General features: G+C 32.0%; 2 protein-coding genes across 5 annotated transcripts; one reads left to right on the forward strand and one right to left on the reverse strand.

The window, feature by feature from the left end:
* Positions 1-81895: 81895 nt before the first annotated feature.
* Positions 81896-232355, reverse strand: LOC128989714 (leucine-rich repeat and immunoglobulin-like domain containing-NOGO receptor-interacting protein 4). 4 transcript variants are annotated; one of them, XM_054411718.1, is made up of 8 exons: positions 232225-232355; positions 196741-196774; positions 175658-175687; positions 152420-152448; positions 130558-130582; positions 117105-117128; positions 89719-89804; positions 81896-84093 (listed from the first exon to the last, which is right to left on the reverse strand). In XM_054411718.1, the coding sequence occupies exon 8, from the start codon at positions 84066-84068 to the stop codon at positions 82248-82250; it is 1821 nt and encodes a 606-aa protein (XP_054267693.1). In that variant the 5' UTR covers positions 84069-84093; positions 89719-89804; positions 117105-117128; positions 130558-130582; positions 152420-152448; positions 175658-175687; positions 196741-196774; positions 232225-232355; the 3' UTR covers positions 81896-82247. The 4 variants fall into 4 exon arrangements, with proteins under 4 accessions (XP_054267693.1, XP_054267695.1, XP_054267694.1 ...); XM_054411720.1 differs by lacking the exon at positions 152420-152448; XM_054411719.1 differs by lacking the exon at positions 130558-130582.
* LOC128989065 (uncharacterized) lies at positions 103334-150511 on the forward strand. Its single transcript, XM_054410921.1, has 3 exons — positions 103334-103789; positions 104335-106824; positions 150365-150511. The coding sequence occupies exons 1-3, from the start codon at positions 103334-103336 to the stop codon at positions 150509-150511; spliced, it is 3093 nt and encodes a 1030-aa protein (XP_054266896.1).
* Positions 232356-288358: the final 56003 nt, after the last annotated feature.

A 288358-nucleotide genomic window follows, 5' to 3' on the forward strand; every position in this document is an offset into this window, starting at 1 on the left:
TCTAGGTCTTACCATGAGACCTACGGTAATAGCTTATTCCCTACATGGGAAATTCGCTAAAACGGGGAATTTCGTTTAATATTTCATAGAAAAAATACCCGATGATCGGATGATACACACAAAATATACACAATGTATAAGAAGAATAATTATATGGCCTGAAGGCACTTAAACCAATACTTTATAAAACACATAGTAAGCCTACATTAAATATGAAATAGATCATATTGAAACGGAATGTTTTTAAGCATCTGATGAATCATCGCGGCTTTCATAATATCAATTGCACAGTAATTCAATGAGCGTTGAAACCCTGATTCAAAGCTATCTCTGTTAGCACTAAATAATCATTACCACGGAATGCCCAATGAATAATAATTGATGATTTCTAAAATACTGTGAAAACAGAAGCTATGTCGACTGGATGTACATCGCTTGAATATGCGTTATTTATTGTTTTTAATAAATAAAATGTCATGCAAGCACAACAAGTTTATGAATATAACTCAGTTTTGGTTCCTATGTTTTATTATCCGAATCTTAATTAGTTTCCAAGTTACTAAAACCATGTTCTTGGAAGTTCAAGTGGTTTTATAGGTTATATCTTTATTATTTACAGTAAAGACAGATAAGTATTTCGACCACGATCTCCTGGGATGGCCTCATTTCCTCAGGTTTTATAACACGTTGCCCTACTTATCCCAAGACTTCGTTGATATAATGGATAAAAGCTGGACCAGTAAGCTTCTTAATGTCATATACATTGATAGTTTATGTATATAAGTGTATAATTTCGATGACATTTACTACAAGTCTGATTCTCTGCGAATTACTTTTTAAACGTGTCGTATTACCTGTGGTAGTATAATAATCTAAATATAATTGTTTATAAGTTAACATAAACCAGGCCATATTTTTATTATCTTTTATATAAATAACTATATAACGGTTATCTATAATGTAACTTGCTTCTACTCTAGACAAAAATATGTAGGTACTTTCCTGTTAAAGGGAACATTCATTATTATCGATCTGATTTCTTTCGATATATCGATATTTTTGTTTTCCTTTACGATCTATACCTTCTCCTGTTTTAATATTTTCAAACACATTTATGGCTGAAGAGGACTAAGTCCTAAAACAGCCTCAGTCTAGTGGAGTAGGGTTTCAGCTCTCTGGATTGGAACATCACGAAGAACGAGAGAACGAAACACATTTATATTACAAGCAAAACATAAATAAGTAAAACTGTTCTAAACTAACCTAACATAACCAACCAAACTTGCTGGGTTTGCTGTATCATTTCAAAATTTCGTTTGATAACAGAAAAGGCATGTGAGTAATATGAAACGGAATTTGGAAATTTTATAGCAAGTTTGGTTGGTTAGGTAAGGTTAGTTTAGAACATTTTCATTTCAATATAATATTTTTAAATTGTTTGTTGATACTGAACAATATTAACTTATCGTAGTTGTCAGCTGACATCTCGTTCATTATCGGATCAAAAATAGTATATCGATGTATCGGAAAGAAATCATCGATAATAATGAATGTTCCCTTTAACAGGAAAGTACCAATATGGTACTGTCAATTCGTATGTAAAATGAGTTGTTGATTTAGTTGGGAGTGCGATCAATTACTAATTCGATTCTCCTGTATAAGTACTGAGTCGACCTACACTTTGTTTTGCTTAATACGTTCCATTATAGATTAAATGAGTAGACACTCTATGTTTACTCTTTAATCTATGGTACCAAACACAGATTTGAGGCTTAACAAGAACCTAATGTAGACGGGCAAATACACAGACAAAGAGGCAGCCAACCTTCTAAGGACTTCGATGAGTATAACAAATACAAACTGTTATCTTCAGTTTAGATTAACAACAATCAACTATTTTAGATATGATACCATTGTGCCTACAAACTGTCATTAACCTTTATGCCACATTGAGGTTTCCTCTTGCTGAGGGTTTTACAAGGTCATCGTTTAAAAGGTACTACTGTAGTTAGGAATTTTAAATACAAAAACGGTGAACTTATTACGTAACATATAATTTACTTATTCCATAATTTATTTATGTTTAGTCGAACATCACAATCTAATTTCAAGAAGGCATTAGTGTACAGTGGAATAATTAGTCGAGAATAATATGAATAAACAAAACTCATTTTTGACAAAGTATATTTCATTTTTATATTCAAAATTAAAAGTAAATTACCTTTTACATGCCTCTACATTTGAAACAAAGAATAAAATATATCATGTACCAAATAAGTGTCAAATGTGGCCAAGACGAAGCAAATTTAATGTACAATTCATTGCAGTATACAAGCAATATGCTAGCCTATGTCAAACCTTTGTGTAGAGGCAATAGAAAAATATGAAACTACCACTAGATGGAATGAATGAATTGCATGGAACGAAATTTAAAGTAATAAAATATATCAAAGGGGAATCTATTGTTTGTGAGCTAGTAGTCTTTAAGTAGAATTATAAATAATAATTGTTTTTAAAATGGTAACGTACGATAATTGAAATATTAATGACTTAAAAAAGGAATAATCGACATAAATACTACTTTAACATTTCAAATCCCCAAAACAACCCGTTTTAGTTGAAAACACGGTTTCGGTAATTTAAATTGTTACAAATAGCAGGAGGGTTGGTCGAGGCATTTCAAGGATCATTAAGGCTGCACATTTGTATTCCAAACAATCAACCCAACCCTTCCATACCTTTTCTTCAATCTGTGTTTCTCTGCCCACTGTGCCTATGTATTGCTTTTAACAGATACAACTTATAAATAAAAACAACCCAGGTGAATAAACAGTATTTATTAGTGATGCAAAAGAATAAGAAATATGTAAAAAGTATGTTTAAACTGTGTAATTTAATGGAAAAGGGTGAACGAAACTTATCTATCATGGTCATAAACACCACAAAGTTAGTATCAGTGAAAGCAAAATAAACACAATGTATTAAACGATCTTGGACATACCCGAGACAGCGTAGTCATTTTTAAGGCACAACACCTTTGGTGTGTTTTGGTAGGCCCCCCTCCCCCTAGGGTTAACAAATCACTGTACCTTGTATTTCTCGAGAGATACATCGCCCTCCCGACTCCTCTAAGGGGTTTCTTGAATCATCGTTGCAATGTAGACTTTGGTATACAGGGTGACAAATAAGACTTAGGACGACTTTATAACTTTAAAACAAAAAGATATATCACAACCTAATTTGGCACATCGTTACTAGTAATAGTAATCTACTTTTTTGTGTAAATGGTGATCGGATGTCATCTATCGGGGAGGGCACAGAGGGAGTAAGTTGAAAATCTTAAAGGTGCGCATAGGTTCATATGTGCACCAAATTCAACGTCTTGTTGAACAAAAAACAATACCATAAACCAGACCTCAAATGGACAGACGATTAAAAAATTGCAATTGTTAAAATATTAATTGAATTTGCAATGCTATTCGCCACCTCCTCAGGGGGGTGCCCGCTAGAAGGCAGAAGAAAATTATAAAAGTTAGCATATCGGTTGATATGTACATAAAAAATTAATGGTCTTTATGAGTAGAATACAATGCCACAAATTTTAGCTCAAATGAACAACTGAGTAAAATATGGTAGCCATTTAAAAAATCAAAATGGCAGATTCAAGAAATCACTGAATGGCTGCCATTTTTTTGAATCGGTTAACCATATTAGGGCTGGTTTGCGGCATTGTTTTTAGTTGAACAAGATCTTTAATTAGATGTAAATATGAACCTATGCTTACCTTTGAGATTTTCAAAGTACTCCCTATGGGCCTTCCCCCATAGGTAACATCTGATCACCATGTACACAAACAGCAGTTTACTATTAACAGTGATGATTTGCCAAATTTGGTTATGACGTCTCTTTTTGTTTGAAAGTTATTAAATCGGCATATGACTTAATTGTCACCCTGTATAATGTTTATGGTCCAAGAGTCAATGTAAAAATAAAGATATATACTTCAATGATTAATTTTTAACAGCATATTTTATAAATATCGTAGGAATCCTTGAGTGCTCTTCTGTAATTTAAGGCAGTAAGAAACATTCGTAACACCTTAAATTAGTTACTAAGATAGCCTAAACCTTTTAAAACCAACGTTTTTCTTACACAGTTATACAGGAAGCTATTTTAAAAGCCAGCCTGAATGTAAGCATCCGTTTAGGCAGCTTTTCCGTTTCTGATCTTAAATTTTTTTTTAACTTTTAGTGGTTCTTGGGGAAGAAATCTATGTGTCTAATACGCTATACCTACCTAATATAATGCTATAATTAATATTCCCTGCTTGTTTTTATAAAAACCCTTATATTTATTTATTGTATGTAAAAAATATTAGCTTCGGAAATGTATAGCATCCTTCACATCCCTTTTTGTTAAAATTTTTAATTGATGTCCAGTAATGGCATCAAACGACAGCTTTATTCTACGATTTCCTTATTTTTTACATACAATAAATAAATATAAGGGTTTTAATAAAAACAAGCAGGGAATATTAATTTACAGTTGCCTTGGAAGAGAAATAAAAAGGATTATTTTCTAATCACCTGTTATTCTACACTGTCCTATAGGTTAGGTACATACAATTTCTGCGTTGCTTAAGAGTAAGCCATTAAGTGTAGCTTCAAGTAAAAGAAGACATTTGAAAAAAACTTTTTTAATTCTATAATTATAATTTATAAATACGACACCAACATGTTTAAAAATAAAGGTAATATAGTTTAAGCAATTTCGATTCACTTTGTGCTAAATTTGATTTTAACTCATGCATAATCATTATATGTATTGCCCCATACATTACTGGACTATCAGTTACGATCTGAAAAACTTGTGCTCTTAATAAGTGGTGAAAATGATTTTTTTCTCTTTCTAAAACCCTATTTGAAACATAGTTTAGAGGTTGGAGGCTGATAAATGTTGTTTGGCTTTAATTTTAGTCGAAACGAGTGTTTATAAATTGCTTAAGATAAAACTGCGAATGGTTACAGGCTTTATGAGCTTACATTTGTAACCTACGTGCTCTGAACTGTAACGAATGATGTCAGATTGGATGTATTACACACCGTTACTGCTAAATAAACTACCCTCGTTTCATGAATGGTTTTAATGTGTATTAACTAGTTGGAACATGACCACTGAGTTGTTTAATATCAAGTAGGACTAAGCCATTGATTAAATACTGGCTGTGAGTTTCCACAGGGACATTGTATGTAAATGCTCGCTATTTTATAGATGGTTCACTAAATATAACGTCATAATTAGTTATGGCTTAGTATTAAATGTGGAGTCAGCTTAAATACTAAACATACAATGAGAGTATTAAACATTTTACAGGGATAATATAATTAGTTGTTTTGAAAATTTGTTCGGTATCAAAAGTTACAATTTTAACAACTTCAAGCCAGATTTTTCACCCTGATACCAGATATAATTCAAATAAAAAAACCTTCAATGCAACATCCTTTTGACGAAGAAAATTATGAACCTTTTAAACAAAATACGTTGTTTTAACAGCTTATTCAAAACTATTCATATCAGACTTAAATCGTGCAACATGGCATGGATAATTTATATAAATTTATCCAGCATTTAAAATAAACTTGTTTGTTATATGAAAACAAATTATTGGCAATTGATCTTACTTATTATACAAGTGAAAAAAGAGTATTGGTTTCATAACTTTGATATAAACCAAACTAATTCAACTGTAAAATTAACTATTCAACTAAAGAAACTCATCAATAGGGATTCTCCAATGGTTAGATATTACCTTAGTATGAGACCCTCAGTATGAAGCAGCTGCTTTTTACATGACAACGGATTGTTCCAACAGAAACCAAGGTAGCATAACCCTTTGTGTATCAGATGACAGGTTTGGCTAAAAATGTACAATAAACCCAATGATTGTTATTGAGGTTTTTCAGTATTCATTATCATCGTATAACATGACATGGACTAATATGTCTTTCAAAAATATGTAATACATCACCAATAAAAAAAAAAAAAAAAAAAAAACAATTGCTAAATTTAATAGGCACGCCTTAGCGTCTAAAGTGGATTTCTTTACCACTATATAATCTCATAATAAAATAAAATAAAATGAAAAACAGCCCATCTCACCTTTAGTGAGCTCACATTTAGTGGTGCCTGCGATGAATGTAGTGTCATCACAACAGACTGATCGAGCCATTAAGCACCTGATGGAAACGTTGGTTGGCATACATCATCAATAAGGGAATCAACTGAAAGCGGGTAAAGATTAGACGTAAAATACCCCCGCCGCAGCAAACCTGCCGACTAAGCGAATTTCCATTTGTCTTAATTGATTTTCAATTAAATATATTTTAATAACATTAGGTTTAACGAGTACCTAGGTTTGCTGCTACAAGGAAACTAATAAAGTGTGTTTTTTTGTAAAATATTGATAGCTTAGTACAAAATAAATAAATTTGATCAAAATACAAAATATACCCTATCCATAAACAAGCAAACTACAACATTTTACAATATTCCCCATAAGAATAACATGGGAATTTTAAATTTACAATTTTTTTTAATTTTCTCCGTTACTATTAACCGAACAAAAATACTTTTATATACTAAATTAATTGTTTTTTTAAGCTCTTTAAAAAGGTCTAAAGAGAAATTGGGAAATTATGTGTTTTGAGGGTCAAAAGTGAGAAAAACCAATTTTTACCCCATAAAACCCCCCGTAAAGCCCCGTTCCCATGGTCCGATCATGCTGGTTCGCGAACTCATTCAAGTTTATCCCGCTTTACACCTTTAAACCAAATTTCATCAAAATTGGACAAAAATTACTCAAGTTATCGCGTTCACGGACGTATATATATATATATACATATATAAAAATTTGAACTAATGGTGTTTTTGGCCTCTGGGGACATCAACATGAAAAAGTTAATCGGTCCCGGGTCTAGGTCTTACCGTGCCACCTACGGTAATAGCTACTTCCCTATAGGGAAATTCGCTAAAAGGAATGGGAAAAACAATTCATTGTATAAAGTACATTGATCATTTACAAAAAGATAAAACCTGACAATTAAACTTTTAGTTGTATAAACTCTTTATAGAATTCAGGTGATGTATCTAAAACATAGCTAAGTAGGCTTTGGTGAAATATACCTTACTTACTGTTACAGTATAAATATTACCATCTTTTGTACTCAAAATTGTTGTTCTGCCAAACCTATATATAACCAAACTATTTATTGAAAAAAAAACACATTTGCGAAAATTTTATTGAAGACTCTTACAAGCCATAAAAGAACAAAACTACACTGTGCTAATTGTTTTTTTTCATCAACTAATAATAAATACTTGAAATTTTATAGACAAGATGCCATTATTTTATTCATTTACGCCAGTGAATATGATATTACATAATCTAAGAGTAATTAGTCCATTGGTATATCATAATCATGAATAATAGCTTTGGGGATCCAAAGCTATGGGCATAGATAAAACATAGTCCGATAAAACATAGTCCCTTAGTAGATTCCCCATCCTTATGGAACAGCTGAAGCCAATTTTATTGTTAGTTCTGTCCGGTTTTCTGCAGATGTCGTGTTTTGTTTCCAATTAGTTTTTTGTTGTTTCAGTAATTTAAACCCTCATTTGACCAAATAAAACTGTCTAATCATAAACAAAAACTCGTCCACTAGCTATATAATCAAACAGTGAGACACAAACAATGAGAAACTAACCCTAAAATAATAGAAACAAATTGCAAACAAAACACGACATCTGCAGAAAGACCGGACAGAACTAACAATAAAATTGGCTTCAGCTGTTCCATAAGGATGGGAAATCTACTAAGGGACTGTTTTATCCAAGCTATGGGAATTCTAGAATACTATATGTATATATTTAAAAAAATATATCGTGTTTTACTTTTCATTTAAACTTAAATCACTAACAATGGCTTCATTTTCTGCCTGCCTGAACACTACCCTCCCAGCCGAAATGAGATGTACACTGGAATGGAACGTAAACCGAAAACTGAACGGGGGACTCCCCTCCCCTCCATACAAACAACTGGAAATACGAGTTTTCGTAGAGTGTTTATGCATGTTAAAACGAAAATTAATGGAATTATGTAGATCCATTATTGGAAGAATGACATTTATGTTACTTAATTACATTAGGATTGGATTATAGATTAAGTTAATTTTATGACGATAACAAGTATTATTGTTATAACCTTTTTTAGTATTTTTATTATTTATTTAATGATATTCTTCAAGACGTATGATGATAGCTTTATTGCTAACCTTCAATAAACTTCAAATAAGTAATTAGCGTAATATGCATGTACTGCATTAAGTTTATCTAACTACATACTAAGCATAGCACATAATGTAAATAAGTAAGCCTAAATATGACTTTGTGGTAGTTAGTTATTTATAACAACTTATTGAAAAAGAACTTTGAATCAATGTGTAAAAAGGTCATGTCCATAGACCATACTTTTCCTAATAACTAAAAATGTTTTGGTTAATTGATTTGGTCTGCAAAGTGATCTATTAACTCTATAATTCATAAATAAATGTATTTTTTTGTTAAATGTTCTGGTCAACTACAAATGAATAGAACCCACTACCCAAGTTCTGTGCCTAAACTGTTCTTATATAACCACAAAAGCACGCTGTTGCTAAAACTATATCCGCCAAAGTATCCTTTTCCTATAGTAAACATAAGGAACGGTTTTATTTTACGAAAAAATATATAATTTTTTCAAATTGAAATATTTATAATATTAGCTCCTGGCCTGGTAAAATTGTTTGTCAATATGACATTAGGCATAGAAGGAATGCATTATTTACCAGAAAGAACACTGGGTTTTAGATTCAATCAAAATCCTTAAGTAATTAATGATAGATTTTACAAACCGACCAAGTTAATTTTTCTACATTGATGTTTATTGTATTTCAATTTATTAACATTTTCTTAACGATTTCCACTGACAATTTGCACAGAAAATAGTCATAATAAGCTGGAGGGATTACGTGGGGGACATAATTGCAAGTCTTTCACCAGTTCAAAGTGGGGAGAGTCTATTCTGCGGCAAGATATCGCTTTGCTGAGAATAAAAGGCCTCCCTTGTAGGCCTACCCAGGTTGATTGGAACCAGGGCTTCAATACGATCGGATTATACTGCAAAGTTGTGAAGTAAGAAAAACACAGATTGACATGTTGTTGAGTAAAAATACTGTAATCTTGGCAAATATGACGTTTTCAAACCATGTTAATATGTTTAATGATTGAATACTCAAAATAGCCGAAACTATGTGTACAATAAGTTAACAACTCTAGCGAGTCAGTGGTTAAGACTTTAGAGGGTGCATTGTTATAAAGTAAGAGATTATGCAAAAGACTACCTGTTTTTAAATGTGGCCTTAATGTGGTTTTTAAATGTATTTTAATAGTTGGAGTTCATATACGTTTCTATTGTTAATACATTTTAAATGTGTGTTGTGAGAATGAATTCTTTCTCCTTAAAGGTGTCACCTACGTTAGATATATAAATTAATTATCTTCTGTTTTTACTTTTAAGTTGAATGTTTAGTTTTAGAAAAAAACGCGACAGAATAATTTGCATTTTATGTCCCAGTAGATATGGATGGTTCCCATGTGGCCAATGGAATGATGTGTCCCCCTGGCCAAAACTGACAGATTTATTTAATGACCAGAGTCATGAACATGTAAATAAGGGATTGTTGGAGGGTGAAAATTGCCTTGTGTATTAGCACTGAACACGTGGTACTGGCTTTATTTTATGTCCGGACTTATTGATGAAAATACGACAGTTTATTTGACTGAAAAAATGTATATAGCATGGTAATTTAATAATCAATGGTATCAGCAATCTGAAACATACTTTCTTCCATTAGCTTGTCAACAGCCTTTATCATGGGTAAGCGGTGGGGGGTAACTTTGAGACTTGATTTGTAGGGAAAATGACAAAGATTTACAATAACCTTTGATCATTAATTTACACAGCGATGGGGACATGCACTATTTTGTTAAGAGTTATAAGGACCATAACATACTAATTTTAATCAGAACCGGCTTTTTTTATCAGATTTTCTATTATTTTATGCTATTTAATGAGGAAAGAACAATAGCTTTTTAACCTGAGTAATTTGATTAAAAAACTGGGTATTTTATTGTTTTTAATGGGAAAACAACATAAGCTACAGTAACTTATAAACTGCAACTCGTACAGCAATGAGAGTTATACCATTTTGATCAGCATTTAAAGGACTATATAATAATAAATTTTAAATAAAATCATCTATGCAATATTCAATAAATATCTATTTTTCGTTATTTTATGGATTTTTATGGGAAAATTACAATTAAAATAAGAATTTCTACAAAGTGAAATAATAAGCCTGGAGATGACATAGATTAGTATCTATGTATCAAATTTAATAAAAATCTGGCAACAGGTGTGGTCTGTAGTTTATTACAATGAATACGTCCACCCATACAGGCAGATGTCACCATTTTTGTGGGTTCAAGTGGATCCAAAACGATTATCTATTCAAACTCGATTTTTTTTACGAAAGCATAAATTTCTCCATATACTATGGTATATGAGTAAAAGTGAAAAGAAATACTCATCTTTGATGATTGTTTTGTAGTAGGATTATGATTATGCTTATTATTAATACGGGTTAAAAGGTTAACTAGCTAAGAAATAATCCTGGACGATAATTTAATTTGCCTTAGAAGGAGCTTGTTCATAATTTCACTTAAGGTTCGAACAAATAATGTTTGGGTTGTAAATATAGCCTCAACAGTAGAAAGCAGCAGAAAACCTCATTAGTGTTGCTGTCATCAATTACGTCAGTGTTGACGTCATCAGGCCGTTGTCACGTGTTTGTATGACGTCACCAATCATGGCGCATAATATATTATGGGATATAGTTAAGCATTGTGGCTTTTGAAAACTTAACTGATTTTGAGTTAAGAGGCGATAATTATTTTTATAGGTCAATGTGTGTTTGACATTACTTTATTGAGCGGAGAGAAGCGAAGTGGTTTGAAATGTGCTTTTAAGGTGAATCCAATCACCCGTGCACATAATTAAATGGGATATACAGCCTATTGTGTACCTTACTGACTCACTGATCAGTTATACAAATCTTTATCGACTTGTAGCATAGCTATGGATCTGAAATTGTTTATGGTGGTCCATATGGGTCTCAACCCACCCAGACAATCCGAAAAGTTACATTTTTAAATTACAACCCCCTCCTCGCAAATTATTCTCTTAAACCCCCCTTTAAAAAAACAAAACTCGTTTTTTTAAAACGTCTATAACTCAAAAACGGTAAGAGTTAGCAAAGATTTGAAAAACTTTTGTGGTCAAGAATCAAATTTTCTATAATAAATTCTCAGTGGTTTTTAAAAATTGCACTAATTCAGCTTAAAAAACATCCTACTTCTAAAATTTGTTAAATTTTCAACGTGTTTTACACTTTTATATTTATATATATATTTCGACATATATTTCTACTTTAAATACACCTCGCATTGAAAGAAAAGTGCTTAAAGTGACAATTTAAAATCGTAACTAACTAAAAAAGAATTTAAATGGTGGATTTCCAATTAAACGTTTTTTTAACGCTTGTTGGGCCAAACCGTTAAGGACGAATGGTCTGTTTCACAGTAGTACAGTATTTACCTACGATGGTTAAAACTAAAATTATTAGCTTTAGATTTACGATTTAAATCCGATAAGAGGTAGTATTAGACTGATCGTCGTCATAGTAAACTGAGAATAATGTGCCGTACAAAAACATTTTCATTTACAACACAACTAAAGCCTATATACTTTCATAGTTGGTACAAAAAACTAAGAGAAAGATTTATAATAGTGGCAATATGTTAGCAAAAACAAACACAATAAAAATTTTACGCCACACTACATTATTTTGATGTTAGTCCAGAAAACAGCTGTTTGCCGCCAGCTTATTCAAATGGGGTTTCATTGCGTACTACTGTACTGCAATGAGTTTTACCGGACACCAATCAGCTGATTATACTGGATTAAGGTGGCAATGAGTGGTTATAAACAAATTTTTAGTCCTTTAGTTGGTGGAAATATAAGGATTTGTACGGATTTAGTAGTATGGCGTAAACTATCGTACGTAACTCGTCCAAAATGTGTGTACCGGACTCATATGGTAATCCCGTACTCGACTTCGTCTCGCACGGGAACGAACACACTCGTCCGGTAAACACATATTTTCAGGACTAAACGTAAACTATTAAATTGATATCTTAATACAAAAAATTATCTTATTGTATGTACTATTTCTTTACAGAACAATCGAGATTTTTTAGCAATGTGGTGCATTATTTAGTTTGATCCTCTATTATAAATAACGTAAAAAAATGTGCGACTAAAGTGATGGATTTTAAATGTGTACAAATGTTTATGCTTTGATCTACGATTTTATTTTACATTTATTATTATTATTATTAACAACGCAAAGAACAAGATGCTTATTTTACCTAGGGGTAAAATAAGCACTCATATTAGGATATGAGTGAAATATGAGTGTAGAATGAAGTGTGATGATCCGTGTAGCTTTGTTACTGACTACGATCAACTGTTTTATTAACCAGGGTCATTTGTTTAAAGTTCATTCAAGTTTTGTTCAATAATTCATACTAATGAAAGAAATACGTCGAATGACATAATTCATCTCCTCAAGTAACTTTTTAGATCATCAATTTATTTAGTTGTATCTAAGTATTACAAAAAAAGACATTCATTATCTATCCATGTGTGTCTTACAATTACTGAGAAATACATTAATTGTAAAATCAAACATACTGTAGTGTTAAAAACGCTGCAATTTTAGTCTTAGTTACTTTATGTTTGTAATCTGATACAAACTTTACGACTCTGACAATAAAACCGTTCGATATGACATTTGTTGTTCCGAATAAGATGACATTTACGATATTCTATCGAACGTGTTTTCACCACGCAACATGTTATTTTGATTTTGTGTTATATTAAATCATTCAGGATGAGATGAGGATATAAGAAAATACCCCCGCCGCAGCAAACCTGCCGACTAAGCGAATTTCCATTTGTCTTAATTGATTTTCAGTTAAGCTATTTTAATAACATTAGGTTTAACGAGTACCTAGGTTTGCTGCTATAAGGAACCTAATAAAGTGTGTTTTTGAGTAAAATATTGATAGCTTAGTACAAAATAAATAAATTTGCCAAGTTTGATCAAAATATATCCATAAACAAGCAAATTACAACATTTGACAATATTCTCCTTAAGAATAACATGGGAATTTTAAATTTACAATTTTTTTAATTTTCTCCGTTACTTATAATCGAACAAAAATACTTTTATATACTAAATTATTTGTTTTTTTAAGCTCTTTAAAAAGGTCTAAAGAGAAATTGGGAAATTTTGTGTTTTGAGGGTCAAAAGTGAGAAAAACCATTTTTTACCCCATAAAATCCCCCCCTAAAGCCCCGTTCCCATGGTCCGATCATGCTGGTTCGCGAACTCATTCAAGTTTATCTCGCTTTACACCTTTAAACCAAATTTCATCAAAATCGGACCAAAATTACCCAAGTTATCGCGTTCACGGACGTATATATATATATATATATAAATCTTTATATATATATATATATACATATATAAAAATTTGAACGAATGGTGTTTTTGGCCTCTGGGGACATCAAAATGAAAAAGTAAATCGGTCCCGGGTCTAGGTCTTACCGTGCCACCTACGGTAATAGCTACTTCCCTATAGGGAAATTCGCTAAAAGTAGTGGATATTTGTGTTTCCTTACAATTGCCAATTAATAAAAAAACATCGACGCACAATTAACATTTTGACAGGTTTGTTTGATGATATAAGTCCTTTCTATCTGTTATAAACTAGGTGTGCAATGCAGTTGTCTGCTTGCAATATTGAGCGGGAATATTGTAGGGAAAATTCCTATGGTCCGATTTGTACCATTTCAGATTTATACCTTCCCATGGTTGGGTACTATGACTGTGTTAAATTTCGTGAAGATCGCTTCAGCCGTTCAGGAGGAGTATTTGTAAAACAAAAGCAGGAGTGTAGTATAAAGAGCTTCGCTCACTTCGCTCGCTCCGCTCAATAAGGATTAATTCTAAAACATCGTTTATCCAGAATACATGTAATGCGAAAGGTTCCAGAGTGTAACATCTTTCCACTCTGCAACGTAAACTAGTAGTCATTAAAACAAAATTGTATACTTATTAGTTTAAGAATAGATTATTGCTGGATAGACGAACATCGTTGATTACAAAAGTGGATTAAATTATTTCAGATTGGAAGTTTCAGAGTCTTCAAGTAATAAACGTACAATATCACACGCCTATTACCTTTTCGGGATTAGAAAAACGAAGACTGGCAAACAGAGACGAAATATAGCAGACGATCTTAAAATGCATTTGCAGATAGGAAAGAGTGTATGATTTTCGTCGGATCGCAAAACCAATCCACCTATCAATCATCTGTAGGTGCTGCGGCGGTGTCGTCTGCAATCTCTTGTGTGATATACACCTGTCATGATATAGATTGATATCCAGTGAGTAATAGCATATTTATCAAACTTGTTTAGATTGATACTTGAAAATACATTTTTTTTATTGTCGGGTAATACAAAGCCAAACAAAACTTTTTTAATATGATTATGAATTAAATACATGCAACTTACTCATTAGCAGTGTGCAAACAACTTTAGAAGATTTTTGTCTGAGTGTTTTTTTTCGATCTTTGTGCGTTTACTGTTATTATAATAATTGGCTTTAAATACATTGTCCTTGCTAATGCCTTATATTTCATGGCATGGAAATTTGTGGGGAAACGAGTAATCAAAATTTAAAAAGAATTTGATTATTACTAATGGAAGCTATAAGACACATCATGAATTTAAAAAATACCTCTAGCAAAAAATCTTTAAAACAATATTTAAAAGATTGGAAAATTTTAATTGTTATGTATTTATATATTTACAAAACAACTCTTTATGTAAAAAAGTATGCAAAATTAGAGCGAAAACAGGATATCCACAATTACAATACTAGATATAAACAAAACTTCACAATAAAAAAAAAAACATAAGCAAAGTCCTCAGTATATTGGCATTAAATTTTATCCATCAACTCCCAGATAGCATAAGGAAGGAGGAGAGCAGAAATAAATTAAAAAAGAAACTGAAAACATTTTGATAGCAAATTCTTGTTACAGTCTGGATGATTTTTTTAAGATTTAAGTAATGTATTTATTTTACCTACTTATTTTATCTAAGAAAAAAAAAACACACACAATGACACATTCATGTACGATGTATATGTACGTTCTGAATAAAGAACTGATTGATTGAATCTTAGTAACAAAGGTACACCTATCATTTCACACCGTTCTAAACTCACCCTTCACTTATATTCGTGTTGAAATACGCACCTAGGTGGTGTCCCCATCTCAATGATTGATAATGGATATATTTACACAGTTTGAATTTTTTGTGTAAGTGAAATGTGTAAGCCTGATCATAATATTTATTTCTTACAAGCCAACCTTTTGGTTAGGTAGTGATTTTGATTTACGGACAATGACAAAATATGACACCTATCTAAAGAACTGATCTGACTTAAAATCAAACGTATATTCTTTAAAGGGCGTCAAGAATATTTATTATATCTATTATAACCGTTTGACAACTTTCACAATAGTAGGTGTAGGTTTACTAGCTTTCAAAAAATTTGTGCGTCTAAATAAGGAGAAGTAGACATACATGTGTAAAAACATGTAAAATGTTAAAGAGCATTTCAACAAAAATAAATTAGCCGTTTGTTAACTAAAATGATAAAATAATTTTAATAACTTATAAACGTTGAGATAAATAAATTGTATAAAAGTGTTGTTTTGCTTTATAAAAAAATAATTTCGGTAAGGTTATCAAAAGCTAACCCAATCATCGTTTTTTATAAATATTTGTATAAACTGTTTCCCTGCAATTTAATTAAAATATTAAAATGATATTTATATGTTACATTTGTACGTCTATAATATGTATGAGTTATAAATAATATAGTTTATTGTTTTGTATACACATGTGATCATGATTTATTCATGTTTTCTTTTCTTATGACTTAATTAAACATAAAACCAATAATATTACCAGCTAATACTTTTGATTTATCAAACACAAATAATGTTTTCAATAAAAACGAGTGCTGATGATACGGACAGTAGTGGTGTATCACAGTAACATCAAATCAAGTTAGTGGTGTAACCGAAAGCTACGATGATCAAACTAACGTTGTATATCATGTGTCATGATTGATGACGTCATACCATTGCATGACAACAGCCTGATGACGTCATTGACACTGACGTAGTTACTGATGTATTACTAATGAGGGTTTTTGTTTTTGAATAATTTCTTTAGGAACGCGTAGCTTTATTTAGATTTCTATTTACTAAAAACAATATCAAATTTACGTAGATTAACATTTGCTTATTGGAGGTTTCGTTTGGAATATAAATAAATAAACAGAGAGTTTGACTTCCATTCTTGCTACATATTTGAAATTAATACGGTTTATAAACCGATACCGGTTTTGTGTATTGTACATATCTTAGAATTGTTAATAATAGGCTAGTAAACACGAGACAAGTCGAAATCGTTTGATTGCAGTTCTAATGATAACAAGGTATTTTAACAATTAAGGTCTCAAATGGCAAATAATCAACTACTTCTATTTGATAGGTGATTATCAATATTATATTTCCAACAATGTTCTCTAATTAAAAGTTTGCATAGTGTACAGGTATGTAAAACTTTGATATACATATTCAAACAACAGTTAGTTTGTTGATGAGCAAACTGTTATAACCTGTAAAATGATCCTACCAATACATAGTATGCATTATACTACATATTTTATAAGAGATAATGACTACATAAACTAGGGTATAGAGAAACATCGTTCACTATATATTTTTGTTAATTTTAACAACCTAGAATAAGCTTGCAACACGTGATCAATACAAAAGGCAATTTTCACCCTCCAACAATCCCTTATGTACATGTTCATGACTCTGGTCATTAAATAAATATGTCAGTCTCGGCCAGGGGGACACATCATGCCATTGGCCACATGGGAACCTCCCCGTCTGCTGGAAAATTAAATGCGAATTCCTGTTGCAATTTTCTTTACAAGATAACGTGTGGCGTGGTTAAAATAAACGCTGAATTTAACTCGGTTATCAAAAAGGGAACGTAAAATAAAATATAAAATAATCCCTGATTCCGTATTCCATAAGCTAATCTCGAATCGTACTTTAGGAAATAATTGTTTATATTCAAAAATATTTCAACAAGGAACACACGAAAACAAAACTATTAGATAGTTCAACTAATTAAACTTTTACGTATATTTTATTTCATGCCAATATCAAAGCTTCCAATTATAAATTTACATAAAGTATGTTTAAGACATAACATAGATGAGGCAGAAGGTAAATCCCTAATCCAGTCTGACGTCACTCAAGGTTATTGTTATCTCAGGAATCTTAATGAATTAGGTTCGCTCAGTGCTTCACTCCTGCTAAGAGTTTATGAGCTTGCTCCCAAATTACATTACGTAGTGTCTGTCTTGAGGTAAAGCACAGAAATACCTCATTCATAAAACAACATAAAACATGTAACAGTGTAATACATTATCATTCATAAAACGGCAACAATGTTAAATGTCATTCATTAACACTTCATGGTAATAACAAATGTTGTTGTAATGCAACAACCTTAAACAGTAAACCTTTTCCGAGGTCTGAAAACTAAAATATAAGTTTACTAAAATAGTTCTACTGGTTTAAAGATTTAATTATACTATTTACTAAATATAATCTATAATATTCATGGCATATTCAATATTCAAGAAATAAAAAAAGTCTCTTAAAAGTCAGATACATTTCCATAACGTCTCAATTTACTACTTTTAAATTAAAATAGATTTTATAATTTTTATCATAAGTGAGAGCTGATTCCAAAATTCAGTATTATTTATTGTAGAAAGATTGAAGTCATTCATATTCCTACCAAATATATTTGTTATTATGTTAAACTACCACTTACAGGAAATAAACCTGTGTCTGTTTAAAACATTCCTTTTGATCCAGATTTTAGCTGTTAAAGACCATTCTGATAAGGATGGTATCGCATAATGAAGCGTTAAGGAAACGATGCCATCTAAAGGGATCGTGGGCAAAATACTAACAAGACTAGCTTAACCGGACCTTTATAAATATCGATGTTGTAAAAGACACGTTTTAAACCGACATTTCATAAACATGCCATAAACCAGTTGACATCAACCTACGCTTTTCAAAGTGATATGAATATTGATAAATAATTTAACTTTAGATCAATTAAGTTACCCGAACAAAATAGGGGTACTAATGTAACCAATACTTTAACAAACAATATATTTTAACTCTTAGAAACTAATGTGTAGTTTTATGTGTTATACACCCAATAAATATATTTTTTAAAGGTATATCAAGATTTCATGGAAGGACCAGGTGGAGAAAGATTTGCAAAGATTGAGAGCAAGGAAAGAAGATTCAGAGAACAGGGAGAGATGGAGGCAACTTGTTGGTGAGGCCAAATACCACCTAGGGTATCCATGGCCATGGAAGTAAGTAAGTAAGTATATCAGAAATCAGAAATTATTTATGTGATGATACAGAGTTAACAGAGATAGCTTAAAATCAGCAAATAATAATGAATCATTTTTAAATATATATAATTGAAGCAATGTTTAATCGTGGACTTTTAACACAGCTCTTAGTTTCCTTTGCCGTTTTCATGGACTAATTAACAAAGTTTGGGTAATACAAAAACATAGATGGCATTAATTGAAATCTGTTAACAAGACTATAGTGTGTTCTATAAAAACTGTACGTATAAAAACGTACAGAGGTTTATACGAATATTTAGATTTATATTTAGTTTGGTGCTTACACCTGTTTTATATATACAATTTCATACATAAGTATCATAGCTTTCAAAGGGGGGAAATAATACGGACATTACTGTTCTTTAATGACCAACCATAGCTGGAAAAAGCTTTGGTCAGTTTTCTATCAAAGGCCATCAACTATAAAAATTCATCTTTGAATCTGGCACACATTCATCGACGTGTGAATATTTTATAAGCATCATATGAGGTGTAATCTTTGGTGTGATAAGCTGATGTTTTATCTTGTGTCAAAGCAGTTTTAAACAAGCTTTTGTGCATTTTTACCTTTGATGATTTATGCTTAAGTACTTTCCAAGTTGTATGAGAGTAAAAGTAACCTAAATATCACTAATAATTATTGCTTCTACTTGAAAAAACTTAAAAATTGCTTCTTATCAATAAAACGCTTTTAAATCAGGATTTAAAACTTAATAGAGGATTTAATGTTTTTACCAAGTTCTTTAAATCCACAAATAATCTAAATTGTTTTTTTTTGTTTCATAATTTTGTTTGTAAAAAATATTTTTTTTAATACAGTGGGGCCTTAAATTGTTTTTCCATTATATGTATTGATTGTGTATTTACAGTGTAAGGTATGACGAAGGAAATGAATAGAATAATGTTATACTAGAGTACTGTTTATATATTTCCCTTGCAATTATAAATGCGTTATACAAACATTTCATGATATATTTACAAAATTAGAAATTTGTAAATTGTCTTCCCAATGTTTTCTGAGAACGTTTAAGAATAAGGCTCTATTGACATGTGGAAAACACAAAGCTCAAATAGACTTATTGGGTTTTACACGACGTGCTTTCAGATAATCCTTTTCCCCTTTATTAAATTCCAGTTGGTCGTCCTTCCACATAAATGGTCAGATGTAATTGCTGGTCAATAGAGCAAGATTAAGGTTCCCAAAAAATAAAATGTACTTATTGTTGACAGTAATCAAGTACAATAAAGTTAAAAGCGCATACGTTACTTTTTTACTATTTGAAAATTTTTATTTGCCAAACAATCCATTTAATACTCTAACGTCTTACGATCTTAAAGTATGGATTCTAAAGAATAACCACTTTTCTTTGGTAAATTTACCGCCTCCCTCATCACATGGTCAGATTTTGGTCATAGTGTATTCACATGATTTCTGACGCGATCTTGTGTTTCCTAGCAATCACTTAATACATCAGAAAACCGTTGCCATAACAAAAAAAAAAAAAAAAAAAAAAAAAAAAAAAAAAAAAAAAAACAGTAATCCAAATTCTGTTAATGGACAAAACGGCAATCACTTTTACACCAAAAAGATTTGTGATCCAGTAAATTAATGATTTGATTATTTTTAGGTTAGAATTTTGATTCTAAAAATAGTACAGACTAAGACATTTTTTTGTATAAATTCCATATTGTGGTTTTCATAAATAATAAAAAAACTAAGATAAATACAACCATCTCTTTGACAAGACGCTATAGTGGGAAGCTTTAGGATAGTTAGAGCTCTTGATTTTTATAATGTTATAAAGAATTATTAAAACTTTTTTTCATCTGTTACAGGGTCGAATTAAATCAGGCTCATAGTTTCTATTAAGACCTGTTTGTAGTAGACCATGCAAAATCTAAATCTTAATAGAATTATTTCACAAAACTGTCATTTTCTACTGTTGGAGGGGGCCCCCGGTGACTGGGCTCATTTACTAGTGCACTCAACATATTTCCTAATTTTAATTAACAGCAAACACGCTAAAGTAACGTTCATTTAATTGTACGCGAAGCTGTAAGTGTAGACCGTAATTTGCATGATCATAAATTAAATTGAACACGGCTTCAGCCCTCACTCAACTCTGCTCTTTATTTTATATACTCGCCTGGACCTAGTGCATCAAATATCATACCCAAAATAAACTAAACAAACAAAAACCTAAGTCATACAGCTAATGTCATGGTTAGATATTGCAGGATATTTTAATACCGTTTGTGAATCAGAGGAACACATGATAAAACCTTACAAACTAAAGTTTATACTGCAAAAGACCTCTTTAATCTGTTATGGAGTCCAGATTCTATAGTCATATATATTCTATAGTTTTATCTTAAGCATTTAGGATATTTTTCAAATAATGCATCCAGAGGATGAGAAAAGGAATATTCAGTCCTTCCAATTACGGCAACACTTAGATAATTGGCTAGTCAAATTAAATACATCCTCAAAATAATTTACAGAAACGCCACTGAACTGGGATTGGTGAATATTTAAACGGTTCAAAATAAGGATAAGGTTGAATCAAACCGTACCAACGATGAATTTAAATTTCAATCCTAAACATCAATCAAAGCCTTACACGCCACCTCCTTTTATTTCTATACCTTTGCGATGATCCCCGCTAGTTAAAATCTTAGGCCAAAACACTTATTCAGATTGATGAATTTTAATAACTCATTTATTTAACTAGTTTAACATTACAAATGCATTAGAAAAGTCAAATTAACTAATAATAACTATTAAATAACTTTTAAAATATTATAAAGTTAAATATATTAAATACATTAACCAATTTAAATAAGTCTAAATAATATTATGTTTATATTAAGCTTAGCATATTACATCAGTTGATTACTAAAGAGTTTAATCTTTTTCACTAACAAACTATTTAAACAATAATTACAAAGGCTTGTTACTGTAGTTTTTTCCTAGGATGTTCCTTTTAAATGGCTTAAAAACAAGTTACAAATAATAGCTTGCTCAAACTGTTTCTGCATTTCCCATTTGATACTCTGATATTGAAAATATGACTGCTATATACGTGTGACAAAACATTTTTTATAATTTGACCTGCTTATGACATTAATAATTTCCATTCATCATGCCACATCATGCCACAGCTAAAATACTTTGTTGTTTTCCAACCCCGCCCAACCCCGCTCAGGATACTTATTGCTTAAGTTAAACAAAATGTTAACAAATACAACAGCAGCTGAACAAAAGTATATGAAGCCCTTACATAATTTATAAAGATGTATGTTAACGAAATTTTAAGTTAGAAGTTAACAGTAATTTGTAGCATATAATTTATATTTTATTATATCATTTATAAATAATGCAACTAGAAGTTCTGCTATTATCTTATTTGTTTTATTGTTAGTAAGCTGATTAAAAATAATAACGAATCTGTGAATAATAAAGAGAAAAATATTTACTTTTACTTAATTTTATTTAACAGACTCATCTTCCTTCGTTCAATCATCGGAGGTAAGGATGATTTGTGGGAGCTGCTGGCTCGAAAAACCATTTTAATCAAACTAAATCATCCCACGCAGTTTGGAGCGTCGAACTGCGAGATGATTTATACATAATGTAGTTATTTTTGATTGAAGCTTTGTTGTTACTCATTCAACCTCTAACTAAATACAAATCCTTATAAGTAAATTGAACTAATTTATTAACTTTTTTTTATACTAGCGTGTTTTTTTTTAAATTGGGTTTCTTTTATCTATTCATCTATTTTTTTAACGTTGAATCTTTGGTTTATTTCAAAAATTAAAATGGAACCTCTAAACAGACATAGCCGAGGAGGCCCTATATTTTGTGTTTTGTACATATAGTGTAAGTCAATTTATTATTAATTTCGTATATTAATATTTGTATGATATTTGTATTGGCTATGTAAATAGTAATGTAGGTATTTAGTAGACCTGGCAAGACTGATAACATTATAAACTTATCAGTGTTTTTTATATAATTGATTGTATAGTTTACATGTATGTAAAAAAAGACAAAATATTTTTTTTCATTCCTTATCAATACAACGAATTGTAGGTTTTCTGAATTAGCAAAGAGTTAAATAAGAAAAAGCCTTGTTTATAGAATATACAAGAAATATATAATTAAAGTCTACACAATACTAATCCCCTGAATGCATACCATTGGTCGTAGAAACCCATTTGCAGCCCTCTTGTAATTGAGTTTTCTGTCCGAAGAGAGTAAACACAAATTAATTGCAAGTTATTTCCATGGTCTGTTAATTATTTATTTATAATTGTTTCAACAAACATATTTTCTTGCAAATAAACCTACATTCAAACAATAAAATATTCCTGGGTGTCTTATTCAGCAATTTATAATGGTCTTATTATAACAATGTAAATGAACATGCGTGGAAATAATATATAACAAAAAGTATGTAAGTAAGCATATCTGAATCAATACGAGAGCATTTAATCACGACGTAAGTTCTTAACAGAACATTATTGACGGTAAATAAAATTATTGTAGTGATCACTTTTGTAGTTCACAATCAGTCCATTTATCGATATGTTTATTTGTATGTAATATAGTATTTCTAAGATACATGAATAATATAAAATAGCAAATATAATTCTTCAGCTGTTTCCTGCTTGTTGCTAGTGGCCAGTAAACAAAACACGTTCATTTCCGGATCGTGATATATGTTTTCCGGTTAATATTTTTCCGTCTAAACATTGCAGTTGAGCGTTGGGGATTTATCTTACTTTTTACACACAAAAATGTAAGTTGTTCAAAATATTTCAATGGGGATATAAATTATCATACTGAATTTGTGATGGCAATAATCGTTGCAATTTAACTACAAAATACAAAAAAGTTAGATAAATGCGGAAGGTAAATTAAGACTAGTCAGCCCCTTATTAAGATTAAGTTGGCTCAGCGTGTGATCAACATTATTGATTAATATCGTAAACATACATAGTATACACACTAGTGTACATATCGCACTGTGTAAGTAAATTATTCAGTTTGTATTATTACAAGACATGTGAATAAAAGCAGCTACAGAATCAACTTTTTTCATACAGTTATTTTAAATGAAGTAATATAACTTGTATCCATGTAGATTCGGATTAGGTTTTACTTTGATTAATTTTTTCTTTATACATGTTATTTATATATTTCACCTTAACTCGTTTTGTTCATATTATGTGATATGTTACAGTTTCTAATTAAAAACCTGTGTATTTTAGTTGAATCATCCCGTGCTAACAAAGTATTACATATTGCTCTAAGAACTGTTATAGAACATTTATTTATTGCAACAAGTAACATGAAGTGGTATCAACGCAAGAGTAAGCCGTAGTATTAGGCCATCTTGTATTGGCCTTTCCCCCTACACCAACATGCAATACTGCTATAACGTGTAGTTATCAGACGAAATCGTATCAATCCAAACGAGACAGGTTAATAACCGAGGCTTTGTGACCGTTCATTACCTATAAAAGATAAAGGGTCACGTGACCAAGAGCAATTATATCCTTGTAGTATAGTTACATATACTTGAGCATTGGTAAGTTTGCTTAGGTTTATTGTTTAGGTTGTCTTTGTAGATGTTTAAGATAACTCAAACTGTTTCTGACAAGATACAGCAATGCACATGTTACTAGTCTAAATAAACGCAAGCAATATATTTTGTAACGAAATCTGTGAAAGCCCTGGACTTAATACTACACAAACACGATCTTTTGTTAAACGGCATCATATATATTGATGGTAAAATTGATAACTGAGAAGAGAATCAAGTCCGCTACAAACAGAACAGCAAGTCTTGGATGAGATGGTGAGCCCCTTAACTACTGGGTTACTTAGAAAAGTTCGTTATTGTTAGGGTTAAGTAAAATTATTGTTCATTAGTGTTTAAATCCGAACTTGTGTAAATGTTTTTAGCACTTGTAAACCAACGTATCGCGCAAACAAGTTAAAGTAGGTGACACAATACAAGGAATTACAATTAATTATTATATACATGTATAACAATTTCTGTCCTTTATAACATTTTTGTAATTAACATTTAGTTTGATATAAAACTACTTACACTCTTTACACATATAATTAAATCAACCTAAAATAGATTATTGTAAAACAACATTCTTCGGCGTGCATATTCGCGACAGAAAGGCTGTCAGCTGGCCACAACAATATAACAATTATTGGCATACTTTTATAACTAAGGCAGGTTTTATTTCCTCTCTAGAAAACATTATCATGGTAATGATGTTATGATGAATGGATTAGCTGATTCCTTGTATGGAACGTTGAAAAGACTATTTGGTTTTTTTATTACGCGTTATGTGTCATTCTTTACTTAAATACAAAGATTCCAAAATATCTTGACAGTCATGCATACGTAATCAGCAAATAGAATAATAAAAGCTTCTAACAATTTTAAAACAACATTTAGTACAAGGATAGCACAAATTAAACAGAACCCTGTTATATTGGATATGATTAATGAAAATTTACAATAAAACAACACATGTTTAACATGTATTACTATGTACAATAGTTATCTGTTAAATGTTGGTGTATGTAAAACGGTCAACTTATTAATTCGATGATATACATTATGGTCGTTAAACAAAATTGTAGATTACATTTTGCATCCAGATTATATAACCTATTAACAATGGAAATAATCAATGAGTTTATTGAAGTACGAGTAATTAAATATTTTGTAGAATTTTTCAAGCTGCAACAGTAATTTATAATTCTGACCTTAAAACAAGGTTCAGACATGACAAAGACAATCCAGAAGATATATCCTTAGTCAACTCTGACGTCACTAAAGGTTATTGTTATCTCAGGAATCTTAATGAATTAGGTTCCCTCAGTGCTTCACTACCACTGAGAATTTATGAGGTCGTTTCTATCAAATCACAAATTACGCAGAGTTTGTCCTTAGCTGTGGCGCATAATAAATGAACGGTTAACTAAAGTGTATCATTCGAGATACATAAAATTCACTTTTAGGTCTAACAATTAGAGTGGTATCCGTTACAGAGAAAATAGAAAGTATTGTGCAGTTAAGTAAAAGAAACCATGCGTTTTTCCATTACTTTGATAGGGAACAAAACAGAATTTCAAAATAAATTAAATATTGAAATTACGAAAATCGTTAGTACAAAGTTTTGGTGGTCGATGATATCAGTGGCGGGAGTTACTGTGTCTGTCAGCTGTTTGTGTATGTCACATTACAATGTTTGTTTAGTGTTTCAGAATACAGTACAATGGAATTAAATAAACTTGATTCAAATGAGCATGTGTGGAGTATAAATAAATTTCCTTATACATAATAGTCATGATTTTCACGTTAAACAAGACTAGTTGTTTACAATAAGTATTTTGTTCATATTTATCATGCTAAAATGAACTTAATTACTATGTTTTATCGATATATTATACAGTATATCTAGCCTGTTTGTTTCCATTAGGAGCAATGCTCATATTAACAGGCGAATGAAATAATGTCACCTTTGTCGACTTAAAGACACCAGAGGGTCATAAATATGAATTTAAAGGTGAAGGAAACTAGACGATCACTTAGGGAGAGAAACATCATTGTTATCACCTTCAAACCACTTGGGACAAAGTTAATTATGGGTCCCATGTAGGTACATTTAACTAAATAGAAGAATGACCTATTAATAGAACTGACTCGTGTACATTTATTTGCATTATGACTATTTACTCGTGACATTGACTTCACAATGTTACAGAGTACAGCACTTAGCTAGAAGTCTTCCCTGTAATAACCTATCTGAACCTAACCTGTGATTAGGTAGATGACAGAACAAGGAAGCGTAAGTACTGAGGTAGAAACTCCCAGACAATTTGGTTAGAAGATAGTTTTAATTAAGCTATAAAGCGGTCTCAATTTATTGAGTTATCACCATGCTACGAATGTCATACTAAAATAAATAAAACTAAGAAATGTATTCATAGTCAGGTATAGACTTTGAAACAATTTCATTTAATTTATTTTTTTGTATGTATATAACAATTTTAAAACCAATAATCTTTTTGTGTTAACCTTTGTAGACTTTGGCTTACACCACTGGATAACCAAATATTTTGTTTGCACAGTTTAAAATAATTATTGAAAAATACGCGTATAAAGGAACATAAATAAAAAAACTGAGTTTTAATGGAAATCGGACATGAGACAATCAAAGGCATGTTTGAGATTCTATTGTGGTGTTTGCAGTCTGTTTAAGCAAACCATTTGGATTTAACCATGTATGTTTCGTAGTCTAGCAGTAATGAACCATAAATTTAATTCATTTGTACTATTATATTATACTGTCAACTGAATATATCTATAAATACAAATTTAAGTTCAAGATGTATAAAATGTATTTAAAAGCAGGGTGTACAAACAACAGTTCAAATAAGTATCGTATACATATCTGAGTTCGTAGTAAGATTGTAATTACCAAACTTAATAAGTTGTTCAAGAGTACCTATTTAATGCAACGGTACGTTCTATCAGATCTTTTTATTAGCTTGGATATATATAAATAAAATAGGGAAATATTATATACTTCATCTATTTCCTGAACCCAATCCTGAAATAAATCCCATTCAATGTATTTATACAGGGTGTCCATAAAAAACGTTTCAGGACTTTGGGAAATGAATCCCCATACTAAAAGGAAGAAAAAAGTTTATGGGAAGGTATGTCCGAAAATGCATATTAACCCAGATATCCGCCATTTTGTTTTTTATACAAACATATTTTTATCTGTGAAGTTTATGAAATTTGGTTAACATGTTAACATACACAAGACTTATAATAGAAAAAATTTTGTTGTTCCGATTGTAAATTTCAAAATGGCGGCCGTTTGAATGTTTATAACTTAAATAACTCAAAAACGGCTAATTCTACGAAAAAATGTCAAGGATACTTTTTTTAGCATTTTTAATTTCCTATCAAACAATACCAAGATCAAAAAGATCGGACAAAAGATAACTGAAATATAAGGTTTTTTGTGTAAAAATAAGGCAAAAAATAAGGGTTCCCCGACTAACTTTGCCTTATTTTTACACAAAAAACCTTATATTTCAGTTATCTTTTGTCCGATCTTTTTGATCTTGGTATTGTTTGATAGGAAATTAAAAATGCTAAAAAAAGTATCCTTGACATTTTTTCGTAGAATTAGCCGTTTTTGAGTTATTTAAGTTATAAACATTCAAACGGCCGCCATTTTGAAATTTACAATCGGAACAACAAAATTTTTTCTATTATAAGTCTTGTGTATGTTAACATGTTAACCAAATTTCATAAACTTCACAGATAAAAATATGTTTGTATAAAAAACAAAATGGCGGATATCTGGGTTAATATGCATTTTCGGACATACCTTCCCATAAACTTTTTTCTTCCTTTTAGTATGGGGATTCATTTCCCAAAGTCCTGAAACGTTTTTTATGGACACCCTGTATTGTGTGGTTACATCCTCAGGCAAAAATATACATATTTTGTTAACACTTTCAGATCAGTAACATTTTTCTATCTCCCGCCAACACGGAGGGTGTTTAGATGGAGTATCAGTTGATTGTTTCGGGATACAAATGTCTTAACTTAATGATCCCTGAAATGCCTCGTCCCAACCCTTTACTTTTGAAACAGCCAAAGTGGATCAGGAAAAACAAATAATTCCAGGGTCAATGTTTTAAACAGTTCCATGAGTTATTACATTTTCCCTGTGATATCTTTTCAGATACGATATGCTACCACTAATTTCTCATCTATATGAGAAAATAATTTAATTTATCAAAATGTCCAAGAGGGCTTCACACAGTAAAAACTCTTAATCAATTACCGTATTCATTACCTAATTTATATATAAAATCAAAGCAATTATATCTCCATTGTTTTCAATGTCTACATTTTACCTGGTCAATCAACTTTTTTTATAAAATAATTTGATTGTATCGATTTTGAATTGCATAAAAGTTTGTCATTATACTCTATATAATACAAATCTTTGAACATGCAGTTTATTTATTTACGATGAGCTATATCTTTTGAACGGATGTATAATGCTTACTTAAGAAACTCGACAAAATGTTGCAAATAAAAGTAATTTAAACACTTTGTATTAGTCAATCAATGAAGAACTAAATGTTTTCTAGAATGCCCCCCTCTGTTAATATATAATGGTTGGGTTAAACCATGTTTACAAAACTGTGTGTGAAATATATCATCGTACACACATTCTTGTCGTAAAAATTAATGTTCATAGACGTTCAAACTATGATAGATGTGATCATCAGTATTACAATGTTATAGTGTATGTATATTTTACTCTCTTTTTTGAAAAAGTTTATTATTCTAAACATTATTGTCATCCCGAGTAGTATAAATTTTAACTTCCAAAATTGATCTAAACCCTATTTACTTTTATATAGTTAGTTGAATAGTTAGACAAAGTCAACTAAATTCTTTATATCATGTTCCTCCATAAGGAGGAAACTGAAAAAAACGTGAGGTTTAAGTACAGTAATACCTTACCATGGATAATAATCCCCTATAATTTGAAAAATATATAACTAATGATATTATGGTCATGATAAAATAATACATTATGAATCGCAGCTAATAATAAACTTTATTGTTCTGAGTTACATGTGTCACCATAGGAATCACCATGATAGAAATTGCCATTATTGAAGAATGGTAACATTAAGGTAGCATTAAACTAGCATTTGAATGGATAATTAATACATTAAATACTTTTTATACATCAAATAATTTTTTTACAGTATGATATGTTTACAGTACATGAAATGAAATAGATATTCTGGAATATAACCAATCCCATGTATTAAGGTACCATCAAAAGCTTTGTAACTCAACATACGTCAAAGGGCTGAATTTAACATTACTCTGTTAACTCTAAATTACCTTAGCAAAACACTCTAGTAATCTAGTAAATAGCTTATCATTATAGGACCTAATATAGGATTTTTTTTTGTATACATATGCATGAAGTGTTGACATTTCTGAAATAAATTGCTTTGATTTGATGCATTTGATCGTCAGTATTGTTTATTTCACAAAAAATCCAAAATAATTAAGAGGCAAGGCTCATGATTATAACTTAGTGTTTTTATTAAACTAACGGCTTTGCGAATTTTAAATAAAATTAAATCCACATTAAGGTTTTCTTGTTATATACTTTTTTATTATATATTTATTTTTTGTAAAGACTACCAAATACACGACATTAAAAAAATACTTTATGAGATTCTGTATTGTATTTTTGGTAATACGATATTTAAATGAATAAAAAAAATCCAAATGTTTTTTTATAATAATACCATCCATTAGTAATTTTAAAATAATTGTTTGATATTTATATATTATATAAATTGGCTTACCCCACAACATACATATTTACAAGGATCCGGTAAAGTCAGTATGATCGGTATTTGGGCCACGATCTCCTTGGATGGCCTCATTTCCTCTGGTTTTATAATACGATATCCTGCTTGCTGCCCTTGGCTATAACAGCTGATACCTGGACGTACAGGAAACTTGGTAGGCTCCAAATTAGTTTATTAATAAATAACTAGTGTACATGTTGCTCGAATTCGAGCAATTGCAAAGTATTACAGGAGTTATTTCAAAACGAATAACAGTCATATTAACAATGAGTTTAAAAGAGTCAACTCAAAGATTACCGGTGTGTAATTCAGACCATGTTTATCTACGTTATTGATGAACCTAAAGAATTCCGGCCGGTTTTCTCCTTCTCAAAATACCTCGCTGTACAGTGTACATGCAACAGGTCATTGATAGAGGGCCAATTGAGAACGAAAAGTCATTTTGGGTTAGTGTTAGGCCCCGGCCACACGAGGCGGTTTAACCGCGCGAAGTTAAGCCGCGCGAAGTTAAGGGGATCGACAACACATTGAATCAAATGAGAGTGGCCACACGAGGCGAAGTTTAGCCGCATGTGCGGTTGAGCCGCGACATGTCGTCCCCCCGACCGCGCGAAGTTAAGCCGCGTTGGAGGGGATGACACATGCAGTCTTATGAGAGTGGCCACACGATACGGTTCGACCGCGCGGTAGCCGCGCTTATCAGAGATATTCTTCGGACATTTCCAGTGGTTTTATGAGTTTGTTTTGATTGCTTTTTAACGGTTGTGTGGTGTTCAAACAATGTTTGATACATACAAACTCCGAACTATGGTTTCGCATGTGCACGTAAAAGGTTTGGAACACAAAAAATGGTTTTTCAGTTATGAAGGGATGGACCAAATGATTTATGTTAACATTTGGTTCCAGATCACCACAAGCTACTAATGCACAAACTAACATAAGTGTTTTGTCCATGACTAAAAAGAGTGGACTGAACTATTTAATAGAGTACTGATACTGGGAAAACCCAACAGGAAGCGGTTCATCCGCCCCGTGTGGCCAGGCACTTCGCGCGGCTTAACTTCGCGCGAAGATAAGCCGCGCGGCTTAAATTCGCCTCGTGTGGCCGGGGCCTTAGGGCGCATTTGTATCAATAGTTGAGATAGTCCAGGGTCAGGTGCTGACTCTGTGATGAGTTATGCCTATTACGCGCCACTGTTTTGTAGCTGCGGTAGTTATCACGATTACGTCTCCTGTCTATGTTTCGTTGTCGTCGCGTCGGAGGCATTTAAAAGAAAAAAAAACAACATAAATAAACAAATTATAGCTACACAAAACAACGATAAATGCACAAATTTAAGTTACAATCATGCTAACACGATCCGTCATAGCGACACAAAACAACGATAAATACACAAATTTAGGATACAACCATACTAACACGATCCGTCTTGGGGGTTATGTTTACACAAACTCAAATAGTAAATAAATGTACTCAATGTGTTTCATTGAATTGAAAAAAAATAACAGCAATTAAATTATACAGCTGATCAAAATGTAAACAATTATGTTCTCCATAAGGATAACATGGGAACTTTCAAAGCCACTGGGGCAGAGCCCAAGGGACGTTTTCAAAAATGTAAGGCCAGTTTGCAAATCTACGCGACACGCTCTTTCCAATGAGACGTCAATGGATAAAATCGGTTAAGAAATGGCGGAGGAGTTCAACCGACAAAGTTTCATGTAGCGTATTAATTATATAGATATGGAATGTTTACAATTTATCTAGTTTAACGTATTTATATAATTTATAGTGACCAAAAATATGTTTCTTCTTCTCTCCAGTACTACATGTATTTCAGTTTGTTTTGTTCTTCTTTTTTATATTTATTTGATTAGTACCTTGTCAAATATAATATTTGTCTGAAAAGAAGTGATCATTTAGAATGTTACTTGGGTCGAGGGTTTTAGCTTTGTAGATGGTGAATTCCTCTTTAACATCAAGCTTAAATCTTCAAGGTACAACTGTTTCCATGTTCTTATCAATATATGTATATTTGTACGATTCCGATATTAAATGTTCAGCATAAATGGATTGCTGATGCTGCGATCTTTTAGGTATATGTTTGTTAAATATTTGTTAAAATGATATTCCATTTTGGCCGATGTAGTACTTTGGATAGTTAATCATATAGATACCTGATTTTTCATAGTTGTTTGTGGTGACAGTTTTCGCGTGGAAGCACTTTTGAATTATGTTTTTTACAGAATGTGTATTGTTTCCTTTAATATTTTGGTAATGGCGTTGTTGATTTTTCCATAGTACTGTATTTAAGTGTATTTCTTCTGACTTTTCTTTGTTGATGTTCATTGTCCGTTTGTTCTTTTGTATTGTAGAATCAATCATTTGTACTCGTTTACTCTGGCGATATACTATAAACACGGAATTTTTAAATGTTACAGCAAGTTTGGTTAGTTATGTTGGGTTATTTTTTTTAGAACAGTTTCATTTCATTAATGTTTGTTGATACTGAAAAATATTTTTCGTAGTTGTCAGCTGATATGTTTCAATTTGTTAATATCGATATATCGAGAAAAAAATCATCGATAATAATGAATGTTCCCTTTAACAGGAAAGTACCAGTATTTCTTACCATGAACTTTTTGGCTCAAAGGGTACGATAATAGTCTATGAACCATGGATCTATAAGTGGAAAGTTTATGTGTCCAAGTAGAGTTTGATGTTTCATGAATAGTGTGGTCCGTTGGAGTTAGCTTTCGGCATATTTTTAACTCAATGTTGTTGTTTGATTTCTTAAATTGTAATACCTAGAAAGTTAATTGCCTGGTTTTCTTCTAATTATTTTAAAGCGAACTTGTGGTATTTATAGAGTTATTGAGCTGAGATAATATTGAATGAGCCTGTCTTCTATTGCCATCTAAAATGGCGAAAATGTCGTCAATATATCGGTGGTAAGTGGATATTTTGGCAAGTGTTTGATTGTCGGTAACTTATGTGTAACTCTTCTTCTATTTTTAAATAACTTTTGTGTTCAATTGGATAATTTAATCACTCGTAAATAAATTCCATTTCCAAAATTTTTCCCACGACTTTTTTAGCTATTGGTCAAAATTATAAATATAATTATAAATATAACAAATACTATATAAATTAGTACTCAGGGTCATACAACTATACAAGAAATGAATAATCAATGTAATTATTAATTTCTCCTACAGCATATTTGCTGTAATTCATACTGATTTTATAATACATACAGGTGAGATATAAAAACTCAAAATTTTAATCCTAAAAACTATGGGTAATTATCACCTCATTACACTATCATAAAGTTAAACGAAGTAAACATTTTAACTAAGTGATGATGCTAATTAGATTTTTTATCAAATTTTAATTTTTTTCCACGCACAACTTTAAGCATAAACATATTGACTACCGTACTCAAAACTAAATGAAACCTGATTTAACTTGAGTTAAGTTTTATTTTTTCTTCATTTCAAACTTTATCCTAACTCTTCTTTCCCACCTGATTAATTCCTTATGTAGTGGTTGTCTGCTTTACACTAGAAGTCACTGCTAGCAATGTTATAGTGCACTAGCTATAGACACGTGCCATGAGAGTGATTACCTGAGTAAGACCTATCCACCAGAGTGATTTAGTGAAATATCGCATGTTCTAGGGGGCGGGAACCGACAGGCAAATAGGAGAGTGAGTTATAAGTAAGCTGTTAAACATAGAAACGCCGTAACAAGTGCATTCAACGGCCGATTCTTTTTTTGAGACAAACCAGTAAGATATTTTTAAATAAATATATTTTTTTTAGGTTTGCTGCCTCTTTTAACCTAGCATTTGCCTGTCCACATATACTATTTGCCCATGCGTGGAACGTATCCGCCATTTTAACTATTAACAACAAGGAAAAGTCACAATATTATATATCCTTATAAAACACGTTTCTCTTAAATTAGGAGATAGGAGGTTTTTTATAAATCAATGTGAAATAAGATTATCCTATGTCATGGTCAATTCATATCTTCATACTAAATCATTTATTAACTCATGGGTTTTTTTTACTGCATACTGAAAAAAATTATGAAATGATTCGTAATAGATTTCCTTTATATTATTAGGTAAATTGAAAAACTAATCCATGTGATGAGTGTTTAAAGTTTAAGTCTTTAATCACTTAAGATTTATATTTATAACACCGATAACCTAGAGATGTTTAGTTAACATTCCCAGACTTTGTAATGTGTTTTTAACCAAAACATTTTTTAGTTTTGAATATTAAAAGAATAAATTCTCTTATCAAATAAAACATGCATCCATTCCAAAATGTCGGAGCTAGCTTTTATCTAGGCTAATTTTCATTTATTGGTTTATAGCTACTGCTACTAACTAGGCCGTATCGGCTTATTAAGCTAGGTAATATCTCTTTTTAATTTGTCGATTTGCAAGTGAACAAGTGAGTTTTATCAATAATATAACTGTATATAATTTTTAACCAACTTCCCCCCTACCAACAAAAGGAGGAGGTTCTCAATTTGTTTGTGGCGATTTTTTTTTTCTATGTATGTTCACCAATTTCTCTGTGATTCTTTTACCGATCAGTGTGGTTCCATCACCAAAATAACCAGAAGAGTTTCTATTTGGTACCTTATATATTATGTTTAAGTATAATATTTGTTTCGGTGAAAAATTCTGAAAACCTTAAATATTCAACATTTATTTTGTTTACATTTGTGCAGATTGTTTACATTTGTGCAGAGAAGGCAATAAATAATAATAACATTCCTACAGCTGTTAGTTGAAACCATTTAAATGAAGCTACAGACAATTCTTCATGAAACAGTTGCTTCATATTGATCAATAAACTATTTCTTGCCATGGAACATAAATGGATTACATTGAGAAAAATGCATTTTGTTTTGGTTATTATAAAAAATGTATTTTAACGTTTGACCTGATTTGTGTATACAGTAATTCAGTTTTTAGTATTGAATATTCTGACTTACAAAAACATATATGTTTCAGTGAATAGCTGTATGATATTGGCAAATTAAGGTGTATTGTGAAAACCAAAGCATTCGTAAAACAGGTCTAAATATAAATTAAATGCAATTATTCCTTACACGACCTAAGAAGTGTGACAGTGCATAATCGTCAATTGTCTTAAAAGTATTAAATATTTTAATTACTAAACATGCATTTGCAGATGTGGAATGTTTATATTCTCTACCCAGTTACTATATCATATCAATACTATTATGCCTGCTTCGAAAAGCCCTAGAGGAAGATGATTTGCAATTTTGACTAGGCTATATCTTGATCAAACAAAACCACCTACATGGCTTGCACCACTTTTAGCTGAACCAATCTTTCATATACATATTTCATTTGCAGATGTGGAATGTTTATTAATATTCTCTACTCAGTTACTATTATGCCTGCCCTATCAATACTATTATGCCTGCTTCGGAAAGTCCTAGAGGAAGATGATTTGCAATTTCGACTAGGCTATATCTTGAGCAAACAAAATCCCCTACATGACTTACACCACTTTTAGCTGAACCAATCTTTCATATAATATTTTCCAAAGGTACTATACGTGTTAACGACCAATATTCCACTTTTGAGAGATTTTTAGTGCTGGTAGCTGAGGAATAACTTTCATATTGTTCCAAAAGGCTTGAGACGTTACTGTATTTCTTTTTATAATGTAGAAGTACACCGATTGCAGGAAACGATGATGTTTGACATTTCAATGTATCTAGAAAAGACAATTAGTTTTTCATTAGGCCTAATGTAATGGACAACTATTTCTTTCTTAAGGAATATCTAAAAATGTTTATTTTCATACCCATTGATTATGTAACCTGAACTGGTGACTCTTAAAATAATGATTGTTCTGTGGAACTTTTGATTGTGTCAAACAGTGTTGCTTATCAAAAATCTTCAAGTAATTAATATATTTTATACCTTAAAAAAAAAACTATACAAAACTTAAAAAAATTATAGAGTCACTAAAAATCATGAAATAATTTATTTTTGTAAAAAAATACAACCGACTTCATACGCTCTAAAGAGAATGAAATAATTTCAATAAAGTAAACTTTTGTATTAGGCAAGCTCACGTATTTCAAGTCGGCGCGGCTCAAACCGCAAATATGATTGAAATTAAATATTGTGTGTGTATTTTGAAAATCAATAAATTGTAGCTGGATAACATAAATATATAAAAAACATACTGAACTGTTTTGTTTATACATTAAAGGAAATATTTTCTTGTATTTTATGTTTACTTCAGAATAAATGCATTATGAAAATAACACACACAAATGTTCTATATGAATAGGAAAATAATTAAGTTTGATATTATGATAGGGAAAAGAAGCTAGTTTAGTATTAAAACGTTACTTTTCCAAGTTAGAAACATTTAAATGCGTTATAATCTTTTTAAAGATACTCGTTAATACCACTATAATGCCGATCTCTGATTACGGTAATAAAATAACACTTAACGCATAACTATGAAAAAGACATGCAGATTAACACCTATAGTTATAGATAGTCACCTGCAATATGGACACCCTCTTTCAATTTTGTATCAAAAATCATCATAGAGTCGCGCCGACTTAAAATGCGTGAGCTTGACTAATACAAAAGTTTACTTTATTGAAATTATTTCATTCTTTTTAGAGCGTTTGAAGTCGGTTGTATTTTTTTACAAAAATAAATTATAATCAATAATTTACTCGTGTAAGGTTTTTCTTTAAATTGTCACACAAATGGATACACATGAAAACTAAAATTTTTCCATAATCTTAACTAGAATATTGTCCTTCTAATGACATTCAGCTGTACCCGTGACTACATTATTTTACTGTTTCTTAGTCCATGGCTCTTGTTGAAATATAAATAATTGAATATTTTTTTAGGTAGCATCTGGAATTAAAACTAGTATTACTCTATAATTAGAATAACCTTATTTAGTTGAGATTCCCATTGATTTAAATTTTGTTTACGCACAGTTAACATTATATAGGTTCATAGATAGTACATTGCTAACAAGTCGCTTTTTCCGACATTTCAGCTGTTTAATTCAGTAAACTATGCTTTTTAGTAATATTTCAGGATATCAGTACATGTTCTTGAGTAAATTGTTTACATTCAAACCAAACATTAACAAAAATAAAGAGAGTAACAAACATTTTCATTCGTTATGTAAATACCATGAAAAAATGCAGGAGTTTCTTTAGTTTTGAGATTATGGTTACTTAGAGGTGTAGGGCATGTATTTGAAATGCAATTACAAGTTTGTGTTTGGAAAGTGCACCTGAGCCCTTTAATCTCGAAAAAGGATAATTTATTACTTAACCTTAGAAATACTTTAGTGTGTTACATGTCTTAAATGGAAATAATCACACTATTGTAACATAAATAATTTTTCTAGAGGGGAAAGAAATTATAATAAATAAATACAACGATGGTTAGTTAGTTACGGTGATAGTTAGTTCATTTTAGGCTACATATATACAATTTAAAATAATTCACTAGTGCTTATTGTGTAGACTGGTCGATTTTTTTATACCATAAAAGTCTCCCTCGGCGCTACCTCCACGCACCGTGATACGTTAAATTATCAATGTACAGTCGTTTTGACGTCTATGTCTACGTGATTTTTGCGTTCAATTTTAAATTGTACTATAACGAATCGTAGAAAATAACGAACCTTAAGATTTGGCAGTCGCCACAAAACATGTAGTCGTTTGACCAGATACCCAAGGATATTGTAAGGTAAAGAAATATTTTCTGTCAAAACAAATAACCGCTATTGTGCCAAATAGGCCAAATGTAAAACAATTTTATGTCAATTATACTGTACTTCCAATATGTTCACTCCATAAAGCTTTTTAAAATTATAAAACAATTAACCATCGTTAATGAATCTACAGTTTTTATCTAATCACAATAGATAAAACCGTATTATAATTTTACCGAACCATTCACATTTTCCACAGTTAAGAGTTGGTATATAAGATAAAGGTTCCTCGCCGGTCCTCATTCCCTACGACAACACATGTGCCGTCTGTCGGATACATTACAGAAAATCGATCAACCAACATACTTCTGTCTTACTTTGGGAGGATTATCTGATTTACAGGGGAAAATGGATAACAGTCCTGCACACGTTTTAATGTGCATTACACTGTATAAACTCATTGAACAGATTTTGTTGGTATCTATTATTAATACCTTACATGAATCTTTGTAAACAATAAGTTTTTTCGTTTTAATATAACCCCACATATTATACCAAAATGTTCGTCTAGGTGTGTAGATTTTCAAACTGATCTTACATTTTGGAAAAAGTCTTTTGGGCTCTGCCCCAGTGCCTTTTAAAGTTCCCATGTTATCCTTATGAAGAACATATTTGTTTAAATTATGATCAGCTGGATAATTTAGTTGCTGTTTATATTTTTGTTGAAGGAAACATGTGATACAAACATTTACTGATTTGATTTAAATGAAATATTTACTACTAGCAGAGTACCCGTTCTTCGTACGGGGTTGGCGTATAAGTATAACATGCTTATTGCAATTTTATTATACTTGGCTTTGCGTTTGCAATGGGAGAGGTGACGGTTTTAAAAAATTTGGTTCTTATAATTTGCGGTATGTTATAATATAGAAAATCTATCATAGCCATAATGGTCTACCATTGCACCTAAACAATAGAAACAAGTAAAGTTCTCATTGTATATCTCTCTAACATTGTACGATCGTTAAGTATAGATTCTAAAGAATAACCCCTTTTCTTTAGTAAATTTTCCGCCTCCCTCATCGCGTGGTCAAATTCTGGTCATAGTGTATTCACATGATTTCTGACGCGATCTTGTGTTTCTCAGCAATCACTCAATACGTCAGAAAATGGTTTCCAGAACTTAAAAAATAAACATTTTTTAAAAGAGGCCGCCAACCTCTTTAAAAAAAAAAAAAAAATTTATCCAAATTATGTTAATGGACAAATCGACAATCACTTTTACACCAAAAAGAGTTGTGATCCAGTAAATTACTGATTTAACCATTTTCAGGTTAAGATTTTGATTCTAAAAATAGTACAGACTAAGAACATTTTTTGTAAAATTCCATATTGTGGTTTTTATAAATAATAATAATAAAAAAAAAAAAACACGAGTAATACAACCAACCTTTGGCAAGACGCTATAGTGGGACGCTTTAGGATAGTTAGAGCCATTGATTTTTATAATGTTATAAGGAATTATTAAAACTTTTTTGCATCTGTTACAGGGTCGAATTAAATCAGGCTCAAAGTTTCTATTAAGACCTGTTTGTGGTAGACCATGCAAAATCAAAATCTTAATAGAATGGTTTCACAAAACGGTCATTTTCTGCGGGGGGGGGGGTGTGACTGGGCTCATTTGCTAGTGCACTCAACATATTTCCTAATTTTAATTAACAGCAAACACGCTAAAGTAGCGTTCATTTAACTGTACGCGAAGCTGTAAGTGCAGACCGTAATTTGCATGATCATAAATTAAAGTGAACACGGCTTCAGCCCTCACTCAACTTTGCCCTTTATTTTATAAACTTACCTGAACCTAGTGCATCAAATATCAAACCCAAAATAAACTCAACAAACAAAAAAACCTAAGTCATACAGCTAATGTTAAGGTTAGAAATTGCAGGATATTTTAATACCGTTTGTGAATCCTTACAAACTAAAGTTTGTACCGTAAAAAACATCTTGAATCCGTTATGCAGTCCATTGCCGGAGACTGTAAGTTTTATCACAGAGAAGTTTTATATTACTTCTCTCTGGTTTTATACATTATAATTTTATCTGAAGCGTTTAAGATTTTGTTAAGTTGATGCACCCGGAGAATGAGAAAAGGAAAATTCAGTCCTTCCAATTACGGCAATAACAATCATTTATTGGCTAGTAAAATAAACACATCCTCAAAATTATTGACAGAAACGCCACTGAACTGAGATTTGTGAACAATTGAACGGTTCAAAATAAGGATAAGGTTGAATCAAACCGAATTTCAATCCTAAACATTAATCAAAGCCTTTACGCCACCCCCTTTTATTTTTATACCTTTGCGATGATCCCAGCTAATAAAAATGTTAGGCCAAAACACTTATTACGATTGATGAATTTTTATAACTCATTTATTTAGCTAGATAACATTACAAGTGTATTAGCAAAGTCAAATTTACTAAAAATAACCATTAACTAACTTTTAAAATATTATAAAGTTAAATATATTAAATAAATTAACCAATTTAAATTAGTCTAAATAATATTATGTTTATATTAAGCTTAGCATTTTACAATAGTAGATTACTAAAAAGTTTAATCTTTTTTACTAAAATCTATTCATTAAAAAGGCTTGTTAAAATAGTTTTTTTCCTATTATGTTCCTTTTTAATGGCTTAAAAACTAGTAACAAATAATAGCTTGCTCAAACTGTTTCTGCATTTCCCATTTCATACTCTGATATTGAAAAAATGACTCCTATTTACGTGTGACAAAACTATTTTTAAAAATTAACCTGCTTATGACATCAATAATTAATCATGCCACATCTAAAATACTTTGTTGTTTTCCAACCCCTCCCAGCACGGCTCAGGATACTTATTGCTCAAGTGAACAAAACTTTAACAAACAAAACAGCAGCTGAACAAAAGTATATGAAGCCCCTTACATAATTTATAAAGATTTAGGTTAACGAAATTTTAAGTTTGATGTAAACAGTAATTTGTAGCATACAATTTATATTTTATTATATCATTTATAAATAATGCAACTGGAAGTTATGCTATTATCTAATTTGTTTTATTGTTAGTAAGCTGATTAAAAATAATAACGAATCTATGAATAATACAGGGAAAATATTTACTTTTACTTAATTTTATTTAACAGACTCATCTTCCTTCGTTCAATCATCGGAGGTAAGGATGATTTGTGGGAGCTGCTGGCTCGAAAAACCATTTTAATCAAACTAAATCATCCCACGCAGTTTGGAGCGTCGAACTGCGAGATGATTTATACATAATGTAGTTATTTTTGATTGAAGCTTTGCTGTTATTCATTCAGCCTCTAACTAAATATAAATCCTTATAAGTAAATTATATTAATTTATTAACATATTTTTTTATACTAGCATGTTTTTTTAAATTTGTTTTCTTTTATCTATTCATCAATTTTTTTAAAGTTGAATCTTTGGTTTATTTCAAAAATGAAAATGGAACCTTAAAACAGAAATAGCCTAGGGGGCCCTATATTTTGTGTTTTGTACCTATATAGTATAAGTCAATTTATAATTATTTTCGTATATTATTTGTATGATATTTGTCTTGGCTGTGTAAATAGTAATGTAGGTATTTGGCCAGACCTGGCAAGACTGATAAAATTATCAACTTAAAAGTGTTTTTTTAATTTTTTTTTAATAATTGATTGTGCAAACTATACATGTGTGTAAAAAAGACAAAATATTTTTTTCATTCCCTATCAATACAACGAATCGTAGGTTTTCTGAATTAGTGAAGAGTTAAATAAGCAACAGCCTTGTTTATAGAATATGCAAGAAATATTAAATTAAAGTCTACACAATACTAATCCCCGGAATGAATACCATTGGTCGTAGAAACCCATTTGCAGCCCTCTTGTAATTGAGTTTTCAGACGAAAGAGAGTAAACACAAATTGCAAGTTATTTCTATAGTCTGTTAATTATTTATTTATAATTCTTTCAACAAACATATTTTCTTTTAAATAAACCTACATTCAAACAATAACATATTACTTGGTATCTTATTCACCAATTTCTAATTGTCTTATTATAACAATGTAAATAAACATGTGTGGAAATAACATATAACAAAAAGTATGTAAGCAAGCATAAATCTGAATCAATACGAGAGCATTTGATCACGACGTAAGTTCCTAACAGAACATTATTGACGGAAAGAAATATTGTAGTGATCAGTTTTGTAGTTCACAATCAGTCCATTTATTGATGTTTATTTGTAAGTGTTATAGTTAGTATTAAGATACATGAATAATATAAAATAGCAAATATAGTTCTTCAGCTGTTTCCTGCTTGTTGCTAGTGGCCAGTAAACAAAACATGTTCATTTCCGGATCGTGATATATGTTTTCCGGTTAATATTTTTTCGTCTAAACATTGCAGTTGGGGTTTGGGGATTTATCTTACTTTTTACAAAAAAATCTAAGTTTTTCACATTATTTCAATTGCGATTCAAATTATAATACTGAATCGTTGTTCCGTAGTTTAACTACGAAATAAAAAAAAATGTTAAATAAATGTGGAAAAAACATGATAAAACATAATTTGGCTCCACGTGTGATCAATATTATTGACTAATATCATAAACATACAGAGTATGCACACATAGTGTACATATCGCACTGTGTAAGTAAATTTTTCAGTTTGTATTATCATAAAACCTGAGAATAAAAGCAGCTCTGCTACAGAATCAACTTTTTCATACAGTTATTTTAAATGAAGTTATCTAACTTGTATCCTTGTAGATTCGGATTGAGTTTTACTTTGATTAATTTTTACTTCATACATGTTATTTATATATTTCACCTTAACTCGTTTTGTTCATATTATGTGATATGTTATAGTTTCTAATTAAAAACCTGTGTATTTTTAGTTGAATCATCAAGTGCTAACAAAGTATTACATATTGCTCTAAGAACAGTCATATAAAATTATATATTGCAACAAGTAACATGAAGCGGTATCAACGCAAGAGTAAGCCGTAGTATTAGGCCATATCTTGTATTGGCCTTTTCCCCTATACTAACATGCAATGCTGCGATAACGTGTTGGTTAAGTTATCAGACGAAATCGTATCAATCCAAACGAGACAGGTTAATAACCGAGGCTTTGTGACCGTTCATTACCTATGAAAGATAAAGGGTCACGTGACCAAGTACAATTATATCCTTGTAATCACATCTACTTGAGCATTGGTAAGTTTGCTTAGGTTTATTCAACGGCTTTGTACATGTTTAAGATAACTGAAACTGTTTCAAAAGGACATGAAAAGATACAGCAATGCACGTGTAACTTGTCTAAATAAACGCAAGCAATATATTTTGTAACGAAATCTGTGAAAGCCCTGGTCTTAATACTACACAAACACGATCTTTTGTTAAATGGCATCATATATTGATGGTAAAATTGATAACTGATAAGAGAATCAAGTCCGCTTGAAAGCAAAATAGTCCAGGAGCTGAGGGGGTTTGAGCATGCATGAAAGTAGTACGCAATGTATATTGCTGATTATTGTAATATGGACTGTGGTGATCAAAATTACGTATGTCGCCTATTTCAAAAGTGGTCGATAAGGTGGGGGGGGAGGGGGCAAACATGGCGGTTTGCGCTATGCGTTAAAACGCTGATAGTTCGAAAACGGTAAAAGATAGAACATCGGTTAAAACGTCGTTGGAATTCTAGCTTATGTTGGATATGTTCAACTCCTTTTTGGCGGACGGCGTTTTCCCGACGGCGTGGAAGGTGGCTCGCCTTGTCCTGATCCCCAAGGCGAAGAGTGCACCGGGAACCCCCTCCTCTTACCGCCCACTGTGTATGCTTGACACTGTTGGCAAAGTGATGGAGAAGTTCGTGTCAGACTGACCGAGGCTATCGTCTCTGCGGGTGATTTGTCCCCGCAGCAGCATGGTTTTCGTTCTGGTCACTCGACCTCTGGCATGGTCTATGAGCACGGACGGTATGGTTATCTTGAGTGTGGGGGGTTCTTCCCGGAACCTCAATTGAGTCAAGGGTGTCGCCACCTCTGGTGGATAGGTTCATCCGGGTGGGTCCCACTTCTATACCTGCCTCCTTTTGGGAAACCCTGATGGCCTGGCAGTGATGTTGGGTCTGACGGGCAAACGAAGTAGATCGGGTGCTGGGTCCGAGCCCGCCAGGGGTATCTGGGGATCTATCGCTCTAGATATCTCTGGTTCCCAGCAATGGGTCAGGCCTCGATCGGGCAGCGGTGTAAATGGGAGGTTGGGGTTCCCCCCGTCAGCGTGCTGATGGTCCCCTTCCTCCTGGCTATTGATGGCGGGTTCTGCCTGTCAGGGATGAGATAGGTCCCGAGTGTTGCTTGCACTAAATGCGTCGGGGCGCTCTACTATGGACCTCTAGGTTCCGACCTAGTGGAACCCAGGTGGAGTGACGCTTAAACAAGCAGCCGGAATCCCTGGTTAGGATTGAGGGGCAACCCTCTTTCCGAAGGGTCTGCTTCGGCAGCCGGCGAGCCTGATGACCTTAAGTCATCCGCCCATGATGTGCTAAAGGTTGATGCGTAAGCTTCGGCCTACATCATGGGGCCCGGGTATGTCCTGTAGGATAGGTACCGGGTAAGCAGTCAGGGGGCTTCGGCTCTCATGACAACAAATAATAATAATAATAATAAAATGGTCACTCGACCATTGACGCCATCCAAGAGGTAGTTGGGGCAGTGCGGAGTGCGGAGAACCACAGTCATTGGTCGCGCCGCTTAGTTCTCCTCGTCACTCTTGACGTGAAGAATGCGTTCAACTCCGCCAGGTGGAGTGACATGCTACAGGCGCTCGAGCACACATTCCGCGTCCCTCCTTACATATTGCGAATGATTGAGTCTTACCTTTCAGACCGCGTCCTGCTCTTTGACCCCAGCGAAGGTCAGCGTCGGATCTCTGTCACTTCTGGGGCTGCACAGGGATCGATCCTCGGACCTGATCTCTGGAACGTGTCTTACGACAGTCTGCTTAGACTCGAAATGCCAGACGAGACCCGCCTCGTTGGCTACGCCGACGACGTCGCTGCTCTGGTTGCAGGCAGAACCGTTGAAGAAACAGAGCTTAAACTTGGTATAGTGATGCTCCGTGTCAACGAGTGGATGCGGGACCACGGCTTATCGTTGGCGGTTGAAAAAACAGAGATCGTGATCCTAACCAAGAAAAGAATTCCCACCGTCCTTCCTTTGCAAGTAGGCCATGCCCAATTGGAGACCAAGCCGTATGCCAAATACCTTGGTGTTATGATTGACAGCAAAATGTCTTTCGGCGAGCAGATAAAGCGAACTGTTGACAAAGCCGCTAAGGGAGTTGTTGCCCTTAGTAGGCTTATGCCAAACGTCGGCGGCCCCCGCTCCTGCAAACGCCGCCTACTGATGTCTGCCGTCCAATCAGTACTCTTGTACGGCGCTGAAATCTGGGCCCACGTGCTGGAGAGGCGTGTCTTCCGTGACAGGCTCTCCCGTGTTCAGCGTCGAGGTGCCTTGCGAGTTGCTTCCGCTTACCGCACGGTTTCCGAGCCTGCAGTCATGGTGATTGCCAGTGTCATCCCCGTCTTTCATCTCGCGAGGGAGCGACAGGCGATCTACCGCAGGAGACCTGAAGTAGATAGAGAGACTGCTGCCAGAGAAGAACGCAACCGCAGTTTCGACCGCTGGCAGCGTGAATGGGAAGCCGAGTCTCGGGGACGTTGGACCGCCAGGCTCATTCCTAGCATCCGACCATGGGTGGAACGGGAGCATGGTGAGGTTGGGTACTACTTGACTCAATTTTTTTCGGGTCACGGGTACTTTCGGGCCTTTTTGCACAGCATGGGGAAGGCTGCCAGCTCAGACTGTATGTACTGTCCAGGCATTGCAGACACGGCTGAGCATACCTTCTTCTTCTGCGACAGGTGGCATGTCCGCCGAGCCTCCTTGATCTCCGAGATCGGCGTCGACATTACTCCCGACAACATCGTTGGAGCTATGATACAGGGGGAAGGAAACTGGAACTGTGTAAAGCAGTTCGTTGAAGCCATACTTCGGGATAAGAAGGTCGACCTCGATCGGCCTTAGTTTTCTGAGGAAACCAGAAGGAAAGCCCTAGGGGCGTAGTATAAAAGGCCTAGCCCGAAGTAATGTGCGAAACAGTTCCAGACTAGTGTCCTAGGAGACGAGGGGGTTTTTTAGCCGGTAGTCCGGGGACAATGAGCCCGCGGGAGTCCGGCACTACTGAGTGGCCATTGAGCACCTCAGTGTGCGTAAATTCATTTTCACCTCCTCCCCATAAAAAAAGTACCTATTTAATAAAACGGTAGTTCTATCAGATCTTTTTTTAGCTTGGATATATATAAATAAAATAGGGAAATATTATATACTTCATTTATTTCCTGAACCCAATCCTGAAATAGATCTTATTCAATGTATTTATATTGTGTGGTTACACCCTCATAATTAAACAAAAATATACATATTTTGTTAACACTTTCAAATCAGTAACATTTTTCTTTCTCCCACCAACACGGTGTTTGTTTGGATGGAGTATCAGTTGATTGTTTCGGGATACAAATGTCTTTACTTAATGATCCCTGAAATGCCTCGTCCCAACCCTTTACTTTTGAAACAGCAAAAATGGATCAGGAATAACAAATAATTTCAGGGTTAATGTTTTAAATAGTTCCATAAGTTATTACATTTTCCCTGTTTGATATATTTTCAGATACGATATGCTACCACTAATTTCTTATGTATATGAGAAACTAATTTAACTGACCAAAATGTCTAAGAGGGCTTCACGCAGTAAAAATTATAAATCGATTACCATATTCATTACCTAATTTATATATAAAACCAAACCTATTATATCTCCATTGTTTATGTTCAATATCTATATTTTACCTGGTCAATAAATTTTTTTTATAAATTGATTTGATTAAATCGATTTTGAATTGCATCAAATTTTTTCATTCTACTCTATATACTACAAATCTTCGAACATGCAGTTTATTTATTAACGATGAGCTATATCTTTTGATCGGATGTATGATGCTTACTTAAGAAACTCGATAAAGTCGAAAATAAATATAATTTAAACAATTTGTATCAGTCAATCAAAGAAGAACTAAAGGTTGTCTAGAATAGGAATCGCCTTAATAGAAATCGCCATTATTGAAGACTGGTAACATTAAGGTAGCATTAAACTAGCATTTTAATGGATAATTAGTACATGAAATACTTTTTATATACTAAATATCGTTTGTCACAGTATGATATTTTTTACAGTACATTAAATGAAATAGATATTCTAGGATATAACCAATCCCATGTATTTAGGTATGATCAAAAGCTTTGTAACTCAACATACGTCAAAGGGCTGAATTAAACATTACTCTGTTAACTCTAAATTACCTTAGCAAAACACTCTAGTACTGTAGTAAATAGCTTAGCATTAGGGCCTAATATCAGATTATTTTTTGTATACATATGCATGAAGTGGTGTCCCTTCTGGAATAAATTGCGTTGATTTGATGTATTTGATGAATGGTACTGTTTATTAAAAAAAAAATCCAAAGGAATTAAGAGGCGAAGCTCATGATTATAACTTAGTGTTTTTATTAAACTAATGGCTTTGCGAATTTTAAATAAAATTAAATCCACATTAATTAAGGTTTTCTTGTCATATAATTTTTTTATTATATATTTATTTTTTTTTAAGAATACCAAATACAGAACACTAAAAAAATACTTTATGATATCCTGTATTGTATTTTTGGTAATACGACGTTTAAATAAAAATAAAAAAAAAAAAACATCCAAATGTTTTTTTATAATAATACCATCCATTAGTAATTTTAAAATAATTGTTTGATATTTATATATTATATAAATTGGCTTACCCCACAACATACATATTTACAAGGATCCGGTAAAGTCAATCTGATCGGTATTTGGACCACGATCTCCTTGATGGCCTCATTTCCTCTGGTTTTATAATACGATATCCTGCTTGCTGCCCTTGGCTATAACAGCTGATACCTGGACGTACAGGAAACTTGCCAAATGATTTTATTAATAAATAATATTGAATGTTTACAAAGTATCTAGTTTAACGTATTTAGATAATTTATAGTGACCAAAGATAATGTTTCTCCTTCTCTCCAGTACTACATGTGTTTCAGTTTGTTTTGTTCTTCTTTTTTTATATTTATTTGATTAGTAGGCTACCTTGTCAAAAATAATATTTGACTGAAAAGAATCGACCATTTAGAATGTTACATGAGTCGAGTGTTTTAGATTTGTAGATGGTGAATTCCTCTTTAACATCAAGCTTAAATCTTCAAGGTACAACTGTTTCCATGTTCTTATCAATAGATGTATATTTGTACGATTCCGATATTAAATGTTCAGCATAACTGGATTGCTGATGCTGTGATATTTTAGGTATATGTTTGTTAAATATTTGTTCAAATGAATTTCTTTTTGGCCGATGTAGTGTTTTGGACAGTTAATCATATAGATACCTGATTTTTCATAGTTGTTTGTGGCGACATTATTCGCGTGGAAACACTTTTGAATTGTGTTTTTTTACAGAATGTGTATTGTTTCCATTAAATATTTTGGTAATGGCGTTGTTGATTTTTCCATAGTACTGTATTTTAGTGTATTTCTTCTGACTTTTCTTTGTTGATGTTCATTTTCCGTTTGTTCTTTTGTATTGTAGAATCAATCATTTGTGGTTTGTACTCGTTTACTCTGGCAATATACTTGATAGTGAAGTATTTCTTACCACGAGCTTTTTGGCTCAAAGGGTACGACAATAGTCTATGAACCATGGATCTATAAGTGGCAAGTTTATGTGTCCAAGTAGGGTTTGCTGTTTCATGAATAGTGTGGTCCGTTGCAGTTAGCTTTCGGTTTATTTTAAACTCAATGTTGTTGTTTGATTTCTTAATTGTAATACCTAGAAAGTTAATTGCCTGGTTTTCTTATAATTATTTTAAAGCGAACTTGTAGTATCTATGGAGTTATTGAGCTGAGATAATGTTGACTGAGCCTGTCTTCTATTGCCATCTAAAATGGCGAAAATGTCGTCAATATATGGTAAGTGGATATTTTGGCAAGTGTTTGATTGTCGGTAACTTATGTGTAACTCATCTTCTCTTATTCTCATCTCTTCGTCATCAGTCATGTTTAACTCGTTACCACACGGTGTCTGTGGTAGGAAAAACATTTCTTCAGTATTATAAACTGTACATTGATTTTAGGACATAACTATTGTAGTTGGTAGAACTCATTTTTATACCTTAACATAAATAATTAAGAAGAGTAATAATTAACATAAAATTCATTAAAAATGGGTGACGAATTAAATAAAACGTACCATAGCAAGCCCATCAATATTGTCACAGCCACCGCCGAGTATTTGTGGTCAATTCTGGATTTGACACAAATGCTATATGTCAATAACTAGACGACGATCTGTCAACATACAATGTAAAATGCCAACATACTTTGCAGTGTTGAGTTCGCGCTACGTTTTAGTAGTTTTCATAACTGTCATATATCTATTTTATAAAATTAAATCCAAAAAATTGGGTTTTTAAATAATTGTTGTGTTCTTAAGTACACTATTAATTGGATAGTTTACTCACTCGTAAATAAATTCCATTTTCCTACATTTTTCCCCACGACTTTTTTTTAGCTATCAGTACAATTTTAAATATATACTAGCTGAACCCGGCAGACGTTGTCTTGCCTTTGAATATTTATAATTTAAGTACCGTAACGTTTAATTGTCTTATTGTATATGAAGTGCTTATAACTAAATTAAAATACGTACGACAACTAATGAAACACATATAGTACAAAGGATAACCGATTCTTTATTATTGCTCTTATATTAATGCTAGTGGGTAGACAATATTTTTGGTCTTTCTATTCGGCTCAATCACGTCCTGGTTGAAGTTCGTTCGCTACGCTCACTCACCTTTAGGTTGGAGCTCGTTCGCTACGCTCACTCACCTTCAGGTTAGCTCGTTCGCTACGCTCACTTGCCTTCAGGTTAGGTCGTTCACTACGCTAACTCGCCTCCAGGTTGAAGTTCGTTCGCTATGCTCACTCACCTTTTGGTTGCAAATTAGCTGTTGTCATAAATGTTACAGAAATAATAGTGCTGCACCCTGTTGGTAATCCTTGTAACTTTAATGCTTTTGAACATCATAGAACAGAACCAACTTGTTTAATTGAAACAGCTGTTAAGATTCATTAATTCCATTTCTCATAAGGTTAACATGGGAAACTCCAGAGCCACTGGGGCGGAGCCGATTGGACGGATCACGAAATTGATGGTGTATAAACCTATTCCATGAAATTCTACACGTATGTACCAAGTTTCGTGGCAATCGGTTCAGCGGTGTCTGAGTTTATCACTGCCAAATATATATATATATACAAGCATCCTCTTTTATACTTATAGATATATATTTGATAGATATTATATAAATTAGTACTTAGGGTCATACAATTATACAAGACATGAATAATCATTGTAACTATTCATTTCTCATACTGAAATTTTTTATTGTAATTCGTACTGATTTTATAATACTTACAGGTGAGATATAATAACTCAAAATAATCTTATCACTAACAAACTATATAAAATTAACTTTTAATCCTGAAAACTATGGGTAAGTATCACCTCATTGGTCATAAAGTTAAACGAAAGTAAACTTTTTAACTTAGTTATGATACCAATTTGATTTTTTATCAAATGTTAATACTTTTTTCCACCCACAACCTTAAGCATAAAAATATCAAGTACTCAAAAATTACTAAATGAAACCTGATTTAACCTGAGTTAAGTTTCCTTTTTCCTCCATTTAAAACTTTAGCCTAACTCTTCTTTCCCACCTGATTAATTCCTTATGTAGTAGTTGTCTGCTTTACACTAGTAGTCACTGCTTGCAATGTTATAGTGCACTAGATATGGACACGTGCCTTTAGAGTGATTACCTGAGTAAGACCTATCCACCAGGGTGATTTAGTGAAATATCGCATGTTCTAGGGGCGGGAACCGACAGGCAAATAGGAGAGTGAGTTATAAGTAAGCTGTTCAACATAGAAACGCCGTAACAAGTGCATTCAACGGCCGATTCTTTTTTTTTCAGACAAACCAGTAAAATTTTTTAAATAAATGTATTTTTTAGAGGTTTGCTGCCTCTTTTAACCAAGCATTTGCCCATCCACATTGACTAATTGCCCGTGCGTGGAACGTATCCGCCATTTTAACTATTAACAACAAGGAAAAAGTCAAAATATTATATAACCTTATAAAACACGTTTTGCGATAGAGGTTTGGTTATACCTAACATGAGCAAACAAAATTTTTTTTATAAATCAAAATTAAATAAGACTATCCTATGTCATGGTCCATTCGTATATTCTTACTAAATCATTTATTAACTCATGGGGGTTTTTTTTACTGCATACTGAAAAAAATAATGATGAAATAATTCGTAATAGATTTTTCTTTATATTTTTAGGTAAATTGAAAAACTAATCCATGTGATGAGTGTTTAGAGTTAAATTATTTGATCACTTAAGATTGATATGTATAACACCGATAACCCAGAGATGTTTAGTTGAGATTATCTAAATTTGTAATGTTTTTTTAAACCAAAAAGTAGTTTTGAACATTAAAAGAATAAATTACCTTATCAAGTAAGACATGCATCCATTCTAAACTATCGGAGCTAGCTTTTATCTGGGCTAATTGGCATTTATTGATTTATAGCTACTGCTACTAACTAAGCAGTATCGGCTTATCAAGCTCGGTAATATATCTTTTTAATTTGTTGATTTGCAAGTGAACAAGTGAGTTATATCAATAATATACCTAGATATAATTTACTCGTGTGAGTTTGTTCTTTAAATTGTAAAAAAATGGATACACATGAAAACCAAATTGCTGTCATAATCTTAGCTAGAATATTGTTATACTAATGAAATACAGCCGTACCCGTGACTAAATTATTTACCTGTTTCTTAGTCCATGGCTCTTGTTGAAACATATTGAATATATTATTTAGGTAGCATCTGGAATGAGGAAACAGCTTAAAATATAGTATTACTATACAATTAGAATAACTTTCTTACGTTGAGATTCCCATTGATTTATAGTAGTTTACGTAAAGGCGAGTGCATTAAAACATTTCTACAAGTGTCGTTAACACTGTTTACGCAAGTTGGGTACACTAATTTACCTACGACAGTGTTTTCAGTACTAAAAATCACTACTCATAACTTACAAGAGAGGTTATGTTTTCGTTTAAAACCTCTCATTGCCACTGATAGTAATGCAACTAAATATTGTACCAAACACTAATTGCACCACTTAACAATTAAATAGGCCTTAACAGCTGATTAGTTGAAGTTAGAATCATTACAATTTTACTTTTTCTCTCTCAATCCTTGAACCTCATTGGCCCGTGTCCCGTGTTGTTATGAAAAACTATGCTGTTATGAAAGTAAACAATGCTGTTATGAGAAAATAGTACATTGCTAACTAGTTGCTTTTTCCGACATTTCAGCTGTCAGCATCCAATAACCAGTAAACTATACTTTGTAGTAAATATTTTAGGATATCAGTACCTGTTCTTGAGTAAATTTTTACATTCAATCAAACATTAACAAAAATAAAGAGAGTAACGAACATTTTCCTTCGTTATATAAATACCATTCTCCATGAAAAAAATGCAGGTGGACTTTGTTTAGTTTTGAGATTATGGTTACTTAGAGGTGTAGGGCATGTATTTGAAATGCAATTACAAGTTTGTGTTTGGTAAGTGCACCTGAGCCCTTTAATCTCGAAAAGGATAATTTATAAATTAACCTTAGAAATATTTTAGTGTGTTACACGTCTTAAATGAAAATAATCACACTATTTCAACATTGTAACATAAATGATTTTTCGTATAGGGAAAATAAATTAAAATAAATAGGTACAACGATAGTTAGTTAGTTACGGTGATAGTTAGTCCATTTTAGGATACATATATACAATTTAAAATAATTCACTCGTGCTTATTGTGTAGACTGATCGACTTTTTATACCATAAAAGTCTACCTCGGCGCTACCTGAACGCACCGTGATACGTTAAATTATCAATGTACAGTCAATTTTAAATTGTACTATAACGAATCGTAGAAAATAACGAACCTTAAGATTTGGCAGTCGCCACAAAACATGTAGTCGTTTTGGGTAGTTTTACCAACGGGGTACAGCACTGTTAAATCGTTTTTCATGTATGCCAACAGCTAATTTAAACCAACTAGCAACAAAAATCTGTGATATACAATGAGAACTTTACTTTTTTCTATTGTTTAGGTGTAGAACATTATGGCTATGATAGATTTCCTATACTATAGCATACCGTAAACTAAAAGAACCAATTTTTTTTTACTCCCACCTCTCCCATTGCAAACGCAAAGCCAAGTATAACTGCAATAAGCATTTTATACTTAAACGCCAACCCCGTACGAAGGACAGGTACTCTGCTAGTAGTAAATATTTCATTTAAACCAAATAAGTAAATGTTACAAACATTTACTGATTTTTTTACAAATTTACAAACATTTGCTGAAATTTACAGCTATAAGCACATGTTTCCTGCAACAAAAATATTAACAGCAATTAAATTATCTAGCTGATCATAACGTAAACAAATATGTCCTTCATAAGGAAAACATGGGAACTTTAAAAGGCACTGAGGCAGAGCCCTAAAGACTTATTCCAAAATGTAAGGTCAGTTTGAAAATCCACACACCTAGATGAACATTTTGGTATAATATATGTGGGATTAAATCTGAAAAAAACCCTTATTGTTTACAGAGTTTCATGTAACGTATTAATAATAGATACCAACAAAATCTATGAGTTTATACAGTGAAATACACATTAAAAAGTGTGCAGGACTGTTATCAATTTTTTCCCTGTAAATCAGATAATCCTCCCAAAGTAAGATAGAAGTAAGTTGGTTGATCGATTTTCTGTATTGTATCCGACAGACATCACATGTGTCGCCAGAGCGAATGAGGACCGGCGAGGATCCTTTATCTTATATACCAACTCTTAACTGTGGAAAATGTGAATGGTTCGGTAAAATTATAATACGGTTTTATCTATTGTGATTAGATAAAAACTGTAGACTCATTAACGGTGGTTAATTGTTTTATAATTTTAAAAAGCTTTATACGCGATAACAAAAATTAGGAAAACTAAAACTAATAAAAAAATAATTTATGACATATTTTAGTGAAAAGGTAGCAAAAATAAATAAAAAGTGATTTAATAAGAGTATGGAAATAATTAGTCTCTTTTCACAAAAACTTTAATGGTCAATAGCTCCGACAGTAACGATCGTTGATGCGAGTTGAAAAACAATCGTGGCTCTTACATTGAGTAAAAAACGTGTGAATCAAAACTTCTTTGCTAAACTACGTATGACAGTTCAAACAAAAATATTTGAATAATTAAGCTGTTAAATGTATACTCTTCAACTTAGAACCAAAAACGTTCATGGCTTGATACCCAATAATAAAAGTAAGTAGAAACTAGTTTTGTTATGAGTTGTTTTTTTTTTATACGATGCAATATATATTCACATGGAGTGAACATATTGGAAGTACAGTATAATTGACATAAAATTGTTTTACATTTGGCCTATGCGGCACAATAGCGGTTATTTGTTTTGACAGAAAATATTTCTTTACCTTACAATATCCTTGGGTATTATAAGTTAAAACTTATAACTTTTAAATGCTATGGTATCATAGAATCAACTTCTGTAAATTGATTGCTGTTATTTTTATTTTTTTTTAAAACCCCGCAGTCTGGTTTTGTCCTTGGCCGGCCACACGCGAATGTACATGTCTTTGTATTGTATTATAAACGTTTTCGTATGTGTTATGTTTATGTGTGAAGTAATTTTGACGACGGCTTGTGCAAGAAGATATGTTTGACATATGACGACTAAAGAGAAGATTTGAAAATGGGGGTTTAGCCCCGAAACTAGTCATCAACGACAATATAGGACTGATTGACGACAGGTTAGTAACCTCATTTAATGTCATGTTATTTTTAGCTGTCATTTCGTTAACAGCTGACAAAACTCTTTAATTCCTTTTAAATATGAATACTCATAAGTTTAGTATGGGATACTCCAGAGCCACTTTGATGAAGCCCGAAAGGATTTTAAAAATAAGAATACGTCTATATGTTAATCGGGAATGTGAGCTATCACCATACCGAATTTCAGCCCAATCCAAATCGTAGTTAATGAGTGATTGAACTTCAACAAACAAACAAACAAACGCACAAACTTTTTCATTTATTTGAAGATTTGAATTTGGTTTGCCGAAAATATTACATTGGAAAAAAAGAGAAAGGCTGGACAATTTTGATATACTAAAAAGAAAACTGAATTAACACTGTGCTGCATTTCTTGAGCAATCATTGAAAGAGCCGATTTGCAAACTATGGAAACCTTTTATTATTTACTTAACTTATTAAACTTTTTACTATTTATTATTTATTTTTTGGAAATGTTTTATATTTATAATCGTTATTATGGACAACCTAATCCGGCTATGAGTGGGGAACATTTGTTGAAAACACTAAGAAACAAGACTAGCTTTTAAAACAATAAGATATTTACAAGAAATGTTGATTATATCGAACTGTTCCCTTGCACGTGTAAGCACGAACAGTTTTATACAATTTTTGGATTCAGATGCACGGATTTTAGCAGTTAGTAAAATAATCAAACCGCACATGTAATATAGATAATTATGAATTAGTTTAGATAAATAGCATACGATTAAGGCGATTATGAATGTTTGTTATGTTGTGAATGTATTTGATCATCAAAATGAAATGAAATGAAATAATATTTTATTTCCCAACTGCTTAATACAATGTGTGGTATTTACATAATTATTATACAAACCTTAACTTAAAAAAAATAATTACAAAAGTATACTATATCTAAATGGCACAAAGAGAGAAAAAAAAATACCTTATCAAATTATGAGGATACGTTGAGAGATAATATATTTTGGTCAAGCCATTTTTTTTTAGTAAAAATAGATCTGATTCTGCCTTGTTCTTTACCTCCTCCCACGACGTTCCAGTTACGAATATTAAAGTATCATCAGCAAATAAAATTAGTTTTCCATTTGTTTGAATTTTAGAAATATTATTAATATAAATTAGGAATAGAACAGGGCCAAGATGTCGGATTTGAAAAATAATATTATTGATAAATTGTATAAGTAATCAGTGTATATGATTTTTTTATTTTTATGCTACTGAAATTATAATACAAGTAAAAAATATCAAAATATATGTGTCGGAAAATAAATTAAAAATGTGAAAATTGCAAAGTTTTGACAGCTTAATAATCACTATTACGTGGTCAACGTTTCTGGTGGCTTGTACTCAGGCGACGCCCCTTCCTCATGCTATACACCACTCAATCACTAGGCAAGATCAGGTTGTTACTAGGAATGCTGGTGGGCAATTAGCTTCTATATCGGCTGCAATATTTAAGTTTAAAACTAGAGTTAAGGTGAATTTATTAATGACAGATTGTAAACTTAATAATATACACAAATGATTCGGAATGATGAAACTGTTTAACATTAGTTTAACCATCCTTGTATATTTTTGAATTTTGAAAGAAAACCTACTACATGATTATATCATAAATACGTGAACTAAATTGTAACCATCTTCTTATATAGTTAATTTTTACACATATTCTAGGTAAACAAACCATAGAATGAAATGTCCAATTTTTACTTTTTCATTCGGAATCATAGATTTTAATTTTTCGTACCTCACGTTTAAAGTTCCTGATTCCGCAAATATGGTAGAAGCTAAAATATGATATTGGTCAATAATATAATCATGTTGTAGCCTACATTCAATATCACGCTAGTCTGGCGTATTGGCGTACTTATCTAATATATCATAAAATAATTGTAATTATAACTTTTTACTACTATATAAACATGGGCGACTCAGTACAGTATCGCATGTTCTAGGGGTGGAACTGACAGGCAAACAGGGAAGGTGAGTCACAAGTAATCTGTTAAACACTGGAAAATGTAAATCTGCGTTTAATAATCCTCTTGTGGATAAATTGAATCCTAAAAAATCACATCGATGTTAAAAAATATGCTTGGAAATATTTACATGTTAAACACTAGTTAACAAATACACCAATCCATTCTGTTACGAGTACAAAAAAGCTAAGAATGCTATATTGTTTAAAACTAATAAAACATATTTTCTTCTTATCCAAAAACAAAATTACAACAGTCTAGTTGAAATGACAAACCACAGGTTTTGCAGGGAAATCAACAATCCCTATCAATATTTCTGTACCTAGTAATAAGTTGGATGTTTTCAGATTACCAGAGATAGCTTTGAATCTGTGAATTGACGTTCATTGAATTAGTGCAACTGATCCCAATGTAAACGATATCGGCTTATCTACCCCTCTCCAATGATTCCCCTTTTGCCAGTTAATTTACAACAAGTGTTGTACGTAGGTAAATTCGAAATCATGACAGATCTAGAGTGAAAGCGAGTCAATGGACTTTCGACCGAAAGAGAGTTTGAAATATATTGTAAAATATAAATTCCCCACGTATTAGTGTTTTTGGCTTAGTTATCTCAAATATCATAATAACCTGACACTTATTAATATGTGACAAAATATAAAAAGGGCAAAGTTATAAAAAGACAGAAACGTGTTTTGATATTATTCCTCATTTACCGTTGAGCTCAATTGTTATTTCTTCAACGTTGTGGATGAATACTTTTCTTAAATATTTCTGAAGCCTGAAGAATTATAATTTTAATAAATACTTCACTAAAAATAGGTTATTTGTAGTCTTAAACGTTATTAAGGCTTATTGATGTAAGTGCCATTAAAATGCGCTTCAGAGCCAACTGTATTAATTTAGACTTTAAACCTACGAGGCGTTAGCCCGTCCTACGTACGGGAATTCAGTAGTCAGTTAAAACCGTGTACAATTCAGATAAGCTAGTTTACACATATAAAGACGAAGTTTCTTGCAGTTTTAATGTGAAAAATCATCTTGTAAACAAATGTTGCGTGACCAAATATGTTTTTATTCCATCATAGGTCTATCCGATATTCATTTTAAATCCGATAATTTTACAATAAAACAGCAATTCTGCAATTTTTACGATGTGATAAGCGTCGAAGTGAGATTTGCAGCCCATTCGCACAGACGCACACTGATTATAAGTAGCCTACAGTAGAGAGAGTAATAGTCAATTGAGAAGTGTATATACCTAGTCAACGATACCACCTTCCATAGCATACCTGCCTCTTCCATAATTATTACCACCACAATACAACTACTATACACAATTTCCAGTAGGTCTGAATAGAAACGATCTAAAATAAAACGATAATATCCAATAAAATTCACAGTACACATAATTTAGCTTTGGTGCCCTAACATCAAAACTATATAATCGTTACACCTATCCTTTATATCAATTTCACTGCATTAATTGCTAAATAAATAAGTGTAAACAAAGAAAAGTAAAAACAATAACAGTTTTGTTTTAAAACAGCTGTTTGGTTCAAATAACATTCATTTGAAAAAAAGAACTGGTCACATGTAGCAGGAATATAAAAAGTAAACACGCTAGTAAAGCTAATGACGTAATATTCAATGTTTATTATCCATACCGTTATCAGTTCTATCCTTGATAATTACCCACCCTCATTGAATAAATGTACATCGTAATTTCCCATATTAGTTAATTTAAACTACAATATATTCATAGTTGAAATAAAAGTGATATTTTCACGTTTGGGGGCGCTGATATAGACACCCCCAAACGTAACCACAACTGAACAAAATTTCATAAAAGGATGGTTTGTCTAATTGCAGTATCCTAGGTCAATGTTGACGTTGTGTTCAATCTATGTCATCCATATGTTTATCTTTGTATAAAACCCGGCTGAGGTTGTGGTGGTAATTTAAAATCGTGATTCCTGATTATTCTTGATCTTCTTTTTATGACATCAATATTTCCGGGCCTAATCCAAACAATGTTAAAGCAGACAAACATTAATTGTAAACAAAAAGCTACCATGAAGAATGTAAACATTGTTATTTTTCGAACCTTTCCTTGAAAAGTGGAGCAGTAACATAATTTGCATTCATCCTTTTTTTATAAGACTCGTGTACAGAGCCTCGATTTGTACTGTGGTTTAATTAATTTTGGTCTAAACTATTTTAAACTGTGGTCTAATTATTTCTACTAATATTACTTATTTCCTATAATCAATGACAAAATAAGAGTAAATAAAATAACCTCATAGTTCCATAGTTTATATCTAACCAGCTGTTAGTTAAAACAAATTATATTTCTCTAAAACAAATCGAAGATTACAAAGATTGCTTTAAAAAACAATTTGAACATCCTAGTACTTAACTATTTATATTTAATTAATCTGTCATCCTCTTACAGAAAAATTTAACGTATCAATGATTAGCATTCACATAGTATAAATAAGTTAACCCTAAGTATGTCTTTATATTTTTATCCAAATGCTGAATTTGTGACACAAAAGCTGAATGTTTACAGCTGTTATGATAAGCAAATTATTTTATGCCAAAAGGTAGTTTAGAATCTTAGCGTCGGCTGCTAGACTTTTTAAAAATTAAAACTTAATTTCTAAAAAACTGGGACCCTAAACAAAAATTATGGCTTCGACATTCCCTAGTTCTCAAAATTATCTTTCTTTCAACACAAAAATCATGAAAATCCGTCGAGTGGTTGATTCAGAATCGTGAAATAAAAAAAAAAACTGTTTCGTTTTAATATTATAGATTATTGGAAAATTGAATGCTCCTCAAATAATGGTAGAATATGGTTTTAAAGTAATTAGCAGTGCAGGGTTCAACTTTTAGCTTAAGGTTCTTATAAAAGATACATGGAAAGGCTTGACTGTGTTTTTTTTTTTGTATAATTCTAAATATCCAAGCAAGTCACTGCTACAGCAGATTACTTGTGTTAGATCCTGGATTTTTGTTCAAATGTTATCTGTCAATAGCTATTCAACGAACTGTCAACATACAAAGCAAAATGCCAACATACTCTGCGGTGTTTAGCTCCTGTTACTTTTTTCTAAATTTTAAACAAACGAAAAATCTTGCAGCTTTATACTTCTGTATTAAAAAACTATTTACTCAAATATTTACTTTTAAAATTAAAATGTTTTAAATACATCGAAAAATTAAATGTGTCCTTAAAAATACACTGTACAAGTATTTTATTAGAATGTGTTTATGACTTCTACAATCTCTCTAAAACCTGGATTTCAAGCCTGAAATCTCATGTAAATAAAGGTTAGAAATTCACAACACTATGTGTAGTTTTATATGAATATTGACACATTAATGTATTCGGACTGAATTATTAAATTAATTGTTTGACTTAGTTATAGTATTTTAGCACCGTCCCGTCAAGTTAAACATGCTGTATGATTTCCTGTAGTCTACGTGTTGTAATTAGTACTGTCGTTATGCAATATTCTACATGTAAGAAATATAATACTATGCACATCCCACAACGTGAGATTTAAGACTTGAACTGATATCCTGAAATATCCAACTAAATATAAATTAACTAGCAGAGTACCCGTCCTTCGTACGGGGTTGGAATTAACATGCTTATTGCAGTTATACTCAAGCTTTGCGTTTGCAATAAGGGAGGACACAGTTTGATAAGATTTGTTTTTTTAAATTTTACAGTATTCTATAGTATTACACATCTACCATAGCCATAATGCTCTACCACTTCACCTAAACAACAGAGAAAAGTAAACTATCCACAATTCACAAAATATCACAAATTATTCATGAAATGAAAAACATAAATATAACTGTAAACAATCCTACTTTGACAGGTCTCATTGCGAATTACAGTTTTTTGTTGCTGCTTCAAAAAAATATAGTGCTGCACCTTGTTGGTCAATCTTATAACTTTTTAATGCTTTTCCATATCATAGAACCAACATTTTTAGTTGAAACAGCTGACTAAATTCTATAATCCCCTTTAAATATGAATACTCATAAGGTTAACATGGGGAATTACAGAGCCACTGGGGCGGAGCCCGAAAGGATTTTTGAGATAAGAATATGCCTATATGTTAATCGGGAATGTAAGCTATCATCATGCCAAATTTCAGCCCAATCCGTCCAGTGGTTTATGCGTGATTGAACTTCAAACAAACAAACAAACAAACAAACACACAAACTTTCACATTTATAATATTAGTAAGATGCATACTTTGGATTAGATTTATTTGGGAGCATAAAACGATTATCATGGTTTTTTCCACACGCATCTATAAGTTTCTGACTTTCTTATACACCTAACACACAATTTTAAAATCTAACCCAAGTCGAGTCCCTCCTTTCGTTATAAACTTAATCTTAATACATACATATCATCAACTGATTAATCTAACTACAGTAAATTTATTAATAAATATATCTACTATTATTTTGTAGCCTATGTACGGACAATAATTTGTACTCTTACAAGATACAAAATTAATATTTAATGAACCGATTGGTTAAATGTATAAGAACACTAGGGTGATTTATAATATATTATGGATATAAAGCTGTCGTTGTAACAACTATAGTCATAATATTCAAATATAGTTTAACGTAAATTAACACCAAACTTACAAAGATAGCTTTTAATATTCTAATTGACGTTTATTGATTTAGTGCAACTAATACTAATGAAAGCGATATTGGCTTATTAAGCTAGATAATGATTCCATTTAACTGGTAGGTTTACATAGAAACAGAATTAATGTTTCGTCATTAATTATAATTTAAAGGATTTTAAATAATAAATTTATATTTCAATTCGGAAATGGAATGCTTACTATTTACTCTCATAAATTCATGAAAATTACAATTTTGTCATTAATCAAATAAGTTAGTAGTTTTTATATAAAAATAATTAGATTTTTTGCTACAACTTTATTTATCCTTAATATTACTTTACTTATTAGTAACAATGGAATTTATGTACTTGAAATAAACTAAATAGTGTTGTTAGAAGTACGTATGCTGTAAATGGACAATGAAATTTCCTGTAAATCGTGCATGATTAGATAGTTACGTTCGGCTGAAAAGAGAATAGCTACTTTTTTATCGTTGAAATAGTTTTCGAGCTTTACTATGGATTCGATGGAATCTTTCATTTCTTTCTAATAACAGCCTAATATAACGTACTCTGATTTTAATGTTTAGGAAAAGTCTTTTAATTTTGAAGTAAATCTATATTCAGATTGCCTGTAAAATAAATTTGTGGATACCCGGTTCGTGTAAATGTATGTCAATGTTTAGCTAACTTATTAGGTAGCCAAGAATTAGAGTATATATAATTAAGTATGTTAAATATTAAGTAAATTGATTCAAAAAATTATTACAAAATTACCCAGTGTAACGAGTATTTATCTGTTATATTTTCCAATTACAATATCAAGTATTTATTCCATATAAACTGTTAAGTGGAAGGAGAGGTTTTGTTTAATGTGTCTATTATGGCTACTTAGAGGTGTATAGCATCTTGTTGAAATGCAATTACAAGTTTTGTGTTTGGTAAGTGCACCTGAGCCCTTTAATCTCGCCAAGGTTGATTTATCACTTAACCTTAGAAACTGTTTTAGTGTAACATATGTGCAGCTTGTAAATATTCCGTTATTTTCCAACCGAAACATCAATAATCGTTCAAGTGAATGTATAATAGTTAATAATACTCAATATTAACGGCGATCTTTTGTTTATAGTAAAAAATAGTCACTAGTTATCAATGAAATATGTTTTCAAGCCATAAATATTATGAATATCGTGTAGTCATTCCTTATAATTGCATGTTCTGTTTCAAACAATACACGTACTCTATTGATTTCCACTAAATGTTTTTTTATAGGAAATACTATTGTATGCAGCTGTATTACATTGCACTTGCATTTCTGCCAGTGTTAAAAAATACCTATTGTAAATATTATATCCATCGCAGATTTCTTTTTAGGATTGTACACTTGAATGAAAACTTTTAAATGACCTGCTTACTTTTTTCAATTAACAACAGAAAGTTTAGTTCAAAGTTCAAGACAAAAACATTATCTGTAACCCAAATCAAAAATAGAACAGGCCTATCTTTGGCAACCGTAACATAATGTTTCAGCAATTTAAATTGTTTTCCATGGAAAGTCGTACGTAGTGGCTTAGAAGTTTTGTCTTTCGTACCGAAGTTTTCCCAAATTTATGAGCCAAGTTTGTTTTTCAACTCGCATCAACAATCGTTATTGTTGGAGTTATTGACCATAAATCTTAGGTCAAAAGAGAATTGAGTAGTTTTCATACTACATTAAATACCTTTGTGTGTGATAAGTGTATTGTGAAGACTCATAAGATTAAACTTTGTACATAGGTTTGGAAGTGTAATGATTAGGTTAAAAAATATTTTTTCTCTAGATTACCATTCCAATTAATTTTGATAAACCAAGCATATCCACAAAACATTTAAAATAATACATAAATTTTATTTTAGTATCCTATTTACCAAATATCGTATCATATCATCGTATTTTATTGTTAATGTAAAAGCAAGACAAGGGTACTTTGAGAGCGTATAGAGTTTCTTTAATGCTGACATTAAGATTATTCAGCAAGATTACAGCGATTTCATATGCACTTAAAGACATAAATGTTTTGGACATGGGAAATAAAATGTAAGAAACATCTCCATTGTTATCTAAATCTGAACATTATTTAACTGAAATATTTTAAAACGTTCTCATTACCAATGTTATCAAAATGTTTTAATATCTTCTTCTGCATTATATGGGATTTCCAGGACTAATGTCTCCAGTTGTTCTGTGGCGTAAAGATGGCATTGTCCAATTACTCCAAAAACATAGATGCTTTAAAAATATTTATTGGAAAAACAGCAAAAAAATGACCACCGATCGAAAAAGAGAGGTAAAACAAGTAAAAAAAGGTTCTCTTGGATTTCAAATTTTCGAGTTTTTTCTCTGTACAAACTGTTATCTTGTTTCAAAATAATTTGTCTGTAAAATATTTTCATTAGTAGGTTTTTACGTATCAAAGTACCCTTTACTGATACCATTTATAAATCGATTTACTATATTGCTCGATCGAGTCCAATTTTAGCTTTGAAATCAAAAGTTTAGCTTTGACTTCAACACTGCTTTTAGATGTTTAAAACCCATACGGTTTACGCAACCATCCTTAAAATCAGTTACCAAAAATGTATTACTTGAAATACTTAAATGCTTAACATCCAGCCTAGTACTGTTCTATTTTTGTTTGATTTGTTTTCATAACAATTTGTCACCACGTAGATTGTTTATTATATTCGAAAACCATATACTGTATTTTTAGTCATAACGCTGCCACCAATTATAATCATGATTGATCATGTGTATTTTGGTTTTAAATTGTGATTTTGCATCAAGTTTGTTTTACATCTTAAGGCACATCTACAAAAAATACACTTTTTTTCTTGATCCATATATGTTTCAACAGAATTAATTGCATTTATGCTACGAATTTTAGTCCCTTAACGGTGAAAATAGTTAATTTAAATTCTAAATATACCGGTAAAATAAAAATATTCATAAGGATGTTAGTAAATTATAAAGGGTTTTGCTAATATTTTATTAAACAACGATTCTTAGTTATTTTAATCAAGATATAAGATAAAGGATTCTTCGCTGGCACACAGCAGCTATGGCTACACATGTAACGTATGTCGGATACATTACAGAAAATCGATCAACCAACTTTCCTTGTATCTAACTTTGAGAAGATCTGAGTAGTCTGATGTACAGTGTAAATAAAACTGGAAGGAAATATGCAGATGTTTTGAATTAGTTTCCCCATATGTTTTGATATTTAAAATGTAAAAATGATGGAAAATCTTTTCAACCCTTTGATGTTTTGTTCAATAACGTTTTAAAAAAGGAAAACAAATTTAGAATTATGAGAAAAAACTATATTAGTTTTATAATGCTATAGTATATTTGTTTTACTTTTCCTGTTTTAAGTGCATGTGAGCTTTAATGATATCAGGGATAGCAAAGATGAATTATACTCTTATTTTTGCTTTAATTGTTTATAAGTTTGCTGTATTGATTACACCAGTTAAAATGATATGCTGTTTGCTTTTCAGATCAAAAGAACATGTTTATACGTTTAGATTTTCATGATTTTAAATATTTTAAACATACATTTCTGTTTATATTACTTAATCAATTTTTACTTGTATACATAGGATTATTTGCTTTAATAAGCATAAAAATGGGTTATGATTATTCGATCAGGCAACATAAATCATTCAAATGGTCAATTAATGTGTCTAACTGCATACCCATATTTACTCCGATGATGATATTGGAAACACCATTATTAAATAATTAATTAATTATCCGTGCAATAGGTTTATTGAATTCAATAACCACTGTACAATATTGTAATGCGAATTCGTTGAATACTAATTTAATGAACGATTAGGCTGAATGAAAATCGATGTCGTTATAAGACGAAAGACGACCAAGTGGTATTTAATAAAGGGCAATAAGGAGCGCCCTAAATGTGCTCCTTGATTGTCTGTCTGAACCATAATAGTTCTAATTACTGTACATTTACAGCGCATTATGACATGCAACGTGTAAACCTAAATTGCAATATATTCAGGTGATTTTATAACAAATCTATATAATTAATACGCTACATGAAACTTTGTCGGTTGAACTCCTCCACCATTTCTTAACCGATTTCATCCATTGACGTCTCATTGGAAAGAGCGTATCGCGTAGATTTGCAAACTGGCCTTACATTTTTGAAAAATTCCCTTGGGCTATGCCCCAGTGGATTTGAAAGTGCCCATGTTATCCTTATGAAGAACATAATTGTTTACATTTTGATCAGCTGTATAATTTAATTGCTGTTATTTATTTTTCAATTCAATGAAACGCATTGAGTACATTTGTTTACTATTTGAGTTTGTGTAAACATAACCCCCAAGACGGATCGTGTTAGTATGGTTGTATCTTAAATTTGTGTATTTATCGTTGTTTTGTGTCGCTATGACGGATCGTGTTAGCATGATTGTAACTTAAATTTGTGCATTTATCGTTGTTTTGTGTAGCTATAATTTGTTTATTTGTTGTTTTTTCTTTTAAATGCCTCCGACCTGACGACAACGAAACATAGACAGGATGCGTAATCGTGATAACAACCGCAGCTACAGTGGCGCGTAATATAAATTATAAATTTGATTTTTGTTTGTTTATAGATATTTTTATTATATTAACAATAAATTATAAAAATTTTTAAATCTTTAAATTATTTAAGTATACAATAAATATTGCTTAACTCATCACAGTCAGCACCTGACCCTGGTCAATCTCAACTATTAGGTTACAAATGCGCCCTAACACTACCCCAAAACGATTTTTCGTTTTCAATTGGCCCTCTATCAATGACCTGTGTTGTCTGTACAGCGAGGCATTTTGAGAAGGAGAAAACCGGCCGGAATGCTTTAGGTTTATTAATAACGAAGATAAACATGGTCTGAGTTACACACGGGTAATCTTTGAGTTGACTCTTTTAAACTCATTAAATATGACTGTTATTCGTTTTGAAATAACTCCTGTAACACTTTGAAATTGCTCGAAATCGAGCAACATGTACACTAGTATTTTATTATTCCGCAACAAACAAAATCCAAACAAAATTGGATACTTATTTTGTATTGTAAAGTACCTATTTTATATGTATTTTATATGTGATATTGTCTCTCGTATACAAAATCATCATGAGTTGTTACCAACATTTACATTATAATGCAAGCAACGTTCCATAGTGAGCCAAATGGCTTACAGTGTGATTTGAAAATATATTTTCTGCTGCAATTGGTGCGAAAATTAATTCATAATGAATAGTATATGATTTGTTTCACGTTTGTATCCTAATACGCAAGGCCATGGCTCGCAACCGTTTTATATAATACTGTATTACTTTAGGTTAGACATTAAGGATCGTGGCTTTGACGCTTAGATCAAATCAAATAATGGTGATTTGTGGGTTTCAAACTTAGGACCTTAGAGACAGAAGCCCTGCCATCAACCATTAGACTAGTTCGTTATCTAAATAATCATTTGGCTTTAATACATTTACCTAATTAGCTGTTTATAGTACTAACCTGAGTTAGAAGGTCGTGCAATCATGAGAAAAGTCATACGATGTTTTCTGATTTAAACCTGGACTCATCTATCCTTGATTACCAAACCTTATATAACTGGTCATGTATACAAAATTAAAATTATTATCTCGTTTACTAAAACAGCCAAGAATGCGTTGTATTGTCCATTCATGCTTCAGTCAAGGTACACTTAGCAAGAACACAATTCAATTTGTTCGGCTTTTTTGAAAGATTCTATAATATAGTGAAATTAATATGCAATGTAACTAACATAAATACAAGTTCTACATTATATGGCAGTGTTTTATTTTGCAAAATATACGGAGTGATCAACTCAAGGAGGCCACCATTGGGATATCGGAAACGGTAAAAATTAGAGAAAACTTTAAATGGGTTCCTTTATTGATTGTGGCAGTTAAATATAAGATTTTAGCTTTTCGAAATTCAGCCACCATTGTCCAAAATGGCGGCAAACTTTGAAATTTCTCATGGAACACCCTATATTTTATTAGAACATGCAATTTCAAAACTTTTCTATATTTGACATCTTTTCGATAAACCCACTCGTTTAGGAGTTACAGCCTATAGAAAAATGACTTCCTGTGTACATTTTACATCAAAGCTCTTAAAAAAGTAAACAAATTAGTTAAATATATTAATTTTATTATTTAAAAAAATGGCGGCCAACTTGAAAAGTGGAAAACTGTATTTGATTGTCTTTATGGAATGTATATGCAATTCTAAGAATTATTTACTCTTCGCAATTTTGCCCTCAACTTACTTGTTTAGGCACTACATGATGTGTAAAATGTATAACGGAAGTTATTTTTCCATAGGCTGTAACTCCTAAACAAGTGGGTTTATCGAAAGAAAAAATGGAAAAAATAAAAAAGTTTTGAAATTGCGTGTTCTATCCGAAAACATGATAAAATATAGGGGTTTCCATAAGTCATTTTAAAGTTGCCCGCCATTTTGGAAAATGGCGGCTGAATTTAAAAAGACTAAAATCATATTTTTAACTGTCACAAAAAATTAAGGAATGTCACCCACTTAAAGTTTTCTCTCATTCTTACCGTTTCTGATATCCCAATGGGGGCCTCTTTGAGTTGATCATCCTGTATAAGCCTATTTGTTTTAGGCCTATTTATGTGATTAAACTAGACGTCATATTCTGATTCTCACAAACCTTTTCTGAAATTTTGGCATTTATGACCTAATTTTTTTTTATTTATGACTTTAAATCTTAAAAATTTATATTTCTATTGTTAACAATTTATTATTTCATATGATGTTTAAGAATAAAGGCATAAATCATAAATCAAATATTTGATAAATCATAAATCTTATAATTTTTAACATCGCCTATACTGTAAAGATAATGACTTTTTTCGGAGTGTAACTTTTCTGCGGAGATCAATATGTTTAACACGTGACAGTTTAAGTGTCGCAAAAAATATTTTTGAACACACCAATGATATGTAATAATTTTAAATACTCTTTAGTTATCAATAATTTGAACTTGAGTAGTTATCTCGGACGGTCGTATATTTCATAACAACTCAAGACCTAATTAACATCAGACCGAAAGAGAAAATGTATGTTTAGTGTATAGCTAGTACTCGAAAACACATACTATCAGCAAACCCGTAAAAACCTTACTTTTTTATACATTGATAACTTTGTTTGTTTTGAGTAAAAACAACAAATGACCCAAAATAGTAAAAATACAGGAGCACGCGGGGCGACTGGAAGGGACGCAAAGGAAATCAATGATTGACCATTGACTTGAGATTTGACCAGTCCGTTTCACTCTATAGAGGTTTGATGTGTTTTGAACATTCAAACAAAGCTGCAATATTTAGTTGTACAGTGAGTGGGTAAGGAAATTTGCGCGATTTTTAAAATGTAAAATGTAGATCCATTATCTATGATCTCTGGTCTATTATCTTTGTTTATTCCATGTTTGCTATATCTTATAGCTCATCTGACACACATGTGCCCAAGCTTTATATTTTTTAACAACACGATAATAATTACAGGTGTATATTGCAAACATTTTTCCCCACAGGTTTGATGGTATTGTATAGCACACTAGCTGGCCCGACAGACGTCGTCCTGTCCTAATGTGGTTTTATATCAAATGCTCGTTCATTTTCAAGATGAGCTCGTTCGCATGGCTCAATCACGTCCTGGTTAAAGTTTGTTCGCTACGCTCACTCACCTTTTGGTTGCAAATTAGCTGGTGTCATACATTTGAAAAAATAATAGTGCTGCACCCTGTTGGTAAACCTATTAAATTTTAATGCTACTGAACATCACAGAATCAAATTCTTTAGTTGAACCAGCTGTTAAGATTCTTTAATTACATTTAAATATGAATACTCATAAGGTTAACATGGGAAACTCCAGAGCCACTGGGGCGGAGCTCTTTTGACAGATCTGCACCAAACTTCACACAAACCATCCTTGAATAATGCTTGCTAATACCTAAAAGTTTCATTACAATCTGTCGAGCGGTTTCAGAGTCCATAAAGGACAAACAAACATACATACAAACAACAATATGCATACAAACATACATCGGATTTTATATATATATATGTAAAACAGATACTTACGGATATTTTTTACTAATAATATCCTAACACTCACGAATCAACGAATAATGCTCAGAGCCTAGTAACTCTAATATTTTTGGTATTTTTTATTTTACTGATTATGTTAGCATTTTTGTTAACAATTCTTCGTGTACATATAGTTGGTTGGAGAACAAATTAATTAAAGTATTCTTGCGGATTTTTGTTTACCGTAAGTAGATTTTGAAATGTTGTTGGCCGTTATTATAACACAATTTATATACACAAATAGTGTTTATAAATCTTATATATTTTCTAGATAAATGTGTAGAATGAAAACAAACATTATAAGATGCATGACAGTTTGGTCTTTTCATATGAAAGTTTTTACCGATTTATGCATCAACTTTGTTTAGTAACTCCCATCAACAAACGTTATTGTCTGAGTTATTGGACATAAATCTTCAATGAAAGCGTTCATGGATTTTCGTACTCCATTAAATAGATAACCTTCATTTCTTTAGTTGGTTGGTCATGACAGTGTAATGAATAAAAGTAATTTTATTCACTTAGAATACAATATCCTTAAAGTTTTCTTTAAATCCTGAGGATAGTCCTTTTTAAATATCTCGTCTTACATGAATATTTGTTGGATTTGAAATCTGGATTTCTGTAGTGTATACGTATACCTCCAAAGAAATATTTGACAAACATTTCTTATTATATCTGTAATATATACATGGATTTATAATGTTTTGACAAAGATTTTTTCAACTCTGGAAAATAAACTTCTAGTATAAGGCTTATAATTATAATATAATGAATTCAAACTGATAACGATAATGGCTTACCACTCAATTCAGCTTCACAATGATACCTGAATCACTGCATATTTTAAAAATATTATCGTCTATCTGCTGAGACATAAGGCATAGATTTTCACTCAAAATGTCCCTCGTAGTAGAAATCACACGCACAACGGAAATAGCGAAGTTATTTACTTACTGATCAGTATAGTGCTCTTGAAATGCCATTTATTTATGTCCCACCTTCACATCTTGGGGAGCGAGCTGGTCTAGTGGTTAGAACGTGGGACTCCGGTTCCTGGGGTCCCGGGTTAAAATCCTGCCAAATCACCAATGGATTTTATCTTAGTGATAATGCCGTAACCCCTAGGACTAGCCTGAAATAATGTGAAAAACAATTCCGGGCTCTTGCCTAGCGTTCTAGGACAAAACAAAACCTTCACATCGTAGAACATTAGTTCTGGTCCGGAACTGTTTTACAGTTGCTAGTCCTAGAGGGTTACGGCATTATCACATAGATAACATCCATTGGTGATTGGCAGGATTTGAACCCGGGACCTCGGTCACCGAAGCCCCGCGCTCTACTACTAGACCAGCTTGCATCCCATTGAAATGTCATTAGAGACATCATATTTAATAACAGTTTAATACCTACAACTTTTGAGGAAAACACGTTTGATTTTGTGAATCAGTCTCATACTTTGTCCAACCCTTATAGTTTTTATTTGTTCGTTAGCGTGAGTCACGAACTTCGCCGGTAAGTCAGTGAGGACATGAGATAGGATAATAGAAATGAGTAATGGCAAAAATGGATTCGGGATGGAATTATGGACACGAAAGCCTTGACAATACTTTTAAATTGTTTTTTCCATTTGTGTCTGCCAAACAGTAGCATTGAAACTCAATTAATAAAAAAAAACGTAAATAAAAAACAAACTAGGCTATTAGTAAATTGTTTTTCAATGAAAACTAACAAAACAAGATTCAGTTTCACAATTTATAATATTTGCTATAAATTTTAATTTTTTTTAACTTTGGTTATTTAAAAAGGTTTACGTGGATTTTTTAAAATATATTTTAGTTACTATGCCTAAGTGTTCGTTAACTCATTTTTTTACTCATTATTTTTACCATACTACGTTTACGCATTAAAAATGGTTCGTTGGTTATTCAAATACAAATATGTACATTTCATTAAATTAATATATTGATTTGTTATGGCACATTTCCACTTCTTCAAACTTCCGTAATCAATAAAGTATTTTTATTACTGATCAAGGCATAGTTTTGTTACTATTTAACCATTTTTCCTTAAAAATATAACCGTAAAATAGTTTAAAATTTGTTTACTATTTATTGTATTGACAAAATAATAAATCTTCCAAATAAATCACATACGATAAACTGAAACAATAATTAAGCTAAAGTCACCGCAACTGTCAGCGCATTGCGGCAATGATAAGGATTACACCCAAACAAGTGATAGGACTAAGCTGATGCATTGACCAGTTGGCATTTAAGGATCAACGGATTTGACTGGATCAAACTTGTTAATAGCGTTTGTGAATATACTTCGATATGTTTTTTTTTTAGGTTAACAATAGTAATAATTTTATTGTATTACTAGCTGACCCGGCGAACTTCGTATCGCCTAAGTTATAGGTTTCCCCTAAGACAGACCGATGGAAAGAAAGTACCGTTACGTTTAATTTTCAAGATTATCTCGTTCGCATCGCTCAATCACGTCCTGGTTGAAGTTCGTTCGCTACGCTCACTCACCTTTGGGTTGGAGCTCGTTCGCTACGCTCACTCACCTTTAGGTTGGAGCTCGTTCGCTGCGCTCACTTGCCTTCAGGTTAGCTCGTTCGCTACGCTAACTCGCCTCCAGGTTGAAGTTCGTTCGCTACGCTCACTCACCTTTTGGTTGCAAATTAGCTGTTGTCATAAATGTAAAAGAAATAATAGTGCTGCACCCTGTTGGTAATCCTTGTAACTTTAATGCTATTGAACATCATAGAACAGAACCAACTTGTTCAATTGAAACAGCTGTTAAGATTCATTAATTCTATTTCTCATAAGGTTAACATGGGAAACTCCAGAGCCACTGGGGCGGAGCCCTTTTAAGAATTTCGAAACGGGAAATAGTTTACGTCCGATTCGCATACCTACAGAATTTACACACCAAATTTCATAACGATCGGTGAAGTCGTTCCGGAGGAGTTTGCAGACAAACACTGTGACACGAGAATTTTATATATTAGAAGATTAAAAGTAACCGTATTCATGATTTTTAGTTTTTAAAATTGTATTATTAAATAAATAATACTTAGCAAAGAACATGAACTAATGCAGTACCTAACGTTTATTGGGTACAATAGTCAATATTAAACGTTTTTTTTCTGCTCCTCACGCAATACTATAAATTATACTTTCAATATGTAAAATCCAATTCGTATTTTTGGAAAAAATGCTAAATCTAAAACTTAATGCTTAAGAGACTATCAAAAGGGAACATTCGTAAAATCTATCAAATAGTTTTAGGCTAAAATTAATTTGGACAAAATACGCATTTATCGTTTAAATAATATATAATGACAGCCTAATCCTCGACACAGAACAAAATAAAACTCGTGTGGGTGAAATCACTTTGGAGGGAGCAAAAACCAAGGGAACTCAGCATCTGACGGTGTAGAGGTTAGGGGCATTAAAGGAAATCGATTATAGCTTTGTAGCTCTTCACCGCAGGTTGGCTGAGCCTTGCCTTTAACTTTTTTGGGGATTTATCTGAATAAAGAAAGATTAAAATAAAACATAAGAAGAATAAAGACCTACTGTGGTCAAGTAAATTAAAGATCTTTTTAACACCCCTAATTATGATACACAAAATAGAGATATAAAATGATTACCTTATCCAACCACAGTTGTTGGTATGACGACTAGTTTCGTTCCTAGACCTTTAGCAGGTAATTGTGTACGCAACCACATCAGCAACGTATTAATATATGTTGATATGAAAATAGATTCTAAAAAAAAACTGTCACAATCACAATAATTGAAACTTGTCATGCTGATTAAATAGTTAGAATGAGAGGACCCGTGGCCGAAAACTCGACCAAAAGTATGTATTGTGCAAACCTCTCTATTTCCACCCCACATTGTAAATAATCATGTGATTGGAATTTGTTTGGATTTTTGTTTATATTTTGTTGTTATTTTGCCACCAGCATAGCAACCCATAAGGCCCGTGTTAATTTTTTTTAATATTAAATTATTTTTTCGTTCTTATTTTTTAACCTATTTTAATGTATAAAGGGATTCTAGACATCTAAAAAAAATATCTTTCATTTAGTACCAACAGCGTGTTATTCGGTCCAATTGCATGGCCAGGCTAGCTGTCGTAAGTTTTGAAAAAGTTTGTTGGTATATAAGATGGAATAAAAAAATGATAAAACTGAAAAAAAACTGTATTTACAGGTTGGCCAGCATGTATATCACTGCCACTGACTAAATAAACTGATTAAATCATGAAGTTTCTTATTCTCCCCAGTCTCCCCACCTCTATTTCTTTTTGTTTTGTTCTTCTAATTCTGTACTTCTTTGATTAACTTGTCGATTTATATAACAAATTTAATATAAGGAAATGATTTTATACTATCAACTAGCTGGCCCGGCAGACGTTGTCCTGTCCTAATGTGGTTTTATGTCAAACGCTCGTTCATTTTCAAGATGAGCTCGTTCACATGGCTCAATCACGTTCTGGTTGAAGCTCCTTCGCTACGCTCACTCACCTTTGGGTTAGAGCTCGTTCGCTACGCTAACTCGCCTCCAGGATGAAGTTCGTTCGCTACGCTCACTCACCTTTTGGTTGCAAATTAGCTGTGTCATAAATAAAAAAAAAATAATAGTGCTGCACTCTGTTGGTAAACCTATTAACTTTTTAATGCTATTGAACATCACAGAATCAAATTGTTTAGTTGAACCAGCTGTTAAGATTCATTAATTCCATTTAAATATGAGTACTAATAAGGTTAACATGGGGAACTCCAGAGCCACTGGGGCGGAGCCCTTTTTACGGATCTGTACAAAACTTCACACAAACCATTCTTGAATAATGCTTAATAATGCCTGAAAGTTTCATTACAATCTGTGGAGTGGTTTCGGAGTCCATAAAGGACAAACAAACAAACAAACATACAAACAAACATACATTGGATTTTATATATATAGATAATACTAGCTGTAACCCGCGGGCTTTGCCCCGTTTAACTTCTTAATTTTCAAGATTATCTCGTTTTATGGCTCAATCACGTCCTGATTGAAGTTTGTTCGCTACGCTCACTCACCTTTAGGTTGGAGCTCGTTCGCTGCGCTCACTTGCCTTCAGGTTAGCTCGTTCGCTACGCTAACTCCCCTCCAGGTTGAAGTTCGTTCGCTACGCTCACTCACCTTTTGGTTGCAAATTAGCTGTTTTCATTAATGTAAAAGAAATAATAGTGCTGCACCCTGTTGGTAATCCTTCTAACTTTAATGCTATTGAACATCATAGAACAGAACCAACTTGTTTAATTGAAACAGCTGTTAAGATTCAATAATTCCATTTCTCATAAGGTTAACATGGGAAACTCCAGAGCCACTGGGGCGAAGCCCGAAAGGATTTTTGAAATAAGAATATGCCTATATGTTAATCGGGAATGTGAGCTATCATCATGCCAAATTTCAGCCCAATCCGTCCAGTATTTTTCGCGTTCACTTTTCACAAACATACATTTATACATCCATACATCCATCCATACATCCATACATCCAAACTTTCTCATTTATAATATTAGTAGGATATTCCAACCAAGGTTAAATTACCATATACTACACAACTTCACGTCATTACTTGAATGGCAAAAAACAATACATTTCACTTCCATGGAAATATTTAAATCACTATTACACAGTAGTTATCAAGGACATATCGTCACTAACTAATTTCTGGCCGACTATTTTGTTGGTATTTGTTTAATGCCAACATTTCCACAACACCTTCTTATCATTCTACGTAGTTTGTGTTTTACATTTGAAAAGGTTAGGATCAAACTGCTACCTGCTGATGAGTAGTTCTATAAATTCATAATACCAACTATATATTTATCTCGTAAATATATCCACCCATCTTATTTATCTTGAATTTGGTAATCACACAAACAAATACTCGTTTTATTTACTAATTGCAGAGAAACAAAGTCTGTTAAGACTTTACAATGCTATGTAACAGAAAATTGCTAGGTATTAGACCATTATTTTTTAAACTGCGTAAAAAATTTAAATTTTGTTTACACTAATTAAAAAAAGTCATCTTACATATTTACTAGCCAATTTTAGGCGAAGCCATTCCGTTGAGCATAACAAATGCAATGCAACGTTCATTAAAAGAAAATCTATTACAACAAAAATATATTGAATAGGTTATTTATTTATAAAATGTGGACAATTTTGAAAGCTGCAAATATAAGTCGATGTTTAACACAGTGAATATTTTAAGGGTATTATCTCTATGTGGATTATACCTGATAGCTATTATAGTCTTATAACTCCTGAAAGAGTATGCTTTTTGAGTAATTTAAGGGATGTTATAACTCTTTTCCTCTAAAAAAATTGAATACTAAATTTCTCACTATATATTCATTATTTACTGTATTATATAAATTATCATAAGTTATAACTTATATCCCGTATGATCAAATAGTTATGAACTCTCACATGCACTATGAGACGATAGCAACTTAGTTTATCCAAACCTCCAGGCAATGTTCGTGTACTTGTTGTGATAACATGGGTGATAAAGTTGACGTGGAGAACATTTAACCTACTCGTCCCGGGGCTATACGAGCGAGGAACTCAAGACCTATAAGACTCAATCAGTTGCATATGCTATTCCTTTGAGGAATAGAAAAAGGTAATAATGCATGATAAATAAAAATGTACCTAAATGGTGGGATACGGGTTGGATGCTGCATATTCGAATCATTTGACCATGTACTATGAGGTTCTTATGAGGTACTTTCGTTGATTATCATTTAGTGTAATCACCCTTTGAGTGTTTTCCTGGTATGGCGTGGTTGGACTAGTAGGCTAATTCTACTAACTCAGGCTAACTCAGTTGAGGCATCTTTTATGAACGACGTTTTCCGTCGGGAGTAATCCGTTGGGTATTCCGTTTGGGGCGTTTTATTACATGGGATCAAATGGAACCCTTTTATGCCACGGTGTTTTCCGTCGTGTAAAATACATTGCTGCCAACCTACCCCATGCTCTGTCATCTAGAGTATCGAAATCGCCTAACCGTTGTAAATAGATGATCATTGTGATAGATCAAGGATACAACTAGGAGTGATATAATTGCAAAAAAAACTTACATGATGAGTGTAATTGAGCTTACATTTTTGTTTAAATCCTTAGAATAATACAATCATTTTGCAGCACACCATATCAGTTTGTGAACACCTCGTCGTCTATTTTTCTTCAAAAACAAATACGTCAAAAGCGATAAACAAGGGTCCTTCTAGTGTGACTGATGATGGCCAAATGAACAAAAGTTTGCAGCACTGGCACCCTTCACCGCGAACATTATAAAAACCAGCGGATTCCACTCGGCGGAAAAACTGCATAAAAGGGCAAAAACTGCATTATATTACGCCCGACGATTATTTCGCCTGGCCGAAAATGCCGCGCATAAAAATCTAATTACTCGGCCTAGGTCGTCAGCCTAGGTGGTTGGAGGCCTGAATTGCTCAAACCTAGTGGTTTAGTCTCGGACTTCGGCTCGGAAGGATTTGACCCTAATTCTTCGCTTTTCAAAAGGGTAGCCGCTCTCCATAAAAACTTACTTTCATACAAAAAGGCTACAGGTGTAAACACAAGGAAATTGCTAATTTCAACACCTATTCGTTCTAATTCGTGGGTGATTTAAATAGATGTGTAGCCTGAGAGCCAAAGTGGTTATTGGTTTTATTCTGAGTTGAGTTCTTGTGCTAGCTGCCATCTCTGTTGAGAATATTAATGAATAATTATCTAAACCAAAAGCCGATGTTGGATAGTGATATTTGTTAACAAGGAACCTGCTACTTTTTAATGATAACCTAAAAATTACAATGAAACTTAAAAAATAAATCTATTAAACATTTAAATTTATAGTTATCTAATTATGATTTGCATTTAAGTTCCACGTACATGGTCTGGATCTAGTAAGGTGTTAAAAGAGCACAAGCATTTACATTTATAGTATTACATTTAAAATTATATTATAAAACGACATAAATACCAGACTACGAATTGTAAGCATAGATTATTGAAGTATAAGCGTTGAATGAATGAACGATACCTTGTTTACAGTCTAAGATAAGCTGCTTATTTGGCCACGACAATTTTTTAAAGGTCAGTGGCCAACGTCATCTGAAAGCAGTTCCAAGCGATTCAAATTGTAAACGTTTTCCCAGGACCGAACTGTTGAATCCTTGGTTGTCAAGCAAGCTCTATTAGTACTAACCCGTTTAGATATACTTGATTCCTTAGTCGTTAGGAAAATAATTTACCATAAGCATTTATATTTCATTGCGTCCAGTGTTAACACTACTACCGAAACCCCGGTCTGACAGGCCCACGGGAATTTTCAAAAATGCATGTTGGCAACACTGTTTACTTGGGAGATTCTATTTCCCTAATGCCTTCCCCCCTTTTCCTCCCCTACCTATTGATATATTGTTTGTTCATTTTGCATGGGTGCCGTGACCTTGACAGGTTGTCTGTTCATAACATGCCCGTCTCAGAAGCCCATCGTTAGTGTATTTTAATGCGGGGTCTCACAGGCCGAGGGTTTCGGTTTGTGTGTGTCTAAGTGGGGTCCATTATTTTTCAAATGGGGTCTCACAGACCGGAGGTTTCGGTTAACGTCAGCCTAGGTAGGGTTTCGGTATTAGTGTTTTAAGCAAAAAGAAACATACATCTCTGTAGAGTGAAAATAATGTAATTTCGTCATTATCGATATTTTGATCAAGTGATCGCTGTATGAACATTTAACGTATATAGTTAATATTTCATGTGAAAGTCAGCTTGAAACATTGTAAAGCTTTATTGTCACGATTCAGTAGATAATTATAAAACCTAACCAAGCTCATTCCGTGTTATTTCTCCAGAGGTTTTAATTGCCGCTGGGCTGTTCTTGCTGCTAATGAGTTTCGTTTGGTGAGACGTGACCCTCAAAGATAACAAGAGGGCTCATGAGGAGGGTTGTAATCAGCTACCTCTTGTAGCTTCACACTTTTACAATTTTCTATTTGTACAGAAAATTATTTTCATTTGTGCTCAAATCATGTAAGTAAAGATTGTATCAAAGAATATTAAATTAATTTTGTTAAAGATAAATTGTTAAGGGTTTCAATTAAACGTAAATTTTTGTAGGAAAAAGACTAGTTAAAAAATTAACCAAAAATATTTTTTATATATTATTTTACTTAGAAAATACATAAGTATTTAATATTTTATTATTTTTGATTCGTTGACTTCAGTAAAAAAAAAAACAAAAAAAAAACAACTTACTAAATGACATAAATGACCATTCCTAATCACAGTACTAAAAATGTAATTGACAGTACAAGAAATAATGTAATTGAATCTTTGGATGATAAGTGTTTTTAAAAAGTAAATAATTATAATATGAAACATAGCCTTACAAATGGTTACTTTAGTAAATTTATATGCATTAAACAAAATTTAGATCTTAAACCAAGTGATCTCAACATGACTATGTATGAAGAAAATAATTATTAGAGTAGCGGTGTAAGTTTATTTATAAATATGTGTGATATGTTTCTCATACCAAATAATGGATCATTGCCCATATTTTTTCTGTTTTTGGGTTTGCAAAAAGAGAATCAAAACATCGTAAACGTGGTCAATGTTTAATTTGAAAACAATATAAGATAAAATACACTGTGTAATGTATACATTCAAATAGGTTGGCTTATTTACATTTCTTTCTTTTCTTAACTAAAATAAGTACAAATATAATATAGGAAGACTGCTTAAACACTATAACGTGAACGTAGCACGAGGTTAAAGTAAAATAAACAACGACAATGTGTTAATGTTATAACTAATAATTAAGTTAATGATAGGAACAACAGGACTGTACACTTTTAAGAATAAATTATTTAAAAAATGTGATAAAAACAATTGAACCAAAACCGAATGAACCTCAGTAGTAAATACTTTCATTTTTGCATTACTAACGAATTCCACATCAAAGTATTCTCCAATTAACTATTCTTTACTACACCACTTCCCCTTTGAATATAAAATATGTAAAATTTAGATCAAAAATGCAATTTAAATTGTAGGTAAGACTTTATATTTGTATAAAGTTATTATCTGCTTATAAATGTTTAAAAGTTAATTTTACCGTTGCACTAGTGATATAATGAATTAGTTCCATTTAAAAATCAAGAATTTGTTGCCATTAATTTTATTAGTAGAAGTAGGCCTAATTGTTATTGTTGTAGTGTCTATTCGAAATCATTGTCGTTTTCAAATTCCAATCAAGATAAAAACGTTATTTTAATTTTTTTTAATACGGCCTTATTGTAAACAACCTAATTATATTTATTTCAAAACTTTGCAATAACATGCATACGATTTTTTAAGCTTAGAGAATTTTAGAAACAAAACCATATAACCTATACATTTCGAAAATACCCCACAAGATCAAAAAGATAAAAACATGAGATAATAATAAAAAAATTACTTAAAAAGCTGTTTTAATTGTTCCAGATATTCAAAAATAAATTGTTAACTGCCTTAATGGTGACTGATTATAACAGCGCCCTTCTAGAAACAAACGTAGAGCCTTTTTGGAAATTTTTTCTCTGTATAATATTTCACTTATTTTGTATTTTTATGTGTGTTGCAGGAATAAAGTGATTTTGATTTGATTACATCTGAATAACTAGATTGCCATTGAAGAAAATATTTTCGAAATCGAATGTATAAAAAATTATGTCGAAACATATATAAATGTATAGGAAGCTCTTCATATAATTGAAACTTAACAAAGTATACACACTCTGAGAAACTAAGATCAAAATATTCTTCAATCTATTTTTAAGACTACAAATATCCGGAGCCAGTACTTTACAATGCCTTTACAAACACACAGTCTTTTCCTTCATTATTGCTCAAATAATGCCAAACATTTTAGTTCACCTTAGCCAGCAAGTACACACAGTAGTATCAGTCTTTGATAAAGAACAGCATAATATTGTACATACGTGAAAAATGGTGTTAGCTCTGAAATCTTTACACTGCACAAGTACAAAATATAAGGTATAAAATACGAGGTTCGCAATAACAATATGTATTCACTACGATAGAAAATATATAATTACAATCAGAGAAAGCCTAATATATTTCTACAAGTTTATTGCAATATTTGGTACAAATTCTTAGTCTATGAAACATCACACTGTAGATTGAAGGGTATCTTAAATAAGTTTACAGGAAATGAAGGTTCAATAAAAACAAGTTGCAAAGAAGAAGTACTCTTAGTGATTATTTGAATATTTTAGTTTATATTGTGACTATCAGTTATTTGCAAAACATTAGACAATTTAATATGATTTTATGCATGAAATGCAATAGCAAAAGTAATTTTGCAACTAAACTTATTTCATATAACATTATTAATATACTTAAACAAACTAAAGTACCTATTTTAACTCTACGTTTACGGATAAAACATCTTTTTCACTCGTGTTCCTGATGAAAAAATAAAACTATATCCGTGCCATATTTTACAAAAATATTCCTTTCTTTGTTTAATAAAACTTTAACGATCCAGCTACATAACATGGATGCATAATTAAGTTAATTATATAATTTACGCAATTATTTGAATCCCTTGCTTAGGTTATTTTGAAGAATTAACCCATTTCTCCAACAATATATATATTTAAATAATTATGAAAGATGGTCATAAAGATATATACTTAAAATAGAGAAAAATATTAAATAATTGTATTAAGAGATAATAATATTTTGTGTGATATTATTACCAATCATAATTCAAGCAGGTGATGGTTATCACATGTTTTGAAAACAATTTTTTTATTCAGCGAAAATTTGAGATTAATTTATTCTTATTATGATTGTTATAATCATAACTTTAATTTATTTAAATTGAATAACCTTTAATTTTCATGGAACAATTATTGTGTATTTCTAAAATAAGCCAATCATATGCCCCTTCAATTTTACATATCACATGATGTTCAGTCAGAGCCAACATAACTTTAGATATTAAAAGTACACACAATTTATACGTAAACCACATGTGCAGGTTTTCTAATGTTACTGGTTATGTCTAACGTATATTCGTTGTGAACGGGACTGAACTGTTCGCTTTTCACAGGGACCCATGGTTCCATGTACCTTAAGTCGCGCACCTGGCCTGGAGGGCGAGTCTTCAGATAGAGGGGGTCGCTAGGGAACTCCTTCTCCGGCATCAACATCAGCACGGGTGCTTGTCCTCCGTGAAGGTTAGGGGCCAAATGTTTGGAGTCTCCACTCAGAGGCACGTCGTTAGGGTCCTTTGCCTTCTTACAGGAGAATAAGGATCGCTCCGAGCTGATGAGAAGAAGCACAAAACAAGTCACAACAAAAAGAGCCAGGACAAAACCAGTCACTGCGGCAACCGTGAGCCAAGTCGTTTCACAGCGAACTACAGATTCTGGCACATCTACGAGCAGTTTGTGCTGTAGGTTCTGGGGAGAATCGCATCTTAGATTTGAAACACTTAGTCTTAAAACCGGGGACTCGTCTGATTCAGATGTCTCGTTTGACGGTTGATAAAGTGTTTCAGATGACTTCTTCTCTTGAACAGCCAGCTTCCAGAGCCACAACAATGAACAGTTGCAGGTCAAAGGATTTTCTGAGACATCCAAACTCTGAAGGTTATCTACGGGGAAGTGGGAAGCGTCTATGGTGCTCAGTGAGTTTCTTCTAATTGATATATGCTTCAGATGAAGATTTCCGTGGAACACTCTTGTGGGTAATTGCGTGATATCCTTGTTGTCGTCCATTAAAACTGACTCTAGATGGATGTTGTCCACAAACGCTCTGGAGTCCACTCGGGACAGCCGAGGCATTTTTGAAATATGCAGTATCTTCAAATGGAACAGACTCTGAAAGGCTACTGCAGGTAGATCAGTGAACATGTTATCGCTAAGATCTAGCTCAACCAATTGACTTAGTTTAGACATTTGCTCAGTCGGCACCAGGGTAAGATTGTTGTCTGAGAGGTCGAGGTAACTTAAAGAGTGAAGAGAATTGAACGATGACCGATGTATACTCGATATAGCGTTGGAGGCCAACGATAACCGCTTTAGGGAGCCCATAACAGGCGAAGGAAACGACGTGTCATCCAACGTATCTATATAGTTATTTGATAAACTAAGGAGTTCTATCGACGAGTAGGGAAGCTTTTGAAGTACTTGACTCGGAACATCTAAAATCTGATTTCCGTCCAGATATAAAAACTTCAGTTTTCGAAGATTTCTAAACACATCCGGATCTTCAAAAGATGTTATCTTGTTGTTAGATAAATTAAGCACTTCAAGTTCAACAGTGTCTATGAACGCACCCCCATCTACTGATTCTATTGAGTTATTGCTAATGTCAAGAAGTTTTAGAACTTTAAGGCCTTTGAATGTTCCTTTCCCGAGGTGTGAAATATGATTATAGCTTATGTTAAGAAAAGTTAGATTTTCTTGTCTTTCGAAATTGTGACTACCTAACGAATGAATTTTGTTGTGAGAAAGATCTAAGTGAATGAGGTTGATGTAAAAGGTCAAGGTGTAATCTACGCTGGGTATTCTGTTGCCACTGAGATCTATGTGTTTAACATCGGGGTTCAGCTGGATGGGGAAAACAGCGAGCTTGGCGCTGGTACAGGTAGCGGTGAGGGTGTCATCGTAACAGAAGCACTGTGGAGGACACATGGCGCTGACAGCGGTGGCCCATAGAACTACACTCAGCAGCACGGTGTAACAAAACATCTGAGCTGAGGAGGAAGCAGGCTTGAGTGTCCATGTCGCGTGAAGGGGACAGCGGCCTGCTCCGTCTAGCACATACTCCATCCCAATACCTCTGCTGTCATCGGACCTAGAACACAACGACTGATGTTAGAAGGTAACATTCCTCTGTCATGGAAAAGAAAGAGGCGGGATTCGTCTAACACACTGCAATATTCCATCCCACCTCCTATGCTGTCAGTGGACGTAAGACAGATCATTGTGTCACAGCGGCCTCTCTTGTAGTCTTCGTAGCGGTTGGGAGCAGGAAGAACGAATAATAAAACAAGCGAATAGGGATCAGCTAATTTATTAATGATACTAATACAACTTTACATAATTGCATCGATTAAAGTAACACGTAACAAATCAAATCAAACCGCGACCAAATACTACGAATTACACAATATTGAATTTAAAACGTACACGGACTTAAAAGAAAAGAGTAAGATTAATAGAAAGGGGCGCGAGACCACGCGCGCGGACTATACCGTCGTCCGTTACATCTCGGCGCGATCTAATTGCTCCAGCATCGTCCGAGCGAGAGCCTCAGCGTGGTCACATGACCATCGTTAACCAATCAGCGCACGCTGAGCGCTCAGCCCATAATTCAATGCAAGGACAGTTGCTTGACAGGTGCTGCACCCAAACGATCACAGCAGACATTAATGAAACTAACTGAAGCGAGAATGAAGCTAGGATTGTCACATTGTTTATCGCGATCCACGTGCACTGCAAAGTCAGCACATTCCAAGGTGTATCCGGCCAAGCCACGACGTCTGGTTAGGATTATTGTAGGGCTACAAAGTAATGCGAAAGAATAATAAGAGTGAGAATAAGATCAAAATTTAGAAACACAACTGTTGTAAACGTGTATGCTCCAACGAATGAAGCTGACTTAGAAGTAAAGAATGCCTTTTACGAACGATTACAAGCAGTGGTTGACAATGTTAGTGCTAGAGATCTACTAATCATCTTCGGTGATCTAAACGCCAAAGTGGGAAGCAGTAACGATGGAAATGAGAGTGTCATGGGAAAGCACGGAATCGGGGAACAAAGTGAAAATGGCCAGCTCTTTACTGAATTTTGCAGTTTGAACAATTTGGTCATTGGAGGAACTATCTTTCCACACAAACAGATTCATAAGGAGACATGGCATTCGCCAGATGGCAGGACTCGAAACCAAATTGACCATTTTACAATTTCCAAGAAGTGGAGAAGATCTTTAAGAGATGTAAGAGCATACAGAGGGGCGGACATAGGATCGGACCACATGCTGTTGGTAGCAGCTCTCAAAATGAAAATCTTGAAAAGACAGATCGACAAAGTTTCAAGGAAGAAGTTTAATGTTGCTAGGTTTAAGGATGAAAATGTAAGATTGAGATACAATGCTGAACTAGAACAAAATCTGGAAGAGGCTAGTTTCACAGAATGTACTGACTTAGATGAAATGTGGAAGAAGGCAAAGGAAGCATACAAAAAGGCAGCTGAAGAAACAGTTGGGCTTAGGAAGAGGGGAGACGAGGAATGGCTCTCAGAGCAAATTTGGGATTTGGTGAATGAAAGAAGGGAACTGAAGAGAAGCTTATTGAATGAAAAAAGAGAAGAGAGAAAAATGGAGCTAAAAGAGCAGTATAGAATGGTAAACAGACAAGTAAAAAGGAGTGCGAGAAGAGATAAAAGAATTTTTGAAGAAGATGTAATGAGGAGAGCAGAAGAAGCTGCAGGGAAAAATGACATGCAGACAGTGTACAATTGCACTCGGAGAATAGCTGGACAATCCCAGAATGGAAATAAACCCGTAAGAGACAGAAGTGGCAAAATGATAACAGATGAGCAAGAGCAGATGAAGGTATGGGTAGAACACTTTAAAAGTGTTTTAAACCGGGACCAAGATGGAGGCATGGATGAATTGACGGATGAGCGTTTACATGAGCTGAGGATAGAGACCGGAGAAATAACTAAACAAGAAATAAAGGCAGCCATCAAAGAAATGAAGAACCACAAGGCCGGAGGAATAGATGAAGTACCTGCAGAGTTTTTCAAAAACAGCCCACGAATCTCAGAAGAAATCATGTATAAATTGTTAAGAAAAATATGGGATGAGGAGAAGATACCTGAAGACTGGAGAACAGGATTGCTAGTCAAACTGCCGAAAAAGGGCGACCTTACACAATGTGGCAACTGGCGGGGAATAACTCTACTCAGCACTGCTAGCAAAATACTGGCTAAAGTATTACAAAGAAGAATTAAAGATCCTGTTGATAGGGTACTGAGGAAGAATCAGGCCGGATTCAGAGAAAGTAGAAGCTGCACGGACCATATAGCAACGCTCAGGATAATTATTGAGCAGTCAATTGAATGGAGAAACAAAGTTCACCTGCTCTTCATAGATTTTGAGAAGGCATTTGACAGTGCAAATCGTCGTGTATTATGGAGACTTCTGCAGAAATACGGTATACCCGAGAAGATAGTGAGAATGATAAGAGTTCTTTATCATGACTTTGAAATGAAAATCATACATCAAGGCATTATCTCGGAGGGGTTCGAATGTAATAGTGGAGTGAAGCAGGGATGCTCATTGTCTGGGACCTTGTTCTTGATCATGATTGACCATGTAATGAGGGAAAGCACCAAAAGAAGAGCAGGGATTACTTGGAAAGTTTTTGAGCAGTTGGAGGACCTAGAGTTTGCAGACGATGTGTGTTTGATATCCGCAACGAGACAGCAGCTGCAGCAAAAGACAGAAAAACTAAATGAAGAGGCGTCAAAAATTGGTCTAAAGATTAACAAAAGGAAGACCAAGTACATGAGGGTCAATGACGAGACTCAAGGGGTAATTAGATTTGAAAATGAAGAAGTAGAGGAAGTTGAAGATTTTCTATATTTAGGTTCAGTTGTAGATAGAAATGGGGGAACTGAAACCGATGTAGGCAGGAGAATAAATAGAGCCCTTGGAGCTTTCAGCATCCTCAATAAGATCTGGAGGTCAAACAGTTTTTCAATAAAGAGCAAGTTAAGGATCTTCAACTCAAATGTGAAGAGTGTGTTGCTGTATGGCTGCGAAACCTGGAAAGTGAGTAAGGGGATAGCAAGCAAGCTGCAAACCTGTATAAACAAGTGCCTGAGAAGAATATTGAAGATAAGGTGGCCCGAAACCATAACAAACGAAGAACTATGGCGACGAACAAACCAAGAGCCAATCGATGTAGAAATAAGGAGAAGAAGATGGAGATGGGTAGGGCACACACTACGGAAAGGACATGATGATGTGGCGAAAGAGGCACTAGAATGGAACCCCGCCGGGAGCAGGAGAGTGGGTAGACCAAGGAAAACATGGAAAAGGACGTTGTTGGAAGAATTGAAGGAGAGAGGAAAGACCTGGGAGGGGATTAAGAGAGAAGCAGCCAACAGAGTGAGGTGGAGGGGAACAGTTGAGGCCCTATCCTCCAGGAGGAGTCAACGGGATTAAAGAAAAAAGAAAGTAATGACATGAATTGGAGTATGAGTTATAAGGTTCACTTGGAGACTTATTTGAAGTTAAATAAAATGCAATATTGCTAAATACGGTTGACACATCAACCTAGTAAATATTCGGTGATAGCCAACGGGCCAGGTTTAGGGAGTAAGGCCAATCAGCTTAAGCTCAGAGTTAACAAATGGCAACAAAATGAGGCAAATATGCCAGGCCGTCACACTTGTGTTCAGGTAGGTTTATAGAACCAGACTTCAATGGCAATGTTTCGTGGAGGGGACAGTAAACTTCATTGAAGTACACTACTTTACCTACGACAGTGTTTTAATTACTAACAATCACTATCCATAACTTCTAAGAGAGGTTATGTTTTCGTTTACAACCTCTCATTGCCACTTACAGTAATGCAACAAAACATTGTAGTAAACACTAATTGCACCACTCAAGAATTACATTGGCCTGAACAGCTGATTAGAATCATTACAATTTTACTTCTTCTCTCGATCCTTGGACCTCATTGGTCCGTTACCCGTGTTCTTATAAGTGAAACTATGCTGTTATAAAAGTAAAACAATGCTGTTTAGTGAAACCTATTAAATATAAGAACTGAACTGAAACGGTTACATTAAAAAACGCTCGTAGGTAAACAAAGTAAAATAATTTTGTAATAACTTCGTAAACAAAAAAAGCTGAAGTGTTTTAATTAGGACAAATATATAAATTATTTGACCAAAAATCATCGATTAAAATATTTAAGTTGAAATCATTTTAGCGAATTTCCCTATAGGGAAAAGTAGTTATTACCGTAGGTGGCACGGTAAGACCTAGACCCGGGACCAATTTCCTTTTTCATTTTGATGTCCCCAGAGGCCAAAAACACCATTCGTTCAAATTTTTATATATGTATATATATATATATATATATAGATTTATATATATATATATATATATATATATACGTCCGTGAACGCGATAACTTGAGTAATTTTTGTCCGATTTTGATGAAATTTGGTTTAAAGGTGTAAAGCGGGATAAAGTTGAATGAGTTCGCGAACCAGCATGATCCGACCATGGGAACGGGGTTTTATGGGGTAAAAATTGGTTTTTCTCACTTTTGACCCTCAAAACACAAAATTTCCCAATTTCTCTTTAGACCTTTTTAAAGAGCTTAAAAAACAAATAATTTAGTATATAAAAGTATTTTTTTTTCGGTTATTAGTAACGAAGAAAATTTAAAAAATTGTAAATTTAAAATTCCTATGTTATTCTTATGGAGAATATTGTCAAATGTTGTAGTTTGCTTGTTTATGGATATAATTTGATCACACTTTATTAGTTTCCTTGTAGCAGCAAACCTAGGTACTCGTTAAACCTAATGATATTAAAATATATTTAATTGAAAATCAATTCAGACAAATGGAAATTCGCTTAGTCGGCAGGTTTGCTGCGGCGGGGGTATTTATTTTATCTGTGATAGAAAATTCGTTAAATTTTCTTTTATTTAAATTAATTTCTTAATGATTTTCAATGAAGCATTGTACTCGTTCATTTGCTTCTTCAATACATTTTATTTATAATTATTCTCTATATTGGCTTGATGTCAATAAGGCCTTATCATCAGCAAATAATATTACTTCAGATAACTTTCTTGAATATGTCACATCATAATACAAATTATAAATAAAATTGGACCTACTACAGAACCTTGTGGGACGCCTGATTTTGTTTCAAGTTTTTCTGAACTATAATATTTTACATATTTGTTATTATCAATAAATGGAATTAAGACAACAGATTATAGATATTGGTCTGTAATTGCTTGCATTTTCATCAGTATTAAAATTGGTATGACTTTAGAAGTTTATTAATAATTATGGACTGATTTATTAAATACGTCTCAGGAGTAGACAGTTCTGAGGAGCAAGATTTAAAAATTTTAGAAGAGATCTCATTAAAGCCATAAAATGTAGAGGATTATGTATAGTTAATAGTTCTTTTGATCTCTTCTTAATTTATATCGTGTAAAAATATAGAATTATAACTGTACATTGATTTAAAAGAACATTTCTTAACATTTTTGATCCGTCCAATATTTATGAAAAATGTATTGAATTCTTCAGCAAACAAATCTGGATCATTAAACATCATCTGAACATGCAATAGGATCTCATACTTTCTTTTAATAGCCTCTTAAATAGTTTTACATCCTATGATAAATAATTTAAGTTTGTCACTTTATACCTTTTGTTATATTTTACGATGTGGAGTTCACTTGTGCTTAAGGTTCACATTTTCTTGTGGATTTGCAAATACTGGGTTGTTCCAATCTGAAACAAAAAATATATTTGAAGCTATGTGTGTTGCATTGTCAGAACGGTAGTAGTCATGTCAATTACAGTGGCGAGAGGAATACGCATTCGCACAAAAACCCTCAACTCATCACCGTAGCATTTGTTATGTGTAAAGTAAATTCAACAATTTATTGCCATTGGATTTATATTATTCAGGTATACCATTGGCGTCTAATAGTGTGATCTTTGGTGACGGCCTTTCCCTCATCACTCTCACACACCATCTATTAACATGATCTTCACTGTATAATAAACTTATTAAAACCATGACTGCTAACTTATGAGGTATTACCTATTAAAGAAGTAACTGTTTCATAGGGGTTAAAGCAATATTTCAGAGGACCCAATTCCAAAGCTCAGCCATACTAAGGGCCAAGCGTGTCTTGTAAAGCCCTATATGTCACTGATTCCTTTTTGATTGAGGCTTCCTTTAGGTTTTTCTCTTGGTTCGGCCCTAATAGCTAGGTCCAGCATGTTTTAAACGTTTTCCTTTATTCTATTGATGGAGTAAATAGAATACTAAACAGAAACAATTCAAAGTTAAAAACCGTAATGATTTAATTTCATCATAGAGAATGCTTAATACAAGGTCGATATTGAAAACATGTTTGATCTCTGGATGACTTTTTAGTAAATATTTACACAAAGCAATGCTATTTACGCGTTTACCGTTTCATCGAAAACATTTCCGATGGATATTTTAATACCAACATTATTTGTTTCCAAAGAACCTTTTCGACATTGTTCTCAATACCAACTTTATATTCATTCACATAAGCTCCCTTCATAAGGGTTATGTTTTAGGTATTTGATTGATTTAAATTTAATTGTTGCTGAATTAAGCCATTTAAAAAACATGAAACATTGTCGGGGAAGTTTTATGATGTTTTTTATTCGTTATTAAACCTGTAAATTAATCTATTTTTAACATGTTAAGGTCATAAGGGAGTCGATTAAAGTATTCTTTACAATGCTTTACAATGTCGGCTAACATGCAAAATGTATAAAACTGTTAGGCACGTGAAATAAATTAGTTAAAGTTCCGTTACACAAATTTGGACAAATACGTGTTTAAACGAATATTTAAAACAATTATACAATGACACTCAAATGTGTTTTTGAATAAACTAACGAATATTTGGTCTTCTACATGTTTTTGAATTAGCAAAGGAATTAATCTAACCAACATTGGTTAGACTAACAGATAAGTAAATAGTAAATGATGCAAACAAATGTAAAGTTTGTGGATCTAATCAAGGAGTGATTAACTAAGTCTTCTTTCTATAGAAGGACAAAAGACTATTTTGAAATAAGTAAGTGAACAATTAATTTGCTACTTTAATTTTGAACGAAAAAATAAATTTCAGAGTATTTCTTTGTGATAATGCGTTTTTGTATTTGTGAAACAAAATTATTTGAAATGTTACAAAAGATATTTTCAACCGTTGGGGAGAGGTAATATCGGGCCACATTTAATGGAAGGCAATAAGTGAAACGGTCGCCTTAAACTGCATTATATTGATTTCCAATGAGCTCTTCATATTCTTGATGCTCTCTTTTAAAGGGAATTCCATGAGAGCTAATTATCCTAATCTTGTTAAATATTATAATACAGTATAGTCCAGTAACATAAATACTCCTAAGAAATTACTTAATGTTTTGTTTAAATACTATGACAAAACACATAATTAACATGTATGGTTCACCGTAAGTAACAATTATACTGTGCAAGGCTCATTTCGGAATGAACAAATTAAATTAATCTACAAATTCCAAATCCCTATTTAAAGGCTAATTAAAATTTTTCATTAAAAGTATTACTTCACAAATAATAATTAAAAAAAATATATTGCTGAAGAAAACTGAACAACAATTGAACAACAAAATGGTGTTAAAACATTTGTAAAAATTATGCTTGATTTTTTTTAGGTTATCTCACCCTCATAAAGTTATTTAATTGAAATAACATGGTTTATTTTAACAAGGGTCTAGTTTAATAGCATTCGATAATATATTGTACTGAAATTATCAACTGTAGTGGACTGACCACAGCAAGGTTCTAGTGAAGAAACTGACTTCAACGTGAACGGGGAGTTTAAGTGATAATTAATGTCACCAGATTGTGTGGTTTGTGACGCGAAGTTTATAGCAATAGTTGAGTTTATGGCTGAGATGCGTTTAGAGAACTCAATCGAAACATTTCAATCTCAAAGGGAACGCCCCGAGGTAAATAATTCATGAACAGCCTCAACCATTGTTTAATGCAGACACCGGAAGTCCTGATGACTGGGAGGATGGTCCACCCTGCAGTCGAGGTCCTACTAACCGGAAACGTTGTCGGAAACATTGGTCTATAGAAGCTAAAATCATAAACAAAGAGACTTTTGTATAGAAATCTCCAAAGTAGTAAATTAATTAAAACAATTAGAACAATAAAATCATACAAATCCTACAGTAAAACTGTTTTTTTTTTTTTTTTGAAACAATAAACAGGTAAAATAACAAAGTGCAAGTAAAGAAATCTTGGAAACTGCGAGATATAGAGCTATTTATCTATTAATTATTAGAGAATGCTTAATACAAGGTCGATATTGAAAACATGTTTGATCTCTGGATGACTTTTTAGTAAATATTTACACAAAGCAATGCTATTTACGCGTTTACCGTTTCATCGAAAACATTTCCAATTAAGGTTCACATTTTCTTGTGGATTCATTTTAACGTTTTCAGTATTTTACAGCTTTAAATGTTCTTTTTTATGTCCGTGTACGTGTTTGTGTTCTGTTTATTTATTTACTCGTAATGTAGCTATGATTTATTTATCTTAATGACCAAACCCCGGCAGCCTCTTTCAGTTATCTGTGGTATTTAACCAATTTCTATGTAGTAAAAAAAATTAATTATAGTTTCAAAATCTCTCTTGGTTTGAAAAACAAATGTCTTTGGTAAAATTTATACTGTTTTTCTTCTTCACATTAAAGCGTACTGAAACTAAATAGTTTAAGAACTCAATGCCCCTTGCTGTCCCCTAATGATACCTGAAAGTACTTAACAAGTGTTGTTTGACGTATTTTTTTTTTATTTTTGGTAATTCAATAACACATACGATGCTGATCAAGAAGTCACCCCTAATTAGTATTAACAACGTTGAGAAATTGCACTTTTGTTTACGTTAGACACTTCAATGACAGAAAGAGTAGACATGTGCCAAGCATAGGATAGTTAGTCATTTCGTGTGAAAATTATTTATAAAGGCCAGTAATGTTGTTTTGCAATCAGTAGGGATGTTTGTGAATGGGCTTGAAATTGTAATCGAGAATCATTATACTGAATTTTAGCCTCCTGATCGCAATTAAATACTATAAATTGGTGTAAAATACCTGCATTTATGCGATCTTGTGTTGTAGCTGAGTTGCTACCGGTTTCAACTCACATTGGAGTCATCTTCAGGCAGTTATAAGATGTCTTCTCGCTTCATTCGAAGGTCGTCAATGGATAATAAATAAATAAACAAAACACAAACACGTACACGGACATAAAAAAGAACATTTAAAGCTGTAAAATACTGAAAACGGTAGTCTAGACATAACTTTCGCCCGATCACGTCGTGTCGTGTCCCGTAGGCCTACCGTTTTCAGTATTTTACAGCTTTAAATGTTCTTTTTTATGTCCGTGTACGTGTTTGTGTTCTGTTTATTTATTTATTATCCATTGACGACCTTCGAATGAAGCGAGAAGACATCTTATAACTGCCTGAAGATGACTCCAATGTGAGTTGAAACCGGTAGCAACTCAGCTACAACACAAGATCGCATAAATGCAGGTATTTTACACCAATTTATAGTAATCGAGAAAATAACTACTACATCAAGTAGTAATACTCTCTTCCAAGCAAATGTTTGCGACTAATGTGACAGCGAGGATAGAAAGAGAACTGAGATAAGCTCTGATGATGACAAATCCAGACAGTGACAGACGCTATCGCAACTGCAGCTCTGCCAGTCCTACATCGAGACGTTCTCATTATCACACCTCATTTGTCACACAGTTTTGACCGATTTTCCTCCTATAAAAACGAATCATATGATACTTAACTTAACTTAACTTATCGTAGTTTGACAGTCTGTGTTGTATTGCAATGAGATTCACTTTTTAAATTCCAGTAGTTTTACCCTAATCCTTGATATGGAAATAAAATAAATATGTCCAATTCTGTGATTTATAATTACTTTATCGTCAATCCGTATTGTAAAGATTGATGGATGTGACTCCCAAAATTGTAAGTGCACTTTTTCAATTTCATCATTAGAGAATCTAAAGAAAAATTAAAAAATTCTTTGAAACTTTAAAAGATTATGATCTGGGTAGGTTAATATCACACTGACATGGGAAATACATAACCAATCCATTGTCATCACTCCCTAGTGCCGCAACTTGGTCTCTGCAAGTCTTTTCAATTAATTCTTATACTTAACAAAATCCATGCATAGGCCATAACTTCATAAATATAAAAAAAATCAAATTAATAACGTTTGCCAACTTATTTGCAATCAAATCCGAAACAAGAAGTAGAACAGCTAAACGTGTCTGAAGTACATCAGAATGACACTACCGTTAACATTTATCTATCAAAATAGGCAAGTAAAATGCTGTAACCAAAGGGTTGTATTAAAATTATGTTTAATAGTAGACTAATAAATTACACGATAAAATAAAAAGTAAATAATAAAGGAATGCCTAAATGACGATATAAAGATGGTGGTGGTAACCACGCAGTTAAGTACACTGTTATCACGCGAGGCGGTGACATCAGTCTTATCTCTACACATTAAGCGTTTGTGACGTTACATAAATGTAAATGGCTGATAAAGTACAACCCTAAAGAGTTTTGGTTTCAAACGACATAAGAATCAGAAAGATATTCACAGTCTTGGTCTTTTCTTGAATCTTGTCGTCAATGTGAGAGTATGTTTTCATACGAAGTATTTCTAACACCATGGTTTGTTTAAAAGTACTCGTTATTTACTTTACTGAAAAAAGTACTCTTTAATGTGTTTTAAAATATCCGCATTCATTTGTAAAAAATGTGTAACTTTCAAAATCATATACAAATCAATAAAGTGTTCTTATAGTGTTAAAGATTTTATCGTTTGTCCAAAATACTGTGTCTATTTGATCAATTACTAAAAGTGCTGCTCATAAATGGTATAGAACCTATTTCTGCTATTTAATTCTTACTCGTTTTTAAAGTCTCTTTATACCAAATTGCTAAAAAGCTGAAATGGTTCTTTTCAATATACGATAGTATTTATTATCCATGGAGTCAAACCTAGAGAGAATTCTAGCTTTAATTTATAATGTTAAAACGTAAATGGAATATACGTACAGACAACAATACAATGATTTTGTATAATTTCATAATCCTTAAAAATTTTATAAATCTTTCTAGTAGTAAATTAGTATATTTTATTTTCTACAATTTGACACATATTAAATAGTAATAAAAAATTATTTAAGACTAAAACAAATCTTATCTGTTGTTAATTTGAAACTAAATTTTGTTCCGTTATAGGTCTAGAATTCACACACTATTTAACGACGGGTATTCTATTTTTTTTGTATCGAAACTGTAAAATTTTGCCTTAAAAAGTCTAAATCCTAAAATCCGGAGAATCTACGGGATACTTTGGGCTTCCTCATCACGGCCGGAAACATAAACATAGGTTTTGAAGACGGGATGTAACTTGACAGGCCTCTCTCAAGAGTTGGGTATAAATTGTGAAATGTAAAGACCGCAGCCTGACCCACATAGTTGCGGCTACAAGTCAGAGGTAATGGCGTTGAGAGTAGAAAATATATCTTAGACGAGTGAGAACGTTGCACCAATCACTCATTTGAAAAAATACCTTGCGTAAAATTACATTTTATTTTAATGATTGGCGTTCGATTTATTATTAAAAATTGTCGATATTTGATCATTTCAGCATCAGTTTTCTCGGTGACTTTATTTTATTTCTGCATAATCTTTACTTTATGTGTAAGAAGCAAGGTACGAGTAATACTTGGGTCGGTCCAACAATACAACAATAGAGTGGATTGGAGATACTTGTAAATGAAAGTGTTAGGTTTTGAAAACATTATTCTTTATCGCTTTAAAATCTGCTTGCGACTGAGCCAAATTCAATGAAAAATTAGTGGAAATACAGTAGGCTATAACTCGAAACTGAAATATAACTATGATTATGTTTCTCTAATTGTTTTTGTTTTTGCATTTTTGAACCTATGAAATTACACACACTACTTACTATACAGTATGAAATCCAAATACATGCTTATGGTTTTGTTATTGATCATATTTCCATCTACGCAGTGATAATAGCAATTATTGTAATTCCGATACAAAGACAGTTCCCATCGGAACGCAGTGAATAAATTGGCAAAGCCATTTCCGATTTCCCTTTCTCTTCCCACTGTTTCAGGTTAAATTATTTCCACCCTCAATGAAATATTCAACTACCGTCCCTTTAAACGATTCTGGATATTGGTTGAAAAATATATATTACTGAATCCCGAATCCATCCAAACAATGTGGATAAATCTGAATAGCATTCGTGAATGTATTTAAATATAGTTTTTAACTAAAACGACATAAACAATATAAGGAACTTAAGAGCATAAACTTATAGGCCTTATACAGGGTGTCCCGGAACTCTCTACCAATATTTTAGGGCATTGCTCCTGGGTAAGAAACATACCTAAATATCATATTTAAATTGTTTGGAAGTCCTTAGTTACTCATACAGCCGCCATTTTGCTTTTTTTCAGTTATTAATTTTTTTCTAAAGAATGGTTAAACGTACGAAATAGAAACTTTGCACAAACATTTATGACAACTACACAAAGCTACAAAAAATTTATGACGATTTTTCAAATACATCAAACAAAATGGCGGCCTTTTAAAATTTTGTTTCTTTAACCATTTTGTTTTATGAATTTGAAAAATCGTTATAATTTTTTTGTAGCTTTGTCTAGTTATCATAAATGTTTGTGTAAAGTTTCCATTTCGCATGTTTAACCATTCTTTAGAAAAAAATAATAACTGGAAAAAACAAAATGGTGGCTGTGTGAGTAACTAAGGACTTTAAATATGATATTTAGGTATGTTTCTTACCCAGGAGCAATGCCCTAAAGTATCGGTAGAGAGTTCCGGGACATCCTGTATAAATTGTTTTATTTTATTTTCTGAAAGCGTATATAACTGGGTTTTAAAGGCTTCGGTGGGCTATCAACTTAGATGGGTCTAAATTATTAAAATGCGTTTTTGAACCCCTGAGCTGGAGATAATTAATTATCGTAAGACATATTACTTTCGTCGTTCAGCTCAAAATTGTGGATGGTGAATCCCAGTCAACATTTCGACACAAGTGTGTCATCCTCAGCTGAGTAGCGAAGTTTATTCCACCGAATGGCTTCGTCATGGTTCAGTTACTAAAAAAACATGTGTACGACACGACACATAGGCATTAAAAAAGTTAATATTGATATTACGAACATCGTAATAACAACATGTTCAGGCCTGCTGCGAGGAGCTTACAGTCACGCCGCGGTTCGGAGACAGACTGACCTTTTCCTTATCCAGGCTTATTATCCAGTGGACAATAATTAATTTGGTATGTGGTGTTAATTGGTTCTGTTTTGCTTGGTCTGCACAACCAAAATTGTGATTTTCAGCTTTTAATTTATAGATATTTGGATCTTGGGGTTGTTTGATGGTATTTTTTTGATTATAAATACAAGTCTTCTAGATATGTTTTCATAAAATCTGCCATTTTGTAAATATTGTATCATTATTAACATTTACAATTGGGCTATAACTTTCATAAATCGTATGACAAAATTCATAAAGATAAGACATAAATCTATGATACAAAACATAATGGAGGCTATCTCAAAAACAAGAGAAAAAAAACTGTTATTCTTGATTCTTGTTTTTATTTAACCCGATAAACACATTTCTGCATAATTCACACCTACTTACAGGCCATTCTTTATTACAACAAATGTTATCATCGGTTATAAGTATGACAATGTTTTTGCCAGCAGATATAACGGAATCTCACTCCATCTGCTTGATTGCTTTGTGATCCATTTGGATAATTAATAACGAGCAATGGAGAATTAATCAATAGTGGAATGTTCTTTGAGGAACGAAATCCCCTACTGTATATTTACCTAACCACAGCAATCCTTTTGAGATTATGTTCATTAATAATAATATATCTTATGATGATGATTTATTATTCAATATTTTGAACTACCTAATAAAAGATTTTTTAAGTAATAAAATAGAATCACATAAAGTGGTTGTCTTTTGATTTCAGACAATATTTATGGCAAAAGAGTTAATTTACAATTTTACGATGTCGTATTATGTATGATCAAATACATTCTCCACATTGATATACTATAACTCATAGTTTGCTAGTGTAACAGTGAAGTTCTATATTTTATTAGGAACATCTAACAATCGTATTGAGCATTAGGATCTTGTCAATGTTAAGTTAGCAAAGTTATCAATGATCTCAATTCCAATCAATCGTGTAGTGGGATTGTATACTAAATCTATTTTATTTTACCAAACGGTTTAAGGAATTTGTTCTTTGACTATATGGATCCAATTTTTTTTAAACATATTTCATTTTATTAAATATACTGTATATTTTTAAATGCACCAAAAGCTTAGTTTTCAGGCTCATCATTAAAATATTCTATCTAAAATTAGTGTACTTCATAATGTCTATAAAATATCTTGAAAAGTTTAGGCACATTCTTTACAATTATTGTAAACTTAGAAACAAAACATTGAATTAGAGTTACATTTAGAAGATATGTATGCAACAGCACCGGCCGGCTGTATCGTCTTCGATGCAAAGCCACAAAGTCCTAAGCTGGTTTTACATAGATTTCTTGTCAGAGTTTTGGCTTCTATGCTGTAACTCAATCTTGTAAATGCCTTTCTTGCTGAGGCTGAACTTAACATAGGACGTAGACATGGTTCTAACAAATGAAATATCAATTTAGTTTACTGTATCATGTTTCAGTTATATTTATCGTAAACACATTTTAATAAGAGTGAGCAAGCTATTGTTACTCTGGCAAATATTACTTCTGCTGACATCTTAGTCCAGTAAAATAAGACATTTTGGTATGCAAAAGGTCGGGTAGTTCTGATTTTTGGATATGTTGTTAGTATAGGGCCCATAACATAAAATCCAAGTTATCCACCTCGAGATGCTGCCGCTCGCCGCGGGGCGCGCCACTTGTTATCGAAATATCAGAAATATGGCAATTCCTATTGTTTTTCACTCAATCTCGCGAACTGTTGATTTTACCGAAAATTTTATATTATTACATTAAAGAAGAATAAATTTGTGACAGTTTAAGCCCAACAGCAAGTATGTAGCGTAAATAATGGTCAAAATACAGACCATCAAAATAAATAAATTTTCCAAAGACCGATAAAAATTGTGGTTTTTTCAATATTTCCACAATATGAATGTTTGAAGCAAAAACCGTATTGATTTAGAGAGTATGCCAGTTTATTTGCTATTAATAGAAAATAAATGAAAGTATGAATAAAAATACCCCCACCTCAGCAAACCTGCAGAATAAGCGAATTTCCTGCTTCATTGCGAATTTCATTGCTTGATTTGATTTTCACAAACCTATTTAAATAACATTAGGTTTAACTGGTGCCTAGGTTTGCTGCTACAGGGAGGGTAATATAGTATATAAAATAATAATAGTATGATAAGAAACAAATAAATTTACCCAATTTTATAAAAATGTGTCTATAAATAAGGAAAAAACAATAATAAAAAAATCTTCGCTATTGGAATAACTTGAGGTTTTTTAAATTTACATTTTTTAATTTTCTCCGTAACCAATTATTGTAAAAAAACTTTTTAAATTACTAAATTATTATGTTTTTAAGCTCTACAAAATGGTCTAGAGATATATTGTAAAATTGTATGTTTTAAGGGTCAAAAATACGAAAAACCCGTTCTTAACAAAAAATTCCATAAAGCAACCGTTCCCATTACCTGATCAAATCGAATCAAAATCTGTTTTATTTCCAAAAATGTTTTACAATATATACATATACAAAATACGAACAATAGTCCCGCATAGGCCGTAAAAGACCTGTGCGCAGGACGAGCTCTATTACAAATCAAATTAGAAATATTCTTAAAAATTCAAACTAAATACAAAATTCAAAATACTATTTACAACTAAGCTATGTAACAGCTACAGGAACAGTTAGTGCTAAGTAAAAGGTAGTCGAGTGAATGGAGCTGCAGTTACTGATGTCTGTACGCTAAATATTGTTTGGCGTACTTGTGTATTTATTATTGTTATGTATTGTATACTGAACTGATAAGTGTATTAGACTGATCGAGCCCAACTGCTTACCGAACGTTTATAAACTGGAAGAGATACCTGTAGATCTCTAATCTCTGATGGTATATTCCTATACAAAAAATCGCAATATAACAAGCTTTGGTAAAGTTTGCCGACTTGAAAACTCGGGGTACCTGCATACCTACATTTACAGCTTTTGTGGTGGGATAGTTATGTGTGATTGGCGTCACTATCAAATCTTGATTGGAGTATGTATATACAAGTAAAGTTTTGATAAAAAGTTGACGCACCGAAAGTAATTGAGTGTTTTTGAATAATAATTTTAGGGAAACGCCTTTTGAATTAAAAAGCTATTTGAATAATTAGTTTTTGTATAACAAACAGTGGCTTTAAAATATTGCTACTAGCTCCTCCCCATACGATAATTCCATAATGAAGTACCGATTGGACAAATGCATAGTATAACATTTTTATTTCATTAATGTTAAGAATTTCGCGTACGTTTCTAAAAACATAAATTAATTTCCTAAGTTTTGTCTTATACTTCAATGATCATGCTTCGCGAACTCGTTTTAATAAATGTAGGTTCACATGCCGAAAAACTGACCTTCAAAATATACCTTCAACGGCAAAACTACTCTTCCCAAAGCTGTCAAATGTGTATACGTCATAAACATTTAAGCTAAGCTTTGGGTACAATTCCTTTACATGAAAACAAAATAAAACAGTTTAACATAGTTAACAGTTTATTGAGGCTGAAAGATCAGGCAAATAAGATCTTCCAATTACAATCACTCTACAGATCTTCCATGCAGCGGGTAATTTTTCCACGCCAAGTGGGCCTTATTTATGTTCTATACAGGACATACTGAATATGAATTAAAATACAGGATTGATATTGAAGAACACAACAAATTCACAAAGATCGGAAATTTCACTGCAAGACGTACAGACAAGTTCTGGTGTGGAATTTGGTCTGATTAGGCCATCGAACAGGCCCTCATAAAGACAATGAAAAGCTCTGGTGGATTGACTCGAGGACGAGGGATAACAGACAAAATGTTGTAACTTGATGGGCGCTTGGGATGATCCGTCCTCATCAAATCTGTAGGAAGTTGAGAAATATTATAAAAAATGACGTCAGTTGAACATTAACAGTGAGCAACACGTTGACGTGCGCCATTCTCGCATTGCTCGAGACAACGAAATTGATGAAAAGATTCAATAGTGGTTTCCTCAACACACACCATTCAATATAAATGATATGCTGATTATTAGCAAATTTCCCTTATTGGGAATACGCTATTACAGTAGGTCTCATGGTAAGACTTAGACCCGGGACCGATTTACTTTTTCATTTTGGTATTCCAAGAGGCCAAAAATACTGTTGGTTCAAATTGTTATAACATATATAAATATATATATATACCGGGTGTCCGAAAAAGACTCCATAGTTTTAAACATAACTCACGATACGATTGTTCAAATGGATAAGTAATAATCATTTCGTGCTGTGTAGAGTATACTTCAAAGTTTTAGTTTCGTACGTTGGCAAAGAGTTGCGTACACCTATTTGACCTTGAATATAGTTTTGGTAATAAATTATAATACAAATCATAAAATAATAATGATAAAAATGAGTAAAAATAGCTTGCATGTCTGCAAGGCTACAAATGGTTCGCATATTGAGGTGTGATAGTGTTAAAATAACTTTTATTTTATTACCTTTCATTTAATGTATCAGCATAGCCTTATCTATGGTATCAGTCGTTGAACAGTAGTTTGTATCTAGTACAATAAATAAATAAATTTTCAAACTAGGTAAGTTTTTTGGAGACCCTGTGTAAAAAAAAACTAAAGATTTTACTAAACTGTATCCAAAAAAGTTATTATCGTCCGTTAGCACGATGATTGCCAAAAATCATCCAATTTAGTGGAATTTGGTACAAACATTACTTTTATTTGTGAATCAAGAAATGGACTATTTATCATTTACTTTGTATTGTAAGTGACTTAGCCTATTGCTTTTGCATAATGGCCTATATAAATCATTGAATCATTGAATCATACACACGTACATTTATTTATTAAAACGAGTTCGCAAAGCATGATCGGCATGATAAGGCCATAGGTATTTTGTATTCCGTTCGTTAGGTATTTTGCCGGTAAGAATATTTTTTTCATTTTTAACCCGCAAAACATACAATTTTACAATCGTATCATTAAAGAATTTTGTAGAGCTTAAAAACAAATAATTTAGTACATTAGAATGTTTTTTACAGTTATTGGTTACGGAGAAAATTAAAAAATGTAAATTTAAAAAACCTCAAGTTATTCCAATAGCGAAGATTTTCAATTATTGTTTTTTTCCTTATTTATAGACACATTTTTATAAAATTGGGTACATTTATTTGTTTCTTAACATACTGTACTATTATTATTTTATATACTATATTACCCTCCCTGTAGCAGCAAACCTAGGCACCAGTTAAACCTAATGATATTTAAATAGGTTTGTGAAAATCAAATCAAGCAAATGGAAATTCGCTTAGTCTGCAGGTCTGCTGAGGTGGGGGTATTGTTATTCATACTTTCATTTATTCTCTATTAATAGCAAATAAACTGGCATACTCTCTAAATCAATACGGTGTTTGCTTCAAACAACTATATTGTGGAAATATTGAAAAAACTTCAAAAAACCACAATTTTTATCGGTCTTTGGAAAATTTATTTATTTTGATGGTCTGTATTTTGACCATTATTTACGCTACATACTTGCTGCTGGGCTTAAACTGTCACAAATTTATTCTTCTTTAATGTAATAATATAAAACTTTCGGTAAAATCAACGGTTCGCGAGATTGAGTGAAAAACAATAGGAATTGCCATATTTCTGATATTTCGATAACAAGTGGCGCGCCCCGCGGCGAGCGGCAGCATCTCGAGGTGGATAACTTGGATTTTATGTTATGGGCCCAATACTAACAACATATCCAAAAATCAGAACTACCCGACCTTTTGCACAGCAACCCCATATTTTTTGACAGATTTACTGGACTAATCTGGGATAAATTAAATAACGTTATGGATAAGTTGGACGCACTTAATGGCAAAGTTGAATCTCTCCTCTCTATCCCAGACAAGATCGATGATATTAATACTAAAATAGGTACTTTTGATAGTAAACTAGCTAGTCTGGAAGCTAGGATTGATCAAAATAAAGACCGCATCAATTCCTTAGAAGATAAGATAACCACATTGGAGAGCACCAGCTCTGCCCCTTCATTTGGATCTGAAGATATTATTGCCGAATTAAAAGACCGGGAAAAGCGTTCTTTTAACATTATGCTCTACAATTTACCAGAAAGCCCCAATCCCTCAGTTGAGTCCAGAGTCCTGCATGACACAGAATTGGTCAAAAAGGTGTTAAGTCTTTTTCTTGATAACAATTCTTTTGATGGGTTGAACTGCATTCGGGTGGGCAAGTCTTCGGAAAACAGTGCTCGCCCCACAAAAGTCATTTTGAAGGATGCTGCTCTGGTCAGACGCTTGTGCTCCACTTTTTCAAGTGAAACCGTCAAGACAAAGTATCCCGATCTACCCTTGATTGGTATGACAAGGGATCGAACACAAAAAGAGCGAGCTCATCTAAAGAAACTTCGGGATGAGCTAGATGAAAGAGTTAAAAAAGGGGAAAAAGACCTGACTATAAAGTACATAAACGGAGCCCCCACCTTATTTAAGACCAGTCCAAAAAACGCCTAAACTTCCACGGTAACACTCAAAACGTCCTTTTGTACTTTCAAAATGTAAATGGCCTTAGAACCAAACTGGAAGAATTGAAGGTAACCGTGAATACTTGCTCTTATAATATTATCTGTCTGTGCGAGACTAATTTACATGACGCCATCTCATCTCCTGAACTTGAACTTCACAACTACAATATCTACAGGCAAGATAGGTCCATAGCTACAAGTGATAAACAATCTGGTGGAGGATGTCTGATAGCTGTTGAAAACAAATTTTCTTCTTGGAGGCTTTGTACTTCTATTTCAACTGTTGAATGTGTTTTTGTTGGTGTGAAGATTTCTGCGAGATCTTACCTAATTTGTTCTGCTTACATTCCGCCAAATGCAAATGTTCTCGCTTACGAGGAATTTTCTTTGGCAGTTGAAGAGATCCTTTCTAACCACTTCTTTGAAGGAATAATCATCACTGGTGACTTCAACCAACCTACAACTGACTGGACTTCGTTTGAAGGGGCACGTGTGAATAAATCGTCTCAAGTGTTGATTGACCTTGCTTCAACTTTCAATCTCAACCAACTGAATACCACATCTAACAAACGAGGCGTTACTCTTGATTTGATATTTTCATCTGTATCATACTGGACCGTTGAGCAGGCTCTTGACATTCTAATCCCCCAGGAGGAAGATCATCCGGCACTATCAATGGCTATATCCATCCAAGACCAGACCTCATCTACTGGTATCCAGTTCATCCCTGACACTAAACGCTGTGACCATTTGATGGTATACGATTGGATTTCTAAGCTCTCATATCCTACGACCAACATAGAGTCTGCTGAAGTGGATTTTCAAGCTTTTTGTTCTGATCTTACGAATGCCGTATCTACATGCAGTCCCTTGATGAAGCTTGGTAGATCACCGTTTCCTCGATGGTTCTCAGTGGACTTGAAGCGCCTAATTATCTTGAAGAAAAAAGCCCATAAAATGTACAAGATAACATCCAGCCAATCCCATTTAAGGAATTTCAATCTACTTCGTGCCCAATGTTCCATTATGGTCGCCCAGTGTCGTCAAAGGCATCTTGATCGAATGGATACTTCCATTAGAAACAACCCTAAATGTTTCTGGAATTTCGTCAATGAACAGAGGAATACGTCGTCTAGTCCTAATTCAATCCTTGTAAATAATTCTGTTGTTGTGGAGCCAGTCAAAATCTCACACGCCTTTGCTGACTACTTTTCGTCAACTTTTACTGAGTCAGATGAAGATCCTCCAAACCTCGACTTTGTAAATTTCAAGACAATATCATCATGGCGCATCTCTGCCGAAGCAATTGAAGAAAAACTCTCAAAGCTGGATCCTAACAAAGGGGCTGGTCCGGACGGCATCCCCCCATCAATACTGAGGTCTTGCAGCACTGTTATTTCTCCTCATCTCGCCATCTTCTTCAACATTTTCTTCTCTAATGGAATATTTCCTCAGTGCTTAAAATCTGGCTTTATTGTGCCTTTATTCAAATCTGGCAACCGTGCAAAACCAGAAAATTACCGACCGGTCGTCATCTTAAATGCGGTAGCTAAGGTATTTGAGAGCTTAGTACTTGATGGCCTCGATTTTGAATTTAAAACACTGATCTCGCCTCGTCAACATGGCTTCCGCACTGGGAGATCTACTACAAGCAATTTGGTCGTTTTCCAAAACTATATTACTTCGGCCTTCTCAAGAGGCAACCAAGTCGACTGCATCTATCTGGACTTCGCTAAGGCGTTCGACAGGGTTAGTCACAAGCTTCTCCTCGCCAAACTTGAAGGCCTAGGCTTTGTTGGACCTCTGCTTCAGTTTATCAGATCCTACCTTCAGGGACGCTCTTTAAAAGTTAGATGTGGGACTGCTTACTCTTACCCCATCCACGTACCATCTGGAGTGCCACAAGGATCTCACCTCGGACCCTTTCTATTCAACTTATTTATAAATGACATTGGCGACACCTTGGATTCTGAGTTCCTTCTGTTCGCGGATGATGCAAAACTTTTCTTAGAGATCTCCAGTGCTCAAGACTTCACTCGTCTTCAGTCATCAATAAATGCAGTGATGAATTGGTGCATTGACAATTCAATGAGTCTGAACACCTCTAAATGTGTCGTTATGTCCTTTTCTCGCAGTCAGAACACTCATGAGCATGGCTATTTTCTTGGGGACGACCCTCTGCGTAGAGTTTGGAGGTATAAAGATCTTGGCATAATAACTACTCCAACACTTCATCCAGGAGAGCATATCCAACAAATTTGCCACAAATCAAGTTCCACTCTGGGCTTTCTCTTCCGCTTCACTCGAGGACTCTCCATTAATGCCTTGGTGTTGCTTTTTCGTGCACTGGTTCGTCCCACCCTCGAATACAACTCTCCTGTCTGGGCTCCATATCAGACTGGACTCATATCTTCGCTGGAGAGAGTTCAAGTTCGTTTCATTAGGGTCCTTGGCTGCAGAATGGGATATCGCTACCTTGATGCTCCCGTGAATCTCATCAGATCTCAGTTTAATCTATGCTGCTTGGAAGATCGGAGGAAAATTTCGGACGCTCTGTTTCTCATGAAGATTGTAAGTGGAAATATCGACTGCCCTGAGCTTTTGGGAGGAATACCATTCCACGTTCCTGTCCGCACAAGATCCAAGGATACGTTTGAGCGGAGGCACTACAATACTGTATATTTACAGCGAAGCACTATCCCTCGCCTTTTGCGGGTCGGCAACGAGGTCGGCGCAGTGTTGGATTTTCACCGTTCCAGCGTGGCTGCTTTCCGCTCCAATCTGTGTCGCCTCTTCTCTGTAAATAATTTGTAGTTAATGCTTACATCATGTTAACGGCACTGTGTTCAACCTTCGATCAGCTATTTATTTTTGTCACTTTAGTATTTATATCTGTTTTTGTCATGTATGTCTTGCTTAGAGGATTCCAAACCGTGTATTTATTGTGTTGTTAAGTCTTGTTTTGTTATTGTTTTAAAAAGTTTATCATGGTTTCCATCTTCATTGTTATGTTTTTCTTGTTCTTGTTATTGTAATTTATTCAGAATAGCCTTTATTTGTTGTTAAATTTGAGTTTGATAGCTACTACTTACTGTACCTCTTGTAAAAATGGTGTTACCGTGGAAATAAATGAATTGAATTGAATTGAATTGAATTATTGGTATAATATTTTTTTCACTGCAAAGTTTATTAGTCCATAGCCAATCGAGTTAAAACATCTCCATAACATATTATAAAGAAGAGGTGGTTTTTAAATAAAATAATACACCTAACATTATGACTTAGGGAGTATCTAACATATTTCATACGTATGGATTTTTATTGTCTCACTCTTTACTTTAAAAGTTCTATTAGCTAATACAATTTTCTAACCTATGACATGTTTTTGATTAATTAAATCATTATCCATTTTATATAATGAAACAGTATATTTTTATTCCTTTGTATGCCATATCTATTATTATGCAAGAACTAATTAGTTTATTGTATTCAATACCTCCTTAAACTACCGCTTATAAAAATGGAAGAGAGAACTCGCTGGATAACGCAAATGTTACAACCCTGAATTAAATTCAAAGATATTGCGAATAATTGAAGATCTTAACAAACTCAAGTTTTAAACAAGAAATCGATGCCAATCTTCAGATACTACTTCACTTCCTTTCAATCCATCGCAAAAGGAGGAAAGTCTATTTAATACATTTCTGTAGTCACGAGTACTAGATGTTTTGTGAATCTTATTTATGAACTAAATTAATCTAGACCTACTCCTCATTTGGTTTGATTTCATGTTAGAGTACTTTGTCTTGTAGATTTAAAAATCCTTGTTGGATTTAATCATCCATCACCCAGTACTTCTCAATTCAAATTATCATTTTATATAGAAAATAAGTTTAATTTGATCATGCGTCCTGTATAAAAGGGTGTATTGTCCGCACGTAAATAAGGGATGAAAGTAACAAGACCAAACAATCGACCAATCAGCGATCACGTCTGGTTGTTGGTTCCACTGAAACTTTGGTGGTGGAACTTTTGGTACAAATGTTGAAAATTTCATTCACCAAAAACGTGAATGCAAGGAAAATTAAAAGTGTTAAAACTCATTTTGTAACACGTTTCGGCGGGAAAGAAATGTTCTACCCTCAAAGGCTATTAAAAAATTGGTGTTAACATTAATTTAGCAATCACTAAATATTCTGCAGATCCCCTTTGACTGTTCTAGTATTACAAACAGTTTAATGTGAGTTAAATTTTAATAAAAAAACACACACAATATTGAGCTAAATTGGTTCATGAATTTAAAGACAAAGCTTAAAATAGCATTTTAAAAAGATAGAAAAAATAAATAAATAATATTAATCCAACAGTGTATAGCGCAATAATTAAATTACACATTACTGTATAAACAGTTTGTTACAGTTTTTATTTCCAAGGCACTTGATTTTATGTCACAATGTGATCAACTTCAGGAAATGGACTAAATGTCACGCTCGGCCCTTTAGAGACAAACCGCAGTTGAAATCAATAAGCGATGTGGAAGCATTCTTTTTATTTCATTGATTTACGATTATTTGTAATAGTTGTGAAGATTTAAAACAATAACAATGAATAAAATGATAAATAGTAATTTCGTTATTTTTATGTGGCTATACGATATTTCTTATTGAGATTTGCTAACCAATTCCAGGCAAGCTGATTTTTAGCTCTACAGTGGCTAAAAGAATATATTAGTTAAGCACTAAATGTAGTTGTTTCGACATTTTTAGGGCTGATTAAATGTAATACACTTATCAATATTAAAAAAAATATTTTATCTAGTTTATAAAATAAATTGTTGATTATTTTTGTTGTGTTTCGCATGTAGCACAGCAGACCTCCCGAAAGATTGGAATTGTTATCTGTTGGAGATCTAGCCTGGAATTTTCCTACAAAATTCAATAAATACATATTTCCTCCTTGAAAATGTACATTGTACATTTATTAAAAGTCGTTGCTTACATTAACTTTCCCCCTTCACATAGAAATCGTTGGACAGCCATCTATGAGCCATCTAATATAACATCAGTTACCAAGAGCAATACCATATACTGTGAATCCTATAATTTCACTATACGGAGATGTAATCTACAGTTATAATCGTTGTCTCGGAGACACTCCGGGACTAAACGCGACAAGTTGGGTTCGTGTTGTGGCATTGTCGTCATGTAATTGCGTTACTTCAGAACTTCACTTCCTCCAAAACAACTCTTTGCATCCGGGAATGTTTCTTTGGAACGGATTTAACACTTTTCTCAGCCATTTAATTTTCCACAATCTTGGATTGTTACCATATTTAGCTTTTGAATAAATTGTTACTTAGTAGTGCTTGATTTGTTTTCGTAGAGGAAATGTTTGGTGCGTTAAAGTGTTTATTAGTAACATCTTCCAAGGTTGAAAAGTCATCCCCAAAAAATAAAACACACTGCTCTTGATAATCAGTGAATAAAAGTATTTACGAATAAACTGTAACTTAAGCTTTATACTATCTGAGGTTTATTCGGCTTAGCTGAAGAGAGAACATAAAAATCACCCATTTTATAACATTTTATTGTTTTTTGTCTCCAATAACATGCTCGAACTAAACTTCTCCAATTGTTGAAACTTTTACATTTTTTGTTGAAAGATAAATTATTGATGGATTCTTGAACACCACAAATATATCCATTACACTTGAAGTGTCTGATGTTGGGAAAAAGCTTTAAATTTGATCACGGGATATCTTACAAGTAATGTGATATTATTACTATTATAATAGTTAATAGGCGTACTACGTAATGGTAGATTTTTGATTCCTGGATATATGCGTAGTTAAAAATGGAGTAATGATTTTATATGGTGTTAGAAAAAATCTCATAATTAATATTAAAATATTATGATAGTATAACAGTATTAAGATGTTAGACACATTTTTAGATAATTGCGACTGTTTCAGTTTAAAAACACTATAAACCTAAATTGTTTTGGGTTGGAAACGCAAAGTAATTTCCAAAACAGATGTTTTTGTTGTAAATACGTTTTTTTATTTTTTTATACGACATTATTTAACAATAAAAATTACCGTTCTTTAACAAATTATTTGTTTTATTTTTCTAGTGAAAACAGTACGTTAAGTCAACCTATTCAGGTGAATTAAATTAATTTAAAAACGGAAAATTATGTTAAAATATCATATATTGATTCTTTTAAACAATTTTTATGGCAAAGAGTAAAATTATTAAAGTCTAAATAAGTATTGGTATGAACATTTAATTCAGCTCAATATTTTTTGGACAATCTCATTGGAAAATGATGAACTTTCTAAGTCAAATGAACAAAAAACGCTTGTAGCCCTTTAAAAATCAGATTGTAAACGGAAATGACTGAATAGCAGGAAATTAGAAGCGTCATTTTGAGGAGAAACATCGACGGTCTGCATTGTAATGAGAAACAACACCTGAGGTGTTTGAAACTCGGTTTATGTTGGTTTTGTGATTAAATGATTTTACTTTATTTTTTAACAATGCACGACCAACTAGCCACCATGTTTTGTCATAAAGTAAGCCGTACTTGGCCTATACATGTTTGATTAATATTAACGTCTATCCTGATTCGTGATATGGCTTTTAAAAATCGTAAATGCAATTGACAAAACCAAAGGCTATTAATTTCAGAATTCCATTGACATTTAGAGTTTACTTGTCCTTGATTACTTTATCGAGTTTGCAGAGATTATGTTGTGTTTACATCATGGATTGTTCCACATGAACACTCTGCCTCAAGCAGGATAATATTGGCAACAAGCTGATGAGTTTCGAGAATCAATTATTTTCTCTTGTTACAATGTAAGCATGAAATCTCCCACAGGATATTGACGTTGATTTACCTCATTTGGATTTAATTTATACAAACTAGTTTATTTGATATTTGTATTAATTCATTGCTATAATTATAGTGAAGCAGACATTGTTTCTAACGAAAAATTGATAATAAGTTTTAACATGACAATCTAACGTTAAATGATACCTAATAATTGAATGAATGATGATTATTGTTGTTGTCACCTTGGTTACTAACATTTGGTCGTAGCTAGGTAACGATTTCAAATCACAATTTCGTTAAATCCTATTTTTTTTGCAAATCTCATGTCACAAAATTCAATTTGTATTAATTTGTAATAGCCATGGATACAAGTACGGTATCGTAATGTCTAACATATAAAAATAGTGGCATTATTTACCACACTGGAGACTTAATAGGGTTTCCCGTGTATTCAATAGTTTTTAAGACATCTAAGATAGAAAATGTTTAATGGCCCCCATTTTGAATTGGCAAAATTAAAACATCTGATCCTCTGTTATATGGTTTGGCCTACACGTCACCACTTGTGTACTAAGCTAGTAGTTAGTAGCTCAATGTGCTCAAAATCTACGGATACATTGTTTGTATACATGTGTTTGTTCCTTTGGTCCAAACACACTAACTCGACTTTCCCCTGAGTTTGTATATACCCTGTGTAAACTTATATTAGCGCAGAGTTTTCTCTTGTTCAAGATGTTTCAAGAGAACTATCCTAAGTTTGACAAAGTCGTTAAAGCGACAACTAAGTAAGTGCTTCCTTTGAGCCACCTAAGCCTTTAATCTTCAATCATTTTAAATACCGTCTTATAGCGTCTTAAATACCGTTTATTTGTAACTGTTACATTGTTAAGGAGAATTTGTATGTATGCAACACATTATTTAAGTTATAAGAATACTTTTCTAACCAAATCCTTTTACATAAAACGCATAAACGGAATGTCTGTTAGATTATTCAGTCTGCTCAAAAAAAGAAACAATAACGAGCCGACTCAAAAAAAAAAAACTGAATTAAAGGTAACGGTACTTTTGGTCTTGGAAATGTCGTTGTACATATGTTTTCCAAAGGTAGATAACATTTCTAGTAGGGAACTCAATTTAAACGTGTACGATCATAATACATTAATTAAACTTCCACAGGGTGGTAATAAAGTCCGAAGACAGTAAAATATAAAAAAAATTTTGATAGATGGTAAAAAGTTACAAGGCATAAAACTCTATTTTAACACATATTCAGTGATCCAATAACTCTTCAGGGGGTGGCCCACAAGGAGTCGGAAGGAAATCTTAAACGGAAGCATAGGTCAATATGCACATACAGTCTAAACAGGTAAATTTGGAAATTTGGAAAACTACTGTAACCAGCTAAAGTAACAAATGTAAGCCTGTGATAACTTAAACCCTAATAAACAGCCAACCAAAACACGTCTACTACAACAATGTGAGACCTGTTCCCATATATCTGTTGAACTCCAATAAAAGTGACAGTGACACACGATGTAGTGGTCTAACAGTCTCGTCTCTAGGGAGGGGAGGGGGTTAGTGATGTCATGGGTTGGAGGAAGTACAGACAAGAATAACTGGCTTTCAGTCGTCATAGGTGTTGCAAAGGTTATTGAAGCCACCACAGTAGTAGTCAGCTGGAAATGACACATATGTGATAATTAGTAATTGTGATGTACAATTAATTGTATATAACGACAAATAATATTTGATGAAGAGGTTAAAGTTCTGTTTTATTTTGCATTAACACGTCCACATAGAACTTAAGTCTGTGCGTTAAAGGCACCATGTAATATTATATAAAAAGTCGACACGGTGTCAGAATAAAATATAATGATACAAGTTTGTGCCGGCTCCGGGACATGAACAGTCAACATAACTTCTTAGATTCGTAGTCATTGTGCTACCAAATACTGTATATAATTCACCGACGCACCAAACCAATCAAAATGTGCACACATATTGAAATTGGGTTCCTGGGAAACTGTCGCATTTACACATCTTGCCAATGGTATACTATTGAGTAAGATGTATTTCTGTTTTCCTGCAAACGCTTGTTTTGTGTTTTGTAAAAATGTTGTTACAAATGTTATACTATCCATTACCTGAAAATTTTAACAACAAATGCCCAAAAATAATCAACCAAACAAACCTTTGGCCATGGATATGTTGACTGTCGGTCAACGCTTGTAGTAGGCTACCATTGATACAGAGCAGGTAAATATTGAGAGTACACACTGCAGCCTGAAGTGAGGCAAACAATACTGACCAGGAACAAATCATCATGTTTACAATGGCGAATGATACTGGCCATGTAATGATTTACAACAAAAATCTGTATACAATTAGTATTGTTTGTAATAGTGAATAACGTGATAAAAAAAACCTTGTGTTTATAATTACTAGAGGTCGTCCAGTGGTCGGAAACTCTACCAAAATGAAATATACAGACTTCTTCATTTTTACCCGACGCTGTAAATAAAACATGTGATAAGAATTAATTCCATTTGTTTTGATTTTCTCTTTATATTTTGTTACCAGCATAGCAACCCAAAGGCCCATGTTTATTTTTAAATTTTAAAATAATTTATTGTGGGTATTTTTAAGCCTATTTTAATTTATAAAGGGATTTTACACATCTAGAGGAAACTATCTTACCAATATGCATAGAGTTTCCCTGCGATACACACGGGTTTTGAACAAAAAGGTTTTAAATAAACATGCTTGCCTATTAATATTTTATAGGCTCACTTGTTTTTAAACTAAATCTAGGGAAGGGAGTTTGATATATTTAAAAAAAAATATTCACTTAGTTAAAGTGAAACGTGTTTTACTTATGATTGTATATTACACATTCATTATTATATACATTAATTATATGCACGATTTAAGCATATTTTATAAATTTTTAAGATAAACTGTGTGTGTTATAACCCGTTTTCTAAAATGTAATATCATTTTTTCTTTCGTTTCTCCAAATTTCCAGATTCTTGTGGGGAGTCAGATTGGCCAATATCGTCAACACTATAGAGTTACATCAACTAAGTGCTCTCACCCCTTAGATAAGGGAAGGGATGACATCAGGCTCTTAGGCTTGATTGTACCTTGGTATTTTAATACTAACGTATCTTATTATGGTTTAAACTCAACATGAGCTCTGGTCACTGAAAAAAATTAGTAGACATACATTTGATTGCTCTTGCATATTTTAATAACCATTTAAAACCATTTTGTTGTGACTTAACTAGTAAAAAGAATAAAGTGCGCATAATGTCTTTTGATAATATCTTTCAGAAAATAGTTATAGGGCTTGGTTTTGAACAAAATTAAATACTATCATACTTAATTTCCAATATTCCTTATAGTTTTTGGCACCTTGTGAGCAAATAAAGGTTTATATCTGCTTTTAATGAACAGCGTTAAATAATGATAATTATTGCCTGTAAAGAAAATTTTGACTCTATCGTTAGCTGGTAGGAGTAAATATCTAAATCTTTATCTACACAATAAGCCTTTACCAATTTTTTAAATTGTAGTGTTCTAAAAACTTAATTAATTATTTTGTTATATAATGTCTGATATAGTATGTTTGTTTATGGTATAAATTATAGAACCTTAGTGGTAAATTAATAAATTATAAAACAAAAAGGTGTACCTGCATACTCTGAGTAGAAAAATTAATATATTTTTGCTTAAATTGATATTTTGGTAATAACCATTTACGGTTAACCACGAACAACGCAATTATCGAGTAACTAAATAATCTTTTATAAAGCTTCAATAGATTATAGATTAAAAATCTAACAAAAATATGGGATACGCATGATTTAGTACGAGATCATGTGTCATAAACATTTTCTGAAGATAATACAACTTCAATGAGCGTGCAAACACTACTAAATAATCTTTAGTAATATGAGTGAAGTAATACATTTAGAGGTGTTGATGTCGTATTTGACGATTAGTTATCGTAGCACCAATTTAGCAAACCCCACTCACTACCATCCACTCCTGAAGTAAGATATTCACATTATTAACATATCAACATATTAACATGGATCAGATAGGTGCAGAACCACCCTTCTGCAACCTGTAAACACACTTAAACATTTTGTCCTGTATATTAAACGGGGTGTTGTTTTACGAAATCCAAATTAAAAGTACTATGAGGCAAATGATTAACGACAACACAAGCTCATACTTTGACAGCCCCGTCTTCTTTACTCTATTGCCGATAAAATTATAAGAAACGTCAAATTTCTTTTCAGTCACAATTCGTTAACACTGTAATTATCTGCCATATATTTTCAAATCTATAAATTTCACCAGTTAAATTAATGTTTGCACTCGAAAATTGGTTGAAAACCCTTTGGTGTAAGCCTAATTAGTTGTGAAAACAAGGATGGGCTAATATAAACGTTGGCCGATGTTAGGATACTCGTTATGTTGCCGGGGGTGTCAGCTGACAAGCACTCACAACAACTGAGTTACAACAAAGTTACACGTTGTACCAGCCCGCATGCTGGATATTAATGGACGTATTACGCCCAAATATGGAAGCTTCATTTTTTAGTCGTCTGAAATTTAGTTTCAGCATTTAAAAGTAAATTTTAAGGTAAGATAATTTCAAGCCTACAAGATATGAGTTTTTTTAATGTAAAACATTATTGTTTTACCGATTGTTATGAGCTTTATGATTGCAACGATGTAAAATAAATAAATTAATAACCAGGCTGCTTATATTAGAGAGTTTCGTCAAAGTGGCACGATTGGTAGTTTCAATTAGAAAAAATTTTAAATAGTTGCACTGTATAATAGTTCTTAATGGGCTGTGTCATACAAATTTCGATCTTTATCATCACTTCCAATCGTAATTTTATTTAGTTATTTTCAGGTTCTTAGCCCCTGGTGAACTTTTAGTTAATTGAATAAAAAATATGTACCAATAGAAGAAGTCTAGGGAACAAGCTGATCTAATGGTAAAGCGTGTACTTCGGTCCTAGAGGTCCCGGGTTTGAATCCCTACAATGGCTAGTGAGATTACATAAAGTGGCAATTCCGCAACCATATAAACTTTGTCTGCAGTAATGTGTAGAATAGTTCCATGCTAAAATCTTATCGCCTGTTTGAAATTGTTGATTGAGCTTATACATAATTCTTACTATTTATAATAATTTATTTCCAGATGTAGACCACGTAAATGCTATAATAACCATTGCTATAAATCAGTAATCCGAAACATGATATCACGAGGTCTAACACTATTGACCTCAATTATCTCTCCACACGGCAGATTTGTTGTCCACAAGTGTCCGCATATTGTGGTGTAACAGCTGCATATGAGCTTGTTAGTGTTATGTTAATACAGTGTAATATGCAATTACACATATACATGGTCAGTTAGAGTAGCTTTGCTGATTACATCCATTGTTCAAACAAATCAGGTTCCGTGGGATTACTAATGTTGAACAACGGATTACACAAGTTATTACGCAATATATTATTCAAAACATTCATTGGATCTGAATTATTTTTTACTTTTAAAACGAATGGCATAAGGTTAAAAATGGTTTAATGTTTAAAGAAAAAAAAAATAAATAACTGCTATCAACTAAACATTTCATCCCCACGTTAAACTTGTCACCAGCTTTTTAGCCTAATTAAATTTGTCTTAGTTGATATAAGCCACCTACAGATTAAGTTGATTTGATAATCAAACTGATCTCAATTACTGATTTCTGTCGATTACACGATGGTTTTTACCAAGTCAAACTGATGGAATGACTTATTATGAGCTATAGCAACTGTTAAGACCCAGCTTGTCCATATGTCCATACTGGATCTCCAGTATGGATCCATATACAGTAGATGAAATGTCTTCTTCTGTATCCAATAGTCAATGCTGCTATGTGTTTTTATATTAAAACAAAATCCAGAATAAACTAAGAGTCCCAAAACCCCTTTATGGAAAAATCGTGTATACTGATTTTTTTTTTAAAGTATTAGTAGGAGTAAATTCGTCATTTAAATTTCAACGTGGCTGGATAAAAAAAAGAAAACGCTCAAAAAAGGAACTTCAAAAGATATTATTTGTTAAGGACTATGTATTTATGGACTAGAGATTGATTTATAGCCTACTATAGAGATCGATTAATATCCATACGAAATATTTTAAATCTCAAAAGGTACTCTTATAAACTTACCTTTTCAACCAGCGTTTCAGGATTCTGAAACAAAAACATTTTTATAAACTACTGATTTAGAAAAGTATGTCATATAAATGAGTAGATAGCAATGGAGGCTAAGACAACAAAATACTTTCTGAATTAATGTGCAGTATAATATAAACTCTCCAGTTTGATCAAATAGAGTATGTGCTGTCGAGAAACAATCCATTCAATTGGGCGCAGCTGGACACTTCAATGATGACATCACGGTCTGATGCTTTCTCTAAAGCAGGGACTGTTTTATTTTATTCGAAGAGGGTAATAGGTTTATTTTAGTACCTATACAAAATAGTAAGATAAACACGACTTTGTGACATTTTTTATACTTGTATTATTTTTAATAAAACAAATTACTTAGTTAATTTTAATTCCGAACAATATATTCTAACAATATCATTGTAGTTGTTAAAATGTAGTCTATGTATCTGAAAGGCACAATGCTCATCATCACAACACGCAATAAAGTGTGTCGGACTGCACGTGTGATCTTTATCGCTACTTGGAATGCACTCAATCTCCCTACCATACTTGCTCAAGGTAGGGGCTGAGAACCAACAGCTGGTAAATCATTAGATATAATAAATGAAACTTACAACAAAAAGGGCGTCCAAAATGATCATTATGATAAGTGCGATAACTTTTTGAATTATTGTTGTGTGTTTAATGTATAATTAATTATCTTACATATTATGTAAACAGATGTACGTTACTGCATGAAGTCATGAATTTGAATACTGCCATTCGGGTTTCACGTAAAAGCGAAGATTTTCCTGTAAAAAATGTTAATTAAATAATACAAAAAATTATTAAATTGTTCGTTTCCATACAAACGCTTGTTGTATTGAAGTAACACAGTTGGCTGTGGGTGCTTACTACCATAGATTAAAAGAAACTTGTATCTATGCTACTACGTAGTTAGTATTGTCTGTGTGTAAGGTAATAGAACAATCTTGTCAGATAGGATTGAACAGGAATAAAATTGCTTGAAAACTATGTGTGTTATTATTAACTTGAGGGCTGGTCTATTAAAATTAAACATGCACAATAGGAAGGAAAACCGAACTGTAAGTTTTAGTTTTTACCTTTATTTTGAGTTAAGTATGAATTAATATATTATGTAAAAAAATTAATTACGGTTTGACTACATCGAGTAAAACATTGTTTTTAGAATAGTACTGGTAATGGGTCTATTCCCTAAAACAGTAAGTCTCGTACTACAATTCAACACAAAACAAAAAAATCTACAAATGTATTTTCATCGTATGACATAATATGCGACACTAGATTGACACAAATACAGAACTTGTGTGGTGATGTGTAAAGCACGTTTGTATGCGGTATTCAAATGAGAGCCTGTGTTTGCGAAGGCCGTCTGGCGGTTGACTGCATCTACATAAACCTCTCATCAATATACAACATTCCATTTTTACCTGCAATATCATGCTAGCTAAAAAAATCACACTTAATGTGTATGTACAGGTTTATTTTCGCCAAAAACAGTTCAAGAGGTGTCCAAACATTTTGATTGTACATGTCACTATTTAAAAATTAATTATTTTCTTTGTTGTATTTTATCTCTTTAGTTTTCAAACTCTTTTCTAATTTACAAATCATACATTTTTACTATAATTTTGAATGTTACACAACAAATTAATGAATGAGTTGTATTTCTAGTAGTAACGGAAAACGCGTTGCAATGAACTTAACATCTATCTTTTTCTGCAAAATATTAATTTGCCAAATTCATTCTTCTGATAATTGTTGCAGCTTTATAGAAGAGTGGATTTGTAGGGGAAGTTATGGTAGGCTACAAACTGTTATTACACATTATAATGACGATCTATCTCAGCGTTGGAGAGCTACATTAAATCACAGGGAAGGCCTTGTAGGAAACCGAAAAACATATGATTAATCGAGATCTAGCGTACATATAATACAGGTTTTACATGGATGAAAAATACTATGATGTAATAGTTAGTTTTTGTTGTAGATTCAATCGTTATTATTTCCATTTTTACCTGTGCTATCTACCAGTGCGTAGATAGAATCAGCAAAGCAGGGCATGCACCCGTATGGCACAAATATGAACATAACTAAGGATTTCTAAAATCGTTTCCGAAAGATTTTATAAACTGTCTAAAATCCATATGCAAAAAATCAACTCGTAAATAATTACTTTATGTTACATTATTATGATTATTTAGTCATTAATGTAAAATAAAAATAAATACCTATATTAGTAAACAGTATTTATATGATTGGCCTATGATATTTAATGCTGGAGTTAATAACATAAAACAAGTGTTGTATAAATAGCTTACATCAAATTAAAAGGACGAATAAAGTGAATACAAACATAAATTTTATTTTAAAATAAGTAAAAAAATGTAATATGATTTTATTGTAGTGTAACATGTTTGTTAATGCTCTAATTACTAAGCAGGGCAATATGACGAAACCGTATGATATGCTTGCCGTATAAAAAAGTAAAAACGGGGTTTTACATTTAGTAAATACATTGAGAGATAATTCTGTTAGCAATGAAGCGAGAATTGCAGCGACCTGTTTAACGTGTTCCCATTATTACTTAATTATTCACAGTGGGGTTTTATCCTGTGACATTGTAACCCACACTGATTTAGGAAAATATACGTCCTTATAGGTAATGATAAAAATTACGCCAATAATTCTGCAAAGGGGTCTAAATTGTATTTTACCTTTATATTTTGTTTTATTATTACAACAAAACAAGAATTGATGCGTAGCTCCGAAAAAAAGGATTTCTAGTTTAACAATGTACCTACATTACATACATTTATTGTTAAAATAATAATTTTTGTTAAGCAATAGATGAATGATTTACAGTACGGCTTAGTGTTCACAGTGAAAATGCATTTCAAAAGTAGACTCCTTTACAATAAATCTGCATGTAAACAATATACAGTTCGATGTAATGGTTTTAAGAACAATTTTCGTCTTATAAGTTTTAGGTATCGTTTTATAGACAATTATTTCATACTATACAATCATCTAATCGCGTACACAAAAGGGGTGTGCCCATCTTCTTAGGTCTTGATGTGGATGTAAAACCACGCAGTCCTAAGCTGGCTTTACATAATTTTCTTGTCAGAACTTTGCCTTCTGTGCTGCTAGTATGTATTGCAAACAGTCTCATATTGAACCGTATTGTAGAAGTGATATAAGAATAGGTTTTCCTCCTTAAGTGGTTCATAGTTTCATATTTGTGGGGTTAAAACATAATAAACTGTATAGATTTATTGGCAATTATTCAGGTAACATTGGTTGGTTATCTTTTTAGCAATTGAAATGAGGATGCCACTTACGTGTTTATTTGGACCCAAATATGATAGGTGTATAATAAAGTGAAATTAACTGTGTGGCTTTGGTACTGACTAAGATCAGCTGTTTAATTAGCAGGGATTATTTATTTAAAAGCGACTGATCAGGAATAGCTGGGTCCAGTTTCATTATCTTGTCACGAACACTAGAGTAGTTTTGCATTATACTTTTCTTAAAAAAAGTGTAATAGGCCTATTCATGTACTTTTCATAATAAATAGTTATTCAATAATTTCACTGAGTAACAAATAAAATTTGTTTTTGTTTACATTTTTCCCATATTCTTTTGGTTGAAATTAACACGCTTATGAAAGTAAGAGTAAAAAATATTGTCCAATTTTGGGGTCTAAATAGTGTCAAAAGGGGTAACAGGGAAGGACGAAAAAAACAACTGTTGAGAGATAAAGTTTGATGATACCAACATTCAAGGTGGAATTTAGTTTTAAAAAACCATTAATTGTGGTGATGTAAATGACATACTCATTATGAAGCATATGACATATTATGTACCAAAGTAGTATATAATCCTGGATAAAAGTCCATTCTATCCCACGAAACTTGATCAAGCAGTCCGTCAGTCAATATGTTCAGTATCGTGTAGAGGGAGTGAGTCAACAATGATAGTAAACAGCTGTCAGTCAGGTTGATTGTTGAGTCCACAGTTGCTGTATAACCCCCTCTGATATGTAGGTATATTAATTGCATGCTGTATGTTCTCATCAGCAAACTTAAGATAGAAAAAATTAAGCTTGTGATTTTTTTTTGTTAAACTAGAAAAATTTACATTTACCTAAACGTACGGTCTGCAAATTTTTGGATAATCGAAACACTGCTAAAAAACATATAGTGAATGTTACAATTTCAGTGTACGAAGGTGCAAACAGGACGAATTAGTTCCTGTAATATAACGGTTGTCTCGGAGACACTCCAAGACTAAACTCTACAAGTTTGGTTCGTGTTGTGGCATTGTCGTCATGTAATTGCGTTACTTCAAAACTTCTCTTCCTCCAAAACAACTCTTTTGCATCCGTAAATGTTTCCTTGGAATGGATTTAACTTAAGTTATAATTCAGCTTTCACAGTTCAAGATTAATATGGGTTTTATTTTTAAATCGTTACACATTTTCTGTCTGAATTACATTGTTGTACGCCATGAAAAATTCAACTAATGACTCGCTACTTGAAGTTTTCCTTGATTCAGATTAAAATTACTAATTTGCCTATTTTGTTTAAGATTTGTCTTAATTTCTTTATTGCCTTTTTTGAGTCCATTGAAAGTATGAACTACCTTTATTTCGTTCAAAAAAGGTTTTCTCTCGAAATATTTATTTGAATTTTCACGTGAAGTTCATAAACGTCTCCTTTCATTCTTGGCTTAAAATACCTACCTTTGTATGGTCACCATTTGAGATAAAAGAATAACAGTATAGGTATAAAGTAGGTTTGATCAGTTAGTTAATGCACTTTTTTAAATAGGCCTACTAAAATTCAATTTCGTTAATATTGAGAGTTAGTTTAATTTTAAATTTTATAGCAAAAATATAACTAGTCATTTTACTACTAATCGCTAAACATTGGAGTAAACTATGCTATGTATGTTACAATTAATCGTCTTTATATGTATACAAAAATTTAACAACAAAATTAAGAACAGTTGTCATGTTATTTTATATAATTCGTATCTTACATAAAAAAAAACACGATTTTAAATTAAGTTCTTGGAAGAATTAACATAAGTGACTGGAAAACAGAAATCATTGAATGGCAGGAAATAAAGTAAGGTTTTGAAGTGAAACAGTTAAAGTTATCATCTACACAGTGATTGTAATATAATGTAAAGTAACTAGCTTGTTGTTTCTCTTTGGTGTTGTAGTTTATATTAAAGTTCGAAGGTGATATTTAGTTTATTAGCTCAATAAACATTGCGAACATTTTCATCCTTTGTCGTTTCGTGCGATTGTTCGTTCCCAATGTTGATTTACCTTTTTCAACGGAACTTTAACCTGCTACTCGTGAAAAAATATTGACGAGCGTTCATTTTTAATTAAAATCCTCTCATAATTTTTCCCACAACTCAAATATATTTTGCAAACTGTCAGGTCTTCACAGACCATAAGGGTACTTTTGGGGAATATTCCGTACATAACATTATCGTTACAGTTTTTGTATCTTTAACCCTTATTTTAAAGTTTTGTCAGACTATCAGTTTTGTGTTTTAAAACCAAAAATATAGTTTGAAAGCCTAACGTTTTATAGAAATGAAAAGTTAAAATCTAGCAAAGTAGGCATACTTCCTTTGAGCTATCTTTACCTTAACTTATACTCTTACGATATTTAACGGTCTTCCTGGCAGCATAAAAAAAACGATTCAAGATTTACCATTTGAAACAAAGTAGTTCCCGGTGATACACTAGATTACACGTTTATTTAAAATAACTATTTAAATAGTTATTCAATTTAATTGTTGTAGACTACTCAGTAAAATAAACCTATATACAAAAATCATAAACGTGGTGGTTTAGTTAGACTGTTCACATATATTGTTAAACAGACATTTAAAACATACCAACCAACAGAGTTAAGGAGGATGTCCTTATATTTGTTGAATTCCAATAGGTGTGGCAGTGACACATGACTAAATGGCCATGTCTCAAGGGTGCGATGGGGAGGGGGGAGGGGGGTACAGACTAGAATAGACGGCTGTCCGTCGTCATGAAGCGTCGGATAGGACATGGAGGGAGACCACCTCTGTGGTAGCCATCAAAATACACATGGAACAAGTGGTAATTTATTTTTTTTTTATCCACGAAGTTGACTTATATTGACCCGCTATTTTGGCTTGGGGTGAGATATTCACCTCGGATTTCTGTCATTGTGTTTCTTTTGACAAGCCCTTCAAAATGAGAGGTCACTCAATACAGGTTGCTATTTGAAAAAGATAAGTCACCCCCTACCTTCTACCCTGTTAGGAAGGTAAAAATTTTGATGTAAAAAATTGCGGAACCTTTCTTAAGAATTATTGCCACAAACAGAATATTTCTATCTATTTTGGTTTTAAAAATACAGATTTGTTTCGAGACTTAATTTACACACTGCATAATCATTCGTTAAATGAACCAATCACATTTATTTTGAAATTTATGCATTGTAATACAGACAGTATAGAGACAAAAAATCAGTTATTCCCCCGTTGAGGAATTCCTACGTTGACAGTCTGGTCAACGCCAATAGTAGTATACAATTAATTGATACAGAGCCGGGTAAATATTGAGGGTAAACACAGCAGCCTGAAGTGAGGCAAACATTACAGACCGGGAACAAACCGTCATGTTTGCAATGACTAGTGACCCTGACCATGGAATGATTTACAATTGAAATATTTAATGACAATTGAAACGAGATAGATTAATATTTAATTTCTTAAGATTTAAGGTGTTTCGTGCATTTTTTATTGTTTTACTCGTAATAAATATATATTTCTTCGTAGTGATTTCCACTACCCTTAATACTATTGTTGCAATATTAATATTCTTGTTGATGATTTCAAAATTTAGAATAATAATGTAACGTTCTGTAGATTTGTAGATTATTTTGTTATATTTGGTTATGATTTTAATTGCATGTTAGAAGGCATATTTTGCCTTAACGGTATGCGTTTACAACAACATAGTTTTTGATTTGATAACAGTTATATAATCAAAAACCTGAACAATTTATTTTTAAACCATTTTAACGATATACTTCGTAGGAACTCTCGGGATGCAATTAATAAATTCCCTTGAGATAAATTTACTTCTCAATATAATGTCAAGTGTTTCAAAAGGATTGTTAGTTAGTTGTTAGTTGTTTGTCTCTACATTCAAATAACTGTAAAAAAATCATTCTGACTTCTGACCATTTACGTTACTATGTTTATAATCACAAAGACTACTCATTTTAATATGCTCTTCTATATAAGTTATATATCTTTATTTTGTTAAGTCTTACAGTTTTATACCTTGCTAGAAAGTTAATGGCATTAAAGGAGTGCTAACATTAATAATTACATGACAGGGTAAATATGGTCAACTTAACCTCTACTTAAACGGTGTGAGTGGTACTTGAGTATCATCTGGCTATTGTCAAATGTTTGGATTAAATATCTTACGAATATAGTTTTTATGTACCTAATTAGGAAATAAATAAAACATTCCATATTTAATGCACTGTCTTTTTAGCTCACAAGATATACATTACTTGAAGAATATAAATATAAATTTTTCCTGTGACAAAATAAAGTGTTATACACATTAACCGGAATTATTGTTGGATATAAGGTTTATCCACATTAAATACACATTAAGCAATTAGCCTAAAGATGATTAATAAGCTTAATATACTAAACAGTTTAATGCACTTTTTATTCAGCAAACTCCGCTACCAGCATCTCTCGAATGCTGATATTTACATTATTCAGAACGGATCAGCTAGAGAACTCTTCTGCAACTCATGAAACTACTACTTCGATATTAAGTCCCTTACCAGTTAATCATCTTTTAATGTAAATCACTCTTTTATATTCTGCTTGAAAATTTACATTTAGCGTCAATTTCAAGTTGCTAGCTGTCATAATGCCACACTTGATATATTTTATTCCTGTTGTAATGTTACTCTCTGCTGTGCTATAATTAATTGCTACCGCAAACTCATAAAATTCATTTGGAAGTCAATTATAATTTTAAAATAATGGCAGGAATACTATAAAGTATACAGTATAAATGAGGAAATCATTTCTTAAGCAATTTAGTGGTACAAAATTATGCAACATTAAATCAAAAATATAAAATGACCCTACACGTCTTTAAGAGCCTATTCTAACACTGATACGTTTAGTTAACCTTTAATAAGTAGTTTTGTTTGCATTAAGCATCACATGTATGATGCTGTGGATATCAAGCAAAGTATTATTTAAGTATTTTAATGCATTATTCAAAGAAATTACGAAATACAAATAATTACTAAATACTACTAATCATTAAATTAAATACGGGTTATCACTCTATTGAAACCGACAGTATTGGAACCAAAAGAAACTAACATACAATCATCTTTGTAAAAAATAACAATTGCCCACCCAACCTGTGATCTCAAGGCTAAAAAGCTAGTTCATCAGTAAAGGTGCATAATGGAAAGAGTTATTTTTCTTTTTTGTCATGTAACTATAATGGCAAAGTAAACCCTAAGGTTAAAAGGTGTGTTTTGTTTAATAAGCGAGTTTCCTTTTAGTGGGAATGTTGGTTGTGTGGATGCTTTACTTTAGTTAAACATAGCTTTGTAGTTTTAACTCGGAGTGAGTATAAAGTTAAGATAAAAAAGGATATTAATTGAAGGCTAAATCTCATAAGCCTTCAAATCAGCCTCGTCTTAAGTTTATTACTGTACAATTTTGTAAAATAATACAGCTGTTAATCATGGCATATTTGTCATTACGTACTAAGATTGTTATATGTTCATTAAAATCACAGTTATTTTATGCAACAAAATTGTGTTTCATCAATAATTTGTTAAATATAAGATTAATTGAGTAAATTACGCAAAGAAATACAGTAGTCTGGAAAATAGCTGTTTGCCTCATGCTTAGTCAAATAAATTTCATTACGTTGAAGTAGATACCATTGCTAAAGCAGCAACCCCTTTTTTTCCAAACTTGTAACGCAATGTTACGTATAACAAACTACACATTGTCTTGCACTCGACCCCGTCTCAAACGGGAACGACCTCACTTGTCCGGTAAGCACATATTTCCCGGACTAGTAACGAGCAATAACATTAATAATGTGGTCATGTGTATTGCCAGGACAAAAGTATCTTCCTCATAGTAAACTATTGTAAACTAAATACAATATGGTGTTGCAGATATTTATTTTCTACTTGTAGATGATAGGCTACTAATAAATTTAGCCGGATTTAACGAGCTCCGCCCTCTATTGTCTAGCAGGCATCTAAATCCATCTCATGATAAAGGATCTTTGTTTCCATGCAGCCAGAAGCTGTGACTATTTTAGTTGAGTGGAATTTGATGCTTGAAACTCTGTATGGTATTTGAAAACCATCTTAGTTAGATTACCGACAGTTGAGTACGATGCTTACTGACATTATCACTTCCTAAATCATTTCACTTGAATTACGAAAAGAAAGGAGTTAGTTGCTTTTATGCAATAAAAATAAGAATCATAGTTTGTTTGAAAAAATATAGACGTGTAATTGTTATTTCCAGTACCATGACGCAAAAATGATACAAGCTATATGCCGGAACAAATTATGAATACAGTAATACATACTCTCTCGTACGTATGTTGACAACATTTTTATGAGCTAAGTTTATAGCATAAGTTTATTATCGTTTAACTATTAGAAAATGTTTGTGTCGTGAATTCGTACAAGACTTCCTTAAACTTAAAATGTTTTGATAGTACTCTGGTGCATGCATAACTAGTTGAGAAAATAGGGACAAACCAATATAAACGTGGGCTGATGTTATGTTACTCGTGATGTTACCTCGGGTGTCAACTGATGATTACCTACCAAAACTAAATTAAATAACTGACTAAACACTTTGTACCAGTCTAACTACTGGATATTACCCGATAAAGTATCAGTAGTACTTAGCATACACTTAGAAATTGTGAAAACCTATTTGTTATAAATTGCAGGGGTTTCGAATACCAAGTTAGCGTTTTATACTGTATAACTACAGTATATTATTTAGTTTTTTTTATATTAAATGTACTAAAATTTATTAAATTTATATTTATTAAATGTTTATCCATGTATTTTATGTTCACTAACCACCAATTTACGTATTTTACGTTTAATCATTTTGTTCCAAGATGTTTCATGCCAAATCTACTTTTTCTGGATATCAACTTTTTCTTGATCTATGATTTTGGAACGTGAATTACTTACACATTTTGTAAATATATTTATTCTTTTTCTTATAAAACCTTGGTATGCTTTGTTAATTCCATTACATATACATTACACTAACAAAAATAATACACACAATAAAGGTTTGTGCATGGCTAAAAAAACCAAAAACTTCGGGGTATAAAAATATATTCTATAGGCTTTCCTATTTAAATCACAATGTTATTTGAAACTGCAATTTATTATGTAAACTAATTTAACTTACAACGCATAACATATTATTCGAAATGGTCAAAATCGTAAAGGTTAAAACATCGTTCTTACAACATCCTACTTCAGCATCGGTTTTCTTTTTACTTGGCCACTAAAATATTTACAGCTTCTTAGAAAGTCTAAGCCAGAATCTTGTAGGTCAGGGAAGTAGTCTAATCCTTAACTCTAAGCTTTAAAACAAATCGTAGGATTTCACAACATGCCACATTTATATTTTATACTTTTACCCCTAGAAGTTTGTATTGCTGACGGTTGAGGATGAAGGATGATAGCAAACATCCATGGAAAATAAACTTCATAAAAGCAACCATACTAATTTATAATAATAACGTAAAACTGTTTTTACGAGTAAATTATGCTAGTAGGTTTATTTACTGCGTGATTTTTTTATATCGTGTATTCCCTCCAGAACAGCCCCAAGTTAATCATAGAAGTGCGCGGATTCAGTTGCCTATCAGACTTGGACAGCTGAGTCCAGTAAATGGATTGGCTCTTTAGTGTTAAGTGACACAGCTGTTTTATATAGGGGACTTTTTATGTTATCGATTGAATCGCATTTCAGTAGGTATTGTACTTCTAGCTGTGCTTTAGGACCAGTTTTATGTTGACAAAACAATGTTTACACTGCATTATAATTTTAATTTCTCACCTAGAATATTTCGTCGAAAATGTCCCAAAGTTTTATAAGTATTAAATACACATATTAGAGTTTTACCAAACATTTTAACGTTTTTAGTAACTTTTATTGGGGTAAAAAAATCACACATTAACGGAATTAAGTGAAGGATAATTAAGGCTCAGCCCTTTGTACTTATAAACAACCCCGTTTTACTCAACATCTTTAGATTTTTAAGTATAAGGATTTCAACCAATCGTAAGATTCCTTCCTAAAAACTCTTCTTTGCATGAATAAGTTACCTGAAAACATTTTTGGAACTTTGAGAGTACTTTTTATCAACGGTATTGGAGTTGAATTTATTTGTTTCTCTGTTCTGTGTAGTGTTTGTTCTGCGTATTATCACACTATCATAGTATAAATATTAGTCACTCTTTACAATAAAAGAGGATACCATTTATTTGGAAATAATATAGTAGAAAAAAATTTGGTATTCATTTAGAATTTATCTTCATGAGTAAAGCTTTTATTATTCATTGGCCATTTAATATTGATTGATATTCAATCACGTTTGCATATGCATATCCTCGAAATAGGGACAGAAACTATGTGCAACCAGATTCAATCACAACACATCATTGCACTTAATTGTCTCTCTGAGCTGCTTTCTGGTTACAAGCGTCTTGATACTGTACTGTAAGTGTAGCATATGCATATGATGGTGTTTAACGTTTATGTTATATTGAATAATGTACAACGTATGGGCATAGTTAAAATTTGAACAATTATCCATTTCATCGACTCATCATGAACACATTTTCCTGTGTAAACTCTTATTGTTTCGGAAATTTTCATTTAAAGATTTATTCTCATTGAAGTAAGTCAAAGCTAAGTTCATATTGGTGTTAAAATAAGTAATTTTCCTACACGATTGTTTGTTTCCATTTAGAATGTTTCTATTAGAAGGAGAATAAGTTTTTAAAACATTAAGGGATAGAAAAAACGATTAAAAAATTAAAAAAAACCAAAAGGTATAAATAGCTTAACTGACTACCAAAAACCTCTAAGAAGATGTCATATAATTGTAAAAGGATATTGTTCTGGGATTTTTATTAAATGATTTATAATTAGTTTAAATACTGTCTTTTTTAAATATAAAAGTAAATGAAATATGGTTTAGAGGTGTTCCAGGAAGTTATGTGCCTGATAAGTACTGACATGAAGTTTTGTTTTAGTATTCACCAATTGTTGCCATCACCAATAAGATGAAAACGCAACCCTTATTAAATGACGCAATGCGTATAAAACCGACATTTATTTAAAATATAAAATGTTTACCTTTTCATTTAATAAGAACATTGTATTATTTTAGACAGGATCATTTATTTTAATCCCATTATAACAGGACAGCCAGCTTTAGTCTTAAGCAATCAAAGATTTAAGGATATTCTAAGAAAACAATGAACAATCTTTGGATTGTAAGGCCAGTACTATAAAGGCTCAGTTGCCCAACTATATGCAGTAAAATAAATAACTCGTACATCTCCATTACTTTGAAGAAGTTATTAAGACCTTATTTACACAGCTAATGCATAATACGGGTCCTGCATTAGGGGCAGACCCTACCCTCCCTAGAGGTTTTTCGTATCACCCCAACCGATTAGTCCTCTATTTATAGAGTACCTTCCACCCACCATATTAAATTTCAGTTCAGCTTTTATGATTACGGCATTTCAAAGTGACATATCAAAGTGATTTTTAGTTTGTAAAATATTTTTTTTTACATTTAATTGATTACAGTTTTGTTAAATAGGCTGTAGTTAGTATTGCATTATAGTAACGCAAGGTTTTATAAATGCTGTAAGACTTGCCAGTAGATTTCAAAATAGAATTCGATTAGGTATTTTAGACATTTAACCTCCTAAAGAAGTAAAATGACTGAAAAGTCAATGATTGGGAAATAATTAATCAGTTACTCAATAAAACATTTAGTTAATTAAGGTAAAATTAGATAAAATGTAGGTTGAACAAAACCCTGCTCTTGTGGTAAATTGATAAACGTTTCAAGTAAAAGGTTCAACATAAAATTAAAATATTGTCATGTCTAAATATTTAAAGACTATAAATAATAATAAGATGGTCTTCCAACCGAGACAGTTAGTAATAAGCACTCTATTTAAATACCTTATTTGACAATAAAAGTAAATTTGTGATATATAAAGTATAAAATGTGACAAGCCAAAACAGTAACTATTTGTAAAAGATTTATTCTCACCTTTCGTAATCAATGCTCCACGAATCTGCAAGGAAGAAGAAAACAGTAAAGATTTGGTTCAATACAACTGAATACATTAAGGCAAATAGACAAATTAATGAGTTACAGGCCTCAATTATGTTTTGATGATTTAAGGTAATACTAGTTTTTGAAAATTCCCTCTAACAGCACACCTACAGACCAAGTTTATTTTCAACCGCGTTGTAAAATATTTATTCAAACATCTTAGTAAACGACAGTTTAGATCAACATAAAAATTCAATTTGTTTGCTTGAAAAGGTGTAATTCCACAAAATCAAACATAATAGCATCTGAAGATATAAACTCTTTTAGCAGGTTACATATAAAATGTCAGATTTTTGGCTGCAACTAGAATTACTTACAAACAACTTTTAATGAAGGAATTGGAATAATTTTGGAATAATCCTAGTTTTGATAAGTACCTTTGGAAGTAAATGATAGCTGTAAGCCATGACCAGGTTTTTGAAACAGTTTCAAATGTAAAGTGGCGTTCATGTTTCGGAGAGGCGACACAACGCTCATAACTGATCACGCAACGCACAACGCACGCCACGACTACCGAGGGTGTCGGACTACACGCGCGGGCTTTATCATAATACGGAATTTCTCACCCCCTTCCCCTAGCAACTCTCGCCCCCCACCATTCAAGGGAATGAGTTGGGAACAAACAGCTGGACGTATGGGTAATTTATTCTTGGACGAGTTGCACTTGATAAAAATGTGCTACTAATCTTGTGCTACTAATGTGCTACTAATCATTGTGATGTATTCGTTTCATTTATTGGATCATTCACTGGGAAAGAATGTTCTAAGAGTACGCCAGAGTGATAAAATACTACCATAATTGAAATTCACAATAAATGAAATAATTTGAACATGAATTAGTTTATGATAAACACTGTTTAACTTTTTTCTAAAAGTAAAATTTGTAAAAAGCCTCAAAAATGTCTAAAAGTATTCTAAAAGTGAAAATCCATAGCTAGATCTATGTGATACGATAAAACAATATATATATATATATATATATATGTTTTTATATTAATACATATCAAATATGACTAGAGGAATATGATACCCTATACCAAGGTGAAAAAACCCCATATACGTTTTGGGAGTGACAATTTCATTATAAGTCTTAATTATCAGTCTTAATTTTATTCCTCTCACTATAAATTTAATTCTACGAAGTAAGTGTGATTGACAAATAAAATGTTATCCTTCTTAATTCATAATGAACAATATTAAGTAGGTGAATAATAAACCGATAAAGCTCTACAACAAAACAGATTGTCGATGGTCATTGGATTATTATCTATTCGGTTCTGAAGTATAAGAAGACAATTTTACAGTAGCACTAGGGTATATAGGAAATGTAATAAAGTTTGAATACAGAAAACAACGATGTTGTGGTCTATGCAACATAAATAAAATATAGTTTACTTTAAGCATTTAATATGCAGATTTCCCTACAGTAATTGGTAAATTACATTAACTTTTTACTGGTAAAACAGTTAGTTTCACAACTTGTTGATATTCAATATAAACCCACTCATAAGAATTTACCTGTGAAATATGTACTGGTAAACAAATTTACAAATATAGATTTCATTTAATCGTGCACCACATAACGCCGGTTTGACACAAATACAGAACTTGTGTGGTGATGTGTAAAGCACGTTTGTATGCGGTATTCAAATGAGAGCCTGTGTTTGCGAAGGCCGTCTGGCGGTTGACTGCATCTACATAAACCTCTCATCAATATGTAGGCCTAATATTTTTATTTCAGCAAAAAATGTTACAAGTGCATCGGAAGCGTAGAAATGATGTTTGACTGAATGTTTTATACAAAATAACTATTAGTGGTAAAAGTTTTGCTGTAATCTAATTAATTTGCTTAAAACCCCGTTCAATCTCCATTGTATTCATGGATCAATGCTTCGTAGCATCAATTTTGGAAAAAATATAAACATAGGCCTATGTTCAATAAAGTAACGACATTAGTAAAAGTGTATTGTTATTTAGATATATTGAGCACTGAATTTAATGGTAAACTTTCTAGAAACTGAATATGTACATTAAATAATTGAACGTTCAAAGATCATTAAAAGGAGTCAGATATAATACAGTAGCTCACATTGTATTACATTCTGAAACTTGTTTAGGTTAATTTACAGTTATTTAAAATACACAGCAAACTATTCACAAACAAATGTAAAGATAATTATAACTATACAGAATATAGAAATAATTATAATCCCAGATACAAGATAATGGTTAGTTTTTATTTCCTATCATGCTCGTTCTTAATACGTTAAAATTAAAATATTAATGTATAATAAAGAAAATTCTAACCAAAAATATAGTGGCATAATTAAAGCTAAACTGCATTCTTCAGGTATGAAAGAAAATGTAATGCTTGTATTTCATTGTGAACCCGTAAATCGGATATCAAATCTCTTACTTTCTTAACTTACAAATTAGTTTGTTTTTATTTTAAAATTTTAAACTTACACAAATTTGAGGAAACACATTTATTGACACTATGAAAACCCACTATCACATTTAAAATCAGCAAGTAAATGAATGTTTATAAATTCGCTGACTGTATCGATAAACTTAGGTGTGAAGAAAGCACAGCACAGACGCACGCTTCAACCACCACGACGAAACTGAATGACTGAATAAAAAAAAACACGGAACACGCGCTACACGCCCCCTCCCCTCTCTCTCTGCCTTCCACTACCACATGGGTGGAGGGGTGTGGATTATTGTAATGAATGTATGTAATATTCTATTATTCAGAGTAGATTCAGTAGATTATAGGACTCTTGTTAGGAGACTTTGTTTAAGGAGAGGTGCGTTTTATTCGATCCCCGACATATCATATACGACGAATCTTACAAGAGAATAAACCTAAGGATGTGGTAAGGATCTCGTAAAATGTTTTTTTTATAAATTGCAGAGGTTATTGCAAGGTAATTTAAACTTAAAATTTTGGTGGGTAAATTAAAAAAAAGTCTAATAACGCTTGAAACATAAATTAACTTCTATACTGTTTCAAACAAGACCATAAATATATATTTATATATAAATTACCAAATTACTCTTTGGTAATGGTGGTTGATTTCGATTGGACACTCCAATCATTATTAGACCCAATAGGCGAATGACACTTTAATTTTGTCTTGAGACTTTAACCTATTATAAATTTAAAATGTATAAATATAGCAGTAGGAAAATAAGTTAAAATATACTATCCCCAGAGCTCAACTAACCACAATGCTATGTCTTGGATAAATAAACACGTTCCTGTCCGCACAAGATCCAAGGACACGTTTGAGTGGCGGCACTACAATACTGTATATTTACAGCGAAGCACTATCCCTCGCCTTTTGCGGGTCGGCAACGAGGTCGGCGCAGTGTTGGATTTTCACCGTTCCAGCGTGGCTGCTTTCCGCTCCAATCTGTGTCGCCTCTTCTCTGTAAATAATTTGTAGTTAATTCCTACATCATGTTAACGGCACTGTGTTCAACCTTCGATCAGCTATTTTATTTTGGCACTTTAGTATTTATATCTGTTTTTGTCATGTAAGTCTTGCTTAGAGGATTCCAAACCGTGTATTTGTTGTTTTGTTAAATCTTGTTTTGTTATTGTTTAAAAAATTTATCATGGTTTTCATCTTCATTGTTGATATGTTTTTCTTGTTCTTGTTATTGTAATTTATTGAGAATAGCCTTTATTTGTTGTTATAATTTGAGTTTGATAGCTACTACTTACTGTACCTCTTGTAAAAATGGTGTTACCGTGGAAATAAATGAATTGAATTGAATTGAATTAAACAAATTGGTTTAAATACCTGATTCTATAAAAAACACAATATACTACCTTTTAAGCACAAAAACTGTATGATTTCCGTTCAAGCTATTTAACAGTTCAAATTATATACTAAACCATTTATGTTCATTTACCTAAAAACAACTTTGATCAAATAAACTCATAGTACATATGTTCAAATTCTATTCGGCTAAGTTTACTGTTTAAGATTTTGAGGGCAGCATCACCTAAATTTTAATCAAAATAAGTAAACGCGGTACTTTCCTGTTAAAGGGAACATTCATTATTATCGATCTGATTTCTTTCGATATATCGATATTTTTGTTTTCCTTTACGATCCATACCTTCTGTTTTAATATCTTCAAACACATTGAAATTACAAATTGACAACTGATCTTGTTTAGGCAAAACATAAATAAGTAAAACTGTTCTAAACTAACCTAATATAACCAACCAAACTTGCTAGGTTTGCTGTATCATTTAAAATGTCGTGTGATAACAGAAAAGGCATGTGAGTAATATGAAACGGAATTTGGAAATTTTACAGCAAGTTTGGTTGGTTAGGTAAGGTTAGTTTAGACCATTTTCATTTCAATATAATATTTTTAAATTGTTTGTTGGTACTGAACAATATTTACTTATCGTAGTTGTCAGCTGACATCTCGTTCATTATCGGATCAAAAATAGAATATCGATGTATCGGAAAGAAATCATCGATAATAATGAATGTTCCCTTTAACAGGAAAGTACCGTAAACGCATATAGATATAACCTAGTTACAATAATCTTGAAAGTAACACCGATAGCCTAGTTTGAAACTAAGTTCTCAGACTTATCAGGCTGGAGTCTGTGACCGTGCTGGGCTGAATGACAACGAGCCGTAACAAGAAACGCTCCCGGCCAACTTTGCAACAATATCATGGCTTGGATGAACATTATACAAAAACTTTATAGTGGGAACATAGCTTTGTCATTAATTAATGGTTCCTATTATAAGTTTTAACATCTATTCATACATATAAACATAAATGTTTAAATAGCAATAAAGTTTCTTTATCAGTCAGTTTCTGCTATAGACTCTGAAACTTTGTTCATATAAACACAAATTGTGTATCGGTAATAAAGTTTAAGCAATAAAACAAAAAGAAAAATTATGTATGTAATTTTCTTTAGTTTAAACTGTTTTACAACGAATTTTATCTTTGTAAGTCTAATTGTTTTAGTTAATAACAATAATTGTTTGAGATCAAAGTGAGTTTTTTTTAGATATGCAGCCTGGAAAAAAATTGTTTAACAAGTTATTTAAACAACGGAGTAAATCTAACAAATATACTATGCAGCGGTTCCCAAAGTACTTTTGTAAGGCCACCCCTTTGTTCCATTGATTTTTTCATGAGCCATTTTTATTACATTGTATTACAGTTTCATAGTGTACGAGTACTGTAAATGTATTTTTGAGAAATATTACTTTGAATTTATTATTGACTAGCTGTCCCGACAGACGTCGTCCTGTCCTAATGTGGTTTTATGTCAAATGCTTGTTCATTTTCAACATCTTGGTTGAAGTTCGTTCGCTACGCTCACTCACCTTTAGGTTGGAGCTCGTTCGCTGCGCTCGCTTGCCTTCAGGTTAGCTCGTTCGCTACGCCAACTCGCCTGTAGGTTGAAGTTCGTTTGCTACGGTCACTCACCTTTTGGTTGCAAATTAGCTGTTGTCATAAATTAAAAAAAATAAATAATCGTGCTGCACCCTGTTGGTAAACTTATTAACTTTTTAATGCTATTGAACATCACCGAATCAAATTGCTTAGTTGAACCAGCTGTTAAGATTATTTAATCTATATATTAATAGGCAAGCATGTTTCTTTAAAACCTTTTTTCTCAGCTCGTGTGCATCGTAGGGAAAATCTACGCATACTGTTAGAAAGCTATTTTCCTGTAGGTGTGCAGAATCCCTTTATAAATCAAAATAGGCTCAAAAATAAGCACAAAAATGAATTTAAAACTTTGAAAAATTTAACATGGATATTATGAGTTGCCATGCTGGTGACGAAATAACAACGAAATATAAACAGAAAATCAAAACAAATGGAAGAAACTCCAATCACATGTTCTATTCAAAGTGTGGAATGAAAATAAAGAAGTCTGTACATTAAATATTTTTGGTCGAGTTTCGACCACTGGACGACCTCTAGTTCCATTTAAATATGAGTACTCATAAGGTTAACATGGGAAACTCCAGAGCCACTGGGGCAGAGCCCTTTTGACGGATCTGCACCAAACTTTACACAAACCATCCTTGAATAATGCTTAATAATGCCTGAAAGTTTCATTACAATCTGTCGAGTGGTTTCGGAGTCCATAAAGGACAAACAAACATACATACAAACATACATTGGATTATATATATATAGAGTAATATTAGTAGTATTATAGCATTGTATTTGCTATTTTATTACCATAAAGTGTGATAAAGCTCACTTACAGATGAGTAATTGTAATATTGCACTACATGTATACTGTATGTTTCCCGGACATCAATTGCATGTGGTGAATCACGGGTGAATGTGGTATTTTGATGATGGTTTGCGTCTGTAGAATTTACTTCTTCCACACGAATCACTATTAAATAATTTAATTTCTTGAACACTCATAAAAGGTTTCTTAGGACAATCAATAAAACAGCAGGCATATTTTACTTTATAGATTTGTACTCCTAACACATTTTTTGCCTAAATCATATCACCGATTTTAACAATACCATAAACGATGATCGAATGTTATGGAATGCATACCATCTCGCTATATGTTCAATTACAATTTCGTTGTTGTTTTTTCCAACACAAATGTATCAATTAATCCAATTATACAATAAATAATACTTATAGCAATGTCTCGAAATGCATTACTTTAATATAGAGCTGTTAGTTAATTACGAACTAGGTTGAAGACGAATACAGAATAAGTATATAAGAATAAATTATAATATTTCTTTGGTTAGTGAGTGTGATGCATGTAACTGTCTAAGCTCCATAAACCATTCAATGTTGGCACGTTTGTACTGGGGAACGTGAGATACTCTGGCGTAGTCCCATGTCAGAAGAATATTTACTACCATTCCCGGTTTTAACTTTTCTTTTCACATACATTCAATGTTTTATTTTACAAACGTATAACCAAACGAGGTCATGGTATAATAAAAAGCTCATGGATAGTTTATATAAAAATATGTATATGTTTAAAAATAATTACACATACCTTTTGAGAAAACCATAGGCTGCACACGTTTTGACCTCACACGTATATTATGAAAGGTCCTGTTGAGATACTTCCCAGAAAGAAATAAGTTTTTCGATAAACTCTTTGCTAAGCTCTGGGATTATATAGTTGTTTTAATAACGATTAAAATATAAAATATTCATCTGGTTTTACATTTGGGTTTATATTTAATTGTGTGTGTTTTTTTTAACCAAGCTTTTGATTCTATTTATTTATTTCCCTTGCATTAATTCTGTCCAAGTTATTAGTTTCGATTCATACAGCTAATTGAAACTACTTAAACAAAAAGATTGCATTGAAATAAGCAAAAAGTAAGATCATTGACTATATTTACCTAGTCAATGGTAAGATCAAGTTTTGCCCCTTTAATTAATGTTGGGTACGTAATGGTTTTTACAGTATATTTAACGTACAACATTTATCTTTATGTATTTTAACCCCATTTTGGAGAACGGGCAGAGCTCCTAGATTTTTATCCCATTACATGAAAACCGGGTACTATGTCAAACATAAATAAAAAAATAAATCTTTGTTGGAATATTTATTTCCTAAACAGAGTTATTAACAAAGCGTGAAATTTTTTCGCTCATTCTAATGAATAAAGATTGAATAGGATCATGCTAGTGTCACTTGTTTATTTGGGGGACTGCAATTTCACATAATCTTAAATAGTAAGACTTAATATGTTTTTTTCACTCATTTCCTTTATTACGTGCCTTAATCTACACTTAATATACAGCTTTTCTGAATACGTCTTCAACCATCATGATTACTGAATTGACAAGTAAAACCCTTTCTTAATAAATTGTATAAAGTAAACCGTATAAAAAGTGACATTCCATTATCTTGACGCAGAAGTTGTAAGTGAGTTGCCAAGTTTGAAACCGTAACAATGTTATCCTGAGCAAGAAAGGCTTGTATCTGATCCAACATGATCAGCTGAGGTAGCTTCTTTCCTTTGTTACTCCGTGCTTTGTTTAAACTATAACTACATTCAACCATTTAAACAAGATTGCAAACGTTGATCCTTAATCCTAAGTAGTTGATGATAGATTATTGTTGTTGTGAATTTTGATAATAAATTGTTTCATAAAATGTGTTTATCCTCCTTCCGTATGAACTTTAAGGATTTCTTTGTGATGGTGTACCATTGTGTGATATGGATTTAAGAATAATTTCATTTTATTCCCTAAATGCCTTAAAGATGCAATTCATCTTGAAGTTGAAAGGCCTCATCCCACAACAAATGCTTCACAGAGTAATGATGAACTCAAGAACCAGAATACACCAGTGCATTTACGATTAGGGACACCACTTGCAGGATATGCTGTTTATAACCAAGTAAAGTTATATTGAAATGAACTCCCAGATGTAACCTTTCAATCCCAATGTAAAGTTTGGTTCTAAAATTTTTTGTTGTCTTCTAGTGCACCTTTAAAATTAGGGTTACTTCCCTGCCCCACCCTGTTAATAAATTAATGTATAGTGAAGAGAAAGCAATTTTAATGTATGATCACTGAATTAAACTTTTTCCATGATGTTTAGGAAACATGACGTACTTCATCTGTGTGTACGATCAGAAAACAGATTGTGGCTACAAAAGTTCCCTGAGGTACCGTCTCCTGACCTTTACACCATAGAAAATTGTAGGAGGCCAAATGCTATAACAGTTAAACTAATATTTATGATGTTAAATTTAAAACAGTTATTAAGAAAAAAGTTGAACACCTAAATCGAGAAGGATGATATAAGCAAGCAAACGTATAAAGGCAACTCTGACAAAAATCTTTAAAAACAGTTCGAAAGACTGGTTTGCTAATGTTTTGATTGTTATAGAACGACCAATCCTTGTTGACACATTTGACCAATAAACTAGCAGTGACATTGGATTATGTAATCATCGCAGCGACCCCGCAATAGGATTCCATTACCAAGCCTAACACTGCCGACCTCAATTGTCTGATTTACCAGCCACTTCCACAGCCATAACTGTAGTGGGATGATTATGTACTCTGATGGGATCGGTGGCTAGACTAATAATCATGAAATATAATTTGCAGAACTAATTTATAAAAGTTTCCATCAATTTGCTATTTCACTTTTAAATCCTTTAAATAAAACAATACCCAGGATTAAGTTCTTCAAAGTAATTCATGTTTGTTTCTACGTTCAATTTATTAGAGCTTTGTAATTATTAAATAAAAAAAATCCTATTTTATATTAGCAATTCATTCCACTACAGAAAAATATCATACAATATAAGGAAAATCATTTGCTGGAAATAGTATTGAACATCTTATAGTATTTAGCTTTTAGGCGTATATTAATTCTTAGGAACATCTAATGGAAATTCTCTAAAAAAAATTTAATTAAATAAACGACTGTTGGATCCAGATGTTTTATGTCATAATTACTATTTTTGGAAATGACCGATGTCGTCATCTTTGAACGTTCCATTTAAATCACTAATGCACTATTAATTGTGGGCAAGATAGCTTACTCCCCTAGTTTACTTAACTACCCTATCGCCAATAATTAGACTTCTATTTATGGATACAAGGACTTGTTTTATTTGCTCTCTGCAGTAACTCCTTAGCTATTAATGTTAAAGGCACATATTGAATGTATATGGTTATTTATTTATGGTACTTCGGTCAGAATCAGATTGATCAGAAAAAAGTTATAAGGTGAAACAGAGAAAAAGCTTCGCCAGTAATACAATTGTAAAGTCTTACGTACCTAATTATTTACCTGCATGAGCGTTTGCACAAAGTAAATATAAAATCCAGCAAAACCTTATAAAAGAACAAAGATTTTTTTATATAACTGAGAAAAATACTTTTCCTACAGTTACCTAACAATGTACATGTTCTCTCACTGATTTGAGAAAGCAAAGTGGCCAATTCGCTCATCAGTGAGACAATGTTAACATTGTCTCACTCTAATTACTTTGTCTCACTCCAGATTTACAACGTGAAGGCACGAAATAGTGAGAGCGTAACATGCAAGCAACGTCGTATGCGCGCGAAATACGTTGGCAGCACTGGCTGTTAATCAGCTGGTCAGCTGTTGTACTGTTGTATTTGTCACTTTACGTTAAATGTTATATTAAAAGTTTACTTCTGTGTAAAAATAGGTTATGTTTCTTCGCCAATTTATTTGTTTTATGGTAACTGTAGGAAAAGTATAATGTGCAACTCGAGTTCAAAGTACAATTGCCTCACTCGAGAAACAATTCCTCACTCACCTACGGCTCGTGAGTAAGGATTTCTCTCGAGTGAGTCAATTGCTCACTTTTCTCACTAGTTGCACAAATAACTATTCTCTATATTTATTAGATAGGGAAGAAAGCAAAAAGTACCGAAAATCTCTTTCTGCTGTTACAATACACAGCAGCATTCCAAAGCCATTACTGTATATATATTATAGGATTCACTCAATTCTTTACTCTAGTAAAAAATATAATTGGATTTTAATTAACAAATCAGTAACATAAAGAACGATACCCGTGTGTGATATGTTACAGCTGTTTGACAAGCCAAATATAGGTTGCATGCGGTGATGTGTGAATCACGTCTATGCGGTATTCAAATGAGGGCTAGTGTTTGCAGAGTCCGCTGTATCCACACAAACCGCCCGTCAATATTTGACATGATTTTTTTACAAATGGCAGTGATTTTTGTAAGGGGAAAGATACAGTTCTTTGCCTTACTTATGCTTTCATGCATGTAACAAAACAAATTGTTTTTTAGTTTTACATTTTTATGGAGGAATCGTTAAAATCCTGGTATAACTATATTAGTATTTTGGTAGAATGATGAGCTATATCCTATGCATGGCCTAAGGACAAAACTACTTCTGGATTTTAAAGGATCAGCAATTCAAAAGGTTAATTATTATGTTTTCATATACGTTAAGAATAAGCAGCACGTACTGTATTACCAGAAGTAAGAGTAGCTATATTGTTTTATTTTTTATTTAATAAACGTTTTCGTGCTAATAACAGTCTTCTAAAAACTGTTTGGAAAGATAAGTTTAACGAATATATACGAAGATGAATTCAACTTTACTTCATTGCATAGATGTTGACGAAAGCCAAAAAGAAAAAAAAAACAGACAGTGAGGACCACGATCAACACGCGTTCGTATGTTTTTTTACAAACAAAGCACGTAGCACGCGTGCCAGGCGTGCCGTGTGTCCCGTGTAACATTCTCCCCTCCCTCTCTACACCCCTGTCTCTTACTAGTCACTCTTTACCTCTGCCTCTAAAAGATTATGCTGTTGATTGAGAGAATATCAAAGTTTAATTTACACCTATTAGACTGTAGACTTTTATTTAACTAGCAACACCTAAACATTTTTATATCGACATTCCTTTTTTATAAAATAGGTTTTTATAAAAAAAAAAATCATTCATATTTGTGTACAAATGTGTAAATGTAATCTGTTACCGAACAACACACATACTTACAAAAAAACCACCGCTAAATCCTAATTTGTCCAAAAAACCTATCAAAACTCAAAACTCACTAATGGAAAAATCATAACAGAAAAAAGCCAAACAACAAAAACAAAAAATTGTATTGTATATTTTATGGTTGTAGTATGGTTGTATGTATGTATGGTTGTAGTAGGGTAGTATGTGTAGGTGTCATGCGTTGTTGTAAAACGCGTCGAAAGTTTTGTAATATAAAATATTTATTAAGGATTAATTATTTTAGTAGATTCAGCAATTACATAAAGTAGATAGAAAAATTGCGTGGTTTAATTCAACGACCTCAATAATCTATTTATCGATACTCTAATAATTTATAATTGAGTTAGTTTGCAACTGATGTATTTTATTTACGTTTCTTATGTTGATAACAAGTGATTCATTATCGCCAGAGATGGAGATTGATTATATATTGACAAATGACAAATGACAAACTTTTATTTGAACTTTTATAAGAATAGTTTATTTTGGCCTCTGGCTCTTAGAAAACCGAAATGAAAAGGGAAATCAGTTCCGAGTCTAGACTCGGCTGTAGGTGATACCAGGACCTAGGTAACACCATTGACTATTGGATACAGAATAAGACATCCCACCTATATGGATCAGCTGTCGCCAATTTTTTTACTAAAAAAGAATGTAGTTGTGTGAGCCAGTCACAGATTGCGCTAGTGTCTAAAACTCTATTTTGTACCTTTTTTTGTTATTGACATAGTTGCTGGGTCACAACAGCTGCTATAGTTATTAATAACTCATTCCATCAGTTTGACTTGGTAAAAACCATCGTGTAATCGGCATAAATCAGTCATTTAGATTAACGCAATCTGTAGGTGGCTCACATCAACTAAGACGAATTTGATTAAAAACAACTTTAGCTACAACCATAGACTAACCAACACAAGTAGACTTCTCATCCCTTTGTAAATTTTGAAGCACGTTTTTCGTGTCTAGTTCATGTACGTGACACAAAGGCGCTAGTGTCGATGAAACTTTGTTTCCATTATTTTAGGGTTAATTTCTTGATTTGTGCTTTACTGTTTGGTTATATAACTAGGGGACAAGTTATTGTTAGATTAGATCGTATTATTTGGTTAAACGAGGTTTTAAATGGCTGTAATAACGGGAAACAAATTGTAAACAAAACACGACCTCTACATAAACCGTACATGAACTAACAATAAAATTGTCTTCAGCTGTTCCATAAGGATGAGAAATCTACTAAGGGAGTATGTTTTATCTATGCTACAACTTTAACATGGGGATGGAATGTCTAATCACCTTCAGTAATAACCTCTTCCCCATAGGAGAAATTCTTTAAAACCGTTGACATAAACATTTGGAATCGCAACTTCCTTATAAGACAATGTAAACTTAACCGTATTAAGAGAAACATTCCATTATCTTGAAGTAGAAGTTGCAAGTGAGTTGCCAAGTTTGGAACCATAACAATGTTATCCTGAGCAAGAAAGGTTTGTAACTGATCCAACATGATAAGCTTAGGTAGCTCCTTTTCTATGTCACTTCTACAAGTTTCGTTCAACCTCCCTACCTTACCTTGCCTTAACTAGATATTTGTTCTTTTTTTACATATTGTCATTTTTTCCTTCTATTTCTAAAGGATTTAGTTTATTTTTCCTCAAGTTAAAATCTCAATGGTTGTAGTTATAGATTTGTAAATTATTTGTTAGAATCTGCAATACAATCCCTTAAGATTTATGGTCGCACTATTACTTCTATAAAAAATTAAACACTAATATGAAACCAAACACACCTGTGCATTTAGTTAGAATCAGTCATTCCCGGACATTGATTTTATGCGTATGTACTGGTTGACAATGACACCTCCTCTCTAGCCTTTATAATACAAAAAAAAACCTATTTTTTCAGTGAGTTTAATGCCGACATCCTAATTACAGGCGGGAAGGAAATTGAGACAGAAACATGGTTTAAAAGATCCTTATTAAGTGGATAACATTTGATTGTAAATTACGCCTTTTTGATTGTAAATTATTCTACTTAAGTAGAAAATTCCCTTTATGCATATAGGTTGAATCCAATATTTTTCATTGAAACACAAAGATAAAGAACCTACTCAAATCCATAGTATAATACAAAGTTTTCTCCCTTAGAGTCTTACTTTTATTGATTATGTGCTACAGCGTATAATAAAAGTTGTCCTTTGACTAATCCCTAGTTAAAATGGTATATCACAACACGATAATTTACATCAGTGCACTCCATCACTTGTTAACATAACAAATTATATTACAAATATAAATATTACATAGTAAACTAGCTATGTATAACCTTAGCATGGCAATGGAACGTCAAATTCTGCTAATTGGTTCTCAAAAGATTGTTTTGGTTCATATTTACTATTTTTTCTCTGGGTTAGCCACGAAACCTAACTAAGCCAACATGTTTATGAGAGTCAACAGTACGATAGAAAATTATATGGTAATTGAATTGTAAAATTAACCTCAAAAGTGCAACCAACGCTGGTAACCAAAGGGTAACCTTGTTTGGGACAAAGTCCTGAGAATTGTCAAGCTAGAGGATACTGTGGCTTTGGTGGACTGAATAACAATGAGAGGTAACAAGAAACTCCTCCTGGCTTGAGGAAATGTTTAGAGTTACTAACATGTAATATATTCAAAACTTCAAACAGATTATATATAATCAGATAAATTAAGTTTGTAACTGATAAATAAAAATTTAAAATCATATAACTATTATGTGCTATAATGTAGGCCTACGGTCTATGGACCATGGGTTTTGGTCTTCATATAGTTTTAAGTTATACCTGCAAGATTTTCAGCTTATCTTAATTAGTTCGTATTTTCTTGCTAAGAAGGACTGATATATTTTACCGTGCAAACGTTTCGTACATTCTTCGGCTCAGCCAAAGCACGTAGCACGCGTGCCAGGCGTGCCGTGTGTCCCGTGTAACCTTCTCCTCTCTCTCTCTACATCCCTGTCTCTTACTAGTCACTGTTTACCTTTGTCTAGACTCGGCTGTAGGTGATACCAGGACCTAGGTAGGCTAAGACATATTTTCCGGCAATTAAAGACAAAACTAATCTTCCTGGACACATTCGAAAAAGTCCAACAATTATTTTGATTTCTGTTGATTGTTTTAGGATTTTAGGAGCACCACTTGAGATATCAAAATTAATTAGTGTAACATAGTGGACATAGTGTAAAGTTTTTTTCTATATTTATTTTTGCACTACTTATATGTATAATAATAGCAACATTATGTATAACAAGAACATGTGAAAAATTTAGGATGAATCTCCTATTTCCTGATTAAGGTATTATTAATTAATTATTCTATAAAATAATGTCACGCAATTATGTTACACACAATGTGAACGAATGTTTATATTATAAATTTATATTATATAAAATCTGAATTATTTAATTCATTCGCTTATATTATTATTGGAATAGTAGGAAATCAATTGTAACAGTCAAATAAACAAAATTCTAAATATTCTTCAGGCTCGAGATAGAATAGAATTACTCTAGACCCAATCAACAGTAACTGTTGTCGAACTCAGCAACAAAGTTACCTTCTGAAAGAGATTCTTATACTTGTCTCAAACTCAGCTGATTTTACCTTATAGCAAAATACTTTCAGGATGTTTTTATTGTATTTGAATTGATTAATCTGAATGCAATAAAAGTGTCTTATAAATTATACGTGTTTGCCTATCTTCCTTTTAACTTTATTGATCAAAATTGATTGATTGGATTTAAACAACTTTGATGTAAATTATATTCACAGAATAAAAATAATCATGCATATATGTGTATATTCATAATGTTTAAAATAACTTAAGACATAACATACCGTTTAAACATGATTTAGATTCGGATAATATCAATGTGTAAATTAACAACGATTTGTTGGTTAAAGGTTTATTTATGTGTGCCGTTAGCGATTTTATTATTTCCTATAACCAAAATGATCAGTTTTCTAATGTAGTTTTCTTTTCAGACTTCTTTAGCGTCATAAACAGTAAAATCTTATCTTTTCTTGAAAATACTTACCGAAAGAAAAAAGTATTGTTATAGTTAAATATTCCTTGATTTAAATAACCATTTTGACAGAAGATATCATCCGATCATCGTTAATTCCTAATTACTCTTCAATGCGAATAATAGAATGTTCTCTGTGACTACTTGATTTCCTTCGCAGAATGTTATATTCAATTTCTTAAGACTACGGTTTTAACTTTGTAGGCACCTTTTCTGAAGTTTTAACTACAGTGTCATAGTACCATTTAATAATGTAAATAGGCTATATAAGTTTGATGTTACTAAGATTATTTTTTTCTGTTACAGTACTATTTGAATTTCTTATTTTGTCCCTGTCTAATTGTGTGTAAATAAAAGTGATACAAAACATGTAGTATATCATATATATATATCATATAATACGGTAAATTTGCTTTTCATCTAATACAATTGTACAATAGAGATATCACAATGCATGTAATGCAAATTCTCATGATAATAACTAGACTGATTGAATTAACCCTCCAGTTATTGGTATTTAGCTGGTTTCCACAGCACAAACCACTAAACAATGCTGCATTATCAGACCCTCATTGTCATTACATTATTATCCGTGAACCATTGCATGAAAATAATATCATTTACACATCAGCAGCCATTGTTTAATGTTGAAAGTTAATGACTTTTCTGTGGTAGTGTTGGAAGTCCAACGCAGTTTTTTCAGCTATCTTCCAATATTTATTGTGAAAGTGCAATGTGGAATACTTTGCCTGACACCAACAAAGTTACAACTGAATTAATTTTTTTAAGTTTGATGAAGTATATTTTTTCATCTTGATGAAAATTATCGTTCAACACTCGTCATGAAAGTGCCATTTTGGGGGTTTTGACTCGCATGTAAAACAATATCTCGCCCCGAAGTTGGGTCACTTTCGTGATTAGTAGTGAAACTATATTGAACACTCTAACTGATTTCATTGATTTATTTTTGTAAATCACGACTTAGTAATAAAAGACTAGAAGCCAGCTGCCTACTATATAGTGTGTCAAAAGAATATTGTTGTATTAGTTATAAAACCTGATTCTGTAATTAGATACTATACGACAAGTAAGTATGGTACCGTAGTATGCGTAGCACATTCCAGTACATGAATAAACATTGAGTTTATTGGAGCGAGAATATACAATAACCCATTTGCGATTACGGATGAATGAGCTCAGCTGATGTGCAACAGACAGCTGGGCAGTCTATGTGATGCGATGAAAAAAATCATAGAAACTACATTTGATTGAAACGGTTATCTTTTATTTAATCAGCATAAAAGGCTGCAATACAGTTTTGGCATTTTACTTGATTTGATCATTTGGATAAACCCTAACTATATTGTAAGGGTTTAAGCTAAACTCATACGTAGGACTACTTTTAATTTTTAATCGGCTCTTAAACATTATTGTAATCATAATATTAAATACGAAGATTGTTCATAAAAACCTTAGGAGAACCCATACTACTTGTGACAGACAAAACTAAGGATTCCTATTCCATTTAAATTTTTTATTAATATTAATTCGATTACGGAACAATTGAAGATTTTACGATTACATTGTAACATTACAACGGTAAGTTCAATCGTTGGAGAAGGTTTTACTGATAAGACAAATTATACCATTTGTCAAGGAAATGCAATGATTTCAAGATGCAGAACCTCAATTGGAATTTGCAATTTCAGTTGCTTAATAAAGTAGTTGTGTTTAACTATTCGGATCAGACAAATATCGGTAATTAGGTGGAGTTTCATTCCCTTTATAACTGGGGTAAGTAGGTGAAGCCAATAAGGGAGGAATCTAGGTCACTAAACCATGCTTCTTTAATTAAATGTCTTTATTCTCTATCTTAGCGTGTTTAATCTGAATACAATCAGAAATAAATGTACCCTTATTGTGAAACTAACTATTTTAATGTTTTAAATATAAAACATTTTACATTTATATAAATAGATATTAATGTTTGAAATTTATTTAACATGCGTTAGAAAAAAATTAATTAAGACAATTCAAGTTGAAATACATACATTTAGAAATTTCTTTTTTATCATGGAAAAACTCTTTGAACCTGTTTAGTAGTTCTTTCTACAACGTCGAACTGAAGTATACAAAGACCTTTTATTAATAATGATTTTTTGAAGAATTCTTTAAGAAAATATGTTTGGTCTTGCCGATTACTCCGTAAAGAGACAACAAAGGCACTGAAGGTCTCTTTTGAGCTCTCTCTTAAAAGAATTTTCTAACCGCATTTCCATAGTTATGCGAAATAATTTTAAAAATCTGCGAATGAGTTCCCGGATGGCAAATTTTCCTCGTATGTAATTTTTGTTATGTCTAAGCTAAGCTCAAGTACTGAACATTAGACACGATCTACTCGTAATTTTTTGGTTAAAATATTTATTTATTTTGTTTATTAATGTACAGGAGGACCGTTTAAATATTTACTTTTAATATTACTGTATGCAATATTTCTTTAACTCAATTAATGCTTCGTTTATACTATTGGCACAGCTTTTGTAATACTGACATACCTAATACTTACTTATTTCGCCTACACGACTTAAAAAGCATCTAACAACTTTTAATTACGATGCAGTTTTTATGATTGTTAATTCAAGGATAAAACAGAGTTAAGAAACGAGACTGCAGCGTAAGAAATATATAGGTCCGCACGGCTTTTGATAAGTTTAAAGATGGCAGCCTCCGGGCCGACTATAAAACATTCAGCGCTCGTTTCAATGTTTTATGTGTTTCTACCGGAAGGGGAAGAAAATAAAAAAACAAAAATAATCAAATGGGTAGTAATCTTTAATAATATTGCAACATTGCCACTGAGGTAGCATAGCTTTTTACCCTAACAAACATGAAACTCATTAATGTAAAAAAAACAGCAATCAGTGACTTGATATAAATAGTTCAGACTTTTTTCATAAGAGAAGGATGGTTTATGTATCTAGTACCTTTTAATATCAATCCAATAGCCAATGCTAGTACCTAGGCGTAATAATACTAGGAAAGAAATTCAACAATTGTTGTGGTTGAATACGTATTCTGCCAAACGATAGCAGAAAACACACCAAAAATAGTTTATGCTTGCTGCCAATGAAAGACGAGTCAGTGAGCGGAAATTCTGACGTGTCACTCACAGGAATAACTTTCGTTGAAACACTCAGACTTCTTGTGTGGGGAATCAATTTATTTTATAACCTGCTGCAAATCATAATGTGTTGTTTTTACAACTCCTCCGTGGTTTGAACATTTTTTTAAACTTATTCTAGAATTATGAAAATTAAATTTTTCAGTGAAAAAAATATTTCTCTACCGAAGATGTATTTATCAAGTCCCTACTAATTAGCTGTACTAAATATTTTTAACTGGGTATTTGTCAAAGTTATAATGAAACTAACAAAGTAACACTAAACAGTAGGATATTTCTTGGTTTGTTCAAACACAATCAGGACTCTAATCCTGTTAAATCTACGCTCACAAATGATTCTTATCGTCAAGGGAAATTATTCTCATTCCGACATGCTTTGTAGCTAGAACTAAACTGTATCAGTCCTGACTTCAACACGTTACCCCATTTCTCTATCTGTGCTTGAGCAATAATTCAATTACTATCGAACCACACGAAGTGCAGGCAATGGTGTGTAAAATAATTATACACATGAAAGCACATTATATCTATAAACATTAGTTGTATCTATAATATATAACATAATACCTGTATAATATATATGAGAGACAATACATAAACTTTTAGTAAAATTATTTCAAATAATTAATCAATAATAATACCGTTTACGTTGTTTAACTTTTAGAGCTACTGAGTAATTATCTATATATAAAGCCCAAAGTACCCATGAACTTTTGAGAAAACTAAAAGTCACACCCACATAAAACATAATACTTAAAATGTTCGTCATGAAGAGAAACCTTGCGCAAAACTATCCATTATTAAATATCAATATCATAAATTGCCCTCTAAGGCACGGTGTGCTTTCACTTACATCACGAAGAGCCGCTTTTGATATTTTACTACTCTTCAAGATCATCAATGGTCAGGTGGACAGTCCTGAACTTCTTGAACTGATTAACTTTCATGTCCCAGTCTCCACCCGGAGATCTCGACCCTTCTCCAAGCATCACCAGCCAACTGCCTACGCTTACCATAGCACAGTTCCCCGTTTACTTCGTCTGGGAAATGCAGCTCAACTTGAGTTCTTCGGGCCTTCCTTGCCACTCTTTAGGAGAGTAGTGTTTAAGTGGGCTGCTGACCAGATCCAGCTTTAGTCTTTGTGCTTTTGGTGGTGCCTCTAGAGGGCCACACTTCAAGTGCCACATGTGCAGTGAAGTGAGTGTGTTTTTGGTGGTGCCTCTAAAGGGCCACACAATCAGTGAGAGGAAGTGCCAACTGCCAAGCAATATTATTCTGTCAATTCAAGTTTTTCTTTTTGTCTGAGATTTATCACTGTATCGTTTTCATTCTTAATATTTTTATCCCTGTTAAATTTTTTTAAATCTTTATCAATTGTTGTCACTCCTTGTTGTTGTTTTCTATAGTTTTTAATAATATATTCCTTTCGATTTTATGTGTTATTTCTATTGTTGATTGATTATCTTCTAGAATATTAATATCTTGTAATATAATGATTTGTAATATAACGGGATTGTTATTTATTTATATTGTTATGTATTATATTGTTATTTATTTATATTGTTATTTATTTTTATTGTTATTTATTGTTGATTTTTCTATCGATTGTCTTATTGATTTTGTGTTTAAGCTGGAAACTGTTTTTCGCTCATTTTCAAATGGCTCTGTCGTTGGTATGTATGTATAATGCACAATGTATAATGTAATCTTGTTAAACCCACTTGTAAAATGGTGTTTGCCGTTTAATAAAAATGAAAAAAAAAATGAAAATGAAAATGAAGGTCGTATTTGCATTCCAAAGGGAACTTTCCATATACCTAATGTTAAACATACTTCAGCCGTACTCAATTGTATGTCATTCTTTCAATTTATTACCTTATTAAAATAAGGTGTGATTATTTGTTTGTATTACTGTATTCTGTTTTGTTTATTTTAACAATAGTTTTATTAACACTTATAAAGCCCGCGGGTAACAGCTAGTTAGCCTATAATAATTGCAAATCGCACAATATAGTTTATCCCTTGAAAATTTTCAAGTCCACCTGTTTTCCTGTTAAAAAGAGTATTCCTGTTTTATGAAACTATTAAATAAGCAATCATTAATTTTATCTTATTACAAAAAGTTAAACAATATGGCGATAATCACACAATACTCTTGAACATGTTTCGTCGTGTTCGACGTGCAATCAGCGTCAGTTTTTTGTTCTGTTAAATGTGGCCAGACTACCTACGTTTTTTTAATGTTTTTATATTAAAGTTGTGAACTTTACGTGTCAATATAAGTCAATACATCATCGAAGACTTCAGTTGTATTCATTGACAAACCAATTTGAAGTGGATTTGAAAATGGGCTCTTGTACCAAAAACTAGTCACCACAGACAATTTAAAAGATTAAATACGTTAAAAGGTACGTAACGTATTATATTGTTTATTATTTTTGTTTGTCAACAAAATAAGTAGTACTAATACAATGCTATTTGTAACCAAGCTATACATATATCAAGCTATTTAAATCATAAAATTGTAATACTTTAGTAGGATTTAACGTTATCAATGAAAACAATACAATTATAGGATTTAACCAAAACTTTTATGCCTCTTACAGTTTGATATGAAACATACCAAACTTAGTAATAAAATAAAAGTGTATTTTGGAGAAGAATGAAGTGCACAAAGGATTAAATAAACGATGAGAAGTCTCATTGTGAAGACTACAAAGTCGACTTTTGGTACGACAAGTTGGGATGGTCTTTTGTGAGACATTGTATTGGTTACAGAAAACACTTATAAATATCTTCTCCATCTCAGTTCACGAACTGAGACAGCTTTTATGTTCAAACTAATAAAAAAATGTTTATAGTAAAATTACCTGTATAGTTTCCGTAAAGTCTACGCGTAGTGTTAAACATATGTTTTGTTAATAATTAATTCAAAAAAAGTTCTTGAGTTCTCAAATCATATTTCATTAACTTTATGCAAGATAGTTTATTCTAAAGAAAATAAAGTACCTTAATCAGTATATCCAGTGCAGCATCACCTGTAACAAAGAATAAACATAAATAAAATAGAACGAAGAATCTTAACAGCAATTAATTAAGCTGGTCGTAAAAAATTCTATACTGCATCATGATTTTCCATACACAGCCGCAGAAAACATGCAAACAAAGCAAAATTATATTACCTCAATGAATTTGTCCTTAAATATTGCATGAAACATGTCATGTTTGTGCAATATTTAACTAACACAATGCATGTACTTAGGGTTGCTGCTACAGTATTTTTTGGAAAATTATAATAGCTTGATATAAAATAACTAAATTAGCCAAATTTGGTAAAAGAGTTATATACACATTTTAAATAAACATTTTATTTGAGTTTCCTTAACCATTTAAGCCATAAAAGGCTTTACATTAAATTGTTGTGTGTGTTACAGAATGGTTTTATTTGGAGAAAAACAGCTGAATTATAGTATTGTTTGGAGATGAAAAATTATAAATACCAAATTTTACCTAATAACATACGATACAATAGTTCCATTATAGTTTCCATTAGTTTCCATTATACTTGTTTGTACCAAATTTCATTGAATTCGGACGCGTTTTACTCGAGTTATCTTGCTAACGGACACCCATTTGAATAAATATTTGTAATATGTTCTGAATGATACATATAAAGCCAGACACTATGTGTGTTCTGTTTTATCTGCAGAGTTAACGTAAGTGGAGACGAGAGACCTTTATAGGTCAAGTTGTCTCTAGAGTCAATATTTATGTTTCTCAGCATCGTTTAACAAAACAGGTTTGTTGCTTTTGCCCATTATAAGTACTCGATCTTTGCTGATAAAATAACAAATCTACTTATTTTTCAAAGACTAGAGAAAATATACAAAGATTACTATTGTTAAGTATTCTATAATTGATTTTTATTTTAGTCTGTCACCAACACATGTTTTTGGGTTATTAAATTTTTTACTACATGTGATTATTGTTGTTTTTAATATTATTGTTCAAAATGGCCAAGAAATACATCTAAGTTTTATTTAGTGGTGATTTTCTCTAGATTATGTAAGTATATCTTAAAAGTTATAAAGGATTTTCTCTTTCTTCAACACCATTAAACTCAATACTAGAATCAAGATTACAAAGATATAACTATTCAAGGTAAATCTCTATCCTTTTCCATTATACACCAAGCCTAAAACTATTCTCTCCTCCCTAAAATTCCTTAATCATTTCAACTATTGTTTGTAGTATAGGTAACAATTAAAAAGTCAAAATATTTTCAAATACAGTCAGCCAGTGAAATTACTATAGACTTGAGTAATAATTATAATTTGGTCGAAGTTAACCAACTTGGAAAGCTTTCAAATTATAATGATTAGTATATTAAAACGACCTTAAAATATTAATGTATTTATCTAATTATATGCCTTTTAATTGTTGTTTAAATTTTGGTTTTCATAACCATAGAACTGAGAAGATTATCATATAAACTACCTAAGGTTTGAGAACTTCTTTCCTAAAAGTAAATGTTACCCCTCATATCGACATATTTTAAATGCATTCGTTTAACACACAACGTTTATAAAAATCACATTAAATTCAAGTTTTAAATCATTAACCGTTAACTCGAACATGTAAATAATACAAAGTCGAAGTGAATAGCAAGAGTTTCAACAGTTTTACTTAACTTTATTTTCTATAAGTGTGCTTGATTAAATATTTGTTTGTTTGTTAGCTACCCGACTAAACACTTTAAACTTCATGCATTTGATTAAATCAAGATGTTAGTGTGTGTAAAACCTGAGCGTAACAAATTCAATTATGGATTAAACAAATACTCAATTAGTTATTCAGTCTTCCAGCTCAGTTAGTTACATGCAGCTATAGTGTGTACACCATCAGAATCGTCAGGTATGAGTGAATTGTTATCTTGTTTACAAATACCTGATAATAATGATTTCTTACGGTCGATAAATTAGCAAATCTGACTAATATTGAGTTTTAATGACATAATCACTACGTAACTCAAATACTGTTAAATAATTTCTATAACTCAAAGGTGGTAAAAACCACAGATTCCAGTAATCAAATAAACTTTTAAAAAGCAATACATCTATTTGCCACATCATATCAGAGATAATGTAAGCTGTGTTTAGAGAGTAACCGACGTTCGACTCAGGCCTTGCAGAAGATGGACGACTCTCTGGGGGGACATAAATCCACATATCAGGAGCTGAAGAGAGAAGCTATCCAATTATGTCGTAATAACATTCTCACGCCATCGTGACAACGACCCTCACACTGGAGATTAACTTTATAACATAAGAAAGTAATAATTTTAAAATTAAACTATGTGACACTATTATTGAGTACATATAGCTGTATCACATGTAGATTGTAGAAGATGGTTTGAGAGGAATGTTTTGAAATACATACAGAAAAATAATTAAAAGAATTATCAGTTGAATACATTGTATAAATAATTAAACGCTATTTCTGTCACATAAGTAGTATTTTAATGAGTAGCTTACATTCCTTATAGAACCTAGGATTTGTGAAAATATTTATTAAAATGCTCCAAGTGTCAAACATGTAATACACAAAACAATGGATATAAATTTATACAAGGTGAACAACACAAATGTGTCACTATTGGTATTTCAGAAAGTACCATAGTTAGAGAACACATTTAACGGAGAACTTCAACTATTATTTTCTGGCGTAAAGGAAAATGAATTAAACTCTTTCAAAATTGGCCGAAGTTTTACCCTCAAAACACGAAGGTTATGATTTTGTTTATTTTAATGCCATTATTTATAGTTTTTATTCTTGAAGTTTTCATCTAAAGCTACTATTTGAGCAGTTATAGCGTGTTACGCTTGGCAGAAGCGGCTTGCTGTGAAGGTCATTCAGCATCCTGTTACTCCTAGACAAGAAATTTTGAAGAAAAAATGCAACAAATAAATATGTCTTAAAATTACATATACATTCTAATTTCTAAAATGATAGCATAGACAACATTGATAGTAATTCCACTGTTTAAAAAATTTCCGAAATTTTCGAATGCGACAGCGTATAAAAAATTGGAACACTCTGTATTTTATAAATCGTATTTACATTTTAAACAATCTTAAAATACAAGGTGTTCCATAAGGACTTTTCCGACGTTAGTGCAATATTGTGAAACTGCGGCCATTCTTGTAAAAGTGGAATTAATCCTTTTTTTATTTTACATCATATTCTCGGTACATGACACGATGATAGAATTAACTGTATGTAACTAATTTTGCATATTTGTAGTTAAGATGAATCTAAGAATAATGAAAACATTCATAAAAAAAGTCTTACGCGTCCCAAGTATCGCAGTATCTATCTATAAGTGTTTGTTTGTTAGATATCGCTACTAAAAATTTTTTAAAGACTCAAATATGTAGTTAAAAATTAATTTCAAATGAATGATAGAAGAAAGAGATTGTTTTATTATCAATGTAAAATGTTCTTGCATTTGATAAAGAGTGAAAATAATATCCCAAAAATTACAATTATGTCTACTGTGAGGTAAGCTTGCATCAACAATTAGTTTTACGCCACACTACATTATTTTGACGAACTTCCCACGCAAGGATTTTGTCCAGAAAACAGCTGTTTGCCGCCAGCTTATTCAAATGGGGTTTCATTGCGTACTACTGTACTGCAATGAGTTTTACCGGACACCAATCAGCTGATTATACTGTATTTAGGTGGCAGTGAGTGGTTATAAACAAAAACATAACCTATCTTCGAGGTTATGACTAGTGATTTTTAGGGCGGGTTTCTGAGTCAGGTATTAGCGCTAGTCTTAGACTAAAGCTCATTTTAGTACTGGACTAAGGAAAATATCTTTCTGATTCGAGTACTTATAAGTCAGTGACTAATCTAGTCAAGAACTAGTTTTTAATTCTGAACTAAAGAAATTACGCTTTAGTCCACGGACTAAAACATGATAGATTTTAATCCTGCATATGGGTAGGATTAATTTTAGTCGTCCACTTTTAACCTAAGCCATTTTTGTGTGTTAAAGTTGAAGGTGATTATAGATTACATTGATTATCATGATTTTTACCGTTTTCGTGGGCCGCGAATTCGTCGTGAGCGGGAAAATAATCCATTTGATGACTTAAGTGAGGATGAATTCAAGGATATGTATAGATTTTTAAAAAAACTCTATGAGATAATAAAATATAAGAGAATAAAATAAAATAAAATACTAAATAGAGTTTTAAATAGTTTGTAAATATATTTGTAAATAGTTTAGGGGTTTATCTTGTGCAGACCTCATCCAGAGACCTTTTTCTCATAAAAGTTGTAATATTTAATTTCATACATTCATCATTTAGTATAAAGTTTCTTAAAATATGTAAATTTTGTTCATACACCGCTTTATAATTTCCTTGTCTTAAATCACTCATCAGAAAGTCATCCAGATCTATAATGATAGGGCTGGCCTAGTATTCATTTTAACTTATTTATACAATTAACTTATAAAAAAAAAAATAGGATGAAACACCAATCCTGACTTTAAAATTTTATGATACAACTAGTTTATAATAATAATAAAATATATTACAATGATAAATGAATTAAAACAGATATAACCTCAAAACCAAGGTTTGACTGAGATCGTTGTTTTCATGTTTTGTTTACTATTTCAGAGCAGTGGGCACATCAAACTGACAGTGTTGCCAGCACGGCGGCACACATTACCCTACATTTCCCTTGAAAATCATGAGCTCTTTTAATCTCTGACTAAACTAAGTACCCGCGTTAAATTAGTCCGTGTGTCCTTAATCCTTGACTCAGAAAGTGAATTTTTGGTACATGACTAATTTTAATCCATGACTAGCCTAGTTCTGGACTTATAAATCCCTGACTCAGAAACCCGCCCTTTTGTTTTTAATGTTTAGTTTGTAAAAAAAACTGTTTGTATTATAAAGCCGTAGTGTTATATTTATTTGTTACTAAGACGCAATTTTACGTTATGATGTAAATTCTGTCGAAAACGCCTAAAAACATTACGGTACGTCAAATCTAAAATAATAACATGCTACATTTACTTTTGATACCTTTATCACATTATTTTATGTTTCCTTTATATTTTCATTATACATTCTTAGACAAGCATCTTACATTGTTAACAGTTCAAAAGTCCGTCCAAGTGAGATCTGTCAGCTGAGATACAACAGCTGTCAACGTAAACAGCTGAAACTCGTGTCAGCTGTGGCGCCAGCGGGTATTTTTAAATCTCTCTTTTCAAATACTATCTGGCAAACACATGACATTTTAGTGCAACAAAACGTACCCTTCTTGTAAAAACAATAAGTACACTATACTGCTATATTAGTGTATTACTAGCCCAATGAATTGTTTCCTTGAGCATGTCTATAGTAATACATACAATAATGAAATTCTCTATTTCCTCAACGACGGGACGACGCTTATTTATACATTATAATGCTTAACCAAGTAATTTTACAGGAAAGTCTCTTAGTAATAGAAAATTAATTTACAGTGCGTAAGGAATATTTTAGGAAATCGTGTGTGTTTTTATACTTGTATGGTATGTAATATCATCAGTATTGTGACTATTTTTGTAAAAGAAATGGAATTATAGTAACATAATTAAGTGAAATACGTCTTTGGTTCAGTTCTAGTATTCGATACACAAGAAAAATCCAGAAAAATCATGAACATAGGTCACAACGACAAAAATAAGGCAAACAAAATAATATATTTGTAATAATATATCAATAATAATTTGCAAACACCCCAGGCTTACATTTACAAACACAATAAATGCATTATCTATCAATCTTACAAATTAACATTGCAGCTGACAGCTGTTCCGGTCTTGGTTTTTACAACTGTAAGAAAGTCTAAAGTCCAAATGTGTTAATAACAAAAAGCTAAATGAACCTCGATTGTTGCTAACGATCTTAGAAGCAAAAACACGTAATTAAAAGCAGTCACAGAAGGGGTGGACCGGGGGGCTGAGGGGGAGTAAAAGACGTTGACAATGACAAATATAGGGTCCTCTCCTCACACGACACGATGGTGGGGATAAAAAACTAAATGTCTTCATTAATAACTCACCACTAGAGTGACACCACGAAAAACTTAATGGAACGTTGTAGATTACATGTGTTACTAGTAAATCATGTTTAGCACTTCAATAGTCACATAAATATATAAAATTCCCAGTTCCATTTGATGTTATCAACAATTATATTAATTCTTGGAAACATAAATATAAGGGATCTTAAATAGCAGGAATAAAGATTGTATATATCTTGTTTTTAGTGGCTGTTTTGCAAAAATTCGTAAAGTTTTTGTATTGATTTTGTATATTTACTATTCGCTACCGTACTACGTAATGTTGTACACCCTAGATTGTTAGCTCGGAAGTGTATACACCATTTAAGATATTTCAACAAATTATATTAAAGAATATTTAACGTGATACGAAATTTTAACCATAGTAATTGATATGAAAATAATCACTAATCGCTAAATAATCCCTCTAACTGTCTTTATCATTCACAATATTTATTAATAAGTAAATAAAATATAAATATTTTAATATACGATTTCCTACAAGGTTTTGGGTTTTAGGTTGCATACTGGCTGTATATTATTCGAGAGCGTAAGCTTTTATTAAATATCACTCACTAAGTAAAAAGTCATTAAGTAAAATAAAACATAATATTGCTTCCCACAGCATATTAACTATAGAAAATGGCATTATAAAGTAACAAACTAAGATGGATGGATGAACATGTATAATGAACAACAACAAAGGGTTAAATTATCTATGAGCTCTTCTGATAACGCAATGTAAGCCCATTGTATGGAATTCAAAGTCGACTGTAGTTACTGCTGATATTATTGGGTTTTAGTAAAACATTATACTTATGAAATAAAGTTTATTATTATTGACTTGGTAATTTATGGTTATGGTTATGGTTATGGTTATGTAATGTGGTTACTAAGCAAATTTGTTTTGGAGTAAATTATGTTAGTAGGTGCTATTAATTCTCTGGTCAAAATAAAGATATGTTTGTAACATGAATTAGTGCAGTCGCTAGCAAATAGTATTAAAAAATTATTTGATAAAAATATAATCCATGTTTGTTGATACTAATTCTGTATTTGAGAGTCTAAAACGTATTCGAACATGTGGTCGTTTATTTTATTGCCTCCTAAATAAGCGTGAGTAAGTTTAATAATTATTGGATACGATTTTATTTATATATTTGAATTGAATAGACATTTTTTTACATTTCTTTAATAATAAACTGTATTAAATTGTATTATAACAATTAAATAGTGTACATTAATTATACACTGAAGTTGTACATTATATTATTGTATTTGAACTCTAGTAGCCTATAAGCAAAATACAAATTCTACTCCGAACTTAAATATAACTAATTAATTATTATTGAACAGTGCGGGAAATTTATATCTGTTATTCAATGTATCGAGGTAATAAAATGATCCATTTTACCCATTGACATAAACAAATACACAAATTCATAAAACATTAACAACATTTGTTTAAATCGTATAACAAATATATGATTTTTCAGTAAACGAAATACGACCAAAACTTTTTCTTGCTGAAAGAAAACAAAGAATTACTTTGCATATAGCTTTGAACCATATTATAAGCGTAAATCAGATAAAAATCCTTATGTTTTTAAAATATTATATAATATATCTGTTATTCCTCAAAGCACATGACAGTACACGCAATTGTATAGATATTACAAGTCATGCACTTAATCAAAACTCGTAATTATTAAGCAGTAACATGATGGAGAAAATGTTTTCCCGAATTCTCATTTCTGCTGTGGTATATTGAGTGTATAAATGAGACAGTGATTGTATTGTTGGACATAATCAATGATCTCCCCAGCTTCATGGTCTGACAGTAGATCTCCCAGAGGCAGTGACGAGCTGTGTTGACATCAGAAGCATACCCTCCCAGGGCGTCATGTAATGTATTGTCACTAGATAGTGTGTAGTCACCTCGTACATTGATACATAATGCATTACTATACTATTCATGTAACACCACAGTTACGTACAGAGAAAGCCTAGATTCAGTAACATGTAAGAAAACGTTTAAAAATAAATAAAAAAAACTTTTTGAAGGATTTTTTTTGTATCAGGCTACTTATTGACACCAGTTGTTTTGTATTACAACATTTTATATTACTCATAGTTAAAAATAATTGTTTTGTGATAAAAATAAAAATCATTATGTTGTAATTATAATGAATCTATGTTGTGCAATTATTAAACTAAGGCCGTTTATGAAAAATTCAATGATCAAATAAAGTTACGTCTGGTTCCAAGCCGTCAAAAAGCTTCACACCTTTCTCAAGGTTGAATCGACGACCTCATGGTTACCAAGCGAGCACCTTGGTTACCCAGGTACTCAACTTCATGAATGACTAGTTCTGCATTGCAGATGTATCAATAGTTACAACAGAGCCGCATAGTAGTTAAGACTAATATATATAATACACAGTACTACATGCAGCCTACTCATTAATACTCATTTACATGTAGATAGAGGCAATTGTTTTAATTGCAGATGTAACTTATGAAGGCTGATTGCCATGTCAACTGTACAGTGGGTCTAATAAAACAGTGGAACTATCTTCTCAACCATTCTAGCATTGAATTTATTGTATACATGTTCAACAATTCAACATCCTAGATTAATTTAGTACTTTGTCTATCTATATATTTAACATTATTTAACTTGTTAGGATGACTTGAAGGCACTTAAAAAACTGTCATGTCTTGTACACAATCAGTAAATAATAATACTTCCTTGTCCTAAATTGGTAGAGCATTTGTATATCCAGTGTTATCGTACTTTTTCATGATAAACCATTTTATTACAAGCTATAAAAGAACTAACAAACACATTGAAGCACAAATGGTCCAAAATCATTAACAATAATACAAGAAATAAAATAATGATTATAATCATTTTATAAATACATTTCTATTCAAAGATCTTATTTGTTGATGTAACTGATTAAGTGTATCTTAAGCAAGGTATATTCATTAGATGAGATAAATTTCTCAAGGGCGCAGTAAATCTAAGTCACTCCCAGTGGATTTTTGTGTCATAGACATGCACTAAAAACTACTGTTGTAAAGTATTTATTTCATTACTTTACATCATAAAATGCGTTGCAGTAAACAAAGAGTAAAACATAGGTGCATAATATCTCCTAAAATGTATTTATAAGTCTATTTATAAATTAACACCATAAATCTAAAAAAAAATATTTAAGTACTGAGTTTTGAGATCAAATTTTAATACAAAGCCCTCCTTTGTTTACATATTATAACAATTTACTACACCAAAGTTTGTAATACAAGTAATTTAAACATCAGAACCATGTCGAACCCTACCCAGGGGCTTGCAATCTTGTTCATCCTAATTAGGCATAAGTGACAGGAATTTAACAATGAATTACTCCTTCATTGTGGTAAAGTATGTTTAAATAGCCATTATCTTATGTAGGGGATTGAGCTTTTAGATTTTGACGGATTTGTTAGCTTATTGCAGAATTATTGCGGTAGAGTTGCGTTAGATCTGTGGTATTTTTACTAGGATACAAGGGATTTGGACCGATTTCCCTTAAAAAGGTTAGAGATTCTTCCAAATGTTTAGGATATTTTCTATCAGGATATTGCCATAAGCTTCGATTTGTGTAAATCATTTTATAACATCAATTAATTAGTATACAACAGAGGAAGTATATTTTACAGAGTTAGTTATAATGTTAAAACAGCCACTACCACTATGATGTTAAATTGTTGTTAAATCCTGGTTTTCAACCATATAAAAATGATACAACTGAAAAACTAACGATGCAATTTCTATCCTGATAAAGAGTACAATAGTTCTTCCATAAATCACAGGAGTGTATCTTGATATTGACATATGCATTGCTATAAGTCATTCTGCAGTAGACAATTAATTAGTTATACGTCTAATGATATGCCTTATCAGACCGGTGCGGCGCTATGTATACATTACATATCTCAAGGCGATTTATAGAACATAGCCACGACATACGCCTTCCCATGCAACCCTAACATTATCATTATAATTGTTATTCATGAATTTAGGGCTATGCATTATTAATCTGACAACCTTATATACAATAATTTTAGTTTCCTCGTAAATTTTGTGCTCCATATTTATTTTTAAGGTACATAATAACTAACTCATGAAAGCAAAATACTAACAATTGTTCACAAATATTCAATTTTATGTATTTGATCTTTGCTGCTGGACATCACATGTGGATACTAAATGATCAGGTATAAATAAAATACGATTACATTTTCACCTACGACCGTTTTTTAAAGTAGCCATTTCAGTTCAGTTCTTAGAATTGAAAAGTTTTACTTAACAGCTGTTTACTTCCATAACAGCATAGTTTCATTTCATAACAGCATAGCTTTTCTCATAACAACACGGGTAAGGGACCAATGAGATTCAAGGATTGAGAGAAAAGAAGTAAAACTGTAATGCTTCGAACGTCAACTAATCAGCTGATTAGCTGATCAATTGACAATTTTAATTGTTGATCCGTCTTGTTTTTACTCGCGTTATTTTAACCTAAGTTGGTGGTTAAAGGAAGGTAAATTAAACTAAAAAAATTTCAGTTATACTGAAAGTGAAGATGACGAGATGGAAATGAGAGCACAAACTGTTTGTGCTTATCTTTTGCCAACAAAATCGAAACAAAGGTATGACATTACATACCAGCAATTCATTAAATGGACGAATCAAAATAAGGTTAGATTGAGAAATGAAAATATGCTTCTGGTTTATTTTGAAAACCACTTAACCATTGTTTCACCCAACTCGTTGTGGACCACATATTCGATGCTGAGATCTAACTGTAAATTAACTGTTTCACTATATTATTCAGTTGTCCAAATAAATATGCAATATTTCCCTAATTAATTGTACCTGATACAGTATTTATGGTAAGAACGCTGCTAGCAGAAGCTATTGCCTGAAAAATAGTAACGTATTATTTAACGAATTTACAAACACGTAATTACATGAAATCAGCTGATTATACAATAAGTCGTTGCATCATTTTCAGTGGCAATGACAATCAACGAAAACATAACCTCTTTAAGAAGTTATGAGTAATGATTGTTAGTAATTAAAAACCAGATTGTTAGTAATTAAAAAAACTCTCGTAGGTAAAGTAGTGTACGCAACTCGCGTTAATAGGCTTTACGACACTTGTAGAAGTTTTAAAGGCACTCGCCAAGGCTCGTGCCTTAAAATTTCTACTCGTGTCGTAAAGACTAACTTAACGCAATCGTTACGTAAACCACTATTACTGTATAGCAAAAAAGACGTTGTTAGACTAAACATTGATTGGATTGGACACTGATTAGTCTCAATTAGATAAAGTGATCCAATTCATGGAGAAAATAATAGTTAGATTATTAATAGACATGACTTCTATCCTAATGTATGAAAATATATTATGGTGTGGATTCCAGTAAAAATTCTTACCAATTAAAATATGCAATATTTTAATTGCATAAACTCTATATGCCTAAGCTGTAACTTTTTTTTATTTTCTATTTTCTTCCCTTGAAACTAAAGTTTTGTTTCAGCCTAACCACTGTATTACTTTACATTATTTATAAGATTATGGGAATTTCCAATGATCGTACGTAGTTATTACTAGAATTAAATTCAAATTGCGTAAGATTCGTGTAAATTTTTTTAGATTTTGGCGTTTATGAAATGGTTAAATTAATTGTCGAAGCATTCTGGACCGTAACATAGTATTTTATTTATATAGGGACGAAATGGCAGCTTTCCCTTGACTGCTCTTCTACCAATCAAAGACACATTGTGGGAGCGCCATTGGGACGGGAAGGGTGTGTTGTGACATTTAGGACCTCCATGTCTGTCTGTCTGTCTGTCCGTCTGTAGCTATTACATCTGCTACGCTTCATGTCCTGCAGTAATGAAACGTCTTCCTTCGGCTCTGACGACATTTATTAAATCGAGGTGAGGAGAACTTCAAATATGTGTTTTCTTTGTGGCATTTTTAGTGAATCTAACTAATCTTGAAAATATGTTAAGGCTTACTTAGGTATAGTTTAATAGGCATGTCTCATGTCGCTAAGAACTATATACATTATACAATTTTATTTTATTGACTTTAAAATATCGTTTGTTTGGTTTTCATTAGTTTTGTGCCTTTCTAGGTAATGACACACTCGCGTCAACGATGATAAAGATAATTATAGATGATAGTTAAAATAACGATGATATATAGATTAGCTGAAAATATATAAAAATTATTTCCCTGTAGTTTATGTAGAGACCTCATCGTCGTTTTTATGATTATGTAAAATAAAATTTCAAAACAATTATAACTGATTAAATAAGTCTATTTGAAACTAATCAATTTTCTCTTATACTAAAATTATAGAACAAAGTATTATGTATTGAAAGTATACTCTTAAATTAACAAATAATGTATCAATAAAACACAAAGTAAAAGAAATCAATCACATTATCGGTATATACCATGATATGAAATAAAATCATATAATTGGATAGACACTTTTTCTATAAAACATAATCATTGAAAAGCCATTCGTAACGAAACATGGCTTACTCCTGACCAAACAATCTACATTCAGAAACACAGAAGAGGAAGGGAAATGTTACAATATGCGATTAAGTTCGTTCTATTCCCGGGGTGGAGTAATATTATGCAGACAGAGGATACAAGAGAGAATTTTTAACAGACAAGAATGCTTGATGTAAAGACGTGCTTCCTAAAATATGACTTTTAAATATTTGTAAACAAAATACGTAGCACTACATATATATTTATCATTAATTTGAATAGTATGAAATCTTATTGTAATTTTGTTACCTATGTATAGGTTTAGACTATAAAAGTATAATGAGTCATAAATAAATAAAATTATACTTAGGCCTAAAAAATTTAAATTTGAACGGCAAGACAACATAAGCAATCATTACAATTTATTAGTTATTCGTATTGTATGTGCAAGAAAATAAAAAAAATTGAAACCAGAATCCATGGAATGCGTTTATTTAGCATAAAAAGGCATTACGGCTTGTTAATATGGTTGTTTCAACATTACCAGCTGTTCTAAATTAAAAATTTCAAAATACATCTACTATGTTATATATTTTTCCCTTATTACAGATCAAAAGCTAGGATGGAAACTAATTTCATGCAATTTGTTTTAAAGTTAAAATTTTTTTTATAAATATTTGTTTTGTGTTCCCGTCCAGACATTTTCCCGAATCACTCTCCGCCATGGCGCCAGTCTTATTGTTTTAGTGACAGCTGTTGTTTCTCAGATGACAAATCAAACATTCTATTTTTCAGAGTTTAGAGAGCAACAATAAAAACAATCCTTATACAATAACAATTCACTGTAGGTATTTTAGTATCGCTAACTATTTCTAGATAAAAGTATTATGTAAATTGCTCCTTGGGTTCAACATAAATATATGCGGAGTCTATGTAGTATTAAGAGAATGAAATATCACATTATATGATCATACGTTATTTTTTGTCTTCAACGCAACACCTTGAACAGTGGTTTACAGACTTCCAGTCTTTCACTTCACTAATAAGTCTACATAAACGATAATTTAAGAAACCAATGTCACATACTTAGTTGAGTAATAATAGATTATTTACAATTTCGATCGTTTCTCTAGCTTGAGGTCTGATTATCTTGCCTATTCACACAGTATAATTAACATTAAATACGTCCAGGTTGACCTAATAACATACATATCAGTTGGCAACTACACTGAGTCTGATACACATCCATTTTACTTCTCGTTCATTTTGCATCAGTTTGTTGTTTATTCCATTTCTTACATTAACAATACCTTTTGAGCTTAAAATAAATCTTCCCTTTTCTAAACCATAAATGTATGTATAAATTAAAGGTAATGTAGGTAATCAAAGGTTTCTTGTAAGTGTGTCAACAAAATCAACCACAAAATATAATGAGTGTTATAATTTTGCACTAGCCAGATGGATGAATTTGGTTTAAAGCATACTTGGAAATCATAGCTATGAGGTTAATTAATAAAATTTTAATTATACTTTAGTTCAGGGAAGCCATTTAGCTTTATGGATACGATGTATGGCAAATTATAATGTAATATCGCTAGCGTTTGTATTCCACCGGTAGAAGTTCTTTATTGAAAACTACTGTATGTTTAGTGTTATTGTGATTTTAGTTGGTACTAAAATGTATGCCATAAATTGTGTACATAAACGAATATTTAGAGGTTGTTAGCTCCCTGAGTATAGGAATATTGTTTTAGTGGTGGAGGGTAGCTGATTTGTTATAGTTGCTGATTACCTTCATAAAGTTCCCTGGTCCGAATTCACCAAGATAGTTTTACAGACCCAGAGATGTCATTTTGTTGTTGAGATATCAATCAATCATGGCATTTAAAACCTTTTATTTCAAAAGGCAAAGTTAGGATATTAAAATCCCTCATACACTCAGTCAGCAATTATGCAAGCGCCAAATAGTGCATCTTTAAAACACGCTATATCAAAAACAAATACCCCCGCCGCAGCAAACCTGCAGACTAAGCGAATTTCCATTTGACTGATTTGATTTACACTGAAATGTCTACTTAAAAATATGACATTTATTCCCGATTTAAATAGAATTAGTTTAACAAGTACTTAGGTTTGCTGCATCAGGGAGGGTAAAACTGTTTTTGTTTGTAAAATTTTAATAGTTAGTAAGAAATAAAAACGTTTTCCAAATTTGATCAAAATATGTTCATAAACAAGCAAACTACAACAGTTTACTTATTCTCCATAAGAATAACATGGGAATTTTAAATTTACAATTTTTTGGAATTTTCTCCGTAACCATTAGGCGCATAATAACGCTTCAATATACTAAATTATTTGTTTTTTTAAGCTCTACAAAATGGTTTGGAAAGAAATTGCTAAATTTTATGTTTTTTGGGTCAAAAATGGGAAAAACCTATTTTTACCCCATAAAACCCCCCATAAACCCCCGTTCCCATGGTCCGATCATGCTGGATCGCGAACTCGTTCGAATAAACGTAGGTTTACACGTTTGTACCAAATTTCATCAAAATCGGATCATTTTTGCTCGAGTTATCGTGCTAACGGACACACACACACACACACACACACACACACATATATATATATATATATATATATATATATATATATAAATATATATATAAATATATATATATATATTTATATTTATATATATATGAGTTTGAACGGATGGTGTTTTTGGCCTCTAGGGACCTCAAAACGAAAAAAATCGGTCCCACGTCCAGGTCTTACCATGAGTACTACGGTAATAGCTTATTCCCTATATGGGAAATTCGCTAAAAAGGTTTTCATAACTAAATCATAAATTTTTACATTTTAATAGTAATGAAATGATGAAGGTGAGTTCATCCATCATCGGATGATGTGCAAATCTCATTTCCCTCGACTCCCCTAAGTATTTACTTTTGAAATAGGTAACTTTAATTCCATGAATTTCATATGAATAATACAAGGTAATACCTTTAACAATAAATTACAATGGGTTCCTAATTTGTATTTAGTATATACCAATGTTATTAATTATAAATGTACCTACCATATTTTTTTTGTTTTCTTAACCTAGACACATTTCCGTAAAACTGGGAACTGTATTGCTTAGGTAAAGTACAATGATATAACGTATTTGGGAACAACGGAGGACTAGAAAAACAGATCTTCAATCAGTTATTACCACAACGGTCTTCTGCAGTCTCATACCAATCCTCTGGATGTAATTTTTCGAATCCAGCTCTTAATATCTGGTTTGGAAAACAATAATAGTGCATTAATTGTTAACAAAAATTACAAGTACAATTTTCTTTATTTTAAAGTATTGCGTTGGTGAAACCCAAAAATTGTCTTGTACTGGGTAAAAAATAAGTACAAAAATATGGTGGATAGTTATTATTGTTTTGTAAAGAGTTAAACGTTCGTAGAACTCGGCGCAGTACTGTAGACTGTAAAGAAATGTGGGTCAAGATGTCTGTATCGAATTCAAATACTTTGAAACTTGTACCTCCAACTAAGTAGCTAAATCTCGACCGTGTAAAAAACTGTATGTCTTACAAGATGCATGAGTTTAATTCATAAAAGAGTAAAAATGTTACGTGTTTATTTTTCAATTTGTCAATTTCAATAAATTTTCCAAATTTTAAATTTTGTAAATATAAAAGAGCCTACACGATAAGTGGATTTTTCTTCATCACAATAATGACAGTTCGTTATTTTCCGCCTATCTACAATATGTGAAGTACATGTGGGTAGTTTTTAAAATTACTGTTTAATATTCCTAGAACTTGGTATGCTCGAAATCATTAAACTTAGCTTTAGAATTCTTTTAAAAAACCGTTCGCGTTCAACATTTTTTTACCTTAAGGCTGCTAATTAGTTTTTAGTTCGTCATTTTCAATGTATATTATATCTAAAACTAGTATTTTAAATAATTTAATAATGATATCTTATATATTAACAAAACTATATTTTTTCTTTTCCGACTACGTTTGGCTCTTCTACCCGACCAATTTTCATGTTTGAGGTCTCAAATTGAAGATATGCACCCACAGATTTGCCATCAAGCATCGGCATATATTTATCTATAACCCCACTCGGCATATACGTAAACTAAATTTGCTCCCCATGTATTTCTTATGGGAGTTAAATTTTGTTTTTATTTGCCGAGTTCGTTTGGCCCTTCTACCCAAACGATTTTCATGTTTGAGGTCTCCAATTGAAGGTATGCACGTACAGATTTGCCATCAAGCATGGGCATATATTTATCTGTAATCCCACTCGGTGTATACGTAAACGAAATTTGCTCCCCATGTATTTTTTATGGGAGTTAAATTTGGATTTTATTTGCCGAGTTCGTTTGGTTCTTCTATCCGACCGATTTTCATGATTGATGTCTCGAATTGAAGGTATGTACGCACAGATTTACCATCAAACATCGGCATATATTTATCTATAATTCCACTCGGTGTATACGTAAACGAAATTCGCTCCCCATGTATTTATTATGGGAGTAAAATTTGGTTTCTCTTTTCCAAGTTCGTTTGGCTCTTCTACCCGACCGATTTTTATGATTGGGTCTCAAATTGAAGGCATGCACGCCACGTTTTCTCATAAAGCATCGGCAAACATTTACCTACTGTATTACTCGACCAAAACACATTATTTGATTTATTTTCTAATTCTTACTTCAATTTAAGATACACCTTCACCAGTTATAATTTTATAATCCTATATATTTTAGTCTAAGAACCTTCAGTGAAATACTGGCTTTCATCTAAGGTATTATTTATTCAAATCGTACGAGTTTCAAGCAAACGCAAGGTGAAAAACCAACATAAAATTATTTTTCTAAAGGTTTTTATATGATAAAAAATTAATTGGTAATGTTTTTCTATATGTTTTTTCTCATAAATTTAATTATTTCTCGTATATTATATTTATTTTAAAGCTGCAGAGCAGCATGGGTCCTCTAGTTTTGATATTATTTACCTTTCTTTTGCAAACGCCTAACAAGCTTTAAGTGAATGTTTGTGCAAAGCCTATATGACAAAAGATCTTGGATCATCAATTCCAATATTATTCCATCAATCCTTCATCTTACTGAACTATTCGCTTTTGTCTTTTATAGTAAGGCTGGGTCATATATGACTGAGATAAGCAGACTATTTTCGAGTAAGTTTCCGATATACTATTTAAAGCTAATATTTGTTATTAAATTTTAGACGTTTTTCAAATGTTACAATATTTAGGCTTATATTATTGCCAAATTAAAATTCTATAATTTAAAAATATCTAGTCGGGTTAACAATCTTTTATGTAAGCTATGTACCTACATGTATAAACAGTATAAGCAGCTCAGAGGCTAAAATAATTAATAATATAGGCCTACCTTGTTAGAATATTGTTGTAAGTTAAATACAATAGTCGTAGTGTAAATAATTTATATTTAATATATTGTTAAAAAAACAGTTATTATCGCATAATACTTCCAAAAGAGTATTAATATTTCAGTATTGACAAACACTTTCTACAAAGCGTTTTAATGCAATGTTAAAACTGCAAACCATACGTAAAATTGTTAAAAATAAATGTTCTTGAACATTCTAAGGATTTGCGGTCGTCTCAATCCAGGTTAAAACTTCTCTTGCAGAGTCGTAGCTTAGTTACCACTTAGGTGGAGCACAACATGATGAGGCTTTCAAGTGGACCTCTTAGGTGAGATTATTTTTGCTTTATACTCGTATAATTTGAATTGGTAATTTGAAGTAAGGCTATGTTAGTAATTCATAGTTTACCTAATTGGTATTGTTAATGCACGAAACACAAATGGGATATGGAAGGTTTTTAGTTCGCTCGCTCTTACAAAATTCCGAAATTTTTGTGACTCACAAGCTATCAAGGCCCCAAAGACACGTTTCCAATAGCATATTTAAATTAAATTAAATTATTATCTCTCTAAAAAAATGTTATACAGTGCCTTGTATACCCCTCTACCTGCAAGGTATTTCAGAGGATAACTGATTGCTTAGTGTTTCCATTATACTTTAGACATTCCAAGAATCAGAAATTTCATATGAATGACACATTTATTACTTGTTACTGCAATGTATGTCAGACCAGTTCAATATAACGCAACTCTAAGGGGAAACTTTACTTTCGACGCGTCTCATGTAAGATAATATTGTTTAAAAAATCTATTTAATTCTGGTTGTCCTCGCTGTAATTTAAGATGTGTTCTTGAATAGTATTTTAAGAATGTTATTTAAAAGCCATAAATCCTGATTGATAGTCAATATAAACCTAATATTCCTATTTGCACTGCCAAATTGCATTTCATTGTCCTACCTTAAATTTTGTGAATTTGTACAAAAATATAATACACATGTTTTTGTCACGTAACGCTTGCTAAATAACGGCATTTTTATTTATTTACTTACTTACAAAAAAAATAGTTGGGAACACTTTTAACTGATTTTAAATAGATGATATACATTTTTTCTAAAGAACTTCATTTGGAGGTAAAACGCAATGCATTCTGTCTGAACAATTCAGATAAAATAGAACATAAAACATCATATATGCTTTACCAAAGTCAACTGTTTTGTATTCCAGAACCATGTATGGAATTATTCATAAGCTTTATTGTAGGGTGGGTAGAATTCTAAGCCACCCCTTGTACGAATATAAAGATAAATAAAAGTAAATTATGTATGACAAATTCTCTTTTTTAATTGTGACAATGCTCGAGCATACCTTCATATAGAAGGAAATTAATTATTTATTATTGTACTTATGATTCGTTTAAATTATAATGGCTTTACTAAAACATCAGAATATCTTCTGAAGTGCTCAATAAATATACTTAACTATACGTAATATTATGTGAATGTGATAATTCTTTACAACTAATCTTTATTTAAATTACTATCACAATTAATTGGTTTGTTGTCTAAAACTCACCTGTTTTGCTAAAATTATTATTTTAATAGGCTAGATAGTTTTAGTTAATATATTAGACAAACAACTAATGTGTATGAACGTTAAAATTACTGACAATAATGACAGGTTTTTTGGGGCATATGACTATATTACATTTATAGTTCCATTGGAGCAGCTTGCTAAGTATATATATAGCTTCACAAGACGTATATGTATAGCATAGATAAGCGATATTTTGTCCGTGTTTGTAATCAATTCTGTGACAATAAATAATATATTTTATTATGGCAAATTTAACCGTTGCAATGAAAAATTCGAATAAAAAGTAATCATTCCAAAACATGTAAAGTTTATGTACGGAAAAATACAATTATTAAGAGAATTATGGATCCTAAAAATGTGTAATTGATTTCATCACTTAGATTACCTTACAATATCTTGGTATTCATCCATTATCAAAAGACGTTTTATTGAATCCATCTTAACTCCTTTTAAACTCCACCACCGACACCTAGGTCCGAAATACCGCCGTCTTTTTCCGTCCCATTGTTAGGAGAAACAGCTGTTTGTTTGTCACTGACATATCACATTTGTTGGACCGCTCGGTTTGGAGGCCACGCAGAACTCGTTAGTTTATAGGATTCTTTGTATTGTAATAGGAGTTTACTAGTTTGGGAAATTTGTAAAAGAGCTTCTCTTAAATATCGGGCCTACAAGATATTATTGCACTACAATTTGTTTGAATAAAAATCATATATTTTTACCATAAAATGAACAGGAATTATGAAATGTTTTTGTCACTCTAAATACCTTAGTATCATAGAGTCCAGCATACATACAAGACGACTATTAAATGTTCACAAATCAAAAATGATGTTAATAAATCAATGTTTTCACGAATTCACCATTAAAGATATGAATATGTATTTTTAGCTAATCTCAATGTGTCCAACAGTGCTAATTGATTCATTAATAACCACAGTTTACTATCTATCGTGGTAAACTTTAGTATATCTTACATTTGTCCGTTGTTGTAATATAAGAAGTACATTACACAACAAAGACATTTAAAAATACGGTCGTAGTTTTATTCCATAGTAAAAAAAGTTTGGTTGTAAAACATTTATCAATCCTACAATTCAGCTTTGCAGGTCACAAAATATTCATAATTTACTAATTCATTCACTTATATTGAAAAGTAATTAATTTATAAAAAAATGCAGTCAGCGTTTAAGTATAAAGTTGCACCTTGTAACGGGTTACTTGTCGTTTGGTTCTTTATTCCAATTTGATTTTGATTTTTAAGTGATGAATGGTGAAAGCTATCGGTTGACCATTAGATGAATTAGAACTTTAAACTTGGATTTCAAATTTTCGTGTTACAAAATAGTTAAGTAGAACCAGAAAGCTGTTTGAAGAAACACCAAATATACGTCAGGCCCGCTACAAAACAGTGGTTGATAAATGATTCACATTCGTTACTCTCCTTTTCGCTGCCTGGTTTTGCTTATTGCATCGCATTTTGGTTTAAATAACAACCAAGTCATTTGTTTTTAAAGTCAAGTTATATTAATAAAAAATAACGATAAAATTAAAATAACACATTGGTTTATTTCACATATTTTATGATGATAATTAAAATCCAAAGTATTTAAGGTTTTTAATAAATAGTATACGTTTATCATTAAACTATTTTATCTTTATCTTTAAAAGAAACCAAAACAGTTTTGTAAGCAATTACTTTTCATCAACCATCTAATAAATGTTGAATTTAATTTGTTTTTACTTTTAGCCTTGACTATTGGAATGCGCAAGTGTTATACCTTATTTTTTGTTGCTGACCTTTTTGATGAGTCATGACAGTTGCTTATAGCTCACCATAAGTCATTCCCTAAGTTGACTTGGTAAAAAAGTGTATGTACTCGACAGAATTTAGTAATTTAAATAAGCGCAATCTGTAGGTGGATCACATCAACTACGAAAATTTTGATAAAATACCTGGCTACAAAATATTTAACATGGAAATGGAATGTATAGTTGTATTAATAGCTTTTAGCATATAAAAAAATGTATAACTATGTTTTCCCTCAACGACTATATACTTTATGTTTGGAATGAGTGAAAGAAAACATAGATTTACACTTGAACTTTTTTTAACTTATACAAAATTGTGTACCGATATAAAATATTCATATTTAAATTAATTGCAAATAATTATAATTACAATAATAACTTGTGTAAGACAATTAAGTTAATTTATAACTTATATTTTTATAATGACTCACTTAATAAATTTATGTAACCTTTTACTTAGCTATTAAACTTCGTACTAAGTTTAAATAAATAACACAATAAATACATTTGTTTAAAAATACGGTAGTCGTAGTTTTATCCATAGTGAAAGAGGTTTGGTTGTTAAAAAATTTCTTAAATTACAGCTTTGCATGTCACAAAATATTCATAATTTATTAATTATTATCGTGCCAAAGACGACAAATAGTTGCGAGTCATATTGATAACAAGTTAACCAATCATGTATACAAGAATTAAACGTAATAAATCACCCAAGATGTTGTACCAATAAAAGAAACACTAGACTAAAGTCAAGACATTACTTTAGACTGATATCCTACTAATATTATAAATGAGAAAGTTTGGATGTATGGATGTATGGATGTATGGATGTATGTTTGTGACAAGTGAACGCGAAAAATACTGGTCGGATTGGGCTGAAATTTGGCATGATGATAGCTCACATTCCCGATTAACATATAGGCATATTCTTATTTCAAAAATCCTTTCGGGCTCCGCCCCAGTGGCTCTGGAGTTTCCCATGTTAACCTTATGAGAAATGAAATTATTGAATCTTAACAGCTGTTTCAATTAAACAAGTTGGTTCTGTTCTGTGATGTTCAATAGCATTAAAGTTACAAAAATTACCAACAGGGTGCAGCACTATTATTTCTTTTACATTTATGACAACAGCTAATTTGCAACCAAAAGGTGAGTGAGCGTAGCGAACGAACTTCAACCTGGAGGCGAGTTAGCGTAGCGAACGAGCTAACCTGAAGGCAAGTGAGCGCAGCGAACGAGCTCCAACCTAAAGGTGAGTGAGCGTAGCGAACGAGCTCCAACCTAAAGGTGAGTGAGCGTAGCGAACAAACTTCAACCAGGACGTGATTGAGCCATGCGAACGAGATAATCTTGAAAATTAAGAAGTTAAACGGGGCAAAGCCCGCGGGTTACAGCTAGTATGATATACATCTGTAACTCTATTTCACTCTACCTTTGTATTTCCTTTCTTACCTAAGTTTGATTCGACGATAATGTTCACTCAAAAAATACGTTATTAACATTTGAGAGTCTATTATTCTCCAGTGGTTTTCACACATAACACATTTTATTTTTCATTTTAATAAATTGTAACCTTACTATATGGCATTAATTTCCTGCAGCAACGTATTAATCGTTTTGTTTTAATCTGACTGAAACTCTGATAAAAGTGTATTTGGACACCTAAATTTGTTACTCTCAATCAATCATGTCACAAAATTATGAAAGTAGATTATTTTCTCACCGTTCTAGATAGTAAATGATGACGCCAGATCTGAAACAGAAATTATTTTGTACTAAACATATTGGATATGTGATTTATTATTGAAAAATTAAATATTCGACCTGTTATTTGCATTTATTTCAGTTTATATTCTAGATGCATTGGAAGATTCTAATATTGAGTACAGTATTTTAGATCAATTATATTATATAAAATATATATATAATAGCTGGCTGGCCATTAATGTAGACACAGTTTCAAAAAAATCTTTGAAGCAATCAAACACACGCTTCTAAAAGTTTAAAAATAGTAACCAAACATAGGACAATAATCATTTAATCATCATCGTTTTTCAAAATAGTAAAATACCTCTAACAACACTTATTTTTAGTTAGCTATTTAGTTTTCGACTTTTACGTCTAAACTCACGAACACAATTCACATTACTATTTTGTATAGTAAAAATATAATTATATACTATTGATAAATAAATGTAACGTAAAAATATTTGTTTATAATACATACGTGAATTGGATAGTGAATGTGGTTGTAATATGCTACTACATTAATAGCAAATCAACATGGAAATTGGCGCCGCCGATTGAATTAATTTCATTGCGTTTCTGGTTTAATTACAGGGGACTTAATCAGCTTTATGGCTACGACGGAACACCAGATTATAGTGTTATATCGCTAATCTTGTTTTTCGCTCCACCCGTTGATTATTTGTTCATATTAAAATATACTATTTTTTAGTTTTGCAAGTTTTTTATTCCATTTAATTCACACTGAAATATATATATTGTATATATATATTTAAAATTATTGTTACTCTTTTCAGAGTCGATTTGGCACTTAAATCCAACCGATTTTCATAGTGTTGATCTTAAATTAAAGGTTTGGATGCAAAGACTTGCCATCTAGCATCGGTATTAATTTATCTGACACGTACGGTAAGTTATACAAAAAAGTAATTTCCTTCCTGTACATTTCTTAGGGGTTTTTTGTTTTTTCCGAGCTCATTTGGCTCTTCTACCCGACCGATTTTCATACTTTTGGTCTTAAAATAAAGCTGTAAGCACAGATTTTCCTCCAAGCATGCCAATTCATTTTATACTGTATAACTGTACCGAAAACATAAATGTTTTTCGTATTTTTACAAATTTCTTTTATTAGAGATGTAATATAGTAGTTGTAATTACATTATTCTACATGTTTTTTGCCTAAGAACCTTCAGTGAAATGCCAGCTTTAATTTTGGCAATTGATTATTAAGATCCGACATACCTTAAGCACGCTGCTGAATCACGAACAACCCAAAGTGTAAAAAATTGAATTATTTATTTCAATCGATTATCGTTTATTATTTGTCGATTTATAGTTATATGATTTTGCTTTAAACCTCAACAGTAACCTGGACCTTCGACAGGTTCCTAGTTATTTGTATTAAAAATAAATGCAAGTGGTAACAATTCACTACAAAACCAGAGTATCCATAACATGTTTTGGGAAGTAGACAACAAATTATTGATTTTATTTTTTTGCGTAAAAAGTAAGGAATAAATTTATACATATTTTATGAAAATACAAACAAATATTACGATACATTAACATGTAATTTGTTTGGGGTTGTACCATATTGTTGAACTAAATCATGATAATAATTTATTTATTGCTATAGATTCAACACGTTCGAAAAACCTAATTAAATTTTTACTACATACAGTAAAACGTTATCTTTTATCACCATCTTCTCAGATATTTCAAAACAGTTCGAATCTACATTAAGAAATATCAGTTTTCATAAATATTGTAATGAATGTATTGTGTCTGATCTAGTTAGATTAGAAGTCGATTAGTTGTATTTTACGACCATGTATGGAATTAATTATTCATAAGCTGTATTGTTGGGAAGATAGTATCCTAAGCAAATTCTTAAACAAATATAAATATTACATTCAGTGAGTTTTTTTTACAACACGACTCAAACTACAAGTACCGGGATATTCAAAATTAATATCAAGGTTTAAAAGCTTTATAGTTTTTACTACATAAAACTTACCACTATAAATGGCTCATCAAAATGAAAAAGCATGGTGTTAAGTGGTTAAAGAGTTTTAAAGCCTACAAGTGTTCAATTTGAGCACTATTCGTCGCACGGCACATGTCAAGACGATAGTTAACTATAACTATCACTATTGTTACATTGAAAACCCCCCTAATTTTTTATTTGGAGGCGATTTTTGGCTGCATTTATTGAGTATTTTCAAGGAATGCATAAGAGGATTTTGTATATGTCTTTCAGAATATTACCGTCCACTTTGGTCGATTTCCTCTCCATTTTAAGTTATTTGAAAAAAATGTAACTCAACCTCCGAATTTATAGTGGTGAAAAAATATGGAGTTAGAGATTTTTAAAATTTCGTTTTACCATAGATTAAAGAAGTCCTTTAATCTAAAGTACAATCAAATCTACATTTCTACTGTAGGCCTATCGATGGTACTTACGTATTATACGGAGGCCACTTATTTTACAGCGCGCTGCGGCGGTTAGGTTAGGTTGGGTTATCATAAGTTTTTATGACTCATCTCGTATAGTTCGATTCATAACGAAACTAGGAAAGTTCTACAAACATATTTATGATAACCCAACTTAACCCAACCGCCGCAGCGCGCTGTAAAATAAGTGGCCTCCGTATAATACGTAAGTACCCTATCGATTATGTTAATGTGTTAAAGGAAAGCTAAAAACTCTCTGAGTTGCTTTTTAATTTGATTTGTCATTTATAGCGATAATCGTATTGTAATAAAAGCTATTAATTTTTAAAACCCCAAAATTAACTTTGAAACACCCAACACAATATGATATATTTTATGTATGTTGGTATCCCTGTTTTATTTACTTTATTGCCGATCAGCTGATAAGACTTTTTGCAAATAAAACAGCGGTTTTGTCACGTAACAGTGTCTTGCCATTGACTTTACGATTTTACTCTAGTAAATAGACTCTAGAGTGGATAATAATGTGGATATCTCAGATGCTCAGTTTATCGAATCGAGTAAATATATCTAATTGAAACACTGATCCATGAAATTCGTGGAACAACACGAATAGAATAATATCAATGTAGACGATTTGAGATGACATTACCATACCGGACGGTGGTGACATTTATTATAAATGCAATAAAGATCTTTTAACCATAACTTAAAAAAAAATTTAGAACTGTTAGGCGAGAAAAAATAATCAAACTGATTTTTACATCCATTAAATGGTTGTAATATACCTTAATGTAAATAGCAAATATAAATACGAATGTAGCCGCTGATTGAATTAATGTCGTAACACATCGGATTAGATTGCAGTAGGCTCAATCAGATTTATAGCGCCTATGGAACACCAGATTTTAGTATGATATCGCTTTTTTGTGCTAGTAAATTTTTTGATAGGTATTTTTAGCCGGTTGTAGTTTGATGAGTTGATAAAAAATTACAACAAAAAATAACCTAAGGTACAACACCATTGATTTAATTTTCAGGAGAGTTCAATATAGTATTTTGATTTTAATGGAGAAAAATCATTCATAACGGTATTAAATGTAATATAGTCATGTTGTGTACCCTTATGAAAATATAAATCTTATTTTAATGAATAAAAGACATGTTATTTCTGTAATGAAAAAGCGTTTAAATAAAAAGTCTATATTTCAGAAACAGTTAACTATTTAGCTCCATATGTTTTTCATCGATGATGAAGTAGATTCAGTGCGGACTCGTTGGTTGTATAGAGATTCTGGACACAGTTTGAACAGTTCCGCCACCAGGGAAATTATTGGAGAGAGCAAGCTTTGTGAATACTTGTACAAAACAAAGAGATACTTCTAGTTCTCTATTGTGAACAGTTGTACTACAAAGGCAATTTACACAATCTCATCGTAAACATAAAGCTTTATAAGATCTCGGCTATGATATGTTTTAATTGTTATTTCATGAATAAGTCATTTAAATAACATTATGTTCAGAAATAGTTGAAATAGTTATTGATATGAGTGCAAAATATGTACGTTTATTATAAAGAAAATATGGTAAATGGGTTTTGTTTGTAGGATTAACTTGATGCGATTTGTTTGACCATGCAAATTCATCTCTATTCAAGACAAGGCACGTGTATAAGTTGTTAATGAAGTTGCAAATGAAGGGGTATACTGGCTTAAAACTTAAGTATGGAATATTCTTATTTATGTTTTATTTAATAATATCACAATCTTTGCTAGAAATACGTTAACACAATTTGTGGAAGTATTGTAGCAATGCTGAGCCAAACACAATGAAATATTCGCTCTTAAGAATGATTTTTTTTCATGAAGTTTTTTTCACGCAACCTTAGGCAAAATCATAACATAGCTAACAACTTTTTTTTTGTCCTAGGACGCTAGGCACGAGCCTGGGATTGTTTTTCACATTACTTCAGGCTAGACCTAGGGGTCGCGGCATTATCACTTAGATAAAATCCATTGGTGACTTGGCGGGGATCGAACCCGGGACCTCACGGACCGAAGTCCCGCGCTCTAGCCACTACACCAGCTCGCTCCCCATAGCTAACAACATAGTCTACTTAGCTCGTTAACATAAATGTTAAATAAATGTATAGCCGGATAAATAGTTGACCATTCAAAATTTCAATAAAGATATTTTTAGTGTTTCTCTGACAATTGATGGTTTTAGATTCATGAAATCGATAAGTTAAAATCTTATACGAGTCAGATTTAAAAAGTATTAGTTTACCTGCATCTAAAAGAGTTTAATAGTAGCATTCCATTGAACTACCACAAAAGGTTGAATATCACGTTCTACAGTTATGTTTTGATGACAAATATACGTACGATTCTGGCCTTTGGATTGGTAAAATATTTACTGATGAATAATTAAATAAAAATATACTTGGCTTATAACAAGTAAATCTTTTGACACAAACAATTCCAAAGCGTATGTGTTCCAGTTAAAGACTTCAACATCTCCTTGATTTCCCTCAGGCTTCATTAGCTGAGGAAAACCAAAACAAGCTCCTTTAGTGAATGAGCTTTATCTTTGAAGTTTGACGTCTGTTTGTTTCCTTTTTCTAGTATTTCATGGATTCCTTTATTTAAATCATTATTCAGCTAGTTTCTTGGAACTTACTATTGTCAGGTATAAATGTTTGATTAACAAATCTGAGCTAGACTTGGCTATACTAGTAATATATTATATTAGGATATAATTTTTGTAATTATATATACGAACCAATAATTTTTTTTCTTGTGTCCACGCCACACCACTGGCATTTGTAATAAGTGAATAAAAACACTTTTAATAGAAAGCGGTCCAAACCCATTACATTTTGTAGATTTGCCAGGAATTAAACCCGTCCCTCCCGCACCGAAGTCTGAGACATTAACCGCTAGGCTAGCAACACTTCAAGTATTATCAGTAGCATCCTTATATTTTGAAAGTTTTAAATCTTTCTGAACATTCCATTTCGTTCTCATTGAAACAAAAAAAAATCAATAGATGTTTAAAATAGAACATGAATTCCTCTTTATTTTTGTTTTACCTGGGGTCCGTCCATCAACCTTAGGAGAAAAAAAAATAAAAATATTAATATACATTCTTTTAAATAATTCTATGAAATAGGCCTAACCAAAGTTCCTAATACATTACAGTTCTCATAAAATGCTTATTTGAGCTGCTAGCTAAAAACATCTTCCCTTTAACACAGTATAAGGACGTTAAGTTTACTTTAAGTCACTTGAAATTTATGCGACAGATTACTGTAATCAGGAACTTTCAAATAATGGGAACGATCAAATACTTATTAATCTGATCCCCCTACGATCTTGCGGAACAAACTGTTCGTAAAAAGATGCATAATCAATTATAATTTTGAGACTTTGACAAGTATAATAAAATATGGTTTTTTATTAATTATACATTAAATTTTATGAGAATAAGCGTTAAAATTTACGAAGCAGTTATGAAGAATTAAAACAAATACTATTACTCATTATCCTAATACAATGTTAAATTACATTACCTGCTGCTAACGAGCTTTATGGAGATGTGTGTTGTGTTGTATATAATAAACAGTAGCTAATTAGAAACTTCTGAATCGACCGTGTAAGATGGAATGTGTGGTGAGATGTCTATATTAAGGTGACTTCATGATCAGTATTTAATTCAAAGCGATGTTTAGCTTGAATGTTGAAATTATGGGACAGAATAATATGTTTCACCATAATATTATCTCGTAGCAATTGCAGACAGATTTTACCTTCTATCCCTCACTGTGTTCGAGATGCTTAGCAGTTTTTATGATAAAACTATACTTATAATGTTATAAGAGTTTTTTTATATAGTTAGACCACAGACAATATAATACTGTGGTTATACAGGCCCATTGCTAAATTAACAATTAACATGAAAAACAAGAGTGTATTTTAAAATATGTTTATAATATTTAAGCTTGAAAATTATTAAAAAGACGCAAAAATAAGAAAAACATCTTGTGAGGATTAACACACTTAATCTTTAGTAAAAAACAAACCCTCATTTTTAAGTAGTAAAAAGTAAATATTTTGATTTAAATTATTGATAAATAAATAAACAACCATGCGAATAAATCAAATTAGTACACTCATGTTATAAAGGAATAGGAAAAGTATTATTTAATTGTAATACCTAATAATTATTACCAGGTAAAGTTCCTCAATGTGTAATCTGTTTGAAATTATATTTGTTACATTCATTTAAATATTCAACTAGAGACAATGTGTGAAATGTCCCATAATCTTACAATAACATTAAAAACAAATAATGTTTTAGTAAGCATTGATTTAGATGTACATACGTTTCATATCATCATGTTATCTAAAGCTCATTTTAACACAGCTAGAAGATAATGTAAATGTTTGGCCATGACTTTACATAACATTTTTTTGAACGTACGTTGTTAATGGTATCCTATCATTCATGCTTTCTAATAATCAACATTGTTCTTTTTAAAATATAGATCATATGTGGAAAATTCCAAGTTTATTCAAAACTGTTATGTATTGTGTGTGTTTATTTTCTTTTGTTGAGTAAATTTAGCTTGCAAGTTATTCTGAAATTGATCTAGTCTAGTGATAAAGTAAAAAAAGGTTGGTGTTCGAGGTCTCAGGCTCAAATTCGGATAATCACTAAAGGCCCTATGGTTATTCTCAAATTTCGTGACCCTTTAGCCCTAGTCTAAAAAGTAACGTTCATAATACTTCTTTCTTATTTGAAAGCGTTCCCTTATCTTGCTTTAATCTTAGCTTTGTCATTTTAACTAGAGTAGTTAATACATAACGCTAATAACTACGTTATTTGTGTGCATAATTCTAATGTAGTAGTGAGACGTAACGGTTTCACAACACATCAAAGTTTCATCGTCTTGGAATCCTCCAGCTGAGTGGTAACCGGAGCTTAAACCGAGAGAGGAAAGCTTAAACCTGAGATGCCACAACAAGAATCGCCTGGTTTAGTATTGCCAAAGAGGAATTTATTACATAGCAGTTGCAAAAATATTTAAAAATAATTACCCACGTATAAATAACCGTACGAAAATAAAATCCAAAACGTATAAAAGTGACGTTTAAAGATTATATTTATAAGTACTTTTTATCAGCAAACATTAAATTAAGTGTAATATTTATAGGAGATTTATATCATCATGTAATTGACTTATTTATAATACTTATATAGTATCGAAGTTTTTTTTTTAGCGAAATTGCATTAACAGTTATTTTATGGATATTTAATTTAATATAAATTCTGTTTTTACAAAATTTCTGAGGAAGCCTGTATATATTTCTCCTAGTTTGACAAAATGAAAAAAATGGTAAGTAATTTGTATTTTCCAAAGACAGAATATACGAAGTCTTTTCGAGCTTATTGGTGATATTAGGAGAACAGTTGACCAAACCAGATTACTTTCAATATATGCCAATGATTACAGCCCTTTTATAATTACTCGAAACACATTTATAAATAAAACTTTTTGAAAACTTAAGCACAAAGTCCTGTGTTTACCAAGAGTCCAGTGAATATGACAGTAGAGTGTTATTCATTATCTGTATAATAAAAAGGATAATAAATTATAGTTCATGTTGGTACATTTACATTGCAACTGAAAAAAAAAACAGTGCATTGGCTTTGATTTATTATGGCAAACTAGAACATAAAACAAGAGAATATGATTTGCTAAAGTCAACTCTATTTTGTATTCCAGTACCACACATGGAATTATTCATAAGCTGTATCGCTCGAAGTAACGAATTGAGAAACATGTATTACATATTAGTTAAAAGGTTATCTACTTTTTTTATTGGACGTTTTAGATAGCACGTTATAACGTAGCGTATTACTATCAATTACACATCTCATGAAAAATAAACTACATTTGATTGCAGACAGTTGCTATAATACCAATTGTTTGTACTATAAATTAATTAGTGTAAATACCTGCAATTATAAGATCTCTGATGTTTCCTTATGTCAACTAGTTTCGACTGAATACTAGAGTCATCTTCAGGCCAGTAACTATGTCACCTTGTCTCTTCAAGGTCGCAAACGTTTGTAGTAAATATATATACGCACACGTACACAGACAAAAAAAACACAACAAATAGAATAAAATACTGTATTTGATTAATTGGTACTTACGTATTATACGGAGGCCACTTATTTTACAGCGCGCTGCGGCGGTTAGGTTAGGTTGGGTTATCATAAGTTTTTATGACTCATCTCGTATAGTTCGATTCATAACGAAACTAGGAAAGTTCTACAAACATATTTATGATAACCCAACTTAACCCAACCGCCGCAGCGCGCTGTAAAATAAGTGGCCTCCGTATAATACGTAAGTACCGATTAATTGCTGTATCATTTCGATGTATGCATTAATCTTATATTTCCAATTGAAGGGACTTAAAAATAACTTTTAACATCGCTAAAGGAAATTACCATAGAGAACAGGATTTATAAACACGTGTGTTATTTGTAAGCAACTTACATTTGTAATCATAATAATAAACAAGTTACCCTTTAAACAGCCAGTAAACGTGTTAATTGTTGCTATTAAAAGCACGTATAAGCATTAGTTAAATGTATATAATTTGGATACATTTATAGTACCTTCAAAAGAGCTTGCTAACCAACCGTTCACATAAGGGAAATTACCACAGAGAGCAGGCTTTGTAAACAAGCGTACAAAGAGACACTTTCAGTATCCATTAGTGAACGTTTGTAGGAAACAGACATATTTCCAGGATCCCAACGGGAGCGTTAATGCCATTGGTAGTGATGTTTGTATCGAATATTTGCACTTTAATTTAATGAAATTATCAATGAGTTGCTAAGTATAGTCATAGATTATTACGAATATTACAGGGTTTGTAGCATTTGAATCAATACACATACGTTTGATTAGTGACCTGTTAATCGTACTAATATTATAAAAGTGAAAGTTTGTGTGTTTGTTTGTTTGAAGTTCAATCACGCATCAACTACTGGACGGATTGGGCTGAAATTTGGCATGATGATAGCTCACATTCCCGATTAACATATAGGCATATTCTTATCTCAAAAATCATTTCTGGCTCCGCCCCAGTGGCTCTAGACTTTCCCATGATAACCTTATGAGTATTCATATTTAAAAGGAATTAAAGAATGTTTCCAGCTTTTTCAACTACATAATTTGTTTCTATGATATTCAATAGCATTAAAAGGTTATACGGTTTACCAACAGGGCGCAGCACCATTAGTTCTTTATACATTTATGACAACAGCTAATTTGAACCAAGTAGCAACAAAAAGCTGTGATAACTTTACTTCTTTCTATTGTTTAGGTGAAGTGGTAGAACATTATGGCTATGGTAGATGTAGTATATATACTATAGTATACCTTAAATTATAGGAAACCATATTTTCTTAAAACACGTCATCTTTCATTGCAAACGTAAAGAGCGAGTATAACTGCAATAAGAATTGTATACTTTACGCCAACCCCGTACGAAGGACGGTTACTCGGCTAGTTATACATAAGAAACGTTTCGCAAAACAAACAGGATCCAAAAACAGTTGGATTATATTTTCACTACTATTTATTAAGACAGTCAAATTCATTCCCATTGTTTCGTCTACACCACGTTCAAGTTCAAAAGTGACACCGGGGTCAAAATAGCACTACTCTTTCAGTTCCATTGTTATTAGGAACAACTTTTTGACGATGATTCACTTTTTCTGATCTGTTTCCAAGATTTACAGGTAATAAGTGAGTTATGGACTAATACGTCAATTATTTACCCGTATATTTGAATAGTTTTAAATAGGAACAAAGGACTTATGCAAAATATGTGTCATTAAGAGGCCACAAACAGCATGATAATTTATAAAACTATTTTAACTGCATTTATGAGCTTTAGGGTGAAGATTGTTTATGGATGATTACGTTACCGGTATATGTAAAGTACCTGAGGATTAAGATTCATAAGTTCCGTCTAACTGAAATACTATTTTGAACAACAACCGTACTTTCTTAACCCGACCTATGTATTTCTACTCTTCTAGAGATTATTATTTTTAAAACACAAAAAAAAGTATATGCACTTTTTGCACTTTTGTTCAAAAATAACTTCGCATATGGCCTCTAAGCCTATTTCGATCTATTGAAGGTGGCAATCAAATTGATTATCAAAATGTACTATTTTAGTACCAACTTCCCACTTTCCCAATCATGAATCAGTGTTTATGTTTAATAAGGCTATTTTAGTGCCAAGTGACGCTTATAACCTTTCACTTTAATATCCGAGGTACCAGCTTAATCCATTGCTTTTCATAACAATGTATCACTGATCAATTAGTCGAAATACTTAACATTAATATTCTCTAAGATATTTACTTATCTTTTTCACATATTTCAACAATCTAAAATAAAAGTCATATTGTGTATATATAGTAAAATTGTCCAATAGAAGGATAAAATGGCATGATGCAGTACAATTTGGATTATGCTTTTTACTTCTTGGTTGGTGAGTCGATGACTCACATGATGGACACTAATCCGTGTTTTTTTTTTTAAATTTAATTCTTAATATTTCGTTTAACAGCTATACAAAATAGATGAAAATAATAAATTTTGGAAAAAAGCGATACAACAACTTGTCTTAAATAATTGTAATTGTAAATTTAAATTTTATACTTATGACACAGATAGTTAGGTTTTAGTGTATTTAGCAAATATATAATTTCAAATTAAGTTATTATATGAAGAGATCTCCTTAAATAAAAATTTGTTTACATAAATGACTAAAAAATCTAATAGTTTATTATAAAACTGCATACCAGAAATTATATTATCTTCCATTTTAAAACCATTTGATATGTGAGCTGTAAGATTTTTAAATCGCCGAACAATTAAAACCAACACCGAGCACACGCCTCAAATGATTTAACAAACAATGATTGCCCGTTTGGTTTTGAATGTTCGTGGTTCAGTAATTAATGTAATTGGTTCCTTTGCCAGTTTTTAGAATGAGATATTGTTCGAGGGAAACTGTACTACATGCGGTTTACTTTAATTAATTAATCAAACACTTTTTACAAGTTAACTTAAAACAGTTATTGCAGCAGCTGATTACTTCAAACAACTACTCTGTGGATTCCTGAATAAAAATAAAAATTATAAAATGTATAATTCGCTGCAAAAAGCCAATAATATTTTGGCTTTTTCTGCAAGTTATTTATACAAGTTTTGTAAAATGTTGCGATTTTTCTAAATAAATATAAAATATATAATGGTGGTCATTAGGATCCAAACCCCCTGAATATGCTGTCTTATTTCGTATTATTTCGCTGCGCTACTGACTGAGCGACCAACTAAACAAGACAACATAAAAACTTTCTTACTGAAAAGCCATCAGCTTTAAATTTCAAGCTTGAATACGCCAATAACATCTAACCTTTCAATCAAAATATGTGTACAGTAAAATATAGATTTTATTAAACGATGCTGGCTGATCATAAGGCCCGATTTGATACACAGCAAAGTATTAAATGGAGAAAGAAAATAAATTACAAAAGGTCATTAATCAAAGAAAAACACGCATGAATAAAGTCTCTGCAGTACAACATACATTGTTATATAAAACATGCATGAATAAAATACGTCGCTGCAGTATAATATATATTGTCGTATAAAACTTGCCTCCTTGTAACGGACGAGGCACGCAGTGGCGTGAAGGCTAGAGATAACGGTTATGCTGTAGTTAAATCAATATTGTTTGCCAAGGAAATTGGCTCACAGTTCATGTAGCCAAATCCGGGCGGAATACATTGCTGCGTTATAATTTTATGAGAGAGTATTAGGCTACATGATTATAAATTTGATTTAACATCCTAGCCTATGTTGATTTAAACATACTTGTATTATAAAATGACTGTTAGGTTTTGATTAGGGCCTATATTATAAAAAAATCTTGATATTTTACACACAGTAATATTATACATACATTTTTGTATCCCATTATAAAGGACATTGAAGCAGCAAAGTAATAACTAGATAACAGCAGAGGTTTATCATTTATACCGAATTCCTAACATAACGGAGTTCATTGTAAAATACACTTATCATTTAATGTATTAAAGAGATTTTAATACTTTTCTCAATACTTAAAACACCAGTCATACTAGCATACTTAAAAGCGTAAATCAGTTTACAATATAAACTGCCAACAATGCCATCAAATTAGCTCCAATCAGCTGACAATATGAGCTACGTAAACCATATGGGGCTTTGGTGATAAACATTTAAAAACAGGTTCAGACCTTTCGGCCACCCTGTAGTGGCTTAATTACAAATATTAATAATCTATGTATTCTGATGAGTTCCCGTTCAAAATTTTTATGAAAAAAACCAATTTTTGTAGCTATTATCCTGTCAAATTTACGAATTTTTTTTCATGATTGTCATTTTAACTGCGTTGGTGATAAATGTTATTTGGATTTTCAGCCAAAATCGTACATGATCTCTTCACCATACATATAGCGTTATTCCAATGAAAAGCAACGAGCTAAGAATGAGCTATTAACCTAAAATATACAAATATAAATATTTATTTCATTTTAATTGCAATTATGTTATACACATGTGATGAATATGAGTGAATTAGTTTCTTTAATAATATTACTGATACGAGTTTATTATCAGTAATATGCAACCCATGTGCACTTAAAGGATTCAAGTTTCTAATACCTGAGCCTAAGTGACAGCATTATTGCTTCCATTAAGGAGCAACAAGGACATTAACTGCTTAGCAAAAGAAGCTTATCTCCTTTACAGATACATCATCTTCCACATTAGTTTGGTTATTAATTAACAAAAAACAAGTACTTTTGTCAATTTATTGTTAAAATAATATGTATCTTTTCATTTCAATAAAAGTAAACATACGAATGGTATTGGTCAACACAGCTAAGCTCCTACCGGTAATTTTTATTAGTAGTCTGTGTTTTAATTAATTTCCATTGTTTACACATTTTAAAATCAACCACGGGACGGTTATGTTTATAAACGTATCGCGTTGGTATAACGGTAAAGTATATAATTCAGACATTCTATATATTGCCTGAAGCTATTCGAAAATTAATAATTGGAGCAAATCTACTGAATTGTCACTTGAATTTGAAATATCCAAAGGTGTTTTGAGTGAAGTAAAAAATAATACAGATATTCATTCAAATAAACTATTTACTACACATTTTTTTTTATTTTGCCCTTCTCCTGTGAACGTATTTGGGTAGGATTTTGACCAATTAGTGTTACATTTTGTAGTTAACATTGTAACACGTACCTGTTGAAAGAGCCGTTTTGCCAGCTGTTGCTAAGGGAGCTTTGAGAGAGTAGAACACAATAGAGACATGCAACTTTGATGGTAAGCTTGTCTTGAAATTGGTCCTCCAACAACCCATTAGAGCTCGGTCTTGGCGATTGGTTATTCATGAGAGTTCATTGTGTTTTTGTAGTCTAATGTCTCCCCAATTACAGTTCCTAACAAGCCTTTTAATTTAACAGTTGCTGTCTTCACTTTTATTTAACACAGATTTTTCACGATGAGGTTATTTTTGTGTAGTGAATATTTAATACTTTACCCAATAAAACAAAGTCTCATTACAAAACTGAACACCTGCTCATAATCATAATTTACATGATTTCATGTTTGCAAAACAATTTTTAAATAACGGTAGCTCTTAACCTAGAATTAAATAAAACAAAAGTTTTCATAAAAACATTTTTAATTCATGAAGTTCCATTACTTCACATGCAATGGAAGTACACACGAACTATATTGAAAACAGTGTTAATAATGTACAAAAATAATTTTGGTGTTAAATCAACAAGATCTTACAAGAGATTATAAAAAATTTTGACCATGTAGGCCTAAAGTACATATGAAAACTAACAAAAATGAAGTGGCATGTGTACATAATCCTTCATCTTATTTCTCATTGTACCCCTATCGTCTATATTTCTGAAGTATGTAAAGTCACACCACTTCATATCATTGCAAAAGTACCTGTTAGATTTCTAACTGGTTTCATCACATTATTTATTTCACCTTCAAAATGTATTAAGAACAAACAAACTATCAATTGGTTAACAACTACTTGTTCCCTATCATCATATTACACAGTACAGCAACATTCATGAAAATTATCCTAAACATAAATTATAATAATGTGGTTGTCATCACCAAGCTTAAGTCCTACTGGACATAAAAACGGATTCGAAACAAGATATAGATCTTCCTAATATGAAAAGAGGTCTTCTTACAGTATCTAAGGATAATGACGTTATGTGAATTCAGTTGTGCACAGTGGTACGATTTTTAATCAAGTCCAGGAAAGCAGTTAACTACGTTGACGTCAAGTTTAATCTGGATTGAAGAAAATAATATTAAATTTGAATTAATTCAGTAAATTTACAATTGGTTTCTTTAAACTCAAAATACCGGTAACATGTTTTAATCACAGGTGGTCTATAACTATTTTTACCTATGACCGTTTTTTAAAGTAGCCGTTTCATTTCAGTTCTTAGAATTGAAAAGTTTTACATAACAACATTTACTTACATAACATCATAGTTTTACTTAACAACACGGGTACCGAACGAACCAATTAGGTTTAAAGATTGAGAGAGAAGAAGTAAAATTATAAGGCTTTTAACTTCAACTAATCAGCTGGTAACCAATTTAATTGTTAACGATTGGTGCAATTAGTGTTTGGTACAATGAGTCGGTGCATTAATGTTAGTGGCAATGAAAGGTTATAAACGGAAACATAACCTACATTAAAAGTTTTGAGTGGTGATTATTAGTAATTATAAACCGGTCGTAGGTAAAGTAGTGTACGTAACTCGCGTAAATAGTGTTAACGACACGAGTAGAAAATGTAAGGTACGAGCCTTACTATAAACGGTTGAATTCATTATCCAAATCAAGAACCACATAACTTACAAACTGTTCTACTTGAACTGAATCGTCTCTTACTATGTATGTTTTTTAATAATCAATAATTTTCATTACATTTCAGAGCAGAGTCTCATTATTCAGACTTGCGTCTTGATTTGTGATCAAATCTTGACACTGGATCCAAATATGTAACTAAAACATGAAGTGTGGATAAAATTGAATCCAGGAGACAATAACTATCATATGAAATTACTTAGTTAGTAAGCCTTATTACAGTTATTAGTACTTTGCAGTCTTAAAATCATACACAGTATTCCTTTGCATCTAGAAACATATTTCAGAATATTTAATTACAAAACCTAACACATTAATTTATATAAAATAATATGGAATTGCTAAATTTTAGTTTATAGTTATCTCACTGTTATAACTATCCATTATTTACGCATACAATGATTTAGTCAAGAAGCATTCAATATTGGTTTACATTTATGTTAGAATTATGATACAGTAATACTAAATAGTTTTTTCTTCTTTTTTTGGAGGTGGTATTGTGACATTTTAAGAATTCGTATAGCAATTTTCGTTGAATAGAAAATACTTTTCAGAATCGATTTAACAAGCAATATTTCAACTATACGAAATCATTTTTCAACGCATTATTAAAATATGTTGTAAGTGTTCTATAAGCTGTATTTGCATGTGAAATTCTGAAAAGGAACACCACGAAGTACAAGGAAATTGCTTTGGCTTAAAGGAGAGTAACGGATGTAAATAATTTATCATCCTTTATTTCTTAGTGGATCTTGATGTATCTTGTTCGTATAAGTTAACATGCGATTTTTGTTTGGAAATATAACTAGATACATTTGTACACATTTGAATTAAATTTGTATGATAGTATTGTATCCGTATACATCACAGAGGAGATAATAGTTAGCTAGATAAGACATACTGGTAGAAATTCCTCAGGAGTAATTACAGTGTACACCACTCTTCTCTACCTCAAATTTCTATAAACATTTGTAGCAATATGTGCGATATATATGTGTGACAAAACTATTCTATTATGTATAATTTGTGCTTTGTTGATCTACAATGAGTTCAGTTACCCAAGGGCGCAATTGTGTTTTAATTACTTTGCAATTCAAGATCATTTCTGTATTTAGATGCAATTTGCCATTGGCTCTGATGAATGATACTACCTAATAAAAGGCCAAAGTCAGATATTAGAGGACCACGGTTTAAACCACCTACTTAAAATAAATTTAAAAATGATTGCGTAGAAAAAAAGTATAATGAAACTATGATGAATAGTTTAAACCTAATGTAGTACTTCATTCATTTGTTCCAACGTGGGAGGCAATTGTGCGAACCAAATGTTGTGTTCCGAGGAACTCGCCAAATTGTAACTTCTAAAACAATCTTGGCACCTGTAACGTTTACCGTCACTTCAATGTTACTACATTTTCTGTTTCCATTAAACACCAGCTTTCCTATTTCGGTTGCTGATTATAATATGCTTGACGTAATCATACTTAAAATTTGTTATTTAAACTTTACAACTATTCTCATGACGATATTTTTTTATTGTCTACGGTTGTTATTTTTCCTTTGCTACTAATTTATGTTTGAGCCTTATTTAGACATTTAAATCATATTTAGATTTTCGACGTCATTATTTTAAATTAACCAAGAACAATATTATAAATTGAACCAATAGTTTTAATATTTCACGTAATTTTTTTCATTCTATCGCATAATGCTGAGGTTGCCAAAGTGTGTGTTGGGCGGGCCATGGGAAGAGACCAAACATTGAACATATTTCCAGTTCGGATCCAAAAAAAAGAGAAAATAGGGTATTCTTTCACTAGTAAAACGACTGAGTGAGCACTAGGATTTTAGGTAAAACTATTTCTTTGCAAGAGGTAGTAAATTTACATTATACAGTAAAAGATTATTAAAAATTTACAGTATAACAATAGTAATGTCATCTACGTGCCCAGCCCAGGGCCTATGACGACTCTTTTAGTTTAATGACCAAGACGAAGCCGAGCTAGGAAAACGGGCAAAGTTCCAAAAGGTAAGTTGTGCCCATGTGAGCTAAACATTAATGATAAACAAATTTAGTTTTGGGAAACTTTGAGAAATTAAAATATATATTTTGACAACAATTGTATTGTTATTGAATTGGCTAATTTTTTAGATGATTAGTAATATGAAAAGATATTTTGTGAAAAATAACAATTATGTAAAAAAACCATAACACTTTCTAAAATTGTCTTAATTATTTCTAGAAATAAAAATGTTAGCTCTTAACTACGCTTTATTTAATTTCAATCCAAACATAAAGCATTGGTAGTTTTCTTTCAGAACAAACTTTAAAAACAGATTGAAGAAAGATTAGATGTGGTTTAAAATACATTCAGCAAATGTTAATAAAGCAATTGTAACGAAGGGTTAACAGTAAAATGTTAAATGTAGCATTGCACGAACAGAAAGCGGCTTAAAGAAACACCGAATATACGTCAGGCCCGCTACAAAACAGAGACTGATAAATGATTCACATTCGTTACTCTCCTTTACGCTGACTGATTTTCCGTGTTTTTCAAGGTTCTACTTTAAGCAAGACACTCAAAGTACATTGTATTCTATGTATTTAAATGTATAAACCGATAATATCTTAAACGAGTATAATGAGTTGAAGGAAAATAATTATCAATACTTATTAAATTGTATTGAAAATGTTCAACAGTTGTATTGAAGTAAACATATTCGAATACGCCATTATTGTAATCCAAATTGACAATTTTAACGATGAACAATTTACAATAATGTTGTATATTTACATAGTACTGTTTTATGGATCATTTCTTTACGTTTTTTTACCATAACAACTGTAAAACCATAAAGTTTTTTTATACTGTAGAAAAAATTTTAAGTCAGCAGGTTCCTCTTTTTAAGCAAATAGGTATGGCATAGGGCCCTACCAATGCTTACTACGGTATACTGATTGTAAAAAGCACAACGAAACAACAATTATCTAAGATTGCCAAATTAAAAGTCCAATTAATATGTACAAATTAAGATGTATGAATCCTACTAATGAAGTCGTCTGGTCAGACATTTAAGAGCACTGTTGCTTATTATATCATCAAAACAAACCACTGCCTGTTTGAATGTGAGGTTAGTGCCAAGATTGAGACATTGTACAGGTTTGCTGACTGTTTACAGAGCTAAGTACGTAGGTAATCTATTTTTAAAACTTAAACCAACTAATTATTTTGTAAACAGTAAACATATAAATACAGTTTAAAGTACATTATTATTCTGATCAACGGTTAAATATTATAGGTTTCTAGTATAAACGATCATAAAAATAACTCTTCTTTAGGATAGTCTCTTCAGCACTTGATAACCAAGAGTAAGTGGTAAAAAAATCACTTTCCTGACAATAATACAATAGTAGAAATATTGCATTTATAATTAGTATTTTTTTATTATTTCAGATTTACCAAGAGGTGTCTACAATATATTCCTTTATAAACTTTGTTTAGAAAAAAATAAGCTGTTAACAACCTTTCCTATTATTTTATATATTTAATATTCCACTATATATATATATATATATATTGTATATATTTATTATTCTAATATCTATTATTTATTTTATATCTTCGTGTTATATCTTAGGCCAGGCTACAATAATGAGTTGTATGTATAATGTGCATACGACGTAATAGTTACAATAACTTTAATGTGCCAATGTAACATTATGAGTCAAATAACATTTTTTAAATTTTATTCATGAATTTTATATATAAATGTACCTAACAGTATCCTTAAAACATCTCTTAGTTCTAAATATCGCAAGACCTCTGTTGATTTATTGGCAACATTACTGCTATCTCCAGCAGACATGTGTTGCTTGTAAAACTTCTTACACATTTTTTATGTTTTTTTATGTTTACGAAACCACCCCACATGTGAGGTAATAATTTTTTTATATTTAAAGATATCTAAACGTTTTAATATATGAAGACGAAATAAATTATAATGTTGTATTAGATGTCATATCTCTTAATTAGAACTGACCACGAGTTGACTATTCTCTATAGCTCATCAAAAGCTATTAGACTATTTAACATGTAATTTCCGTCAACTATCTATAATAAAACAACTTTTGTATTAATTTGAAATGTATTTGAATATTTACCTAGTCTTGGCAAACTTTGGACATATTTTGGAGCTTTGGAAGTATTTGTTTGGGTGAAATATCAAGCAATTAGAGTCTTTTGCTAGACCGAATATATTAAAATTGTATATAAATAGCTTAAATAACAGGTTAACTTATCTTGATTTCATCTTGTGCTTATGATACCTCCTCTAAGGGTGGAGGACGACCATTTTGGTGACTATGTCACCTTCTTCAGATCATTGTCAAATATTGATTATAAATATTTACTCATATTGAGGTCTTCTAAAAATTTAACAGGCACACACCAACATTTTAGATAAAACATCAAAATACATTTGACTACAACTGTGGCCAAGCAAGTTCGTACCTGTGGTAAGCAGGTAGTACGTAGTCATAGTCAAATATTTATCTTTAATGTTTGTGTGTGCTTGTTAAATGTTTTGACCACCTCAATATGAGTAAAAAAATGCATATTCTTCACAATGATCTTAAGAAGGCAAGATAGTCGCCGAAACGATTGTCAACCACCCTTAAAATCCTTAAAAGAGGCACAGGACGAAATCAAGGAAACTTTATATCTCATGTTAAGTAATTCAAGGCTAAATAAAAATAACAATTAGCTTCTTGATCAGCACTGTACGTCTTATTAAATTTACAATGATTACATAAAGATACATCAATTACACTTGAAACACATACAATATGACGGTAAATACATAAGACGGTTAGTAAATATACAAAAAATGGTAAATGGTGATGATACCTATTCCCTTAATGGGGGTGATGATAATTTCTACATGTCAGTATAGCATAGATGAATATTAGGATGATACAATCATCACAGACTAAAACACTTATAATGTTAATGACAATGGTAATCAACTTTAAACATAAAGGGGTACTGGTCTAATTATATGGTTCGTTGCAAACTGTAATTGAGGAGACTGCAAATACATAATGAACGCTCATGAATAACCAATCGCTAAGATTAAGCACTAATGGGTTATTGGAGGACCTATTTTCGAGACAAGCATAGCATCAAAGTTGCATGCGTCTATTGTGATCTGACTAACCACTAATACTGGGACCAAGCACTGAATGTTGCAGAGCCGGAGTTTTCTTTAAATTTGAAAGAATCGTGCGAACGAACATACTATATACTTAGTTATGTTTTACCACAAATGATGTCTGTATCAAAGATAATTTAAATAGAGTCATAATAGCAAACCAAGTGCTAGATAACTATAAAACTGTACCTGTAAATAAAAAAATGAAAATATGATTTGATGTATGTTTTATTGTAAGATAATATATCATGCCTTATGACATACCATAGATCATAGCAAGCTTATAAAAGTAAAAGCTAATCACTTATTTACTCACTATTTATGCGTCAGAAACGTTGCTGAATAGAAACCTGAAACATAAAGTATAATAGTATTTGCAAAATCAAAAAGTATAATAAGGCTGCTTGAAGATATTTATACAATATTAAAACAAACCAATGACTGATCTGAAGTTGGTGCCTTATGATATTTTTATACAAATAATGATAAAAATAGTATGATATATTAAAAAATGCATTTATGTTAGTGTTTCTCAACAGATTTGGTCTAGAAGTTTTTTCAAATATGTATGTACCTATGCTTAGACATTCTTTGTCGTTTATTTTTTGGTTCGAGAAACAGACACAACATATAAAAGTGAGTTTTAGCAAATATGTTTTTGGAATAATTAAAAATTGTATAATGTACTAAACAGAATTTACTTGAATACAGACTAATTTTCATAGTTAGTAAAATGTAAACGTGCTATCCATAACATGATTATGCTTGTATAACTGTAATTATTCGTTTATATACACGATGTACTCACGAAGTACAATATGAATGAGATTTTCCTAAGTAGCTAACGTGTAAGATAATTTATTTGTAGAGGAGGTAAGCATCTTCTGCTAAGCAGGTAATGCCCTTGTTACTGCCTGATGGAAGCAATAATGGTGTAACCTAATTTCAGATATTAGAAACTGAAGGCCCCTAGAGTGCGCATGCATACGGATGAATACAAAACAATTAAATTTTAAAATACACACATTTTATTGTCATAAACTGAACCTATTTGTGTAAGGGTTTAAAACCTAATATTCCTGCAAAGAGAGTGTCTGTTATTGTAAAGTAGTCGCCTTTGACCAGCTACATGAACTGTGAGCCAATTTCCTTGGCAAACAATATTGATTTAACTACAGCATAACCGTTATCTCTAGCCTTCACGCCACTGCGTGCCTCGTCCGTTACAAGGAGGCAAGTTTTATACAACAATATATATTATACTGCAGCGACGTATTTTATTCATGCAGGTTTTTATACAGGGTGAGTTTTAATTGCCCCCGCCAACTTTTTTCTACATTTTTTCAAATATCAATCCCAGACCACTTTCAAACATTGTTGGGTAGTAAGTACTTTATTTTGACAAGGTGGTCATTTCCGGCCACCATCTTGGATCCGCCATATTGGATGCAAAAATTTTTTTCAAATTTAAAGGTGGGATTGTGACCCATTATTCCGAACTAATTTTTTACAATTTTTACTACCTGATTACAATGTCGCAAACCGTTTTAAAAAATCTTGATTCATTCCAAAGTTATTAGGGCTTTTTAAAACTTAATTTTTAGCCCTTTTTAACATCGTGCATTTACAAACTAAGACCGTAATCTCAAAATAGTGCTAGATAAAGATAAGTATACACTACCAGTCCTTGTCGACCTATTTTCACTTGGTTATGACACATGTATTTTTTGGCCGCCATCTTGGATCCACCATTTTGAAATGTGATAAATATATTTTAAATATGAAGGGGGTGTTGTGACCCATTATTTCAAACTACTTTTTTAAGCTTAACTCAATGCCGCAATTCATTTTTTGTTATCAAGTTTTATTTATGAAATATTGCAATTATTTTGTTAAAAATGTCAATGTTTCAAAATCTAAATATGAAAATGAAAAACGGATCATTGAATTGAGTTCAGCTTAAAAAATAATTTCGAAATGATGGGCCACAACACCCCCTTCATATTAAAAATAATTTATCACATTTCAAAATGGCGGCTCCAAGATGGCGGCCGAAAAAAATACATCTGTCATAACCAAGTGAAAATAGGTCGACAATGGCTGGTAGTGTATACTTATCTTTATCTAGCACTTTTATGAGATTATGGTCTTAGTTTGTAAATGCACAATGTTAAAATGGGCTATAAATGAGTTTTAAAAAACCCTTATAACTTTGGAATGAATCAAGATTTTTTAAACGGTTTGTGGCATTGTAATCAGGGTAAAAATCTAGTTCGGAATAATGGGTCACAACCCCACCTTTACTTTTGGAAAAAAATATTTTGCATCCAATATGGCGGATCCAAGATGGCGGCCGGAAATGACCACCTTGTCATAATGAAGTACTTACTACCCAACAATGTTTGGAAGTGGTCTGGGATTGATATTTGAAAAAAATTAGAAAAAGGTTGGGGGGGGGACAATTAAAACTCACCCTGTATAACAATGTATGTTGTACTGCAGTGACTTTATTTTATTTACAGTATGAATTTTGTTTACGTTTGGTAAAAAACTATCGATTAAAACTATTACAAATCTAGGCAACTCTAGTTCCTTAAAAATTTATGATAAACCATATTATATTACATTTCAACCATTCAACATTTATTTTCCCTTATTTGTAGTCTTCATAGAAAATTACTTTTTAAAGTTTTACATAACGGTTAACTTTACTCTAAAATACTACCTTGCTACTAACGAAAACTCTTTTTCAGATTGTTTAACAGTGAAAAAGAGTGTACAGTAATCTGTTTTTTATACACCAAACCTTTGAGAGCATAGGAGATTATCAATAAACATGATTATTAATCACAGAATTTGAACTAATAACAAATATAATTTTATCTTGCAAAGCAATGTCATTTTACAGGTTTATTTCCTCACTGTCAGGAACTGTTAAATAGAGTAGCATATTCTTAGATAAATAAAAAGTTGTAATTGTACATGTAACAATCATTACCATCAACATAGATTTCAGATTTTTGTAGCTCAGGAAAAATATGGATGATATCAGAATTATAGGTGGGGTTTTGTGAACCTATATTTCAATTATGCATTTTGTTAATCTTAGCAAATTACTAACTGAAACGGAATTAGCATTGTTACTAATTGGAGACTATTTTCGCAATTAATTCGAAAGGAAAAAAGTTTAACCGATTTTTATTTATCTTTTGTTCAACTTTCCCAATTATTTCGTACCCAAACGCGATGGGAAAATATGAATATGAAGGAAGCACAATGAGAACTCCCATAAATACGGTTTGTTTACTCTTCATTGAATATTTTCAATACTTTTCATTGAATCTCGTTTTATCGTTATGCATTTTTGAATGATTATTATCTTATTCATATTGCTTAGTCCCAACGTTATGAAGCAATTTAGCGTTTTCCTGTTGAACTAAAACATTAAAATGTTAAAAATAAATGTGTATCTTTTAGTAAATTAAGCCGTATTGATGATATACAGGGTGAGTTTTAATTGTCCCCCCCCCAACTTTTTTCTATATTTTTTCAAATATCAATCCCAGACCACTTCCACACATTGTTGGGTAGTAAGTACTTCATTTTGACAAGGTAATCATTTCCGGCCGCCATCTTGGATCCGCCATATTGGATGCAAAATTTTTTTTTCAAATGTAAAGGTGGGGTTGTGACCCATTATTTCGAACTACATTTTTACCCTGATTACAATGCCGCAAACCATTTTCAAAAATCTTGGTTCATTCTAAAGTTACGAGGGCTTTTTAAAACATTATTTTTAGCCCATTTTAACATTGTGCATTTACAAACTAAGACCATAATCCCAAAATAGTGCTAGATAATGATAAGTATACACTACTAGTAATTGTCCACCTATTTTCACTTGATTATGACTGATGTATTTTTTTCGGCCGCCATCTTGGATCCGCCATTTTTAAATGTGATAAATTATTTTAAATATGAACGGGGTGTTGTGACCCATCATTTTGAACTACTTTTTTAAGCTAAACTCAATGCCGCAATCCATTTTTTGTTATCAAGTTTATTTATGAAATATTGAAATTTTTTTTGTTAAAAATGTCAATATTTCAAAATCAAAAAATGAAAATGAAAAACGGATTATGGAATTAAGTTCAGCTTAAAAAAGTAGTTCGAAATGATGGGTCACAACACCCCCTTCATATTTAAAATAATTTATCACATTTCAAAATGGCGGATCCAAGATGGCGGCCGAAAAAATACATCAGTCATAACCAAGTGAAAATAGGTGGACAATTACTGGTAGTGTATACTTATCATTATCTAGCACTATTTTGGGATTATGGTCTTAGTTTGTAAATGCACAATGTTAAAATGGGCTAAAAATAAAGTTTTAAAAAGCCCTCGTAACTTTAGAATGAATCAAGATTTTTAAAAACGGTTTGCGGCATTGTAATTAGGGTAAAAATGTAGTTCGAAATAATGGGTCACAACCTCACCTTTACATTTGAAAAAAAAATTTTGCATCCAATATGGCGGATCCAAGATGGCGGCCGGAAATGAAGACCTTGTCAAAATGAAGTACTTACTACCCAACAATGTTTGGAAGTGGTCTGGGATTGATATTTGAAAAAATGTAGAAAAAAGTTGGGGAGGGGGACAATTAAAACTCACCCTGTATGTTTAGTGATATTGTTTATTGTTAAATATAGTTGTTACAAATCTAATCCACATGAAAACCTTATCCACACCCATTAAAATATCAACTCAATTTTTAATTAAGTAAATCACCTCATTAGTTCTAAATATAACGTACAGTACATACCATATTTTAGAGTGAATGCACATATTAAACCTTTGTAAAAAGAGAGGTTGTAATTAAATATTTAATTTGGTTGCCATTTCTCTGCAGAACACATTTACTGAAAAAATGCATACAAATTTACTGAATAAATGTATGTTTAACATTTACTCTATCTTTCCATCTGAGGTTATTTAACTAAAATTACATTTATAAAGGTTTTTTGGAGTATTTTTAGTTTTTCTATAATTTCCCTGTTTTGCTACGTATTGGTTTTTACACCAACATTGAAGTGTGGCTAACTTTATTTTTTTAACACGTTTATTTTTAAACATTCAACAGTAATATAGAATGCATATGATTCTGTAATGTTTCAAAGCTTTGTTTTTTTTTCGTTTGCTATGTCTCATTAATATATGGATATGATACTTTTGGCTTCAACAAATGACGGTTAGGATTACTTTAATAGCAGATTTTCTTACTCTGATAGGTTGCAATTATTTAAATAAAACGCTTTAAAACAAAAAATTTTTAACTTTGTAATACTAATATTACTGACTAATTAGGCTGACAACTATGAGTTCAGGTTGTGTTAGTCATAATTAAAAGTAATGCACGTCATTCCAATCGTTTTAAAATGTTTATTGTTAACAACTATAATGAAACCTTACCAGCTATCATCAGTAGCATAGTAAACTATTTTGCTGCATACAAACACAATTTAATCTGCAATAGGTTTTTTTTAATTTCAAAATAAACACAATTATACCTACAATTTAGAGATTTATAATAGGTAGTTGTAATTGCCATGAAAATATGTCTATAGATATAATTCCGATGAAAGATTTCTTTCGTATCTTTTCTAACAATACATGTAAAAAATTTGTTAAAATGAGTTGTCAAAGTTGAGGATGGAAGTGGTGCTTTTCAAAATGTTGGTTTGGTTTACTTACTCTCTCTAATGAGCCCTTCCGGGACTTGAAGATTTGTTCACTCTTTTTTATTACGAGTGAACTAGTTTATTGATATTTCCGTCCGTATTAAAACGTATGTTTTCATCTATAAACTGATTGAAAATAATCTTTCTTTGTAGAACAGATCTAAAAAAATATGAATTTAAATGCAAATTTTTTTTTGAGCTATTTCTCAAACTACTACTACCAGTATTTAATTAAAAAATATACTTTTGCTCAGTGACTTTATGATAAATTGATTATATCCGGAGGGAAACGTGGTGTATCGTCATCTGCATTGGCTGAATGTTATAGTTTAGTAGAATAATAGTAATTGAAATTCAAAGACAGAGATTGCACCTTTCACTGTCGTTATGTCATGTTTTGATAATCCGATCTATCTTATCGAGTCAAAGGTATTTAGTTATTTTTAAAAGGAACCGTGTTAATATGATAAAAGTTTAATCACCGAACTATAGGACTATTCTTAGCTAAAAAGTAAATATTAAAATATAAATAAATCAGGTAAAAATACATCACTATACAAATATATTACTAGAAATAATAGTGTTGTTAACAAGTTGTATAATTATTGCTTGATATTGCTACTGCTTTATGAATTACTTGATTGCTTTAACTTCACTTTTTAAAAGACATTTATTTTAAAAAAATTATTGAAAAAATTTTGTGAAAATGGATAGTTAGTATTCATTAAATAAATACCAAAATAGAATAAGATAAATAGTTCAAAACACCTCATTCATTAGTGCCAAGAGTAAAACAATTGTGTGCGCCAAATGTTGTCTCCACGCCAAATTGTCATCCCTAATACAATCTTGGCACCTGAAATGTTGACCTTCATTTCATATAACTCCTTTTCCCACCCTTCGAAATGCAGTTTTGAAATTAGAAAGAATAGTAAAATATTAATTACATTCAAACTAATAATGATATTAGTAAAATAATATTTTTTCCGGGTAGCCGAGTCGTTTAAGTGGCCACTGGTTCAATTCTAAGCTAGATTATTTTTAGGCCCAAATTCGTCATCAGGTTAACAATTTATGATGGTATATAAAACGAGGTTGACGTTTGATACTGACAATACCAGTTACTTTAAAAGTCTCAAGCCCAATGAGAAACACAAGTAACTGTGATGTTGACAAATCATTGTCCTTACATGTGCTTGAGCCTCTTATAAAGATATTTATCACTAAGATCTTCGTAAAGCTTCCAAGTTTTTTTTTAATGTTCTACTGCCCACGTGATGTAAAAACTTGGATGCTATAATAATGTGTATTTAAACTGTATACCTAGTTTTATTCATTAATTTATGCCAGTATTTTAATAGTGAGAAGGTTTCTTAATTTTACACTATGAGTTATTTCAACTAGGTACTGTTGTATTTAAAAAAATTCAGATAGTACATGTATATGTGAATTTTCCCCATTTGGGTCTTAAGTTTGCAAAAAATTCGCTGCAATAGGAAGAGTTCTAAATAAACGTTTGTATTGAAAATGAATACACACTTGGTTGAGACAATGGAAAAAAAATACTTAGGTATAATAAAAAATTGCTCAAATAACCAACCTGGTTGGAAGTCACGATTTAAAAGTGATTAAGAATGTTAATCAAATTTTGAGTATTGTAGATAATCATGAAGGTTTTTTGGTATATTGGGTTCCATAAAAAGTCTTGCGAATTTTTTTGTACAAAAGAATTTTATGCGCATGCATTTCTTTTGTATGTATTTCAGTTTCCTAATAGTAGTGGGCCATTTCATCAGTACAATATACAACATCCCTACTGCCATGACTGAGACCTTCATATCTTTAGATTGTTGTTTGCTGACGTCATGGGTGGAGAGACTCGTTATTACCGTCTTTCTTGGTAACGCACATATACAGCTGAGGAATACGTTACCAACCTGACAAATGTAAATGGCAAAGTTGTAAGAAACATTGTAATCAAATAAGTCAAATATTTACGCTGCCATTACTAATAAAGGTGGAAACAAATTGTAATAAAATATTTAATGTTATTTTTATTTACACAACGTATAATTTCCAAATAAACTCTAAGTTCAAGTGGTCTATTTATCTCTTTTTTTCACTTTAGAAATATCTAGTTGTGTTAAAGTTATAAAGTAAAGAAAACATTTTTGCGGTACGAAATTATATTTATTTTTAAGGGCTTTGTAAAATTGTATATGATATGATATTTTTATGTAATGTAATGCTGTCTAAAGAAATCTGTTGCTACAATTTGAAGTTTGCACAACTAGGCCTACATACTAGTTAACCTTTTGGCAAGAAAGATTATCAATGCGGAAACAGAAATAGTGTAGGAATACAGGAATGCCAACTATTTACAATTAAATAACTAAAGGATTATATCAAATGCTTTCCACAACATCTGTTTACTAATTTACCAGTGAAATTGCTTAAGGGAAACTTTTATGCTTTAATTTCAGATAAGGGATTGAGGTCGAAGGTGTATATATAAAATATAAAATGTAAGTAAAATATTGAGTGGAAAGTATAAAAAGGAATAAAATATAATAAGGAGAATAATTCTCAGTGAACCCAAAGGACTGCAATGCTCGCCTTCTAATCTGAAAGTCGCTCATTTAATCTTAAGGGCGATTAATTCTAGACCTGAATGCTAAATTGTTTCATTGTGCTACATATATATATATATATTTATAACGACATAAGTTTCATACAAGACTAAGAGTGAAGCCAATCACTTATAAAATATAAACTTTGACAATGTTCTGAAACACAAATATTAAATAAAAAGTTCATTTTGCAGTATACATGTCATATGTTAGTACAGGTGTAATTTGTTTATTACTTTATAGCTTATCCAGCTTTCGTGAGCCAATTTCCTTGGTAAACATTAATATTGAACAAACAAGAACAAAAACGTTATCTCTAGCGTTCATGCACTGCGTGTCCTGCGTAACAAGGGAATGTCAGGGACTTATAAATAAAACATACTAAGATTTATGAATCATAAAATGCTTTTGTTGCTGGTAATATGGAAACATTACCATATCTCTGCTACACTAATGTGGTGTTGTACCTTTTCTTACGAATAACAGTAGTCTTATAGCTTTTTGACTATTTTAAATGGTGAAATAAATCTAAAGAAGTGCTCTGTTTCGGAAAATAGCCCAAACAATTCGCTTGAAGCTATCGTACTCTTATTGTATGAAGTGTAAATCATGACCCAAAATACAATGATCTGATAAAGTTTCATTTCAGTATTGAAGACTCAAAAAGGCGAGGTGATCATGTTTATTTTTAAAATTGTGGCCGTTTGCATTTCTAGCTCTTTCATCATTGTTTCGTAAGTACAATCTTCAACAAAGGGGTAGATCCCGTTTTGATAGCCGAAAAAAAGTGGCCTAAACAAATAAATAGTCGATTCTTTTTAGTATTCAACTTGTAAATCACGCGTTTAACTTGTTGTTAACTTGTTATAAGGCAACTCAACGATTGTTCAATCCGTTGCACATCGATCGAATATATTAGTATGTAAGAATAATTCATCCCTCAGATGTTAAATCGATATATATATTTTAGTCCTACTAATAACGTTAATCTGCCTTACCACGAAAATATAACAACTGTTTGCAAATATAAGCCTACGTAATTTACTTTAAAGAGATCTCAGTCAAATCTCAAACTTACGTTTACAATTAATTGAACAATGTCTTTAAAAAAATTAAAGTTTTGTAAAACTGTTTTTGCATTTTACACAAACCTGACAAACCTGCTTCACACGTAAATAAATAATTTTCTTTTTAGTAAAAACTTCTATTTAACAAAGGGATTGAAGCTACTCATAAATATACCTTTTTAAACCCCTTTAAGGTATAAAACTCAAGAGAATGTGGATTAAAAGAGTTTTGTGGCTACAGACTTACGCAGGCTGGCTGGGTCATTATGCAAAACACTTACCTTTACTAATGCAATAAATTATTGCGAACTCTCAAGTTGCGTTACCGTTGCAGCATCCGCAGAGCCGTTCTTTTGTAGAGGGATTGAACAAAGCTTTAGTGCTATTATAACCTCACTTTTCGTTAATTCAGAGGTCAGTTGTTGGTATTGTTCTCTATCTGTTTAAGACGTGATACACCATTTATACAGTATAGTTAGTTATTAAAGTTCCTTCAATGCAACGTAAAAATAGTCAATGAGTAATTTAGCCAGATTACCGATCTATATTATATGCATTTGCCAAGCTAAAACTTAAGTAACATTTATTTCTAAAAAAAAATTCGAAATACTAAATGCAATTTAATTTAATTGTCTGCACTTTTCACACTAAACATAATAAAATGTATTTAATAGGATATCTTATTCTGGAGTAGTGTACCAATGAAGTTTTATAATATGTCTCGTTGGTTTATTACATGTTTATTTTAACGTGAGTTTCTATAGACGTTTTAAAACTTCCAATCCGTAATTTTATATTTAATTACTTATCAAAGAAAAGTTCTAAATCCTTTAGATACAAATTATGTCACAATGCTGTTGTAGTCTAACCTAGTTTATTTGAGTGTTTAACAAATAATTTAAGACTAGATTTATTCAATATTATTTTGGTGCATGCACTTGAAAATTGTCATCTCATTAATTCTCACATGTAGGGCTTCAATAATGAAAATAAACACATTTGGTTCCATGTCGTCAAAGTGTAGCCAAATGTGTGCGATTCAAGTGCACCAGCCAATCAAAAAATAAGGTAGGAATGTATGTTAGGTCCACTATTATCCAGGATTAAGTTATTTTACAATTTTGTACATACTTTCTACAATTTACTTAGTAACTGGATCTTCATTGTTTCAAAGCGTGAAATTTAGGTACATAAACAGGTGCTATAACATAAAATTTAGAGAGCAATCGAGTGTCCTTTTGATGGACAAAATCTTTACTTGTTATTTAATTAGGTATTTAATTAACAGCAAAAAAAAACTATAAAATAGATATATAAAAATAGTACAATATAAAATACAGTAATATATAAATATAAGATAGTATATTTAAAGAAAGATGCACATCATATTAATCACTGGATTGCCTAATAAAAATTTTATCTTTCCTTTTAATGTTATACCGGTAGTTGTCATCATCCAGTAAATGTAAATTTATGTGTAGGTGTTATCCGACGTCTTAATTTAGATTTTCTCTAGCTTGCAAAAATATTATATGGCTAAGCTTTTATTCTTGTACACGTTTTTGTGTGTTTAATATAATTTTGACATAACTTACTTTTCAGCAAATGAATTTTCAAGTGAATACAGATGTTTTATCATGACAAGGGTTCATTACATTATAGCAATTAATAAATGACAAAAGTGGAGCCTGAAGCGTCAGAGAATCTAGCACGCGATCATCTAAATAGAAGGTTCATTTATCGTCTCTTTATTTAGTAAAACCTTAGCAACAATTGTGACGTAATAGTAGTTTACGCAACGATTACGTTAAGTGAGTCTTTACGACACGAGTAGAAAATTTAAGGCACGAGCCTTGGCGATTGCCTTAAAAACTTCTACGAGTGTCGTAAAGACTATTAACGCGAGTTGCGTACACTACTTTACCTACGACCGTTTTTTAATTACTATCAATCTGGATTTAATTACTAACAATCACTACTCATAACTTCCTAGAGAGGTTATGTTTTCGTTTATTGTCATTGTCACTGAAAGTGATGCAACGACTTATTGTATAATCAGCTGATTTCATGTAATTACGTGTTTGTAAAACTCTGTTAAATAATACGTTACTTTTTCAGTCAATAGGTTCTGCTAGCAGCATTCTTACCATAAATACTGTATCAGGTACAATTAGGGAAATATTGCAAATACTTTTGGAACTGAATAATATAGTGAAACAGTTAATTTACAGTTAGACCTCAGCATCGAATATGTGGTCCACAACGAGTTGGGTGAAAAAGTGGTTAAGAGGTTTTAAAAATAAACCAGAAGAACATTTTCATTTATCAATTTAACCTTATTTTGTTTTGTCCATTTAATGAATTGCTGGTATTTAATTGCATCCCTTTGTTTTGATTTTGGTGGCAAATTATTAACACAAACAGTTTGTGCTCTCATTTCCATCTCGTCAACATCACTTTCACTAACTGATATTTTAAAATCAACCTTCATTTAACCTCCACCAACTTAGGTTAAGAATACGCGAGTATCAACAGGAACAAGCCGGATCAACAATTAAAATTGTCAACTGATAGCTGATCAGCTGATTAGTTGACGTTCGAAGTATTACAGTTGTACTTCTTTTCTCCCAATCCTTGAACCTCATTGGTCCGTTACCCGTATTGTTATGAGAAAAACTATGCTGTTATGAAATGAAACTATGCTGTTATGTAAGTAAACAGCTGTTAAGTGAAAATTTTCAATTCTAAGAACTGTACTGAAATGGCTACTTTAAAAAACGGTCGTAGGTAAAATATTTTATTGTCTCGTGTGAATTGCCAAAGTGAAGCAGCACTAAGGGGAGTCGCTACTCAAATTAGTGAAAAATCTTCAAAAATTAAAAAAAAATTTAGTTCCTAAATTATTATATATATCTTTTTACATCATAAAAACCACCCAAAATCATTTTTACATACATGTACCAAGGATAAAAAAAATAAAACAAACTGTTTTACGGTGCGACTAAGACAAGTAGGCTAATGTAAACAAAGGCTTATAAAAAGGTTTGTGCATATGTTATTCACAACTTAGCCCTAAACAAATTGTAGTTTATAGCTTTTTGCATTCTTATTTGTTTGTTACCATGGCATTGTAAAAAAAACATTACCTAAAATGGTTTTTTATTAAAAAATTCTAATTATTTTGTATAGTAAAACACATCTGCCGTAAAACTTCTGTTTCCCGAAAGTTGTGTTTTTCCATGTTTCAGCCTAAAAAATGTTATATTCCAAAATAACTACTTGAGCTACAGTTCTGAAATTTTGTACACACCTTTTGCATATAAAAACTTAAAAGAACACGTATTTTGAATCAATTTTGAAAAAAATCTTTTTTTATATAAATTAACAAAAAATTTAAAAATATTCTTAAAGTTTGCTGTTATTTAAAAAAAAGTAAATGTTTCTATAATACAATAAAAATACGTGATATTAAAGTAAATTTAATGCTGAACAAAAGTATAACATTTCCATTTGTGTAAGGTTTATGGTTTTCTTTAAATATAAATTTTAAAAATGTTCCGAAAAAACAATAAAACCCACTTTTAGGGCACATAAAAAAAACTTGTTTATAAAATTTTTAGTTTTTTTTTGTTTTAGGTCTCTCTTAAGTATAAAAGCCTGATACAAAGTAAAAATTAGTTAAAATAACAATTTTGGTGATTTCAGTAGCAACTCCCCTGCTGCTGATTAGCAGCCAGATTTAAAACTCACCGTCTAGAAGCGAGACGTTTAGAGGCCTAAAACTGTACCTATACAGTATACATACTTCCATGCAATAACATCAAAATAGTTGCAGTACAAATAATTACAGAACATTTACCAAACTATAATTTTAATTTTTGTGAATCTATGTCTTTCCACTCATCTAGACTGACTGTTTTAGACGTGACGTATATTAGACGTTCGTCGCAGGAGCATGTCAGAATAATCCAATTCATCACTTGCAGACTCCCTCATGTTATTAAGACAACTTTTTATTTTCTACTTTTAATTGGTCGTGATGTAATGTTTCAAAGTATGCTCTTAGGTTAGTAGATATACGTAAAAAATTAATTTTCCCTTTGTTGTAGACTAATGATACTCGTACAAGGCTACAAAAACTAGTACTGGTTGCCCAAATGTGTAGTATGCCATATAAAACCACCACTTACAAGAAAATTAAACTTAAAATTAAAGATACAGTATAAGCTGCAACCTATGTATCGAATTTAGAACTACAGCACTAAAAGCATGGGCTTTTGGCTGCTTGTCTGAACAATGGGTAGAGGTCTAATGCATTTTTCTCCGTTTATAAAAAAAAATATTTTAAAATAAGGGATCGAATTCTGTTTCAACCAGGTCTGATGTGTATTTCATGAGAGGTTTGAACTCTTTGTGGCATAGTTTCAAAAACTGGTATCGTAAAAGTTGGATTTACTAATAATATTTAATTATTTTCTAGTACATTCTTTTTTATTAATAATGCCTATATTAATATTTAAAGCCAATACTAAAACAATACACATAATATTACGTAAATAACACGTGAGATTGAAAAATATAAACAAAAAATGCATCTGAAATACTTGTTGGACAAAATAGAGGGCTATTGTTTTCAAAATCACACCAAGTTGTGTATTTTTTAGATTATTATTTGAGAAATTAGTATTTAAACTTATCAAATTGTAATAGTAAAAGGCTTTCTGTGATTGGTTTTACAACGTGTGGGTGTGATTTATGTTTGCACAATATCCTGTTTAATGCAGGTATACTGAGAAATGTTATGCCTAAACTATTATCATTAGAGTATGAGCTTCCCACTCAATATAATTAGTATTTGTTTAGTGTGTCAGAGTGCAATGGGTCGCAATCTATTTCCTTTTGGCGAATTTCCCATATAGGGAATAAGCTATTACCGTAGTACTCATGGTAAGACCTGGACCCAGGACCGATTTTTTTTCGTTTTGAGGTCCCTAGAGGCCAAAAACTCCATCCGTTCAAATTCATATAATATATTTATATGTGTGTCCGTTAGCGCGATAACTCGAGCAAAAATCATCTGATTTTGATGAAATTTGGTACAAACGTGTAAACCTACGTTTATTCGAACGAGTTCGCGAACCAGCATGATCGAACCATGGAAACGGGGGTTTATGGGGGGTTTTATGGGGTAAAAATGGGTTTTTCCTACTTTTGACTCAAAAAACATAAAATTTTGCAATTTCTTTCCAAACTATTTTGTGGAGCTTAAATAAACAAATAATTTAGTATATTGAAGCGTTATATTGCACCTAATGGTTACGGAGAAAATTCCAAAAATCTGTAAATTTAAAATTCCCATGTTATTCTTATGGAGAATAAGTAAACTGTTGTAGTTTGCTTGTTTATTAACATTTTTTGCCCAAATTTGGAAAATGTTTTTATTTCTTACTAACTATTAACATTTTACATAAAAAACACTTTTACCCTTTCTGTTGCAGCAAACCTAAGTATGTTTTAAACTGATTCTATTTAAATAGGGAATAAATGTGATATTTTTAAGGAGACATTTTAGTGTAAATCCAATCAGGCAAATGGAAATTCACTTAGTCTGCAGGTTTGCTGCGGCGGGGGTATTATAAACATAAACTAGTTTTTGAACATTATTGGTTTTAACCACAAGCTATTATGATAGAAACTAAACGCGTTAGAAGCACTAGCACCAATTTTCATAGTACTATAAGGCCCTTTGAATAAATAATTCATGAGCAAAATGAGAACATAATTGTATGCTGCTTGGCCACGATCACGTTTTACTAGTTCTCAGTTTATTTTAGGTAACATGACTAGAACAAATAAGTCTTAAAACATGGTTTTAAAATCGGTTTGGGAAAATCAACTTAACAATTTATAACAATGATTTGAAATATAAAGCATTTAAATATAGAACATTATAAGACTTTAACACTACGGTTATATTTTTTTGTCCTAGGACGCTAGGCACGAGCCCGGAATTGTTTTTCACATTACTTCAGGCTAGACCTAGGGATTACGGCATTATCGCTTAGATAAAATCCATTGGTGATTTGGCGGGATTTAAACCCGGGACCCCAGGAACCGGAGTCCCGAGCTCTAACCACTAGACCAGCTCCCCATGGTTATAATATAAGCACTATGGTTATGTAAGCTCATATTTTTTTATGGGGATGTGTAAAATAAAAATACAAACTAGTGTACTTGTTTTCCGTTCATGATGTTGGATCGTTGGGATTTTTATGAAATTATCTGCGGAATAATGAAAATGCTGGTCCAAATTTATAAAGAATTTTATTGTTATTCTATCATTCTACAATTTTATTGGTTGAAGTAGTGGTTGAAAAACACAAAGGGGTATTAAAACATGCAATATGAATTATCAATATGATAGTTTCATTTTACGTTTTGAAAACCTAAAGATTAAATTTAATCTCATTAGGCTATGTGGAATAAAATGATATATCTATAATTGTGATAAACATAGTTATAGTGGAAAGATTGTGGTCTAAAAGGACTTTTATAGTTTTAAGCAATGATTACTTGTTATTGTTTTCAATGGAATGCCAATGCCAATGATGGTAGATTACACGATTAAAAAGTTAAATTTAAACAAGTTTCAAGGCATTCTCAAAAGCCTCTATACTTTAAATAATAAGTAAATCGATCAAATAAAATTATTACCTTATCCAACCACAGTTGTTAGTATGACTACTAGTTTCGTTCTTTAGAACTTAAAAGGCCATTCTGTATGCAACCACATCATCCATGTATTAATACATTGTGGTATGTCAAAATATCCTTTAAAAATTTCTTTTGGGCTGTCAGAATTTCAAATATTTATTATTCTTATATTAACAGTTTAATGCATGTGTAACTACTGAAATAGTAATCAAAATAGTTCAAATTTTAAAATCTTTTCTTGTAAAAATTCATGTGTTTGATGATTTATCTTAAATAGAAATCGCAGGCCTTGTAATTCAAAATTCAGGCATATGGTAAGTGTTTATTATTTTTTTTTTTATGTTAAACCAAAAGATCTTTGTGGTTAAATATTAATTAAACTATTTACGTAACATACTACTATGCTGGATACTATTATTTTTATTGAAAATTACCGACAGATTTTTCGGGTTTAATTTCCGTGTTTATGATCAAGTCTGAGGTAGAGGCTATTATGACAGGGACTACGAACTAAAGTAATCAAAAGTACATTCTACTTTTTGATTAGAGAAAATGTTTAGAAGAACATTTTAAGTTATGAATTATATTTACATCGCTATGTTAAATAACGTTATAAACATTCGCCTGATCCATTTCACATTATAAAAATGTGAAACGTATTGATACATTTTAAACTACTTTGGTATTAGTTTAGTGCACCGAGTTGGCAAATAAAAGCTGATTTTTGGAACAACGGAAATGAATTAAGATCAGTGTATATAGTACCGGATCGTTTTCCTCGCTCTCTAAATGAAATGTTTGGAAACACTAATTGCTTAACACCAATCATAAAAAATTGATAATGCATATAATAAGTGATAAAAAGTAACGAAACACATTCTAGTAAACTAATTGAGTCAATGTTCCAATTCTATCTTACGAAAAAATGTGTTAAAGTAATATTATGTCATTTTATAAACGTCTAAGCTTTCTTCAATTCGAAGCAAACCCGCAAGTGCGTGTCGACAGTTTATTACATTTAGCCAATTAATAACCTGAATTAGAAAGTATTGAAGCTAATCAATGTCGGTTCGCCACGCGATCCTGTTTGAGAAATACCTCAACATTACCTTCTACCGTATATTCCACAAGAGAAGATTACTGATTTATAAAAAATATCCTAGTTTGTGGCAAAACTTGGGTTACTCGGTCACCATATGATTAGTGAGTTTCATGACGACAATAATATTACTGTTTACAGTTGTTATTAGTCTGGTTGGCCAGTACTGTTATCACTTAGTATAGTGAGTGTTTATTGTTTCATTTATTTAGGTGTTCATTTATTGGCGTTGTTAGTAACTTGTATAGCATAGTGAGATTCATATTTAGTCCAGTTTTTCACACCGCACAGTCGAGCGGTTGTAAATAAGGCCACTTGTTGACACTTGCAGATCATATTGTTTGTTTGGGCTTACCACTCAAGTCCTTGGAATTTTGCACCTCCTATCTAAGGGTGGGGAAGGTGTTTTTAGTATTTTTTTTGTATTTTTATTAGTTTTTTAAGGTATCAGATTGTTCAGTTCGCATAGATTCATATGAAACATTAGTATAGTCTTGACAATTTTACCTTCACATCTCAATGGACCTATATCGTTAATAGTGTTTATCGATCATCATGAAAGTTCCTGTTAAGTTTTAAAGTGTTAGTTTTTATCTACCGAAACATTGGCACATCAAGAACCGCAACACTTATATACTAGTTCATTTGTTGTATATACATATCTTTCATTCAAGACTGGCTTAATTTATCTAATAGGTTATTGTTTTATCAATATTGTTATGGAAAAATCAATAATTTATCAATTCTAAATCTGCATTTTGTACTAGGTATAATCATTTCTATGATAGTTTAGATTATGGATGGGATTTTAGTTCTGTTTTCACAGAATATGATCATTAGAGGTGATGTTTAAGATGGTTATAATGTAACTAATTGTTACCATATCCGTAAAATATGGAACTAATTTAAGTTTTAATAAAGTTCTAAGTATCAAACTCGGGTTTGAAAGGTTAATAAGAAAACTTTCAAAAGAGGAACTGCTGTTAGAGACTCGTTGACTACTTAAACATTATCTTTAATTCAGGAAACATGAAAAATCAGAGTTGCTCTGGTTTGATCATTGTTATTAAAAATGGATACATGAATAATATCAATAGCAATCATTTTCTTATAACTAGCATGTTTTATGCAATTCTCCAGTAGAAACCCTTTAACTTTAAAATAAATATGTAAATACTTTTAGTTCGTTATACACTACTAGTAAAGACTTCTAATTCTCACAAACGTTAAATTGCATGTGGCGATCAGTGAAGCATATTGACTTGCTTTGTTGTATTTTACCAACACAAAAGGGCAAGGGAGGGGGGCTTTTGCAGTTTTGTGTATAGCTATGTGATCAACATTTATAGATATACTTAGCATATTGCAAGCACGCTCTATTTATGTACATTTCCTTGATTAACCGTAATATATCATCAGTCAAGCACGGACAAAAATTAAAATTGTTCAAATATCATTTTTCTATTTAACAGTTAACAAAGATATATTTAAGACTAACGTTTAATGAAAGAGAAGATGAATCGCTTCTAATTCAAGCTTAACTAAGGGAATGGCTATTTGGACTTTATTCAACTCTTGGAAACATTAACTTCCGAATTAAAACTGGCAACGGACTAGATTACTACTGTTGATCTTATTCCTACGGATGCCAGAACACAAATATATGTGAGGTGTGTAGGATTAGGCAAGGGTATAATTATATAGTAAGGTGTTTTTGGTTGTGAGCATGTTTTAATAATGAGCATATTTTAATAACTATACTATTTGGGGGACATCTAGACAATTTACCTAACTATCTCTTATTTTGTGAGTCCAGGAATTAGTTTTCCGTCCTGTTGTATAAAGTATTAAATAATTTTTTAGGTAATGCAACTTTAGCCCATCTATTTAAAAATTCACTGATCCAGTATCTAAAATATTCACCACTTAAAATAAATTCCACATTTAGTTAAATAGTTGTGTCACGAATAACAGTTGCCTCTATGACGATTTATAAGCAATTATCTGATGAAAATAAGCAATCTTTACTGTAAATATTGTGCACAATGAGATTATAAGCCAAATTAATGCTACATATTTGTATACAGATCTATAGGTCATATTGTTTACATTCCTTACTAACCTCGGTAATTCCCGAAATAAGCCGATATTGGTCTTTTGGGCAAACTCAGTAGTAACAAGTACACTATGTAGTTGTAGATGTTTTGTGCACGGTGGAGTGTACATTTTAAAAGCACAAGGCTTCAGTTCCAATGCCATGGGTTCTAATCTCACCAATCACTAATGGTTTTAGCTGTTTGATAATACAGTGGTACCACCCCTCGACTTAGTTCTGAAGTAATATCTAGAACTGTAACCAAGAGGGAGTCTAAGATGTGACGGTGGTGCAAGTTATAAATTTAGTATACTGTCGAGAGTTCTCCTAATAAAAGACACTTGTGATTTCTAAAATAAGATATTAACTAGGCCTATACAAATTATGTGTATAAAATAACATCACATATTAAACTTTTTTTCTCTGCAAAAGTCCTTGACCATAAAGGACCAACTTCTAGCTTGCAAGAAAATCGTAGTACTATTTTTTTACGAATCTGTATTTAGTGAATTTGTAAAATACCACATTAAATGGGTAGTTTTAGTTCAATGTATTCAAATGGGTATTGAAGAAATGGTTAGAATTTTATTTTATAATGATCTGCAGGGTAATATTTCTCCATTAAAGTTTGTTTTGCTCAGATGGGTGTAATATAGTAGCGGTTGTTTATTGCATTACTAGAGGTAAGTGTTTTGCATAATGGCCTCCATACCCGCCCGCCTAAACCTGCAACCACTAAACCCTTCAGCAACGTAAGCCCGACATTTTCTTGCTCCGTTCTCTCTCCTTTCTTAGCTCAGAGTTTCGTGTAACTCTGTATTCGTTTTATACAAAGTTATAAGACATATCAAGTTGTAAGCCTACCCAATTATTTGAATTGGCGATACAAGTTTATATTTCCATCATATATGATACTCTGTTATGGTTACAATTAAGTTGATGGATAGATGGAATTATTACATTAAAATAAAGGTGGTTACCAAATCAAAAGATCAATGTGAAACATATTTCTAATAAACTATGTATTTTTACTGGGTCTATCTAAGCTTGTGGCATTTATGTTAACGGTTTGTATAAAGGAACGGTCCAAACCGTGGTATTTGTACTATCTACAGTAATTGTTTGAAAGCATCATTAATAGGAATAGCCCAATGTTGTAATAGATAATATATGTCTTTAAGAAAACTTTTTTAATTTTACATTTAAATCAGGACAAATCATTAGATGTATTTGTGGACTTCATTCACACACATTCAGAAATTGTATACTGTTTGAATGACATTATATTTGTTCTGATCAAACTTAAATCGTTTGGCATAGGTAGTTTTTTGTTTTGTTTATTTTCATCAATAAGAGAATTTGGTTTGTATAATACCATATCATTTATAATAATAACCTATACCATATATCAAGATATTTGTGCACTTTCTCAAATTTGTTTCCCTACCTATTTAATAACTCAATTTTTTTATGTCTTATGTCTATATTTTCTTATTCTTATGATTTCAAAGGATTGCACACAAGCACAACACACTACCAACATTGATTCAACAAATATATCACTAAAACGTTCTCGAACAGTGATTTACCGGATGTATTTACAACGTATGCCATTTCCCGGTAAAACCTCAAAGCACTATTAATTCAAAAGTTTCATTAAACTGTAAAAGGTTGGTCGTGTTAAGAGTCTAATACATAAGTCCAATTAATAACCACAAGTCGGGCGGGCTGTATCGAACAACTTCCACACGCGATACTCCCGAGCAGAATATGTTTCTCCCAGCCATAAACCAAATATGTTATACAAAATTACTTTAAACCCCATGTACGCACAAGTTTGTAACAACGATATAAACGTTTGTAATTATGAATTTTGCTGCAACCCGTTAATATTGAATTGTAATAACAATTTTGATAAACTAAATAAAGTTGTATATAAATATCAATATTTTAGGATATGAGCACACTAAGGCCAATTATAACCTAACTGTTATAAAGGTGGGTTTATGATGAATCAGAATCTCCGTGTTACCTTATTACTACTAATTAAGTTTTTCTTTTTCTAAGCACGGACTAACTAACCAATTTTCAAAGACACGTGCACCAGTAACGATAAATATAAATAATTTGCTCAGGATCAGCCTAATGACGTTTAAGCTGCAATCCAAGCAATGTTACCACTTAGTTACCCAAATATAAAACAACTAATCGGGAAATATTTAATTTGATGACGTTTAGGTTGCTATCATAGCACTATAAGCCTCTTAGTTAACTGAATATAAAATAATTAATAGGAAATAATTATGTTTGGTAGAAACGCCTATTATTAGTCTTTGGAGAACGTTTAAACCCTGTTTCGCAACGAATTACCTTTTTTTTGTCCTAGGACGCTAGGCACAAACCCGGAATTGTTTTTCGCATTACTTCAGGTTAGGCCTAGAGGTTACGACATTATCACTTAGATAAAACCCATTGGTGATTTGGCAGGATTTGAACCCGGGACCCCAGGAACCGCGCTCTAACCACTAGACCAGCTCGCTCCCCCAATAAATTACCAATGGGATAATTTATTTAATAACAACAAACTAAATATTAATTGAATAGACTAAAGAACTTTTTTTCTAAAAATCCTAAAGGGCTAATACTAAAATGTTCTCTTAGTTTTTATTCCTTAATTTTAAAGCATGGGCCTACTTAATCAATCATAATCTTAGTTAGTCATAGTTTTTTTAATACATTTAGTTTGATAATCTACAATCAATCAAATCTTCGTGTAATCTTTGTTCAATAAATACAACTGGGCAACTGATATTTTTCCCCTTTGTACTGTATTTTGTAAGTTGCTAGTAAACTGTGGATAGCTTGTTTTAATACATGTTACAAGTTTTTTATTTACTTTTTCCTTGTTATTTTATTCAACCAACATAGTTACTTGGCAACCCGTAAATAATACCAATGTTATTTTTTGTTATGCTGGATTTTGAGATATTTATAACAGTCAAGCAGACAGACAAACAGACATTGCTTATATTAGAGAATAGGATATTATTACGGCTACTAAAAAAACAAATTAAATAAATAAAAATTAATATATTCTTTTTATTGATTTTAAAAGACATGTAAGTGGACAGTAAAATAATTATAAAATATTATACAAAAACATTAATAATCAACGAATTTAAAGCTAGCACAGTATTTATTTTGAATTTATATCCGTTAGAATCAACCTGTGAAATATTTGACTGAACAACGCAATCCGTGTGAAAAATATTTTTAAAACTTCGGCGGAAAAAGGCGCACACACTGAAGCACTCAATTTTCGATGTTTTTGCTGTCATCAGTGGTGCCGCAATTACCGACTGGAAGAGCCTTTGACATCGAGTTTTAATCCACAAAGTTGTACGTTAATTAAATTTCATACGAACACGGTCGCGTTGTAGAAATTAGGTTTAAAACATCGCATATAAACGAAAACAAGTATTTTAATTAGGTTGTAGATTGTACTTAGCCAATTCATCGTCAAATAATGTATGTATCTATGCAAATGTGTATACTCACGGTTTTGTAATACCTACATATAATATTTTATGTGATGTGACCATTCAATTAACTTACATTTCTATGTTCATTTATTTATATGTATAATATTCTAGTATAAGTTTACATGTAAAATATATTTTTACTTAATAAATACATAAGTAAACCATTAAATTACAGCCCGAATGCCCCTAATAGCACTTTATTATGAGCCTTTCTTTGTAAAAAATCCTTTCAACAAAAACTGACGCCGTTTGAATCCTAATTGGCCAAACATCATTGCGACCTCACATTGCTTTAGGCATGAATACGTGTTGTTTTGGCATAAATCATAAACCATTGGTTTGACATAAACCATTGAAAAATAATGTGAAATAATTAAAATTACTTTCTGAAGTCAATTAGCTTAAGGTTTTTTTAATGGTCTAACTACTAACAGACGAAATACTCATTACAATGCATAACATATAATATAATTGTGTAATTATTACGACAAGGTAGTCGTCACTATTCCATGACGAATAAGATTATAAGATTAAGATTGTATTCCAATTAACTAACACAGGGATTTGGGTTGTACATTTTAAATTCAATAACCTATATAAAAAATACCCTTTATAGCCACGAAAACGTATTTGGAAGGATAAAATAACTATAAAAATAATATGAATATTAAAGTGTAAAAATGTAAACAAGCTGAAAAAAATGTTTGAAGTGAAGTCATCTGAGTATAAGTACAAAATCATGGTTCTCAATAACCATAAACCTTTTACGTGGTAAACTGCTGCTTCAGAGTTTGTGCAAGTCTCAAGAATAAAGGCTTAAAGAAAGTTTGTTGGGTTGTAAACCTCCTTTCGTTTTGTTCACTTTGTGTTAGTATTTATAAATAAATACTTTAAAATACCTATATTTTTATACCCCTTCGTCTTGTTACGAACCTTGTGCCGTTCCAAATAACCGCCTCATAGTTTAAACTCTAAAAACTAAAATAAAAATAATTAGGAATAGGAGTAATTTGTTTCAAGATAATAAGCGGCTCCTTTACCCCGTCAACATTTGCCTCTGACCCTTGCTGTAAACGTATACAGGAAAACAAAATATAAGCTGGTACAGCACTAGAGTAAAAACCCCTAACATTTAGTTATGAAACCAACCGAGCCAACAACTCGAAAAAGATTTTTTTCATATTTAAAGTTTTGTCTTCCGGATTACTTAACTAATACTACTAATACTAATACAAGAAGTTGAATATCTGTTTCCCAAAGTAAGCTTTGGTAATAAGTAATCCACAAAGCATTACTTTAGCAACCAGGTACTTGACCTCTTATGTAGTACATACTTTTTTCCTAGTTAAGTTATTTAAAGAGTGACATATCCAAGTTATAGAACAGAATAAGTGGACTTTATATGACTTACTTAAATATGAAATTTATATCGTATTGTTTTAAATGAAGTAAATGAATCAACACATATATTTCGGTCTAAACGTGTAATGCTTGTTCATCTCAGTTCTTGCGAGAAACCTTGGCTAACAAACCCAAATATTAGTAATTATAAACAAATTATAAAATTGAAATAAAAACTTTACCAATATTTTAAGAATTTTTAATTCCATTATACAATATAAAAAAATATTAAATTTTTAAAATATATATTCGAGTTTTTATTTCACATTTATCTTCATTCCAATATTACCAGTTCTTCTTGAAGTAGACAAATTAATTGTATTGTTTTTCTCGTTTTAAAAACATTTTAAGAATTTCAGTTTTTTATATTTTCAATTCATTTAATATATGTTATAATTATTGACATTTCAAAATCAATATCGTTATACTTTATTTGTTCTAATTATTATCCTACTATTTTATGATAACAGAAAAAATAATTTAGTGTTAATTTGTAAAACTGTAGTTTTATTTTTAAATCAATTACTAAAATATATCAAATATATCTTTTTCAAGATTAATCATTAATTCAACTCAGGTGCTGTATCGAAAATGTTCATCCGTCTTATTAGTTTTCTCCTCATTCAGATTCAAATTTAATTAAAACAGAGAGACTGTGAAGAAAGAATGGTGTTAAATAGAATAAAAGTGAAGCAGTAATTGGAGTGACGTCACGCGCTCACTGAGTGGATTCCAATCGATTTTGTTCGAATGAAACTTCATCAATAGAAGGGATGCAGTGGCATTTAAGTACTTTTTGCTGGTCTTAATGGGCCAAGTGTTTTGTATGAGTGTAAATTTTGTTAATTTAAGTTTAAATCAGTTTTATGTAGGAGTCACTGTAGGTTTGTCTAATTGGTGATTGGGATTTTCAAACATGTTTAGATGCTTAAAATTATTTTAGCATCATTGGAAGTAAAACATATTTATACTCCCTCAAACTGTTTAAAGGGTAAATTAAAAATCAATTTCCAAACTATTTTTTTAACACTTAACGTTTCTAAAAATACAATATTTTTTTAGTTTCATTTTCTATTTTGCCTTCCGGATTACTTCACGAATTGTATACAAGAGGTTAAGTTACCTTTATTCTGTCCAAGTAATCCTTTATGTCGTAATTTCAGTGTTAAAAAAAATCGTTTTAAGTACCTATTTTAAACTTGATAACCAACATCTTTAAAATATTTCAATCTAATCTAGTAAGTAAGTTTATCAATTTTATAGCTAAGGGAATACGATTATTAAGTCTGATTTACAACATTGAAAAGTCAATACTCAAAGCTAACGGAATGAGTAGTATAATATTTATTATAATTACGTTTCCGTTACCAGCTTTCACATTTTGAATGCAATCGACAGTAATGTATTTAAGAATGTTAATTTGAAAGAGAGGGTAATTAAATAAATAATACAGTAAATCGTCGCATAGTCATCTGTTATTATTATTGAGTAAAAATATTGTCTAACATTGACATTTCAACATGAATGAATTTTATTTTTTATCAGAAATTCAATATTCCATTTACAACACTAAAACTTAAGCGAAATCAAATTTATTACAAGATGTATGTAATTCACCAAAAAACATTTCGTCGATAAATAAGGCAAATTCATTAATATTTGCTTGACAAACATTTGATACATAATCCTTAGTTATACCTTATTAGAATTATGAATCCATCCTATGTAAATTGATTCATAAGCACTAAATCAGAAGTAAAATAAATCGAAAAATGGTTGAACAATAAGAGAAAATTTACGCTTTGAAAGTAGCTATAAAATATTCGTCATAGAAAACGTCAATCAATTTGGGCATATTGACATTTAATTTAACTTACGTTTATTTCAATTCACATTTCAGTTGATTCCAATTGAATCCAGTCGACTACAACTTCAGTCTACCGGTAATAATTTGGCAGAACAAAGAGCTCTTCTCGACGAGTACACCGGTTTTATTTCCGAGTAAAATAGTCTTTGATAAATCACAGATAACTGTAATGGATGCGACAATATAGTCCGTAGAAAATATTTAGACTTATTTAACAATTCATTTCACTGGAAAATATTCCTATAAAAAGTTAATTTTCCTTACTAGTTTGAAGCAAAAAGGGGGAGAAGATAAGATCGCACCACGGAAATGCAGCATGCAGATGACTTGGGCTTGGTACGATAAGCTAAACGTTAATCAATATCATTGTTTACTTTGGTGAAGACAAATGCCAAAGTCTACGCTAAACACGATTATAGATTTGAAACTAACAACATCAGTTTCAGTTTATATTTTGTATCTAAACTGTAAATGCATTTCATAACCATTTGGATGAAATATTCCAAACCCTTGTAAGGATAATATCTAACGTTGACCTAGCTTTTAAAGGCAGCAACATTAGTATATAGTTCAGAGGACTAATCCAATGAAACATAAGATATACTTACACGTATTAAACTAACGATTTATCATTTATAAAAAATGACTAATGAATCTAACAATAAGCAGCAATACAACAACAAACTATTGAATAAATGAGCAATCAGTTAAGTTAATTTAGCTAATGAAATAAGCGACACTTTGCACTCGATTTGCACATTATATTTTTCCTACAGTTACCATAAAACAAATAAATTGGTAAAGAAACGTGCCTTCACGTTGCAAATCTGGAGTGAGACAAAGTAATTAGAGTGAGGCAATGTTAACATTGTCTCACTAATGAGCGAATTGGCCACTTTCGTGCCTTCACGTTGCAAATCTGGAGTGACACAAAGTAATTAGAGTGAGACAATGTTAACAATGTCTCACTGATGAGCTAATTGGCCACTTTGCTTTCTCAAATCAGTGAGAGAACATGTACATTGTTAGGTAACTGTAGGAAAACTATTTATTTAACGATAGTTGATTTATCTTTTCTTATTCCGTAAAGATATATGTTGCTAAATATAAGGAAAATATGTCGGATCTTTAGTTAAAAGGAATATTTAGTTAGTTATCTACTTTTGCAAATCATACTATTTATCGCAATGAAAAATTAATTAGAGACTGCATAGGCTACTGAGGGTCATATACATATCTCAAGCATTATTTAAGTATTTTGCTTATGAAAGCAATTGCAGACGTACTTTACTAAGCTTTCAAATAGTGCTAACGACTAAAATATCAATTAAGTTGATATTAAGGTAAAAATAGTTTTACGTAAATCATAGCTCAATCTGTTGAATGGGTTTATTTCTATAAACGTTAGTAACGTGTCTAAACGAGATTGAAAAGAAGTTATTACTCTTATTCAATAGATTTCTTTTCATATAAATTTTTGAGTATTTAATTTGGAAGCTCAAAGAAACTGTTGGTTAGCGTTAATATGGTAATTTATGACTTGAGTTATAGTTGTAATTTCACAGCGGTTGTTTATTGCCGTAAGTTGCTGGCTGGCGAGTGGTTTGGTTTGCATAATGACTTCACCTGGCTGCCTACAATGTACAGGCGTGACTAGTCCGCTAATTAAAATGTTTCTACTTGTTATACGATTATTTTGCATAGGGTGCGTCATATGATTTTGTGTTGTGTTTTAAATCACATAAAGTATAGGTCTTTACATAGTGTAAGGCCAATGGCAGTTAACTTATAGGACATCTGGCTTTTACAATTAGCGATTTAATCGTTTTAAGAATTTAAAGGAAAGTGGATGGTGAGGGTTGATTTATAGAAATTGACTAGTGTATTGACTAGTGACACATTATGTAACTATTTTATCATGCAGCTCATCCGTAAATACAAGTCCTCTTCTCTGCTGAAACTGTGTTGATAAACTGAATATTTCGTTAAACAAATTATGTATGACATGCCGTGCGAATCACCCCCATTGCTTTGATTCTGAAACTTTTGATGAGCGCATAATTTTACTTCTGGTTACCAAAATGTCGGTCATTTCGATAACATATTTCACACTAATTGGCTGACCTTTAAATACCATCATTTCTGCATGGAGATAGGCATCTAGTATCGCATCGCTTCAACACGGGTTTAACATTAAGTACTCATGCTTGTCATTTGATTTAACAACCAGCAGTTTACGAACACGCTTTTACTTTCAGTAAAATAAATAATAAAATAAAATGATTATAACATACTGTATAACCACGTATTAAAATGTATTGCAATAGGTAGGCCTATATTCTAAAATTTACGTGGCCTTAAATCTATTGGACGTGATTTTTGCAGCATGCGTTTCGATACTGAATTATATTTTTAGTTCATATACTTTATATCCATTAAAAAGTAAGTATTTAACTTGATCGAAATAACACATATTTTTATTCTTGCTTCTTCAAATAATAACGAATGATATTAACTGCCGATCTATGAAATGTAGCCAAATGGTATGGCCAAACACGATTTATTCCATTTCAGATAAATGTACGTGTTAAAAGTTGAATACATGGAAAGAATTAATACAGTGGTTTACTAGCCGTGCGATATCGACCTCTTTTCTGCACGCAAACACCACAGCTGTTCCCGCTAAACTGCGGAAATGTTATCCGTCTCGCGCATAATTATTTTAAGAAATGTTCCAATTAAAATAATTTAAATTTGTTATATTAGCTTGTATAATATAATGTTTATTTACCTTAAAAAAAAACTGTAGGTAACCAAACCATTTTACTTCAGTACAGTATTAAAAAAGGAAATTGGTAAAGTTTTGTGAATGGTAATTAAAAGACGTCAAAGATTAAAGCCTAGAGTATTGGTGATTTTGAAAATATTTTAATGTTATAAATAATAATCTTTGCTTGACTTAATTAATTTCTTAAGTAATTATTTAGAGAACACCAGGTTTTCTGTACCCAATAACCGTTTTATTTACTCTTTAGATTTGTTGATTCATTATTCTTGCAGGTATAACTTGAGGGGAGCTTTAGATTTTAATTTGCATAGCATTAAAATGTATATTTTTTTATTTTCTTTTATCCAATCTAAATGTAATTTCTTTTGTAGTACGCTAATAAAAAAAGTACGTATTATTATCATGATTTTAATATTCTTCTAGTTTATTCTTATTCTGTCGATGCTATATTTCACCCATCGATCTCTAATAGAAATCGATGATTTCACCTTATTATATAAATTTGTTTAAACTTAATTTAGAATTAACATGACTTGTCTGAAAAATATAATAGTACAAAGATGTATAGATATAAGCTACACTAACAACAACAGATAAGAGTGTATTTTCTAACTTCTCTCTATCTCTCTTTTTTAATCGTAAATACAACGTTTGTCAAGCAATTATTTGCTGACACTGACTGCAGGAAGTTTTATTACTGTAATTTACTATTTGCAGAATCTTAATGTGAAAAGATTATGTATATTGTGCGTAAATACCCTTTTAAATAATGTTTTATCAGTTTTTTTATTATTATTTTCCTACACCTCCTTTAATTTGTAAGCACCACTTCCTTTTATGGACGGTAGGCAAGTATTATTTTATTTATTTATTTTATTTTTTTTTAAGAGATTGGCGGCCTCTTTTAACCTTGCATTTGCCCGTCCACATAGACTACAGATCTGTGCGTGGAACGTATCCAGCAAAGCAAGGTGTGAGCTGGTACAGTACAAAGGTGAACTGTACCGATAAAAATTAGTGGCAGTGACCAGGATCCGAACCCACGACACTTCTGCCTTGGGCCCGAAGTCCGCGACGCTACCGACTTAGCCACCGACTCACCACAAATATAGATATTTATACACAAATATAGATAACTTATATTTCATAGATAGCTCAGTTCTGGTTGTCTGTAAAATATTGTTGGAAATTACAGTATTCACTGGATTTTCGCTATCTTCTCTTTTAGTGGTGACACTTTTTGCTTAGCAATTAAGAGGTCACCTGTTCGATCCTGAGAAAATTTAGTAGCTTGTTGATGGTTCGAAACTGGGCCCAGCTGTCACTGATGATTGGGCTTTAAATGAATGATTCTGACTGATAAAACAGCTGATATTAGTCAATAACAAAGTTATTTAGATCATCACATACTATTTTCATATTTAGGTTGAAATAAGCGCACCTAGGTGGTGTCCTCATCTCAATAAATTTATTGATTGATTGCTCGAATTTTCCCGATTAGAGAACTTTAGAGATTTTCTGTCCTCTTTTCTCTGAGCGTCCATTCAAGGCCTTAACCTCCGGCTCAGCTGTTCTAGAGTCCTCGTTGCAAAATGTTTTACACATTTTAATTCTTATTTCAGCCATGGTGTCAATAGTTGAACATTTAAAACGCACAACGTAATATGTCGTTTAAGTTTTCTTCCTTTCATTTATCGCCTAGGCTTCTTACCTAAGGTGTGTTGTATTGTTGTTACCATTGGGTTTTAGCGTTAGCTTCTAACTGCTACTGGTTTCTATTATAATGCAGCACTTGGGGAGAAAACCGATTGAATTACTTCTATAAGCTTGTCGATAATGGTTTCTTGTTTATTAAACGTTAGAAACCAACATCGTGAATTTCAGATTGAGTTCTTGCACTAACGCGTGTCATCTACCAGTATATTTCTTGCTTTTGGCATACTTTATTTTGGACATTGACCCCTCTCATATTTCATAACGATTTATGCTATTTTATTCAAAACGTGAATATGTTTTGATAAGAGTATAACAGGAAAAGAGTAATATAAAGGTAATTAGCTAGTGCTTAAATAATTGTCTTGCAAAGTTCGATTTTGTTTCATGGTTTTAACATTAAAATATAAACCTCTTGAAACTTACTATTGCTAGTATTTCACGGTTGCTATAGCTTACCCACAATATAATGGACTAAACTCCCCAAGCAGTACCACTATAACAAGCAAAGTTCTCAAGTTGTGCTTAATAACCAAAGTGAGGGCGAGATGGGTATCAGCAACCATCACTAACTTGGTTAAAATAACCCTCTCCCCCTTCTCACACCCCCGATCTTCCAGTAAATAGAGGAAGATAATAGATGTAAATAGAGGCCTACTTTATAAAACAGCACTTGCCAATTTGTCTTAGTAGCAAAATGGACCTATTGTTGGTCACATTTTTCACTGCGTTTAAACATTTTGTATAATACAGGCTTAGTGATATAGTTTATATTTGGTGATATAAACATACTTTTTAGCGGTTTTCCTATAATATAGCCTAACAACCAAGATACAACCGTAGGTTTCAGGGTAAGACCTAGATCCAAGGTATCCAAGGTAGGTAATGTATGATATTTGAATTTTACCGATCCTATTAAAACCTTGGATAAAAGATCTTATTTGTTTATGCTAATTTGAGCTATAATCAGTGCAGTAACAATAGATCTACCTGCTTTTAAAATTAAATGTTTGCTGTGCGTAAAAGTTAAACTTTACTAGAAAAAGCCATCTTACCCTTAGGTATTTTATATCCTGACCGTTTAAATCAAGAAAAAAACATATCGTGAAAATAGTTATATCATACAATATTTATATGTGTTGAATGTGTAGTTATATATAGTTATAGTTGTATAGTTATATGGGATAAGACAATTGGTATGTACAAAAAATAATACACGTAGTTGGTGCAGGTTCCATTTTGAATCCTTTAAACTTATATTATATAAACATACTTTTTTTAAGACCGTCCTTGTTTTAGACAGTGCGAACTCGCAACATGACAGCCTAGCGATATAAAAGCTATTTATGATATGAAATGTAGTTTTAGACCAAAAATGTTAACTATATTTTAGCAATTAGAGTTTAAAATGGACACAAAAACACTTCCCGAAAAAGATTTTGCTTAGCACTTTGAAACATATAACGTGATAATATTTTTAACATATAATATAGTGGCAAATAAAACAATGCATAATGCTACGTAGATATTTGAAATAAGTTTTTTTTATACACAAAACTTGTATTAAATAAATGAATTCACGGCCAAGTGATAAAAGAAAGTGTTTGTAGTGAGGTATTTGAAGCCACATTTGGCTTGTGGCCACCCGCACTTAAGCTCAGTTACTGGCAAAATAGTCTGTTTTATTTCCAGTTTGCAGTTTCCTACCCACATGGGTACCTTGGAGAGTTTCCAACTTTAATGTTTTCCATGTTCTTTAAACATTCCGTGTGCACCTTTACTTTTGACGATTCAACTAAGCCTGTTGTCAAATATGGGAATTTCAATATTAAGTGAACACATAGAACGTGTTTTTATCATTATCAACATACAAAATATTTTTCTCTTCTTTTAGATATGCATTGAAATAATTATAATCCTACGTTTATGGTCATGAAATAATATTTATAGAGTCAAAGTTTTAAAATGGTATAATACATCGAATACAATTGTTTTGTTAAATAACCAACCATTGTTTGGGTTGGCGACATTTTTGTTTCCCTACAAAATTATGAATAACAAAGTCGTATACCGTATCATGTGTACCTTTGCTACTGACTACGACTAATGGTTCATAACCAGATATATTAGAAACGCAAATGATCAAGGAGAGCTGGAACCACTTTCGTCATGATAATGTATTTTAAAAGATAAAACCGTCAACCTTTGGATTGTAATTCGAGCACTACAAGTATAAAATCAACCTGTATGACTTATAGTCGAAGGGGGTCTGAAATACGCAGATAGATTTCCTGTCACAGAACACATTTAAAGCTTTCAGTGTATATTTATTTATCTTTGACAAAAGGTATTATCACTTTGAGAATATCTATGGTGTTAAGTTATAGAAGAAGTAGAGACCAATGACGGAAGTATAGTGCTCCTTAAATACAACCAACCACTTTTCGACAATAAAATTCTCTTTTCATGTATTTTTATCTGTTCGAATTTTTAGATAAGCCTATTAATAAGGTTTTATGTAACAAATCACTACATTTAAAGGAATTTGCAACAATACCGCATTTGAATACCCCAGCAGTGTCTTTGTGATCAGTGTGTTGATGGCTCCAGCCTAAACTACCTTTATTAATATACCGGAAGTTTGAAAAAAATTCAAGTAATTAAATTAAATGTTCTTATTTATCTTAAAAACTAGATGGCCTGTGCGGAATATTATAGGTAAATTTGTGCTCTCTTAATTTTTTTTCCTAATTTCTTAACTACAGCTAAGGAGAAAAATATTAAATAATAGTTAAAAGTTATATACCACTGAGCAACTTAACTAAACTCAGCAATACAGCTTGAGAAGGAAAGTTATGCAGAGCATTTATTCGAATTCATTTCGAGATTACATTTTACCAGGCTCGTGCTGAAGCAGTCGCTGTTTTTACACGATACAGCGAGTTTCAGATTTACAGTAAATGATTAAATGTAAACACTCCTTGTTTTACAACAGCTCGTTAAAGTGTACGTACACAAATTTCGATGGAAACTTTGCTTAGAATAGTTATTCGCTACCCTAGTTTTTAATTTGTTTGGTTTTTGTTTTACAATTTCAATAAAGTTTTAGTTAGACTTTTTCCAAAGTTTACTTCCTAAATTCATCCCCTATTTACATTAACAATGAACACAATAGTAGAACTTAGCTTATTTCAAAACTGTTAATTACAGTTGACCAGTATTTTAACGCATTGTGTTTTAAATATTATTGTAGACTTGACTTGCACATAGAAGTTTATCTTACTGTGGGACTTGTTATTCTGATTCCATATACGTAGGAATCTCCTACTTGTTTTAGTGCATATTAATTTAAAGAGAAGATAACATCAACAATATTTCCTAGAGACTTATAGCTGTTTGTTAAATGAATTAAATTTTACAGTAAAGACGTACTTGTTTAATGATTTTTGTTTTAAAGTATGTGAATTTTAAAAGTACAAAGTGTAATAAAAACCTTTTGTGAAACCAACATCGTTTTTAAATTGTTTGCATTAGTATGATTTAAATTGTACTTAAGTAATACTCATGCCTTCAAAGAGAAGAATTTTACTATAGGTAAGTATTCACATTCCAATCTCAAAAACACAAAGTTTAAATAATAAATATTCCTATCATATTAGCCAATAACCAGCTATTAACCATGCCCATTGCTTTCGACAGTTATATCCCAAGTAACTTGTATTAAATATTATACTTAAAAATGCATTTATTAAACCCCAAAAAGTCATTTAGAGTAGTTAGAGATTTATAACGAAATATGTATTACAACCAGAGCTTGTTGTGATAATTTTCAGTCTATACAATTAAGTAGCTATGCCTTTTCTAATGAAATACTTACCATTGGGCAAGATATTTACACAGTGAAACAGTAAGCGATACTTGGACAACAGTAAATTTTCATCCTAAACCAACAGTCTGGGATGTCGGTCCCTCTAGATTACACAGCGCGGGACGTAGCTGAACAAACCCCTTATATTCTGAATTCAATAGAAAATAATTTTAAGCTTAGCTAAGTACCTTAGTTGTGTATTGGGATGGTTAAGTGTATTTTGATAACATATAACTGTCAAGTAATACATCAGCTGACATAATATACCGATGCAACTTTTATAAAATAATTAATGAAACTTACATCAGTGACTTACCTATTCAAACTATATTAAAAACATTTTTCCAACTAACATAAACATTTAATTTCCCACTTTCATAAGGAAACTACATCAGCTTAAATAAAAGTCTGTTTTATTATTGTATTGCAACAAATAGCTGGAAAGAATTGTAATCACGATTTCTTTTTCAAACATTTCCATTCGTTAATTTCTGGTTAATTTTCAACCCAATTGAAATAAATATTGTACACAGAATCTATGCTATGACTAAATAGTATAATTGTTTATAACACACATGTATTTACTCATGACAAAATCGTCATGCAATACAATGTTTTCAAACTTTCACACATTTCGTATATAAATGGCTCTCATACATATAGAAATATTAAAGATTTTCGTCAGTCTAAGAATCTCTTATGTATGGGACCATAACCATCTTCTCGTCTATAATGAAAACCACCGCAGGAGTCTCGAAATAGCCTATTACTAAGTTTGCAAAAAATAATTAACAAAACACTGTAAAAATGAATTAACAATTCTGATCTTTGAATATATTCTCCTTATCACAAAAAATCGTGTTTCATAAATTGTTTTGATTTGTTAATTTATCTAATGCAAATTATTGCAGCGAACCTTTTATTTTTGTCTAAAGTTTCGGTTCATAATTAATTCTATGTTCTTGGTTCATTACTGTCACTATTTTTTATTCTGTTTTTATCTACATAAATTGGCATTTTAAAATTTTTTTAAGGATTGGACATTGAACTACGGTCTTGGCATCATCTGACGTCGACCTGTTATATAATACAGCATCATTAGATTATAGCTGAATTAGGTACAAAAAGAGTTGTGTAGAGAACCGACATTGCTAGGAATCGAACCAGAGCCATTTATTTGTGAACACCAAACCCACTGAGTTACTTAAACAACATCTTTCAACAAATTTTACAATTTATTGTACTATTAACATAATGTATAAACATATTTAATCCTACCTTGCAAGGTAATCACTGCAGGCTACCACACAAGGACCACACGTATCGCACGCACTACACACGACGTCACCACGCTACGTACAGTGACGTCACCGGCGGACTGTCCACCGTGTACACACAGCACACACTGCCACTGTACACTGTACAGCGCCGCGACGCTCCAGCCAGCGGCGCGCGCACCACCTCACGCCCGCACGCACACACACCCGCACACGCGCGTAATTGTGTTTACCTTGGTGTAATACAGCGGAGTGTGGCTGCTGCGTGCGTTGTGAATAAGTCAGAATACTCGTCAGGGATATTGGTGAAATTAATACGAGGTGCTTGTTCGTTATAGTTTACGAATCTATTTTTGGATTCGTTATTTTAAAATACAACAATGGTAGAATCCACCCGCACTTACCAGTGTCGTTGGTGAATACAATGTTATTTGTATAAACAAATTCACCAAATCTCAGTCAACAACAAACATAACTTCTGTTCTATTAATTAACCAAAGTCATTGGTAGAATTTGTGGTGGATTTCCAACAATTATCGATAGCCGGTAAACCCATATTTGTAAATTCATCTTTTTAAAATCATACGCAATAGTTTAACTGATCAACGTTTGTTTTTTGGAAATGTTTCCTTATTTGTTATTATTAATTATTATGTTTATTATTCTATTTATTATGTTATTTGTATTTGTTATCATAAACAAAACGATGCAAAACTGAATTAATCTTACTTCATAAAAATTCCACTGCACAAAAAAATTTTCTTCTTAAAAATATCGTATGGCTTAAAATGATGATATATATAATACATACATATGATAGACCTATTATAGTATTTTATCACCTAAAAATGATTAAAAAACCAATATTTGTAGGCCTATATTTAACTGTAACACTCCGCACTGCTCGCTTTTACCACTTCATTCGCCGCTACCTACGTCGTGGACTTGTTTCCCTCCCTTCCCGTAGCATTTTAGTATTGCAGATACATAATTATAAAGACCACAAACGGTTTCCACGCTCCGCGTTGCTCGCCTTGACTACTTCCTTCACCACTTCCTACGTCGTGGACCTGTTTCCCTCCCTTCCCGTAGCATTTTAGTATTGCAGATACATAATTATAAAGACCACAAACGGTTTCCACGCTCCGCGTTGCTCGCCTTGACTACTTCCTTCACCACTTCCTACGTCGTGGACCTGTTTCCCTCCCTTCCCGTAGCATTTTAGTATTGCAGATACATAATTATAAAGACCACAAACGGTTTCCACGCTCCGCGTTGCTCGCCTTGACTACTTCCTTCACCACTTCCTACGTCGTGGACCTGTTTCCCTCCCTTCCCGTATAATTTTAGTATTGCAGATACATAATTCTAAAGACCACAAACGGTTTCCACACTCCGCGTTGCTCGCCTTGACTACTTCCTTCACCACTTCCTACGTCGTGGACCTGTTTCCCTCCCTTCCCGTAGCATTTTAGTATTGCAGATACATAATTCTAAAGACCACAAACGGTTCCCACACTCCGCGTTGCTCGCCTTGACTGCTCCCTTCACCAATTCCTACGACATGGACTTGTTTCCCTCACTTCCCATAGCATTTTAGTAAAATCATTGAATTGAACAATGTAAAAAGCTGCTAAATAGTAAATATATTCATATTTGTCATGTAAAGCTCAGTTTTAATACTGTACATAAACTGTATATAACTGCCTACTAATATTGTAAATGTTGAATATATTATTTTGAAAGTTGTGGAATTATAACGTCATATACTCATAGACGTCACACTGTTTACTCCATGAATGATAGAGTTGAAAGGAAACGTCGTTCTCTTTGTCTAATGTAGACAATAAAATAGTTGGTCGTAAAATGTAAACAAATAAAAATAGAAGAATTAGTAGCTTCCAATGTTATTCTTATGGGACCAATATGAAAATGTATTTTTAGGGTTTTATAATTACTACTGAGTGGATTTGTCTAGAATTTTAATGGTATCTTCACAGTGGTGTCAAAATTATTTGTGCAAAATTTGAACGCTATTAGTGCAGCAGAAACTCAGACAAGCGGACAACCTAATCTCCGACTCCGCTATATACGATACATAGATTATCTATTAATGCGTTGCACATTTAAATTATAAATTGTAAGAATATTGGTTACAAATACAGTACAAACATGAAGTGTGCGATATTTGTATGGTAAATTTTAAAAAGAATTATGGATATTTGCATGGCCTAGTAGTTTATTCGTACATTAACTGAAAGTTCTTTCACCGATTAGCAACTCCCAATTACTTCATTACCATTACAAAGGTATTTTGTAGATTTTTTGTATGACCGTAGTTAAATGAAATGAGTTTATAAAGTATTTATCAGCTTACAGTAAATTACAGATATCTACTTTGCAAACTGTTTCATTATATAATATGTATTATTTCTTCCGTGACTTCATAATTAAAAAATAAAAATAACTCGTCATACAAATATATATATTTAAACTAGTTATTATGTACGACTATTGAAATTAATAATATGAAAGTGAACTAGAGATTAATAAACTTTCGGCTAGACATTGCTAATTGACTTTTAAGATGTAAGTAACCCATTAGAGAGATAAATATTGATGTTTAGGACGTATAAAAACTTTGTGAAAATTGGTAAATTTATCATAACAAATCGTATATAGGCCTATAATAACTTTCTCTGCCCGATAATTGCTTTTGTACCTAAAGTTGCAACAATTATAATTAAAGAAACGTATCGTACTGCTAATAGAAAAATTAGTTAAATAATGTAAACAAATGGAAAATAATTGAAAACAAAATCGCCGAGCAACGCTATTTTCCAACTTCGAGAGACAAAGAAACTTAAAAGTCTAATATTATTTCACCGTAACAGTCCATAAAGTAACACCGAAGTTTAGGCTGTCAGCAGAAAGCGGGAAATGGAATAAAGGATATTGGCTCTTTATTTCTCTTCTTGAGATATAAACAACGTAGCCGCCATATACCCGCTCGCCTCTGGATTTTATGCGTCTACTGTCTAGAAAGGACTATATTTGAGGCAGAGATATGAAAAATAAAATTGTAACTTAATAGGGTCGTTATGAACGCTGGTGCAAGGACGTTGGTTTCTACTATTTAATTGAGTTCGATTTAAAACTGTCTACCTCATCTTTCTATAGAAACATTTTCCAATTTATACTGAGTTGAAGTTTTACTTTTAAAGTATCTAGTAATTTTTATTGTATACGCTAACAGTTACATTTAATAATACTGAGAGTTCATTCAAAACTTATATTTTTGTATGAATAAATTAGTTTTGTATAATAAAATACCTCAACTACATCCTATCCAAACTGTTTTCTTTTCTGTATGATTTTTCTTACAGCTACATTGAAATTCGGATGCAATTTTAAGTGTTTGTTAATCACTTACTTTTATGATGCAAACTAAGGTAAACTATCTTTCCTCGTGTCCTAGTTGAAATAAGCAATTACTCTATATATTAGAATATTCAACCACTATTTAACTTACTACAGTACTTGAAACTCATTAACTCAGTCGATTTCCTCAAATAGTAAGCTTACAATTTAATCGGAACGTCTCTATTACTGATAGATTTAATTTAACTAAAAAAATATTTGTGTAGGTACCTTAATCGTTTTTTCAACAGTATAATAAATCACATGTTTTATGAGAAACATATAGAAACATTCAGTCAGTCCTAGTTGCCCCCATGGATTACAATATAACCGATCAAACTCAAACACTAGACACAGCTCCACTCAGCTGTGCACGAAACAGACCAATATTGACCATGAAGTAATGAGAAACTGAGTTGCAACCAAGCTGTAGTTTATCTACAGCTGTAGTTTTAGGAAATACTTGTGTACTATTTGAAAACAGAGCCAAATCTAGCTTACGCATATGTTTTCATATGATAATTACAAAAAACTGTGAAAACCTTTGTGACTGTTGAAAAAGCACGAAACTATTTTCCAAATGTTTTAGATGATGGGCTCTTCCAACTATTTACTCGCCAAATAGCTCAAGAAATACTTTGGGGAACGGATGAGGAAAACCAAGATGTAAGCCAGTGAAGTCTCAAAATTAATTTTACTGATGACCTTTTTATATGTGGAGGCACCGGGATTCCCAAACCGCGACTCAAAGACGTTGCTGCCAAAACTAATTTAATGATCTACTCCATAAGTGATCAGTAAGGTGGGGAACTGAAGGGTCCAAAAAGGACATAATAAAATAGTTTGCATACAATCCATACAAATATCTAAAAGTAATTAATCTAAAATGACTGCAACGAGCTAAAAGGAAAACAGTAAATCAGATTGCTAGGAAAATGCTGGGATAAAGAATATTGGATCTTTATTTCACTTCTTTCAGACATAAACAACGAAGCCCCAGCGTATAAAACCGGCCGCCCGCCTTTTTTATGAATTTTCTAGTTACAGTAAATAAAGTTTTGGGGAGGGAGAGATTGAACGTAGTTGAAATAAATATGAAATTGGCTGGAAATAATGTGTTTTTACTAAAATTACTATTTAACACAAAAGGATTCAATAGCCTCACCAACTGTAATTTAGTGGCTGAAAAGTAAAAATTGTGTAAACCAAGAAGTTGTGATGATCACCTAGCATTCGGAAAGATGGCTATGTAAACTGGGACCTAGCTGTATCATCACATTGGGACTTTTAATAAACTGTCATAGATAAGAAAACCTCCTGTTTTAGTCTGAAAAAGCTGTCCTATTTTAGTCTTTAAGACTTGTAGTCTTAAAAGTCCTAAGGAAGCTCACTTCATTATCCATTCACGCTGCATTAATATTCAACTCAAAATACGTAAACTAATTTTACCAATTTGATAAACCTTTTAAGAATAAACCTCGAACTAAACCTGTTCTAAATGTCGTTTAATATAAATTTCAAAGACTAATGAACATAACCTGAATCAATATAATTCTTTAAATAAAAGGACTACATCCTAAACAATAATGAAACTTATTACGTAATTCCAGCTCAAGACAGAAGTAGAATTGCGACGGAAAGTTTATTGTTGCGTCCTGCTGCGACAGAACGACTCAGACACAGAAACCGTTTCAAAGAAACATGAACACTCTCTTCTAGCAGGATACATAAACTAGTGAGCTTCGCAACCGGCTCACTATAGTGGAAGCCGTGGACTAAAATAGCTGGGAAATTTGTTTACACTGTATATTTGAAATTCCATAGAATTTATAGAATTCATAATTATTTCCTAAAAAAAAAAACTTGTATCTAGATACTGTACATCAATAATTATTGCACTGTGATAACCATAGCCTCCCCAATCCAGTCTCATAAATAGAGAAATGATTATACATACATAAAACATAATTCTTATAAGCTGCGGATACAAATTCAGTATTAACAGCTTATATTTCTCTTTAGGTATATACTCTAGTGACATTTTGCATGTAGTAATCCTAAACAGTTACGAGGATCGAACTAAATCGTACCCGCTCCTCTAGTACCGAAGTCAAAGCCGCTAAACACGATTTTATGTCCCATCTTGACATACTAGGCTCCAGTCTGTAACTATTGTATACGTTACTTCAGGCTGTTTCTATAGGTGCCATCATAACATAAATAAAATACATTGATGATTGACGGTATTTGAGCCCGGTACCTTGGGGTTCGAAGCCCCGCACTCCACCAGTCTAGCTTACCCGTCGTGTCGCTAATTACATACGACATGGAGAAAGGGCGATTTATTTTAATTCGTGTTTGACTATGGTATGTTATAAGCTTCGATCGTTATAATAGTGTGTAATAGTGTATAACTCAAATATGCAGTGAAACTATGTAAAATATAAGATCAATACAATATAGAATCTATCATTACCCCTATTTTAACTCAGCAGCTGCAAAATTGTTTTAGATTACATTGATTGCATCCACGGTGTAATTTCTTCATGGTCATCTTTATGGGCTCAATGATTGATTAACTATTCACCAAACTTTTTCAACTACAGTAAAACTATTGCTAGATTTGTTTTGTCTGGTAATGTTTACACATACGATAATATGAAACTAAAAATAGATTCTTTATTTTTGCGTTTTCTCAACATATACGGTATAGGTATAGTGAAAAAAATTGTATAACCAGGACACATAAATTGTTCATGCATCTATTCGAAAGGAACAAATATACACCAAACACCTAAGCACTTCATAACTGAAACACTAGTAATATAAGAGAGATTTATTTTTTTACACAGTGATTCTGAGTTTGACGTCGTATGTAACTTGACACTATTTACAATGGAGGGTTTCAGAGTTGTGTGGCTTCAACAATCCAAACACGCGGTGATGTCGTGATTACAGCATACATTCACACACATGGTCTGTCATCTACACTGCCTATGTTCTGGCGTAATGTCATAGTTTTATGAGTTTTATTTTAATTTTTCTCTTTTTTTTGTTCAGAAATATTTTATGTGACATCTTTAAAAATTTGCTCTCTGAGTTTGAAGGTTCAATTTGCTCAGTGTTCAGCCTATTCCTGTTTTCTTGTGAAATGTATATAAAGATGACTATAGATACAACTAATTACATGTTACAACTAATGTAAGTAAATACATACGATGAATGTTTTGGTCCATAGCTTTAAGTAGATCGATATTTACCTTAAAATGCACGTGTATTTTGTGCAAATACATTTCTAATGATTTGGTTAAGCCAAGCTGTTGTTATTTCAATGTAGCATGTACACTTTTATTCACTATACAACAAGACAATATAAACCTTATTTATCGACAAATTGGCTAAGATTTCAAAACTTGTTATATAAATTACATACAGGCACAAAACAGTCAATAATAATCTGGCTGTATCTTTTTTTATTGTATGGATGATAATACAATAATAACACATCAAGCATTTTAATGGCACATACTCTATGATTCTTGGCTTAGCTCCAATTAATTTCCTTTGATATCTAACTTAAGGCTTATTTTACGGAAATTATACTAATTGTTCACACCCCATTTATTTTACAAGTTAATTACATCGTTGCTACTAATTTCATATAATGTTTACCATCTGTATTAATTAAATGATACTGTATAAGCCAATAAAATTAAATGACACCTATCTAAATGTACAAAGCAATATTTTATCATACTTTGTAATTGGTTTTCGATAAAGGTGGTGGTAGAGAATGAGGTATGTTTGAGCGGAATACGAAATAAGCCTTTTCAACCCCAGCCTTTGTTTTCTTGGCCCCTTTGTGTCTCTGTTGAACAGTTTCCGATATGAGGAAATAAGTAAAGGAAGTCAAGTAGTGGCAAAGTCGTTTATGTTGCACCATGACTTCATTGAGGTATCGTTTTGTTCAATATACTTTCTTCAATTCTATCTAATTTAATTTCATTGATCATTCCGTCCATGTTTAAATTGTCTGTATGAAGTAGGTAAATATTTATGTGATGATCTATAAATCGGTAACGTTTCCACAATGGTTTGAAGAGAAGGGTCAGCTTTAACCTTAAAATTAGAGTTTTTATTCGGTTCTCAGCATGTTAAATTTTACCTAGTACATGTTTGTCCTTATAATATCTTTAAAGAAGCATAATAACTACATTTTAATGTTAAATGATGATTAGATCAAATGTCTATTTTATGACAAAAAATATTATATAGTGCGACTGACCAAGGAATAAAAAAATGTATTGTGGTGTTATGAATAGTTGGATGTTAGGTGACGTGGGATACTATTACAGTAGTCTAAAATATGTGTCACGAAAAGATCATATACTGACACTATACAAAAATTTGATAAATATTTCAAGTAAGAAGTAAATGTAAATCATCAGGCGATTTATCACAAATATATAAAGCCAAAAGTACCCATGAACTTTTGAGAAAACTACAAGTCACACCCCCATAAACCATATACTTAAAATGTTCGTCATGACGAGAAACCTTGCGCAAAATTATCCATTATTTCATAAATTGCCCTATAAGGTCGTAATTGCTATCCAAAGGGAACTTTCCATTTACCTAATGTTAAAAATACCTCAGCTGTTATTATTTGTTTGTATTACCATTACTGTATTCTACTTTGTTTATTTCAGCTTAACTTAACCAATCAATAGTTTTATTAATACTTATGTAGTAAACGGGGTGGAGCCCGTGGGTAACAGCTAGTATGGGATAATGCAAGTTTAACAACGTTAAGGACAATTCACATCTCATCGGAATTATAATCACAACTTTGATAGTTTTAGTTTTTATAACTTTTCTGCTTAAAAGGCACCTTTATGCACCCAAAGGGCTTATTATGATCACGCTACATTCATAAGAGATACCAACGGTAGAATATACAGGGTGACAAAAAAGTATGGAAACGGCTTGATATCTTTTTAACTAAATTCTTTAGAAAATTCAAACCTTTCACATCAACCTATATGTATGAAAACTACTTTTTGCAAGCATTACCATTTTTTTACCTTCACCAGGGGACGGCCCATGAGGAGTAGGTACATAATCTTTAATGTAGGTATAGGTTGATATGCACGTCAGTTTAAGGTCTGGTCAAGTGGAGTTCATTGCCGGAATACGCGTCAAAAAAGTTCATCCGTTACAGAATGGAAGCAGTCCAAAGTTCTTGCGAAACATACCTGCAGAGGCCTTAGTATTGTTATACTCATAGTCAACATTAGCCGGGAAATCTGAAACCCGGTTAAATTTGTTTTGAAGATTGAATAATATTAGTCTATTAGCTAGTTGACTTTAAAATTCAATTTCAGCTCTCAAGCTAACGTTTAATACGAGTATTTACCAACACTAAGGCCTGTGCGGGTATAGTCCACAAGAACTTTGGGCAGCCGCCATTTTGTAACGGATAAACCTTTTGAAACGCGGTTTCCGGCAATGAACTCCACTTGACTAACACTTTAAAATGATGTGCATATGCTTACATTAAAGATTGTGTACCTACTCCTCATGGGTCGTCCCCTGGTAGAGGAAAAAAAATATAATGCCTGGAAAAAGTAGCTTTCACACATGTAATTTGATGTGAAAGGTTTGAATTTTCTACCGGATTAAGTTAAAAAGATATTAAGCCGTTTCCAGACTTTTTGGTCACCCTGTATTTTTATAATGTTGAGAGGCTGAAACCTCTTCCCCTTACATAATTGACTCTTATTTGCAGTTAAAAAGATAAATCCATGCATCTTTACTGAAAAAAAATCTTGTTTAAAACACAATATGTTGTGATACATAGGTCTTATTTTTTATGGTCAGTTTGACCAGGTTTACGTAAATTAATGTTGGAAAATCAGCAGACCGTAATTTAAATAATGAAAAAAATCATAATGCTCATTATATACATAAATTGTGTCTTGTAAAACTTAAGCCAATCGTTTGTCATTTTGCACTACATCTTAACTTTTTTTTTCTTTTAACAACTAGAAAGATTTAATCACAACCGTTTCTATGTTTGATAAGACGTGTTCAGTTTGTAATTAATTTGATTAATTTATAGAGTGTTAGACCATAAAAAAAACGTCTATACAGTTATAAATATTCTTACAATAGCTAAAAATATCATATGTCTTCATTGCTCTAAATAAGTAATTCCATACAGATTTATATGATTTTATTTTATACAAAATAATATATAGTTGTTCATATTCAATTTCACTAACTATATACTATCTAAAAAACTACGATAACTAATTATTATCACGACATGGCTTTGAGTATTGATATGATAAAAGATTTTAAAGGATTACAATACGTGAATAATGATTTTTAGATGTTTCTTGTTACAAATAAGGGGAAGAAGTAACATTCTTTGATGCAGAGTCCAATGCTTTTAGGAGCTTTTTAAGATTATGTAGCGATAGCAGTGTTTTGGCTCTGTTCCTCCTCGATGCGGGATATATTTCAGTCAAAGAGTATTGCACTGTTATATACAATGCCAAGGTTCATTTCATTATATTTATCACAATTTGAGGAAACCCCATACTGACTTTGATATGTTGGGTATGAGTTATATATTTTAAATATATATTTAGATTTTTTTAAGTCAGAACTTTAATAAACATTTTTTGTAAGAACACGATCCTAAGAAATAAAAAATCATGTATAAAACTAATAATAACAATACAACTACATTAATCAAATGGTTCAATGATCCATAAGGCTACTCATAGAATATTCATTTATATTTTAAACTATAAATCAAAAACTCTACTAATCATTTGAACAACAGAAAAGCCACAGTTGGAAGGAAGCCAAGTCGTGCTTGGCACGAAACCGTAATCTGAACAAAAATTAATACTAAACTGAATTTTTATAAAATATGTATATATATATATATATATATATCCTTTATTACCAGATAGCTTAACAAAGGCAGCAATAATTTTGACCGCGTTTTAAACTAAAAAATTAGTCTTATGTAACCGTTAATTTCTCCTACTAAATAATATAATATTTACTTCGAAACGCTTATTTAATGTCTTTCACCAACAAATTAAACTTACATAATTATTAAATGATTTTGGTTAGAGATTCTATTTGAATCGTTTGATTCACTTTTTATTGAATATCTATACCTTTTTGTACTTAGAGTTAGCTTTACATTCTAGTCAGTAATTTCACATATTTAAAGTATTAACAGACAACTTTTAGTGCTCATATTCAGTTTGCTTATAATTCTAAACTTTTAAATATTTTGCTGATAAAAGTATAATACTCGTGGATTGGCCTCTCAGTCACTATTCACAGTTAAAACTTAGTGATAAGTTAATTTAATTCCTTGCTAAATAACAAGCAATCCATAAAACAAGCTTTTGTAGTAAAATTAATATCAATAATTTGCTTAACGAACCGACTCATTCATTAAAGAAATCTGGTGACTTAGCAAGAAAGAAATCCCTGAACTGTAACTAATATACAACGATTTGGAATCTCTCATAAAAGCTTTTAATTAGCAATGTTGCAAAAAAATATCTTGGCGTGTATTTTATGTCCAAACTGAAATTGTTTTATAAAAGTGTATAAAGGTTATTGTTTTGTAAAGTTCTGACAGTATTATACCCGACGTTACATCCGACAGTAATATATTGTGTAAGAGAATTATATATGTAAGTATTTATTTTATTGTTATAATAATTTAAGTAAGAAAATGCACTGTAAAAACTAAGACTTTCAGCAAATAACTGTAACTAAATTGAATATATTAACAAATCTTTCCTTTTAAAAATGAAATATAAAAATTGAGTGTTCAGGTAACTATTCACACTCATAATGCATTTTATATAAATGCATGATTAGTTTCGATAAATCATTTTATTACATTATTTGACTTATAATGTTATAATTGAAAGTAATTTTTTAAAGTTTTTTAAATATTTATAATTATTTTATATATACCCATATTTTACACTAAGCATTAAATTTCACTGGTAAAAAATAAATGCTGGCGTTACCAATTTATGATAGGGAATCTTTCATTGTATTACAATCAGTATGGAAAACGTAAACCATAGTTTTTTCATAGCAATGAGTTAATACAATAAAGGGAATGGTACGTTTATAGGCAAACATTCATTGTTTATAGCAAGAAGAAAATAAATAAATAGCCAATATACTCTATTCCATTTTGCCGCCGGCCCAAACTTGGGCGCCAGTTTTATGGATGTACAGTCTGATTTAATATTTCTATGTTTTACCCCTTAGTAAAATTTGTTCATATTTTAACCTTTGACGGTTACATACGGGACAACAACTAAGCAAATCAAAATAGTGTGCCACTATAAACCTCAGAGTAATATTATCATTTTGTTTTTGACTAGAATAAAGCTTAAACAACTATTATTAGAGGATTATATTAAAGTTACATGTAATCAACAACATAGCTTTATATTTAGCATCTATATCAGACAAAGGTAGTCACAACGATGAAGAAAAAGTTGGCCTTAGAACTAGTTAAAAACACAAATTAATATATTTAGGATATATTTTGTAAGACTAAGCCCAGATTTAAAATTAGTCATATGATAGCACAGTCAAGGTCCTAAAAGCCTATTCTTTATCCTTATTTGAAGGGAAATCAGGTCATAGTAGATAACATTTACATCTGTATCAAAAAAGGAAACTTGTGCTACAATGAATGCTAAGGTCATACATTTTTGAATATGAAAACGTGGTACCGTAAACATGAGTAAGTGCCGTTCGTTTGGTTTACTTCTGTTTTTATTACGTTATTAGAATAGAATGACAGTTAGTTTGTGAACGTATAAAAGAATATCGCAGCTTGCTTTGAAGCTTGAACCAAATAGACTAAGTAGTATTTTATATTTTATATTTGACATTTTTTAAATCTTAAGTCTTTAATTTCATATTATTATTTTTTTTTAGATATAACCTAATGTGAATGTGTTAAAAATAATGCTTTTTAAATCCGTCAATATTATATTTATTTTAGTTCCTTATTTTAATTTTATAGCTCTGCCTCAGATGCATAAAAACAATGTAATGTGTATCTTATAACGAGCTAAAAAACTGTTGTATTAATTTTAAAATCCAACCAACTGAATATCTAAAACTTTAGCTACTTTTCCCACATAGTTTCTGTAAAACTAATCGTATTGTATGTAACAACTGGTATTTTTTTCCATAATGTTGTAAAAGACACTTTATGTATGAAGTTTTCCTAAAAATACGGGTATAAATTGTTGAACTTAATTTTCGTTATTTTATATTATTAATATAATTATTTTTGTGAGGAAGATTTAAATCCGTAAAAATTTTTAAACAAACTCTTTAAATATACTACGAAAGCTCGCCCCGTGGTCGCAGACTCTACCAAAAATATATACTTACGGACTTCTCTATTTTCACCCCACGGAACTTTTTGGATGTTCTGTTTATATTTTGTTGTTATCTTGTCACCAGCATATCAACCCATAAGGCCCATGTTAATAAAAAAAATAATTTCAAATGCATTTTTCGTGCTTATTTTTAGCCTATTTTAATTTACGAAGAGATTCTGCACATCTACAGGAAAGTATCTTTCATTTGGTACCAACCGCGTGTAATTCGGTCCAGTAAGGCCAGGCTAGTTTCGTAAATTTTGAAAAAGTTTTTTTAAATAGTCAACTATGGAAAAATTAGTTAATTCTTTAATAAAATGTATGCATATTCCAATCTTTACTATTTTCGTAGCATAAACAAATAGAGATGGTTTGAGCCAACTCCTAGGCTAAACTTGGCCAATAACAGGGCCGCAAGACGATGTTTGGTCGCAATTAATCTACGGTAACGTGAAGCTCCTGACGGATACAAGGAATGTTTTCAATTTGCTACTTCAATATACTCGAGTCGTAACTCAGGATAAATTATTGCGTAGTTTCTTGTCAAGGAAAGCGGCCAAGAACCATCTTGTTCGTGCAAGAACACTCTGAAAAAATGCATAGTTAGTTTGAGAAATTATAAGTATAATTATGTATTGTATGTAAGGTAGTTACAGTGCACCATGTACAAAATTACCTTCATAAAATCATGAGGTAGACAGTTCCTTTAAAATAAAATGACAGCGGCTTTTTATGTATGGAATCTGTACCAGGATGTCCCTAATCATTGGCTTTTTAATGAATACGTTTGGCTTAATAAATCAGCTTACATAATCGCTAACTCATCCTTTATTTGTATTTGAGTTTGAATACTCTGACGATTGGTAAACATCTCTTAAGATCGGACCGATTATACTTTCCATTCATATTAGTATCAATATAGACAAAGTTAGACTATACTGACAATAAAGCCAAACCTGAATTGGAAAATTTAAGACAAGCGTATTTTGTGCATAAATACAGTATTAACTTCTAGCGTTATGTTAACGATTTACATTCCTCATTTTATTTAACCATTTAAAATTTTAAATGTATTGTTGTATTCTCCCTTTCATAGATATAATGTAATGTGTTTTTAAATGCTAGTTATTTCAAATGAAAATGTCATATGGAAAAAATCTTATAATTAAATATAATATATAAATATTACTTTAATTAGTTCTATAATATTATAATTATTTGTATAATGATTTTTTAAATAGGTGTATACATGAATGCAAACGTGGAAAGATCCAGGTGTAAAGACTGAATTAAGCGTATTTTAACATTAATAATTTAGTACAACAGAGAATAAATTTTCCCACGATTATTAGCAGCGTCTATCATTCTACTTATAACAAACAATTTTAACTTCTGTAAAAATTAAAAAAATATGTCTATATCAGTTTTATTACATAATCCCCAGTCGTCAATGATTTCAGTCAGACATTGTAACAATTTTATTAGTTCGTAATTTTGGTAGGTTTGTTTCTATGTTATTAATTAACAACATAATGTGTTTTAAATTGATAAAATAAAATAAATAAATACTATGAAATCATTTTATTACAACAACTCAATACAAATATTTTCCCTCAGACAATTAAAACATATGATGTTATATTGATAGGCTATTACAATTGTACCAATCTTCATTAGTATGCTTATGCAGCCGGTGTCATCACTTCTTGGTCTTTCGGTGAGATCCACGTCAAGTGGTTATACACTATTTACAGCACCAGACGTTTTGCCCATGATGAGGTATCCTCAGTCTCATATTTGCCACGATTGGTGCTGTAAATAAATATATCGACTTCTATATCGAGCCCAGGCTCTCACTGAAAGACCAGGAATTTATCGATGTACCAAGTGTAATTAATTAACCAAGCTCAGCACAATTCTATTTTGAAAATAACTATAGTAAATATCTTCTATTATGTTTCTACCAATAATTGTTTAAAATCGGTCGTATTCACAAAATAATTCACTTTCACTCGAGTTTGTCACAATACCAACAATATGATTTAACAATTTGATATAAATCTGTTAGAAACATTTATCATTTGCCGAAAATATTGATGCACCAGCTTTTTCAGATTTCGGCAATGGGGAACCCCTCCGCATTGCCGCGTCAGTGAGCACTTTGCATAAAACACCGTGTGTGCGCACTGAGCCGGAAACTGGGGGTTGTGAACGCTCAATCAATTTGAATCAAACAATTGATGGTTTATTGGTCGTATTTATTTTTACAAACACTAATCAAAACTAGTGAAATATGTCCGACCAGGGGAGCCTAGCGAGTGAATAGTATTTAGGACAAACTGTTGTCTTTCTTCTGGTAGGATCTAATTTACTCTAAATGATAGAGACACCAGGCCTCGAAGGTTAGTATGCAATTAAACATAATACGCAATCTATAAAAATATCTTTAGTAGTTGGTTTGTTATTAATCATTAATCTTTTAGTATTTTCTAACTGACATTGCAGTTTTTATTATGAGTATAATTTTGAAACCTAATCTAATAGTCAATGACCTACCGTCTCCGTTTTACTAGCCAAATTGTTTGGTTTAATTTGAGTCATATTTTAAAATTTAGTTTTAATTATGTACGTTGTGAATACATTGTGAGTAGTTTTTTATTTTTTTTATTAGAGTAATAAAAATCAGTCAGAGTGATTGAAGTAAGCAATTGAACATCCACCCATTCTTTTAAACCCAATGTGCAACGAAACAAACTGTGTTCATTTATATTTCAAATACAAAATATAGCAGCGTATTCTGAAGTAAGTACCATTCGTTCTGTTTATAGCCCTCTTTATTACCTTGGCCAAACGTCAGCTTGTTTATGTGTGGAAGAATGCCACAACAACTAGTAAAACACCACACAGAAAACAAGTTGTTTTTAGTGTTTGTAAACTTGTTTATAAATTGATGTTGGCAGTAAATAATAACGTTAAAAGATCTTTACCTTAAGAACAATACTCTTTCACTGTAATAATTTTTGTGTGCGCTTTAAAGAGGTACATTAGCTTAGACAATTTGTTTTTTGGTAATTGTTTGATTTATATCTTTTAAAAATTAGTAGAAACTACTATTTGATTTTATGATCCATCAGAAACGTCCATATTAAAAACTATTCATCTTTGAATTAATATCTGATTTGGTAATTTTTTCATTGTTAGAGTTAAATTTGAATAAATGGAATACCTTTTAGTTCTATATCTGTCGTATATTAAATTGTAAGACATTACAAGGTAATCACAGAAACAAAAGGAAATGTATTAAAAATGTATTTACGAAACTAATGACAAAAAACATGTAACACAAACTAATAAAGCTATTTCTTTATGAAGTTCAGTTAAAATATTGAAAAAAGTTATTAGGATAAATTATAAATTCATGACATTGTAGAATTGTGAACTCTTGTTTCTACCTTCTGTACATTAATGATAATAAATAACAAAACCAAAAATCAAACGTGTTAAATATTTATCATATTTTATATATAAATAAATAACCCTTGCATCCTACAAGCTATCCTTGACTGTATAAGATGAGACCATTCTGTTGATCTGTGTAAGGTAATTCAAGTGATAAAATCTTAATTTTGTTTATCGAGAATTTGTATTATTCTTGATTGAACTATTTTGAATTATATTTTAGAATTATATTTTGAACCTTTTATTATTATTTTTCAGTCACAAAAAATTTCAACACTATAAAAATCAAGAATAAAATTTATGTTTAAACTTGCAATCCTTTACAAGAGATTGTCATGAATATTTATTATTAAAGTGAAATAACACCTTCTTAAAACCCTACGTTATTAAGTATAGGTGAATTTTACATCGAATTATTCTTTGCTTTTAATTTAAAAATGAGCCATGACACCATCTAAGCATAACTATTTTTATTAACCTTAACACTACAAATTAAATGTAACATATTAGCAAACATTTTTTAAATTGTGCATAAATATATCAATGTAAAAATACTATGTATACATTTCATAAATAAGAATACAATGTTATATATACATAGTAGGGTTTTAATGTTAACACGAATAAATTAACCTTGTAGTCAGTTTCTGTTATATTCCATCGAAACGAATTAAATAATTAAAACAATTTTATATCCTTTAGTTGGGCGTGAATATGCATCAAAGCGATCAATGAGGAATTTAATTCAAAGAGTGAAAACAATATGAGATAGGCAGTTTCAACAATATATTTGCAAATAAAAAATGTAGCTTAAGGAATTGTTTTCCATTTCAAAGTGTTCTAAGCTTTAAAAAAGTGTTATGCATTTTTAATAATTTGTAATTAATTTAGTGATTGTTTGTACTGCACCTTAATATCAACGTAGATTAAAAATATTAGTATATAGGTTCCAACAGTAAATTTAAAGAGAAGATCATGAAATTCATGTATATCTTCTAATATATAAAATTCTCGTGTCACAGTGTTTGTCTGCAAACTCCTCCGGAACGACTTCACCGATCGTTATGAAATTTGGTGTGTAAATTCTGTAGGTATGCGAATCGGACGTAAACTATTTCCCGTTTCGAAATTCTTAAAAGGGCTCCGCCCCAGTGGCTCTGGAGTTTCCCATGTTAACCTTATGAGAAATGGAATTAATGAATCTTAACAGCTGTTTCAATTAAACAAGTTGGTTCTGTTCTATGATGTTCAATAGCATTAAAGTTACAAGGATTACCAACAGTGTGCAGCACTATTATTTCTTTTACATTTATGACAACAGCTAATTTGCAACCAAAAGGTGAGTGAGCGTAGCGAACGAACTTCAACCTGGAGGCGAGTTAGCGTAGCGAACGAGCTAACCTGAAGGCAAGTGAGCGCAGCGAACGAGCTCCAACCTAAAGGTGAGTGAGCGTAGCGAACGAGCTCCAACCCAAAGGTGAGTGAGCGTAGCGAACGAACTTCAACCAGGACGTGATTGAGCGATGCGAACGAGATCATCTTGAAAATTAAACGTAACGGTACTTTCTTTCCATCGGTCTGTCTTAGGGGAAACCTATAACTTAAGCGATACGAAGTTCGCCGGGTCAGCTAGTATCAATATATATCTGTAAATGTATACATATATTTGGAATTTTGGAATTTACGGATTTAAAAAGCTGCCAACGAATTCTAACCACAAGCACTGTTTCACACCAAACGAATTTAATTTGTGGCCTCTGTATTCTAACCAAACCGTTTTTCTATATATATTTTACTAGTTCAATACCTCAAAAGAACTTTTTTACTGGGCCATTTCCTTCGTTTTTAGGATAACTGATTTCTTTTTCATAGTTGTTAAGTGAAGTAGTTTCTGGAAAATATATAATATATCAGACTTCATTTGTGTAAACTGTTTTAATTTGTGATAACCTATCCTTTGACCTTAGTTACTGTTATAACATACTTCTATCATATTTATATGAAAACTTATAAAAATAATTTTTTCCCTTAAACATTTAAAGGTCATAAAAAGTCTGAAATTGCTAATGATATGAACATTAAAGACACAAAAGACACGGGAATTTTAAGTAACAAAAGGGAAATATAATATCTCTTTATTTTAATTCTTTGATAGTGATACGTTGTCTCTACACATTGTATAATATCATAATAAAATACCTACATTTTTTTACTCCTGGAATTTAAATTTTTTAGTCATATCGTGTTATACAGAGTTTTAATAAACTAAATTAGTGGGACATTTACTTCTCAGTTATTTACAAAAATTTTACACACTAAATTAAGATGATGAGCAGTAAATTTACCTATCAGTTGTTTTATTTTAAGTTAATAAATCTTTATCCTACTCTTTGTTTAAATCAATCAATTAAAAATAATACCAGTATTAATTTTTGTATAACCATGTTGTTTTACTTTTATAATTAAAATTAAATACTTTCATGGTTCTTGGTGAATATTTAGAGGTAAAATTGTATACGATAATCAACATAATCAGATCTTAACCAGTAACACATCAACATTTTGTTACATGCAGCTTCTTCAAAACGATTCGTCATTGAATAATAGGTTTCGTATCTACAAGTCGAAGTGCAGTTCATTGGTACTTATTTACATTACAGGTTATTTCGCAGTGGGACGTATACTTATGATAAAAACAATTATTATTTGTATATACGTACGTGAAGGCGATAACTTCAGTAATTTTTATCCGATTTTGATGAAATTTGGTTTAAAGGTGAAATGCGGGATAAACGTGAATGAGTTCACGAACCAGCATGATCGGACGATAGGAACGGGAATTTATGGGTTTTTTTTTTATTTTTGACCTTCAAAACACAAATTTTCCAATTTCTCTCTAGACTTTTTTTAAGAGCTTTAAAAAACAAATAATTTAGTATATCAAAATGTTTTTGTACGGTTATTGGTAACGGAGAAAATTCAAAAAAATTTTAATTTAAAATTCCCATGTTATTCTTATGGAGAATATTGTAAAATGTTGTTGTTTGCTTGTTTATGGATATATTTTGGTCAAAATTGGCAAATCTATTTATTTTATAATAAGCTATTAATATTTTACAAAAAACACATATTATTAGTTTTCTTGTAGCAGCAAACTTAGGTACTCATTAAACCTTATGTTATTTAAATAAATTTAATTGGAAATCAATTCAGACAAATGGAAATTTGCTTAGTCAGCAGGTTTGCTGCGGTGGGGGTATTCAATATTCTTCCCATAATCTTTCTCCAGTGCTACTTGAATTCAAAAGTGTATGGTTTCTAACATTAATCCACCATTATGGCTAAACCTACAAATGTTAGGTAAATATAATTTAGACTTTTTTTGTAGCAACCCCATATAAGTCTTTGGCAATTAGACATCCCTAACTACGTTTAACTACAGTATTTAAAAATTAACCATTGCTTTCACGTCTTATGTAAGTTTATTCATTTACAAATATTATTTCACTTGTTTATACACGTTGCTGTTTATTAAATTACAATAGGCCCTAACACATTTCTAATCTAGAATAGGTATATATATCATCTCTATAAAAACATAAACATCGCAGAGTTATTTTGTAAAAGTATACCCTTTGCTTGAAATCAATCATGATCCAAACTCAGTAACCAAGCCAGTATTCTTTGTCTCCGTACGATAATCTTGCTTAGTCAATTCGCTACTCTATACATTCGAAACTGTAACAAAAAAAATTTGAATGTGTATATAAATCTTACTACAGACATTTTGTAGTTTACTGTAACTGTTACCATTAATAACACCCTCGTACTCCCAAATATAAATCCTTAGTTATTGTTTCAACAATTTTGTAAACCATTTAATTGGGTTTGTATGTTTAAAATCTGAGATCACATATGTTTGAAACATTATTATTATTACCATGATTCCCAGTTGAGATGGGGACGACACCTAGGTGCATATTTTAACTCAAATATATGAGTGAAAGATGAGTGTAGAATCTTCATTATATTTTGATATCATCTGTGTAGCTTTGTTACTGACTAAGACCAGCTGGTTCATCAGTCAGGACTATTTATTAAAATTTTATCACAGCTGGGCCTAGTTTCGAAAGATGAAAAAGCTAGTAACTTTACTCAGGATTGAACCAGTGACCTGATTAAATAACTCATTAACCAGTGATCAGTTTGATGCACATTCTCGCTCTTGTAGATAAACACAACGGTGTAATGAATTCACTCTTGTGTGGAATTCAACGAGTTAGATTCCCTCTGTTATATTCGTCATAGTAAAACCTATTCATAGGTGGTTTATAATAAAGAACATAACTCTTTTAGATTCCCAATACGTTGGTTCTGGATCTTAAATTCTAGCAATCACAAACGTATACTTCTGTAAATGACCTAGAATGAAAACTAAATCCATTTTAAAACCAACGCAACCAAGGTTTTAGCTATTTAGTAGCTCATTTCAAAATTACTTTAAGCTTTACATGGGAAATAGTTTTTTTATGCATACTTCCCTCATGTACAAATTTACAGTTTACAAATTTACATATGTACAAATTTATAGTTTGCTAGCTGTATTGCTTAGGTCCAGAACTAAGAAGTTTTAACTGGTTAACGTAGAAATAAAATATTCTGACACACCAATAAACCATAACATGTTCTTGGATGTGTTGCTAGCCTAGTGGTTAGCGTATTGGACTTCGGTGCTAGAGGGACGGGTTCTATTCCCACACATCCTCTAAACTTTAATTGGCTTGGGCCGCTTTCCCTAAAAGCTTTAGAAAATTTACTTGATTAAACATTCTACTGGCGCGGAAGAAAATTATGTAGGCCTATTGAATGAGTAAAAAAAAATAATAAATAAACTAATAGACCATTGTTAAATGGTTTTGTGTATTTATTTATTTGTAGATCCCAAAATAAATGGCAACCATTTCAAATACGATGGCTGACTTTAACATTTGTTTTGGAAACGCTATGCATTTTATGATTTCTTTAAATATCATAAAAAAGAGCAGTACTTTAAACTGTATTTTATAAACACCTGATTAATAATCAATCCAACCACTGAATGGTAAAAAATAGCATTGGTTATTTGGGTAATATACAACGTAAATATAACAATATGAAACTAGCTTACAACCATCTAGATATATTTTTATACACTTAAAAATATCGTTGATAAATCTCAGTAATACGTTAGGCTGTTCATCTTCTTTTATCTTCTGTTATCATTTCAATGTGATGCCGGATTTATCTGCAGTCATATGTCATAATCATTCACAGAGCGGATGGATATGTCTTACGGTTCAGCGTTTGTCAGAAAACAGCCCTTTAATCTTTACCAAAATAAGTTCGTACATTTTAATAGCAAACTAAAATAACTTATTAATGTATTAATAACAAATGTTAAAAGTGAATCAACATTGAGTTGGATTTATTGGTTTTCTATCAGTTTTTCAGAAAATAGATTTTATCATATTTAATAGCCTATAAAATATTTTATACATTTAACCAGTTCTCTGTAATAAACTAGGTCTGCTATTTTCCAAGAGAAGGCTTCCTCAAGGTTCCTCAAGAAGGAAAGAATAAGGATTTGTTGTAATATAAAATCTGATAGTGTAAAATCCATAGTGTAAGCATTTCACTACTCTGGTTTATATAGGCATACATACGCAAAAAAAATAAAAACGTAAGAAGATAAGAAGACTCGAAACGAAAGAAAAATGCCAAAAACAACTTTTGTAACAATTTGAATGAGAATGTGCTTACATTGGAAGTGTCAAGCATCGAGATCCATTGTTCGCCCCTTTTGTCACTTTTGTTGAAGTTTCCCTTTGTGTCTCCAAATCCCGAGCCTCTTCGCACTGTAACACTGATACCTTCTTTCGACTGTTTACTATCTTTGACTATTGTCTTTTATCTAGTGTAATATTGAACAATTCGCATTGTATATTAGTTTCATGGCTTATGATCGGCTATTGTCCATTGTCTATAGTTTTTGGCCAGCTGTCTACAATCCGTTGTTTATTTACTGTATGAGTAGTAGGCCTACACTGTCTACATTCGATTAGTTAACATCAGTAATAGAATAACCGTTGTTCATCAAATACTGCTACTGAACTGTCAATTTTATATCCCCAAATTTTTACTGTCTATTTTTTACTCTTCTTTTTCCCCCTTCTACTCTTGGTTTCCAGTTTACTGCCTATCGTATTTTTATGACTTTCTTTGAGACATTACAAACCATATAGGTATATTTACTGATAGTATGATAATAAGAGCGTCAAGAGGATTGTAGTTTGATACATTTCTACGCAATACTATATTTTTTCTTATAGTTTAAATTACATACAGTTCATTATTGCCCTGATCAGATGTAGTATATTATTTTTTTCTGGAACACTAACTCAAGCAATCTAAAAACACACAATACATACTAATGAGTCAATTGTACTTAATTTAACACACAATACAATAATAAATTGTGGTAGGTTCTTCTTTGGCAGTTACCAAAACTGTGATACTTCACGAGGATCTTTGGAGCTTTATTAAGTTCAAAACGTTACTATATGATTCAAGTATTCAAAGTTATCTTTCTGCTATCTGCTTGTGAAAGTGCAAGGCCAGTAACTAAATTAATGATTTCTTGTTGACAATATTTGGTGTTTATGAGTTTAAATCTATTTTGTAAACTGCATGTAAATTACTACTAACAGCAGAGCCGTTTTACTGTTATATTTTATTGGGGTTTTAAAAATAAATGAACTTATGAGAAAGATTTTCTTATCATAACATTATAACATTATAAAAAAATAAAAATTATTATTTTATTTTCTTTATATGGTAAACAACATCTTTGAATGGTTTTCTACTTCATACCAATAGTTTATTTTGTACGAAATGTGGAACAACATGTTTAAAACTATTTCCAAATAAATATAAATAAACATAAATGGGTTCGTAAACAAAATATTTGTTCAAGAAAGCTGTACAACTATCCAAAGCTAAAAACTAAATTCCGGACATATAATAGTTTTATCAACAAATTCCCGAGAAGATAAAACAGTTATTTACAACAGTAGTGATTGCTCTCTTGGGAAGGATCCAAAACTTATACAATAAATAAACGTATCCTTTATTGGTATAGTTTTAGTTTAAAACAAAGGGTATCTCCTCTTTCCTGTCTAAAAGTATATTAGATAAGCTACTACTTGATTATGGAATGTTATTTATTATATTTCTCACCGTAACATATGTACGCAAATTAAATTCAAACGATTAACTCATAATTAGTGTTTACTTATTGTGTGGCTTTAATGAAAATTAAAATAATATGTGAATTGTTAAATTAAATAATTGTTATATAATAGAATAACTATATCAAATAAAATAAAATAAAATAGCATTTATTCCGCCAAAATATTTACAAATTACATCATATTAGTCCCATACAAAAATGTTTACAATATTGTTTGGTTTTTTAATATAAAAATTTAATATAAACATAAAAATATAAAAAAGCTTTTTAAATTAGCGGAATATCTTCCACAAAGAAGGTATACCTCTGTGTGTGGAAGAGAGTCGTATTATATATATTTATATATTAGTATTAAACTAAGTGATGAAGGAAAAAATTTGTTATAGAAAAAAAATTATTTTGGAACATTATACTATATTATACTATTCACACATAATATCTTAGAAAATTAAGTATAAAACATATACCTAATATCTTTAGGAGAAGTTTGATCACAATAAGTCTTTACCACAATTATAAATTGATTAAAAAGCAGCAAAATGTCTTTATTTTTAAAGTTTGTTTTTGTTTTTCACATGAACATAGATCAGACTAATTTCTTCAATCAGTCACTAACTATTTCTAAATTTTGCCCTTTGAACTTTTTAAGATTCCATTAACTATCTGTAAAAATAAACCAAGCAGTTACACATCAACGTTGTACTGTACAACGATTACAAACGTTGAAACATATTAGATTCCAAAGTCTATTAGGATAGCCGATGACGTAGCAAGCGTGTCTTTGACAGACTGATCGCTCTCTCGGGACAGATAGACATCTTGCACCAAACAAGCTTGTCACTTAGTTGTAAATGTTGACGTTAACATAACGAGATTTATATCTAATTATTTTTTTTCAGTTATCGCTGTAAAATGAGCCGTAATTGGCCTGTCATTATAATTTGCAATGCATTTTAATTTGCTATCCACTTTTTAAGTACGTTTGCAGTAGTAACTTTTAGTTTTATTCGAATTTTAATCTTTATATCTAAAATGTTCACACTAAAGGAAATAAAAAAGGTATATTTATATTAAACTTGAGAATACAAGGACGACATGCACAAGGTAACAACACGTTTTCACTGTGTCGATTGGTCTTTTGAATATTTAAAAAGAATTCTAAGTATTCTGACAATTTAAAAGTAACCCGTAACCCACTATTGTTGGTAATTCTGAAGTAGAATAAGAATAACTAAAGACACAGACAAACACATTTACGTTTGCGTCATGTAAATAAACAATAAAATAAAGTAATACCACAAAGGAAGCATTTATAGAAAAAAGAGTTCATAATTTTATTTATTTAAGTTTATATTGTCATTAGCATTTTTTTGCAAGGGAACAGCTTGAACTTCACATTGTTATGTTATTCTGAAATAATGAAGGTGGAAGGGTAACATAGCAATTGAGTGAGACTGTATGCCAATGTGTTCATATATTCATCTATTTTATAAAATATATGCAACCCGTAGACGATACTGAGAAAATTTCCTGTTACTCATTTAGATCTATGTCGGTGTGTTATTCCGTTGAATATTCAAGTTATGTTTTTAGAATGGACATGTTTTTGATGCTGTGAGCCACGAGACAGTGAGACAGCCACGAGATATCAAAGCATCCCTGATCACTCCCCTGAGACTCACACTTTTTGTCCAAACAAATCCCTCATAGCCACAAAAAGCCAACGGTTCTTTATATATCCATCCATTGTCTCCTCCCACTGAGGAGACAATGGATTTATAGTAAAAATACGTTATAAATAGCCCTATTGTTTTTATTTGCAATGAGCCATTTTGTATTGTTGTGTTGGTTTATTATATACTTTAAAGATTTTTTTTAATAGTCTATTACTTATCATGCATACATATCCTGGCTCCAAATTTGATCCAAACGTGCAACACATTATGATAACTTTGTACTAAAATTTTGATTTATAAAGTAATCATGTTGAATGTATAGTAACGTCTAGTCCATCTTAAACTAAAAAACAAAGTACTTATACATTATTGAACCATTTAGAATACCCTAAATTACTTATAAGAAAACTTTACTTTTGCCTATGTTCCATTATTATAAATTAAAGTGGCATTTGATTAAATAATTTTCAGTTAGCTCCTAGGCAAAACTTGGCCAATAACAGGGCAGCAAGACGATGTTTGGTCGCAATTAATCTACGGTAACGTGAAGCTCCTGACGGATACAGAGAATGTTTTCAATTTGCTACTTCAATATACTCGAGTCGTAACTCAGGATAAATTATTGCGTAGTTTCTTGTCACGGAAAGCGGTCATGGGCAACATCGCTCTTGCAAGGATCTCTCGTAAGCAATTTAGGAAGTAGGTGCAAGAAAAGAACAGATTAGTTATACCTATGTCTTATGTAAAAGATAAATAGTAACTTAGTCTTGGCTTTATAAAAGATTCTCACAAGGATAAACGATAGTTAATAATTAGAAGTATTTAAAAATGCCACTAAATTCTTATAATCTTCTAAACCGCAGTTTTTTTATCTTATTTTTTTATTAAAGGATATTAAGTACTTTTGAGTAATAAACTTTCAGAAAACAGCCATGACTAAATTGTTATACCAATGCCACCGTCCTTTCGTTATTTACGTAAACTTGTTACGTAACAAACAGCCTGATCTATTATCTTCATACTATCCTGGTCAATATTTTGTCATTAGCCTATTGACAAACTGGGGGCATCTGTGCCAAAAACTAATATCCCTCGGAATTGAGTTAACGATCTTCATTTGATTTTGGAACTAGCACATATTTTATTGATTACCATTTGCAATCAAGAAATGTATACTGTTATCAAATAAAATAGTTATACTTATGTATATTTACTTATATACATGCGTAGCTATATATTATGGATCTCTTACATTAACTATTAAATTTTTTCCTAGTATAATGTATTATAACTTGTTTATAAGACAGGCTTTACTAAATATACTTTACGTCATCCTTAAGGTTTATTAACCATCCTTGAAATAAGGTGACAAATTATCCTCAATTAACAAACAAACTTTCCTGTTATTTGGAATCATAAAAAACTCGAACTGAAACAATTGCATTCTGAAAAAAACCTGGCAAATGGAAGAAAGTAATATCGGTTTGCCGTAAAATCTAATACGCCAGCTGAAATGGAGGCTAGAAACTCATTACTATCCTGGCAATGTTTAAACACCTCTTGTGATCGGCTTGATCATACTTTCATCTCATATCGATGCCAATATGGGTGGTAGAGCTATGATTGTTGGATGAAAAGTAATAAGGATCACGCTTAAATCAAATGTCTACTATTAAATATGTAGCTAAAAGAACAGCGAAGTGACGTAAAATTCTATGTTTAAATAAGTTAACAGCGTAACTATAAATACTTGATTGCATTCCTTTCCCGAGAAACAAGACGTTACATATCCTGTATTATGTTTTTTTTTAGTTTCTGAAACACTTTAATATTATTTTATTATATTTTAATATTTTCAAAATGAAGTGCAGTGGGAAAATCCTTAACGGTTACGTTGCCTATCACTGCCTATCACTATATTATTTGCCCCACTTTTGTTCAACAATTAATTAAGTTGAACAAAAGTGGGGCAAATAATGTAGTGAACCAGATTAACTGCAAGGTCAAGATTAAGTGTCCAAATAAATAATAATGCCTAATTAAACCTGACTTTATCACACTAGAATACTGGTAATTGATGCATGAAGTATGATGCACTAATCACTATGATTAGCAACACTCAACAATACAATGGACTGTTTCAAAGGAAGCAGTTGCAATAGTCTAACTCGGTTGCATGTTCCAAATAAAAACCATTAGTAACAAATAAATAGCGAAAATAATCAAATTCATTCTATCGTCAACATTTATATCAATTTATTTCATCGTATCCGATATACTAGTTTTACAAAGCATAGGGTCAATGATTTTATCGACTTATTACAATAAGTTATTATTTTGTGTGCCATTCTAAAGACATTACAGTGATTGTGTACCAAAAATAGCATAATGCAGCTACGCTTTATGTTGACACGTCAGTGAGCACTTTACACAACACATAATTTGTATCCACTCAACCGGAAATTGAGGGTGGCAATATTTCAATCAAATCAATAAAACAGTTGACGGTTTATTGGTAGTTTTTTACAATACATAAAGCAAAAGCTAATGCAATCTATCTGAACGGAAGCCCAGATGGCAAACTATTGAACATATTTTAGCTTTAATTTCCTAATTTCAACAATAGTTATTTATAATTTGTGTACATTACATATTGTGTAAACTACATATTTGCATCGTTTTCAAATCTCTACGTTGTTTTATCTAAACCAATGTTAAAATTTCAGTTAATTTATATTAATTTTAAATATATGAGTTATACTCATTTAAATTGTGTTGTAGACAATGTTTGGGAGTCTTTCCTTGATATGTAAAAAATAAAATAATAGACCTATTTGAATTGTGATTTTCTATTGTTAAAAAAAATGTTTTGAAATATTGACCACCTAATTAGAGTATTTTCAAGTGTTCGATTTTGGACGGGTATAACGTTGAATATTAACCCAAGTAAAATAATAACGAATCTTTTGATTTACCGGTATTGTATAAATTTTTAGGACAACAAATCAGTCTAAATATTTTTAAGGCAAATCACATTATTTATTCGTAGAATAATGTGTCCCAGGATCAGCTTTCACTTGTGATTAAATTAGCAGTAAGCTGTGCTTACAGTATTAACCTTGAGAGTAATCTTCATCTCAATCGTAAAATATACCGATCACGTCATCAGCCATTAATGGAAACCAACTAACCATGGGACACAAATTCACTTCATTCAGCATTAATTTGGTTAATAACGTACTAAATGTGTATTGTCATTTTTACATATCCATTCAAGTGGGTTTATACAATTAGATAATTTTATCAGAGTCTTGAAAATGAGTTCAAATCTTTTACTAAAATAAGTAGTATGACGTAATTAGCCACAAACAAGCTATAAATCTGTTTCTTTAGAATTATTACAGTTAAAACAGTCTTAATTAAAACACACAACTGTTGGATTTACTGTTTAATTATTATTTATATATTTATTTAGAGTTTGGCGGCCTATTTTAACCTTGCATATGCCTATCAACATAGACTAACTGCCCGTGCGTGGAACGTATCCAGCAAAGGAAGGGGTGAGCCGGCACAGTACAAAGTTTAATTGTACTGATAAAATGTTTTTGCTGTGACCAGGATCCAAACCCAGGACATCGCTGCCTTGGGCCCGAAGTCCGTGACGCTACCGACTGAGCCACCAACTTACCCATTTGCATAGAATAAAGATCCAATCGAAAACCAAGTCCTAAAAATGTTATGAGAGGTTTTCAAAATTAGAACTCAAAATATTCTCGTCTCGAGTTAAATTATGCGTCGTCAAATACATAGGTCACCCCTTTTAAGTTTAGATAAAAAATGTTTCTTAATATTTAATGTGAACGTCACAATGTATCATGATAACACAAAACATGCAGTTGCGAAAACGTGACTTCATCACTGAACATCATCACGTCCCTGGAATATCAACATCTTTCTCGTCTCTAACGTGTATTTATTGGCGGACTTTTTGAGCGTATTTTAAGAAAACGTACAAGAAATTATGTTTGTGATGCACGTCATAGCTGTTTTATTTCGTAAAGGGAATAATTCTGAAATATATGTGTGTACGTGTGTGTTGTGTGAGTATGTCAGAGGGAAGCGGATAATTTTCTGTTTGTATTACCACAAAAGTCACCCATTTTGGATTTAATCACATTTGACCATAGTAATGGATGAGGCGCGAAGTTACCTGGACGTCACTCGCACTCTATGATACATTTTTCAACTTTATCATAGTGGTGAAATTAATGTAAGCAATTCGGTTAAAGATTTTTTAGACGTTTCTACAAATACCCAATCTTTACAATATGAGGTGCAAACATATATAAAGTACGGTATGTACAACCAGTAGCAACTAGCACTGTATTTACATAAAAATATAGCATCATTAATGATATGCAAAAATAGACTAGGTTGTATGTCATCTAAATTCCATCGGGGACAACACTCGCAAAACTAACTTGATAAATTAATCTCGGGATATAATCACTGCGGACTATGTAGGACATGTTCAAGCTTTAGCTTCTCCTTAGGGTAAACTAACAGATTTATGCTTTCAGTTGTATTATAAACTAAATACTGTGTTAGCGATTGTAATACAATCTTGTGTTTAGTACTTAATGCCCATATTGTTCCGAAACACTACATTGACAATGATAAAACAATAATAATGGATGTTTCGAAATTGTTTATACTCGTATGAGGGCTTAATATTAAATTAGCTGTTTGCTATACGTTGCTTCCATTACAGAGAAACAATGTAAACGAAGACATTTTGCATGAGAAATAATGTCTGACTATATAAACTATAACAACTCAACTTTATGACGGAAACAGTTTATATCTCATGAGCTACACAATATATTTTCTGCTGTACCACTGACACAAAACATCAATTAACATTTATTGCTTCCGTTATTACCAGAGATTATAACAGTCTTTGAGCGGCATCCAGCGAAAATCAGAGAGATATATTTACTCTTTTGTTTACTTTTCGTTGTCACGGCTGAAACAGAAGAGTTCACAAAACAGATCCCTCTTCTCTTAAGAACATTTATTTATCATTTGTCGTTGTAGACGCAAGAACATCCAGTGATGACCCTACCTCAGTCATTAGAGCAAGCATGTCTTGTCTTGTTGTTTATACAACCCTTCAGTCACCCTTGTACCAGCCTACCCTTTACACGTTGTTTACACAAATCAAGGATTTACAATGCTCTGGGCTTGATATCACGTTCCCTGACTTCGATTTTGTGTTGCTTCAACTATATACCTCATGAACGTATAGAAATTAATCATCTGAAAGCTACATGTAGAGAGTTATATGGAAATTGACTATTAGGAACTTAACTAAATTATTAGCCACATTACACATACATAATCGTTTTCACACATTTGAGGTACGAAGTCTAGGAAACTGCGCAAAACGGACTTTAAACTGCCACCTCCATTCTTCCATAATTTACGTGAATGTAAGTCTGATAAATAGATCACAATGTTTACGGCACTATTATCTAGTGGTGCATGTTTGAGGTAAAGTTGTAAGTACAGGGTGAGGCAGTGAGAGCACCCCGGTTTTCTTTCGTTGTCACATCATAAGTAAAGAAACAATGAATGAAAAGCTATGCTTGAACATCAATCAAACTATGCCATTTTATTAAACATTGTGCCTGAGGCTTGTAACACTGAGATTTTGATGTAGGTACAAAATAGTGATTCTGGGTTAAAAAGGAACTGGGTAAAATTGTATAGGACAACAGCTTTAACCATAAAAATAATCGGTGGGTGCCGCAAAACTCTTTGTACACCAGCAAATGTTGAAGGAGTGTGAGTCGCAGTAACTCAAAGTTCAAAGAGGTTTGCCAGAATGCTTTCGTTGTTCAAAGCTTTACGTTGGCTCTTTGCTTTCTTTGGGGTTCTCCCTATAAGCTACTCGAAATTTAAGGGTTTTCTAAGTTGCCAGAGATTTTCTTGAATTTACAAGAAACTAAAGTGATTCCTGAAGAAATGTTGGAAGGAGTATTCAATGGCATTTTCAAGTGACTAAAAAGGAAGGTCAAGTAGGACAAGAACGTCACCTAAAGGATTTTGTTTTCAAGAAATGGAAAAATGACTGCGTGTTAAGTTAAAATGGCAAAAGATAAGCTGTGATTTGAGGTGCCATTTATATGTATGGGGTAAATAGTATTAAATTTGTACTATTTATAAATTGGGGTGCTTCCATTGCCTCACTCTGTATTTAACAAAGTTTAAATAAACAGTCTCTAAAATATCTGTCAAAAAAGCATAAAATAGTGTCAATGTTTTAGCAGTGTGTTTTCTAATTTAATAATTAAAGTCGGTTTCAGTAAAACTTAAGTTTTAATATGAATGTTACTAACGGTGCGATTGTGTTTAAACCCTCAAACAAAAGTGATATTTTTACGGAGGAATAAAACAACCTAGTTTTGAACATCTAAAAGATAAGTTAGGAACCTATAATTTTCATGGCAACGGACTTACAAAAACATTTTGAAAAATAGTTTTAATAAAGCTTTTTGGCAAATCACAGTTATATCCATTTTAATTTTAAATTGAGAAATAAATCCTAATTTTACTGATCACTTACCTGACTTTAACATTGCGGTTCTAATTAGTCATTGCCTTTACCATTAATTCTGATTGGTTAACCAATTAACACACGTTCACCTCTTCAGATTGGTCGAAACAAACAATTTTGGCGTAATTTTCCCATTGTGATGTAAATCAAAATATATTATGGAAATCTTTTCGGTAGCCTTATGATCTGATACACTTATCTGTTTGCTGGCAAGTTTGCCAATAAATAAGGTTTAAATATAGAGTAACTCGTTTACTGTTGTTGTAAACAAAATAGTATATACAAATATTTTATGAACTTTTACTAATCTAATTGGCTTATTTCAATACTTTTAAGAATTTTGAATTTCCTTTGTAAATATATTAAGTTTATGTAAACATTATGCCTGTGTCTGACAAAGCTTTGCCTCTACGCTTATATGGATGTATTTTATATTTACCATATTTACATTATTTATCTTTTATAAATCATTTATCTGAATAAGTCACAGCGACACGTTGACGTAGACTGTTATATGTTGACGTGTGACACGTATAACAGTCATGAAAACCCGTTAAAGAATTTGTCTATTACACCAGGGGATTTGAGCGTATCAATCAGTCAGATGCAGAACATTTCTTTCCGTTACAGTTTGATCTGAGCGTTTTTTATATTCTTATTTAATTATAAGGATTGCATGAAAACAGGTAAAGATCGTGTTACTTATTTTTCTGTATAACATCAATATGGGAATTTAAAATGAAATATTAGATTAATGTCAATTACATCAATAACTTTTGGTACGCATAATCAATCATTGGTTCCGTTTCGATACATTTATGAATTTCCTGACCCAAAAGAATTCTGAATCCTTTTTGACTCGACCTATGACGATGCACTTTTACTCCTAGCAACTAAAACTCAAACCTGTAAATAGAGATTATGATACCCTAATTATAAAGGAATTGAAAATTAATAAAAAGTCTTTGTATATATAAGTTTGACAAATATTGTTGTTTTAAAGTGTACATTCAAACAAAAATAAAACCCAATCTGTTTCCCCCCATTTATTCTATCTACAATTAAAAATTAATATTAAGACATGATTAAAATATAAGGTTATGACACGTTAAATTAACGGTTTCAGTAAGAGATACATAATGATTCAGCAAGATATTTGCTGTGTTAGGGATATTCTCAGTCTCTGGATACTACAAGAACGGTCTCAGTTCATTAAGAGGGGATTGTAGCTCCATTTCGCCCATTAGAGCTGCTTTCTACTGCCTACTGTACACGTCATTTTTTATACGTAAAGTGTGATGCAGAATTATTTAAAACATTATTTTTCTATAGCTGCAACCTTCTCAGATACTTTATTAATGCTATGGTCTAGGCCTTGGTATGCTTACCATAACACATAACATTGTTTGAAAAAGATTTATCTTTCTAGTGACTGATGACAACGCAATCCAAAAGATTGTTCTCAAAAATAGTTTCAAAACGATGTAAGTCTTTACCAAAAACTGTTTGTACCACGTTTAAACAAGTAAATTTTCCGCAATAAATACAAAATCAGTGACAGTACTTTTAGTAACTCAACGTTTTATCATGGTCTTTCATCGTTGTAAGTTATATTAGTATTATAATGGTATTAGAATGCTCTTGGCTATATAGGAAAAGTATATATTAACCTTAAGCCTTATATAATTAAGTTATAATAACCTTGGAACAATTTTATTAGTATTGCAGGTAGGATAATATAAGTATTTTTTGGGCTAATACAATTGTGGTAAACAGATCTTTTTCTTTATTTAAGTTTAAATGGATCCATACAAAGAAACCCAGAAAACCCAGTTCTGGTAAATAAATAGGTAAGAACACAGTTACGGAATATACTTCTTCAAATCTTTGTAACCCGCTTTCGGGTGTGTTTCGTTAATTTATCGGGTCGGGGCGTTACGCGTCCCTGATAGCCTAGCCGAGCTGGGTTATTCCGGGGGTCAATTTTGGTCGGGTTTCCCGCTTTTGTATCCTAAAGTCGTTTTCCTGGCTCAGGCGGGAATATTTTGCCTCTTGGCTTTATTCGTGCCTCATCATTGCCAGGAAACGAGTGAATAAAAGAGGGAGGGCGAGATTTTGTTTCGAAGTTATAGCTTCGTGCGCGACTCTGTTCACAACCTCCTCGGTGGAGTGTCAATTATTCATTTAATTTAATACCCTACGTCCATGCGCCACGGACCGAGCAGAATTAGTTTGGATGCGTCTTTATTATTTAAAATAATACAATGCGTTTCGGGCGAGTGGACTAGTTCAAAGCCCCGTGAGAGAGTAGGAATATGGAAAGGTGCAAACGAACATACAGAGTAGGGCGGAGAAGGGTCGTTATAGAAAGAGTAACATACGAGACACACACACACACACACACAGACAGGTTGAGCACACAAAGACTTATTTAAAATAGATTAAGCCTAACTAAAAACTAACTTATTCCCAGATTTTCCGGGATAGCTTAGGTCTAACTTATAAATAACTTATTTCCGGTGTGCCCGAAGTAATTAAAGCTAACTTATAAATAGCTTATTTCCGGGTTTTCCGGAATAGATTAAATCTAGCTAATAACTAACTTATTTTCGGGTTTTCCGGAATAGGTTAAAGCTAACTTATAACTAACTTATTTCCGGTGTGCCCGAAGTAATAGAGAAATAAGAAAGAAAAGTTTGTGGCAAGCAACAAACATTCATAGTCATAAAGTGACAGAGTAGGAGACTTATAGCTAAGAGCTTAAGTGCTAATTAAATCTAACTTATTTCCGGTGTGCCCGAAGTAATAGAGAAAGAAGAAAAGCTACTTAGCAAACTACAGCTAACCAAAGCAGTTAGCTGCACACACACAACACATACGATACACAGATCACTCAATTAGCAACAGTCCAGGAATCGAGGAAATGGTGAAGAATGGAAACAGAAGTTGGGGCTTAACTATCTAACGTCACGGCGAATTAAAATTCCCAAAGCCAATACGAATCCCCAAAGCCTTAGTTAAGCGTTAATAGTCAAAGGTTAAGCAAAGGTTAAGCGTTATGCTAAGATTTGAAGCAATTTCTAAGGTTAGTGTGTTAGTAGCGGAGTCGTATCATGAGTTAGAATATTTAAATGCATATTGTTCAACACATCAATAATTAGTGGAAGGCTAAATGAATAATTAATAATGAAGTGGCAAATATAGTAAAGCAACTACATAGAACATGAACACTTAATAGCGGCTAAGCAACGACATAGAACATAACTACTGTGCACTGGTTCTAGTATAAAAGATAATGAATAGCTACAATGGTTAGTATAGTTCTGAAATATGTACAAGCAAATTAAAGCGTGTTAGTTAGTAAAGAAGCCAACAAAGTATTAAAATCACTCTAATAAATCCACTATTAATTAACTCTTATTCCCATAGATAAAATACCTCACAGCTGAAGTGCTGCTACAGTAATTACGAACAACATTGACTACAAACTAAACACCACACATTATATTTAGGTACCGGTAACACCGTGTTCTCACGGACCTACGCGATAAACAAAGCAAACAAAAAGAACACACGAATATGAAAAGCCACCTTGCGTGACCGAAACCGATCGAACTTGAATAGATTTAAACAATACAAATAAAACAACACAATTAAAACAGAAAGGAATTATAACCGGGCGGATCTCGTTCTGACCGTTACTTCTTTGAACTCACGGTCTATAAATTATGTATTGAACGAAATTAAGATATTCCAAAAATCAAAGCTGATCGTTATATATTTACAGAGTTATTTTAACAAAACAGATAACACTCTATGTTATAGTAAAACGATAAAGATATTCACCGGTTTAAATAAATCGATCTCTGTTAATAATTCAATTAAATTTAAGACGAAACTTCCCGCGGACGTTTGACTTAAATAGCGTAATTAATTAACAGGAAATAAACGATAGCGAGTGAGGTCGAGTTATCCTAGGCGCCCTAGGATATTAACAACGGCGAATGGCGAACGTCGTCCACTTACTTGGCGTGAGCGAGAGTGTAGGGTCGGGCGTCCTTCTTCTGCCTAATTGCTCAGGCCACTCCTCCTGCTGACCGTCGACTCTCGCCGACTCCGACACACACTGTCTCTGCGAGCGCCGCGCACATCCAGCGCTGTGGCTGGGGTTCCTGCGCAGGCGCGGGCGACTGATGCGCGGCCCGGTGGTATGGCGGTGAATCACAAGATCAGCTGTTGCTGAACTTGTGTCATCTGCTAATTTGTTATGTTTACATTTTGAAACTTAACGTCGGTGAATTGGCGAGGCGATTCTGCCAGTAAGGGTTTAGTTTGATTATAAATATTCACGAATTTTATGAACCCTTACACTCCCTCCCCACTTCGGACAAAGAAAAAAGAAAATGAACAAAAAGAAAAAAAATACTTGTTCCTGGGCTTAGAGGAGGTTCAGCGTAATAGGTACTTATATGCAATCTGCTACAAGTGTGGAAATAGTGTAATGTGAGGTACTTTATGTATCGTGGAAAAGCTTCAAATCCTTTACATGGACATGCCCCGCGGGCTTCCCCTTTTCGTCTGTTAACATGAAAATGTTTGCGCCTACTTTGTCTGATATCACGAACGGACCCTCATATTTCGCGGCTAGCTTGCCCGCAACAGCGTCTACTGCTGACGAAAGCACGTGATTTCTTTTTAAAACCCTCTGGCCTACTCTGAACGGATTGTCACGGCGGCGGAGGTTGTAGTATCGAGCTTGGTTCTGGTACGCTTTCTCCAGATTCTCCTTTACCTTCCCTATTAGCGCGTGCATACGAGCATTTCGCTCCAGTATGACCTCCTCAAGTGGGGGTTCGATTGGATCGTTGCTGCCTTGCAGAGTATCCCGATAAAGTGCCCGCGGCATCTTTATTTCTCTGTTCAGATTCAGCATTGCGGGAGAGTATTTAGTGGAGTCGTGGATCGCCGAATTCATAGCAAAACGGAATTCGGGGAGCTTCTCGTCCCAAGCGCGATGGTCGTCTTTCACGAACTGCGATATCATCGTTTTTAAGACTCGGTTTGCTCGTTCTGTCGGGTTTTCCTGAGGCGAGTACGGTGCTGTGAACTGAAGGCGAATGCTCCATTCTTTTGCTAAATCGCGAATAAGGTTGGAGGTGAATTGCGTCCCATTGTCACAGATGATCACATCTGGTGCCCCATACCGAAATAACACCAGTTCTCGGAAATGAGTTACTACCTGTTTAGCGGTTGCTGATCTCAGTGGTGCGACTTCTACCCATTTTGAGAAGTTATCCTGAATAACTAGGGCGAAATTGTTTCCTTTTTTCGAGCGTGGCAACGGACCGATCAGGTCAAGGGTTACCGTGACCCAAGGAGCCTGAGGTCGTCGAAAATACATTTTCCCTGCAGGTTTGCGATGTTCTACCTTATACTTTTGACAGGACAAACACTTCCGGACATGTGACTTGACGCTTGATTGCCAACCAGGCCAGTAGTACCTTGCGGCTACCCGTGCCAAGGTTTTCCTAATACCAAGATGGCCTGCTTCAGGGCGATCGTGGTTTTCTTCCAATACCATCGGACGAAGGTTTGGTGGAACACAAAGTTTCCACTCTGTGGTAGGGTCGTAATTATTGTTACGATTTCGCGTCGACATTTTACGGAGGAGCTTGCCATCCTCAGTTAATCGGTAGTTATCGTAATTTTCTGGGTTTTTCTGAACCTTGCCAAGAATGCGGGAGTACCAGTCTTTCTGTTCTTCGTGAGATACTGACGGTTTCTCTGAGTCTTGTATATTAATTAAACAGGTCGGGGAAATCTCTTTAATCTGAGCGATCTCTTCACTCATTTCAGTAGTGTCGATTGCAGGGAGTGCGTTGCGAGAAAGTGCGTCAGCCACTTTATTTAGGGAACCTTTCCTATAGCGCACCTCAAAGTCTAGCTGTTGTAGCTCATCGATCGCGTCAACTGGCGAGTCTAAATCATTTAATCCTGACCCATATTCAGGATTTATCAGAAATTTCACTAATAGGAGCTTATTAACAATATCCATACCTAATGCCACATCGACTGTTAAATTGGGTAAGTATAATGCTGATAAATCATATTCTGACGACGGAAATTCAAATGTAAAATCATATCGTTTTGTGGCAGACGTTTGGACTCCATTTGCCAACTGTAAGAGTTGACTGATCTGTTCAGGTACTATGCCGGCGTTTTGAAGATGAGCTTTCACTTTTTCCCCAATTATGCTAATCATAGCTCCTGTATCTATAAGAGCCTTGAAGGTTTCGCCTAGAATTTTGATATTTACAAAGGGCCTATTGTCTCGCGTGCTCGAATATCCACAGCTCGCCATTGGTTCTATCGTTGGAGTTGGTTTGTCTACTTTGACTGGTGATTGTTGGACGAAGTGGGCCCCAGCGGTCCACTCGTTGCTGGGACCCTCCCGGCGTTTCCCTGCCTACATGGGCAATTAACCGTTCGCATGCCATCCTTTTGACAATAAAAACATTTTATTATTTTGGGCTGTGGACAATCGTTGAACCGGTGGCCGTTTTCACGGCAGTTCCAACAAGTGGGAACTCGATCATTGTTCCTTGCATTAGGAACGGGCTTTTGCCAATCCTTACGAACTGGAATGTCTGGGGGATTATTGAACCCTCCCGCGCGTGGGTTTTGGGGTCGAGGGCCGCCCTCTACGTTCCTACTTTGGAATATGTTTGCAGGAGTCTGTTTCCTAACCGGAGAAAATTGTTGTCTCTCTGGAGCGGTGACTTCGTTCACGTTTCGCTGATTTCTATGTTTAGCGTAGTAAGCAGTCTCCGGTACGAGAGCTTGTGCTGGGTTTGGCGGGGGTCGGTAGAGATTTTTATCTCTAATGTACGATTCGTATCTTTCAGCTTCCTGAATCATATCAGATAAACTGATACACAAGTCTCTTCTTAGTGTCAGCTTATATTCGGGTCGCATGTTGAGGAATAACCGATCAAGGGTTTGATCTAGACTATAGCCACCACATCGTCGGATAAGAGTCGTCAGCGCGACAACAAAGCTGCGAAATGGTTCATTTTCGCCTTGAGTTCGCGAGCGAATCTCGTCTTCTAGATTTCTTTTGTACCCCGGGGGCAGGAATTGTACCTCAAAAGATTCTTTAAAGTCGTCAAAAGTTTGCCAGAAATCCTTATTATTTCTGTACCATAACAGAGCGTTTCCACGCAACAGTTCAGGAAGAGCTTTCAAAATATCAGCGGGCGCTATCTCGTAACACTGTCTTAATTCTTCTAAGCGCTCTAGAAAAGATACGGGGTTACGGTCTCCGTCGTAGTGGAGATTCCACTTTCTAGCTATGTTACAAATCGCTGCTGCGGAAAGCGGATTAGCGTAATTGGTTTCCCCTGAATACTGCAGAGGTGCGTTATTTGATTGGTAATTATATTGGGGGCGTGAAGTCATTTGCACATTCGGTGCTGGGGACACACTTGTGTAAGTATTTAAATTCAACGGGTAATGGGCATCATGACATGTCATTGGCGGAAGAGAGGCGTTGTTCGCCATGGAAATGACTGAGAGCATTCGTTTTACCGTGTCCACGCTCGCGTCAGGCGGGAGGCCAAGCATTTCCCTTACAATGACTGATTCGTCGCTGGTCGCGTTTCTGTCGTCTTTACTATAACTAGTAAAGTAATTATCACCACCATGTCCGCTTGGAGGTATAAGTTCACTAAATTCCGGCCCGGCTTCTGTCGCTGGCAGAGCTGATTGTCTTAAGAATTCAACAAAGCGGCTCCTGAGAGTATCGCTGTTACCCTCAGTGTCTAGACCGTATTCGCTCATCTTTTCTTTTAATTCGTTTTTCTTAAGATAATAGACCCAACCCACCTTTCGCGAGGTTGTAAGGTCTGACAAGTCGCGCCCTGATTCCATTCTTTGTTTTGGGATCACGCCGGTACTCGTAAACGTTGGTAGGGGTTGTCCTATTGAAGGTACGGAAACAGCGGTAAGTGTTTGCGTCGTGTGCGTCAACAAGGTCGTAAGTGGACCCGTAGTCGTTTCGGGCGTACTCACGGTCGGGTGTGTTATCTCGTCGTTTTTCTCATTTGCGCCTGCCATTTTTCTCTCTATTTCCAACAATATATTATGCGATAAGTCCCTGTTCGGGCGCCATTTTGTAACCCGCTTTCGGGTGTGTTTCGTTAATTTATCGGGTCGGGGCGTTACGCGTCCCTGATAGCCTAGCCGAGCTGGGTTATTCCGGGGGTCAATTTTGGTCGGGTTTCCCGCTTTTGTATCCTAAAGTCGTTTTCCTGGCTCAGGCGGGAATATTTTGCCTCTTGGCTTTATTCGTGCCTCATCATTGCCAGGAAACGAGTGAATAAAAGAGGGAGGGCGAGATTTTGTTTCGAAGTTATAGCTTCGTGCGCGACTCTGTTCACAACCTCCTCGGTGGAGTGTCAATTATTCATTTAATTTAATACCCTACGTCCATGCGCCACGGACCGAGCAGAATTAGTTTGGATGCGTCTTTATTATTTAAAATAATACAATGCGTTTCGGGCGAGTGGACTAGTTCAAAGCCCCGTGAGAGAGTAGGAATATGGAAAGGTGCAAACGAACATACAGAGTAGGGCGGAGAAGGGTCGTTATAGAAAGAGTAACATACGAGACACACACACACACACACACAGACAGGTTGAGCACACAAAGACTTATTTAAAATAGATTAAGCCTAACTAAAAACTAACTTATTCCCAGATTTTCCGGGATAGCTTAGGTCTAACTTATAAATAACTTATTTCCGGTGTGCCCGAAGTAATTAAAGCTAACTTATAAATAGCTTATTTCCGGGTTTTCCGGAATAGATTAAATCTAGCTAATAACTAACTTATTTCCGGGTTTTCCGGAATAGGTTAAAGCTAACTTATAACTAACTTATTTCCGGTGTGCCCGAAGTAATAGAGAAAGAAGAAAGAAAAGTTTGTGGCAAGCAACAAACATTCATAGTCATAAAGTGACAGAGTAGGAGACTTATAGCTAAGAGCTTAAGTGCTAATTAAATCTAACTTATTTCCGGTGTGCCCGAAGTAATAGAGAAAGAAGAAAAGCTACTTAGCAAACTACAGCTAACCAAAGCAGTTAGCTGCACACACACAACACATACGATACACAGATCACTCAATTAGCAACAGTCCAGGAATCGAGGAAATGGTGAAGAATGGAAACAGAAGTTGGGGCTTAACTATCTAACGTCACGGCGAATTAAAATTCCCAAAGCCAATACGAATCCCCAAAGCCTTAGTTAAGCGTTAATAGTCAAAGGTTAAGCAAAGGTTAAGCGTTATGCTAAGATTTGAAGCAATTTCTAAGGTTAGTGTGTTAGTAGCGGAGTCGTATCATGAGTTAGAATATTTAAATGCATATTGTTCAACACATCAATAATTAGTGGAAGGCTAAATGAATAATTAATAATGAAGTGGCAAATATAGTAAAGCAACTACATAGAACATTAACACTTAATAGCGGCTAAGCAACGACATAGAACATAACTACTGTGCACTGGTTCTAGTATAAAAGATAATGAATAGCTACAATGGTTAGTATAGTTCTGAAATATGTACAAGCAAATTAAAGCGTGTTAGTTAGTAAAGAAGCCAACAAAGTATTAAAATCACTCTAATAAATCCACTATTAATTAACTCTTATTCCCATAGATAAAATACCTCACAGCTGAAGTGCTGCTACAGTAATTACGAACAACATTGACTACAAACTAAACACCACACATTATATTTAGGTACCGGTAACACCGTGTTCTCACGGACCTACGCGATAAACAAAGCAAACAAAAAGAACACACGAATATGAAAAGCCACCTTGCGTGACCGAAACCGATCGAACTTGAATAGATTTAAACAATACAAATAAAACAACACAATTAAAACAGAAAGGAATTATAACCGGGCGGATCTCGTTCTGACCGTTACTTCTTTGAACTCACGGTCTATAAATTATGTATTGAACGAAATTAAGATATTCCAAAAATCAAAGCTGATCGTTATATATTTACAGAGTTATTTTAACAAAACAGATAACACTCTATGTTATAGTAAAACGATAAAGATATTCACCGGTTTAAATAAATCGATCTCTGTTAATAATTCAATTAAATTTAAGACGAAACTTCCCGCGGACGTTTGACTTAAATAGCGTAATTAATTAACAGGAAATAAACGATAGCGAGTGAGGTCGAGTTATCCTAGGCGCCCTAGGATATTAACAACGGCGAATGGCGAACGTCGTCCACTTACTTGGCGTGAGCGAGAGTGTAGGGTCGGGCGTCCTTCTTCTGCCTAATTGCTCAGGCCACTCCTCCTGCTGACCGTCGACTCTCGCCGACTCCGACACACACTGTCTCTGCGAGCGCCGCGCACATCCAGCGCTGTGGCTGGGGTTCCTGCGCAGGCGCGGGCGACTGATGCGCGGCCCGGTGGTATGGCGGTGAATCACAAGATCAGCTGTTGCTGAACTTGTGTCATCTGCTAATTTGTTATGTTTACATTTTGAAACTTAACGTCGGTGAATTGGCGAGGCGATTCTGCCAGTAAGGGTTTAGTTTGATTATAAATATTCACGAATTTTATGAACCCTTACATCTTATATAGAATAATTAATTGTATTCACAAGACATTAATGTATTATGTATTATAAGCAAGAAGGTGCTGTCTGGGCTGGGATTCTTGCCAACTCTTACATAGACATAAAATGATCAACGCATCAATAAATCGAAAAAAATTTGAAGAATACAGTTTTTTTTTCAGTGGATACTCCAAACCCCAGAAGAAATAAAAAGTCGATAAGAAGAAGGATTTGGTGACATGTCTTTTCCAGATCCGTCACCTGTTAGATCACAACACACCACAAAGCCAGGTTTTGTTACAGTTTGATCTTTTACCATTATCTTTCTTGCTTTAAACTATAATCTCACCGTATCACGTCTTTCTACTTGATTTTAAATCAATTAATTTTATTTCTACTTGACTTATTACACTTTATTTATCTTAGGATGAAAAACAATTTGATTGGAATTGATAATCTTTATAGGAGGGAAAATAAAGTAAAAAAAAGTGTTTAGTGGTAAATACAGAACATTTCATGAATTTACTATGATCAGCCTGTAAAGGTATAAGTAAAATCCACTAAACAAAATGCACCACCCATTAATAAATTAGTCTAAAACATGGCTAAATCGCTCACTATTTTACGCGTAAAATAACTTTACCAATTTTAAACTTCTCTCTTTGTAGGTAAATTACAAGTTAAATAATGTATTTCCTACTCCTAGGCATTATGATTCCGTCCAAAGGGGGCCACTGAGTTAAATATGACACTGAAATTTCCAAATTTGGAATGCAAATAAAATAGAATATGCCTGTGAGAACTAAATAATAATGTTCTAATCAAAGGTTTTCATCCGAGGAAACATCTAAAGGGCTGGCTAATTTAATCTTTGTTCCTCTTTTACTCTTTATTGTGTCTTTAGAGTAATTAAACTATTATAACTAACTACATGCTTCTTGCAATTTCAGCAACAATCGTTTTAATTAAATGCACATGGTACGTTTTAATGTGACAATTACAGTGGGGAACACGATAAACTTTAATTGCCGTGTTTAGGTTTACACAAAACTGACTAACGGCTGTTGCCAATGGGATTAATATCATACAAATCACGTTGTTAATTTTTTTTATTCCTTTATGGTCAATCTTTTCGTATAACGTTGCTTAATATAGACGAAACGTTTTACTTAGTGCAAAAATAATGACTTAATAAAATCATAATATTATCTCATACTACGATATTCTAACAATATTCTAATACGATAAAATAAAATTTTTCCTGGCTTTCTATGAAGATAGAGTGACTAAATTGTTAATATTTCTGTTTGTCTAAACAGGGTTGTCTCTGAATAAGAATGCACTTTTATTTAAGGTCCACAGCATATTTCAATGATACAACAAACGTTTAGTATACATAATCATGTACATAAAACAAGTATTATAATTTTCCTTGGAGGTTTGAGTTTAAGATAACTTTTTTAATCATAAGTATACGGGTAATAAGTAAGTTAATCATCAATAATTAAATTTCGCATGAGATGTAAATTGAAATTATTCTTCCCTTAATCTTTCCTCCCGCAAAGTATCACCTGCATAGTGTTAAAACATTATAAAACATAGTGATATTTCTGGGTGGTTATAACCCCTGTTTAATCTTATCCCAGCAAAGAATGTATGCAAGGAAATGTTAATAATTCATTCTTTGTTTCTTAACTATTATAACCATGTGGTTTTAGCAGTTCTAACATTAAATGTCTTAATTAAAACGTACCACATTTAATAATCGTTATTACTTTATAATGGGAATCAGCATGCCAATTTAACTACATTCAATTATTTATGAAAACACAATAAATTTGTGGTACATACTAGAAATTGAAATGATATTATTGGTGACAATTAATTATTGTTAGTCCTGCTGTTGAAGAATGCCATAAAAAAAATTTAACCTCGGTATTTAATGACAATGACCACGTAAAACGAGAAAATCTAATCCTAAAGTTATGAAAAATGTAATAAGTTGTTTTGTAATTGGACGACACTCCATTTAGGATAGGATAGGTACAATCAATTAAAGGGTCCTATAGTTATTATTTTATGAAATTGAAAATGTGTTACTTACTAAGCAACTTAACTGTTGTTATATTTATACATAGGTCTTGGGCCTAATCCTGGCACTTTTTAAGCAAAGCAAGATACCCAATACAACGCTCCGCTAACTGTAAATGACTTTTCGTCAATGATTCTTAAGAAATTACCATAATGAAGAAATATATATAAAATGAAGTTTTATCTACGAAAATTTGAAAATTAAAAAGTCCGTGAAATGTTGTGTATAAAATTCCAGCGCTCCTTGAACGGAATGGATGGTGATTCCCCGATGTTGCAGAAAATAATAATATTTAATATAGTCCCATATAACCCAAAAAGGATCAAAATAATATTAAACGAATAACCGTATACAATCCATTTCGTAATTTGATACTGTGTCATTTCAAATTTCGTAATATTATTTTAATTAATACAAAGGCAACATTTTCTCAATACGCACACAACGTTGATTTGATATTGTCGAAAGATGGTGGATACAAAATGATTTCATCAAGCTCAAAAGTGTTAAAGAAAGGAAGGTTCACTCTTTATTGAAATATATTACTCGGTAGACTGGCTTGTAACACAGTCAGGGGTGCCCTAATAAGGCCACCAGGGGGATGTCCCTCAAAATTTGTTTTAATCAAGATGATTTTAGTCAAATTATGCAAAGTCTGCATGTTGGGTTTTACAACCATCCATTGTCAATGAAGAGAGGAAACGTGTGCTAATCGGTTAACGAATCGGAACTCATGTCATTTAGAACATCAACGATGAATTCAAGGTATTGATCGATATAATCTTCGACGATTGAACGAATAATATCTCTTGAAAGGATTCATGTGGTATGTACTACCATCAGCTTTAATATGTAAATCAGAGATTTTCAGGGAAGTTCAACAGGTAAATCTGCAGACAGATGTACTCTATGCCAATATGTTCTCTTGATAATAATTTCAGAAGTAAAACTATCCAGCGCGCATACTTTTTCAAATACATTTTTTTTCTATATTTCCATTTACGATCCTGTGAAATAACTAGATACAATAATGTTGTTATTTATTATTCATTGCCATAAGGTGTAAAATAGTCGGCATTGGCTATATTTGTAGGTTATAAAATTAAATTACTGCATGCAATTGAATGTTACGGGATTTTCAAAAAGGATATAACCACAGAATACTAGATATTTAGTACCAATAATTATTAATCCATGATTTGTCCAAAAAACGGTGTAAATGGTAGCCTGACACAATAGTAGTTTAGGTTGTTGACAAAACAACGGGTTAGGGGGGGGGAGGTTCATGCGTCAGACTTGTACTAATGACTGAGGTAGATTCGTCATTAGTTGTTCGTGAGATAACATGGACTACAGTTTAAATAAGTTCATTCATCCAGTTAAAAAAACGTTTTATAGAACACCCTACTGAAGAACAAGAATAAATGTTAAAATACAGAGTGAGCGAGAAAATACGAAGGGGTGAATTCACCCCACTTCTACTCGAGCCACAATACTATTTTTTTAGATACTTTTCTGATATGGTGACCACACTAGTTAGGTTAGGTTATTACAAATACTAATAGTACATAAAATACATTTACTTTCAACAAAAATGTTTGGTTGTCTAATCTAACCCGTAAAAGTACCTTTATTTGAAAGCCATACTATTTCCAAAACCATGTAGGACATATGGAAACTTCGATTTCCGACGATGTAGATTTAGTAGAAATATTTCACACGTTTTGTGGTCGCTAATCCTTTATTCATCAGAAATGACCAGTTAGCATAATTCCAATGTATAAATTAAGTCACTAATTTCTAATCACATGGGTTCGTTGAAAATTTAGCAATTAGGTTTAACAAGTAATAATCAAAGACTACGTTTACGACAGAACGTTTATTAAAAACATTTTCCTAGTAATTGTATATCAATCCAGGAAGAAAAACACGTGGTAAAATACAATAGTTTCAGTTTTCAAACTCACGTCATGCTTTGTAAAGTCATCCTCAAGCAAAATCAAACGCGTGGAAATCAGGTTTATTTTACAAACACGTTATCTAATTGTAGGAAACTTATCTTTGTTGTTCTACAGTGTAGTCTATCGATCATGTTTGTGTTAAAGGTTAAATGTGTAATGTTTCTTCAGTAAAAATAATCATCAATCGTCACTTTAGAGACCTGATTAAAAATATAAAAAATAATCCTATCCAAATGTACAGTGTGGATTAATCAATACGCACGACTAACGATAATAATTTTCTGTGTGAGTTTACCGTTGGGGTCTTGTTCGGGGTTTTATTCGTGGTCGTGTTCTGGGTCTTGTTCGGGGTCTTGTTATTGTTAGCTAAACGTAAGATATGGCAATAATTCAGTCACGTATTCAACTTAATTTGCATTTACACGTGGTCTGAAGCGAAAACATGTGTTTTGAATAAACGATATTCGATAAAGAGATATGGTTCAGGGTATTTTTCAGGGTCTTGTTCGGGGTCTTTTTAAGTGTCTTGTTGGGTGTCATGTTGGAGGTCTTGTGCGGGGTCTTGTTTGGAGTCTTGTTCGGGGTATGGTTCGGGGTCTTTTTGGGTTCTTGTTCGGGGTAGAAAAATAGTTTGGAGAGATTATACGATTTTTTGGGGGTAAAAAATGATAAAATAAATTTTTACCCCATAAAACCCCAATAAACTACCGTTCCCATAGTCCGATTATTCTGGTTCGCAAATTCGTTCGAATAAACGTAGGTGTACACATTTCACCAAATCTGTTCAAAATCGGATAATTTTTGCTCGAGTTATCACACTAACGGACACACACACACCCAGACAGACAGATAGCCAGTGAAGTGACGAACCATAAGCGTTACAGGGGAACAAATCAAAATATATGTTAGGTATCAGTGACAGTGATTTATTAAAATAAAATGGACCTTCAAGACTGTTTATGTTGAATATAATATATAGTGTTGAATCTTCAACCACGCGTGTTTCCCAACTCATGGTTGAATATAGTTTGTATAAAAACTTTTTATATGAATAAAGATTTTTGAACTCGAACTTGAACAGACACCACCTCTTTTTTATAATAGTATAGTAGATTTAATGTATTTGTGGTGCCACTAAACTGTCTAAGACAATAACCATGTGTTCTGTATTTATTTTAATCATTTGTTTATTTTTTTAGTTATCCTAGCAACCTAGGTAACAACAGTTTTTAACAACAGTTTTTCTGATTTCAATCTAGTGGATTACACTACTTTTGACTTTTCTCTGTGAATTAAATAACTTTTACTAGAATGATTTGTTTTAGTGCGTCTATCCGCTAGATATTATTGAGTTTATAAATACCTTTGAACCTATACCATTTATTTTAAACTATAACAATGCAGATTTACACGGGCTTAAAAATAGTTTTTCACTCGAGTTCTTAACGTAAATCATGAACTATAAAACCTATTCCCATTAGAAACAGTTTACGACTGTCTCGACTATTATCTGTGTAATAATTCAACACTCATGGGTAATACAAATTCTTTTTTCATCACTCCGTAACGAAAGTAACTATTTTCGATAACAGCTGACATCAATGAAAGTAGTCATTTCCCAAGCTCTAATTTAGAGCGAGGGAAAATCGATCAGCTGATTTTCCCTCGCTCTAAATTTACTTTCCCTCGCTCTCAATTAGTTCTCCATTTATTCACTACGCGCGCTAGTGTTTTGTTACGGTTTAATTTAATGATTTGAATCAGCTGTATGTATTTTTAAAAGTTGATTTATTTTCATGTTTAAACAAAATGTATTGAGAAATATACGTAGATTTCCTTTTAGAAGATTTTATTTTATTTTGATGTTCAATCAAATTAATTGAGAAATAAAATAGTTGTAATATTACTGAGGTCTGCTATTCTGTGTTTGTATATTTATGCGTCGAGATGAAAATTATCGTTCATAACTCGTACCGAAAGTTATTATCCGGCACTTGCTCCATTATTCCCGTCCTCGGCTTCGCCTCGTACGTAAAAATAGTTCTCACATACTCGGCCTCGCCTCGCACGTGAAATTCGGGTTCCCTGTGTTCGGCTTCGCCTCACACAAAAACTTGAGCGCGCGACGGAAAATGCCACTTTCGGTCCTAGTAATGAAATATACTATTCCGTGCTTGCACTAAGAATTAAAAACACCAAAGACCGATTAATATTTTTTGCACCCTCGTCATTGAAATTCATCAGATTAAAACAGTCTCAGTATCATCGAAAGTTTCATATCTTGCTTTAAAGAAGTTTGTAATAACAGTAAACAAGAAAAATATTGAAGGGGTATGGATACGTCATTAATGTTATGCGTTCTAAGATAAACCGAATAGACTAAATATCTACTTTAATTTTAATAAATAATAAATCCTTTGCATCTTGTATTATGCTAGGTGATTTTGCAGGTACCTACTTTTTTTAAGTGCATAAAATAAAATCTGAGAGTATATTTGGACCTACGCCTTGCCACGAGGAATGTATGTCATAAAACACTACTGGAGGATATTCACTTAAGTTCGCAAATTCAAAAGTGGGTCTACACGTGACAATTTCAGAGTAAATATTATTACTAAAATATTTGCCGAAGTGTTTGCAAAAATTATAATTAATATTTTTCAATATTAGTTTCACAAAAAACAAGGGTTTGCAAGGAGAATGTTAGCGGAGAAAGCAGCTCTAATGGGCGAGATGGCGCTACAATCCCTCGTTAATGAACAGAGACAATCCTTGTAATATTCTGGCACTGGTTTACTTAACTATACTTATGAAGCTCTTTATTTTACGTTATGGACAGTATAAACGTTAACAGAGAACTGTACCGTATAGCGTGTATAGCGGCTAGTGACTTATATAGTTGTCTTGTACATGTTATGAATAGAATATTACGATTTTTAAAGGCATTTGGAAACGTATGCGTTTCACACTCCAAAGACTTCACTTTTGGATCACGAAGAATTGAGGTATGTAGATTTGTGTGATATATGTCAACTCTAGTCATGGTGTATAATACTTACTACCAAAGGATAAAAAATCATCAACCACAAAATCTGAAACAGATATTTGGTAGAATTTTTTTTATAAAAATAATTCGTCCCGTCAAAACATTAAGATACGCGTTTGTAAAATCTAAAGTACAAAATGCAACACAATGGATTAAGACATCAAATTAAAGGCGGAAATTATTGAAAGTATAGATCGAAGTAATAAGTCTAATAAATCAAGTTTTTAATAACAAAAACCAAATTGTTGCTATTGGTTTATTGTTTCTGTAACTCTTGGTCTTGTAAAAAAAAAAACATTTTTACATACACTTTCAGTAGAAAATTATATAGTTTGAGTAAATAATTTTGTATCGTTTCAAAACGTTGTTACAGTGTTAAATGTGTCATTAGTTATCAGTTAAACATTTGTTCATTTTGACACAGATCTCCTTGCATTAGACTAAGTGCTAGTTAATATTCCTCAGAGGTTAGCTGTGATAATCACATACATAATCTATCAACAGTCTCCATCAGACATCAGATGTATACGTGGGATTCTCTAGAGATGAGATAGAGAGGGAGGAGTCCTAGGGGACTGGTTGAATTTACTACCACTCATAAGTAACAGTGGGGGAGCGCACTTCTTGTGAGGGATGTGTGTATGATACTTTTGTGGAACTATCTGATTAGATAGTTTATTTAAAAATTGAAAAAAAAGTAATTAAAATACTACAATTTTTAAATTAATAAGTAGAACAGCAGCGACTAGAAGGCATAATGACAATGACAACGACTGTCATATTAGGTGCAATCGTGACTAGACAAAACTTTTTTCTATATATTATTGAATTGTTTATACTTTTGATATTTCGGATATTTTCTCTCAAGATTAGTAAAAAACGAACTTTTTGAAAGAAAAACTATGATTTTTTTCTTATTGTATTTAAATGATAGTCTGCAAAACGTCAACTTACCATCACAAAAAATAAACTCTTATCAAAGAATCTCTACTTTTGCTTAGTGAAATGAAAATTTATAATCAACAAAAATATAATCAAGAAAGAAAATATAAGTTAGTATTACATTTCAAAGTCATTCTACCTGAATTAAAATAAATTAACGAACGCCCCCTGTATAATCATATTAGACGGGGGAGTCTTTAGGGAGGGGAAGATTCTTCCTTATATCTTTCAATTTGAGAAACCAACTCCCTTTAATTTTGTACATCACGACCGTTTAGTAGGAGCATTCGTCCTGGTTAAAGAATACGTGTCTTCATTAACGGGTTTATCTAGATTGAAAAGAGGGATGAATGATTCTCTAATCTTTAATAGGAATCTAGTGTATTATTAAAGAACCTTAGTACAAACAATGAGTATAGTTGACTAGCTAGCAATTCCTTTGCACTTTAACACTAATTTTAGCTGGTATAGTTTATGGCATTGGATTATACAAAAGAAGCTATGTATACTAGAAAACAACATGTATTTTTAATGGTCTACCCTTTGGTTAGAACTGAATAGGAAATAACAAAACAAGTAAAAAAGGAAGGCTATCTTTTCTTTCTCAACAGATGCTTTATATAAACGTTTAATGTCGTGCAATGCTGATTTCATATCCTTTAAAGTTTTGATGAGTGGTATCAATTTGGATACGATAATATAGGTTACCCTCGCATATGCACGTAGCACTCGGTAGCAGCTTAATAAAAAAATGTAACTTACATTTTAAATTACCTTGAATAAAAAGAACACGTTGAACAACATAATTGAGGTGCTAGTAAATAAAAATTAATAGACTTGGGATGGAATTGGCTTAGTTTCTCGAGAGAACACTTCCCTACAGTCTCCGTGTTTCAACCCCTGTCTGAGGCCATTACCATGTTAATGTGAGGGAGGCAAGGCCGAGGATTATAGGCTCCATGACTCTGATGTGAGGGAGAGACAAGGGATGCATCTTCTACAGTAGTTATAAATCTTTTTTGTATTTTCTAATTAACTGTTGACCAAATGCCTTTTTCAATTTGGTTTTGTCAATTTACATTAACTAAATTTACAAAGTATTCACTCACGTTTAATGGACAAAATATTTATAAAGCATGTTAACTGTTCTTTTTTTATATATGATTTTTTTGTAATAGACTCATCAAAGGAGAATCAAAAACATTTTACGTAAATAATTGTTCATGCATATTTTGGGCTTGTATTTAAGTTTGCATACACATGAAATCATATTTATCTTGAGATTGATTCAGGGGAACCTGTACATTGTATTACACGAAGGAATTTGTATAATGGGTTCTAACCAATAGACATATTACAACATCCTTCATTTATTCTTCAATACATGTGTCTTATTATGTTTCCAAATGTTGAATATGACTTGCTATTGCCTACTTTCTAGCCATCATTTCCCTAATTGACAGCCGATGTACATGTTTTTTACTGGATATTATGTAATTTATGCAACATTATAGTATTTTTGGGGTGTAAGTAGCACCAAATGTGATACATCACACACTAATGACATACCGGTTACACTTTCAGTACGTAACTAGGGTTGCTTTCAGAGAGGTGAAAGCCAGTTGAGCGGAACAAACGTGATTTGATATTTGTATAAGCATAGATAAAACATACTCCCTTATAAGTAACTAAATGTAAAAAAGTCAATAGATATACAAATAATGCTTGTTTTATTGATACAAATTATAATAATTCAAATTTGTTTTAACTACATCTTGTTATTCAGATACCGTACCTCGTCCAGAAGTGCATTATGGTAGTCTTGACCAGAAAAATATTACAGTAGTTGGAATCTGATATTAACATCCAAAAAGGGCATTCAAGTATAAAAAAGAGAAAGGAAATGTAACATTCAAATTCAACTGTAGCCTTCAATAAAAACATTGGACTTCATTTTTCACCCTTACAATCGATTAAAGTGTTTAAGTGTAAAAAAAAACAGTAACTATTTAAAAAACGAGTATTAAAGTATAACATCAGGAGGGGAAATTTGACATTTAAATTCAACTGTGCATCGTAAACATTGGCCTCCATTTCAACCATTGCAATCGGTTAAACTCAGCTTTCTTTGCTGGAAATAGTTTATGATTGTTAATACCAAGTATTCTTGATGGAGGATATGATTGTAATGTAACTGGAATGTAGGTCTTCTACTATGATTGGGACGATTTAGAGACGGCATTTTAATACTGGCCTTCTTAATAAAACCATTGGACAGCCCTAGACAATTATCCATACCGTGGTTAAAAGTGTACTTCTATAAGCCCAGGTAATTAATTATTTACTTATTATTACGGCTGTAACTGGACGTATCTATAGTCCGTGGCCTGGCAATCAAATAACAGTTTTTATATAGGATAGGCTACTGTTATCAACATTTGAAATGACTGAATTGTTACCAAATTACTGTTTCACAAAATGCAGACTCAATTTTTAGCCGAGCCATTGAAATGAGGATTTGCCAAACAATTATTAATTGGCTATTACAGAATAGTATTTAATGATATACAAATTTTCACATTAATTTCATAAATTATATGTTAGCATAGATAAAACGTTAGTTTTGCTATGGTCAAAGGTCCAAATCCAAATGTTCTTTTCTTTTGGTCTGTATGTAGTAATTTGCTAGTATCATTGACTTTATATAAAGTCAATGCTAGAATACTGTGGATGGTTTGTTAAGACCATAATATGCAAGCATTTTTGAAATCGTTTCCCCGTTTAACCAACTATTCCAAAAAATAAAAAAATAATATGGTGCAACACAAATAAATAAACCGATCACCTACCTATAACCTACACTTTACCTTCCTAGTCTAACCTTACTTCAAAACACTTAATGCAGTCACGAATACTCATAAACCCCGACCTACCTTCCCCACATGCCTAAATAAGATCAGTGGTCAATCTGTGTTTTATTAATAAGTGTAATAACTTACTGTATCGTCGATGTAATTCAACATAATATAACCTGTGAGGTATTATCGGATTAAATATCGATTTCGATGCGGTTCGATATATCGCTTATTAAATCCTTATTTCTAACATTGACTGTTTCTAATCAGCTGGCAACACAAATAGGTGCCCAAGAGTAAGTAGTCACTGCGATATGCTCCGCGCATTGAGAAAGTAGTTCCGTATATTTTCACAATTTGTAGTGAATTCCGCGCCTTAAAAAATGTTTTAACGGTATTTTCTTGTTTATTAGGATCATAGGAATGATTTAAAAACGTTTAAAAGAAAAGTCTAGAAAGTTCAGAAATACCTCATGATTCTCTTGTTTACATTTTTCTTGTAAACAAAAAACTGTCATATGGCTACTTTAGTCCCATAAGCCTAATGTTAGAAATTGAAAATTTTAAGTTCGTTTTAAATTGCATCAACATTATCTAATTGAAATTTGTTTGTTTAAAAACCATCTCACTATTAGTCTAAGTAATTTTTGTTAAGTTTGGCTGAAATGTGTTCAGCCGTTATTGAGTGATGTTTCTCTATTTGTTGCATTGAAGTTGATCCCAAAGAGCTTCGCTCGCTTCGCTCGCTCCGCTCAATTATAGGATTTATAAATCATCATACATGTTTAATTTGCAAATTCAATGAGGAGTGAGTGACCTTGCATTGGTATGATTGCAAACATCATAAAACAATTCGAGCAGACTAACCATCAGAACCTATCTAATGTTGAGGTTATTGAGAAAACTTAATGACTATAGTGGTTTTGGCTTCTAATGTAGAGGAAATGCTTCTTATATGGGAGACATGTATCTAGAGAGTGGGCCTAATATGGCAATCACTTTATTATCACGTAACTACAGGTCATTTCAGTTGAAGATTTGACTCCGTGGTTAAGTTTTTAGATTTGAGGTACTGTATCTCGTTTATTTACTGAACCGGTTACATTATTAACGATGCTCACGATTATAAGTTATCGCAATGCAAAAATAAAGCGTATTCTTCAATAAAGTAACAACGCAAACACATACTACACACCAATGATATCGCAGACTAAGGACCACCTACTGTTATTGTATTCCCCACACACATATCACAGGACTATCAGATAAGCAATGGTGGTGTTATAAGCCTGCAATACTCAATAAAGGGATAATGTCACTTGATGGGTGACTGCGGGAAGTCTCCCTTTTCTTCCTTGTCAAATATCTTGGTTATTTCGTTGGTGAGGTCTGACCCAGTACATTAAACTGGTTTATTAAGTAACTAAGATGTTTACTTGACTCTTAAGGAAAATCTTTTACTGTTTCCATATTACTCCCTAGGAGTAAAAGGCTGTAAGAGATTCCTTGATAAGCCTTCTATTGAGGAAGGTCCAAGTTTCGATCCTGGTAAGTTTAAAATAGTTAAAAAAAGTTAAAATTCTCTAAATTCTCTAAAGTTAAAAAGCTCTAAATGGACATCGTGTTGTATATTTTCTGCTAAAGATTTCAGGTAGTACGTGTCTTACTTTTTACTTGAGTATTTTTCCAGAATATTCATTCCACCTACAAAGCTGTTATTTATTAGCAATATTTTGAAAACAAGGCTTTGCAAGTGAAATGAATATTCTGGAAAAATACTCAAGTAAAAAGTAAGACACGTACTACCTTAAATCTTTAGCAGAAAATATAGAACACGGTGTCCATTTAGAGCTATTCCGCGGAACTTATCGCTCTGGCCATTAATCCATTATTTAAATGTTTTAGTTGAATTATATGCAGTGAACAAATTATTCGACCATAAATATTCTGGAAATCATTTAAATTTATATGTTTTCTTTGATAATATTATTACACTTTTAACTCTCAAAATATACCCATGAATGCCAACATTATTGAACTTGAAGCGATTTTTGTATAGTTAATTTATGCTTTGAAACGCGAATAGACATAGATGATTAAATGCATCTATTAAATTGAGGCTATTACATTGAGGCAATTAAATTAAGTATATTAAATGAGTAGATTAACACATTTATTAGGGGTTTAATCATTTTCAAAATGTAAGTCTGAGTACCAAATGAAAACACAGAGCATAGGCATTGGAAATTTTAAGAATACTTGTTTTATTTGCCATTTTGTGTAGAGAAACACAATTAATTGACACATAGTTATGTATAACTTGAAACACTCTACAATTTATAGTCAATTAGAGGAAAGCCTCCTAATAAAAACTTGGAAGAATCAAAACATTATAACTGGATCATATAGTTTCACAAAAACTACTTATGAGAGATTGAGTCTTCTTGAAATGGGCAACTGAATTGCCAATATAGGAGGAAATATCTTAACTACTGCATTCAACCATACAAAATGCCACAAATTAATACAAGTAATAGTTTATTATTATATTCAACATATTATTTCGAAACAATGTTCCAACCCAATCATATGTGAAGTAAAAGCTTGTACTTGAAAATTTGATATTTATTACTGTGATGTTTTAGTCTGTAACAATAGGTAAGTGCCCACTTAGTAAA

The sequence above is a fragment of the Macrosteles quadrilineatus genome, unplaced genomic scaffold, assembly GCF_028750875.1.
Source record: "Macrosteles quadrilineatus isolate MER2022 unplaced genomic scaffold, UCM_ALF_1.0 Scaffold_3__2_contigs__length_128488019, whole genome shotgun sequence".
NCBI classification, from domain to species: Eukaryota; Metazoa; Arthropoda; class Insecta; order Hemiptera; family Cicadellidae; genus Macrosteles; species Macrosteles quadrilineatus.

Coding starts and splice junctions, on each gene's coding strand:
- LOC128989714 (XM_054411721.1), bottom strand. CDS start 84,068: ATGGAGTATGTGCTAGACGGAGCAGGCCGCTGTCCCCTTCACGCGACA.
- LOC128989065 (XM_054410921.1), top strand. CDS start 103,334: ATGGATAAGTTGGACGCACTTAATGGCAAAGTTGAATCTCTCCTCTCT. Junction 103,790..104,334: donor TTTTGAAGGATGCTGCTCTG/GTCAGACGCTTG, acceptor GTTGGTGTGAAG/ATTTCTGCGAGATCTTACCT. Junction 106,825..150,364: donor ATCTGTGTCGCCTCTTCTCT/GTAAATAATTTG, acceptor TTCATGTCCCAG/TCTCCACCCGGAGATCTCGA.